Source organism: Gorilla gorilla, chromosome 8, assembly GCF_029281585.2.
Source record: "Gorilla gorilla gorilla isolate KB3781 chromosome 8, NHGRI_mGorGor1-v2.1_pri, whole genome shotgun sequence".
NCBI classification, from domain to species: domain Eukaryota; kingdom Metazoa; phylum Chordata; class Mammalia; order Primates; family Hominidae; genus Gorilla; species Gorilla gorilla.
Window position 1 is genome coordinate 53631641 of NC_073232.2, and position 288358 is coordinate 53919998.

The following is a 288358-nucleotide window of genomic DNA, read 5'->3' on the forward strand; positions in this document are numbered from 1 at the left end:
TATATATAACTTTTTTGCTTAAATTTTATTTCCACATAGTACTATCTAAGCAGACCTTCTAACAGCTTTCAAGAACAGACACAAAGAATGAGCCTGAGATAATTTCATGTGTCTCCCAAGTTCCTCTGAAAGCCAAGAGAAAATGTATCTTTTCGGGGGGGTTTTCTAAATGCAGAGCTGGGAGTGTTGGCTCAGAGGTAGGTAGGCATTAACCTCCCTGCCAGAACAGGGAGCCTTGGTTTGATGATGAAACCTGTGTTTACGGGGCAACTTCTCATCTGAATTACTGAAGAACTGGCATTTGGACAAAGATGCATAAGACGTGGTCTCTGCCTTCTAGGAGAGCAGCCAGTTGGATTAGATTAAAAGAGGTAGGTGGAAAGTGTAGTCCAGGTTACTGGAGACAAAGTAAATGCTGTGGGGTTTCTGAGGGCTCTTCTCAGGACTATGATCATCTGGGAAGGCTACCTGCAGGTAGTGGGACATATTTGGGACCTTGAGGACTGAGTAGGTCTGAGAGGAGTGTGGTGTAATGAGGAGTGGGGAATATTCCTGGGAGGAAAAAGAGCCCAAGGAAAAGGAGGAGGAAATAAATCTGAGCTATTCACATGTGGTCAGTCCTTATTCACACTTAAGGACTGACCTAACCAGTGTCCCAGACCCCAGCTAGGCTGCACTGCAGCCTCCACAAACAACTGAAGCCCAGGCCACTGAGGGATTTGCAGAACTGTTGATTTTGCTTATAGTTGAAGAAATCGTATGGATACTATGCTACTGTGCTCACCCAGAACCAAAGCCAAAGCACTCCACCCAATTGAAACTATAGGACGTATCTACAGGAAGAAGTTTTCCCCTATGAAAGCTACTCCACAGGCCAGGTGTGATGGCTCATGCCTGTAATCCCAGCACTTTGGGAGGCCGAGGCATGTGGAACACCTGAGGTCAAGAGTTTGAGGCCAACATGGCAAAACTCTGTGTGTACTAAAAATACAAATATTAGCCAGGCATGGTAACACATGCCTGTAATCCCAGCTGCTCGGGAGGCTGAGACAGGAGAATCGCTTGAACCCAGGAGGCAGACGTTGCAGTGAACTGAGAGATCGCGCCACTGCACTGCAGCCTGGGTGGCAGAGCGAGACTCTGTCTCAAAAAAACAAACAAGCAAACAAACAAACAAACAAAAGCTACTCCATAAAATTGGAAGAAGCAACTGTTCCACCAGATCTGCAGATATAGACATAAGGACACAAGAAACATGAAAAAGCAAAGAAATATTACCCTTCCAAAGAAACACAATAATTTTCCAGTAACAACATCTCTGCAAAGGAAACCCATGAAATGCCCGAAAAGAAATTCAAAACAATGGTCTTAAGCAAACTCTGCAAGAAAACAGATAAGCAATTCAAGAAATTAGGAAACAAATTTTAATCTGAATGAGAAATTGAACAAAGAGATAGATATAAAAAAGAACCAAACAGAAATCCTGGAAATAAATAATTCAATTACTGAAATAAAAATACAATTGAGAACTTCAACAATAAATATCTACTATTTCTAATTTTAGAAATGAGAAATTAGGAAGACTTTCTAAACTTGAAGACAGGTCTTTTGAAATAATCCAGTCATCAAAATACCAATGACATTCTTCAAAAAAATAGAAAAAAAAATCCTAAAATTTATATGGAACCACCAAAGACCTCAAATAGCCAAAAAAAAAAAAAAAAAAGAGAGAGAGAAATAAAAGAAAAAGCTGGAGGCATCACACTACCCGACTTCAAAATATACTACAAGTTATAGTAACCCAAACAGCATGGTATTGATATTAAAACAGACACAAAAACCAGTGGGAGAATATAGGAACCCAGAAACAGATTCACATATTTATAGTCAACTGATTTTCAACAAAAAGTACCAAAAACATACATTAGGAAAGAACCACCTCATCAATAAATGGTATTGGGAAAACTGGATATCCACATGCAGAACAATGCAGCTAGACCTATATCTCTCACCATATATACATTTTAAAAAACTACTAAAAATGGATTAAATACTAAGTGTAGGACCTGAAACTATAAAACTACTTTAAGAAAACATTGGGAAAATGCTACAAGGCAGTGGTCTGGGCCATCATTTTGTGGGTAAGACTTCAAAAGCACACGTAATCAAAGCAAAAATAGACAAATTGGGCTATTTCAAACTAAAATGTTTCTGCACAGCAAAAAAAAAAAAAAAGTCAACAGAGTGCAGCAAAAACCTGCAGAATTGGAGAAAATATTTGCAAACTGTTCATCTGACAATATACTGAGTATATAAGAAATGCAAACAATAGCAAAAACAAGCAAACAAACAAAAACAAAAGCCCCACAAATAATCAGACTGGCAAAGGATCTGAATAGATTTTTCTCAATAGAAGACATACAAATGGCCAACATGTACATGAAAAAAATGCTCACCATCACTAATTATCAGGGAAAAGCAAATTAAAATCACAATGAGATATCCTGTCACCCCAGTTAGAACAGCTATTATCAAAAACACAAAAAATAACAAATGCTGGTGAGGATGCAGAGAAAAGGGAACTATTATACTTTGTTGGTGGGAATGTAAATTAGCATAGCCATTATGGAAAAGAGTATGGACAGTCCTCAAAGACCTAAAATAGAACTACCATATGATCCAACGATCCCACTGTTGGATATTTATCTTAAGGAAGGGAAATCAGTATATTGAAGAGATATCTGCCCCACTATTTATTTATTTATTTATTTATTTATTGAGAGATGGAGTTTCGCTCTTGTTTCCCAAGCTGGAGGGCAGTGGTGCAACCTCAGCTCCCTGCAACCTCTGCTTCCCAGGTTCAATTGATTCTCCTGCCTCAGCCTCCTGAGTAGCTGGGATTACAGGCACGTGCTACCATGCCCAGCTAAATTTTTTTTGTATTTTCAGTAGAAACGGGGTTTCACCATGTTAGCCAGGCTGGTCTTGAACTCCTGAGCTCAGGTGATCCACCCGCCTCGGCCTCCCAAAGTGCTGGGATTACAGGCGTGAGCCACTGTACCTGGCCATGCACCCCTATTTTTATTGCAGCACTATTCACAATAGCGAACATATGGAATCTACTGAAGTGTATGTCAATACTGGATATAGACATGGAATGGATAAAGAAATTTATACACACACACACACAGAGAGAGAGAGAGAGAGAGAGAGAGAATGGATTATTCAGCCATTAAAAATGATGGGATCCTGTCATATGCATCACAGTCAGGCCCAAGGAAATAAATACCACATGTTCTCTCCCATATGTGGGAGTGACAAAACTTGAGCACACTGAAGTAGAGAGTAGAACTGTGGTTATTAGAGGCTGGGAAAGATAGTGGGGAGGAGAGGATAGGGAGGCGTTTGTTAACGGATACAAAATTATAGCTAGATAGGAGGAATGAATTCTAGTATTATATAGCACTGTAGGGTGACTATAGATAAGAATAATCTATTGTATATTTTTCAATAGCTAGAAGAGAGAATTTCTTTTTTTTTTTTTGCTTTTTGAGACAGAGTCTCACTCACTCTGTCACCCAGCTTGGAGTGCAGTGGCACAGTCTTGCCTCATGGCAGCCTCCACCTCCTGGGTTCAAGTGATTCTCCTGCCTCAGCCTTCTGAGTAGCCTGGGATTACAGGCATGCACCACCACACCTGGCTAATTATTTGTGTGTGTTTTTTTGTTTGTATTTTTAGTAGAGACAAGGTTTCACCATGTTGGCCAGGCTTTCTCAAACTCTTGACCTCAAGTGATCCACCTGCCTCAGCCTCCCAAAGTGCTGGGATAACAAGCGTGAGACACTGCCACCCAGACAGGTGTGAAACACCGCGCCCGCCTCTCGCCTGGCCTGGAAGAGAGAATTTTGAATGTTGCCAACACAAACAAATGATAAAAGGTGACACATATGCTAAGTACCCTGATTTAATCGTTACACATTGTATACATGTATTGAGATATCACTCTATCCCATAATGTCTACAATTATTACATGCCAACTAAAAATAATGTTTTTTTTTTAAATCTGAGCTATTTAGAGACTCTTTATAAGGTTGTTTAAAAATCAATCAATAAGAGGACCATTGACGTTACCTCTTTTCAAGAGGGAGGTTTTTGAGCAGAGGAGTAATACCAATCTATTGTTTAAAAGGAATGTTCTAGTAGCAGGCTATGGATCTGACAGAAAGTAGAAAGAAGAAATAAGAGAGCCTTGGTATTCTGAGGCCGGGCACGGTGGCTCACACCTGTAATCCCAGCACTTTGGGAGGGCAAGGCAGGCAGATCACTTGAGGTCAGGTGTTCGAGACCAGCCTGGCCAACAATGGTGAAACCCTGTCTCTACTAAAAATACAAAAATTAGCCGAGCATGGTGGCAGGCACCTGTAATCTCAGCTACTCAGGAGGCTGAGGCAGGAGATTCACTTGAACCCAGGAGGCAGAGGTTGCAGTGAGCTGAGATTGTGCCACTGCACTCCAGCCTGGGTGACAGAGTGAGACTCTACCTCAAAAAAAAAAAAAAAAGAGAGAGAGAGCGCCTTGGTATTCTATGATGAGAGGCTCTAAACTTCAGACTAGGCTGTCAGTAACACTAAGCATTTCTGATAAACATGCCTCGACCCCAATTTTCATATATTTATTAGGTTGGTACAAAAGTAATTGCGGTTTTTCTATTGAAAGTAATGGAAAAAACCGCGATTACTTTTGCACTAACCTAACACTTCGCGTTCCTGATACCTGGCATTTAGGCTGCTAGCCTCACATCCTAGGCCTGGCCTCTGATGAGCCAGGGCTGCCATGTGCAATTTGCTCTGCCTTCTGGCTCCTCACACTACTTTTCTCCTCATGTCTCCCCAACAAACCACCCACTGTGTCAGGGAACAGGCCCATGGCCAGTCTGGATGAGAAGTCAAACTAGTTCTTTTAGTCTAGACATCCCCTTAACAAGACTTTCAGAATGACCCATAAGTCCTGCCTTACTTTGGGCTTCGCCAGAGGGAAAAAATCAGAAATTACAATAACTAAAGTAAAAGAAGAAAATAAAAATCAGCCATAATCCCTATCATCAGAAGTACAGATTAGGTTTTGCTGAAATAACAGACAATTCCCAATATCAGTGGCTTAATCCCATTGATATTTTGTTCCTCAAGCTATGATAATCATGTCAGAAGGCTGGCTGGGACCTCTGCTCCAATGTCATCATCTTTCCTACTCTGGGACTCAGGTAGTCAGAGCTACTACCTAGCATTTGGAACACCACTGGTTGCTGTGGCAAAGGGAAAAGAAGAGAGCTATGAAAAGTCACACACCAACAATTAAATATTGACGCAGAAGTGACATATGTTACCAGCACTCTCACATGGTCCAGCCCAACTACAAAGGGGCTAGGAAGTGTAACTTCTACTCTATGCCTCAAAGGCATAGCCAGAAATACTTAGAAGCACAGATGCCTATCATACCTGGGGTAGTTATAGCTATACAGATGCTTTTTGACTTAGAATGGAGTTATGTCCTGATAAACCCACCAAAAATTAGAAATACTGTAAGTAAATTCCGGGCACGGTGGCTCACGGATGTAATTCCAGCGCTTTGGGAGGCTAAGGTGGGTGGATCACTTGAGTCCAGGAGTTCAAGACCAGCCTGACCAATATGGTGAAACCCCGTCTCTACTAAAAATACAAAAATTAGCCAGGCGTGGTGGTACACGCCTGTAGTCCCAGGTACTCGGGAGGCTGAGACACGAGAATCACTTGAACCAGGAGGCAGAGGTTGCAGTGAGCTGAGCTCCTACCACTGTACTCCAGCCTGGGCAACAGAGTGAGACTCTGTCTCAAAAAAAAAAAAAAAAAGAGAGAGAAATATTGTAAGTAAAGGCCGGGTGCGGTGGCTTACGCCTGTAATCCCATCACTTTGTAGGCTGAGGCGGGCGAATCATCTGAAGTCAGGAGTTCAAGACCAGCCTGACCAACATGGTGAAACTCTGTCTGTACCAAAAAGACAGGCGTGGTGGTGCACGCCTGTAATCCCAGCTACTCAGGAGGCTGAGACATGAGAATCGTATGAACCTGGGAAGTGGAAGTTGCAGTGAGCCAACACGCTATTGCACTCCAGCCTAGGCAACAAGAGCAAAACTCCGTTTAAAAAAAAAAAAAAGAAATATTGTAAGTATGAGTAAAAATACAGGTGGATCCTGGTGTTTGGTCATGGGGCAGGGTCGGGGACAGATCCCTCATGAATAGATGAATGCCCTCCTATGGGGGTGAGTGAGTTCTCCCTCTGGGGGAATGGATTAGTTCCCATAGAGCAAAAGCAGGTTGTTAAGAGTCTGGCTTCCTTGATTTTTGTCTTTTACTTCCTCGCTTGTTCTGTGATCTCTTTGCACATGCCTGCTCCACTTCTTCCCACCGTAAGTTGAAGCAGCCTGAGGCCCTCACCAGATGCAGCTGCCTAGTGTTGAACCTTCCAGCCACCAAAATTATGAACTAAATTGTGAACTAAAATTGTGAACTCTTTTTATTTTTTTATTTTATTTATTTTTCATTTGTGTTGAGATGGAGTTTCACTTTTGTGCCCAGGCTGGAGTGCAATGGCGCAATCTCAGCTCACTGCAACCTCTGCCTCTCAGGTTCAAGCGATTCTCATACCTCAGCCTCTCGAGTAGCTGGGATTATAGGTGCCTGCCACCATGCCCAGCTAATTTTTAAATTTTTAGTAGAGATTGGGTTTCACCATGTTGGCCAGGCTTGTCTTGAACTCCTGGCCTCACGTGATCCAGCCCGCCTTGGCCTCCCAAAGTGCTGGGATTAACAGGCATGAGCCATGGCACCCAGCCATAAACCTCTTTTTAAATAAAATTACCCAGCCTCAGTTATTTTGTTGCAGCAACACAAAATGAGCTGAAACACATGCCTAACCTGCCAAACATCATAGCTTAGCCTGGCCTACCTTAAGGGTGCTCAGAACACTTGCCTTAGCCTATAGTCAGGCAAAATCATCAAACACAAAGCCTATTGTATAATAAAGTGGTGAATATTCCATGTCATGTATTGAATACAGACTGAAAGTGAAAAACAGAATAGTTATATGGGTACTTGAAGTATGATTTCTACTGAATATATATCACTTTCGCAGCATCGTAAAGTAAAAACAATCCTGTATGAAATCATTGTAAGTGAGGGACTATCTGTGCTGGTAACATTTTGGTGTTTATCTTTATGTTCATATGCCTACACATAAAACACAGACATTTTGTATTAATTACATTTATTGTTTATTCTGTTTTTACAAAATGGGAACATATTACTTGTATTATTAGGCTGATGCAAAAGTAATTGTGGTAATTACTTTTAATGGCAAGAACCACAGTTGCTTTTACTTTTGCACTAACCTAATATTTTGTAACCTTCTTTTTGCACTTAATATATTTTTGTTGTACTGACTTATCATTGAATATATTTTATGAATACCATCATGTATTTAACCAATCTCCTACTGCTGGACATTTAGGTTATCTTCCAAGTTTTTTATATTAAATAATGATGCACTGGAAATCCTCAGACACATGTCTTTGTGCCCTTGTGCTATTATTTCCTCAGACACATTTCCGGAAAGAAATTGTTGAATCCAGAGACTCAATGCCATGTTTTACGTTTTGATAGATACCACAAAACTGCACGGCAGTAATGCTGTGTCAAGTTGTACTCTTACCAGTGGCATTTAAGAGTTTCAAGTGCTCGGTTTCATCAGGAATGACTTGATTCCCTGGCAAGAGCTTTCACGTTAACAGTGATATTGGTAACACTTACTAGATCAGACCATGTGCTAAGTACAGGTTGAGTATCCCATATCTGAAATGCTTGGGACCAGAAATGTTTCAGATTTTGGAATATTTACATTACATATACCTTCTGATTCTGCATCCCAAATCCAAAGAATTCGAAATCTGAAATACTTCAACGAGCATTTCCTTTGAGTATCATGTCAGTGTTCAAAAGGTTTCGGAGTTTGGAGTATTTTGGATTTTAGGTTTTTTGATTAGAGACATTCAACCTATAGTTATTGAGCATTATTTCATTTAATCCTTACAATGTGTAGGGGAGATAGTATAATATCTACTTTCAAGATGAGAAATCTGAAGCTCAGAGAGGTTAGATAACCCAATCAAGTTTACACAGCTAGGAGGCAACAATGTTGGGGATAACCAAGATTCTCTCCTTAACCAAACTTTAATCAGGCTCCTCTGAGTCATCTTTTTGATGAGGCCTCACCCTGAAGGCTTTGTCCTTGGCCTATTTAGTCCAGTTTTAGTAAGAATCCTGTTGGGTCAGTTTAGCAAATATCCCCCACCCTTGATATCTGATGAAATTCCTCATCCTCATCTCTGGATATTTTTTCACCCTGGCCTTCCTTCAGCAAGAAGCTTGTCAAGTAGGTTTAGCCAGAATCTGCCTTACCCCTTGTTTACCCTTATAAAATGTTTACTGTTAGTAATTTTCCATCCACTGACCCTACCCTGCCCCTTGGCTATAAATCTCTACTTTTCCTTGTTGTATTCAGAGTTGAGGCCAATCTCTCCCCCCTGGCAAAATTCCATTGTAGTAGTCTCCCTTGAATAGTCTGGCTTACTGTCTTTAACAAATGTCATGAATATATATATATATATATATATATATATATATATTTTTTTTTTTGAGACGGAGTCTCGCTCTGTCGCCCAGGCTGGAGTGCAGTGGCGCAATCTCGGCTCACTGCAACCTCCACCTCCCAGGTTCCCGCCATTCTCCTGCCTCAGCCTCCCGAGTAGCTGGGACTACAGGCGACCGCCACCATGCCGGGCTAATTTTTTGTATTTTTAGTAGAGATGGGGTTTCACCCTGTTAGCCAAGATGGTCTCGATCTCCTGACCTCATGATCTGCCCGCCTCGACCTCCCAAAGTGCTGGGATTACAGATGTGAGCCACTGCGCCCCGCCAATATTTTTTTTTTAATAGGGATTGAAACCTGGGTCTGTCTGACTTTGTGGACACTGTCACACTCACCAGTATTTTTGACAAAACAGTTCTAAAAATTTTGAACTTGAATCTCCAGTAAACTACAGATATCCTTTAAAACAAACACATTTCATACATGAAGGTGCACAGCATAATTGGTTAAAAGAAGTTACTGTGGTATCAGACTACCTAGCCCCAAGTCCCAGCTCTGCAACTCACAAGCTGGGCAAATCACTTACTTGGCTGTGCCTCTGTTCCTTCATCTGTAAAATGGGGAAAATATCAGTATGTACCTCTTAAAGTTGTCATGAAAATTAAATGAGTTCATATATGTGAGCACTTTGAACAATGTCTAAGTACCAGCAAGCACTGTTACGTATACACTATTATTGTTATGCACGCAATATATCATATTCATTGTAAAGAAAACCCAGTCCCCACTTAAAAAAACCAAAAAGATGAGATAAAAAATAGATTAAACAGAAATGCATTACATTCTGCCTGTCTTCCTGGACTGGCTTGCAGAGCTCCTGGCTTCCTTGTTCTCTCCTTTGGCTACTGTGGGGATTGACTGTACCCACTTTGAATATTCCAATGGGCCATGTAGACCCATAGTGTGAGCCCATTAAGATCGTAGACTGGGGATATTGTTCAGAAACCAAGAGGCTCAAGGAAACAAGTTTGCACTGAGAATGAGTCTGAGTACCCAGTCAAAGATCAAGCCAGAGTCCTGCCAGGAGAGGGGCAAGGCTGGCACCTCATTTCAGCTAAGCACAAAGTTTACATCGCATTGAGGACTTTCCCTGACCCATCTCTTTTCAAGTAGCTTCCTCATCCCCAGTCACTCTATTCCATCACTTAGTTGTATTTTCTTCTTCACTACTTCTCTGAAATTGTCCAATTTCTTTGTTTGTGTGTTTATTGTCTGTCTCCTTCATCAGGATATAGGGTGCCATCTATTTCTTTCATAGTAGTATTTCCGGTGGTTAAACCAGTTCCTGGTACAGGGTTGGCGCTCCATAGATATTTATAGGATTAATGAGAAATTTAACCTTCTCTTATCGCCCCAGGGACTGCAAGAAGCTAATAAATAGAAGTTAAGGAACTTGAGAGCTTACCTAGGTAGCTCCTCCCCTATTGCCCACCCCCTTCCTCATACTCCCAATTTATAAATGAGAAAATTGAAATTTGGAAGTTAGGAGACCATCCAAAAACATACACAGAGCAGGACTGAGGGCTCCTGACTCTTTATTTGACATCCAGGGGCTACACCGTGATGCCTTTTCTTTGTGGGAGGGAAAAGGAGAATGCAGAAATTTTCTTTGTGTCTAAAATAGATTAGAAGGTGTAAAATCCAGGCCCTATCATCTATCCACTGTGAGTCAGAACAAACTGTGTCTGCCTTCCATGGTTTTGAAATAATTTTGATCTAGGAAAGAAGGAAAAAGGAAAAAAGGAAGGGAGGGAAGAAAAGCAGAAAAAGGAACAAGGAAGACGAGAAGGGAAATGTTAATGAGGATATTTCTTTCCTTTTTGGTGTTGGAAATTCTCTGGAGGGTTTGCAGCCCTGGGCTAAAGGATACCTTCTTCTCTCATTCTTCTGGGCCACAATTGCATTCGGCCTGAGGTTTCTATGGGAGACTAGATTTCAGGTCTATTTCAAGAGACAAGATGATTTGCCTACTACACCTTTTCGTTGAAATTTCTCAATCTTTTCCCATACTCTACTTCTTCTGAATTACATTTTACCTCCTCTTGCTTTATTTGTATTCCAGCTAAGCCTCACTTCCTCAATGTCCTTCCACATTCTCAACAAAGTTGTATCAGATATTTATTGAGCTGGAACTTATTATATACAGTTACTTTCACTTCCCCTTTCTATGGAGACCGCAGACATCTGTTTGAGTAGCTTTATTAGCCCTATTTTTTTACTTATGGAGACAAGGACCCAGAAAAGTTAAGTGATAACTTACCCTGGTATATAAGTCACAGTACTAGAATTTGAAGTCAAATCATGCAATTCCAAAGCCCATGCACTTTCTGTTATATCAGAGCCACTTCCTCTTAACACCATGTTAACCATTTAATAGCAGATTTGGCTGCAAATAACAGAACATCCCATTAATAGCACCTTAAACAAATGGGAAGCTTATTTTTCTCACATAATGAAACATGAAGATGTGCATCATCAGGCCTAGTGTAGTGGCCCAGGGATGTCAGGGGAGACTCAGGTTTGCTCTGTTCCACTGTGCCCTCCTTAGCATGTTACTTTCACCCTCAGACATGTTGCCACTGGTTGTAAGATGGCGACTCCACCTGCAGCCTCATGGCCACATTCCCAAAAGAAGAAAAACGGGGAAGGGGCAAAAGGCCAAAGGAACATGCCAATTGGATTTGTCCTTTTTAAAGGTCTCTTTTAGGAGTCTCACAGATACTTCTGCTTTTATTTCTTTGCCCAAATGGTGTTGTGGGGGAGCCCCTTGCTGTATGGATAAAGAAGAGATGAGTTGGAGATTGGGTCAGCCAACCAACAACACCTGCTTCATCTTACTTGGCTGAAATTCTTTACCTCTTTACTTTGTTTTAATTGTTTTCTGAGACTCTTCAGAAGCATCCAGCAGTTCTGTAAGTGTAGAAACTGGGTTTTACCATCTCTTGCACCCTGCCTGAGGCTAAGCTGGCCTCAAGGAATGACCAGTAAAGACTGACTGGAAAGAACTTCCCAAGAAGGCCATGAGAGAGGAAGAGCTTAGGAGATGGGTGACAGAGGGGAGAAGACCCAGCCAGGATCATAGGACACATTCCTGGGGTCCTGCAGGTCCTGGAGTCATGCAGCTGAAGGCTGCTGCATGGTTAGGCCCCTGGGACATGCAGGGTTCATAAGAAGGTAGGAGGGATATAAGCCATCTCAGTCTGCCCAACTAAGCAGAGGGGAGGAAAAGCATGAGGTGAGCCTGTATCTGTTTTTGCCATCTCACTCCACTTTATCTATAGAGAGGAAATGCTTGCACAAATCGTAATGACATTCTCTTTTAAGCCTGATTTCCTTTCATTCATTTTAACTCTCTTGATGCTGAAGCCAAGCTCTCTGATGGCTACGTGTGGGGGAACCATTATTATGGGTGGCAAGTGGGGGGATCTGTGAGCTGATGGAAAGTCTCCTGCTCTAGAAATAGCTCTTCCTGGGACCCTAGCAGTGTTGGACAGGCCACCATTTGAACTTAAATCTTTTTGGTCAAAACATTATCTGGTATCTTTTTCTTTATTGCTGCCTCTTCCACACTTCTTTTTTCTCTAGAGGCAGGATCTTGCTATGTTGCCCAGGCTGGAGTGCAGTGGCTATTCACAGGCATATACTACAGTCTTAAACTCCTGGCCACAAGCCTTAGCCTCCTCTGTAGCTGGAACTACAGGTGTGCACAACCACGCCTGGCTCTCCCACTTTTTATTTTATTTTATTTTTTATTTTTATTTTTTATAAACTATAGACATTTAAAGAAGAAAAAGTCTGGGTGCAGTGGCTCACGCCTGTAATCCCAACACTTTGGGATGCTGAGGCAGGTGAATCACTTGAGCTCAGAAATTTGAGACCAGACTGGGCAACATGGTGAAACCCCCGCTCTAAAAAAAAATACAAAAAATTAGCCAGGCGTGGTGGTATGCACCTGTAGTTCTCAGCTGGAGGCTGAGGTGGGAAGATCCCTTGAGCCTGGGAAGTTGAGGCTGCAGTGAGCCATGATCGTGCCACTGCACTCCAGCCTGGGTGACAGAGTGAGACCCTGTCTCAAAATAAATTAATTAAATACAAATAAAAAATAATGGCTGGGTGTGGTGGCTCACGGCTGTAATCCCAACACTTTGGGAGGCCAAGGCAGGTGGATCACTTGAGGTCAGGAGTTTGAGACCAGACCAGCCTGGCCAACATGGTGAAACCCCCGTCTCTTCTAAAAATATAAAAATTAGCTGGGTGTGGTGGCACACACCTGTAATCCCAGCTACTCGGGAGGCTGAGGCAAGACAATCTCTTGAACCCAGGAGGTGGAGGTTGCAGTGAGCTGAGATTGTGCCACTGCACTCCAGTGGGACCCTGTCTCAAAATAATAATAGTAATACTATTAATAATAATAATAAGAAGAAAAAAAGTTCATCATCTCACTACTCAGGTAATCCATGTCCATATTTTAACGAATGAAAGTAATTCACCTATGTATTTTTAAAACTTCCAATAGTAGAGCAAAGTATGAAATGAAACATAAAAGTCTTCATGCATCAGCTCTTTGTCTCTGCCCAAAAGTAGCCCCTTGTAAAATCTTTTTTATTGCTTTTAGAAAATATGTTTATTTCTAGACCAGTGTGCATGTCTGTCTGTCCATCTATTCCTATAAAATTGACATAAAAAGAATGATTCAGTACACACAGTCCTCTACCTCTTTTTTCCCTGTCTCTGATATACAGAAAGCTACTTCATTCTTTTTCACAGCTGATAATAATCTATCAGATAGGAGGCGCCCCATAGGCTATGTAACTATCCCTTACTGATGGGTTACTTTTCCTTGTTGCTGTTACAAACAATGCCACAGGGAACACACCTGTACATATCTCTTGACCAACATGTGCAGGGATAATTATATAGGTAAATTCTTAGCAAGCAAATATTACTGAGTAAAATAATACGTACCTTTAAAAGTAGATGGACTTTGTCAAGCTTCCTTCCAGAAATGAACCAGTCCACCACCCCTGCCCCACATCAGTGTCTGACAGTGCTTGCCTGTCAATAGCCTTCTCAGAACAGGACTCATCACTGTAGGTTCTCATAACATGAGTTAAGAAACAATCTGTTGCTGCTGTTTAATTTTCATTATTTTACTTACAAATAATATTGAGCATATTTTCATACTGACTATGTCTTATTTTCACTTTTTGGTAATTAACTACTGATAAGCTTTGTCAATTTTTTTTCCTATTGGATTGTTCGTTTTCTATTTTATTTACAAAAGCTTTTTGAAAATGAAAGCAATTAGCTCTTTTCCTGTCACATCCATTATAAATATTTTCCCGCTTGTCACTCGTTTCTTCTCTTAGTTGAGGGTATATTTTTACCCACCCCTCCAAAAAAAAAAATCACAATTTTTACATAGTCAAATTTAACTTTATGGTCTCTGGGTTTTGAATCCTTCCTAGAAAGGCCTTTCCTATTCCAGGAGCTTAAACACAGTCGTTTATTTTCCTAGAACCATTATAGCTCATTTTCTATATTTAATTTTTTTTTTTTTTTTTTTGAGACGGAGTCTCGCTCTGTCACCCAGGCTGGAGGGCAGTGGTGCAATATCGGCTCACTGCAACCTCTGCCTCCCGAGTTCAAGCAATTCTCCTGCCTCAGCCTCCTGAGTAGCTGGGACTAACAGGCACCTGCCACCATGCCCGGCTAATTTTTTTGTATTTTTGGTAGAGACGGGGTTTCACCATGTTAGCCAGGATGATCTCGATCTCCTGACCTTGTGATCTGCCCGCCTTGGCCTCCCAAAGTGTTGGGATTACAGGCATGAGCCACTGCTCCCGGCCCTACATTTCAATTTTTGATCCATCTCGAACTGATGTTACTAAAATAACTGAAGTAAGGATCCAGCTTTATTTTTTTTCTCCAGTCAATTGATCTAGCACTGTTTACTGATTAATTGCCTTTTCCTCACTGTTTTAAAGTGTTGCCATTTCATATCTTAGTTCCCATATGATTTTGGTTTCATTTATGAACTCTTCATTCTTATTCATTGATCTATTTTTCCCTAATGCCAAACCATTTTAATTATTAGAGCTTTAAAATAGTTTTAGTATCAGTCATCTAGTTCTTACTGTTTTTCATTTTCAACACTTTCTCTGACTCATCTTCATAATTAGTTTTACAAACAAACATTAATATTATTTTGTGAAGTTAAAAATTGCTATTTCAGTTGGGATTTCATTAAATGTACAAATTAACTTAGGAGGAAATGATATTTTTCTATCGAAGACCATAGTGTGTCTTTCCATTTGTTAAGTCGTTTTTAGGTCTACCAATAGGTTATTAAAGAGTTTTTAATAAAAGTCCTGCAAATTACTTGTTATATTGATCTTTAGGATTCTTTTCAGTTGCTGTATTTTAAATGAGATCTTTTCTTTTACCATAACTTCTAACAAGTTATGGTTTAGGAAAGGCTACTGGTTTTAAATAGTTACTTAGCAACTCATCTCTTCTCTGAATTCTCTTCTTGTTTTTTATTGTTTTCCAGTTGGTTCTCCCGGGTTTTCTGGGCCTGGTATCCTCTTTCAGAATGTAAATTATCCCATAAGGTGTAATATTTGTCAGATCATTTATTGATTAATATTTGACTAGGCCTGTGTTATGCGAGGTTGTGCTCCAGTTGTAAATGAGCCCGTACATTCCTACCTGGGTACTTCCCCCACAAGTCCTGCTTCCCCACCTCAACCACTGCCTTTCCTCTCTCTCAGTTCCTACAACACCCGGTGCTCCTTCTTGTTTGTGAAATTTCATGTATCTTATTTCTCTATTCATCACTTCTCAGACCTTCACTTAAAAGTTACTTCCTTCAGCCAGGCGCGATGGCTCACGCCTGTAATCCCAGCACTTTGGGAGGCCGAGGCAGGCCACTCACGAGGTTAGGAGTTCAAGACCAGCCTGGCCAAGAGGGTGAAACCTGTCTCTACTAAAAATACAAAAATTAGCCTGGCCTGGTGGTGGGTGCCTGTAATCCCAGCTACTCAGGAGGCTGAGTCAGGGAGTTGCTTGAACTTGGGAGGCGGAGGTTGCAGTGAGGCGAGATCACATCACGGCACTCCAGCCTGGGCGACAGAGCGAGACTCCGTCTCAAAAAAAATAGTCACTTCCTTCAAGAGACCTTCCCTGAGCCTTGGTTGATGGTACCATTTCCTTTGCTCTCCTCCCTAAAGGTCTTTGACTGTCGTCTTTTGTAACACCCAACATACTTAGAAGTGCTGCTGTCATACCTGCCTTCCTTGCTAGACTTCCAGCTCCAGGAGAAAGAGAGGCATCAGCCTTCCTTGGTGCTGTAACTGGAGCTCCCAGACCGCCTGGCACGTATAGATGACCAAGGGGTATTTGTTGGATTATAGCCTAAAACAGCCTGCTGCAAACCTGACATTTTTTGATGTCTTTGGTTTTACCTTAAAACTCAGAAGAATTTTGCCTTCTATTACATACTATGTTTGTATTATTTTAAATCTAAAATGAATGTTTTTTTTTAATGGTGGAGTAGATTAACAAACACAGCAGGGTTTCCATGCGTTTGTGAATGGCTAGAGATTTAAACTCTTCATCTTTAACTTAAAAGATGAATTAGCTTCTTAATGACCTTATATTATTATTATGGGCTGAATGTCTGTATTCCCCCAAAATTCCTACGTTGAAATCTAATTCCCAATATAATGGTGTTTGGAAGAGGGGCCTTTGGGAGGTGATGGGGTCAGGGATAGAGCCCTCGTCAGTGGGATGAGTGCCTTACAAGGAGAGACTAAAGAGATGAGCTGTCTTATTTGTCATGTGAGGATACAAGGAAAAGATGGGCATCTGCAAACCAGTAAGCAGACACTCACCAAACACTGAATCTGCCGGCACCTGCATCTTGAGCTTTCCAACAAACTGACAAAGGCAATTAAGAACGAGGTTTTACAACCTCGTTACAACAAATATTTGTTGTGGGAATTAGCAGACCCTAGTTTGCGATGGGTGAAAGAATCTCGTCATTCACACTTTTCTGTGGGCTCCTCCATGCCACCTGCATGATGAGCCAAGGTCCTGATGAACAGTTAGGAATAGCTGGGTAGGCTACAGGCCGGCAGAAGGAACAGCCCAGCACAAACACGCCGCAGACTCTGTGTGGCAATGTGACAAGAATGTTTGATGAATAAGAAATGCGCTTCACAAAGATGAACTTCCCAAGCTTGGATGATAGACCTAGAGATGCTGAAAAAGAGCAGTCACCAAGAGGGATGGAGAGAGCCCAAGGGGACTGTGTGCAGACCTCACCTCAACTCACACCAGGAGCCTGGTGGGAAAGGTGCAATTCCAAAGAGGGAATTCTGTCTGCTTCAGTTCAGGGTAGAGGCTGGGCACCTTGATGCCGAAGCCAGATGCCCCGTGTTCATAATCACAGCACAGACACTTGCTAATGGAGTAATTATAGGCAAGTTAATTACTTTGCCTAAGCCCCAATTTCCTCATCTATGAAGGGGTTTTTTTTTTTTTTGTTTTTTTTTTTGAGACGGAGTCTCGCTCTGTCGCCCAGGCTGGAGTTCAGTGGCGCGATCTCGGCTCACTGCAAGCTCCGCCTCCCGGGTTCACGCCATTCTCCTGCCTCAGCCTCCCGAGTAGCTGGGACTACAGGCGCCCGCCACTACGCCCGGCTAATTTTTTGTATTTTTAGTAGAGACGGGGTTTCACCGTGTTAGCCAGGATGGTCTCGATCTCCTGACCTCATGATCCGCCCTCCTCAGCCTCCCAAAGTGCTGGGAATACAGGCGTGAGCCACTGCGCCCGGCTTATGAAGGGTTTTAATAGAAACATGAAATAAAGTGTTTGAAGAACTCAGTGCCTTGCTTGTATTGCAATAAAAGATGAACAGATATTACTATTACAGATCACTAAATCAGAGCATTCAAAAAAGCCCATTTTTCAATCCCAGATATTGATTCTCCAGATCTGAGCTAGTCACTGATTTAAGAAGATGCCCAATCTAGTGAAGACGATTGCCCACAAACATAATTTGCCTTTTGGTTTCCTTGCAGAATTTTCCAAATTAAAGCGAGCTTGACTTCATGAATATGACTTAGTTTACACACATGGGTAGAGCACTTTCCAGGAATTTGACATTATGTTAAAGTGGGAGAGCAGCAGAAGGATCCCATTGCCCAAGGATCAAGGAGTCAACAGGACATTTTTCTTCTACACAGCAAATCATCCTCCCTGTTTGGGGCCTCTATGAAATAGAAGAGATGATGTATTAAAACCTGTTCTTAGAGTCTAGGCTTGAATTCTGGCTTTGCCATGAATGTTCTAGGTGATATATTTTTCATTTATTTACGTATCTAGGCCATATATTTTTCATTTATTTACGTATCTATTCTTCACTGGCCAACTTTTATGTTGTTTTTTGTCTGTGTATTTCCCTGGGTGTGATGAGAATCAACGCTGCAATGAACATCCCCATACTTTGGCCTTCTAACGCAAGTGTGAGGGTTCTCAGGAAATATCTAAAAGTGTTCTTGCTAAGTTTATAGTACACAGTAAGTGCATTTGCCACTATACTGGATTTTGCCAAGTTGCTTTCCAAATGTTTTGCTAGATTTCTTCCTAGGTACCTTTTCTTTTCATTGGTATGGACATTTCAAAAATTGTCATTTCAATTGTCACTGGTAGATAAAAATGTTATGGACTTTGATTTTTAGAACTTTTGTATATAACAAGTTTGCTGAGCTGTCTCACTCACTGTAATAATTTACCTGCAAATTCTGAGATTTTCCAGATGAACAGTCTTATTGTTTATGAAAAATATCAACTGATTTTCTTCCACTCCAAACCTTATGTATTTCATTTCCTATTATGGTCATATAATACGGCAAAAAATCTACCGCACTATGTTAAATAAAAGCAAAACTGTGATAGTAAATACCTTTGTGTTTAAAAGCACGCTAAATGCTTTTAAATGCTTTGAATGTTTTAAAAGCATGCTAAAAAAAAAACCCAAACAAATCTTTGCTGATAGAAATCAGAATAGTGATTGCCTTCTAGGTCAGAGTGGGCCAACTGACCAGAAAGTGTCATGAGAAAATGTTCTGCCAAAATGGAATTGTACGATAGTTTCTTCTTGGTCATGGTTACATTTGTCAAAATTCACTGAACTGTACACTTAAGAGCTGTACATTTTACTGCTCATTTTCTTCTTGATTTCTAAGGGCTATTTATATATTAGAGATATGAGCCTTTTGGGATATAAGTTGCAGAAATTTATTCCCAAAGTAAAATTTGTATTTTAAATTTGCTTATTTTTTGCATATAGAAATTTTATGTTTATGCAGATAAATTTTCAATCTTTTATAGTTATAGCTCAATCTTTTATAGTTTTATAGTTTCTGAATTTTGAATCATAGGATGGCTTTTCCCATGCCAAGTTTATAAAACAATTATCCCATGTTCTCCTCAAGTCTTTCATTATAATTTTATTTTGTACATTTAAATCTTTAATTCATTTGTAATTCATCTGTGTATTGTTTGAGGTTGGGATCCAACTTTTCTTCCTACATGACTTCATATATTATTTCACGAATGAAATTTCTAATATTTCACCATATTTATCTTTTCAGAATAAATTTCTTTGTTATAATGTAATATTTCAATAACTGTCAAATTTTATTTTTATATTTTTGTATTTGTATGTGCACACACACATATACACACGCACTGTATGTGTGCAAATAGATGTAAATAGGTATAAGCGTAAACTTTTATAATTTGCTGAAATTTTTCTTAGGATTTCTGCGTCTGGTTTATAAGTGCAGTGGGTCTGTATTTTCTCTTTGTTTCACTATCCTTTTTGAATTTTGATAATAAGGTCAAAATAAACTCATAAAAAGAATTGTGTAGATTTTCCTCTTTTTCAATTCTCTGAAACAGTTCTTAAAGCCATCTGGACCTGGTGTTTTTTGTGGGGAAATACTTGACTACTGAACAAGCTCTTAGTTATGACTTTTATGTTCCTTCTTGAGAAAATTTTGTTAATTTCTATTTTTCTATGAAACAGTATTTCATCTAACTTTCCAGTTTTTAAACTTAACACCATCCTCTAATAATTTTAAAAGTCTCTACTGTATTCGTTTTACTTTCCTAGTACTGTTTATTGATGTCTTCTCTTTTTTTGCCCTCATTAATTTATTTAAAAACCTTAGGGTGATCTGACTCAGTGGTTGTGCTGATTTCTTGAATTTCAGGGTTGGAGTGGGGTATAAAGAAAGAGAGAAATTGCACAGTAAGAACAAACTTCAGGAAAGAGTCTTCTAATGCCATGGGCAGGTACTGCCTATTTTGATTGGTCAGCAAAAACTCAGTTATTCCTTATCTTCCTCAACTGTAAGGTGGGAATATATTATAGTATCTGCATGATGGAATGTTATGAGGATCAAATAAATTAATACCAAACAAACATTTAAAATATTCTTTGTCACATATAGAGCTGTCATTGATATCATTAGTTGTTGTTATTATGTGTAAAGGAGAAATAAATGAACAAACCCAGGTTTGAAGAACTAGGACCAAGACACTAAAAATATGTTGGTTAAGTGTTCTTCCACACTTGGTCCCTAGGTCCCCCTCTACCTACCTGGCCATCATGTTCCTCACACTGAATGCCCTCCCAGTCTCCATGGATAAAGGTTGAATTACCATGGAGTGATGAAGGAGGGCTTGAACATGACCATATCGAATATTTCACAGACTTTCTGGAAGTTGCATTCAAGCCTCACACAATCAGATTTAACATAAACGGCAGGGCTGGGTTAAAAGATACCATAAATGTATACTTATCTTAGTGCTTTCTAAATGATTAGTTTATTGAGCATTTAACTGGCTAAATATTTTCATAAGATATATAAATTTATATGATGTATAAATTTTGAATGAAAAATATTAAAGCCATCGTCACCCCAATAGATAAAGTTTTGCTAAAAAGAGGAACAATGTTGTTTGCTTTAGTGTTTAGGTTAAAGTTTATGTGCAGATATTGGCTTATCTGTCATTGGGTCTATCCATATACACATATTGACCAATTGGCCTTTCTAGAGCTGTGCTGTCCAATAGAGTAACAACTAGCCACATGTGGCTATTGAAATTTAAATGAATAAAAATTAAGTAGAATTATAGAGTCAGTGTTTTCATCACACTGGGCACATTGCAAGGGTTCAGTCGCCACATTGGCTATTAGCTACAATATTGGACAACTCTAAATTATAGCAGTTCCACCATCCCAGGAAATTCTAATGAACACCTCTGTTCTAGAAGGAGTTTCACCGATAATTAAAGTATTAGTAGTTCCATCACGAAAGTACTAGTAGTACTTGTACAGGTGCCTCAGGGAACAGAACACCTAGTTCTTACTAAAGCAGGCTGAATGCCTGTGGCTATGGCTAGCATGAATAAAAATAATATGGTTTTCTGAGCAGGTTAAACAAGTGCTTTGGAATGTTATTTTCCCTGAGAATTACCATGGAGAGTCCAAAATTCAGGAATTCTGAATTAGTGAAGCCCAAATTAATGTGATTTATTATATTCCCTAGGTCAATCTTGAAGGCTGCATTTTTTTTTTTTTTTTTTTTTTTTGAGATGAAGTTTCACTGGTAGCCCAGGCTGGAGTGCAATGGTGCAATCTCGGCTCACTGCAACCTCCGCCTCCCTGATTCAAGCGATTCTCCTGCCTCAGCCTCCCGAGTAGCTGGGATTACATCGTTCCTGGCCAGAGGTCACTTCTGACCCCATTCCCACCTTCTGCCACTTACATACTTGTTGATATAAATATCACCTATTTCCTGGTCACTATCAGCCCTAAAACATTTGTCAACTTTGGCCACTTTCCTGGAATAGACATTGGGCTTGTCATTGCTTTTGCCCTATGAGTGACATCTATAGCAAAAGCACCTCTTCTCCAACAGTATCCGCCAGCCAGCGCCTGGCAAGAATGGATAACTTACAATGTTTCTTATTGTGTAGGAATCAAGTATCAGATCTACAAATGCTGAATGTGTCACAGGTGGAAGAATGTTCTTCTGATGTACTCACAGCAAGCCACATGATATGGTGAAATACACATGACTCAGAATGAGGGCCAGGGGACCATGGGGCTGGGGGTTCCTCCTGTGTTTGTCGGGTGCGGGATTAGCTAAAGAATGACAGCCAGCAAGAAGAGGGTGAGGCTCCTAACATGTTGCTGCAACTCCTGCTGACCCCGATGTGAATGGGCAGGGTTCTTTGGAGAGTCAATAACGATGAGGAAAAGGATCCCGTGGCTTTTACCAAAATACATGTTTCTTTTCTCCTCTGAGTTGTGGTGACATACTTGCTAGCAGCTTACTCTTTCCTGTCTATCAAAGCCATCCTGACCATAAGTCCTGTTCCCCACACCTCTCCTCCGTCTCTAGGACTCATAAGAAGGGAACAAATAGGGTGTTGCTTTGTAAATGCCTCATTTCAACTCACGATAAGCTGAGCAAAGCCAAGGGAAGCCAGGGGCAGAGGTCAAGGGAACAAAAGATCAGAAATCTTTGTTCATCACCACCAGGTCTACGATTAAAAGATGCAGACCTCAGAATACGCAGTGTTTCCCCAGATTTTCAACCCTTCCTGAGTATCTTTCCATCAATTGCCCTATTTAATTAATCACCATGTTTGCTCATTCCTCCTTCTAAGTTCCTCTGAAATGTGTCCACTCTCACCTTCCATCACCCCATCGAAATGACCACCACCTCACTCATGTTAGATTGCTCTTAAGTTCCCCTCACACAACAGCCAGAGGATGGTATTGAAAAAGACAAATCTTTCTTGCTTAGGATAAAGAGAAAATTGATCAAATCAATCTGGTCTATTGGGACCTACCCGCCTGGCCCCTGCTACGCTCTCTAACCTCACTCCTTCAACAATGCAATCAAGCCCCACAGGCTTTTCTCAATTCCTCTAATAAGCCAAACTCGTTCCTGCTTCAGGGTCTTTGCACATGTGGTACCCTGTGCTTGACCTACCCTCCTCCCAATTCCTTCCCTCCCATACTCAGCCAGTCACTTTAGTCACCACCTCCTCTTTGTGTGTCATTTTACTCCTCAAACTCCTCTCCTGGAACTCAGTCACACTGAAGTTTTGAATTTATAGGAATGACTATTTGATGAACTCTCTTTCCCATAAGATTTATAAGCTCCCAGAGACAATATTTTATATTTTATTTACCATTGTATTCCCAGCTCCTAATACTATGCCTGGCAATTGGGGCATGAGTAAATCTTTGTTGACTGAATAAAAAACAATAACTTGGCCTGGCACAGTGGCTCATGCCTGTAATCCCAGCACTTTGGGAGGCTGAGGCGGGTGGATCCTGAGGTCAGTAGTTTGAGACTAGCATGACCAACATTGTGAAACCCCGTCTCTACTAAAAATTAAAAAATTAGCTGGGCGTGGTGGCACGCACCTGTAATCCCAGCTACTCAGGAGGCTGAGGCAGGAGAATCGCTTGAACCTGGGAGGCAGAGGTTGCAGTGAGTTGAGGTCGCACCACTGCACTCAGCCTGGGCGACAGAGCGAGACTCTGTCTCAAAATAAATAAATAAATAAATAAATAAATAAATAAATAAATAAATAACTTTTCTGATTATCCTACCAGCGGAGGAGGATGGTATACAAAGGAAGTAATAGGTGAGAGCCCTGGCTTCAAATCCTGACTCTGCCATCAGTTGGGTGATCTTGCACCAGTTGATTTACCTCTCTAAGCTTTAGTTTTCTCATAAGTAAAATAGGTATAACCATATTTACATAAGGTTGTGAAGATAAGAGATATTTGCCAAATGGGCACCCACTAGGTCCTTAGTGAACTAACTACAGACATTGCCATCATTACTGTTATCATTCAATTTGGACAGATGGGGTGGAAAGTCTTCTGGGGAGGCCACAGGCTCCTCAGGAAGAGTGACAGATTACTCACACTCAAAAGGAAACAGATAGTAACATTTTTTATTAAATATTACAGTGGATCAAAAAGTACAAAATATCTCTTGCCTGCTATGTGATTGGGAAACTATTGGCACGTAATACAGTATCAAAAGCAGTAATAAGTACAATTTGGAAAACATACAAAATTGAGTGTTTATAGTTGGCTCAGCATTCTTCTGGTAGTGTTTAAACTAATGCAAAGGTTACTCAATAACCTCTCCATTGGGAAACTATATAATATCACTGGGCCATGTTGCTATATACAAATAATCACCTTACAGAGCATAGAGGTTACATAGCTGGAATCACCAAAAGTATACAATATTTACAACACAGGAAAGTTTAAAAAAGTATAAACAGCCAAGAGATTATGCTGCTATTCTTCAGACATATTTCAACCATGAGGAGACAGGCAGAATATCAAATACACTAACAGCCAACACTGGACTTGAAGTGCTCAAGATAATCATTGCAATGGTGTGGGTCTCACCAGGGCAAACTCATTCCCATTTCTCTTTAAAATTGGGACAAGAGTAAAACTAGACCAGATGCGACTTGGCTGACCACCACCAAATGTGACTTTGTGGGACGATAAGTGAAGAGAAATAAATGGTTCTCTTTGAAGGCACACTACATAAAATATTTTTGTGGGACCACCTCGAAATTTCCATCAGACACACCAACACAGTGAAATACAGTACTTGAGAATTCATGCACCAGGTCAGAAAGTTGTAAAGTTAACATCGAGTTTTAACAAACCCTTCTGTATATGCCCTGATAAACAAGTGAACTTAAGAGCTTCTAGCTAGTAAATAAATAAGTCAGTCCTGTGGCAAATATTACAAGTTTGAATCACTTACTAGAAGAATACTTAATTCCGAAACTCGGTTGGGCTGTTTTTATTTTTTTATCATGTGGAGTTGCCAAACATTAAACCAGAAGTTGCATGGAAGTTTTTTAAAAATATTATTTAGAATCTCCAAATCTCCAATAAATCACAGACTTAGTGCATTTTGAATTGCAACATTTCTTGGAAGCCACACTCAGTAAATAGATTTATGACTCCACTGCCAATTCGATTCCACAGTTTCCTTTACAGAACTACCAATAACAATGGTTTGATTGCACAAAGAAAGGCTTGTGCAATTCCATTCAATAATAAGGCCCCTTGAACTCAAACAATGCAAACAAAGCCTTATTTAAGACATTTTAAAACGTCGTTCTCAGCCAATGAAGAATTCAATGGTCTTTTTGAAAGATTTCCAAGATCTCTGTTCAGAGTTTTAAAACAAATAACACACTGCTTCTGTTGGGAATGCATACCCCCATTTCTCTTTATTTGTCCTGATGTTTTGCCGAGGGTATGAGCTTCCTCAGACAGAAACAGTGAGTCTCCTCTCGGAAGAGATGAGAAAAACAAAAGCTGGACTATGTTAACATTGTTTGAAAATGGTGTGATCGAATTCCAACATGATGAAACCAGACTGAAATCATTGCAGTGGAAAAAACAAATGCCCCATATTCCAAATAGGTGAGCTCCACCGGGGACAGATGCCCCCCCTCCTTTTTTTTTTGAGACGCGAACTCATGGAAACCACATATGATCTAGCCCATGTCTGCCGCAGAACCACCGAAGTTACCTTTTTCTTCCATGTCCTCCGATTCTGTGACCATTCAATCTAGTGCAACTTTCTTATATGTGTCCTGGCTAGCATCTTGCCAGCTGGAATTGAGATTTTTCCCCCCTCTAGCTTGTGCAATAGCAGGATAATCTGCACTCACACATTTATAATCTAAATTCTACTAGTCTATCTATGGTTCTATTAAATATATATATATATATTATTCCACAGGAAGGTAAATAATTAATTGAAGCAAATGGAACTCTTAACACTGGATCTCTACATTCTTTTGTTTCCACCTTTGGATATTAAGTATGTTACATTGAATATTTGGCTTCATATCATGGAGACATTTCAATACAAATGCACGGCATGCATGGCTTTGTTTAAGAGCCGCAGTTTCATTGTTATCAGTTTTGATTATTTTGCAGTCGAGTTACCTATTTAGAAGTTGAAAATTGTCACCAATTTTCCCAGAATTAAGTATCTCAGAGGTAAAAGACTTAGTTAACTATGGTTCTAAAGTCTACTGGTAGTGTTGCGGGAGGGGCACAGTGGGTTGGGGAGTTCATCCAAGCGGTCTTCAGCAGGGATGGGACTTGGGGAGAAAATCCACTCTCTGTATCCATTGACTTTTAATTAATACAGTTAAAAAATGTGTCCACCTTAATGTTACATCTCGGTAGCAAATGGAATACAGTGGCAAGAATGACAACGGACATTCTCCACATCTTTTCACTGCCTGAGCAGCTTGACCATTTACTTCCCACAATAAAAGAAACCAGAAAGTGGACTGTATTGCCAGGTGGTTAAAAACATGACCCAAACCACCTTACGTGTTTCTGTGTGTGTACACACAAAACTCACACCCCATAAAACCAAATAGGATGACTTTTCTTTTGAAAAGGCTAATCCAGTATGTCAGTCATCCCCAAAGATGTGGCCTGGGAGATTCTTCTTGGGAATGACAAGAAACCAACTGGATGAAAACAACGTGACTACTTATTACTCAAAAGACCGAGGCTAGAGAAGCTATCAGGACTGCAGCTGCTCCTCTTCTGGCCAGTTGAGCTCCATCCTCTTCCCAACCCCCTTTCCCAGACCATTTAAAGGAATCAGTGCCAACGCCAATGTAAATCATTTTGGCTCTTGTTCTAATTTCTGAAATTCCTAAAATATCTGTGCAGCCCACAAATATGTCCTCTAGACTCTGTTGTTATTCGGCAGCTTGCTGCCAGTGAGGTTTTTGTTTTTATGATTCCTCTGGTATGTAGGACAGTTTCACAGCCTAGATAAGGTAAGTACAATGCTCAATATTTTCACAGAACCCAATACTTCAAAGCAAAGCATTTGGCTGGGTAAGCAGTGTATAAGCTCTTTCAACTATGCCATTTATGAGGAACAAAATCCTTAAGTTGCGGATCTACAAAGGAACGTTCTTTGCACTATTGTGTGCTTGACTGTTTTTCATTTGTTCCACTAGAATCAGTTGCTTCAATTTGTAAACAATAACTTTACCACCCAAAGCTGCTCAAAATAAGATGTGGAAAAATTACAAACACACAACAACTAGGACAGTCAGTCAGCCTCAAAAACGAAACAAAAACAAAAAGACCTGCAAACAAAAGCAATACCATTTAATAATAATTAAAAAAAAGAAAGACGAGAAGGAACTGGGAGAAAATGGAACTACCTGTATATAAATTAGGTGAGCAAACAGTGATACAGGTAGTTTTAAGAAGCAAATATATACAGTCAATTTAACAGTGTTTACTTCTCTGGATTGTTTAATAGTGTCAAAATGAAAGATCTATTGAAGTTTCACTATACATTGCATTGATTGAACCTTGGAGAGTTTTATGAAAAAGAGGAGCATCCCTTGCCATCTGTTTGCCAGTCTTCCTTGCCCCTTCCTTTGAAATGCCTGCCTCTTTTTTGCCCAGATTGTTTCCTGACCATCCGAACTCAGATGGGGTCCTCTAAGTTCTTCCTGGATATTCACAAATCCCTTCACAAGGCCCACGTGCGAAATGAATGATCTGGAGGTGCCTGGGCATCTGTGTTGGAAGGGAGTCAAGACTGACCAGCCAGTCAGTTTGTGGGCTAGAGTTGTCCCACAAAAATCAGGCATGTTCACCTCCCCTCTGGGCCCCTACAGCTGGGACTGATCGTAGCCTCAGATTAGAAGAAATACTGACTTCTAACTCTATAAGCCAGCACTCCTGGGTAAGGAGTGAAGCTCTGTTGGCCATGCCGCTTTGGACTGCTGGGCAGAGCTGAGCCTACAGTTTTGTACTGGGGTGCACGGATGACAGCTGGGAAGATGGAAAGGCAGCTTGAGGATTTATAGCAGCTAAAGGGTAAATGCTGTTATGCAAAAGGTCCCCATACGAACTTCCTACAGGTGTAGCCGCAGCCAAGTGTCTGTACAGCTGCTGAGAATTTGTCGGTGATGTAAAAATTCCTCTTTGCATCACAAGCGAGTGGAAAGCCAGGGGCTGCATGAGTGGAGAAAGCACAGTCTGGTTTTTCAAGTACTGCAGAGAATGAGAATACCCAGCCGGGAGCCTGGAGTTGAGGCCCGAGTTACACAGGCTCCCGGAATACAGACCTGGGAAGATAGGGGAGGAGAGGGGAAGCTTGTGGCCTTCTGATCCGCCCCCGGAATGCCCACCGTGCGCTGCTTTGCTGCCTTCGCTCTCCTGCTCAGAGGCCTTCTCCTTCCCAGAGACCTCCTTGGATGGGTCTAAGGGAGACACTGCCCGGGCCTTTTTCCCTGCAATCACAAGGTCCAAATCCTCCAGGCTGCGCTTGATCGGCCGCGCCGCCCCAATGTTCTGCGGGCTCATTTTCCGGTGCAGGATTGGGTGGACCATGCCTTCCATCTTCCTGAAATTCTCCAGTCTCACATGGTGAGGTTTTCCTGATCTTGAAAGCGATTCAGGGTATTTTTTAGGGCCTGACATGGTCATGGGTGATACCCGACAGGCTTTGGGGTGACAGTCTCGACTCTGGCTGCCTAACACCTGGAACTGGGAGATGCCTTTGCTCTCCTGGGGCCCTGTGGTGGAATGAGCCAGGCCCAGGACCTTGCCGGTAGGTTTGTGCGGGTTCTTGGGAAGGCTCAGATCTGTAGGCTGATCATCCGTAGGGGCTTCTGCTGCCGCCGACTTTTTGTCTTGCAGGTGCAGGGACGTGAGATAATTTACATGGAGCTTTTCTTGGTGTCTGTGGGAAGGAAAAGAACTGTTTTCCGATTCCCTGTACATGTCCCTGGAAGGGTATTTGGATGTCTGTTCATTATGAAGATGGTGCTCGGTGTGTCTGTAGAGGCTATGGAGATGAGGGGACGAGTAGAAGTCAGCCAGGAAGCTAGGCATGTGGGAATGGGGGAGGGCCCTTTTCTCTAAGAGTTTATCCTTGCCCTCCTGAATTTCTTGCTTCAGGACGTAGGAGTCAGCAAGGGGGTTAAGGTGATGCTTGGAGAAGCTGCAGCGGTGGGGATCTGATCGACTCAGTTTCTCATGCTTAAAGATGTCATTGATGGTCTTTCTCTCTTCCGAGGGCTTGCTTCTGAAACTCTGGACGTGCTGAATCACTGATGGCCGGCTGACCGCCATATGGTCAGTGCTTTGGCCATGGTGGGTCTGGGACAAACTGGAACACAAGTCATCCCTAGCAATCAGTTTCTTTTTGCTGATCAAAGGGGGTGGGGAGCCATAAGGGTAGCTGCTGGAGAGGCTGGCCCCACTCACTTGGGACAAAAGCTTTTTCTTGGCCAGTGGGGACATGATGCCTGGGTTGCCCCTAGAGTAGAGCAGGGGCGTGTAATTAAGTCCGTGGTTCTCGTTCATGGGCCCAGTCAGGTCTTTGTCTTTGAACATGTCAAACGACTGGACCACAAGGACCTTTGGGGTCTGCTTGAGCGCATTGTGGATGTCGTCACTGCCCAGCTGGTCCACCTTCACGGTGCAGTTGGCGATGTAATCTGCCATGGCGGGCAGTTTGTCATCCTCCGTCTCATTCTGGTTTGCCAGCGGTGGCTGTGTGGTGGGGAAGCTGGGGAAGGATGCTTCTTGGGGTTCACTTTCAGGGCTCTCTGTAAAACAGCACAGTTTGGATTCTTGTTTTGAGTCCACCAGGGCACTAGGAGAGGTGAGTGGCTGTTTGCTGGCCCCAGGGACCAAGGCTGAATCTTTTTCTGGGGCCAGAGGAGCACTTGGGAGTGGAGGTGTGGGCCCCTTCTCTCCCGCCTCCTCTGCCACCTTCTCACTGTTGGAACCTTGGTCTGTTTCGTTGTCCTTCTCTGGGTCTACTCTGGACACCAGGGGCTTCGCTGAAAATTCCTGATACCCTTCTATTTTTTTCTTCATGTCTGCTGCTGGGAGAGGCTCAGGGATGCTTTTCTGGCTTAAAGTCTCTTGTTCTTTTTCTTGCTCTGATGAAACCTGGTAACATATTTCAAAAGACAGTCAGAAAAAAACCAAATACACTGACACGTTTTGCTATGAAATAAAATATTCCACACAGCAGTTTTACTTGAAAACAGGCTTGTCAATCAGCTCGTGAAGTTTCTGTAAAGCTTTAATACTCCCCAATCATGGCTCTAAACAAAGAAATCTAAATTACAGAAACATTAGGGGAAATATGCATATTCGCTTCAGTCCCTTATGAGACACCTATCAAAATAGCAAAGTGTTATGTACTGATGGTATACAATCATATCACTCCTTGATTCTAATATATAGTTTAATTCTAAGGTTGTCTTCTTGTCAAATCACTCAATTATCCAAATGGGTTTTAAATTACATGTTGTGTTTTATGATACTCCTGAGAAAGATTTTTTTTTAAAGCATTTCTCTTTCAAAAATCCAACCAACCCCATGTTAACGACAAACAACAAACCTATTGCAACTCCTTGCTTTTCTTTAACAGGGCAAATCCCTTCCCAATGTATTCAATATGATGCACTGAAGATTAGCAATGCATAAGTGTTAATAATTTCTACTCAGGGCCAGATGACATGCAGATAATGCTAAAATATTGACAAAGTATGAAGATTTCTTGGCAGCCTGTCTACCGGAGGGACAGAGGAGACTAAGTCCTTCTAGGTTGCAGCAAACTACATTTCTATTAAAGCCCAAAATGAAGTTGTCAAAATTCAGACAGTCAGTGCCACCGCAAATATAGCTTTGCTGTTCAATGAAATAAATTATAGTCAATGAGACAGATACACTCCTTATGTGACCCTACTGACAGAAGTTGTGGGTACCAATTCGACCCATTTACTGCATTATGCAGCCATGTAAACTTTGACCTTAGGAGGTCATTTTAACTTTCCATCTATGACCCAGCTGACTGACAAGCCCTTTCAAAACTGCTGTCATTCTGCCCTGACATGTCTTAGCAGAGCAGTCACAAAACAGTTGTACTGAGCTGGTCTTCTTCCCCTCCTTTTTCCATCTCATCCCTTGAACTTTGTTCTTCTCTGTTAAGAAAAGATGTGCCTGTAATCTCAGCACTTAGGGAGGCCGAGGCAGGCGGATCACCTGAGGTCAGGAGTTCAAGACCAGCCTGGTCAACATGGCGAAACCTCATCTCTAGTAAAAAAACAAAAATTAGCCAGGTGTGGTGGTGGGTGCCTGTAATCCCAGCTACTCAGGAGGCTGAGGCAGGAGAATCGCTTGAACCCCAGAGGTGGAGGATGCGGTGAGCCGAGATCATGCCATTGCACTACAGCTTGGGCAACAAGAGTGTAACTTTCAAAAAAAAAAAAAAAAAGAAAGAAAAAGAAGGAAGGAGGGAGGGAAGGAAGGAAGGAAGAAAGGAAAGAAGGCAGGCAGGCAGGAGGAAGGAAGGGTGGGTCTGCCAATTAGCATCTTTGGGTAAGATTGAGGATGCTGGTTTAGGAATACGTGGGAACAAAAGTTTTAAGAAATCACACCTATTTCACAGGTATTTTTCCTTAAATCCCTTTAAAAAAAAAACCCTGAATTTTAGGGACATGTTATACCTAAGAGACTTTGCTTATCATCATTATTTCTTTTTCTTTTATTTTTTGTACTAGTAGCTGCCTTTTCCAGTACAAATATCATTACTTCTTCTAAATTAATAATCATTACATTGGTCTCTGGAGCTTATACATGACATAAAAATAAAGACAAATGAGTATGGCAAGGGAAAAAGGCAAATTGCCTCTAATTGTTAGTTTCTTATGGGGCTATAGTTTGACGCAGGGCAATGAGGGATACTCAGTCTCATTGAAGTTTCTATGATGTAGAACTGCAGTTATATCGGAGTCCCATGCTTCGGGTTGTAAAACAGGTTTAGGAAGTCTTTGAAAGATAGGCAGAAAAAAGTAAAGGACTTTTTTTCTAGTAAGACATTTTATGATCTGCTTAGTATGTTAAGTGTTAGCTTCCCACCATGCAACTTGCAATCCCATTACTTGAATATAGTGGATTCAACTAGAGGGAATTTCTCACCCTTTCTATCTCCATTGAGTTCACCACTTCATATTGAAAATACCAAAAAGTAAAAGCAATGAAAACAATAAAATCCAAACCAAAAACCCCAAATAGAGTTAATGAGAAAAAAAAACCTGGCTAATAACATGGTTCTATGTTGGAGGTGAGAAGTGATTCGTATTATAACGTCAACCTTGGAGAGGGTGGAAGATTCCATGAGGTTTAGATAACCTCATCATGACAACTTTCAAAACCTGAGACACTTACAGCTCCCTGAAGGGAACAGTTGCAGCCTACAGGAAACACAAAGCCTAACAGCTTTCAGGGTTTCTATGGACTCCAGGGAGTAAGGCTCCACTCTTGGGAATAGTCATCTCCCAAGCTGACAGGCTCAGTGCATAGGCTAAAGATTCCTCCTACCATTCACAAACCGACCATTTCAAACTTAATCCCCAAACTGGAGATATTCAAGGGTCAGCTGTCCCCTTGGTCCTCAGTTTGTCCCCTGGTGTTTTGTGTACATATGGCAGCTAATAGAACACACTCATTTGAAACCCTATAATAAATCACCAGGCCAAAAGTATCAAGGAAAAATGGAATGTAAGCATGCACTTGGAATTTCCTTGCTTTCGGCCATTTATGTTGCAAGCTTGCAGATGTTGAGAAATCTGCATCATCTAGCCAGGGACGGTGGCTCACACCTGTAACCCCAGCACGTTGGGAGGCCAAGGCAGGAGGATCATTTGAGGTCAGGAGTTCAAGACCAGCCTGACCAACATGGCGAAACCCTGTCTCTACTAAAGATACAAAAATATTAGCCGGGTGTGGTGGCGCATGCCTGTAGTCCTAGCTACTCAGGAGGCTGAGGCAGGAGAATTGCTTGAACCTGGGAGGCGGAGGTTGCAATGAACCGAGATCGCACCACTGCACTCTAGCCTGGGAGAAAGAGAGAGACTCTGTCTCAAAAAAAAAAAAAAAATCTGCATCATCTTCTTCCTCCTCCCCCTTTTTAGTTACTAGAGCTTAAAATAATTATGAAACTTAATAAAAACAAAAAACCCACAAATTTCTAATCTTGGTATCAATACTATTTTCTTATGTAAGAGTCAGCTGGGTAAGTTGATGTCTAGATGGGAGGTTGGTGCGTGTTGTACATGTGCAATTTAAACCAGTGTTTAATTATGGAGCCTCTTATGTGTTCATTATAAACCTGATTTTTTAGGGGGTATTTAATATCAGCATCAAAATTCCCTCTGGGGTTGAATCCTAGAACATGCTGTCTCCAAATGTGGCTGCTCAGTTTTTTTTTTTTAATGGGCAGCAGCATTTTTTATTATTCATGTTGAAATGGAGCCCAGATCAGCCTACATGACTGGCTACATGCTGGGGGTAATGGCTTCTACCAAAAGGCTGTTGGGGGCTTAAAAAGTGCAGAAACTACCTGTTAATATGAAAAATAATAATGGTTTCATAGGAACCATTTCAAAATTCCCCTATAAATAATATGCACTTAAGATCTTTTTTCCTTTTTTTTTGAGATGGAGTCTCTCTCTGTCACCCAGGCTGGAGTGCAGTGGCCTGATCTCGGCTCACTGCAAGCTCCGCCTCCTGGGTTCATGCCATTCTCCTGCCTCAGCCTCCCGAGTAGCTGGGACTACAGGTGCCCACCACCACGCCTGGCTAATTTTTTGTATTTTTAGTAGAGACGGGGTTTTACCGTATTAGCCAGGATGCTTTCGATCTCCTGACCTCGTGATCCACCGCCTCGGCCTCCCAGAATGCTGGGATTACAGGCGTGAGCCACCGTGCCCGGCCGCACTTAAGATTTTCCTAAATTGGTCTCAACCCATGGCTGTTGCACAGAAATCAATTATGGGAGACAAACACTTCTCTAAAGTTTTCAGGAGAGTCTTGCAGGATACAGCACCACAGTTCCAAGGTCCCTCTTTCCTGGACCCCCAAAGCATTTTTTTTGAGACACGGCTTCACTCTGTCACCTAGGCAGGAGTGCAGTGGTATAATCACAGCTCACTGCAGCCTTTACCTCCCAGGGCTCTGGTTATCCTCCCACCTCAGCCTCTTGAGTAGCTGGGACCACAGCGGGGCACCACCATGCCTAATATTTTTTTTTTTTTTTTTTTTTGAGACGGAGTCTTGCTCTGTCACCCAGGCTGTCGCGATCTCAGCTCACTGCAAGCTCTGCCTCCCAGGTTCATGCCATTCTCCTGCCTCAGCCTCCCGAGTAGCCGGGACTACAGGCACCCACCACCACACCTGGCTAATTTTTTGTATTTTTAGTAGAGACGGGGTTTCACCGTGTTAGCCAGGATGGTCTCCATCTCCTGACCTTGTGATCCGCCCGCCTCAGCCTCCCAAAGTGCTGGGATTACAGGTGTGAGCTTTGTTTGTAGAGACTGGGTTTCACCATGTTGCCCACGCTCTTCTTGAATTCCTGGGCTCAAGCAATCCACCTGCCTTGGCCTCCCAGAGTGCTAGCATTACAGACGTGAGCCACCATGTCCAGCCCCAAAATATGTTTTAAAGTCACACCAGCATCTCAGATAGACTGGCTGTGGAACGGCCAAGAAGCCATGTTTTCACAGTAAAGTTCTTTGATGTTAGTGTGGCTCTGGACCCTTTTCTCTTGAAGCCTGAGCATTTGCTATCAGTTTTCTACAGGATGTTTGTATCTTTCTAGATTCTATTCCTGGGCTATCTCATTCAATACTAGGCATTGGATTTCATCTCATGAGCAAGCTGAAAGGCTTTCAGGAACTGGGGAACTATGTGGGGAACTGTGAAGCTTAGATTTCTTGGTTTCTTCATCAAGCCATCCAACTGTGCAGGGACACAGCTGTGGATTCAGGGCTCCAGAAGGACCTCGAGGCAGCACATGTCTTCCAGAGGTATTTCTATGGAGCAAAGCAACTCACCTCTGCTGCATCCTGGGGCTTTGGGGCATTTTCTTTTTCTTTCTTGCTTTTAGGTATTTCATGTTTGATGCGTTTGGTTCCAGATACTTTTGTTTTATTCTCATTTTCCTGTGAACTGTTCTCCTGTTTCCGAGGTTTGATTGGAGGCAGGGGCTTATCTTCTTCTCCTTTAATAAATCTTTCATATGGTAGGATTAATCTAAAAGGTTAACAGAAGAGATGATCGGTCAGTTGAGTAATTCCAGTAGCATCAATGCTATGGAGGCTTACTTTCTTTTCTCAATATAAGCAAATTATTAAATGACTTCATCTCCAGTGACAGTGCTATACTTCTATAAACTTACTCTACACTTTAGTGTTCTGCTTCCTTGGTCAAAATCAGTACCTGGTAACTTAATACTTCTCAGCAAGACCTCTTTTTGGTTTTGTGGGTCTATAGACCAAGATACCAATGGAAGCATCCAACATTAACAATATCACCATCCCTCCCCATGGCACCTGGCTAAGTGCTAACAAAACTGCAACAATAATGCTAGCAGCTTTACCAGTCCATCAACAACTATTTATTGAGCACATACTATAGGCAGTGTTCTAGGCACTGAGACACAGCCGTGAACCAAACATTCAAAGCCTCTGAGCTCATGAAGCTTATATTCTAGTAGGTACTAGCATGTGCCAGGTACATTTAAAGATTATTTTATGTAAACTCCACAATATCCCTATGGAGTATTATTATTATTCTCTTTTTTAACATATGAGGCAATTGAGGCCTAAAAAGGTTAAACAATTTGCCTGAGTCATACCATTTGTTAGAGGTGAGATCTGAACCTAGTGCTGCCCATCTGAAAAGATTTTATTTTCATTCATGTCAAGATAGAGATGAAACATCTAAGATAAAAAGGTCAATGAGAGGCAAGCACAGCGTGGCCAAGAGACAGTTTAATCTTATCCCACAGCTCTGAGTGGGGTAGGGGACTCCACTAGGAGTTCTGTTTTAGTGTGCTAAGTAAAAGACCGCCCCAGCGAGAAGGAAGGCAGACAGACTGCAAGCCACAAAAACCAGAGGCCTGAAAATTTCAAGCATTTTAATTATATAACTTTTTAAACAAACTGCATAAAATTGCTCTAAAAAGAGAAACATCAAACAGCTCTAGTTTTAATCTGTTTTCCCTTTGCGACGTAGCTCTTTATCTGAAAGGGAAAAATAGCTGATGTAATTAAAAGGGATGGATTGCATTACAATCTCAGTTTCAACTTCAGTGATTAAAGTTTTTATAATGCATTTGGTATGATTAATGACTCACTGTGGGATTAATATAAGACTCAGCCTTAAAAATATGAACTTTAATACAGCAAACATAATTTGTTTTAAATAAGACAAGTTGACTCAATGAAGAAAATGTACTTGGCTTATAAACATCATAAGTCTGTTCAAATATTGGGGATCCTGATTATTTTTAAACTAAGATTCCCAGGCAAAAACTTCCTTGGTCTGGATATTGGTTTGCTATCCTAAAATTGGTTTCTATCTATGTTATTTGGATCTCAACTGCTTAACCATACACGATTGTTCAGGTTTGACAGTATGGATGTGGGGACATTTGTGATCCTAATATTTTGCTCTTTAATACCAATAAAACTATGGGAAAATCAGATCCCAATTTATAGCATATTAGAAACAAAATTCATTTACTGAGCATGCTTGGACAAGGTATGAGCAAGGAGGCGTGAATAATACTTTGGAGCCCTACATCTGGCAGTTGGCCAGCCATGAAGATCAACAGAGCCCATGGGGAATAGTTATCTTCAGATCCCATTACAAACTGAGTTTAAACATGTTACAGCTGCTAAAACTGGAAACTGCCCTCCCTATGTAGACTTACTAAAATAATATATGGCTGCCAAATACCTGCTTCCCACTGTAATATTACAGTTAATGTTTATATAATAAAAAGCATAACTAAGCACAAAAAGAGAGAAAAAAGCAATCCTGTTCATACTTGAATTTATTCTGTCTCATCTGTAAAGTCCCCAACATTCCCCCCAATTCCTTTTCTCTGCCTGGTTCTGCCAGGGACTTTATCCTCTTCAATATTGGCAGGTTGTGGATTTTTGTCTGGGAGCAAAATGCATTGAATATTTTAAACTGGAAAGATATTTTAAATTGACTTTAATGAAAACATATTTTATTGTTGGGACAGATAGGTTTGTTTTACTTTTGTTTTGTTGCCATGGGAACTCAAGGAACACTGTTGTCTGGGTATTCCAATGATAGCAATTTGCTGGTACCACCCTTCCCCCAGCTTCATTTTCTGATGGAGATGGTGACACCACGAGGGACCCTCTTTACTGAGAAGAATGACAGCATTACCTCTGAGTGTGGTAAGGAGGAGGAGGGAAAGCAGAGAATTGGGTGGGAGAGACACCCCATGGACCCCCAAGGACCCCTCACTCTGGGTTCTGAGAGCCCTGGGCCAACCTGGCTCTCTAGATGGGTGCTAAGGAGACTTTAATTTCCTTTTCTAATTTTGCAAGTTCACAAAGCAGGGCACCATTCTCATTTCGGTTCCTTTTTTTTTTTTTTTTCATTTTTTCTTTCATTTTTTTTTTTTCTCCCCTTCACTCAACTCAGCAGCTGGCTGGCTGACAGCAGTAAAAAATACATTTCACTTTGCTGGTCAAAGGCCTAAAGCCAGAAGCAGGAAATCTGGAATTAAATGTTTCTTGTATCTGGAAAGAGGCATGACTAAGGTAAAACTGAATCCAAACACAAGCCCTACTTGTTCAAGGCTTCCAGAGAGAGTATATGAGAGTGTGTGAGTGTGTGAGAGAGTGTGTGTGTGTGTGTAAAGGTCAATTGAGTGTTTTTCCCCCCCTTCTAAATCACTGAAAGATAATTATAGTGGCTTGGGGAAAAAAGCCTCCTAAAATAAAACAAGCAAGGCAGAAGCTAAAAGGAAGCAAGTAGAAATATGACCAGCTAAGCTTTGAAGAACAGGGCACGGTCTCGCACGGCACACAATTGCTGCTTCATATAGTGATTTCCGTTTGGTGCAATTTTCACTGAATGTTTTTTCAGTTATCCTGTCATGGTACAACACAATTACCCCACAGGATATGATCTTATCATATGATTATTAAAAGTTTTTACAGTACAAGAGGACAAAAGCTATTATAGGTTTCTGAACATTTAAACGTTCAACGTACATGTGGTACCATTAAAAACAGGTTAGCCTTAGATTAGGTCAACACTGCCCTATGTTGAAAGCTGAGTAGGTTTGTATTATATAAAGAATTTAGTAAAATGCACCATGCCTGTGCCTTGAGGATGATTATTTCTCAAATATTTGTAGCACAGCAAAGATTTTATCAGTTTCTAAACTGTACAGTTAAAGGCAAACATACACTCCAGCCCCCAAGAATTCATTACACAGGAGAAATATTTTCAATGGACTGCAACTCTAAGAATGGGGGCTGGCTTTTAGGTGGGTGGAAGTAATGGGGAAGAGAAGCAATATATTCATTAGAAAATCCAGAGATTTTCCCCTTCCTGATCTACATCTAGTCTGGGGATTGAAAGCTGGACAGATAAATGGGCCTTTATTATTATCCAGATTTCACATTTCAGATTAGCAAAATGCTTATTTACGATGCGATTAATGGATCTGAAATAGGTAAGCCATTATGTATTAAAAAATAACATCTTTCCATAGGCATAAGATTTGTAGCAGCATGAGATTTTATTTTTCCCTAGGAATAATACAAGAATAACATTTTCCACCCCAAAGCAGAAACAGTAGGGGGGCCTTTTGCTATCACGGAGATTCTTATTAAATTCAGTCACTGTGAAAAGCAAGATTTTCTTCCCCTCCTCATTCTTCTTTCTTAAAAAAAAAAAAAAAGACTTAAAATCAACCCAAGTTAAAATTAACAAATCAATAGCATTATAACCTTGATTTGTTAGCATCTGAGCCACTAAATTATCATCATACATGAAATTGCTGGTTTGAAAAGATTTCGGCTTTGCTAAATCTCAAGTTAAATAATGGTGCTTAGTACACTAGGTTTTTAGATCTGCCTCATCTGATATTATGAAAAATTCAATACATTTCTCTACAGCAGAAGTCAGGGGTCAGCAAATCTATTACTGTAATGTAAGTAATCTGGCAACCTGCCAACTCTTTCTCCCTTTTATTACTTTTTTAAACACTAAGGCAGATAATTTTATATTTACAAAGTCTAAAATCCTCCAGGGCCTTGCCTCTCTTTCTCAACAAAAAGCAGCAGCCTTGCATTAGAGAAGTGTGTATCACACATGTCCTCATCATTTGCATTTTGTACAAAAGAAGAAAAGACCCTTCGTCTTTATTACACAACATTCCCCTCCCTTCCTCAGAAGCAGAGGAAAAATAATGTCAAACCTCATCTGAACAAGTAACCATTAATGCCTCCTGTATTGATTAATGCTTGCATGGAATGACTGAACTTTTGGGCCAAAATATTTAGCAAACAGTGCTTAATAGGAAAAATGAGAATCCATCTATTTACAGAGCTTGAAAAATGGTATTACAATAATGTCTGGAACTGATTGAATCCAGAGAGTGGGGGCAAGAAGTGGTGAACTTTTAGGGTTGTATTTGAATCCCAAAGTCACCCCAGTTACTGCATAGGCACTTTATGGTATCAAATCAGTGAGAAATTCCAGACCTAAAGGTTTGCTGGTGTCCTTGGAGCAGAATATTTTCTAGGGGCAGAGGGAAATAACATTGGTGCATGTCAGGTCAAAGATGCCACTACTGGCTAAGTGTGGTAGCTCACGCCTGTAATCCCAGCACTTTGGCAGGCGGAGGCAGGCGGATCACTTGGGGTCAGGAGTTCGAGACCAGCCCATCTCTACTAAAAATACAATAATTAGCCAGGCATGGTGGTACGTGCCTGTAATCCCAGCCACTTGGGAGATGAGGCAGGAGAATTGCTTGAACCCCAGTGGCAGAAGCTGAAGTGAGCCGAGATCATGCCACTGCACTCCAGCCTGGGTGACAGAGTGAGACTCTGTCTCAAAAAAAGAAAAAAAAAAAAAAAAGGCACTACTATTCTAATACTATTAGGCTTTTTTTTGTAGTAACAACGGAGTGACATATTTGTTCAACTGGGACTTCAGACCTGATCTCACCCCAAATGGAGTCATTACACCTCTGAGTTGATTCCAGGCTTGATAAATTTCTACGGCTTGGCCAGACATTTCCCTTTGCAGCCAGAAATTAAAATATAACTTCACTGTGAAGTATGGGAAGGAATCTTTCACCAAATATGGAGCCAATAGAAGGTATATTTTTCCTTTCTGAAGATGAGGTACACATGGTTGTTACAGTTCCAATAAGCATAGAGAGTTTTTCTAATCTCACATACTGTTCACCTCTCAGGTGCTAGACCATGACAATAAAAGTGGAAGAAGAGCTTTTGGGGGTAGGGAACCAAACCAAGAGCCAAATACACAAATGTGCTATGTAAATGAGCAGAGAAATGAGAATGTTTCCTCAGCGGGCACAACCCTGGTTGAGCACAGTAAAAGCTAAGCTCCATCTGAGAGAGATGTGAGCCGCAGATGAAGATCTCCATTTTATGGTGTGAACTTAAGTGGAGCAGAAAAAATAGTGTGCCGAGTGTGACAAGCTCTCCCCATAACCAAGACAGGTGAGAAAGAGGCCTCCAGTGTCACCTCCCCACGTGCAAGGATGTGAACTGAAAGTCTGGGGCACCAAACCACGGAGTAAGAAGCCACGCTGACATGAAGAACGAGCCTGTAGCGGGGCCCATCTGAGCCAACAAAATGGCGGCAGAGTGCAACACAGAGTCTGTGTGAAAGACTCAGTTTGCCCAAGAGCTACCAAAGCCAAACTGCCTTACATACTTTAAAAATGAGGTAGGTATAACTAGCATCACCTGTATTCTATACTAAGACACCTAAAAGGTATGGAGTCCACTATTAACAATGATGAAATATAACCATTTGTCACCACAAAAGGTCTCTTTTCTGGGAAAATGATCTGCTCACAGGGGCTTCATTACCTACTCAACGGGCAGCAGATGGACAAGAAAACTTTTTGAAGGCTTTAATGCTCTCTCCATTTGCCCCTGGAAGTGGGTGGGAGAGTTGTTTCTTAGGCCCACTGATAATTCTGATACCTCCCTCCATGGTCCCGGAGTGTGTGTGACCCTAAATGAAGAGAAGAAAGAAAGGTACGTGGTACTGGACACAGCAAGGTGGTGGCTCGGCTCCCATAAAGATGTGTCAGTGTGAGAGAGTTAGCTCAAGGATGACAGCTTTCCTGAACTGGAGTTACATGGATTTCAGGGGACTGTGTTAGAAGCAAGGTGGGAAGGTAGAGAAACCTCATTCAAGTCATTCATATATAATATTGATTAGGCATTACAATATTAACAGCCACCACCACGCATTACATTCTTATTAATACCAGGCACTCTGCATGCTTTAATTTCAACCATTACAGAAATAAATATCTACAGATATATTATTTTATCTCATTTTATGGATGACAAAACTGAGGTTCAGAGCTAAACGATTAAGTGACTAGTCAATGGCACACAGCTATTTAGTGTCAAAATTTGAGTTCAACCACCAAACTGCCTGCCTCTGCTAGTCCAGCTATCTTCATCTCAAAAAGGTGGCTGTGCATCTTCATACACAGAGGTATCAACACGGAGATGTACCAACATGGAGGAGATACTGAAAGATCACTCCTGCCTGGGTTAAGTGAATTCCTAGCTCCTAAGGAGTTACCTGGGAAACTGGAGTGAGCATTCTCCTTTTCTCAGAGGCAACAGGCCTATAAAATACATATGTAGCCACTCCACAAAGGGTCAACCTCCTACATCAGAAGAAGCCCTATGGCTTGGGCACTGGGCAACTACTCTTACAATATGCTACAATACCCATGCCATAGCTCTTCAAAAGGCAGTGATACTAGTTGGATCATGCCCAACTTAATATTGGATGGTAAGAGAAACTTGAGAATCATATCCTCCATGAATTCCAGCCTCTAGGACTTAATCTTACCAAGCCCAAGCTTCCCATGGTCTCCCTAATAAAGCTCCTTTGGGGCTTTCTATGATGTCTCCATGCCACATGTAAGAGCATCTAGACTGATGTTGTTCCTATGCCTTTCAAATGACAACCACATTGAAGCAAGTTGGAATGGACTTAAGGAAGGCTGATGTTATGTCCCAGGGATTAAAATGCATGCTTATTACAGTGAACACAGACCATGCATGGTGCCTAGCCCTCTACAATGCCAGCCAGCAACAACTGCAGCAATGACTCTTCTCAATGAAAAAAGCCCAATGACTTCGGAATTGAGTTGTATGGATCCATTTCAAGGGCAGATGAACATTATTTCAAGAATAATAAACCCAATACTGTTTTGTTTTGAGACAGGGTCTCATGCAATCACGGCTTACTGCAGCCTTAACTTCCTGGACTCAGATGATCTTCCCACCTCAACCTCCTGAGTAGATGGGACTACAGGTATGCGTCACCACACGTGGCTATTTTTTTCTATTTTTAGTAGAGATAGGGTATCACCATGTTGCCCAGGGTGGTCTCAAACTCCTGGGTACAAGCAATCCACCCACCTTGGCCTCCCAAAGTGCTGGGATTACAGGGTAAGCCACTATGCCCAGCCAACATGGCAGTGTTTTCAATGTGATGTGTACCCCACAAATGATGGAAGCCAGTGTCAAAATATAAAAATAGGCAAACAACTATTGCATTTAAGCCCCATGCATGTTAGATCCTACTGGTTCCAGAACTTCTGAAATGTTCAACAGTTCTCCCACAACATTTATTATTTTGGTCAAACTTTGTAGTAACTTACACAAAAACAAAATGTTCCAAGAGGTTTTCAGTGGAAGAGTTAAGAATATACTTTAATGGTAAACAATTACATTCTTCTGTCATATGATACTTTTTTTCCCTTTTCTTTTTTGGAAGCATGCTTTCTGAATTTTCAATAGTTCCTTTGTGAAGGCATCTGTTACTCACATAATTGAAAAGATGTTTGTGCAGTGGCATGCTTGAGAGTACAGTTATTTAATCTTAATGATAAAACCCTGAGGACAGAAAATCATAAGTAGAAACCTTTTGTTATTTATCAAAAAGAAAAGGGCTAAGACACCTAATCTATTCTCAAATTTAAATTCATGCTTGATGAAAACTATCAATAAAACATGGGACCTGCAAGGTTTCTTAAATACTATAGTTAGGTTCAAAGGGTGGGGCAGAGGAAGTAGGATAAAAACAAAAATGAGACAATAAAGGAGCTCGACAAAGAAAAACTGCTGTTTGGCAAGCTTTTTTTTGGGAGGGGGGGTCAAACAAAGAACTCGCTGTACTTTACAGCATGACATACACACTTGATTAGTTTGTGCCTGAGGGTGTTTTTACACTCAACAGTGTAAACTCTAACTTCTATTAATTACAACTTGCATTTAGAGGCAAATTTAAGAATTTTTAAATAGAGATTTTTTTCAAAGGCTGTTGTTTATTTTTTTAAAATAGAAACCAGTTTTTCTACTCCAGGGTCTGGCTAGAGTTTTGTTTTCCTTTCTAAAAGTTTCTTGAAATATCCAGGCATTGGAAAGTTATCAGAGCATTTTAGGCATGCTGAGTGATACAGACTCTGCGGCTCTTGTGTATGAAATTACCTGACTGTCCTTTGGAGAGAAATTCTTTACAGATGACAAGAAGAAGCTACTCTGGGTGTAGGGTGTTTGCATTGAACTGACTCAGAGCCCTGTAAGAACAAGCTTGGTGGAGTGTAGATGGAAGAGAAGCTGTACAACCTCAGTCAGCCTAACTCTGGGCAACTTGTTTTCAGTTTCCTGGGCTTCTGGTTGTTGATAAGGGCTAGGATGCCCTCTGTGGGTTTAGGGAGATGAGAGTGGCAGGGTGGCCGTGTTGCAGAGGTAAGCCCAATAGGGGCCACAGGTCAGGACTGCCATGAGAAAGACAGTGTTGGGAAAGGAAATGCAAGTCCATTGACTGGGTAACCTTACCATGGGTGAGGATGGGCAGAGTCTACCCACCGCACCTTAGGATAATAGTTCATAGACATGAGAGGATAAACTACACTACCTGCCTTTGGGGTATGTGACTTGGAAATTCAGCCTTAGGACTTTCCTGACAGCCCCTACCTTTTTATACACATTTTCCAGAGGGGACTTTGCTCATTTCAGTTGAAATTTCTCTCTTCCTTCTTTGATCCCTGTTGAACTTATTTTTTTTTTATTACATAAAACTAGTTTTTATAGATGTAGTTTTTTTTTTTTTTTTGAGACAGAATCTCGCTCTGTAGCCCAGACCGGAGTGCAGTGGCGTGATCTCGGCTCACTGCAACCCTCCACTTCCCATATTCAGCCATCCCGTGATCATCCCGTGATTCTCGTGCCTCAGACATCTGAGTAGTCAGGATTACAGGTGTGTGCCACCAGCCCCAGCTAATTGTTGTATTTTTTAGTAGAGGCAGGGCTTTACCATGTTGGCCAGGCTGGTTTCGAACTCCTGGGTCTCAAGTCATCTGCCCGCCTCGGCCTCCCAAAGTGCTGGGATTATAGGCGTGAGCCACCATGCCCAGCCCACAGACATAGATATACTCTCTTCCATGTGTGTACGGCCTTTGACTCAGATCTTGTGATGGGTTAGATAAACCAAGGATCATGGCATCTTCCAGTTCTAATGAGTCGTGGTGGCTCCCTGGGGATGCCATACTGAGAAGAATTCTGAGGCTGAACCCGGGCTCACCGGAAGCAGCATCCTGTTCCTTTAGCAATCTCAGCTATGAATGTGGTGGCAAGGGTACCTCCTCATTGTTTGCCAGCCAATTCTCAACTCTTTGCTTTATATGTTCTCATTACCCCTGAGAGTGCTGTCTGCACATGGCAGATGTCCAAAAAACACCGATTGGGTTTTGAGGGCAGCAGTAAATGAAAAAGACAGTTAATCAAATGGCAAATCTATCCTATCCAAGAAAAAGCAACAGGCCAATAGGAGAGGGCTCCTTGCCCATTCCAAATGTAATCTTAGGCTGTGTTGATAGACTGACACTGCCCGCATCCTGAGAAATACTACATGCCACATCTGGAGTAGCTTTCGGTATTCTGAGTGACACAAACTGGAGGTGCCTGCATGAGAGCAAGCCGAGCTGGTGAAGGTCCATTACTGACGCTCTGAGGCTTGGTTGAATGGAACAGGAAGACCTGAAGTGAAAGAGGAGCTTTGACAAGCTCCTGGACGCAATCAGAGCAAAGGGAGCAGACATGTGGTGAGTCGTCCTCCGAAGGCAAGGCAGGGTCAATGGGAAGCCACAGAGGGTGTTTTGCTCAGCACACGGAAGAGTGTGTAGAGCAGAGTAAGAGCGCTTGGAACCCTGAAGCTTCCTCCAGGCCCTCCCACTGCAGGGCGCTGTATCAGAGGCTGGAGAGCCTAATGTCAAGCATAGTTCAGTCTTTGTGGAACTTGGCATCCTGTAGGCTATATTTTGCCCATGGGCATGTTTGATTTAGCTTATATAAAATATTTTTTTAAATATTGGAGCCAGTGTTTGTAAGTTAGGTTATTTCACATTAAAAAATATCTTGAAAACATAGAAGGTCAGGAAGCACACAGACGGCATCTACCTACAGCAACAGTGTGGGCTGGTCCCTTTGGGCTCTCTGGCCCGGGCTGTGCGTGCCAGTTTCACACTTTCCAGCCGTGGCCCCTGCACTCATCTTTGCTACCTGCCTCCATAAACATCTGAGTTTGTGGCCAAGATGTAGGAGCGGAGCTTCTCCACTGACCTGGGTGAAGGACTAGTTTTCTAAATTTCCCATCTGATGCTGACTGATGCTTTTGTAAACAACCATAAAAATGAATTGCTAGAAAAACGGAATTCAAAAGGAGGCATACAAAACACAAGCCCCAAGTTTTTATTAGCTTCAACAGACATAATGTTATTCTGGCAAATTTCAGCGTAAGTGTATCAATGCTTATTCGCAATTGCTGTGCTTATTAGCTTGTTATGGGCTAGTAGAAAACAGTTTATGGACAAGTCAGAAAATCTCATTTGAGTAGCACTGGTCTAGGGAGTTGCTAGGGGTCCTCTTAAATATACAATTCTGAGATGTTGCCTGTGACTTTCTGAATTGCATATCTATTAACTCCAAGGGTGTCCAAATGAGCAAGAATACATGGAGTCATGTCCTTGATGTGCACAGAACTGTAACTCACCTTTCCTTCCCCAGCCTTTATCCATGGTATGATTAGGTGGGTTCCTTAGAACCTGATATATTTTTGGTCCTTAACTTAAAGCACATGCGTATCTTATTCAAAACATGAAGCCTCCCACACTCTGCCTTATACCTTCAGAGAAAAAAGGCAGAAGCTCCAGCTATCACCCAGTATCTGCCCAAGTACATCTGGCTTGGGTACAGCTCACCTTAAGTCCCTGCAAAGAAAGCTGCCTCAGCCATGCAGGGTGACAATCTTGTCCAAGGAATGCTTATGGTAAAAGCAAAAGGTTGGATTTGAAATTAGGCATTATGTGTGCAAGAAGATGAAGAATAATTGCTAATTTCCCTCACAAACAAATACATTTGTTTATGATTTTGATTTTCTAAATACTCAAAAATGCACATCATAAAGTACTTTTGCTTTAATGCTCCTTTTAAAATCCCTAATAACAACTTCATGTGCTCCACAGAAACAGACCATGTAATTTATTCAGGAAAATTAAAACCAGTAATCTAGCATTCTGGGTAAAGATTTTTTTCCCCCTGCATGGACTTTAAAAACATTTTTTAAAAAGGGAAATCTGCATGTGAAAACAAAGCCTTTAAAGTGATTTACTATTCCAGAAAATCAAGCTAAGAAAATTCCATAAAAGTAGCCATTTTCCTTTTTGTTCCTTTACTGATAAAAATAAAGTGAACTGGTTACTTTTAAGTAAAGAGTTAGACAAGAAAGAAAATGTTCCACTTAGAAGGAATGAGGTGGGTATTTTTCTTTGCATCAAAAGCTACAGTAACTTTATCTATAAATCCTGAGCAAGAAATGTCCAGAATAACCACATTTCATAAGCTTTGCTGAGTTTGAGACATCTACATAGCAACAGCCTTGCGATGGGAAAACATTAATGCTTTTTATATTGGTAATCATCTGTAACACGAGCAATTAAGTACAGTACTAATGGACTATGGCCAGGAGCCTGGTACTAATATTAAAAACTGACAGAGATGAATAGATTTGGAAGCAAAACCAGGCTGACAAAGACATTTTTATGAAGTGCTTGGACCTATTTGATTTAAACCAATCAGAGGCAAGTTTGTACGAGTCAGGCCTTCAGCGACAATGATGTATTCACAAGCATTGTACCATTTCTGCTTTGCCTTAAATAAAAACACCCATTGATTCTTTTCAACAACCCACACTTTCATTATTGCACTCATTAATAAACCAAAAGTGCTCAACTAATATACAAGTAACATTTTACTGAGGAACTGGCTACATTTTTCTTGTAAAATGAAAACGTTTACTGGAAACATGAACCACAGTGCATGAAAAATAAATCAGTGGATAATGCATAGAGATCACTCACTTCTTCATCTTCTAGGAAAGCAAAGCTGGTGGCAGGGAAATAGGAACAAGAGCAGTTCTCTTTATCAGAGTGAAAAGAATGAGAACAGAAGAACCCGCAGCCTAGTAGGAAGAGCTCTCATCATCCTGATTTGGTTTGGAAGGCTTTACAAAATTCCAAGGGCATTTCCAGACTAGATATTTGCCCACAAAGTCCTGACCATTCTCAACTCATTGACCCTTCTTGAAAACAGTGTTCCTTCACCAATCCAGTCATCTCTGTTTTATCTGTTCATGCAACCTGTGACTAGCAAGAATGAATGAAATCCACCATAATCATGAAGTTTTAGCCCAGAGCTTCAGTCTCGTCTTGGATATATGTGCATGTCCTCTGCCCTTCTTTGGTAGAACCAATTAAAAGGAAGACATCTAGAACGGTAATCCTAGCTTTTTCTCCCCACCACAACACATAGGATTATGGGTGATTCCTCTTGGAGAATGATTGATTGAACATTGAGAGAGACACTGTTGTAAACAAAATCAATGATCTTCAAATTTTGGTAGTTAGCGGTTGCATCTGATCACAAGGATGTGAGAGGAGTCTAGATGGCAAAAAGGAAATACCAAGGAAAGGTAAAGGACCTTGCTAATCACCCTGGGACAGCTATGCTCCAACAACATGGTTGGAGGCTCCACACTGCCATTTTTGGTGTCACCACACATAAAATGGGCTCTGCATATGGGGTTCCCACTTGGCGGATGGCCTATTGTCTTTCAACTCCAAATCCACCCTTCTGTACTCTGCTTGCTGATGCTAGGACTGGAATTCTGTAAATTACACATCCCTTTTGTCAGCTATCTTCCTGTTACTGTTCTGCAAACAGCGTGTCCTGGGAGGCAGGGAAAGAAAAGGAATCTCCTTTCCATTTCACTTTTTCATATCAGTGTCAACTCCACAATGCATTAGCAGCAGCAGCGGGTTGCAGCCTCTAGTTTCAACAGTCCCCCAGCAGTTTCAGCGCCTGTCCTCTGAGGTCTGGCAGCAGCCAGGGAGCACCGCCTCCTCAGGTTTCAGCCCAGCTCTGCAGTGCTCCACCTCTGAGCTCCTGAAGCATCAGTGCTGGTTGGGTGACTCCTTCTTACCAGGGACCTGAACCCCAGCTCTGAGGCACATTCTCCAAACTTCTGGGTGGTGACAACCAACCTCTCTTCTCTGTTCTGTCACCCTAGGGAACTTACAGTTGTTGCCCCCGTGTTAACTTAGTGCCTCACACCAACCCCTGTTAAAGCAACTGCCTATGGTGAAGTCTCTTTGTTGAATACCCAGTGTGGTTTCCATTTTCCTTACTGCACCCTGACTCATACACTGACCAAACAAATTCTGGATTTGGAAAAGTGACATCACTCTTCAAAAAGTTTAATCGAGTGAGAAAGCAAACCTTTATGGAATATCCAATCTGGTCCCAAGAATAGGGAGAGAAGAGAAAAATTTTAAGACATCTTTAATCATGTTTCTTAATTGCTAAAGTTTCTGGTATCTCTACTAAAATTTTCTAATGTGATTGAAAGCTTTCAGGAATCTCCTGAAAGAAGTAAATAATCAAAAGTACACAATCTTCAGAAGAATCCTACTTTTATTCACAGACCTGATCTCACACACACACACACACACACACACACACACACACACACACACACACACACACTACTATGGGTTCAGTCCTTCTCTCCATGCCAAACCTTCTCTCTCTCTCTTTTTATTTTTTTTTACCATGCGATACTTTGTAATTAATTTGATTGATGTTTTCATTCTTTAACTAGATGAGCTAACAGCTGAGATACACTCCTTTTTCAAGCTTTAATTGCTGTCTGCTCCTTTATGTTTGATGGTTCAGGTGTTGAGGGCATTTGCATATAAAGGAAAGGGATGTCCACTCTCAAAACAGAATCTATTTGAAAACAGGGACAGAGTTTCTAATAAAAATGTTCTGGCTGGGTGTGGTGGCTCACGCCTGTAATCCCAGCACTTTGGGAGGCCGAAGTGGGTGGATCATGAGGTCAAGAGATTGAGACCATCCTGGCCAACCAACATGGCGAAACCCCGTCTCTACTAAAAATACAAAAATTAGCTGGGCGTGGTAGCACGTGCCTGTAGTCCCAGTTACTCGGGAGGCTGAGTCAGGAGAATCGCTTGAACCTGGGAGGCAGAGGTTGCAGTGGGCCGAGATCATGCCACTGCACTGTAGCCTGGTGACAGAGGAAGACTCCGTCTCAAAAAAAAAAAAAAGTTCTGAATGAAGCCTTGACTCGTAAGTCAAAAACAAGTAGCCTGTGGTTCCTTAGACATTATTTTCGGAACACTCACCTGAGATATCAGTGCTACTTTGTACTAGGACATCAGTGGTGTACCTTATACATACAGTGAGAATGGGTGAGTTTTTGTATTAAACACTGTCAGAAATAACATATTTTAAAAATTGATGTGTTGTATTGAAAAACAATGCTATAAAGAGTAATAATTTGAACATCTATTATCAATTTTTAAAAATCCTTCTGAATTACAACCCTGCCAAGTTAGGCAATCCTTTGGGAATACTTTGTAGCAATTTTTCATGGTGTACTAAACCCAATTCAATTTATTATTACAAAAACATTCTTGTTGAACGGCCATACTAAAGCTGAGTTAAATGCAATACAGATAAAAGTACAATTGAACTTGAAAAAAAAGACTAAGAATTGATGAGTTAAATGGTATTGCCTGAGGATGTACGTATAAGACCCAAAGGGAAGTGCCAGTTATAAGGAAGTTGGTAATGACCTAAACAAATTAAGTATGGGCTTGAAGCATAGAGGGATAATGCATTAATCTGCTAACTGGTCTTTAACGGTGTGAATAACGGAGTCCTAATGCAAACGGGAAATCCACTCCTGTGGATGCAACATAGTAGGCTAATTTTGCATTACTTCTTGTTTGCATCCTCATCATCTTTCTGAAATAGGCTGAAATTGTTAGAAAACCAAGCCACACAGAGCTTGGTAAGAAGATTCCGTAGAAGAAAAATACCAGGATGCAATAAAACAACAGATTTGATCTGGGGCCATTTCTCTTACTATGAGAAATCCTTACTCTTCAATGCTAATACTATGAGAAGTGCTTACTTTTCAATGTCAACCTCAGAGTAGCATTGCAGATTTTTCAGAAGCTAAAGGTTCTCATGTTAAGAGAGCCTAAAGAGAACATACTGAGTAATCTATGCTTGTGGGAAAAAAAAAAAAAGGCATTGTCAGGCAGGTGGTCACATGATAGAACCAAACTAAAAGAACATCTAATTTTAGCCCCTGTAACAAGAGAAAGCCATGTTCCCTAAAAATCACAAGGCGGTATGCAAAGTAAAATGCCAGAGGGAAATTTTCAGTTTCCCAAAAGGTCATTTAGACTTCCTCTGTCTTATCCTTGACCAGAAGCTCCTTTCAATTAACACACTTTTAACTAAGCAATTTCATGAAATGGTTTCTTACCTTTCATAATGTCTGCGGGTACAAGTGGCAGCGCTGGTGCTCCCAGGATTACCACCTAATTCATCATAAATATGTTTCCACTGACGGCGGGCTGTTATCTGAAAAAATGGCAATGGGAAATTCAATCTTACATCATAAGAGATTCATAGTGCCAGGCTTCAATACATATGCAACAGTCAGAAGAGAACAGTCTGTTCTGGAAACCCAGAAACAGAGAAGTCCAAAAGAGTATATGGGGTGATTTATGGTTTCATAGTGAGATCTCGCTTTCAGCACTTTTCTTTACAATAAAAATGGAATTCTACTTTTGGACGTGTATTTTGTCATCCTAAGTGCATTTCATTTAAGACACCTCCCTGGATATTCATGTAGGTTTGTCAAGGTCTCATACTCATACCCTGTTCCTTTAAGTCATTTGATAAAGCATCAAAATAAAATCAGGTTTTAGCTGAAATATATCTTAGTTCAACAGTTTAGATGAATCAACATTAACATTGCCTGAGGCATGTGGAAATGGGGAACCGGGTGGGTATAGAGGTAAAAAAGAGTCTTTTACCAAACATGCTTTTGTATCTTCTGATTTTCCATCCATGTGAGGTGTTGCCAATTTAAAAAATAAATAAAATTACTACACAGATTAAGTTAAATGATCAAATTGGTTGTGGAATTTATAGTCATCTCAGGCTATATTTTTATGCCAGCTTCTCTAACCACCAAAACAAAACCAAAATCTGAAACTGTATATGTTGCAAGCTGTTTATTTTTATTCACTTAGGTCAAGAAAATGGGATATTGATCAAATCATATGAAAACTAACATATTCCACAGTTAAAATGCTAGCTATGTACATTATTGAGTTGAGTGAATAAAAACAAACAGCTTGTAATATACTGAGCTGCACACTATGGTCTTGTTTAATTTTTTCCTTTAATTTTATTTTCGTACAAAAATTAAGATTTTACAAAATAACAGATGCAAGATCTGGCAAATGATTAATCTGGGGAAACCATGTCATTTACTACATCCAAGTAAGTCTAGTATTTCCTTGAAATTTGGAAGACAGAACAAGTTCTGAGGCCCTCGTGAACATTTCTCAACAGGGTTACGGGAAAACTCTGTTATTTGAATGTGTAGGGGACAGGGCGTGGCAAAGGTGCCAGTGGAATTTAATACAGTCAAGCAGGAGGCTTCTTTTGAAAAATACCCACGAGGCTGCCAGCGGAGTTCACCAAGGGGCTAAAGGCAGCAATCAAATGAAAAAAAAAAATTAAAAAACCTCAACTTGCAACTGGGGCTCTGTAATTGTAAATCTGAGGAGGAGGAGATGGCTGGTTAAATATTATGGGGTAAATGGTACCTTTTCTATTTCAAATAGAACCCCTTCATTTTCATAAACCCTTCTCAACAGGCCCAAATAGGACCTCGAGACAATGTTAGCTGTGCATTATTCAATTTCCCATGAAGCATTCTTGCACCAATCGGTTTCAATAGTTCTCACTAGACAGAACCACCTCTTAATCTACTAGCAGGTGTAACTGAAAATAAAATCCTCCTTATTTACAGTTTGTTTTAGATTACAAGAAATGGTTTCAGCCCCCTTTCAAAACACTCAAAATATGTATTTTGATAATTATTTTATATTTAGTTACAATCTGCCTCCAACCTTTAAATGATACAATCTTGGGCTAATCTGAGGCCCACATATCAAGGGAGATGAAACAGGATACCTCCAAGTGCCTACACGATTCCTCAAAGACCCTAGAATACCCTTTGAAACACACCTCCACATTCCCCTCACTCAGATGAGACCTGTGGGCCCTGGGGGTGACAACAGGGTTAGAAAACAGCCTGTGTGTGTCCCTGTAATCACTTAAGAAACCATCACTCTGATCATCCTTGTGTCTCTTGTGTACACTGTATATTTTATAAAGGATTTTCGCATCCATGACATCATATAATCCTCCCATAGCCTGTGAGGCAGGTTATAGGAAATCTCATTCACAGAAGAAGGGAGATTCAGAGAGGCTGCACACTTGCCCAATGACACACAGCAGCAGAGTGCCAAAACTAGGATCCATATGGTTGTCTTCTGGTCTCAAGAGTGGACTTCTTTTCACTGCATAAAGCAGCTTCCTGCATAAAGCAGCATCAGAATGACCTGAGAATAGCCCATGCTTGTAACAAGTTGGTAACACAAAACTCTGGGAGCCTTTTCCTTCAAATGAGGCAGGTAACTGTGGGAATCACTGTTTCTGCTGTGAGTTCTCAACCTTTAGCTTTGAGTGTTTCCCAATGGGGAAATCTAGCTAAGAGGACAGCATCAATTTAAGGTAGTGAGTTGAATTAACAGTGTTCTGAGGTTTTACTCTCAAAGCATAAAGTCCGCCCTAACCACTTGTATCTCTAGTTAGAACAGAAGTTCTGGCCGGGCATGGTGGCTCACGCCTATAATCCCAGCACTTTGGGAGGCCGAGGCGGGCGGATCACCTGAGGTTGGGAGTTCAAGACCAGCCTGACCAACATGGAGAAACCCCGTCTCTACTAAAAATACAAAATTAGCTGGGGTGGTGGCGCATGCCTGTAATCCCAGCTACTCGGGATGCTGAGGCAGGAGAATTGCTTGAACCCGGGAGGCAGAGGTTGCGGTGAGCTGAGATCGCGCCATTGCACTCCAGCCTGGGCAACAAGAGCAAAACTCCGTCTCAAAAAAAAAAAAAAGAAGTGCTATATTAAGTTCACCACCGAGTCACAAATAAGTCTCAATTATATCAGAATCCATCCACTCACTCATCCGTTAATTCACCAAAAATTTATTGGACATCGCCCATTTATTAGGCACTGTGCTAACAAATGTTACAGCTGGGATGCAACAATGAAAAGCAGACCCAGCATGCAAGACCACTGTATTCTAGTAGGGGATACCCACAATCAACGAGTGAACACATATATCAATAAAATAATATAAATTGTGAAAACTGATGAGCAAGAAAGCCGGGGATATTTAGGGTGTGAAACTGACCACGCCTCCCTCCCCATCCTACCATCTAAACGAGGGAATGCCCTATGACACACTTGTCTATCAGAGAAAAGAAAAGACCCTTTAGGAATAAATAATGCATTATCACAGGAGGGAAAAATAATCTATCTCATACTAGGTTTGAAACTGTAGCCACAGGAAGCCAACATCAAGCACCGCTGGGCATTAATAAGCTGTGTGCAGTAGGCCAGGGGTCTGTGTCAGCCCCCTAGCACTTAGTAAGCTCTGGTGTTTAAATACAGTTTTTACCAGTGAGGATCATCTGGAGTGAAGACAGGTCTGGCCCTTCGAGGAAGTGGTTCCTCTATTTACTGAGCTTCCACTGAATGGCCTGGATGAATTGGGCCATTTTGAGATATTTTCTTTCCATGGGAAAGTCATAAAATGTGCCCTTCACAACTGTTAAATGCTGTTAAGTACACAGGTCTCCTAGGCACACATCTCTGTTTTTTTGGTCTCTAGATGTAAATCAAACACTAGCCATGGACTCTAGAGGAAGAAATGTCTAAATTCTCCCATTGTCCAAACCCATGATGGGTCTCAGAGCCCAATAAGGAGAGAGAACAGGGCAGGGAAACATCTCCTGGCTTCATGTAAATCTGCCTTCTGTATTAACATGCTTTAATTGTGCCTAATTATGTACTTGCTTAAAGTTTTTATTCTGTTGTCCAATGTCCTCTCTGGATGTGGGTAAGCTTTAAAATTCCATCTGGAATAAAACCAACGTCTGCCTCCTAGTGTCTTGTACCCAGCCTCAATCAGCTGGAAAATTTGATCTAATCAAGGGGCTAGTTTGATCAACTCTCTCACTAAGCCTCAGGCCTCCTGGTTATAATTCGTGTTTCAACCTGACCTTCTATTATATTAGCTTTTTAGGGGAACAGAGAACTTCTGGCTCTTTGTTTCCTTTTTTTTTTTGAGACAGAGTCTCACTCTGTTGCCCAGGCTGGAGTGCAGTGGCGCGGTCTCGGCTCACTGCAAGCTCCGCCTCCCAGGTTCACACTATTCTCCTGCCTCAGCCTCCTGAGTAGCTGGGACCACAGGTGCCTGCCACCATGCCTGGCTAATTTTTCTGTATTTTTAGTAGAGACGGGGTTTCACCGTGTTAGCCAGGATGGTCTCGATCTCCTGACCTCGTGATCCGCCCATCTGGGCCTCCCAAAGTGCTGGGATTACAGGCGTGAGCCACCGCGCCTGGCCTGGCTCTTTGTTTCCTAAAGAAAATAGCCAAATTCATCCACACAGTTATTTCTTTTGAGCTGTGCCTCCTCTTCAAGGTCCGCAATTAGATGACAGATTCACATCACCATCCACCAATGCTTACCATTTTCGGGCACTATGCCTGTGCAGAGGTATGGAGGTGAAAGGAAGGGATGGAGGGTAGAGTGTGAGATGGTGTCACGAAAAGAAAGAGATGTTACTGCTTTCAAGGTTCATAATTTAGTGGGAAGCATAACTTCACACAATTAACCATAACGCAAGATGAAAAACCGAGCAGACTACACCCAAGTAAAACAAACCAATCTAGGTGCATGTGAGATTTAATCTCACTTTGAAGACATTGAAAGTTATTTCTCCCTAGTGTAGGTAAGACCCAAGAGACTCTGTGAAAAGCACTCCACACCTACTATGTTCATAAAATTTTCATTGCTTATAAATATAGTGGTTTTCAAACTGTCTTTAGAGGATGGGCATGGTGGCTCACGCCTGTAATCCCAGCACTTTGGGAGGCTGAGACGGGTGGATCATCTGAGGTCAGGAGTTCGAGACCAGCCTGGCCAACATGGTGAAACTTTGTCTCTACTAAAAACACAAAAATTAGCCAGGCGTGGCAGTGGGTGCCTGTAATCCCAGCTACTCAGGAGGCTGAGGCAGAAGAATCACTGGAATATGGGAGGCGGAGGATGCAGTGAGCCAAGATCATGCCACTGCACTCCAGCCTGGGCAACACAGAGAGGGACTCCGCCTCAAACAAAACAAAACAAAAACAAACAAAAAACCGACAACAAAAAAAAATTGTCTTTAGAACCCAGGTAGCATTTTAAGGTAGCCTGAAAGTAACTCTCCACACTGCCCACCTGGTCAAGACGACTGGTCTGGTGAGTGGAAAAATAATCTGTCCCTTCCACAGTTTTATTGGACGAAAATATCCTGTCACTTAAAAAAAGTGGAAAATCACTATTTTAACTCAAGACATGCTCTTGGAGCTTTGATTTCTCTATCTTTGAGGCTGCAGGAATGAAATAATTCTGGTATTTTTGCAGCCTGGTGAGGAAATAGGTATCAGAAATCTTTCAGACTTAAACTCTTTCAGTAGCTTAAGAATGTGTAGGAAATACGAAGTCAACAGAAGAGTTTGCCTGAAAGCAATGTTGCCTGGGCTGTTCTGAGAAACAGCTTCTTTCTCAGGACACCTTGAGGGTGGACTGAATTCAAGGAAGATGACTTTCTTTTCCTGGTAGTACTCCAGGAACTGGAGCCTTTCAAAACTACATGACATCATCTTTGGCCTGGAGAATTTTGAATTTAAGCGAGAGGCTTTGCCTGTTCAGAAAACTAGGGTTAGATTCAGAGGATGTCTTAAAAATGATGTCAAAGCCAGAATTTGATGTCAAAGCCTAATCCTTTCAGCAAGGAAAGAGGCTTCTTCCAGATTAAGAACAATGGCCCTGTCTCACTGGTGGCAGGAGAAAGGGTTGCTAACTGACATTCTTAGAAGGCACCACTGTGTATCACCCTGTGCCTTGAGGACAAGATGTACTCAAGACCCATTTCCCAACTCTACCTTCTCTCCAGATACTGCCTCTGGCTTGCCATCAAGTGGTTAGCCAAATGGAAATCACTTTAGCAAACCACCGCCATATGCTGCATCCTGGTAATACCCCAAGCTACTCTTCCAGCATTAATTGCTTCACCAGACACTGAAGTGAAAGCCTTTTTAGTTCATCAGCAAAGATTTATCCAGCTCTACCTCTTCAAATGTAGGTGATCCACATTCTAATGTTTGGAAGGAAAAGTTGGGTACATTGCAAAGGAAGGGTCCTCGTCAATTAATCAAAATGCCAGAATATTGTTTTGTAGGAAATCAAATCCATTCAATATATTTATGCTCTCTCAACCTAAGGATGAAGAAACACTCTATACATTTCCAGCAAAGGCAGAAGAGACTGAGAGAACTGCATATAGCCATTAGTCAAATGCTATAAAGGCTTACAATGAAACTTCTGCTCCTCTTTTTTTTTTTAAATTCAATTTGATGGTTGTAGAGGACTGAAATGAAATAATCCATAATCCGCAATTCAAACCAGAAGGTTTGGAATAGTTTATAACCACAAACAAAAACAAGCCAATTAAGATGGCCTCTTTTTATAACCAGAAGGGATTCCAGAGAGATGTCTTTATCCAATCACAAGTTAACCGCAGAAGCAATACATCTACAGCTTTTATACTTGCAGTTTTTTACTATTATTGAATATTTACATTATCCATACTTCTTGACTCATCTCCTGAATTCACACATTTTTTCTCAAGAATCAGATAAAAATCTCAGCTAGTAATTAGTACATCTGGTAAAGCTCATGTTAGATACAAAAAAACAGACTAAAAAATGCTACAAATGTTAAATACAAAGAACAGACTAAAAGATGCTACAAAAGGCAGATTATCAGATCCTTTCCCCAAAACATTGCCCCAAATATGTAGGAAGCATTTTAGATTAGCGATTGCTAGGAATGGAAAGCCACAAAGAATAATCATTTATAAATCTCTTTCAGTAGCGCTACAGAGGGTGAGACAATTGTGTACCAAATTCTCAGTGAGTCAGAATTTGAAGAAAGCCATGATGATCCCATGCAACTCATTTCATCTCCCAGTGCCTCAGTTTTCTCGCTTGTAAAATGAGGCTATGAACTAGGGCACAGCAGGCATACTTTTTTTTTTTTTTTTGCACAAAGGCCAATTTGAGAAAAAATAATTTGAGAGTACTACAGTTCTACACTTCCCCTCATTGAAAACAAAAACAGTTTACTGAGTTCCAACTTAGACTACCATTTTACCAAATGCAAAAATACTTGTCAGAAACTCTCTGCTGCTCTTGAGCCGAAGGAATATGAGTATTGTACCCTGTTTCTGTAGTAATGGCATGAAGAAAAATCTTTGATACTTGACTTAGATAGGGGTCACATTCTGAAGCTAAGAGCCATGGGAAACACTTGGCTAAGTGTTACTTATCACTGTTAACACTGGATTTGAATTAACATCACCTGGGCAGCTTAAAAGAAAAGGATTCTCTGCTTCTCAGGCCCATGCCCCACCACAGTTTATATCTTGGGGTGGGAGTCTAAACAACCACTTAAAGTTCCCCATTAAAAACATGAGCCCTATTCTTGAGTAGCTTTTAGGAGCCACTGATCTAGAAGACTCTAAGATCTCTTTTGAGTTCTAAATGACTACAAGTCTACACTCATTTCTGATATCAGATCATGTCAAAGATAAGTGTCCTCTAGTAACTCTGTGATGACAGCTTAAGCCTTCAGACTTTGGATATTATTTGTACATCTCCTGGACTGACTTCAAAATTCAATGCCCATTGAACATCTCACAGTTTTATTAGTCAAAATATGCCAAGAGAAAAATGTATTCTGTACTTATAGGAGGTTCAGAAGCTTAAATGTAGAATAGTGGTGGCAAACTGAAGTATCTGCAGGGCCAATCTATAGCATGAAACATTTAAAAAGAAAGAAAGAAAAAGGAAGAAGGAAGGAAGGAAATGAGGAAGGGATGAAGCAGAAATGCCTTTTAAAATTCTGTTCATGACCAGATGGAGAGCAGATGCCAATTTGATCTTCCATATTCCCCAGCCCCAGTGAAGGGGATCAGAATATGTCACCCCTAAATTATGCCACGTTGGCATAAAGATTATTTTGAGATGAGGGCAACAGAGAACCAACAGATGCAGGAAGAGTTCTCTGCCCTCCCCTTATCTGCCTATCTGCCTAAAAGGAGGGCATAAATTTCCCATTGAGAAGGCGCCCACACAGTACCAGAAAGAGGAGCGACTCTTATCAGCAGAGATGGGGAACTGGCAACTTTCCATAGTTCCCACAGCCTAATGAATAACTTTGGGGCATGGCATGGGAGGGCATAGCATCTGGGGGCTCAGCATGAAAGGGCCTAGCATCTGAAGGCCTAACATCAGGGAGCTAGCATCAGAGGACTTTCCTCACTTGGTTCCATCTTCTCTCCATCCTTCTCTCTAGAAACTTCCCTTCAGGGCCACTTGTCCCAGGCACCTCATCACTCTATTTTATGTTTTTCAAACTCTCCATGCCCAACTTTATTCTACCTCCATATATTTTCCCTTATTTGATTCATTCTCTCTTTCTGGAAGGCACAATCCATCATTCATGTCTAAATTTTATCCATTCCCCAGAATTCTTCCCAAATGGCCTCAGAGCCATCAAGCCTTCCTTCTCTCATCTCTACGTGAGTAAGTACTTTACCTGTGTAGGGCACTGACCTTTTTCCACCTTGTTTGATCATTATTGGCTCTCTTGGATGGTAAGCAACTTAAGGACTGAAATTACTGGCCTGACTGAAACCTTGCATCTAACAGTGTCTAAAACAATGCCTCATACACATAAGGTACTCAGTAAATATGTGGTCAGGTGTTTTGCTGATTGTGTGGTCATTCATTCATCCAACAAAAGGATAAATACTATTTGTTCAAAGAGTACTGCAAATGCCCTGAAATTTATTAAACTTTCTTCTGTACATTCTACATCAATTTGCTGTTGCATGGAAAAAAAATCTTTGTGAAGATACAGAAGACAGAAAAGCAGGAAAAACTGATTCTGTGAAATTGTTGGCACTCTCCCTATCAGTGAATAACAAAAAGTTCCAGAGTGTGAAAAGACGTTTCATAATATTGTTCAATATCATATAACTATCTGCAGTCATAGTTCATATAAAAATGTATATTCCTATTCTAAACATTAAAAGCTAGACTTGAAAGTCTAGCCTATTGGGTTGACTTCTACGTTTATGAGACTAACCCTGAATAAGTTACCATTTTTTTTTTACATGAATGAGGGCTATAATTAGCTCAAGATTTTGCCATAAACTATGAGCTACAGTGGCAAGGAGTTCATATCCTGATCCTATCAAAAGACTCCACTAAGTGAAAAATTACAATTTTTACATAGGTCACTTGATAAAATAAATATTTCAAGTAAATTTATGTATATGAAATGCACATTTTATATGTAGTCCATGTGACTATATTTCTTTATAAACGTGTACATATGCCATATATGAAACATATTACAAGCACATATTATTCATATGAAAGAATTTTTAGTCAGAATTCATAGCAGATAGCTCAACAGAAAATACCAGATTATCTGAACCACATAATGCTTGTCCTCTTTCCCCATCCCAAGACCCGTACATCAAACCATTATATTAGTTTGTGGAACAATGTGCTTTATCTGGCAAGAAGCACTGGTTATTACGTTTGGGCTAAAATGAATTTCATTTTCTTGACTTTCTGTGTCTTACTGTCATTTTACTATGGTACAGAGATATCCCAGATTACTTCTTAGGGAATGAAAAAATAATTTCTTGTTCAATTGCAAGAAGAAACTACACAACTTAATCTGATCATTGTGTGGAGGAGAAAGTATTCCCAATGACAACATCTTCCTATGTCAATTGATTTTATTACAGATGTCATCTCTGTGGGTTATATTTATGCAGCTCTTTCTTATTTAAAGATTTTAATCTCAGTTTGTTGCTGTAACGTTTCATTGGTTCAAAACACATGCTGTAAAAATCCGTGGCCATCAAATTTTCCTGTGGGCTAAAAATAACCCATTGCTGTCAGTTAGAATTAGCTGATAAAGAGTGTCAGAGCCTGTTCTGAATAAGTTTGATAACTTCCTGTTTATGCAGCACTGACCCTTGTCTAATAAAGCTTCTTTGCCCTAGAATGAGAGGAGATTCTGCTGCATTCTATTCCTTAATGGCCAATACTGATTACTTTTGAAAGCCTTTAATACATTTCCCATATTAGACATGAACAGATGTCAGGTATGTTGCCAAGGGAAATTTCTTTTATGCAATCTTGGCTTGTTGTACAATAATAGCCCTTTCTCAACATGGGAAAAAGTTACAGACCCAACTAATTTCCCTGACAGGGGAGAGTTACATATGTTTTCCACTTGTAGTTTTTACGACAAGTTTACAATTTTGCCAAACCTGAAACTAATTGGGACTGTTTCCAAAGCGGCCCAATAAACCCCCAAAAGTGTAGAGCCATTTGAAAAGGCAGTCAGTGATGTTTTGCCCTTGCATGTTCTCCATTTTGGTCAAAGAGAGGGGAAAAGTTAGATTGCAAAATTATTTCATTTAAGTTGCTTAAACACTTACTGTTTCATATCCTCCCAGTTTTTGAGCAGCTTGAAACATAGTCCAAAGGTTAACTGTTAGAGGGACAATAAGTATTTAGATAAGCATTGCATTAACATACTTCCAAGAAATGTCAATTAAAACATTTTTTTTTCAATGAGAAAGAGAAAAAAAGAAATACTAAAGTACCCCAGAGAGCTAAGTTCTTAGGAAACAATTTGCCCAAAGGGCATTTGACAACAGAATCTATTATTACCACTTAAAACATTTCTTAAGAAACAGTCATAAAGCTACAAAAATGGTTCTACTTTTAGGATAAAGGCAAGAGTTTTAGTCCTACTGTCATCAGCAGAGCAAGAGAAGCTAAATTAGATGTCTTTAGGAAAAAGCGTGGGCTCTCAAAACTGGGGTTGGTCTTGTTCAACCCTTAGATGCCATTGATTAAACAGTAATATATAGAGAGCTTCTCTCATATAAGAACCCTCCATAATCAATAAATAGCAGCCACTTTAATATACGATTACCTTCTTAATAGAATGTCTGATGGCAGCACTATATTAAAGGTTCAAACAGTATTTCACCAACATGTGGTGGCTGGCAGTGAGTAGGAAAACAAATATTTCACGTGGAGGCCACAGTGATACAACAGATAAAAGGGAAGGAAGACATTCATTCAGAGAGGAATTGAATCATGAACCCACTTAGTCCCCTAACTGGCCTGTGTGATGTTGCAAATATATTTTTTTCAAACAGATTTCTCTTTGCAGAGTTTGTATATGTTTATGCTGTTAAACAACTGTACCAAATTGCTAGCAACCCTGTTCATTTATACCAAACACCATGGAATGGGACTGCTATGGATTTGATTTTTTTACATGAGGGGAAAATTGAACTTCAAGTGATTCCTTGGTAAGGGAAATGAAGAATAAAATGATTTTTATTTTTAAAGGCTCTTTGACACAACATGTTCGCAAAGCCTCATTGAACCTTGCACTACTTCAGAGCTATCAAGAGCCCTGCCTCGGCCTTGATTTAATCTGAACCAATGCATAATGCAACAAAGCTGTTCATAGTACATTAATTTTACTTCTATTTCAAGCAACCAGTTTTCAGACAAACATTGTAATCATTCGTAGTTATATAAGTTTATAATGGCTGCGAGTGTTCTTCTGCAATCAGTGCCAATTGCTATTAGGTATGTAAATTGTTATGTAAAACACACAGGTTTGACATTCTTCATCAAAATGACACATGGTTTTAATCTACGAAGACACATTTGGAGAAAATACTATTTCAAGCCAGAGGCTCATCACTTTGTGCACCACTAAATCCCGACAGAGGCAAAATATATATTCGGTTGCAAAATCAAGGCAGGATCTGGATTTCTTCTCTTTTGATTTGGAATTCTGTTTGGCTATGAGTTTCCTGTTCTCCTTGCAAATATACAATGACACATATTTAAATGTACATGTCAAAGTAATTCAAAATTAGGCCCTCTGTTCCAATTTGTGTATTTCTTGTTTTCTCTGAAGTTGGATTTTTGTTATATTGTAACACATTTGGGGCTTAGGAAATGTGTTTTCCCTTTGTGGTTGTTTTGTCCATCTTTAAATGTCCTCCTTTTAAAAGCTGTTTTTTTCACAGGCAACATCTGTGCCTGATAAAGCTACGTCATATTATTATCTCACAAGAAAGGCGTCACAGACACTCAAGATTGACAAAACAGCAAATGAGAAATTTTCAACATGTCTATTTCCAGTCATAATCAGTGGATTCAAGCCTATAAATATCTCACTGCAACTGTCCCAGAAGGGAACAATGTAGCGGAAAAAGGCAGGGAAAAAATTCTTGGCCTGGAACATTTATGGATTCAGTATAAACAGAGAGCACTATCCCCAGATTAGGATTTCAACATAATCCTGAGTCAAAATTATTTTTTCCAATTCAAAGAATCTGAGCAGCTCTGATAATTCAGAAACGAAAACAAGTATACTCACTCTGTTTAAAACCTAAATAGGGTATTCGTTCTATCGGCGTTTTCCTTTCTTTCATGTATTTATAAAGTGCCACCAAGAAGGCTTGTTCATCTGCCCTGCACTCTTCACCAATGGCAACCTTTGGTTTTTCTTCATTTGAGACTTTTTTACAGTTATGATTATTCTTCGGCTTGGTCAAGGCTGACCTGGCCTCACATTTCACCTGGAAAAGGGAAAACATACCACATCAGACGAGGCACAGCCCTAGGATGCTTACCAAGACATAGCTAGTGACAGAGCCAGCAACACTTTTCAGTGAGTGCTAAGGGTGAACCAGTAAATTATCCCTGCTTTTAATAGCTTTTCGGAGGCATCACTGAAGATGAATTGTCTGAGGCCAGGGGATGTCAAATTTCTGTAAAGGGCCACATCGTAAATATTGTAGGCTTCTGGGTCATACAGTCTCTGTTGCAACTATTCAACACTAGTAGGACAGCAGGCATCAGCAATATGTTAACAAATGGGTGTGGCTGTGTTCCAATAAAACTTTATTGACAGAAATTGCCAGCCAGTGGGTCATAGTTTGCCAAACTATGCCAGCTTCTTTTAGACTCCTGACAAGTATGTTGATGTGAAATGAGAGATAGCCTTTGCATCTGGTAGAAACATTCTTTTGTCTCTCTATATTAATACATTTTATTTTCTTAAGGAGAGGCATCAGTTAATGTCCTTGAACAAACCTTGCTTCCTTAACAAATAGAACCATATTTTATACTTTGTATCAAAATGAAAGGCAAGTCTATTTCTTTGTAGTAAACCATTCTTGTTGCTATTCTCTCCAGCAACCTTGAAAAACAAGTCAATACCAGCAGTGCTGGCATCAGCAATACCAGCAAGGCCTCTGCTGTTTGCCACCCAAGGGTGATGCGGGGGTACACCCTCAGTAGGAAACAAAAGATCTCACTGTTTAATGAGGGCTTCTTGCTTTATCAGTCAGCTCTAAGAATAAGATGTTAACTTGCCACAAAAGAAAGAGTAGAGAGGTCAGCTAAAAACCCAAGAAGAGTGAGTATAAAGCTCCACAATTAAAAAATAAAAGGCGGTAAAGTCTCCAGATGTTCTTCCTTCCACACTGTAGGCAGATAGGGAACTTGGCAGATCGGGCGGCTAACCTAACGTTCCCTCCTCACTGCCATGTTCTACAAGAGGCCTTTGATGGTCGTTAAATATAACGCTAAGTTGCTGAGCTATTTTAATTGTAAAAGGGGGAAGTACAAAGGGTCAGACTCTGAGTTCAAGTGTGCCCATGGGGAATATGTACATTCCAATATTCTTTACATCTCCGTAACTGACATCGGGAGAGAAGAGGGCAAGTGCTGGGGAAATGTTATGAATAAAAATGTCCCACATATTCTACAATGCTGTCCATTACAGGATTTCGAACCCTTTTTCTTTCCCTGCAGCTCCTCCTTCCTAAGCATTAAGAACATAAAAGACTATGCTTATTTAGTAAAGGAAAGTACATTCTCTGCAAGAGTTCTTCATTGCTTATTCTCTCAAGTGAACACGTACAGTTTAATATCTTTCGACTGGCCCTGCAAAGATAAAACTTCCTATGAAACTGATTCAATGGGGCTTCTAGGTAGGATTTTAACTTTTAAGGGGCTATGGAAATGGGACTAAAACAATTTTCCCATGTAGATTTTGTACTCTCTAACATTATATTAAGGCGAACATCCCGTGAAACTTTATGTTGTCATCATTTTTCACTGCCAAATTTTAGGCTGTTGGATCTAAAGTTCTGATGAAATCTATAATTTAATGGCTTCTTGAAATCATAACATCACTCCAGTTTTAATTTGTATTGCCTCCCACCCCTTCCTGAGTGTTTCCTGGGCAGCCAGGCTCCATTCTCAACACTGTTTATGTGTTATTTCAAACTTACAACCCGAATGAGGTAGTTATTATTTTCGTATTAGAAATGAGGAAACGGAGGTAGACAGGATGAGCAGCATGTACAACATCACAAGATCATGCCCTAGTTAGTAAGTGGGGAATCTGGAATTTAAGCCCAGGCAGCCTTACTTTAGGGCTTATGGTTTTAAATGTTATACTTTTCTGACACTTTTAATACAAATATTAAATTGGTAATGAAAACAAACTTCTAATTAAAAAGCCTATCTTATTACCAGGCATTACGAAACCTACCATTTAGAAATGTGATTTATCAAATGAAAAGCAAAAGACAAATCTAGGGGGTTTCCAATGTGTCAAGGAGCTCCATTCCTTCTATTGTATATTGAGCAAAGGGGAAGGAAATCAGTTTTCAATTGAGCACCTACAATGAGCTAGATACAGTGCTGTGGGCTTCACATACTCTACCTTAATGTTCCTGAGAATTGTAAAAGGGAGATATTTAGCGACATTTTACAGTTGAGGAAACTAGAGCTTAGTGAGGTCATGTATGGTTTGGAAGGTGCAGACCTCTGGGTTTAGAACTCAGGTCTGCCCCACTCCAAACCCCAATTTTATAACATAAAGGAGTAGATCTCTCAGGTTTGTGTATAAAACTGACTGAGTCTTAAATTTGCAGTGATAATGGGCCAACTACCTATATTATTAGGTCAGAAGAACCACTGTTAAAAGGAGAATAAGGTTTGAGCTCCTTGGTGTGTAGAGAGCTGCTTAACCCTCTTCCTCATCTGTGCAGAAACACAAAGAAGACACAGAGGGGTGCATGAACCAGGTCCAAAGTAACCCAGACTCCCTGCTACATAGCAAAGGCTCCAAATGAAGCCAGGCTGCTGCCTACTGAACTCTGTCCTGAACCTCAGTGGGCTTGCCAGCATGCTGCTCCTGGGGAGGCCAGGTACTTAGTAAGAAGTGAACAAGCGAACAGAAGCTTCTTTTCTTGTTCTAGCTTGATAAATTTTTTTTTTTCAGTTAACATAAATGACCTCTTTAGGGTATTATTCTGATTCTGGGTAGGACTAAATCAAGTTCCTTTCTATATGTTTTTACATTTACCCAAAGCATTCTCAGCATTTCAATCTATTAAATTATTACAGTGCAGGTGGTAGTGGAAATGGGAGCTAGTCTTCATGTTGACCTAAGAAAGCCCAACCTTTTGATGGTGACAGTTAATTACTAGATCTGTTTTTCCTGACCTGAACACCATACACCTGTTGAGTTCACTAAGTACTTTGGGGTTTCCAAAATGATTGAGGAGGTGCTAATTAAAGAATCAACATTTAACGTTTTCAATGATCCACCACCTATTTGATATTAACCACATCCTTCCACGGGATTGAGTTATAACTAATCCAGCCTTCAACTGGGGCAGTAAGATGTGCTGAACCAGCAATACAAAAAGCTAGAGTTCTAATCTTGGTTTGGTTGCTAACTTGCTAGGTGACCCTCAGTTTCTACCTTAGTAAAGCAAAAATGATAATCCCTGGGAATAGTTCTGAGGACCAAATGAGAGGAAAAATATTGAAAATAATGAAAGTATCACATTTGTGAAATATAGAAAGTATGTTTATGGTTTAAATGAACACACTTCCCACCACAGTCTCCTTTTTTGTGTTCCTTTTAGAATATAAACCACCTGTAATACTCTTCTGCCCTTCAGAAAATGCATACGGGATATTAAAAATAATTTGCCTTCTATCAGTGTAGGCCTTTTATTAGGGTCCTATGCCATGAAGATTTCTGTTATAGATCACTCTATGAAAGGCCTGGGCCTCAGGTTCACTGCTTTAAGATTATTCCAGAAAAAAATGGCAGGATTTGGGCTGAACACAGTCAAGAGATCTTCAAAGAATTGGTAGTTTCCTCCCCACGTGACACTTGCTGTCTTTGGGGAGCCATGTAATTCTCTCTCCCTTGGAAAACATGGTCTTGCAAAGCTGGTTTTCATGTTCTCATTGAGGGAGTGCAACGTTTTGATGGCGACTGGCAAATCACTTGACTTATTTTTCCAGTCATGAACACAACAAACCCAGTGGGTCCCGCTCTAAGAGCTTTGCTGTGTGGAGCTGCATGAAGTTGGTGCTTAGTTAGAAATGGTCTGTTTGAGGCACTTTCAAAAAGAAACAGTCACATGGGTCTTGGTCACAAAGTCAAACAGCTCACTGTCCTCTAAGATGCTGCTTTCAATTCAACAGATGATTAGATGGTCACAGACTCATAATCTCTACTGCAGTGTTTCATGAGAAAAGACCATGTTAAGACACACATGCTTTTTAATGACTGTCCTCATCCCAGATGTGGCTTGTTCATTCTGTAGGGATTTTACATCTGCCTGTTGGTGTCAACAGACAAGCTCGTCATACTTCATACCTACTGATCTTTTTGCTTAAGTGGTCTTGCCAGACCCACTGGAAGCAGCCAAGGCATGACTGTAATCCAAGACTCTGAAAAGAGCCAAGCCATTAGACCAGTCCCTAGGAGCTGACTGCAGCATGACATTCATCTGTTCACCACTGAACACCAACGGTGGAAGAATGATCCATCTCTTTGTAAAGATTCTGACGGGCAGCACTGTTGTGGGGATGGAGTAAAGGCGTCACTTAGAAAACCCAGGACTGACTTCTATCCTTCTTGTTAAGAAGTCAGTGAACATCAAATACGGCCCATCTGTATAGCAGGCTCTTGTTCTTCTCGGCTTTGTGAACCCAACAGTGAGTTCTGAGCTGCCTTCCATGGAAAGAAACATCGGAGGTCTGCTCTTTCAGATCAATTGTATGAGTTCTGTAAAATTCTCAGAAGCATACCTTGGTGGTGATTCCAAGTGGCATGGGAAGGAGCTTTATCCTGCCGGGCTCAGGTACAGAATATGCTGGAGTAAACAAATGCTGTCAACCAAGAAGGATGGGCTGGGCACCAACAGAAGGCATGGTCAGTGCAAGCTCTGCTGAATGTTATGGTCTTGAAACCTTCTTGCGCCATTCAGCAGGATCTTGCAAACTACGTAGTAGGGAATGAACTGTTCCTGCTGACATCCTTCAAGACGATGGAAACCAAAGTCCTAGGTAGACAGTTCTAGGGCTGAGGTGTCCAACTTACAAGAAAATGTCATTCATGGCATCCATGTGGAGTTAATTCGCAGAAAGTTAAATGTGCAAAACAACAATAACTTTAGGGAAAGAGGTTTGTTTTCAGCCAGAAACTGGAAAATACACATTTCTACTGGTTGATCTCTTCTTAACCCTTTGGAATCTTAGAAGTATGAAGAAATTGTAAGCAAAAAGTCCTTAGAATTTCCTAATGAAACAATGATGCTTAAAGATAAGATTTTTTAGAATGTGAAAGTCTAAGATTTACTTCATTACACTGGGAAGGAGGTAGAGTACATGGCAGAGAAACAGTGGACTGTCAACACAGAACTTAACTCATGTTTTTTTTTTCTACATCAGACTCTTCCAAATTCACCACTAATCAAAATGGTCCCATTTTCAGAAGTTTAGTTCTTTGATCTGGAAACTGGTGTCAGTTGAAATCTGTTCGTCAACTAAAATCCTAAAGGGACTATTGCTGTCTTTAGCACAAAAATAACACCTAAATGCAGTAAACAGAACCATGGAAATCTGACCCAAGCCCACAAAAGTCAGAAAGGTAAGTCTAAAAATATAAAGTGATACTTTACCCTTTGTCGTGCAAAATACTTCAGGCATGCATGCACTTTCAAGATTCCAAAGAATGCTTAGGCAAAAAATTGACCTGGGTCTTGAACAACAGCGTAGAATTTACTTTCATTCTATGTTAACAGAGATCTTTAAAAGTATATAAATGCTTGTGGGCATATGTATACATCTAAATATTTTGCTATGTATCTTTAATTTTAGTCTAATGTAAATTAGAAGTGACTTTGAAAAATACATAACTAAAAAGATTAATTCTAGCTATTTCTAATTTCATCCTCTGTTAATCTCCAAAACACATTTAGATGAACACATTCAGAAAGAGGACGGTTCAGCTGGTCTATTTTTGACACAAGCAGAGTAAACTATGTCATTGTGTCACCCACTATGAAATCTCAGCCTCAATGACGTGGGTGCTTAATCATCTGTCCTTTACTCATAACAGGCCAAACTGGGAGGTAGGAAGTCTTTCTGTTGACTAATCAAAATGCCTACCTCCCCCACCCCACGGCAACCAGGGGAAGGGAGGTGGCAGGAACAGGCACAGCATAGAGCTTCAAAAGCTCTGAATACCAAAGTCAGATGCTGAATTGAAAACTGCCTCCAAGACACAGGCACAGAGAGATAAAGAGAAAAAGCAAAAATAAAAAGATGCAACGAAATGAATACCGTGGAGTGAATGACCGACCGTACCTTGGCAACGGCTTTGCCATCGGAATTATTGTTGGAATCCTTAACACCACTGAATGAATCTCTTCTTTGTGGGCATGGTTTCTTTTTGCGTGGTCTGCCTTTAAGATTTGGCGCTGAAAACAAATGGAAAACAATTGATATACATTTTCATTTGCATGGGTTTCTTTATTAAAGACCCAGAATCTCACTACAGTGATCCCTTCTAATTGTTCAGAGAAATGTACAGATCTGTGGCAGGCAGCCCTCATTATTACATGCTTCTCTCTCTGAAGGCTTGCATATTGGTAGAGTATACATTTCTGTACACGTTTCCCAAAGCTAATCTATTTAGCTTTAACATGTCTAATTAATAGAAGTAACACGAAGCTCTTAGCTCTAAAGGATCATGATAAGAAAAATGTCCTTCCACGTTGTTAGACAAGAAGCATTTGGTGCTGAAAAACTGAGCCAGGCTTTGAGCTCAATCTTTGGTTTTTGTTTTGTATCTTGCTTTCCGAAACCTAAGTGACATGCCTGCCCTTATGGTATCATAGTAATGAAATGTTTGAAAACATCTCTTTTACAAAATATTCAGAGACAAGGGCATTCTCTCAAATTACCATACAGATAAGTAGAGAGATAGCTATAGAGAGAGGGGCATTCACAACAGCAAGCTGGAAAATATTATTACATATATTTACTAATAATACTGCAACCAGCAAGTTTCAAATCTCAACAAATCTGACAGATACATTTAAATCAGCATGCTGTCTTTTCCTTTTCAATATATTTTTATGAAGATCTTAAGGCTTATTTAATATAACATCCAAAGATTACACTGGGGTTAGCCTGATTCCATGGGGGTTACACTTTTGAAAAGACAAGATACAAATCAAAGTTCTATTTCATCCTTGATGCTGAGCTTGTTCCTTTTAAGATCTACACAGAAAGTAGGGGGAAAAGGCTGCTGTTTATTGAGAGCTATGACTATCCGGCATCAGCTTTCACATTTAACTTCATCAGTCACCCAAGTCAAGCAAAATTAAAAACAACCAACTAACCAACCACCCCTAGAATGACTCCAAGCTAATGAATTATACCCTAAACAATTTCCTTCAGACTTTTCAAGGCACCCACACTTTTTATTACTTAAGGAGTGATTATGACAATGTCAAATCTAAACAACATGAACCTTCTTGATTGTTGTTAATCTTACTTAGGCAGTTAACCAGTGGTTTTAGGACATTTTTACATTGTACTCATTTTACAAACACAATTAATCCTACTAATTTGATTTTCTCCTCCGGATAACAGTTTTACTGTTGGTGGAAGCTCAGTAAAGCAGAACTGCCTTTAAAATCAGAGAGGCAAAAGTTTAAAAAGAGGCTTTAGGGCTTAGGATCCCCTTCTCACACCCGCTCTCTCCTCTCATTCCCCTAAACGCTGGTCTGAAAGTCCATCCCAGAAAGCCAGCCTGGAATTACTAAAGGTAAACAAGCTCACAAACAAAAATCAAGCAAAGAGAAAGTAGCGATTACCCATTCCAGTCGACAAACATCTGCCTGACTGATGTCTGTGCTCATGAAAGCTACAGCATGTGACTGCTCCCCGGCCACATCCCTGGAAGTCTCGACTTGGTGTGGATGTCAGCTTCCCTCCGAATGCGAGCTGCGAGGCTCAGCGCTCTGCTTACAACTCCCCTCCCCCGGCAGCTCCATTACTCATGTAAACACACAGCAGTGACTAGCACCGAGTGTGTGGGATGAGCCTGAGGACTTTGCTGGAGTTGCCAGACTGGCAGGGAGGGCTCTGCTCTCTCCACCTCCCCGCACGGAGATGGTGATTTCATCCGGCCTGTTTTGTGGATCCTGACCTCTTGCTCTCCTTGTCAGAGCACGATGCCACGTTCCATGAATTTGACACGGTCCGCAGCCTGGAGCCAGGGCATGGACTATTTGTTTTGTTTAGAAGACTTTGTGTAGCACAGAAGTGTTTCCACAACTGACCCAAGTGCTAAGACTTTAATGACCGCGAGGGAAGGATGTACTTTCAAGTCCCTTATCAAAATAATAGCTGAGCAGAAAGCTGACAAACAAAACTTGGGGTAGCAGGTCTCAGGCATTTCATTAAAACAAACAAAACAATATCCCCTCTGTTCTAAGACTTGTTACTATGATCTTCCCTTCCTAGCATTTTGGTGAAAAGCACTTAGACCTAAAAGGCATTTATTTCTAGAAAAGCTTTCAAATCCCAAAGGCCTTTTCGACAGAACTTGCATCGAACATGCTGTTTTTAAATAAAGGCAAAGGTTCCGGGAACTGACAAGAAGTCATCCCCAAACTGGGTTTATTTTCTCCATTCTTTGAGCTGTTTTCAGAACCCAGAGAAGCACATGTACTCCCCCAGCAGATTCTGAGAATTACAAATTTAGAACAGACTAGCACCTAATATTCTGGTCACACAAACGTAAACTCTAAATGGGATTTGATCAAGAGAAAAAGCCCTTTGTTCTTAATAAGGCAAGTACTTGCGTATTTCAGGTATGGTTAGGCAAATCCTACCAGTCATTCAGGACTCAAAATCAAATTCCTCTCTTACTCTCCCCTCTGAACTTTTTTTCTCTCCTTCTCTGATGGAACATATCACTGTACTCCTTGTACTTTAGCTGTGGTTTTTGGCATATTATTATACCAGACTGGAGAATCCTTAAAGGCAAGACCCTGTGGGATGTGTCTTTTATCTGCCCAGCACAACACCCAAAAGGCTGCATTGCATAACATGTATTTGTTGAATGAAAAAGTGACTAATGGAAATAGAGATGCCCACATACTGTTCTTTCCTGTCCTCATAGACTGATCCTGCCAACCTCACACGTGGTATACTTGTCACACTGGGCACTTGTAAAACTGCATTCACCTTTACTACTTATGCTTATGCTCTGGAAACATAAACTGGTGACTTGAGTTTGCACTGGGAATGGAGACAGGAAACCAAAGGCCTTTGGTATCTCAGTAAGGCTATAATCTAGTCCCCACATGCAATGCACAAACACCCTGAAGAGCACAAATATTCGAAGTACAGGGGGGAATGGAGCACAAAGGACTGGGTAGGTGCCTCTGCAATCGAATCAGAGACCTTTTGGATTCAGAAGACTCCAGGTAAAGTTTTGGTATTGAAGGGCTGGCTTTGGGGGACAGCAAAAATTCTGGTCCCCAGGCCACATCTTTGTCCCTCTAGAGTCATAATCTGTCATTTGCTAGGTCAGTGAGTGAAAACAGGTGCATTATGGTGTGCTGGTGGGCAGGAGTGGGATGGGTCTGCGGACTTTAATTCACTCATGTAAGAGACAGCCCCACCTCCTTCCAGCCACCCTGCGAGGACCTACACCTGCCCTCTCCTTGAAAGCTCAGTGCTATGTACTTACTGACAGAACCTAAATCCTAAGACTCCAGAATTAGACCAGCTCTTGTTCTTTAGGTGAGACTGATCTCTACCAAGAAAAAGCTCTGCTAGGGAGAGAGCAGTACCCTTACTGATAGCATATCTGGCTTCAGTCAGTTTTATTAGAAAAAAAAAACAGTGCAAAGCAATACACATACTGTTACTTTTACGTGTGTATATGATTCACTGGCCTGGCTTATCACAGAGTTCAGTAAATGCTCTTTGCATGAATGTTTTCAGTATTATACATGAATAATAAGAGTAGCTAAGTGAATAATAATAGTAGCTAACCATTTCTGAGCACTTTCTCTGTACAAGTCACTCTGCTGAGTGCTTTGCATACAATAATTCCACTAAAACTCACAGCAAGCCAAAGAGGAAGGCATGATCCTTATCCCCATCTTACAGACCAGGAAACTGAGACAGAGATGAAATTACTTGTCTCAGACCATACAAATGGTTACTGGCATCAGAAGGATTTCAACACAGGCAACTGGACTTTATCCAGAGCCCCTGCTTTAAGCAACTTATCTCTAACAGACACACACACACACACACACACACAGACACACAGATTGCCTCAAAATGAAGTATTCATACTAACTTGGGCTGGCAGTCACCAGGGAGCTCTCCGCAAATGAAAACACTCAAGTACTACATAGCACGAGGGTGCTGCAGCCCACCCCAGATAGGAAACACTGTCTGACAGAATTGACAGCGAGTGGGGTCCCCTTTAGTCTTGACCCAGCAGTAGGTGGCAAGACTCCACTAAGGCCAATAAAACTTAGTCAGAGAGCCCTACATATTACCCCCCTTAACCAGTGGGCCACTGACTCTTCTGCCTAATCAGTCAAAGATCTCTGTGGTTTAAAAAAAAAAATCTTTTCCCTCTGACTGCCCATCTGTTCCTCTTACTCAGTGCCAAGAAATTAACAACTACTCACCTTTGTGAAGTCACTGCTATTTCTATAGGTGTTAATCCTCAGAGAATCAAGCTACCTCCAGAGCTCCAGGCTACTCTGACAGCTAACCCATGTTTGTTTTTTCTTTTTAAACTCCTTCACATATTAATGAATTATAGTCTATTTTCTCAACAATATAGCAAAACAAGTTTGTTTTTCTTAAAGGGTCTAGAAGCTGAGTTGCAGACAATTTGTTTATATATTTATTTCACTACGGGTTCACACAAGTTACATGGCAGGGCAGTGCAGGTGTGGGAAACTTTTATGTCAACCCCAACTCTTGCAATAATAATAATAAAACAAAGGGAAATGTAACCAGTTACTGGCAAAGTAAATTGCTTTTGGCTTAAATGTTCCTGTTTTTTTCTACTGTGTTCTTCCTGTCATGACCGTCTCTTTTTTTTAATAGCATTTATGCTCTTGGAAATACCACGAAGATAGATAAACTGCTATAAAAGCTGGATTGACTCATCAGTTAACAACTCTTCCTTCCCATTTTGCAGAGAGACTTTTGTTGCCAACACAGCTACATATTCTCTCGAGAAATTCTTTGTGAGCTTCCACTCAGAGATAGGATTTACTTGTTGGTAGGGACTGGAATCAGGGGAATGGAAAACCAGCACAATTTTCCTAAGAGTTTGACCCCCAAGGTCAATGTCTAGAGAAGTCGGCGGAGCGTTAACTCATTCGATTTGCAAGTTGCGTGTGTCTTTTAAACACGAGCCAGAAAACAAAACTCCACTGATCGCAGTATTAGGGAAGACAAACATTGTTCTATGTATAGTATGCGTTACTGATAATATCCTGCATTTCTGTAATGCTTTTCCTCTGAGGATATCAATTCTCTGGCACATTTTCTTTTCAGACAATAATCTTAAAATACTGGCTGGGCACTTTGGGAGGCTGAGGCGGGTGGATCACGTGGTCAGGAGTTCGAGACCAGCCTGGTTAACATAGTGAAACCCTGTCTCTATTAAAAATACAAAAATTAGCCAGGCATGGTGGTGTGCACCTGTAGTCCCAGCTACTTGGCAGGCTGAGGCAGGAGAATCTCTTGAACCCGGGAGGCGGTGGTTGTGGTGAGCCAAGATCGCACCACTGCACTCCAGCCTGGGCAGGCAACAGAGCAAGACTTCGTCTAAAAAAAAAAAAAAAAAAAAAAAAAAAAAATACCCTGGCAAGTTTCAGCATGGAGCATTGCTCTTTCGGGGGGGAGGAGGAGTAACCTATCCTAATTTAGTTATCATTTACTGTGTTCTATTTTCAATGTTTCCCTTTTAACTATTTAGAAACTTCCTCTTTCATTACAACAAAAATAGAACAAATGTTTTTAAAGTTATTAACGTATGAGTAAAAGACTTAGAAACCAAGAATGGCAGAAGGCTTGATCAAAGCCACTCCTAAAATTTATGGGTGTAATAAAAGAAAGGCATTTCACAGATAATCTCTTACAGAATTTCAGTTTTCAAATATGTGGGGGAACAAAAGAAAACTAGAAGCTCTCAGACCTCATTTTGGCTTTAACTTAAAGCCAATATTCAAAAATTCATAAATAAGTCCCTGAAATTTTTATTTCAAATCCACAGTTGTATTTCATATAGTGACCATTGGTATTAAATTTCTATTCAATTGTTTGAATCTTTCTACAAATTCACAAAACACTGATCACATACGAATTTAGGAAATATTCAAGTTTATTTTTATTCTGTTTTCCCAAAATCAGTCTTCCACACCCAACAGAAACACCTGAGAAGCAATTGCATTGTCTGAGATATAAACACACTGGGCCATTGACAAGCACAACTTGATCCTGTGGGACATTCTAACTCTGATGATGAATTTTAAACAATAGACATGGAAACACAATACTGCAAAAGTTTCATTATTTGGTAATTGTTCTGACAGTTTCCTCTTCAGAGTAATTATTTTTTCTCAAATAAAGGCATTAAAAAGATGAAGCCCTGGTGGTGGCTCATGACTGTAATCCCAGCACTTTGGGAGGTGGGAATATTGCTTGACCTGGAATTTGAGACCAGCTTGGGCAATGTAATGAGACCCCTGTTTCTACAAAAATTAGTTGGGTGTGATGGCATGTGCCTGTAGTCCTAGCTACTTGGGAGGCTGAGGTGAGATGATCATTTGAGTTCAGCAGTTTGAGGCTGCAGTGAGCCTAGACTGTGCCACTGCTCTCCAGCCTGGGTGACAGAGTGAGACCCTATCTCTTAAAAAAAAGAGCAAATGAACCCAGAGTCTGGAACCCAAATTCTAGAGCCAGATTGAAACACTTTTCATGTTCAAATGTCATCAAGAGCAGACAACCCCAATCACTAATGGATGGATGTGCCCTAGAGAAATTTTACACTCATCACACTGGATATCATGCGATACAAAGACCTGGACTTTGAGTTTCCAAGTGTGCTTTTGCCCAGTCATACCCCTACACTGCTTGAACCACAAACTACAATTTAGCATTTCCAATGAACTCTGCTCTCACAGAATCCAAGTGCTTGTCCTTCCTCTTGGAAGGGTGAGCAGTTGTGGTGTTAGAAAGAACATTAAAAAAAAAAAAAAGAAGCTGGCTTTATATGAGGTCGTCACTTTGCCTCTTTGTCAAAATCACTGAGAGCCCCAAGAGTCACTAATGAGAGTAATGTATTAGTGCCTTTGCTATACCTGGATTGCTTGGGCAGTTTAAGTCCAAAACAGCCATGGACTTCATTGACTGCTCAACAAACCATGTAAGTAAACACTTTTGTAATCCATTCCAATACATGCCCAGTCTTACTCACTCTGTTTCATACTTGTGAATGCTGGAGTAATTATTAATGCTCCTGATCAAGGTTTTAGTAATTTCTTAGGCATGTGATTTGCATAGCTATTTCCTGATCCGCCGTCTCTCTCTGCCCTGGAGGTCTTCATTTCTCAGAAACACTTAAAAACACAGATTATTTTACTTCTACCCTTCCCCCAACCCATAAATGGAACAGGACTTCCTAGCTCATCTGTATTGCTAATTGGTTTGAAAGCATGTGACTCCATGCATTCTTGCCATTAAAACACAAGCAAGCCTTTTTTGAAGTCAGCTTTACCAGCAGTGATAGGCAGATTTCTATCTTTGTTCCCCCACTGTGTCTTGAGGCAAGGGAGAAATGTAAATGTTCACGTTATTTAAATATTGTTCTGAAATCATGTAGTGAATTCCAACATAATATAAAAATGTTCTAGAAGTCTGTATAATAGGGGTGTCCACAAACACACTGGCAAAGAAGAAAGGGATTATAGATGCTTTTCACTACCGCTTGAGAAACAAGGGGAAAATCTGGGAGCTGAATCTAGGAGTGAGGAGACAGTCTGGTTTTTCAGAGGATTGACTCTCTAAGGGGAGAATTCTGGAAATAGGAAAAGAGATTGAAATCTATGCCAGACCTTTCCAACTCTCACCTTCTCTCTGGTCTGTTTGGCTGTCTGCAATATCCTCCAGGGGAAACCATTCTTGGTGGAGGGTCCCCTTGTAAGAAGTGGACGTGGTAGCTCATGGCTGCTGTGCAAGAGCCTATGCATCTTTGGGATAATGGGGTCTATATACCATAGCACGGACAAGACCACAGCCTAGGTTTTCCTGAGGATCAGGAGCCTATGGAAAGAATCCTTTGTCTTGGAATTCCATATATTCTTTTTTTTTTTTTTTTTTTGGGACAGACTCTCGCTCTTTCACCCAGGTTGGAATGCAGTGACGCGATCTTGGCTCACTGCATGCTCCACCTCCCAGGTTCACACCATCCTCCTGCCTCGGCCTCCCGAGTAGCTGGGACTACAGGCACCCGCCACCAAGCCCAGCTAATTTTTTTTTTGTATTTTTAGTAGAGACGGGGTTTCACCGTGTTAGCCAGGATAGTTTCGATCTCCTGACCTCGTGATCCAACCGCCTCGTCCTCCCAAAGTGTTGGGACCACAGGCGTGAGCCACGACGCACAGCCAGAATTCCACATATTCTATAAAGAGACATCAGGGCAGAGCGGACATCTTAGGACTTAGCTCACACCTAAGGGTGTGGCGGTAGTGCTATCTAGGAGCTGATACTGCACGCAAAGGGTCTGTTTTCTCAGCCCATGCCACCCACCAGCTAGCTGCAAGGTCCTGTCAAGTCACAAATTCAGTAAAACCAAAAGTGGACTCTCAAAATGCCACCAAGGCTCAAACTCCCACTTTCACATTTACCTTTCTCCTTTCTCCTATTCATCTCTCCAGATGCCAGGTGTCCACGAGCCATTTCCAAGCCCCAGGCTCCTCTCTCAATGGAGATCATGCACAGAAGCTATTACAATGACAATAAGCATGTTGTTTCAATGCTACACTATGTGTTTTTTTCTTATGACTCTGAAATAGCTCCTGTTTTCATTTTTTGAAAACTCTTCTATAAATACAGATTTAGTCTTTCTTGGTATGGTTCTATATAATACAAATATAATATTAACAAGATAATTGTCTTTTTTTCTTAAGGCTGTTTAAGGATCTGTTCTGGAAATGTGTTTTAAGGACATTTTGATTTCCACAATTTCTAAAGGTTGTACAGATAGAACCTCTTAAACAAAGAGAGTTAATTTTTTGTCTCTCTCTTTTTTCTTTTTGTTACAATCAATAAATCTGCTCGTTCTAGTCTATGATTGATATGTTCTTTGGTGTTACTATTGAACATGACAGCACAGAAGTGAAAGCAACATTTTTGTACTGAATAGCCTTGTAAGAGCAGTAAATATCAGAACAGTTTTTAAACTCATTTATAAACAGGACATTCTTGTTCAGCCATTTCTCCAGGTTTGGAAATGAGATATTCCATTTCATCATTGAGGATAATTGATTTGCTACCTCTCTACAGAAAACATTCCCCACTTGGAAATAAGTAGAAGAGATGGATTGTTTTTGTTTTTGTTTTGTTGTATATGTGGATTAACATGGAGATATTTAACTTATTACATACTTGGATAAGTATGTCATGGGATACATTTTAATATTTAAAAGACATACACATAAGAAACAGTTATCAAGTGATAGGCTCCCAATTCTTTTAAAAAGATCCAAAAAGGAATTTGTACAGAAAGGGGGCTTTTCACTCACTTTGTGCTTTTATACCTTTCAGAAAGAATAATGTGAATAGTAGGATAGTCTTTTACTTAAAAGTAAAAAGATGACTATTTTTGGTTGTCTGAGATTCGGAGACATTTTTCTTTGTTCAGGCAAATCCCTCTCACCCTTCCTCCCTATGAGGGCACCAGCACCATCCCCAACTAAGTACCTCAGTGGTCTCTGAGCTTCATTTGTTTGTGCAGGTACCGGAGCCAAGATACTGGAAAATGACTTTAAAAACTCTTCTGTGGTACCAAGAACCTCATGCAAACTCACAGATTGTATAGAAGAGCGTGTGTCTTGGAGCAGGGTGGGGTGAGGGTACAGAATGAGAAGAGAAAGGGGCCTGGAGTGGGCGTGGAGAGGCAGCAACAAGGTTGATAATACCTGGTGACATGTTAACTAAGGGCAGATTATAAGCCGTGGGGCAAGCTAGAGTGATCAGTCAATTGGAGGGAGGGTTTGTTACACTATAGAGAAACAGCACACAGATACCATCAGAAACCCTAACGTAAAGCTAACAATGAACCCAGAAGAGGTTACAGCTTCTTCACATTTTTTCGCTGTAAGATAAAACATTTCTATGACTATTTAGAATTGCTGTGTCTGATACAGTCACCGCTAGCCACATGTGTCCCTTGAGTATCTGAAATACTATATGTCAAGTCCAAATTGAGATGTGCCACAGTGTAAAATACACACTGGATTTCCAAGACTTAATACAAAATAAAAGTAAAATATCTCATTAATAACATTTTATATTGATTGCATATTGAAATGATAATATTTTGAATATACTGGGTTAAATAAAATATATTATTAAAATTAACTCCACATGTTTCTTTTTACCTTTTAAAATGTGGTTACTAGAATATTTTAAATTACATGTGGCTCACATTATCTTTCTCTTGGGCGATGCTGGTTTAGTCAATAATTCAATGTTATGATTATAGATATGTTCTTGGAAATGTGTGTTAAGGAGCAGACAGAACAAGATTAACATCTGAAGCTAGAATAATCAGCAAAAGTCACGATTCAATGTTTCAATACATTTAAGATTTTATTCACTGTTATGGAGGGTAGTCATGTAAAAATGTTATATATAGTTATATATATATATACATTACACACATATATATAATGTTATAATAGCATCTAAAAATTTTGCTTAAGCTGAGGTCTCTCTTCTGTAAAATTCAAATCTGGTAATCATTGACTCAAGGCTTCTAAATGGCCCTGATGAAGATGTTATTTCATTAACTTCCTTAACTAAGATGTCAAAGTAAATGTTAAGCTTCGACAACAGACTGGAGAAGAGACAGAAAGAGAGAGAGAGTGAGAAGGGAGAGAGAGAGGGGAAGGAACTAGCTAATTATTTATTTCATGACTTGTTCTCTCCTGCTGTCAATATGGGTCGGGCATAATGCAAGCCATTTTCATCATCCAGTACAAACTGAATAGGAGAAAATGGAGCTGGAGTGATTTTAGTTGCTTGGAAGTAGACATTTCTTAATCTCCAACTATTGAGTAAGTTAATGGTCTGACTTTTTGGACATTTCATTTGAGAATAAATAGAGAGGTCAGTTACAGTCAGGCCTAAATGCAGGGGCATAGCCTCATCGGCTTTGCCAACCTGCTTCAGGTCCCATTTATGACAAAATATGAGATTATTCATTGAAGACTGGCATTCCAATAAGCCCAGAAAAGTTGAACAGAACAAAAAGGTTCGAACTCTGGGGGCAGGGAGGAGAAACATTCTTTCCTCAATCATTCTTAGCACCAAAAAACCATCAGGCATCACTTGAGAAGGCGGCTGCCCAGTGCTCAGCTGGCCCTGTGTCCCATCCTCCCAAACAACTTGTTACAGTAGCCAAAATCAAAGCCGATTCCCTCCACCTCCTCACTTTTTGATTCCTGTGGCAGCAGCAACACAGAAACCTAACTAGACATTAACAGCCCTCCAAACACTACATGCCAATCAAAAGGCTGCACACACATGGTAAAATGGGTTCCTATGGTAAAAATAAAAGAGCAACAATGGTGGCTATAGAAAGAAGCTTAGGAAATATTTTCTTTTCTTAGAAGGCAGTAGTTGCTATAGCATTTAAGGCAGTAACATGCAGAAAGGCTTAGACCAAAATCTCTGCAACATCAATGAAACATGCAATCAATATCATACATTCTACTGTATCATACTTATATTGTACTAATTTTGATGAAATGATTGGGCGGGTTCAACCTACGTACCGTGAAGCAATCTGCACACCTCTGGTATGTTTCTGATATCTAACTATAGAAGTATTTGTCTTTGTCCTCCAAACTCTTTTATAGCACATGGTATGCATATTTCAGCATCCAACATTATTAACTCATGAGCAACTGTCAGTTGATGGTTATCTAACACATGGGGTCTGCACAAAAGGGATCCTTATTTGGGCAAAAGCTCTTGTCTGCACCAGTCTGTCTATATTTTCCCTCAGAATAACTTTATTTGGATCATTATTCGCTGTTAGTGGAAACTCGGAGGCTGCATGTGTGGCAATCAGAAGGCGGAGAAATAAATCCTTAACAAGTTCAAACACTTAGCTGATATTAAAACCATTTCTAGCTTTGTTAGTTGAAAGCAAACGCTCCATTGCCCTCTCGTGGTGAGTCGATGGGATGCGGTGGGACGACCAAAAAACCCCGCAGAAACTAACAAAAGAGTTTACTCCAATACAGGTGACAACATTCATCTTGGATAGAAACAGCCACAAATGACAACCTTATGTTGTTTTATATGTTTTAGAATTTACATTTTCAGCCCTCTTACGTGGAGATTGGACAAGGTGGGGTAGGTGGGGTTTGTAATATGGAAATTAGAACTTTGTCTTTCTGCAATACAATGACTTCACTATATTTACAACCATAGCTGCTATATATGTGGCAAATTGATTTTTATGAGATTTAGAAACTTAAAAAAATCATGCTCACATTTTAAAAGCTCCTTTAAACCAAAAATAGACTGATGTTCCAACTGGTTTGGAATTATAGGAACCAAGGAAAGAAGTCTGAATAATTCCCTAATATGGAAGAAAAACTGGCTTTTTTTCTTTTCTTTTTTTTTTTTTAAATAAGGAACAGTTTGTTTCTGACAATAGGCAACATGTGGGACTTATAGAACCAAGTATAGGTACAGAATTTATCTTTCTATATTGTCTAAAAATAAAATTTTAAAAAATTCTGAACTCCAAATTTAATAGTCAGTTACCCAATTGGGTATTTATCTTTTAAAAACACCATTTAAAATTTCTGCTGTATGCCTTTCAACAATTTCCTGCCTAACAGGCCCATCCCCAGAAAGCAAACAAACCTGGTATTAAAACAGACTGAAGAGCTTAAGAGAAAGCTGGGGGAGAAGTCAGGGCAAAGTACATGAGAACATAAACTACTTTTTTAATCTTATTACCAGTAAATGTACCATTTTTCTCTTTTATGTGTCTTCTCTTCAGATAAAAGCCACTCCTCCAACCAGCATTACAGAAATGCTCTGTATTTTTATAATATGATTTTAGGGGCAGATTAATCTCAAATTGGCTTTTCCACTCAAATGTGGAAGTTCAGTTTTGCAACAACAGTTGTTTGATTTTGTCTTTGAATTAGCAAAGTTCTTAAAGTAATTTTACTATAAAATTAAACAGCTGGGAGTTCTTTAGCAAAACATGACAACTCTTGTTCTTCTTTGTACTATTGTGCAAGCTGAAATACCCTTTCTTTCATGTCTTTATATTCCAAAATGAATTCCCTAGTTACCCTTGTTTAGCTTTAAGAAAAATAATAAAGAAGGGGGGCGGTTTTTGCTGACCTCTGAAATTCACAGGCTTTTAAGCACTGGGCGTTTACACAAGGTGCGCTCTCAAAGGGCTTTTGTTTAATTCCTATTATGGAATGAAAAATGATATTTTGCCCCAATATAATGCCAATCTTTGTGTACAGCAAAGCTGTTGACAAGTATTTCTGTGGAGCGAGGCATCTTGTGCCGATTTTGCAGATGGGAAAACTGAAACATCTCTAAATGGTGAGGAAATATGGAACTAAGATGTTCGTAGAGGCTGGAATTAAATTTAGAATTTGACTCTTAGCCCAGGACTCTAACCATGTGAGGGCCCTAACTCTCTGGAATCAACAGAAGGGCAATTTTAAAACATTCTTTTGACATCATTAACCACAGCCTCGGGGCTCAGGGAAGTGAGTGGGGGAGGGCCTGGAAACATAATACAGAGCTGCTAGGTGACAGCCTCTTGCAACGTTGCTAATACTTTGGATTACTTGATCCATATTGCCGTATACTCTAGTAATATTCTGGGGCTTAATGATTTCCTTTGTATCTTAAAAAATTAGAGTCTAGATTCAAGGGCTAGTGTAGACTGCTTCTTAAAATATGGAGCTGGAGAGTCATGACAAGACAAATTGTGGAAAGCGGTTCTTGGCTTTTCACATGAATCTGGAACCAAAGATCACTGCTAAGAGTTGGTGAAACCATAGATGTTATGCCAGTAGGATTCGTCATTGGAGTCATTTATAAAATGATGGAATTCCATAGCTTTAGGAAAACCTCGGGCACCAGCTAGTCATTCTCCACATCAGAAAAGACAGGACCAGATAGCCTGCCACTCGCCCAGAGTCACCCAGTGAGTAGCAGAGCTGCGACAGACTCTGGTTTCTGTTGCATGAGATCAGCAGCAGAGCCTTGGCAGCAGATGGCTTTTCAATGGGCCCTGAATACCTCCACTTGGGTCTCTGCAGGGCGAGCCCTGTCATCCCAAGACCACGTTACTGAAACACACTTTCCAAGGAACTGTAATTAATAAAGTCAAATGGGAGCTGACAAGGACATTCCCACTGTGTTCGTATGCCAAAACATACAAGCAAGAAAGCTCACTTGGAGTGCATGAAGCGCAGGTCCTTCTGGCAGGACTTCTGTGCACCATACTCCCAGCTGTTTGCTCAGACCCAAATGTGAGGGACTAGCAGCAAAACACTTGCAAAGCCATCAGGAAAGTGCTCTGGCATTGGGCGTCAACAACCGCCACCTGCTTGCTTTTGTTAGGCTGGGCTGAAAAAACAAAGGAGCCCTCCTGGGGGTGAGGAAGGGCTTTGGGAACTCAGGACCTCTGGGATCAAGAAGAAATGGACCACAGGCCACTGTGCTAGGGAGCATCGTCCTCACCTTCTAGTAGTAACTCATGCCTCAGAGGTCCCAAGCACATTACACAGCTTTATACCTGTGTGCCTTTGTTCCTGGGCTTCCTCTGACATCAATACCTTTTCTTTTTTAGCCTTTCTCCCTCCTGTCCTAACTCCCCGCTTAAAAGCTTCCTTGGCCAGGTGCAGTGGCTCACGCCCGTAATCCCAGCACTTTGGGAGGCTGAGGTGGGTGGAGCACCTCAGGTCAGGAGTTCAAGACCAGCCTGGCCAACACAGTGAAACCGCGTCTCTACTAAAAAACACAAAAATTACATGGGCATGGTGGCGGGCGCCTGTAATCCCACCTACTTGGGAGGCTGAGGCAGGAGAATTGCTTGACCCTGGGAGGCAGAACATGAAGTGAGCCGAGATTGTGCCACTGCACTCCAGCCTGGGTGACAAGATCGAGACTCTGTCTCCACCCCCAGCCAAAACAAAACAAAACAAAACAAAAAGCTTCCTTATTCTCCCTCATCTCCAGCTGGGTGAGAAAACCCTTGTCAATACCTGTACAAAGTATGCTTTGGGTCGGTCGCGGTGGCTCACACTGAGACCAGCCTGGCCAACATGGTGAAACCCCGTCCCTACTAAAAAATACAAAAATTAGCTGGGCATGGTGGCAGACGCCTGTGATCGCAGCTACTCGGGAGGCTGAGACAGGAGAATCACTTAAACCCATGAGGTGGAGGTTGCAGTGAGCTAAGACTGTGCCACTGCACTCCAGCCTGGGCAATGAGTGAGACTCCGTCTTAAAATAGTTAATAAAAAATTTGAAAAAATGCAAAAAACAAGCATGCTTTGATCCTGGCACCTTTCACCCTGTACTGAAATCATCTGGTTAGTGTACCTCTCTCCCTTACCACAGTCTGAAGAGATTATGTTGGTCTTGATCACTGTAGCATCATTATAGTAGGTGTTCAATAAACGTTTACTAAACAAATGCCTCCCTCTGTGTCATGTTTTGAAATCAGTGTCTGGTACTACTTACTAGAGTCTGGTAAATGTTTGTTAAACTGCACTGACTGCTCATCCCACTGGAGAACATAAATGCCGCTAAAGAGGGCCAGGTGGCTAGGCTATCCTTGATGGTTCACCTTCCTATCTCCAGCACCTTCCCTAGGTCACCATCACCATTAATAAGGGGAAGACATATACACCCACATTGTAATGCCCACTATGTAACTCTGAGATCCAGCTATTGTCAAACACCTAAATACCTAACAGAAACCCACCTTGTCTGTGGACACACAGATCTCACCTGTTTTGCCAAGACTCTCAAGCCCACAGGGCTACTGGCTCTCCTAGAGAGCCCCTACAACAAGAAAAAGTCAGCAACACCTAGGAGAAAAAATTTCCCTGGGGAAGATGGCAGACTGCCTGGTGAGGATTCCTTTTTTAAGGAACCCCATCTCTGCAGAGCTGCCTAAAAAAATGTGCCTACCGATGAAAGTCTGAGCAAATCTGTAATGTAGAGATTACATTTAAATTCCAATAAAGATTTTTACAAAGATCAATAAAATAGGAGATTGATCTGCAGTTAAAAGTTCCCAGTAATGGGATAGCCTAGAAATTTCATAAATAATGCTTTTATCTTGATTGCAAAATAATCCCCTGCCACAAAAACAAGGCAAATCAAGGTAGGAAATTGTTCAGCGGGAATTAAAATGTCACACTTTACACAGAATAAGGCATTGCAATCACCAGGGAAACACACACTGCAAATGTGTTAACAAAAAATTACATATATCACTTAATTATATAAGCGCATAGCTCCTGAGTAACCCATTAGCTAAACATGTCAGCTGCGGTTAAATATATACATGCAATATTTTTAGCACAGAGGGGATGTAACTATGTCAGGCCTGGCACCATAAAGCCTGAGATGGCAAGTGCTATTAAACTGAGATGCAATCATGTTGAAAAGGAAACATTAACAAACAGCAGACAATTGAGAAGAAAATACAGTGAGCTTGTGTTCTACTACATGTGCTTCCAAAACCTTATATAACTATTCATTGTCTATTTCATCTGGCTTGCATCCCAGGTTTGTTCTATGCTATACTAATTTTATAATAATAAACTGCTATACCAGTTTTATGAAGTCATGCACACAGAGAGGTTGCAGATGACATTACGTCTGATTATCTTCACCAGAAAAGGACGACATCCCGAAATTAAACATAGCCTCATGCAAAACCATCCGCTCCATTTAAAATGGCCCCTTGAGTTTCCTTCTGAAAAAAGATATGTCATCTTTCCTTCCATCATCACAGCACTGGTGAAGTTGGCAAAATTGCTGTTGGAGACCCAAGTTTCATAAGAAAGTAGAGAGGGCACGGGCTTTGAGAGCAGGCAACTCTGTATTCACTTTATACATAAGGCAACTATATGACCTTGGGCAAGTCATCATCTCTCTCCGGGCTGAATTTAACTGTTCATCAAGAGAATTATATGCCTATCTTGAAAGATTATGATGGGTAAGGAGTATCAATGAGGTAACATTAGACAACATGGCTTGCACATTATTTGGCACACTGAAGACACTAATAAATGGTGAATACCATTATTATCACTATTATATGCACGGACACGTGGAAGTAATATTAATACATCATTTCAAGCATTTCAAGAGACCAGCAGTTTGCTGGTTGGAGAGTTATTGACACTTTGGAAACACCTGAGCCCTTAGCACAGAGGTAAGCACCTTGTAGAGCCCAGGAAGAAAGACAAGTGCAGGAAAGCTACTTATTTGACAAAAGGCATCTGGTATACTTCCTTAGAGCCTGAACTGTTGTCTATGCTGACAAGTCTTCCAATATAGAGGCAATAACTGGGTTGTCAAAAGGAAGAACTTATCTTGGTGATAATTGATTCTGTGTTTCAGGCAACTTTAAATCTCAAGGCAAAAACTGAAGAAAGGAAATTACCACAAAGTAAAGTGTGCCTCAACAGGATGAGAGACAGTGCACGCGAGAGAGTGACAGACAGAGAGAGAGACTATGCCAAGTGTCCTTATTCTCTAAATTAATCATTAAATGTTTCTGAAATGTGCTTGGAGAATCCCCATTCAATGCTTAAGTCCCAAGGCTCATTGGAATCATTGGAATCCCCTGTATCTAGAAATCACCATACACAAGCCTCAGCACATTGCAGGAACTCAATAAATAGAAAACAAATTGAACAGAATTTAATCTGGTAGGCCAAGAAGAATGGCAACCTGTTGGTCGTAGGGTTCCCAGTATAGACAAACTTATCTTTCAGGAAGGTTGGGCCCCATAGAGGGTTGAAGGCTTTTGCTCTCGCGTTTTCAGTAGAACATTCCTATTAATCAAATCTCACTTTAAGCAAGCCCCTAGGTGGCAAAATAGGAGACCAAATTCTACCTATGTAGAAGTTAGGGTAGGTCACTTAGGAGAAAAGGAAAGAAAGGAGTCATTTAAGATGAAATATTGAAGGTTCTGATTTGTCCTGGCCAAACCAAGTCCTGGTTTTTTTTCTAACACCCAATATTCACTGATCCAATATTTATTTATTATTTATTTATTTTCCGAGATGGAGTCTTGCTCTGTCACCCAGGCTGGAGTGCAGTGGCACGATCTTGGCTCACTGCAACCTCCACCTCCTGGGTTCAAGCGATTCTCCTGCCTCAGCCTCCCGAGCAGCTGGGATTAGAGGCGCCCACCACCACGCCCGGCTAATTTTTGTATTCTTAGTAGAGATGGGGTTTCACCATGTTGGCCAGGCTGGTCTCAAACTCTTGACCTCGTAATCCGCCCGCCTCAGCCTCCCAAAATGCTGGATTACAGGCGTGACTCACCACACCTGGCCTAAGTATTTATTAAACTGCCATCAGATGTCTGACACTGTGCTAGTCCAGTTGGGGTAGCACAGAGAAGACAATGTAGTTCCTGACATTAAATAGTTCATGTTTTCATTTATTTATTTACAGAGTCAGGGTCTCACTTTGTTGCTGAGGCTGGAGTGTGCAGTGGTGTGATCAAAACTTACTGTAACCTTGAACTCCTGGGCTCAAGCAATCCTCCGACCTCAGCCTTCCAGGTAACTGGGACTATAGGTGTGTGCCACCACACGTGACTACTTTTTTATTTTTATATTTTTAGAGACAGAGTCTTACACTTTGTTGCCCTGGCTGGCCACTAGCGATCTTACCACCTCAGCCTCCAGACTAGCTGGGACTACAGGCACACACCACTGCACCCGGCTACATTTTCACTGATTTTGAATAAGTATCCTTATTACCAGGCCTCAGTTCCCTCATCTGTAAAATGAGGGGCTCATTAGACAAGAGAGGAGGTCATGAACTGGCAGTCCCTGGACCAAATCTGTCTAGTGGTATAGCTTGTTTAGCTCGCATGATTTTTTCTTATCATCATCAATTGAAAATCATGAGGTTTTTCACACAAAAATAGGTATATCTAGCTTTTCTTAAGGAGTTGAGAGATCTGGCAACTCTGGGCTCATATTCCTACAACACAGTGGAAGACTGGAGCTGAAAAGCAGCTGCTCCTTTAGACCGTGCATGGGTGTTTCCTGCTTCCTGATTTCTTACAGGCTTCAACTGCCCTTCTTCTGCTAGGGTCTTTGCTGACAACTCTGGGCACCTGAGCTTGTGACGTCTCATCTGAAAGATCTCTCAGGTCTTTTCATTTCAAATAAGCTGACTGTGAGAGCCAACCAATGGTATAAGTCAGTTACCTGCAGTGAAGAGGTTAGTTCCTTGATTAACCCATGGTCTTTAGCAAGTGGTCTCAGTCCAAAAGCTGCAAAATCCCAAAGAGAGTTACCAAAGAAGGTGTTATAATCCTCCTTCTTAAGAGTTTTTCAAAACTCCATTAGTTACACAACCATTTGGGATTAGCTGGAAAGCAGTCCTGCTGGAAGGCAGAAAAGTGGACCAATCTACACTTAAGAGGTCCTTCTTGTAGTTTAGACTTTTCCTCTTTGTCTGTGTCCAAGACAAATAGGACATTTCAGTGGGTCTCTAAAGATGCCAGATCAGATTTACTCTTTTTTTTTGAGACGGAGTCTCGCTCTGTCACCCAGGCTGGAGTGCAATGGCATGGTCGTGGCTTACTGCAACCTCCGCCTCCCGGGTTCAAGTGACTCTCCTGCCACAGCCTCCCGAGTAACTCGGATTACAGGCATCCACCACCGTGACAGGCTAATTTTTGTATTTTTAGTAGAGATGGGGTTTCACCATGTTGGCCAGGATGGTCTCGATCTCCTGACCTCGTGATCCATCTGCCTCGGCCTCACAAAGTGCTGGGATTACAGGTGTGAGCCACCGCACCCAGCTCAAACCTCTTTACTCTTAAAGATGCATAGCCCTTGCCTGATTCCTGGGGGATGTACTTTGAAACTGATATCAAAAAATCGGTCATTTTCAGCTGCAAGTTGTACTGTATTTGTTCTTCATTCATTTTTAGACTCTTTGCGCTCCAAAAACACTTCTTCGTGGTTGCTAGGCAACTATTGTTGAATACATGCAAGAGGCATTAATTGTGTGATCATTTTCAAAAATGGGGAAAATTTGTTTAAAACTGAGGACATTGCCACACTTAAAATATTTCCCTCCTTAAGCAGCTATCCAGAAGAAGGCCACTACAGGTTGCTGGCTTCTGTTAAGGAGTAAGATGATTCACCAAAAATTGTTTATTTACAGTTATTTGTCTTAGATCTTCCATCTTCAGCCCCCCACTCATCCATGTAAGCAGCCCTGTCTTATGACAAATCCTCACTCTTAGGCTAACTGGGATTTGTCTTATTAAATATATTCTGCTTTTCCTGTTGTGCGGTTCCTTACTTAAAATACCTGCATTGGCCGGGCATGGTGGCTCACGCCTGTAATCCCAGCACTTTGAGAGGCCGAGGCAGGTGGATCACGTGAGGGCAGGAGTTCCAGACCAGCCTGGCCAACATGGTGAAACCCCCATCTCTACTAAAAATACAAAAATTAGCTGGGCGTGATAGCAGGCGCCTATAATCCCAGCTACTCGGGAGGCTGAGACAGGAGAATCGCTTGAACCCAGGAGGCGGAAGTTGCCGTGAGCCGAGATCACGTGACTGTACTCCAGCCTGGGCAACAAAGAGTGAAATTCTGTCTCAAAAAAAAAAAAGAAAAAGAAAAAGAAAAAAAAACCCTGCATTTTTCCTGACATGTGTATTTCATACTTGCATATCCTCAGGGCAGGACAGCTTGTGGCTCGTCAATTATTACATCTAGCTTTAGAACCCAATAAACTTATCATAGGGCGATCATCTCTTTCTCTGACCCAAATGGAAACAACAAGAACTTTTCTATTTTCCACATCAAAGACTAAGATTTCTGCTAATGCCAAATGCTCTGTGTACGTCTTACCCCCACATCGTTAAAGGAGACATAGATTTCACTTTACAGTGTGTTTTCTTCACACTTTGTTTTTGATATTTCAATGTCATGATTAATTGAGTCAATTAATATTGACTTCGATACATTGAGTCAAAAATCTGAACTAAATAAGGGCAGAATTTGTTACAAGGTGATCTCCCTCTTTTACTGGATATTAAGTGAAGCAACACAAATGTCCATGAGGATGGAGTCCTACAGGCAAAACTAGGCTGATTATATACTCTTTCCACTCTGTGGTTCCTACAGGCAACCAGTTTCCTCATCTGTAAATTAGGGGAAATGATTCAGAGCTCAGATCAGTGCCTGGCACATAATAAATAGTATATAAGCACTAGCTACTACTATTATTAATTCTTGGCCTTAGATCCAATATTGTCTTCCTACTGTTTCTTAGCTATATATTCTCATTTTGGTTAATTCCAATCAAAGACAATGTCTTCTCTATGCAATTAACTTGGAAAAATACTGAGCATAATTGCCCTGCCACAGGAAAAAAATAAGTTGTTATCAGAGAACAAAATATACTACATAGATAGATATAATTCTCAACTTCCAAGCTGACTTTTGGAGAGCAGTTGAGATAAAGAGAAGGCATGGCATACCCGGAACTGGAGCAGTCCCTATGACGTGGACGTGGATAAGGGTTAGGGCTGCAGGACAGGAGGCGGAACATAAAAAAAATGGAGGTGAGAATAGTGTGGCTCTGCAATATTCTGGATATTCTAAAGCCTAGGCCTCTCTGTGCACTCACTGCCACCTCAAAGTGTCCCACGAACAGTTCTGGAGAGCAGATGGAGGTGAGCAGTTCTCCCTTGATTTAGGTTAGCTGTGGTGCGTATTGTAAATCTCTTGCAAATATTTTATGCCAGGTACTGTACTTCTATGAGCTTTTTTTTTTTTTTTTGAGACAGAGTCTTGCTCTGTTGCCCAGGCTGGAGCGCAGCGGCGTGATCTCAGCTCACTGCAACATCTCCTGGGTTCAAGTGATTCTCCTGCCTCAGCCTCCCAAGTAGCTGGGATTACAGGCATGCGCCACCATGCACGGCTAATTTTTGTATTTTTCGTAGAGACAGGATTTCGCCATGTTGTCCAGGCTGGTCTCAAACTCCTGACCTTAAGTGATCCATCCGCCTCGGCCTCCCAAAGTGCTAGGATTACAGGCATGAGTCACCATGCCCAGCCCCTTCTAAGAGCTTTATGTGCAGCACTTCATTTAATCCTCATATATATAATATATCCCCTTGAAGTGAGTAGTATCATGATTGTCAATTTAGAAATGAGGAAACTGAGGCTGAGAGAGGGTGAGTCATTGCCCAAGAGCACACAGGTGGTGAGTGACAATGAGCGCAGACTGAGATCCAGAGTTCATCTTCTTGTTGCTGCGTCCCCTGCCTCTACAAAGCAGTGGGCCTCAATACCCTACAGGGGAACAGACTTTGTTCCCTGAGACAAAGTGGCCTGGAAGGAGAGAGGCTGAAAAGCAGAATGCAGTGACAACAGGCCCACACTTAACACAGGATTGCTCACTCAATACTACAAACTAGTATTTTTGTACTTGCGTAACTCCTTCAAACTAAGAAAGCAAACAAGCCCAAGCTCGTTCATTCTTCTCCCTATCCCCCACATCATTAAAGGAAACTCTTCTCATTCCTAGCTAAGATAAATATCACAACAGATCTAAGAATTATTTTCAATAAATATTTCTTGGGCACCAAATAGCATTGTGACCAAAACCAAAGAAATATGAGATAGGATTCTTGTTTTCCAGGGACGTAGAATCAAGTGTGTTTTCTGTGACTTAGAGTTAACTCATCCATCCCTTCAACATTCACTGGCTACCTAGGATAAGCAGATGCACACCAGGGACAAGGCGTTTCCAGGATGCCCTTTCTCCTTCCTCCCATAAAGCTGAGGTTTTGGCATGGAAAAGAGAGATGCAGCAAGGTGAGCTGGATCAGTGTTATGAAAGGGTGAGAGTAAGAAACATCACAAGGGTGCTGAACTCACTGGAACGTCAGGGAAGACCTCTTTGAGGAAGTGATGTTTAAGGTGAGATCTCCAGAATAGAAGGAGAAATTGGCCAGACTGAGGGGTGAGGCAATGATAAGGGGGTTTCTTTTCTGGGAAGGACATACACAGGGTTTCATATTTAAGGGAGAAAGAAACGAGTGCAAGAAGTTAAAAAAGGTGCACACTGCCCGGCTGCACAAAGCACAAGGGAAGGACCATTTTCTTCTTAAGAGATACTGTGAGGTGGCGATGGCTCACGCCTGTAATCCCAGCACTTTGGGAGGCCGAGGTGGGCAGATCACCAGGTCAGGAGATTGAGATGATCCTGGCTAACATGGTGAAACCCCGTCTCTACTAAAAAACAGTACAAAAAAATTAGCCGGGCGTGGTGGTGGGCGCCTGTAGTCCCAGCTACTTGGGAGGCTGAGGCAGGAGAATCGCTTGAACCCCAGAGGTGGAGCTTGCAGTGAGCCGAGATTGTGCCACTGCACTCCAGCCTGAGCGACAGAGCAAGACTCAGTCTCAAAAAAAAAAAAAAAAAAAAAAAAAGGAGATACCGTGAGGCTAATGCATCACTACAGTGAAGACTTTTCACGTTGCAGGCCTCCAGGAGGTGGACAGATTCAAGGAGGCTGGTGTGGAGCTGTGGCCAGATGGGGCTTGACAGATAGGAAGGACTAGGAGAGAAGGAGGAAGAAAGAGAGGAAAACAAGACTGTTTCCTTTTGTATCATGGAGGTGGTGAAACTAACCCTGGCTGCCCGCCCTGTCAAGAGCCTTCTTACCCCAGGACCTTGTCACTGTGATACAACTTGTCATGCATATGTTTCATCTTTGGTGGAAAAGGCTCAAAATATTCCTTTCATTCCCCACTAGCCTTTGTTTGGCTCCTTCTGCAGGCTGAAGTTGCCTATTTTAATATATGACTCTTCATTTATTCATTTTCAGCCAGCAAACAATTTTTAATTAGCCTGCTCTTTATTAAGGACATAGAGCATGTTATTAACTAGGTGCATCTTTGGGTCTTTAAAAGGAGTGAAAGAGACATAATCAATTTGCATGTGATGTTTAGGGGTTTAAGTGGTATTAGTCAACATATTTAGAGCAAATCTCATCAAGCTCCATTTTTAAGCCCTGACTCAACTTGACGATCCCACAAGGCAGAAGGGAAGAGTGGGATTAATATATTAGTCACTCGTACAACTTGCCAGCCTGTCAGTTACATTAGTTCCAGTAAAATATTCAAGGAAATAAATATAATTTTTTTTAAAAAGTATTCCTTTATCTACGGAATCTGACAAGAAGGATTCACTTAGCTCTATTGGAGTACTTAAATACTGTTATAATTGCTTAATTCAAGGGTCCCCCACCACTAGAATGTGAGTGCCTCAAAGGTTAGCACTGGATTGTGTTCTTTATTGTACTAGTCCTATATCCTCACATGGGGCTACACACAATTACACAGTTGGTAATCAATAAATGTCAGTTGGACACATAAATAAATGAGCACACTCATTGCCCACACCACACATATCTGCTAATAGGTAATACAGGAAACTGGGGGATCAAAATAACCACATGAGCTCTCAGGATGATGGAAGAGAAGGTTTTCAGCTCACTCCATTTGGCAGTTCTGCCCTGGTCAGTTGTTTCATATGGTTGTGTTTCTTGCAACAAGGCTTGGGTATAAGTACTCAGCATGCATCTAACTCCACTCATGGAAAAGGCACTTGGAATCTGAACCCGACTGAAAGAGTGAAAGAGGGTGGTAAATGAGTGGTATCACCACCTTATTAGAAAGCCAGCTAACAGCTGTAGCAGTTACTCAGCTATTTCTTTATTATCCATCCCAAGGCATGTGCCAGAATTTGCAAGGTCTTTGGTGTGTATTCACCAGATACGAACACCTTTTGAACTTCCACTCAGTGAAAGCCATTTTGGAATATATATATCAACATATTTTGGAAATCTTTCCAATTTGCCGGAGTTAAAAATGCAAATAAGCTTTTTTTTTTTTTTTTTTCGCTTCCACTCCACCTCTGGCCTTGGTCAGCAGGCATGCTTGATTGTACACATAAAATGTGAAGAAACTACATAAATAAAGGAGCTATGATATGGTCACAAGTTATACCTATACTTCTCAACATGCAGTGACTTGATCTAGAGTGATTTGTATTTAGCATGTTTTTCTAATTACACCTCTTTTGTAACACCTAGCAGCTATTGCAGGAAGCACACAAACATAGGTCATCTAGCTAATTTCCAGGCAACAGATGCCAACTGTGGATATAGTAGCATGACCACAAGTTAAGTACAAATAGCCAAGCTTGTGATAGGGAAATTTATAATAAGTAAAGGCAGACAGACACATCCAGATCACCTTTCCAGAAAGCCAATTAGAAATGACCCCACATCTCCCCGTCTCCAAACTCTCTTTAAAGATACCCATTATAAATCTGCCCAAAGTAATGTCACTGAATTCTATGGCCAAGATAAAGAGGTTTCTTTACTGTGAGATTTGTTGCAATAAAAATAAAGCACAAATGAATCACAAAGATGTAAGATAAGAACTGTGTGGAAAACACTGTGATAGATGACACATCTCATTAAATATAATTTTATGTGATCAGTTACTGTATTGCCCAGTTTAGTTGATTTATATACACTTTTGGAAGCTTTTTACTGTTCAGAATGCAATTATATACTTTATAATTGAGTACATAGTTGATTAATTACAATGTTTATGGCCATTCCAATTAAAAGCTGGCTATCAGGTCCATGGTGAGAAACCTACCCTCCCCACCTTTTAAAACATTGCTTCTACAAATAATGTTCTACGAAAATGAATTATACTTAACCTGCAAGACTTTTACTTATAGCACTGCTTCCAGTAGGGCACTTATATGTAGTAATCAAGTAGCTATCTTTTCTTAGATACTTGTCTATTCCTAAGTGTCTTTGGTACAGAGCCATTCTCGATATTTTAAAAGTTCTTTCCAAGCCATTTCAGAACCCGAAAAGAATAACAATACAGATGATCATTTGTCTCTAGTGGAAACTCAATCAATATCTACCCGTGAAAACTTTTCTAGATTTTCTTCAGTTCAATGGTTTGGTAGCTTTGTACTCCTTAGTAAGAACAATGGGAAGTTAATCTGCCTCCTGAAAGAAAAAAAAAATCAGAAAATATAATTTTGTCAAATCTCCTTCAAAGGAATTTCTTTGCTAGCTTCTTATCTGTTCAAAGCTGCTTAAGATATGGTAGTCAATATCAATCAGGAAACATTTGACCCAAAGAGATAAAGTCCCGAGGTATGATCCTTTGATGAATGGTTTGCCCTTATCAGCTTGTAATTGCTATTATAAACTCAACAGAAAGGTTCCCTTCCACTCTCGTTTCTGAAATAAGCCTCAAAGAAAAAGGAGTGGTTGTGTTACCATTAAACTCAAGAATTGAGCATGTGCAGTAGTCACTGGCTGCTACAAAGACAACAGGTGTTGTATTAGTCAAAATTAGGAGTCTCTTAAGTTCTATATTTCTCTTTGTGTGTATGTGTACAAATATAAATGTATCTATTTACTTGCTTACTATTCACATTCCCAGGCTCTAGAATTAGGGCAGATGAGTTATGTCGATTTAATTCCATAAGGTTTAATCAGGGCCTCATGGATTATCTGGTACATAATAAGTTATCCCTAAATATTTGTTGAATTGATGAACGATGGCCTTGACAGAAAGAAGTACAGATGGATGGATGAATAAGGCACTCTGTGCTGAGGGGATTATCATCCCCATTTTAAAACTAGGGAAATCAAGGCTTGAAAGTGAAGCTGCAGAGGGGGCAGGCACCTAAATCAGAGTTTTCCATATCTTTGTGTGGATACAGAAGCCTATCGGTATCCAAGACTCAAAGGGAACACCACTTTATCTACACGTATGTGACCCTGATCATAACGACTACTTTACTTAGTCTCCCAAACAGTCTGTGTCCTTCAATGTGCCTAGGGCACAGTTCAGGGCAGAACAGTCACTATTCAATAAATATTTGTGGCTTGATTTGGAGATCAGAAATAGCTCTCTTAAAAAGTGCCATTCTTACTCATTTTATAAGTAAGGCTTCCTTTCACTTGATTAATATCATATCGCTACTTGTCTTTTAAATCAAGGTTGCAGCTATGTATTCCCCCGCTTCCTTTTTTCTTTCCTAATCTCACCAAGAGTCTGTTGTTTCTGACTTGACAGTCTGCTTTAAATTCCTTATCCTCTTCCACTTTCCAAATCAACCTTTCACTGACCAAATCCTTCAGCTCTGCAGTACTTTATTCTTCTGGTACAAGAATATGACTCAAAATGTGGCAGTGACCTGCTCACATGTGCGTAAATATAGGATTTGGTTCAGTTGGTGTGAGGAGACTCAAAAGGATTCTGTGTCATACATGCAAATACATGGAGCTCTCAAGATAACAATACTTCTTTCAGGCCCACTCAGTTATATACTATGAATGATGATGGCCAAAGGAGGCAATACGGGGAAGAGTGCCTTGCCCTAAATCTAAGGAGCAAACACACAAAAAGTCTGAGTTGATGAATATTCTAGTAAGCATTTTGTTACTTTCAGACATTCAGCTATTTGCTAACCAAGCACGTCCACAGAGAAGTGTTACTTTAACGAACAGATAAGAATTGTTCATAGTAAGGGGTGTGAAACAGTCTTCTCTGAATGACTGATCATCTGCCACATCCACTAGGTATTGGGAAAGGGGCTGGAGACTTGCTCCAGTGTGTGGAAAGTCCAAGCAGGGCAAAGAGACAAACACAGAGATATGTTTCTTCGACTTGTTTCCGGCATTGACTAAAGACCTTATCAAAACTCGTAAGAAAACAGATGGGAAGTTCGTTAACATGGACACCATGGGTTCTGCTGCCCTGATCAATGAGCAGATTTAACCTTGTACTCCAGTTAAAAGAGAGCTCTGTGAATCGTTCACAATGAGGAGATTTTTTTGGTTTGTTTTCAATTTACACTTTGCTTCCAGTTCTTTTCTGTCATTTCAGTTTTTTACAAGACAAGACCCAGGGAATATCTCAAGGAAAGCACATTAATTTTAATATTCCTTTGATGATCTCCCTCTAATGATAGGAAATCCACAGCCAGTGTCACAAATGAGGGATTGTTGTAGAAAAAACTGGGTTCCTGTCACATGACCAGGAAGGACTAGGCTTGTGGACACATAGAAGGGTGAGTGGAATTTATTGTGCAAAAAGGAAAAAGGAAAAGCAACTCAGCAAAGTGAGATGGATTTTGTTAACAAGCTCTCTACCTCACCGACGGAATCCCAGGTTACCACCTAGGAACAGGAGAGGGCCAGCTCCTCTTTCCTGCGAAAGGTGTGAAATTCCCAAGTCTCCACCCCATCCTCCCAGTGCACAGGTCAGTGGGAGATTCTCCAGGGACCTTCCCCCTTATCTTCCTCCTGCTTCTATCAGGATCAAAAAGGAGGGCAGCTGTGAGACACAAGTAAATGGGTAAGGTTTTCCAAAGGACGCCATGGCCACAGTGGTTAAAGTAAGAGTGCCCCTTAACTGGAAATCCATACACCATCTAGAGAACCTCATTGCTCACATGGGTTTTGCAATCTCCACAAAATGGTGTTTGGAGGACGTTAGAGTTTATCCAGTCTAGCCCACTGGACTATACGGGCAAACTTCATTGTATGAGCTCCACTTACATGAATTGTAGTTAAGTAGAGAAGAGAACATGGGACAGGGGGACAGTGCCAGGGCTTAAAGCTACTAAAATGGTTACAAAATGTGAAATTTAGAAGAAGTAAAAACAGTTATGTGATATTCGGTATTACATTTACTTTTCCCAAAAGGAGAAAATTTATAAATCATTAACAAATTCTCCTCTCTGACTCCTTTCCATGTTGTGTCATCTCCCAGTTGCTATGATTGTGGTGATGGCATTGGTTTCTTAAAGACCCGGCTATAAAATATATGGACTAACTGTTGAACCAAACCAGGGAGCTATTAACACCACAGTGGTTGTACTCTAAGCAATTGGGTTTGCACAGCTCCAACTCATGCCTTGAAATGCTGAAATAAATTAACTCCTTTATTTAGACATAAACATTGTTGTAGAAAAAAACAAGTTCTTGTCACACGACCACATTACACCCCAGAAAGGGCCAGAGTGGATGTTTCTGGTTCACACATTCTGTCCAGGGCAAAAGGAGATACTTCTTGGTAAATATCGCTGACCATAATCTGGATTCTCTAATTTCAGAAACCCATTCCTCTGACAGAGTAATATTTATAGAAGATGAATTTAGGTTTTCAATTATGCCAACTTCCTCTTTCATATTCAAATGCTACATATATTCCAGAACATGTTTACAGAATTTTCCCATATTTTAAATAAATACTCCAAAGAAGTTCTGAAATATACACATTTTAAAGATGCCTTTGCACACACCAAGTTATTCCCAGATGTTTTACATTCCAAATTTCTCAATAAATGAATAACATGCTAGGAAAGCAAACAAGAGCTGACAGTATTTAGTCTAAGTTTTTTAAATGGTATAGCATGTGCAGCTAAAAACAATTTTCAATAACTATGTATCAGCAGTTATTAAAGAATCCAGAGTGAGTGTTTGTGGGACTTGGCACTGAGCTCTATGTAAATGTAGTCTTCAGGATGATTGTTTTGTGTTTCTCACAATCACACTGCAGCAACAACTTTTGTCTTCTATCTTCTGAGTTTATATATATATATATATATATATATATATATATATATTCATGTGACAAACCCATGATCCCAGTTCACTGCCACAAATGCTCATTAACAAGCATCACAGTCCCACAGTCAGTTCTGTGAGCTTTGAACCAGTTCCAGAACGAGGGCTACAGCAAATGGCAGCTTGGCCTTTTCATTTTTTCCATTTTTTACACTTAACAAAATGTAGAAAACTCCCAATAACCGCTCCTTTCACACCTTTTATCTCCTTTATAAGTTCGTAATATTCACCCATTAAATCTCAAACTTTGCTATGTTCTTATGTAATGCTTAATTCTCTTCTCTGGCGTTGGCTTGTGAAATGTCTTTAATTAAAAAAGCTAAAAGCACTCTAAATCTGGATGGCAGACTCATTTCCAGGGCATTCAGGCATGTTGTCTAATTTTAAAACTCTGACAGGATACATGTAAATTTATGCAAGTTTCATAAAAGTCACAATTTCCTCCTTGAATTCAAGCTAAAGAAAATGCCCCTGAGCTCTTTTCAAAGCTGTTTGTTTTACTGGAGAGCTCATTTTGCCCATTGTGTTGGAGGTGATTATTCTGAAGAATATCCGATGTCAAAGTCCCATCAATCCACTAAGAATTAAGGAGTTAAATTTCCCAACTATTGATCAAACAGACTCTTTGATCATTATTTTATGCCTTTTAAACACAGATGGGGGAGGGGAGGAAAAATATTATCATGCAAATTATTTTGGTTGACAGTAATTAAGAAATTATATGTTAAGAAAATCAGTAATTGTTCACATGAGTCATTAATGTGTTTTCATTCTTTGTAAAACTTTCTGGCACGCCCTTCCTTTCTTGCTTTAAATAAGCAAGGACTGGAAAATATGCATAGTATTTGGAACCCAGGGGAGTGACATATTAATTCAAAGTTTGCTTGGAAGTGTAGCTTTGTGGAAACTCAAACATGTTCCCATCCTTTTTTGTTTCTACCTCCCTTCTACTCAAGACTCCTCGCCAGAAAGTTAGGGTAGCCTCTTTGAATGTAAGGCAGGGTCTTCTATGGGCTGAGACTCGCTTCTCTTCAGAGGGTCACAGTTAGGAGGGTCACAATTAGAAGACTCACTGCCTAGGAAATCTGTAAGAAAACCCACAAAATGTGGGAATCAGAACGAGCTCAGCCCTGGGCGATTAACCAGTCCTTGCTAATTCTGTGGCTCCCTAGGAGCAAATCTTCACTCTGAATTAAACCTTTGCCAAAGTTTGTTTTGGAAAGGTCTTAAATCCACAGGAAAGAGACTAAAAGTGTATGATGGAAGGCTGAGACAAGCTCCTAAATGGTTGGGACACCTTCGAATGAACTCAGGTTGGCTTATAAATGGCCAATCCCTAAAAGAGCACAAACTAAAATTACATTTGTTTTTATTGAAAGACAGCCTCAAGTGCTGACATGTAGTGTATGACATGGGATACATAATAATACTCTTAAACCAGTTCTGACATAATATCTCCGGCGGCCTAATAACCACAAATGATTGCTTTAGTTAAGAACTAGCCAGAAGCAAAATAGATCCATGTAAAAGTAGCTTGAATCATAAATGCCTCAACAATATTTTATGTCACTTTGTAAAAGTTAAAGGAGTCCTATAATAATTAACAACAAAAACACCATGTTCTTTACTATTGTACGGTGGTTGTGAAAGGTTATTTCATAGTCCCGAGGCTGCCAGTGCCGTAAATTATGCAGGCACCAAGAAGCATTAAGGAGAAATAATAGCAATTTAAACGAAGGCTGACGTAATTCATGATAAACAGTCATTGGAAAATATTACAATGTTGTCTTTTTTGAGTGGGTTTAATCAGAAGAATGTGACCATATTCTAACATAAACCACTTCTCTTTTCCATTGTGCTAGCACTTGGAATGTTGGCACTCACCCTAGCTGCAAGGTTCTTATTCACAATAATTGCTGAATCCAGAGCTCCAACACCTCCAGGGAACCTAACAATGTAAATTTGGTATTCCGATTGATGGAAGGAGCTTCCAAGACAAAGCTCCAAACCTCTGGGCTGCATGGTGGTCTAAAAAAGGGACTGAAATTTGAGATTCATACAGCCAGGATACTTTCAAGAATACACATTAGAAAGATGACTCAAGTAAAGCAAGCAGTAAAGAATTACTTTATTGTGATGTCTAATAGAACCTGGAGATGTGGTATGAATCTGGCAGCTGTCCTGATAAAAGCAGATCTTTGTCACAGATTGTTCTTGGTGAACTGTAAATATAGCAACACATTAAGAAGTAAATATAATGGGGAAGACCAAACCAGCCAACTTTCATTAATGCAAAATATCAGCAGGTCAGGATCATAAGACATAATCACAAGACAGGGTGGTCAAGCAGATGTTTGTATCTAAACACCCACAAAAAATTACCTTCTGTGCATAAAAGACGACAGTGGTGGGGGCGGGGGAGGGCAGGTTTTGAAAAAAAAAAAAAAGGTCAGGAACGCGTCTCATGCCAACATGGAGACTGGGCAATATTTACCTCTCTGGCACCCACCCAGTCTTTGGAAACGTAAAGATAATAATGATATTGGTATTACAACTGCAAAGCCTTCCAATGTAGAGTTCATTTAAAAGTCTTTAAGCCAACTATTGATTATCTGTGGTGACGAAGGAAGGCAAGGATAAAAGAAAACACAGAAAATCCAATGGCTTATTTTTCCCACTGGTTTCTGATTCATTCATGATCCATTCTTTCCAAGGGCCATTAAGAGCAGCAGAAGTGATTTCATTTTTTCTTCCTGTCCTTTTCTCTGCCAACCTTCGGATGGAGGTGCTAATGAGCTGGAATAAACTCAAATGAAGGGAGAGGAGGTCTGCCCAGGAAGTCAGGGACTTAGATAATCTACATAGTGGGGCCTCTGTCCCTGATAATAAAAAATTAATTGCCACCTTCCAGAGATCATTTAAAATATCTATTATATAGAAAACCCGATTATTTTTGACACTGGATCTTTTCTTCCAACTGAATCTATTTAAATCATCTCAGAGGTCAAATATCTGGCCACTTCTTTAAAAATATTCTTTCAAAGTAAGATAAATGGCTTTCTCTGGCATTTATACTATTGAATAATAAAAATGTATTTTATCTCCTCTACACACAAACCTTACTTTCTCTAAATAGCTCACTGTGAACATTATCAGTGAATTTTGCTCAGTGTACAAATATTTTATGTATTACAATGAGTAGCAGAACACAAAACTTGCAAATATTTATTTTTAGACATATGGGAAAAAAAGCAATTAGAGCTAAAAATGTGAAGAATGAAGAGCTCACTTAGAAGCAATTACATTGGACATGCAAACTGTTCTGCCATCAAACTTTTATTCAGATGCTGTAGAGCATATTAAGAAATATCACTTGCACACACAAAAAAGAAAATATTATTTCACAACCAAACATTTCCAATCACTATAAACAACATCTGGGGGTCATTAATAACTTACTCTGCAGCTGAATTAGCCAAATAATATGTGATCTGACTCAGAATTCCTAAATTTCTATTTTTGAAGAAAAAAAAAAAGCAGAACAAAACAAAATACCATGACTTATTTTTTTTTTCGAGACAGGGTCTCGCTCTGTTGCCCAGGCTGGAGTGCAATGACGTGATCTTGGCTCACTGCAGCCTCTGATGCCCAGATTCAAGCAATTCTCTCACCTCAGCCTCCTCAGTAGCTAGGATTACGGGTCATGTCACCACACCTGGCTAATTTTTGCATTTTTAGTAGAGACAGGGTTTCACCATGTTGGCCAGGCTGGTCTTCAACTCCTGACCTCAGGTGATCCACCCACCTTGGCTTCCCAAAGTCATGGCTTATTTTTTTAAATACGTTTGCTGTCTGGGCAGTTTATATGAATATACAAACGTATGTAGACATAATGGACAATTTGTGTACACATACGAGGCACATACTGTTTATGCATTAATCACTACTTCCCCTTACGTGGTGTCCTGTTTTTGTTTTGAGGAAGTTTAAAATTGTAATATTGAGTTCACTCTCTCTGCTCAGAGGCTTGTATATAATTAGCATATTTTTCAGACTAGTAAGAATCTGACCATAAGCAACATCTGAGAAGCCTCCCATTCCAAACTACTACAAAGCCTTTTGTACATAGCCTCATAACACATTTTAAGAACAGGCATACTGTTCAAATATGCCAGCCCTAAGATAAAAGAACTAACAATTTTACTGCCACACAACCCACTGTACTGAAACACCCCAAATATTTATACTAACAGGAGTTGAAAATAGTATCAGAGGACAATGCCAAAATATTTCTTCCACTCATTATTAGCAACAGTCTTTGGGAAGACAGATGCCAAGAAGCCAGTGCTTTTCTAATTCACTGGGTCCTATCACATGGTCTGTTATTATAGGTTTCGTGGGGAGCAACAGACTCGTTGACTTATGGGCAGGGTAAAATTGTCTTTAAGACAATCCATATTTACAGGGTTTTATTTTAATGCCTCTCAAACATCACTTTGAAAAGTATCAAATTTCAATAGTAAGATACACCGTTTGGTTCACATTTCAATATCTCCAGAATTGGTGGCATCTCAATTGATGGCATTTTACAGTTGTTAATCAGCAGTGCTTTTAATTGTATATGCAATGTGGCACATATAAAAATGGTGTATCTTAGAAATGATGTCTTAAATTTAATGAACCTCATTGGTCTATATCAGAGGTCAATACATTTTTCTGTACAGGGTCAGAGTGTTGGTATTTTCAGCTTTGTGAGCCATACTCAAGTCAGCTGTCATAGCACAAAAACAGCCATCGATAAGATGTAAGCGTATGAGTGTGGCAGTGTGCCAATAAAACTCTGTAACAGGCTGAGCGCTGCACATGGCCCGTGGGTTGTAGTTTGCCCTATGGACAGTAGGCTGCAAACAGCACACTGACCTATGAGAATAGAGCCAGCTACGTACAGTGATGGAACCTTAGCCGCAATGCTGAATCTCCTAAAGGCACAAACTCCATCATCCTCTGAGTCTTCTCAGTCGAACAATTCACCTACGGCAAGTGCTCCACATATGCCAGATAAGGCTGAAGTGAATAACAGTGTTTAAATTCACACTGTTAGGCCAGGTACGGTGGCTCATGCCTGTAATCCCAGCACTTTGGGAGGCCAAGGTGGGCGGATCACCTGAGGTCGGAGTTCAAGACCAGCCTGGCCACTGTAGCAAAACCCCGTCTCTATTGAAAATACAAAAATTAGCTGGGTATGGTGGTGGGCACCTGTAGTCCCAGCTACTCAGGAGGCTGAGGTGGGAGAATCTCTTGAACCCGGGAGGCAGAGGTTGCAGTGAGCCAAGATCACGCCACTGCACTCCAGCCTGGGTGACAGAGCAAGACTGTCTCAAAAAAGAAAACAACAACAACAAAAAACCTCACACCGTTCAGAGGTGGAAAAGCAAAGACTACGCAGGTGAATTTGACTAGCAGGTTCCCCCCATAGGAGCACTGCTGTATATATTTGACAAAAGTCCCATTGAGCTCAAGTCAGATTCTCATAATCATTATTTAAATGAATTAGAACAGTTGATAGGCTACTGAAAAGAAGCACAACACAACCCGTAAGAGCACTGCTTTGCAGCTTAAGAGCAGGGTTTGAATCCCAGCTCCACTAAAGCAGCTGTGTTGAAGGACTTCCTTAAATAGGTCTGAGCTTCAGCTTTCTCATCTGTAAAACCAGAGAAGGTAACAATCCCTACCTATTATTGTGAAAATCGAGGAGATAATGCACATAGTAGGTGTTCAATAAATCCTAGAAAAATTTGGCTTCAATAAGCCTTTCGCTGAAGTATTTATCCTACTAACACTTCATTAAGTGGTTATCTCTTCGGAACACAAATTATAGGCACATAACAGTGCCTGATACATGGTATGCTCTCAATAAAAGGTATGATCTAATGTCATTATTTTCATATTTTCATGAACTAAAATTCTAAGGAAATGAGTTGTTCTAATTAATGAAGTGTAACGTTTACAGAGAATCATTGGAAACACGTTTTTTGTTTCATTGATGGAATGCAAGTATGTAAGAACAGAAAAGGTTCTTAAAGATCACCCAGTCCAGGAGTTCTTAATCTGAGGTTTCATATACCCTACAAATCCTGGAAAATAGATGCAGAATGTTCTGTATTTGCCTGACATGTCAATTTTTGCTAATGACATTGTTCAAAGCTATTATTATTTTTATTATGTTTGCATGCACTTTTTACGAGAAGATTCATAGCTTTCATCCGATTCTCAAAGGGACCTGAGATCCAAAAAAGTGCAAAAACCGGTCCGACATTCCATTTCATATATAAGACATGGAGTCCCAGAGAGGTTAACTGAGTCGTGGAAGCTCCCTATTTCGTATGAGGGTCATATTCAGAACATAGTTCTCCTGACTCCCAAATGCCCTTTCTAGTACACTGTGCTTTTTCTTAATTTCTTGGTAGTTAATAGCATACAGAGTATATACCTCCAAAATCAGGGCTTTGCACTTTTACCTAGCAAAGCCTTCTACCCATCTGCAACTACCCAAGGAACATACCCCCTACCTTCGGCCACTGCTTCTTACCACACGCTGCCTCCTGTCAGCACCAGCTCAACAGTTCCTCCATCACACCCGAACAGAAGCAATTATGGGAGGAGCTGGTGGTAACAATTACTTTGTCAACTTCCATTCTCCATTACCACTGTAACCAACTTCAACTTTAAGCATTCCTACAGTATTGAGTCTCAATCTTAAGTGTGCATAAAGTGTGATTAAAATATTGGTAACAAGGAAATGTAAATTAGTACAGCCATTATGGGAAACAGTATGGAAGTTCCTCAAAAAATTAAAAATAGAATTACCATATGATCCAGCAATCCCACTATTGGGTATATAGCCAAAAGAAAGGAAATCAATATGTCGAAGAGATATCTGCACTCCCATGTTCACTGCAGCACTATTCACAATAGCCAAGACTATGAGTCAACCTAAGTTTTCATCAAAGGATGAATAGATTTTAAAATAAAATTTATCAAGGAAATGATAAATGCTTGATGTAATAGATACCTCAATTACCCTATTTCATCATTACATATTGTATCGAAGTATTACGTTTGTATCAAAGTATCATATGAACCCCATAAATATGTATTATTATATATCCATAAAAATTAAAAGAGAAAATGTGGTATATATATATATATATATATATATATATATATATGCAATGGAATACTATTTAGCCTTAAAAAAGAAGCAAATTCTGCCATCATTTGCAACAACATGAAAGAAACTGGAGGGCATTGTGTGGAGTGAAGTAAGGTAGTCACAGAAAGACAAATACTGCAAGATCTCACTTACATGTCGCATCTAAAAATGTTGAATTCCTAGGAGTAGAGAGTAGAATGGTGGTCACCAGGGGCTGGAGTTGGGGGAGTTGGGGAGATGTTGCTCAAGGGATACATAATTTCAGTTACATAAGAGAAATAAGAGATCTCTTATTCAACATGGTGACTATAGTTAATAATGTATTCTTAAAAATTGCTAAGAGAATAGATTTTAAGTATTCTTATTACAAAAAAAGTTAAGTATGTGAGGTAATGCATGTGTTAATTACATCAATGTAGCCATTCCACAATGTATACATATTTCAAAACAACACATTGTACATGATAGACATGTACAATTTTTGTCTATTAAAAAAAGTGGGTTACATGATATTACCCATTCAAATTCTGAAGGTCTGAGGCAGACCCCAAGAATCAAATTTTTAGTAAGTGCTTCAGGAAATTGATGCACATGTGAAAATCACCGCCTGAGCTTACTTTCTTGCTTGTGCTCAGCATTCACTCAAGAAAATTTTTTCCTGTTGTGCTTTGGAGCCCAGGCGAAACTCTGGATCTTCATTCTGAGCACTGGTTCTCAGAAGATACCTAGGTCTACAGCAGGCTCTGATTATCTGATTTCTCTGCTATTGCTTGGAAGGAAAATAATCTTGGCAATAAGAGATTCCTAGAATCCATCAAGTGCTGACGCTTTTATGTATAAAGATGTTTGTTATAGTATTAATTATATATTATACATAACAGCAACAAAACAAAACTGTGGAGGAAACAATCTAAACTTCTAATAAAAAGGGATTATGTAAACTGTGATAAATTCATTTTATGTAATATTAGGCAATCATTAAAACGGAGTTTATAAAATGTTTATAAGAATATGGGGAAATGTTTGCTTTATAATAACTAGAAATTTAACATATAAAATTGCATAAATAAAATGTTCTCAAGTAAATGAAAGTGCTTTTGAAAAAGACTGGAGGGAAATCGATAACACTGATGAGATGGCGGATGATGTTTAGGGAGGCAACAGAGTAGATAAGCATACCAGCTTTGAAGCCAGACAGACCTGAACTGGAATCCAGCTTGACCACTTACTAGTTTTGTGACTTTGGCTTATTTAACTTTTCTTTGTTTTTTAACAGAGACAGGGTCTCGCTCTCCCGCCCAGCTGCTTGGGAGGCTTGAGTGCAGTGGTGTGATCTTGGCTCACTGCAACCTTGGCATACCGGGCTCAAATGATCCTCCCGCGTCAGCCTCCTGAGTAGCTGGGACTACAGGCGCGTGCCATCAGTCTTGGCTAATTTTTGTTTTGTTTTGTTTTGTTTTGTTTTGTAGAGAAGGGATGTTGCCCAGGCTGGTCTCAAGCTCCTGGGATCAAGGGATCTGCCCACTTCGGCCTCTCAAAGTGCTGAGATTACTTAACTTTTCTTAGCCGCTCTTTCCTCCCCTGCGAAGTGATGGTTAACACGAGCTTCCTTATAGGGATGCTGTAATGATTAAGCAAGATAATGTATATAAAGGGCTTAACATAAGGCCTGACATATGGTACATGCTCACAGAAGAGTGGCAATTATTATTATTACTCTACTTGTACTTTTCGTAATAGAAATAACTTCATAATGAGAAAAATATTTTGAAAAACATATAAGCTGTTTTTACTATTTACTTTTTTTCCCCCTCCTTGAAATATGGTACTAAGGGGATGAAGGAGGGGGAGCATCTGGTTTATGGAAGATTCTGGTTAATTAGGGTTTGCTCTATATAATCACAGCTGTGATGCCGTGCCCTTCAGCACTGGGCCACATTTGGGGGGATGGCATTAAGAGCAAAGGCCGAGTAGCTGGTGCCCGAGTCTCACTGTGGTTTCCCCTTAGCTTCATTCACTTCTCTGCTAACGTGTAGCCACTGACTCACCTGACCAGTTTTCCAACTTCCTGGTGGGGTCAAGGACACTTGTTCTCCCAGTTCTACAGAGTTGTGCAGAGGCCAGAAGAGGTGGAGGTGCTCTGAAAAGTATGAGGCATCTTCTTGCATGTGCAAGACGTTCCTCTTATGGCAAGACTGAGGGTGGGATGAGCAGTTACCAGGGTCGGGAGTGGCGGGGCCAAACTCTCCATGTCTCTGAGGCCACCTCTTCAGCTCTTGTAGGTGACACTGGCACCAAGGGTCTGCAAGGCAACTTCCTGGGGCCTCCATAACAGTCCCTGGGTTTGTTCTAGTCCTGACACATTTCAGTTTCCTCTCTTTCAACAGCTATGGGATAAAATGCATTCTCTAGAGCATGGTACTTGCAACTGTGCTACAGAAAAGACAAATCTCAAAAGAACTAATTAGTACCAACATCCATTGTCTTTCTGAAGGGGTATGTCCTGGAAATGAAGCGGGACTCAGCTCCTTGATAAAGTCATGTTTCTGGTGTTGTGTTTGATACCCTTGTTAAAAGATTTGATCTCCTACTTCAAAGATATAATATTCATGCCTGGGACCGGACGAGGAAAGTGCCCTGCTGAATCCTGTGTGTTATGAACTTGCCTTTCTAGGATCTTCCATGCAACTCTCCCAAGAGAAGTCCTCAACTATCAATCATATGCAGTAAGCTAGTGATCCATAAAGGATCCTTGGGGTATCAGTACCATCTACCAAGGAGTTTTCCATATGAGAACGTTATACTGGCTAAGCCTTTTTTACTTAACACTTTCCGATATGATTCCAGCCCAAACTGTGATCTATATTATATTCCTGACCCATAGAGCCACATTTAATTAGAAACCTGACAATGCCCTGTATGCTGTCAAGCAACTAGCCACTGTTTCTTGATTGGCCACGGCGAATTCTGGTATCTGTGTTACAAGTTGGAAAGGTTGTTAGTGACCTCTGGATACAGGCTACCATTTGTCCTGACTTAAGTACGCTCCTTGATTTTCTAAGGAAGACATCCTTCTAGGTTGTGCAGAACTACAAAGGTCTTTTAAGCATCCTAACAAATGAACAATCTTTAGCTAAAGACACTGACCAGATTACGAACAATGTCTCTTTGGTTTGAAAAGATAAATAAATATTGAGAAAAAACCCAGTTCTTTTGAGTTTGGCACTCTGCCTTGAGAATGAAATCAACTGGCAATAAGCTAAAGCTGAAAGACTGAGGTCACGAAATACTTATCTAGGAAAAGAGATAAGATGATGGAGATTTGAAGCCCTCTCGGATCTAGCAGAGTTTTTGTATCATTTCAACAAACATGTTGATTCTTACCCCCTCAAGGAGCTTAGAGTCTGGTGAAGAGAGAAATGCAACTGAAGCCATTAACTTTAATAACAGGCAGAGGGGGAAAAACATCTTTGGAAAAGTACTGAGTAACACATAAGGGACAAGAAGCAAAATGTTAAAGATGATTATTCTGAAGTGACTCTTTTAGCCTAGAAGCAGCCCATTAAGCAGCCAGGAAACCAAGCAGGCACCTCACTCCTTTACCACTGCTGCAAAATTGGTGCCTCTCTCCTTTTCTTTCTCATAGGCCCAAGGGAAGGATCCAATTTAATAAGAAACAAGTTGATTTTTCTTCCAAGAAACTTCCCCAGGGTTCTAACCATGATGGGGGTCTATGAGAGGACTCACAAGTACTCACTCCCTCGGGGGAATATAACATCTTCTAGGAAAAGAAAAAGAGTTTTTGCTTGTGGAGGCTGTTTTTTGTCTGTGCAGAAAGCTAAAAATGGCAGAGGAAACAATCTCTTTGAGCTTCAAAGTCCAGAGTATTTTCCACCTCCTCACCTGAAATAACTTCCTCCTTTTTGTGTCCTTCAAGGTCCAGTTGAAGATCCATTTCCTCTAAGAGGCTTCCTCTGACATTAGGGCCCTCTTTTATGCATCTTTTAACTCCGGTGGCACCTACGGTTTGACCTCCTCACTTTGCCCTTAGCCAACTGCCTTGCAGTGTCTGTTATATGGCAAACTTCCCCACGGACAAAGCTTTGGCAGATATCCTCTCCTTTAAACTTCAAAATAACTCCTGACTCTTAGCTCTGGGCTTCTTGCATTTGTAGCAGAAAAGCGTGCCCCTTGGGGTCAGTAGACCTGGGGGTGTGTGGGGGTTTGCTTTGCTAACCCCTACTTCAGCAACATGCCTGGTCTGTGACCCTTCAGAAGCTGTTTAACCTCTCTGAGGTTGCTCATGGGTAAAATGCAAGATTGTTAAGAGGATTACAAAGAACATTTGTAATGGCCTCTTGCTCCATGTCCTATCTCAGACAACTTGATTTTTCAGTTGTCTAGAGAGCAGACACTAGCATCCTAACAATGCCTGGAGTTCTGCCTTAAACATAGTTGGTGCCCAAGGAATGAATGTATAAGCACTCAAGGAGCATTAGAATGCACCAATCTTCTTCTGCTGAACCCAGTGTGTTCCTTAGTCCTCTAAGATGGCACCTGGAGAGCCAAAACAGCCACTCTAAGAAGAGCTTTTAAGATACAGAATTTCTAGGCAACTTCCTAAGGGAACATAAAGCCCAGATGATGGAATCAAGGCCCACGCCAGCCAGCAATGAGAAGATTTCCTGAGCAGGCAGTACAGCTGGCTCTTGTGCCAAGAGCTTGGCTACTCTGCCTCCTTTGAAAACCCATTACCAAATCATGGCAAGCGAAATTTAATTTTAAAAAGGGAAATGATTTATGTGCTACAGAAATAAAAAAAGTGACAGAAGCAGGAAAGCTTGCATACATTTCATTTTTTGAAATTAGACCTATAATTTTTTCATTAAAGAATAATGCCAAGTTGGGAAAGCCAATGCATTCTAAGCAGAAAATCACGGAGAGGTGTATAATGAAAGTCCTGTCAGCATGGAAACCCCATGTCTTACAGAGTCCATGAGAACACAGAGCAGTTCACTATCTGCCCCCTTCAACTTCTAAATAGTTTGCGCTCTTAAAGAGCCCTATCCTCATTTCTGTTTCTCTGATGAGATGGGAAGCCACTGGAGGTCTGAGCAGAGAAATGGCCGCTCTGGCTGGGGTGCTAAAAACAGACCAAAGGACAGCAAGGGCTGAGGCAAGGAGGCTGGCATAACAGAGATGAAGGGTATTGGTGGCTGGCACCAGGGTTTCTTGATTCCAGTCCAGTGGGTTTCAGATTTTGAATCCTTGTGATTATTCCTTTCCTAACCACTTTCCCAACACGCCAATCTCTGTATTTAAATCCTACAAAATCTACTGTATATTCATCATCTAGAAAGCTAGCGATCAGTTATCTGTTTTCCATCAGCCTGATCTCAGGAAGTCTGAGAGCTCTTTCTGAGCAGGGTCTGGGCTGAGAGGCAGCCTAATGTAAAGGTGCAAAGAGCACGGACACTGAGCACGTATGCTGATTTTGCCAATTGCTGGCCATGAAATGTTGCTGTGCTTCAGTGTCCTTATCTGTGAAACAGGGGATAGCAATGATACTGACATACGCTATAAACGTATCCATCCATTCATGTAACCAATATTTACTACATCTACTATGTGCTGGGTACTGCTCTGTTGCCTGCACACATGGCTGTGAATAAGACAGAAAATCCCTATATACATTTACAAAGAGCTTATGTGGCAGTATGTGTGTGTGTGTGTGTGTGTGTGTGTGTGTGTGTGTGTGTGTGTGTTGTGGGGCAGGGGAGGTGGGTGGAGGAGGCGGGACAGACTAAACATGTAAAGAAACAAATACAGGAGTTAATTTCAGATAATGATGAGTTACAGAAAGATAATGACACACTGGGTGATGGGATAGAGCTGGGCTTGTGGAAGAGGGATGGTCAGAGAAGACTTCCCTGGGGAGGAGATATTTGAGCCAAGGCCCAAATGATCTGGGAAAGAGCCAGATCTGTGATATCTGGGGATATACATTCCATGCAGAGGGACAAACAAACAAGTATTTCTGGAATAAGCGATATGGAATGATTTTTAATAGCAAATGACATACTTCATTTTCCCCAGCAGTCTGTATCAATATGAAATAATTTTGTGGGTGTTTTCTGAGGAACCACTACAGACCCAGTATGTGATTGAGGTTGTGTTGGGTGCTGCAAGAGGCACAAGAAGAGTAGGTTAACAATGAGTACTTAAACAGTACTTACATGGACCATCTAAGTGCTTTTACTCATTAGCTCATTTAATCTTCACAACTGTCCTGTGAGGTCAATACCTGTGAGGTCAGGTCCACAGTTATCTCACATTTTGTCACTCCCCTTTCCATATACTATAAAAGTGGGAAATTTTCTGTCTTGTTCACAACTGTTGTCCTCATAGACCAGAACAGCACCTCACACATAATAGCTGTGGAATAAACCCTGGTTAAATGAATGAATGAATGAATGAGAGCCTATCATGTGTCAGGCACTGTAATAGGCTCTAAGCATCTCCACACAGCCTCACCTACAGTTCAAGGAACTTATATCCATCTAGTTCCCTGGCAGGACATAATAAAGGGGATTACAGAGAATCTTCATTTATCAAGGAGGCTGCTTAAGTCAAGCGAACATAGACTTATTCTGAATCTCTCTCCACCACCACTACCCCAGACCAGCACTTTTGCTTGTGATTTTTCAATGACCTGGTTCTTTCCTGCAGCATGTATGTTTTTTAATTGATAAAAATGTCAGTTTCACCCTAGAGAGAAATATGTTGATGTTGCTAATGTAATGGGATATAACTTTCTTGCTTTTCTAAATGAAATGCTAGGTGAAATATTAGTCAATATAGACACAAATCATTTCTTACGGCGTGAACAAAAGTTTATTGTACCCATGAGCCCAAATAGTTTTTAATAACCCATTGAGCCCACTCAGCTACAAAAGCTGTCCAGAGTTATTTTTAAATCTCCTTTCAAGTTCCAAAAACAGAAAAGAAATCCTCGAATCTTAGCCATTCCATATATTATGACTGTAAATTAATTTACAGTAGCAACACACAAAATTCTTTTCCCAAGAGAAATGATATTCTAGCTTCTGAGGCCTCTGCCCAAGGAGGTCTTCTCTCTCGCTCTACTTTTGTTTTACTCTCTTAGAAGCTGAGTCCATCTTTTAATCATTACATGTATCACAGAGCACATCCATTACACCTCTACCGGCACTGAGTTGGGTTTGGTTTACTATGCCATATGATGACCTTAAGGTTCTCCTTGTTTTCACTTTGGTAGCCCATGCAACAAGGAGAAAGTGCCAAGAGTGACTTGGTTAGACCATTATTTTGTTGTTGTTGTTGTTTGTTTGTTTGTTTGAAACGGAGTTTTTGCTTTGTTTCCCAGGCTGGAGTACAATGGCGCGATCTCGGCTCACTGCAACCTCTGCCTCATGGGTTCAAGAGATTCTCCTGCCTCAGCCTCCCGAGTAGATGGGATTACAGGTGCTCACCACCATGCCTGGCTAATTTTCATATTTTTAGTAGAGAAGAGGTTTCACCACGTTGGCCAGGCTGGTCTCAAACTCTTGAACTCTGGTGATCCACCTGCCTCAGCCTCCCAAAGTGCTAGGATTACAGGTGTGAGCCACCATGCCCAGCCTGGTTAGACCATTCTTTAATGATAAACAAAACCTCTAGAAAATTTCCAAAACAAAGCAGTCCTCCAAGTAAGATCTCTGAAGGTTAAGGTCTTCTGCATAAACAGCAATATACAAGAAGCGCAACTCCTTTTCTACTTAGCTTCAGTGAAAGAAAAATGTCTGCCTTCTTATCATTTGGGAGATCAGTGGGCACCACAGGCAGGCAGAGAAAGTATGAATGTGGACAGGGGCCAGGAACAAAGCCATTTGATCAGCGAAATCCACTGTGACCATGAAACCTACTTTGGCAAGGAAAAAAATGTTTACTCACTTATAAATTCCCATGATCCTTAACAAAACAACTGCCTTTCCTTTCATTTCCAGCAAAACATGTGATGTTCAGAAAGGAAGAGGCAGAGCCCAGCTCATCCTTTATGCTTCAAATTAATTTTATACATCCTGAATTTCCTTTCATAAAAATTCAAGGTTTTGTCCCTTCATCTCTTCTGTTCTCCCCCTTTTCTTTTTCTTCTTTTGTCCATAATGTCATTATTTCACTCCACAGGAAAAACAGGACTGGAAAGTTCAGTATAGAGATAGAAAAGCCTCTTTAAAAACATACTGTAAAAAGTAGAAAACTCGTCTTTTCCATTAAAGTTCTATTATAGTAAGACCCCAGGAGCCTTAGGGAATTGGGTTCCTTCATGATTGAAAAACAAGATCATTTTGGATGAGTATGAGTTGTGCAAGACATATGACTAATAGAAACAGTAGAGAATCTTCATTTATCAAGAGGGTTTTTTAAAATCAAGTGAACACAGTCTTATTCTGTGTCCAGCAAGTTGGCTGTTATTACCCGATTTTACAGATGGGGCAAGTGAGGGACCTTATGTCACTTGCCCAGAGGCATAGAGAATCAGATGGTTGATCCCTGATTTTAAACCTGGGCTATTTGCCTGTAAGCTTAGCACTCTTTCACTATACCCTGCTTTCCCTCCTTTCTGGTCCCCAGCAGAATGTGTATTTTCATATTGACACAGCCAACCCCTTCTCCCTGAAGATCAGAGCTCATGGTGTCTACACATGGACCAAACAGCTGATGACAGGCCAACACACATCCCAATTGCCAAAAGACTCAGAAGCACAACTTCAACTTCTTATTCTTCTTCGCAATTCAAACCTCAGACCAAAATAAACTGTATCTCTTTTTTAAGTCAACCATTTCTTAAGCCATTTAGTACCACACACCTTGAATAACTGATTTCATCTCATTTATGTATATTGAGCTGCCTTACATATCTTTGATGGAAGCCAGTACCTTAAAGTTATCCATTTATCTACTGTACTGAGTGTGCCTCTGTTTGGATTTAGCTGTCAACACTTCACACATGTGAAATCAATCTGTGTGATATTAATGTAAACACTGTGCATTACAAAGTGGTGGACATTTTATTGTTCTAACAACAAAAATAGACAAAAATGTTTGTATGTGTTTGTTTTTTCTATGGCATACGAAATAACACAATATAAGCGACAGCATGCATTTTACAAAGAGGAATCATTTAAAAAGGTAAAAGCAAGGTAGGGGTTGTTGGAGAATGCTTGATTCTCCAGGCTATTCTAACAGGACGGTGGAGGCAGGAATTATGCACAGAATAAAGATTCTTATGAAGAAAAAATTGCCATTCACATCACTTTCCCCACATTGGTATTACAAGCTCATTTCCTAATTGCATGTGCAATACAATGAGTTTTCATAATGCTTTAATGGGGAGTCTGTTGCTTTCGTTTTAAAAATAGTCAATTCTCTTGTGCTAAGAAAAGAGCATATTGCCTTTAAGAGCAGTGTAACTGACAAGATGGAAGAATGCAAGCAGAATGTCGAGACTGAAGCTTTTCAATCACCTACCATTAATACGATTCAATTTATGCTTATGTCATAGGTTTAGACATTGCACAGTTCTGTAAGCAAGGAAGGGACCTGAATAAAATACAGTGAAGAAAGCAGATGGTATGCTATCAAAACCCTTCAAGCCTAAAATAACCTTTTGCAAGTAAGGAGGATAGTTAATTAAAACCAGGATATATTTACTCAATTCTGAATATCTCAATGTAAATAAAAATCAAAATGACACTACTGTAATATTGGACTAAATGATGAAATTTCATCTATTCTATTTTTCTTTAATAGTTTCTAATCAAACTTTTCATTAAATAGCTTCATAAAATTCCACAGAGAATTTATTTACAGGGACTCATTGCAGATTTAAAAGCCTTACTTTTATTGTTCAATTAAACTTGTTATTCAGTGGACAACATTAAAACAGCAGCGGGGATTGGTGGGTGGGGAGCAGGGGTGTATGGGCAGTTGGGCAAGGTCATCCCATAATGCAAAGTCTATTTTCAGAGATGAATCCAGGGAATGCAGGTAAGTTCCACGGCACACAGAGAAAACTCAGACTCATTCCTATCCAAGATGGAAAGCCAGCCCCAGCTCCAAAGTCACAGCCTGGGTTCTTGCCAGGCTTGGTCACTGAGTCACATGTGTGTCCCACAGGTAGAGAGGACATCAGGCCATTTATGAAACCCACCCAAAGGATAGTGACTAGAGGCAGAACAAACCTAAGACAGATCAACAGTTGGTCCAGGGTGAAGGCAGCCATTACCCAAAATGGAAGGTCAGAACATGAGTTTTAAACAATCTAGACATTTCCAATAGTTTTTAAAATTAGAAATGAGTAGTTATTAACCTGCTCCCTATCTTTTAAAACCAGATCAAACCCTGCCTTTTTCACGAGGCTTTCCCTGACCCCTCACCAAGATTTCCATCTCTATCCACCTCCCAGCCCACTGCTAAATTCCTACCACACTTGCTTTCTGCAACACTCATCAAATACTTAATCATTGACTTTCTTGTAACATTAGTTAACCTTTCACGTGTGTTAATCCTGTCTTCCCCAATTAGATTTTAAATTCTCAAAACTAGCAAGAACCAAGTTTTATTTACCTTTTGAACACCTTCTCCCACCCCCTACTCCATAATCGCATTTAATAGAAGAAAGCAAAAAGTATATTAGTTAATAAAATAAACATTATTCAATCATAGGAAAGCAAACAGTGTCCTTTTGAGAAGGGCCTTGGAGGTATTTTACAGCAATTTATGAATTTCATGTGTCAAAGGTGTAGCTGCTAAATGCTATAAACTCTTTGCCATCAGCTCTACCATTCATCCACCTGGTGATATGGCCAATAAAATTTGATTTTTACAGCCTAGGCATACTGTTACCTAAATTACATTTGACCAATTACTGAAGTCACCAAACGTGTGGTACAGAATATATACTGTGTAGAAAATTCATCTGTGGGCCCCCTGGCACTCTCGGTAATCTGACAGAAGTGTTTCAGTCATCTGGCAGTGTTTAATATTAGCAACATTTGTTTAATGCTAGTCACTAATTAAATTTATGTTCTTCCACCAACTGTTAGTTGGTTGGAGGAACTCAATGCCACATTTTAACAAACACTTTAACCCATGTCAATTTCAAATGCAACCAGTTGGAGATTTAAAAGGGTGCTCTTTGGAAATTAAGGTTGTGACCGAAAGTGGGACGGTGGGGAGGGATGTTAGTGAAGTTGCTCAAATCTGCTCAAAATAAGCTTTTTGGTCCACTTACTAACATGAAAGTCTGTAAGAAGTACAAACTATTTGAAGTACAAACAACTAAAAAAAGTCTAATACTCTAATTATTAAACTAGCCATCTAGAAGGTCTCTAAAGGTACCTTTATTCCAAAAGAAAGCTTCCACTTTAAGAGGCTGGAGAAGAAAAACAGCATTAAAATTAGCTATACCAGAAGAAAGTTCAGGAAAACATTCAAAAGTCAGATGCTTGTGTTTGTGAGAACATTTAAAACTAATTTAGTAACTCTTAACAACCATTGTGATCACTGTTAAATTGGAACTTCTTTCTATTACCAATTCTAGATCCAACAGCTTTGAAACTCAATGACTAATAATTCTTAAATTAACCAAAAAGGTTAAAACATTTTTTTCCTCATATTACGTTGTGAAACTCTAATTTTGAACACTCTTAAATGAGGGAACACATGCTTTCAGTTTTATTCTGTGTCGGGAATTTACAGACCTCTTGAGCGGCAAGTAGGAAGCAACGTTTGGGAGCCGAGAATGTGGAAGAAAAACTCAAACACAGGTATTGAAAAGGGAAGATTTGTAAAAGCTGATCTGAAAAGAGAGGGCATTGTAAAAAAATGTATTGCATACATTTATCTACTTGAAGTCAAAGGATATTTGAATACTAAAAATATGACAATAAATAAATTTCTTTGAAGAAGAAAAAAATAAATACAAACAGTGTTGCCCTCTTGCAGAATGACAGTCATTTGATAAGCCAGAGTGGTGAGAGATATCCAAAAACACAATTTAGAGGGAAAAAATGTCATGGCTCTTAGAATCTAATGGACTTAGATCATTTGGTTCCCCTTCCTCTCTCTCTCTTCCCTTCCTTCTCGATCATCATATGCCATCTCCTCATCCTCACTCCAACTCTGTTCACATAGCTACTTGCAAAATTTCTCCAGCAGCAGCACCAGGGCTGTTGGAATCATGAAGAATCAAATTTAAGAGGCCATAGTGGACTCCTGAAACCATACCAAGGTCTGCAAAGGATAAGCAGAGTAACCTGAATCTGGATAATCTGCCAACTAGTGATTCTCAGGAAAACGTCAGCCAGCAAAATCAAGGAATGTTTCAGTTCAAAGGGACCCTATGCTCTCTCCAGGCTAAGGGTCTCAACCTCTTCTTCACCCAGGTAGCCATGAGGGATTCAGCAGGGCTCAGCCATCCCAGCAGTCACTCTGTGGTAGTGATTCCAGAGAAGGGGTAGGGTGAGAGTGGTAGGGGTTCACGCCTCTAAGTATAGAAATTCCCAGGAACACAAGCAGTTTGATAAGGCTACCCCAGGGTATTCTGACATCCCTGCCCAGCCTGCTGAAAACCACTGATATGATCCAGTCTCTTCAACAAACAGATGAGAAAGTGATAATGTAAGAGAACGACTATCTTGGCTTGCATCTCGCCATCTACTGCACCGTGTAAGGCTTCCCAAACTGGTGATGTGATATCTTCTTCTCCTCCCCTTCTGTTTACATGTAGAGACACGTGACCAGTTAGCTAGGCAGAGATGCAGATTAAGATATGTATCCATCTTTGGTGGGCACAATGTGTGTGTACGTGTGCATGTGTGTGTATGAGTGTATGAAAAAATACAGGACATGGATATCTATCACCTATCATCTATCTATCTATCTATCTATCTATCTATCTATCTATCTATCTATCATCTATCTATCTATCATCTCTCTATGTGTCTATCTACTGTACAGTACTAAAGTGGTTATCTATTTATCCACCATACAGTACTGAAGTTGTTTTCTTTCTATCTGTTTATCTATTCACTGTTTACTACTGAAGTGGTTACCATTGGTGCATTTTTACAATACCTTATAACAATGAAAAGAGAGTGACTAGTTAAATAAAAAAGCGTTTGAATAGACAAAGCCTTTTGAGAGAGAACTAACATGAAAGCTTCCTGTCCTAAAGTCCAATTTCAAGGTCGACCAAGCAACTTCAGACTCTACATTGAACAACAAATTCTAAATAATCATCTCTTACTCATAGTAAACAGAGGCTACGAAGGAGGCAATGACGCCTTATGCCGCAATAATTTGGGGGATGGGAGGGGTGGGGCAGCACATGGGGCTTGTGAAAGTGAGCCCCGTTCCCCATCACCGCTCTTCAGAAGAACTGAAAACAACTAGGCACACACGCACAAGTATCAGGTAGGAAAAAAAAAAAAAAAAGACTCACCAAACTCATCGCATATACTCTCGTTTTCTATGAGAGTCGGGTGGTCAAAGGTGTCCCGACAGTACAGGATCTGAGGGTTCCTGCTGACCACTGCAATGCCCCCCAGGGCCAATGCAAACTGGTCCGTTAGAATGGAAGATGGCTTATCCTGGATGCGTTTCAGCATCGAGCGGTACCGGCAGTACTGGGGGTAGCTGAGAACTATCACGTTCGTTTCTTCCTCGTCCTCCCCTAGACAAACGAGAAAACACTTCCATTACCCTCTTCCCTCTGACAAAGAACGTTCATGGCCATGGTATAATTTCAATAATCACTTCTGGTTTGGGACTAAAAAGACTCTCATCCTTGTTACAGTCTGGGGGATGCCAGCATCCTCCCAGCCCCACTTCACCCATCCAGCCCCACAGAATACGCTTCAGGCTACCCGCACAGTGGACCTTCTTGCAGAGAAAAGAAAAGAGTAGGCTGGCCCTCTAGACACAGTAAGTAATGTTTGTGTCATCAGCAAGCAGTAGGACCCAAAAACTGTTTTGAAAGAATCTTCATTTTTTGAAGCATTAAAGTCATCATCATCATAGGGAAAGGCAGAACTTTGCTGGGCTTCTTTACATTTATTTCTAGTTTGGAATTGCTCTTATATTGGATTATACAGATGATCCTCAACTGAACGATGGTTCCATGTAAGATTCCTTGACTTTATTATCGTACAAAAGCAACATGCATTCAGTAGAAAGCATACTTTGAATTTTGAATTGTCATCTTTTCCTGGGCTGGTGATATGCAGTAGGACACTCTCCTGTAAGGCTTGGCAGGGGCAGTGGGTGGCAGCTCCCAGTCAGCCACGAGACCAAGAGGGTGAACACCGGTACTCTACAGTGTACTGTGTTGCCAGATGATTTTGCCCAACTGTAGGCTACGGCAAATGTTACAAGCACGTTTAAGGTAGGCTAGGAAAGCTATGTGTTCAGTAGGTTAGGTGTATTCAACGCCTTTTCAACTTGATATTTTCAGCTTACAATTGGTTTGTTGGGCTGTAACCCCATAGAAAGTCGACAAGCATCTGTATAATCTTTTCAGTGCTTGAAGCCTCTGAAAAGGTCATCTGGCCCCAAAGATGTCCATGGGTCTAAAATGCATCGCCATCTGCTCTGGGGTCATGAGTGCTGTTCAGCAACTATTTCCTGTTCTCCTTTTGGGCCTGTGGAAAGCCTGTGTGCCTCACTTTCTTGGAGGCCAGTGGCCTTGTGACTTTCCTTGGCCAATGAAATATGACAGAAGTGGGTGGTTGCTTTAAGACCTAGTGTACCACTGACCACAATCTCTCTTTGTCTTTGCTGTGACCATCTATAATGTCCCAGATAGTGGCAACTCTGCCAGTCTGGGTCTTGGAGTAAAATTAACATGAAGCAGAACCCTTGGTTGATCCAAAAGAGACATATAACATAAGCAGAAAATAAACCTTCGTTGTTCTAAAGCAGTTGTGATTTGGGGGTCATTTGTTATTGCAGCATGATCTAGCCCAACTTGATTGATACACCCACCTTCTCCACCCTCCCCATACCCATACCCCTCTCTTTTAATGTTCCTCAAATCCATCTGGTAACTTGGCACACCTCAGAGAACCATGCTGGGAGGACTCCCTAAGCATCCTTGTGAGAGAGTTCTATCAAAACCACCTTAACTCAGGGGAACATTTCAGCAAATTTAGCGAAGCTTCCTCTTATAATGATCTTAATGCTTATTTACACCTCACTTTATTTTGTGCTCATTTGTAAACACCAGATTCTGCACGGATGAAGCCTTCCTTCATCTTAAGCTTGAGAAATGGCAAACACCGTGCTTTGGTGGCCTCCACCTGTACAACATCAAGCTGAATTTAGGCTCCATGACCCAGTTTGCCGTCACTCCACAACCACCCCATCAGAGCAGTTGTAAGCAATTCCCAGACATGTCACTTGCTTCTCCAAAGGGAAAACACTCAATATTTCAAGCCCTTACCATGCTGCAGGGAATTGCACTAGACAGTTGTTAAGGATACCGACATTATCATGGCCATCTGGTAACCAGTGGGAGACGAATGAGCAAGGACGGAACATAATGATGGAACATAACCAGTACCAATGGAAGGTGTGCATGTGACCTTTTCAGATAGGAGGCCAATACCCAGATGTATTTCTAATTATGTTCACTTAGTTCCTCAGGCTGGCGGCTTTTCCACGGATGGAGATGTTTAGCTGCTTACAAGATGACATCTTTTAACAGTGTACACATCTTCAACTCCTGCCTGGTCTGTGTATAGCTGCTTTGTCAGCTGGCACACTTAATTAAAAGGAAATATGTTTACCTTGAAGGCAAGTCCCCCAATGCAAACTAGTTTTGAGATGCTGATATATGTCCCAAGGCATGCCCATCTGAGATTTTTACAGCAGACCAAGACGCTAAGTTCAAACTTTGGGTTCAAAACCGTGCTTTTTATACAGCTAAAGCACAAAAAGTTTTAGTGAAAATATTCAAATGCGGTCGGTTCTCCAGAGTTTTTAAGTGCTATTTCAAGAAGCAGCCCCCAACGTGTCAATTGTATTATTACACTCGATTTGTATTATACTCGATTTGTCTAAGACATTGTTAATGAGATAGAGGCATATAACCATTAAGTGCCAGGACTGCCCCTCATAGCAAGTTCATAGCACTTAACACCATCTCCCATACAGTAAATACTGTGCCTGTAAATACCTGTTGATTCCAAAATTCTATCTCGGTTGTGCAATTAGCTTTCTATGATAGGGGTAAAGGTGCATCAATTTCTCCAAGTATTCTTGAAATAAAATGGAGAAAAATGTGTGCGCTCTCAGGTTGAAGGAGTATAGATGAACAGTTGCTTCAGAGTAAGTTTCATGGAAGATGTCACCTGGACTCTTGGGACCACTTCACTTCCTTTATATCCCTTCATTCTCCTTTTTTTTTTCTCTAACCATTTTTCATGATGATGCCATCTCTAACTGCTTCCCAATTCTCTGTTCTGGATGGAGTCGGCTCCCTGGCAATCTTCTGTGCCTAGAAATGACCTCTTTTTTTTTCTCTCCACCTAATCCTAGTTCAAAACATTTAGATCACGCAGTACCCAAAACACTAGCCAAGTCATGAATCCTTCTCTTTCTGTTGGAAGAAAAACAGCAAGTTCCCCCTACTCTCAACTCCTACAACTGTCCGTGCATTCTGGAGACAGTGTTGCTAATAGTGGTCCTGGGACTGTCTGCATCAGAATCAGGTACTGTGCCATCGAGAACCAGTGACTCAGCATCTCTAAGGCTGGGGTCTAGGAATTTACCTTTTCAACAAGCATCCCAAATAGCTCATGCACACTAAACTTTGAAACCAGTAACTCTGAGTTTACTTTTTTGCGAAGACTTAAAGTAAGGTTGTTAGTTTGGGTTTTGAAATATATATATATATATATATATTTTTTTTCAGTTGTCAGACTTTTAAAAAATTCTTATTTCTCTCCTAATCCCCCAGTACATAGAACAAAGAAGCAAATTCTCTTCTCTCTGCCACTTTTTCAGGATTGTTACAGATATCACAGAAGACAGCAAATTTTAAAAGCCCTCTTAACTAAAAATATGAGAAACAGAGAGACTGTTTCCCCATTTAGAAAGCAAGTATTAATGCTATTTCCAGTACTATAATAAAACACTAAAATTCACAAAGGTTTTTTATATAGTGTTTTCACATCTCTTTTGTTCCTCACAACAACCTTATTAGTGGCATTACTACTTGTTAATATTCCCCAATTTGAGACTATAACCACCCAATCCTTTTTTTTCTTTAAGAGATGGGCCTCTCTCTGTTCTTCAGGCTGGACCTAAAACTCCTGGGCCCAAGCAATCCTCCTACCTCTGCCTCCTGAGTAGCTGGGACTTATAACCCAGTCTTCGAACTCCCAGTTTGGTGGACTTTTCATTAGGATAAAATGTCTCAAATAATAACAGTAATAATAATAACAGAGATTTAACTGGTTTACACTATTAGGGACGAGGATGGTGGCCTTTGATCAAGTCAAATATAAGACTTCTGTTTGATGGAAGACTGTAGAATTCAGCCAGTTGGAAGCCAGAATTCTACTCTCCTTAGGTTAGCTTGTTACTTATTATTTTGGAACACTGCAATTCCCACTGTAATGATTTAACATTATTGATACATCATTCATGTACATTAACTTTCTACTTTCTATGCATGTGATAGGAAATAGTCCCAATTCTATGTGTTGCCAGCCTAGAACCCCTACCTTTCATTAACCTCCTTCCACACACTAAGAGGCTACAGGCACAGCTGGGGCTTGGTCTATTGTGGCAATGCTTGGTGGGGCCAAAACACAAATGATAACTTTGTTGCTTATGAACAGAACCGCCCGTTTGGACCAGAATTTTGGCATCGTTTGGACAGAGGCAGATTTCCAACCTTGCAATTAGACATCCCCAGAGGAGTTGCCTTTAATATTTACCAAACTGGAGAAAGCCCACGAGACCTTGAGGACTCCTAGGAAAGTTTACAAAGCATTCTAAGTGAAAAGTAAAAGGGAAAGATACAGAGTCAAAGTGGGACCCGGAAAAGCCAAGGTTGAATCTAGGGTGAAGTTTCACTGAGTAAAAACATTCTGGGTCCAGGTCTCTTCTTTGCAGTTTATTTTATTGGTGAAAACATTTTTTTTTTTCCTCAAGACAAAATACGGTCAACTTTATATGAAAGGTGTGTATAACAGAGTATCAAATTTTGAGTTTGGGGAGAGCTTTCCAGATCTAAAATTCTATGATCCTAAAACTGCCTCCTAAGCCTTTGCATTAAATTAACTTCCTTCTGATACAGCTATAAAAATATTAAAGCGTTCAATGGTCGGCATATTTTATTTTGCCCTAGTACACCAGGAAACAAATAAAGCCAAATAGTCCTTTCAAGAATTATTTAAATTCCTCGGCTACTTCTTTCTTGCTCACGCATTTCATATACACATAAGTAAACACTACTGTGCAAAGTTACCCATGAAACAAGGGCTGCCAATAAATGCTGTGTAAGATATTTTCCCCCTTCCAATTCATAATAGGGAAAGCAGATAAATCTAAGAATGAATAAATTGCACATTTGTTTTGTAAAAGACAAACAAAGTGTTCCTGGAACACAGATTTTCTTTCAACCACACCCATAGAGAAAAAGAAATCAAAGTACCCCTAGGAGTATTCTTCTAACACACTCTAGTTGGTTGTAGCTGGTTGGGTTACATATACATTACTTGATTTCAGTCAACAGAAAATGATCTGTAATAAATTGCTAGTAACCAAGACTGAAATTTTAAACCATAATTATGATATTCTATTAAAATGTCATCCCATTCCTGAATTTCTCCTATACCAAAAAAAAGTGAATGCCTATTTTAAAATGAAACATTCAAAGGGAATAAGAGACCCAACATTACTAAACCTCATTTCAACTTCAATAAAAAGAACTTTGCCTATTAAAAGTTAATACCTAAAGTACACTGCTTGTAATGCTCAACCAAAATGACTCTAATTCTGTGCTTATATCATAATTACACGTTTTGTTAACCTCTCTCAATGTCAATTTTTTACTTATTTATATATCTCAAAGTCTGAAACAGAATTCCATAGCGAAACTGTAATTATAACATGAGACTCCACCCAAGCTTTTCAAACAGTAACTGTATACCATTGCTTTAATCCTCAGAGTTGGGCTGGGGGTGGGGAAGGGGTCGGGGAGAAAGGGTAAGAGCAGGCCTTCATTCTGAATAGCACGTTGCTCAAGTTGTCTTTGTACAAAGAGAGATGCATGAAATAGCAAACACAATGAATTAATGGAGCATTGACTTTCAAATATCCATAATGCTATTTTTTGAAAATAGATAATGGCGGCCAAATGCACGGAGGCTGAAAACATAAATTCCAGAGGAGAAATTTGCTTTTATCTCTTACACAACAATTTAGAAATGTAACTTTCTTTTTCATTCTTGGGGTGAGGGGAGGCTTGTTTCGGAAACATCACACTATTATGCTTACTGAAAACCACTATAATCTACTTCTAACATCAGTAAGTTTTTTTAAAAAAATCTTTTTAAAAAAAACCTTCGCCCCAGGATTTTATAGAGCCTAGTGGAAAAAATATGCATGTTCCTTCCTGCACCTAATTACCTCAACTGAAAAATCTGCCAAGTATTTTGCCCTTTAGTTCTCTTAATCGTATTAGGGCAAATGCATTTGGATGCCAATAGAAACAAACATTTAAAGATTTTCACTTAAAAGATTCCAAATATGTATGAAGGCTAAGTTTGAGACACAATGTCCCTTGTGCTTCAAAGACAACATACAGTTTTCTTTCTCCTTTTTTTTTTTTTAAACAAATATGAATGTGCTCACGTTATAAAGCTTGATGTCTAGTTTTGAAACAATTTAAGCAAAATAATGTCAATATGTGAGGTTCTCACAATGATTTATGCTTCCTCCTGTTACTTTATTACATTAGACATTCTTTTCTCAAAGCTTTATACTTTTCACTGTGCTCCTAGCAACCAACCAACGGCAAAGCATCAACTTTATATACCTGGCGCTATTCCAATTCTTACTGCTATTGACAATTATATTGAAGTTTCCGTTTAATTGCTGCTCTGTTGTGACACCGAATATTTGTCATAATTAGGCATTTCCTATTTTCTGTCCATGCATTTTTTATTATTACTGAAAATGAAATTTTTATTCCAGAAAACCTAAGCATGAAAATTCTACAGATAAGAGTAGCTACAGCTGTTACTATCATTACCAACATTGTAACATGAAGAAAAAAAAAGAGAATATAATTTCTCGGAAGGTAATTTTCCTTTCAGTCTAAGTGCTCTTATTCATCTTGCAGTTACTCAATGATTTCCTGTTCTAATTACAGGACATTATACAGAAAGACATTTGTAAAAGGAAAATGCAGCAGAGCATATGACTAAATAGCTTGAATTGGTTGAAAGTGTTTAAAATTCCAAAGTTGTACATCAACTTTATCAATTCGTGGTTACAGCTCTATGTAAATGTGTACTGTGTCCTGCCGTATTTTTCAATCTCTCTTAAGGTAGTAAACTTAGTACCCAAAGTTAGTACACATCAAAGGGGAAAACACATTTGCAGTTAAACTGATGTTGAAGAGTTGGAGTCAGGGAAGATCAGTTGTGTGTGTGTGTGTGTGTGTGTGTGTGTCTCCCTTCCTCATCAAAGCTGTTAAATTGGAGGCATGCCAAAACAAGGAGTGGAAAATATTAATAATAAAAATAAATTAAATGCCTGATTAAAAGGGAAAGAGAACAAGATTCCATCCGGAATAGAAATGAAAATGCCACAAACTATTTCATAAAAACAAACTGTGACGTAAATTACACATCAGTATTGCACTGTTGTGGTTATTTTGAGAAATGGTTTGTACTGTAAGTCAGCTGGTGCTGCCCCACCCTTAATGATTTTGTAATTCTCGACACAGTAAGCAAGTGGGGCAGCCCTGAGATTGCTGAGACAGAAAACAGACCTAGCCATACAGAACTGGCAATAAAAAGATAATGTACTTTTAACATAACAGAACAAGGAGATTGGCTTGGCTTTATTAACTAAAAAAAACTACTTTAAATGGTCCCCAGCTTGCCATTTGTTTTGCTAAATGGAAACACAGATCTTCCCAGGATAGGCAACGAAAACATCACTGGAGAACTTAAAAAAAAGTAAATGTGGGAAAAATATATCAGTACATGGATGCAAACAAAACAAAGAATATTTCAAACCCAAAACCAAGGGTTCGAACCAGCTGTTTTCAAAATAGAGGCATAGACAAATACAAAAATATGTATCAAAATGTTACTATCAGATTTTGCCCTCACTATTGCTTCATCACTCAAGAAAAAAAACATCACAAAACTAAACTATAACCAAACACTGCTACCACTCTGAGTAACAAATGAACTCAGTGGGAAGAAAGCCAACTCCACCTCCAAGGTTGTCCCAAAGGGTCACTGAATTCTAAGCCACGACCAGGAGCCACTTTTTATCTTGAGAATTTTGCAGCTTATTGCCATAGGGTTCATCTTAGCCACATTTAAATTTAAATGTCACACTAGACAGGGATTATGCAACAGGTGAGACTTCATGGCCAGATTGACATGTAGGTAAAGTTGTTACCACATATGAGGTGTTATTCTATGGGGCCTGACTTACCTTAACTTGCTTCCCCGTCACATGGGTTAACCTTTGGCTATAGTCAGCCATTCACTTTTTTTTTTTTTTTTGAGACAGAGTTTCGCTCTTGTTGCCCAGGCTGGAGTGCCATAGCGTGATCTCAGCTCACCGCAACCTCCACCTCCTGGGTTCAAGTGATTCTCCTACCTCAGCCTCCCCAGTAGCTGGGATTACAGGTATGTGCCACCACACCCAGCTAATTTTTTTGCATTTTTAGTAGAGACAGGGTTTCTCCATGGTATTTAAGCTGGTCTCGAACTCCCGACTTCAGGTGATCCGCCCACCTCAGCCTCCCAAAGTGCTGGGATTACAGGCGTGAACCACCGTGCCTGGCCTCCACAATGATTTTTTAACCATAATACCAAAAGCACATAAGAAAACAACAAACAATAGACAATTGGACTTCATCAAAATTAAAAGCTTTTGTGCATCAATGGACACTATCAATAAAGTGAAAAGACAGTCTTGGAGACGGGGAAAATATTTGCAAAGCATATACCTGATAAGGGATTAATAACTAGAATACATAAAGAACTCCTGCAACTCAGTAACAAAAAGACAAACCAATTTAAAAATGGCAAAGGACTTTGATGATTCTCCAAAGAATATATATAAATGGCATCTTAAAAAATGTTCTTCATTAGGGAAATGTAAAGCAAAACCACAGTGAGATACTACTTCACACCCAGTAGGATGACTATTATAAAAATGAAAAGAAAAAAAATCCCAAGTGTTGGCCAGGATGTGGAGAAATAGGAACCCCTGTGCATTGTTAGTGGGAATGTAAAATGGTGCAGCCATGATGAAAAAGTATGGGACTTCCTTAAAAAGTTATATACAGAATTGCCATGTGATAATTCCACTCCTAGGTATATACTCCAAAGAATTAAAAACAAGGACTCAAAAACAGTTATTTACATACCAATGTTGATTGTAGCATTATCACAAAATAGCCAAAAGGTAGAAACAACCCAACAGTTCCTCAATAGACGAACAGATAACAAAATTTGGTGTGTGTGTGTGTGTGTGTATATATAGGATAAATATTGTGATTCCACTTATACGAGATATTTAAAAGTGGAATCACAAAACAGGGTGGCTCATAGAGACAGAAAATAGAATAGAGGTTGCTAGGTGCAGGGGTCTAGGAGGGTTGGAAGGAATGGAGAGCTATTGCTTAATGCATACAAAGTTTTTGTTAGGAATGGTGAAAAGGTTCTAGAAATAGATAGTGGTGACAGTTACACAATATTGTGAATGTACTTAATGCCACTGAATTGTGCACTTAAAAATGGTTCAAATAATAAATTTTATGTTATGTCTATTTTACACAACAATGACAAAGAGGGGAACATCTGGGAAGGGTTATATTTTCTGTGTAGATGCATGCTTGGTTGCTCTGGGGAGAAAAAGTGGTGTCTCTCCAATCCACAACTAGAATATATCCTGGAGGGCACAGAATCGGTGTCCTAATTCTTTGGTATCCCTCCTAGACCTTTGAGAGTGCTGACAAATGTAATTGCCTACAGACAGTGTTGCAGTAAACATCTGAGCCTTCTTCCAAAGGATAAGAGCAGTCATGTCATTAGCTCACCACAGGCTCTGAACCAATGACACTTCCTAAAAGGCTGAAGGAATCTGGAGAAGGTTATCTGCCCAACATGACTGTAGCCACTGCCTGGCAGGCCTTTTTTAGACAAAGGGTCATGTGGTTAGGCAGTCATCTCATTTTAGTGACTTTAAAAAATAAAATAATCTCGCCACTTGAGGAGTTTGTCCACCATGCTCTAAGTGCTGAGCCACCTCTGCAACTGCACTGACTTCTGGGAGCTAACATCTGTGTCAAGAGCACTTTTATAGGTTGCATTGTTTTCCTTCATCTTACCACAGGGCTTCTGGGGCAGGTCAACAAGGAAAGAAGGGAAAAGGCCTCTTGCCTCTGTCAGTGACTCATCTTAAATCAGTGGTCTTCAAAATGGTGAATCTCTCTTTTGAGGGTACGAGAAGACTTTTTAAAGGGAACCTACATAGGGATGGGACAGATCTTCAGCTTAGATACTACTCCACTCCCTAATTCATCTGCCCAAGAATGAGCCAGCAATCAGAACAGCCCATCTCCTTCTTCACCCATCCTCCATCCCTAGTCCTATTATGAGCACTAAAGAGTCAAATCAAAGTATTGGTTTTGGAGATGCTTCCTTATTGATCTATCAAGGAACCTCAAGCCATAGCCTTTTGATCTTTCCCTTTTTGCACATAGTTCTGTTCAGGAGGAAGCTTAGCATTAGAAATAGAGTACTTTGGCCTGTGTTATGATGCTCTAAATTCAGAAAAGCCAAACTAATAAAGGTTAATGATGCTGGTCCATTAAAGTGTAGCTGGAATGCGCGGCAAGGCTACCAGATTTTTTGACATAAATTGCATAAACCTATGCATAAAAATTTTAGATAATTTATTTTAGAACTGTTGTGCTTTATTAAACACAGATTTAAACTTCAGATTTTTATCAAATCATATGTAATATGCCTTCTAATTATAGTTAATCACCATCTTATTTCATTTCCTATCATGTTTAACATTTTTTACTTATTAACACAAAATTTATTCAAAACATGATTAAAAATGTAGATGTCCACTTAAAACTGGGCAAAGGAATACATGGATTATTTTTTTCAAAAATCTTTTAGAGCAGCATTATTCAATAGAAACACAATGTGAGCCAACTTGTAATTAACACATTGAAAATGTAAACAGAAAACAGGTGAAATTAACTTTAGTAAGCTATTTTATCTAACCCAGTATATCCAAAATATTATTTTCACATGTGATCAATAGAAGTGATTACTGGCTGGACACGGTGGCTCATGCCTGTAATCCCAGCACTTTGGGAGGCTGAGGTGGGCGGATCATGAGATCAGGAGATCGAGATCATCCTGGCTAATACAGCGAAACCCCATCTCTACTAAAAATACAAAAAATTAGCCAGGCATGGTGGCACATGCCTGTAGTCCCAGCTACTTGGGAGGCTGAGGCAGGAGAATCACTTAAACCCAGGAGGCAGAGGTTGCGGTGAGCTGAGATTGCACCATTGCACTCCAGCCTGGGCGACAGTGCAAGACTCAAAAAAAAAAAAAAAAAAAAAAAAAGAAAAAAAGAAAAGTAAAAGAAAAAAAAAGATTACTAGTGATATATTTACATTATTTTTTCATAGTAAGCTCTCAAAATATAGTGTGTATTTTACATTTATAGTGTCTCTTGAAGTGGACAAGCCACATTGCAAGGGCTTAGTTGTCACAGGTGGCTAGTGGCTACCTTATTGAACAGCATAGCTCTCTTTAGAGCGTCTGCCTGAAAAGAAATTTTAAAATCATTGTGTCCTGGGTCCGAAGAGGCACTTGGGAAAAATGATGTTGTTCTGTGTACAGGTTCCTTTTGGCCAACTATCTTGAGATAAGATGTTCTGAAATATAGCTAGGAGAGGAGAACAGAACAGGAGGAAAAGCCTCACAGTGCCTGTTATTTCATTGTTCTGATACCCCAAAGCCCCAACAAAGACCCAAAGTTAGCAAGTATAGTTATTTTAGTAGAGATCCTCGCTTGCCACCTTTGGTTTCTGGTGAATAATAAAAATCAATTCAGAGTAAAATAATAATCTCTTAAAAGCTTCAACTATTAAGACCTGGTGAGAGCCCTCTCCTCTGGGTTAAACATATCCTCCTGCTGTAACCAGCTACAGGTTCACTTGGTGCCATGTCCACAAAACCATCTGCTCTGTTTTCTGTCATGACACTCAGTTGTGAAGAATGGATATTTCTTTCTTTCTTTTTCTAGTGTGCACATTACTAAAAGTAATTTAACAGCTGAAAGAGATACTTATGAAACCTACTGGAAACTGAAACCACTATTTAATCTCACGGCAAAGCAGTCATATAAAAACTCCAGCACCTTCTAATGTGCTGTCACAGTGCACCATGGAAGAACATCATTGAAAGCTGATGATACAGATCTGCTCTGTTTTACTTCCTTTTTGTACAGGGTTAGTACTGAGTAAGCTGATGTAAGACAGGAGGAGGATGGCTCTAGTTTAGTCACCTTTCCCAAAGTACCTACCATCTGCTGAAAATCATTTCCACAGCAAATATCCCCCTTTCCCCAATCTCTAACATCCAAACCTACTTCTCTTTTCTCATAAAAGACAATAAACAAATTGCTCGTGACTAATATATTAATTCCAGTGATAGTTCTGTGGTTTCATACCACGAGTTACCAGTGCTACAGATCCCTGTTCTGGGTATCTCTCAGATATTTCTTTAAGATTATTTCTGTTTGCAAGGGTTGGCAAACTATGGGCCAAATTCAGCCCAACACCTGTTTTTGTAAATAAAGTTTTATTACAACATAGTCATGCACATTCATTTACATATTGTCTTTGGCTGCTTTTACACTACGACGGCACAGTTGTGTGATTATAGAGTGGTGCATTTGCCTCAGAGACCTAATGGTGCACAAATCTAAAATATTTACTATCTGGCTCTGCTGACCCTTGATCTAGAGAATATAGTCTTGCTGCCAGAAATCTGCTATTTTGGATCACGAATATCAGCTTAATTTCTAAGATACAGTTACTCTGTAACACTTGGCTGCATTTACTTGTTCAAGCTGGACTCTCCTTTCCAGAATATGGGTTCTTTGAAGGGCAGGAGCTAGGTCTGTAGCATGTCTGAATTCCTAACACCCTGGAAACAAGCGAAGCACATGATAGACTTTTAATTAATGTTGGTTCTTTTTCTGGTTATTCACTGTCCCTCTGTTCTCATCCTACTCCCGGATCTATTACCCATTCTTTCTTCTTTGCTCTGTGACCCCTGAATGTTGTATCATTGGGCTCCCTCATGGGCTGGCTGGCTTCTGCTTGTTCAGCCAATGGGAGACACCTAACAGATCGCATGTGGGAGAGAGTGAGAAGTTGTCATATTTCTTCTCTGCCCCATCTCTGCTTTGGCCTGGCAGCTCTGGCCAAGGCCACAGCTCCTCCCTGACGGCAGCTTTCACCAGGTAGTACTATGTCTTCCTCTTGCTTCTTACTAGTGCCCAGATGTCTTCATGGTTCTTTTCACCCTAACCCCATCTCTATAGTCTTCCTTTGGTTCCTTTTGTTGAGCCTTGGGTTCCTGATCTGTAAAATGGACTTAAGAACGGTGACTTCCTGCGGGGTCTTTTAACAGTAGTTAAAAGATGCAAAGTAGTCAGGCTAATGTAGCGCACAGTAAACGCCCCGTAGGTAATTGTCTGATTATTGCTTTGCAAGCGGTTTTCCAAAGTATGCCAAGGAACACTAGTTCCTTGAGAAAGAAGGGAGTATGTTACCAAGTGTTATGTGGAAAAGGGGCACCACAGCACGGGAAACACTGAGTTTAACAAAAAGTTACAAAAACAGCTTGGAGCCTTTAACATGCTAATGGACATTTTAATGCACAGGGGGGAAGATGCTGCTTTTCCTGAATTTATTTTACCATGAAATCCTCTCCCATCCGCTTCCTCACCCTCCCCCACTTTTTTGTCATTCATGGCTCACCTCAACAAGTTAGTGTTTCCCTGATCACATTTTGGGGACATAACACACCCAAATGTTGATTACAGCAATTGCCCTGCTCCCTTCAGCTCTCCTTCTCAGCACACACAGCCAGCTTAACACTGTATAATTACAAATAGTTTATTATGCATGGTATAATCACTCATCTGTATAACACTCCCAAATTTATAAAGCCCTTTCATGTGCTTAGATTCATTCAATCCTCCTAGAATCTCTCTTAGGGTCTGTCAAGAATAGTCCCATTTTATACATGAGGACACAGGCAACTCAAGGAGGTGAATGACTTGCCCAAGGTCATCCAGCTAATGGCAGGGGCAAGTTGCTTGGCACTATTTTAAATCTCACGCTGTTCTCAACACACCCCAGCTGCCTTCTGCTTGACTCTGAACCTCTGAGAAGAGCCCTGCCAGAGTCATGGTATTCCCAGGCACCTCTCAGAGACCCTCCAGTGGGCTGGTGGCTTTGAGAATTCTCATGATTTTTATGAGACTCAAATTTCTGGTTTCAGATTGTAGTATTAAAGAATCTCTTCCAGTCTTGTGTTCAAAACAATCCCTAAGTGAAGCTTGGTGTTGCCTTATTTGGAAGATAATCTCAAAAACAGATGACCATTGCACAGAACACACCTTGCCAGCACAATTCTTTACTTTTAACCCCTTAGAAAGCAAATTTCAGCCTAAGTGAAGACAATGGTATTATTATTTCTCTCTATTACTTCTCCTCTTTGGATCCCAGGACAAAGATCCACAACCACCTGATTCTCATCATACACACGTAGCTCACACAATTGCACCCATTGTATCATCAAAAAGATAAGATTAAAAACGATACGATTACATATATGTAATTTAATGTTTTTTAGGACACTCACAATGCAACCATCACTCCAATCAATTTAGAACATTTTCATCACCCCAAAAGGAAACCTCATACCCATTAACACCCTGGAAACTACTCATGTACTTTCTGTCTGTATAGACTTGCCTATTCTGGACATTTCATATAAATGGATTAACATAATATGTGGTTAAAAAAAAAGGATTTAATATCAAAATGGTCTTCCATCTATTGGCTGGTCAGACACCAAGGGAATACCTTCTGTGGATTAGGAGGTAGCAGGTGACAAGAGGATAAAGACCAAAAGCCACCATCCCTCTTTAAAGAGGGGTGTATAGCCTAGAAAAGGTGGTGGGCATGTGAACAGATGTATTAAGTTGGTGCAAAAAGTAATTGCGGTTTTTGTCATTAAACAGGATGGCAAAAACCGCAATTACTTTTGCACCAACCTAATACAAATATGTGTTCTGACAAGAGTCACAGCAGAGGCAGAATCTTGGTAGCAAAGAGAGTGAAGAAAGTCTTCGCAGGGAAGAGAAACCCCTCAAGCTAACTTTTGAAGGATACATAGAAACTCCCCAGGCAGATTAAAATACCATGACTCATTAATCTTTCCAGCATGTCAGTCATGAACATTCTCTCTCCTCCTTTGGGCAGCCCTAAGGAAGTTATTATGAGCCCCATTTTTCAGATGGGCAAACTGATGCCAAAAAGAGATTAAGTAATTTAACAACAGTCACACAGCTAAGTAGGCCTGGAGAATAGATCTGGGCCCGATGTCTGGGTCTGCCTGCCCCTGCTGCCTCAAAAGGTCAGAAGGAGAGAGGAGAATCTCCTGTCCCCAGGGCTGTAACTGGTATGAACCAGTGAGGACTCTGGAATTTAGGTGCTGTGTCTGAAATATGGGTTTGGAACTCTGAGAGAACCTTGGTGGCAATGCTATGGGTTTTCGATTAAATCCTGAAGGCAGCGAGGCTGCGTTCATGCGTGGTAGTGATGGGCCTAATCTCCATTCCAGCAAGAGTGGAGGATATATTGGAGGATTGTTGTACCTAAACCTTAGCCTTCATCTTCCTCCTTTCACTCAGCTGACTGAGGCCCCCCCCCCCCACCTGCTGCCTCCACATGAGCAAGCTCCACTGGCCCCCGTTCAAGGAAGACCACGTTCAATGTCCAGATGAAGTCTCTTCAAGGGAGAGAGAGACCATGCAAGCAGCATTTGAGGGCAAGATCCCAGGAAGAGTAACCTAAGTCTCATTAACTAGATATGCAAGGATAATGTCTATGCTTTCCTCATGCAGTCAGCGAACCTTTATTTGGTTCCTACTCAGTGCCAAACACTGTGTTCAGCAGTGGGTTTACATGGGTAAACATGACAGCACCCGCTCTCAGGGAGCTCCCAGTCCTATCCTCCATTGATGGAGAAAACAGATGAGACTCCAGACCAAGGAGGAGTTGGTGGCTCCCAAAGAAACAGTGGAGCCCAGGGGATGAATAATTAAAACGTAAAGCACATCCCAGAGCTCAGCACTTTGAAGGTGTTTATGTCCCAGCTCTGAAAAAGATGTTCTGTATTTCATCTCTGAGTCTGAGATTTTAAAAGCTATGGTTGGTACAACAGTAAGAACAAAAGGGGGTTTAAAAAATATAATTTGGATTATGACTGGGTTCATGCAGAAGAAAAATGGATACATCAAGTACATAGCCTGCCATTTAAATATTTCCTTTTTCATTTTTTTTTTTTTCTGGCACTTGGCTTGCCACAACTTCCATGGGGCAAGTGCTTCATACGCAGGTCAGCAGCCGAGATCTCTCTCAATAATGAAAGATATTACTAACACAAAATTTGCCTCAACTGAACTTCAAACCTGATGTGATTTTTTTTTTCCTCAGGTGGGATGTGGACAGAGAACATCTATATAATAGGTGTTATCATTCAGGAGGCCTAGACTGAACCAATACTTTGCAGCTAAATGTAATTTGCGAAGCACAATTTAACAGCTCCATTTAGCGACTTTTCACAATCAAGATGATTTCAACAGTCTCTGAACGCCAGCCAAGATACCGCCAAAGTATACTTAAATACCAGCAAATATTACATTTTATAAAAATTCCATGTTTGTCTCCTCCGATTTCAGAAAATCACTACTCTTTCTTATCCTTTTAAGTCAAAGCCATTGCAATTCTTCAATTCTAAATGGGAGGAGGAGGAAAGGAAGGGCTTGGATGAGAAAACTGAGGTTTGTATTTCCTAAAATTAATATTCATCTTCCCCTAATTCTCTTTTTATTGGCTGCTAAGCTTTCAGGTCCTTACTTCAAGCCGAGTGAGACACCCAACACACCCTTTCCTTGCTCCAGTAACAAATTTTGAAACTTACAGGACTTCCAACAGCAGTTATTTTAAGGATTTAGTCAGAGGCTCACACAAGCAGCCTCTGAAGGAGCCTCAATATGAGGTTCTAGGCAGCCAAGAAAGAGTCTCTGAGATCCACCAGATCCCTCTACTTTGCCCCATCCTGCAAATCAATCTGGTTATTTAAAGTCATCCTTACTCTTTCTGATTGGAGGGCCAGTTTCTAAATTAAAAAGCAACATAATTCATCACCTTGGCGGGGGTTTATTTCTTATTGCAAGTTGGTCCGTGTTTTGAAATCTGGAAATAAAATCTCATCTTCTTATGTACAATAAGGAGAACAAAAGCAAGGGGCTTCCAGTGTTAGGTTACCATTTCCCAAGGCCAGCCAAATACCCTCCCACCTTTCTCTAACAGCTTCTAAGGCTTTGGAGCTGGAACAAATATTCTCATGCACAAGTTAGTGGAAGAGATTCTTCCAATCAAATTTCCCACCACATGATATCTTGGGCTAGGACGCTCTTTTATAAGTGTCAATGATTTATTCCCTCATGGATAACGATGAAGCGACTACTTTTCTTTAGCTGTAAGAAATAATTTTTATCTTTGCTCACACCTTCTTTAAAAGCATTTTTTTGACTCAGAATATATAAATACATCCTTGTTGTAAAAGACAAAGTAATGACTCCCTTGACCTCGCAAACCCTTATACTTTAATGGAGGCTTATGTTTCCACTTCAACAGAGCCTTCTTGAAAACTGGAGAACAGTTGTTCTTGACAAGAAGGCGGCCAAGAAGAAAAGGGAAGAAAACTAGTCCAACAATTCTAGCTTGGTTCTGGGGTGTCTGACTTTTTTAAAAAATCACCATGAAATAACAGCCCTCTTAATTTTTCTAGAATGTAATTTACTTGGCACAGAGGCAAAAACATCCCACCTATCCGATACACTGTGATAACTCAGAGCACACGGCAAGGATGCAAATCTGTGAAGACAGCCAGCTCTAATCTAACCCCAAGTCTCCAACTCTATACTGCTTCTTCCAACACGTGGAGAAGTGAGAATGATTACATTTTGTTCAAAGTGTCTCATTACATTGATTTAAATAAGATTTCCAAACCTGCAAAAAGAAAAACAGCTTAAAATGCCATTTGTCTTATACAAGACTCTATAAAAAGGCAGGTAGTGAAACCCTGCAGAAACCCAGGTTGGTGGGGACCAAAGTCTCTCCCACCATGGACGTCTGACAGGAGGATAATGGAGTTTAGTAACACCCAGGTGAGGTGTTTCTTTTCTGCTTAATGCATCCTTGGATGACCAACATAATGTAACAGACAGGTGTTAAGAGACCTGCATTGAGGAACAGACATTGTGGGTTTTGAGATCATAAACTTGAGGAACTTGTTCCATCTCTGAGAAGATCTCACACACCTGAATAGGTAAGATAAGGTCCAGTTTGCAAACTGCCAAGCACACTTCCTGATGTTTATTAACAACACAGTCATTATGACATTTAATGCCAAACTACAGGGAAAAAAAAGATAAAAACCTCAGGCCAGGCATGGTGACTCATGCCTATAATCCCAGCACTTTGGGAGGCTGAGTCGGGTGGATCACTTGAGGTCAGGAGTTTGAGACCAGCCTGGCCAACATAGCAAAACCCCGTCTCTATTAAAAATATAAAAATTAATCGGGTGTGGTGGCATGCTCCTGTAATCCCAGCTACTTGGGAGGGTGAGGCAGGAGAATCGCTTGAACCCGGGACGCAGAGATTGCGGTGAGTGGAAATTGCGCCACTGCACTCCAGCCTGGGTGACAGAGCAAGACTCTGTCTCCAAACAAACAAACAAAACAAAACTCAGGCTACCCACCAAGAGTGTTCAGTTATTGCACTGTCCTGCTAGAATACAGCTGCCTTTGATTGAACATGCACTACAGACAGGCAAGCGCTAAGCCCTTGATGTGTATTTAATCACTGTAGCAATCCTGTGAGGGATAAGTTTACTGCTTCCATTTTATAGATGAGGAAATTGAGGCTTAGAGAGATTAAGCAACCTGTTCAAGGTGACTCTGGAACCCAGGTCTGTCTGATTCCAAAGCCCACAGTCATAGCCACTGCTTATAAGTTCTGAGAGAGGCCTGTGCCCAGATGAACAGATGACACAAAGGCAGATGCCACGGAAGCAGCACTGAGAACAGATGCAAGGCAGTGGAGGTGCCCAGAGGAGCAACCTACTGGGTGAGTGATGATATTTGGGATACTGGCATCCTAGGAGACAGGACAGTAGTCACTGTCCTGGGAAGCCATGTTCCTCTCCATTCCTGTTCAGGGTCAGCACAAAACCTGTGATTTTGGAGGAGGCAGAAGGGGGCCCATCTTGGGTTTGCCATTCTAGTTCCTTCACTACCGGCCAAGTGGAGGCAGATATTTACTGAGCACAGCAACACTTACTATTATTGTAAGAGAGGGCTTTGGAACCAGGAAGCTCCATGAATTTATGAGATCAGCAGCTATTTTTCCAAGATGGTTATAATACAATTCATTTCATTTGCAACTGGTTTAACGTGAAACATTGTTTAAGAGAGACAAATAAACAACAATTCACATTTGCTGGCCTTCTCTCCTCCCCACCCCTCCCAGTTGTTCCACAGGAAATTTTTTATTGATTAAAGTACAATTACATTAAGGTTGGGAAAAATCAGCCCCAGAATAAATCGTTTTAAGAAGAAATCAAGGCGATGCCTTATGAAGAGGCAGCATAAGGAGGAGAAATATGAAACAGGCACTGGATTTGTAACCATGGGCAAAGAAGGGCTTCATTCTCTGGCTCTGTAAAATGACAGAGTCACTGTCTTCTAGGGAGACTGTGACCAGGTAAAGACAGCACTGCCTGTGGCTTCCATTAGCCTCTAGGCACTTTGCCCTCCTGAGCCCCTTCCTCCATAGGAAAAGATTAAAAGTCACATTTTAGGACTACATTGGTACACAGATAAATATATAAATAATGTATTAAAACATATTTTTCTGTGTTTTTTTTTTTTTTTTTGAGACAGAGTCTCGCTCTTGTTGCCCAAGCTGGAGTGCAATGGCACGATCCTGGCTCACGGCAACCCCCGCCTCCCGGGTTCAAGTGATTCTCCTGCCTCAGCCTCCTGAGTAACTGGGATTACAGGCATGTGCCACCACACTTGGCTAATTTTTTGTATTTTCAGTAGAAACGGGGTTTCACCATGTTAGCCAGGCTGGTCTCGAACTCCTGACCTCAGGTGATACGCCTACCTTGGCCTCCCAAAGTGCTGGGATTACAGGCGTGAGCCACCACGCTCGGCCTAAAACATAAAATATGTCGACTGAAAAGGTCATCGTGTTTTCTTCTCATTTTAAAAGGACTAAAGGCATTTTTGTGGGTCCTTAAAAGTACTATGGGCCCTAATCACTGTGGTTGCTGTGGCTACTGTTTGTGCCAGACCTGGATAGAGGGTAGACCCCTGGTTTGCTAAGGACTTGGAGCTGGGGAAGGACATTTGGAAGGGCAGTGGTCCTGGCAGTGGTGTTCTGCAAAAGGGGCCTCCATGTGGGAGAAGCCTGGAGAAAAGACCTCCAATTGGGAACCAGTTGAAGAGTCATGGGGAGAAGTGTTGGCTGGGAGTGATGACGTTAGTGTTTGCATGGAGTGTGGATGTAAACCAAGCCCTCCTCCAGTTCTCCCATCAACTCTGTGAAATCCTTCCTACGACCTACATGGCTCACCAGGAACACGGAATTTAAAAAATAAAAACAAGATTGGATTCCATGATGTCTGAAGTCTCTGTTCCTGCTCTAATATTAGACTTTTCTTCTTTGCCACAAGTATTTAAATAACTGTTCCACAATGCCAAAAGTTGCTTCCTCTCCCAGAGGAAACTCACTAATGTAGGACCTAAGAAAGGACTTTGAGGCACTCAGATGGCTTGCAAAAATGCATCACTGTCCAGTGCTGCAGAGGTTTGGGTGCAGCACCTCCCACTGGCAGGCCACGGGTACTCGGGTCTCCCGTGGAATTCTCCCGATGAGCTCTGTGTCGTGGCTGGCTGCATTTCACACTCAGTACCTTTGGAAGTTTCTGTCCCACAGGTATCTCAAAATAATAAGAGATATTTATGACAAACCCACAGCCAATATCATACTGAACGGACAAAAACTGGAAGCATTCCTTTTGAAAACTGGCACAAGACAGGGATGCCCTCTCTCACCACTCCTATTCAACATAGTGTTAGAAGTTCTGGCCAGAGCAATCAGGCAGGAGAAAGAAATAAAGGGTTTTCAGTTAGGAAAAGAGGAAGTCAAATTGTCCCTGTTTGCAGACGACATGATTGTATATTTAGAAAACCCCATCATCTCAGCCCAAAATCCCCTTAAGCTGATAAGCAACTTCAGCGAAGTCTCAGGATACAAAATCAATGTGCAAAAATCACAAGCATTCTTATATACCAATAACAGACAAACAGAGAGCCAAATCATGAGTGAATTCCCATTCACAATTGCTTCAAAGAGAATAAAATACCTGGGAATCTAACTTACAAGGGATGTGAAGGACCTCTTCAAGGAGAACTACAAGCCACTGCTCAACGAAATAAAAGAGGACACAAACAAATGGAAGAACATTCCATGCTCATGGGTAGGAAGAATCAATATCGTGAAAATGGCCATACTGCCCAAGGTAATTTATAGATTCAATGCCATTCTCATCAAGCTACCAATGACCTTCTTCACAGAATTGGAAAAAACTACTTTAAAGTTCATATGGAACCAAAAAAGAGCCCGCATTGCCAAGTCAATTCAAAGCCAAAAGAACAAAGCTGGAGGCATCACGCTACCTGACTTCAAACGATACTACAAGGCTACAGTAACCAAAACAGCATGGTACTGGTACCAAAACAGAGATATAGACCAATGGAACCAAACAGAGCCCTCAGAAATAATACCACACATCTACAACCATCTGATCTTTGACAAACCTGACAAAAACAAGAAATGGGGAAAGGATTCCCTATTTAATAAATGGTGCTGGGAAAACTGGCTAGCCATATGTAGAAAGCTGAAACTGGATCCCTTCCTTACACCTTATACAAAAATTAATTCAAGATGGATTAAACACTTAAATGTTAGACCTAAAACCATAAAAACCCTAGAATAAAACCTAGGCAATACCATTCAGGACACAGGCATGGGCAAGGACTTCATGTCTAAAACACCAAAAGCAACGGCAACAAAAGCCTAAATTGACAAATGCGATCTAATTAAACTAAAGAGTTTCTGCACCGCAAAAGAAACTACCATCATAGTGAAGAGGCAACCTACAGAATGGGAGAGAATTTTTGCAACCTACTCATCTGACAAAGGGCTAATATCCAGAATCTACAAAGAACTCAAACAAATTTACAAGGAAAAAAACAAACAACCCCATCAAAAAGTGGGCAAAGGATATGAACAGACACTTCTCAAAAGAAGACATTTATGCAGCCAACAGACACATGAAAAAATGCTCAGCATCACTGGCCATCAGAGAAATGCAAATCAAAACCACAGTGAGATACCATCTCACACCAGTTAGAATGGCGACATTAAAAAGTCAGGAAACAACAGGTGCTGGAGAGGATGTGGAGAAATAGAAACACTTTTACACTGTTGGTGGGACTGTAAACTAGCTCAACCATTGTGGAAGACAGTGTGGTGATTCCTCAAGAATCTAGAACTAGAAATACCATTTGACACAGCCATCCCATTACTGGGTACATACCCAAAGGATTATAAATCAAGCTGCTATAAAGACACATGCACACGTATGTTTATTGCAGCACTATTCACAATAGCAAAGACCTGGAACCAACCCAAATGTCCATCAATGATAGACTGGATAAAGAAAATGTGGCACATATATACCATGGAATACTATGCAGCCATAAAAAAGGATGAGTTCATGTCCTTTGTAGGGACATAGATGAAGTTGGAAACCACCATTCTCAGCAAACTATTGCAAGGACAAAAACCAAACACCGCATGTTCTCACTCATAGGTGGGAATTGAACAATGAGAACACTTGGACACAGGAAGGGGAACATGACACACCGGGGCCTGTTGTGGGGTGAGGGGAGGGGAGAGGGATAGCATTAGGAGATACACCTAATGTAAATGATGAGTTAATGGGTGCAGCACACCAACATGGCACATGTATACATATGTAACAAACCTGCACATTGTGCACATGTACCCTAGAACTTAAAGTATAATAAAAAAAAAAAAAAGAAAGATAGTTTCTCTCCCACAAACACAAATGAATTTGGACAACTCAAAATGGAACTGTGAAGTGCTACATAATTTGAGATCCTGTGTGGCAGAGAGTCACTTATTCTGTAGTTCAACATTTATAAATCTTGCAAATATGTCTATTGGGTGTTGATGCTCCAAACCACCTTCCACTGACTCAATGAACATTCTCCCGCTGGCAGAGTTTCAGCGGCACCACCATCTTTGCCCGCTCACCAAGGTTAGGCACTGTTTGAGAATTTTATTCATTTTCCCCATCAGTATGTACCACTTCGATGTTTCAACAGCATACACTCTAAAAAGCAATCCATCTGCTTTTTTCCATTGGTACTATCCAAACACCAATTTCCTGAGCCTTGGCATTGTGCTTCATTAGGGAGCAAATATACACAGTCATTTAGGCTTCCACGTGTCTATGAAATACCCCACTTTACCTTCCAAACTGGCAATTAAAGCCATTTACTCTGGAGCTGGATTATCCAATAGAATAGCTTCTGTTATGTAGTTGCAAAAGTAACCGCAGTTTTTGCCATTATAGCTGCATGAGGCAATATAAAGTTAAATTAATTAAAACAAAATAAATTTTATACACTAAAAATTCAGTTTCTCAGTCATATTAGCCACATTTCAAGTGGTCAACAGCCATGTGTAGCCAGTGGTACCTTACTGGACACAGAACAGAGATACAAAATATTTCCATCATTGAAGAGCATTCTATTGGCAAAGTATGCCTGAAGGCATGGACATTTATAAAGGCAAAGACTACATTCCTTTCACCACTGTATTCCTAGTGCTTAACCCAGGCCCTGTCTGACATGTATTAAAAGCTGTAATAAATGCTTAAGGAACTGAGATTCTTCCTCTCTAAACATGGAAACAAAATGTGATTCCCTCCAAAATGCTGAGTTAGACAAGGAAGAAGTAATAAATACAAAGAAATAGCTATAATTGGAAAATTGTTTCCATACTCAAAAACTGGAATTCTATTATTAATATACAAAAATTATTTCTAGATTGCTCCCTATGAAAGCAAAGAGTGAATAAGACTATTGCTCAGAATTTACATCCATCAGCTATTCTCAATATTAATAGACAGGCAAAGTCACCAAAGACAGTGTAAGAGTAATGCAATGACAATAGTTCTAATAATAATGATGGTACTCATGCAATATAGACCATTTAATACTTATAAAACCCTTTTCAAATCTTTTAAATAATTTCAATCTCACAACAATTTTGCGGGGTTGGAATTCTTATACCCACTTTACTGGTAGCCAAAAAAAAAAGAGGATCGGAGACTCAGTGACTTGTCTAGGATGACTCAGCTGGTAAATGAGAGAAAAAGACATCTGGCCTCAGGCTTTCTAACTCCAAGTCTTTCTCCTCTGTCACAACTGCTACACTTTGTGCAGACATTACCCACTGAGCTATTCCCACTTTCTATTTATGCTGTTAAGTGAACTGGGATCCTTTTAACAAAAGCAGACCTCTACTTCCAGTGTGTTGGAAGGCCAACTAATCGATTGTCCTCCTTAATAATAATTTTTGGCTTCTGCAATATTGAGGGGCTAATCTTTGGTAACCAGAGGCTCCAGAAACATTATTAATGTATCACCCAAGAAACCATTTGTTCTGTGGATTATCCATCTCAAACAGTGGTTCTGAAGCATGATATACTATGCTCTGGGTTGCACAGCTGCTTTGCATTTTGAATTCTTTATTTATAGAACAAGTCAAATTAATAACTCAAAAATGTTGTTTCAGGCAAAGTAATGGACACACAATAAAACTATTCATTTCCTAAAAGGTCACTCCAGGAGATGCATACATTGTTTAAAAGCCTACCAACAATGCTATTATTCCTTCGAAAACTGAAAATGTGTAATAAGCAGTTAGAGCACATATCTGCCCCCAAGACCCCAGGCTAATTTAAAGTACAATCACAAGGCAATCAATCATACTCCAGAATTACTTCATTTTCCAAACTGTTTACACTTTTTAAGTTACAAATCCACTTTCTGCTATTTCAACTCACGATTTACAACTACAGATTTAGACCGCTTGGCAAGCAGCCAAGCACTAGTCATGAGGGAACTAATGATATGAACAGATCAGTGTTTTATAAAGGAGAAAAGCGCATGTAAATTTCCAGTGTGTCTGCAAGTAATCAAGGCACTGCTGACTATAAATGAGACCGTCTCAAATTTATTTTAGGAGAAATATCTTAAAGCTGTACTTTTTATCCAGGCCAAAAAAAGCCTTTAGGAGGAACTCTGAGATTACTCAAATTATTATAAATAAACGGTTATGTGAACAATATGGAAAAATAGTGAAATAAGTGACTTATTTCAACATTCCTGTCCTACATACCCTTATCATGATTTCTGGAATGCTAGAGTTAATGGGAAGAGAGGGAAAGATTTGTTCTCTCTCTCTTTCTCTCTGTCCCCCACTTAAAATGTGACTGTTAACCATAGCAGCAAATCAAGTTTGTTTTAGTAGTCCAGAATACTCATAATAAAAAAGACCCTAGAAGATACTGTTTTAAAATTAAATATGATCTTCATTGTCTCATTACAATGGCACAGCCAAATAATCACTTTGCGTTATTTGTACAAATAATGTAGAATGCTCATTGTCTTGCGGAAATAATTACTCTGGTGTATCATATCCTGCTTGTTGTCAAAACCTCTCCCTTTGCTGTCACCAAGCATGTGCATTGGACTCCAGAGGCTAAATTTAGCCAAAGTTTCATGTGTTCTTATATGTTAAAGAGTAAAGCCAAGTAAGCATATTCAGATGTGCGGGTGCCTTAAAGAGAGAAGCTCAAAATAGCCTCACAGTATATACGTCGCAAAAGTCCATTCACTGTGATTGATATTTTAGTTAGAGAATCATTACATGACTAAACTCGATTTTATAATTGGATAAGGCCAGATACAATAAACCCGCGCTGCACTGTAAAAGCATCTTACATCTTAGAACTATTTGTAATCATAAATCAACCTAATTATTTGAAATACTGTCTTGATGTGGAAAAGAAAAGAAATAAAATAAACTAGCTGCCTGAATATCTCATTTTATTTTCTAAGGATCAAGCAAAGCTTTTTATTGGCATTAAAGCCTAGCCCCACAATGGCTGGTAAACCATACTCTTTAGATAAAATTGTACACACAGAAAATCAATAACAAAGATTAAAAGCTTCCCCCTCCCATTTTTTACACTGGCATCTGGTGTGTGTGTGTGTGTGTGTGTGTATGTGTGTGTGAATTTAAGTATGACTAAAAATAATGATCTTCAGGAACCTGCAGCAACAAATGTAGCCCCAGTCTATTAAAACTTCAATTTATCCTTGTTTATCAAAAAAGCCACAAATAGTGGAATGAATGTTTCCAGTTCTGAGTGATTTCATAATGAACTCCCCAGAGCCCTGGAGCCCCTGATATCAGCATTGTGACATCATCAGGATAAATGCTCATTGGCTACAAGAACCTTTTGGGTTAACCCTTTCACAGAGGGTCTCAGCCTATCACTTTGCTAGTTTTCTAATGAGGTTCCTCTATTCCCCTGTGAGAGCAGAGACTGGAGAAGAATGTCACCACCCTTTTTCCCCTCCCCCGCCACATACAAACAGCATAGACCCAGAACATTCTAAAGGGCACTGGGTATGTCTCTTCAACTGGAAGCCTTGATACAAATATAGGCCCTCAGAGGCTTATTGTGGATGGTTCTCATAGGTAGAGGAGGGAATGATCAGGAGCTCTCTTAGTGTTGGGTTGTCTTTCCTCATCATAGTCTGAGAGCTGGAGATAGAATTCTGGATATAGAAACATGTTCTGCACAGAAAGTACAAGTCTGTCCAAGATTGGCTATATCTAAGTTTGCCCAACTTCTCATGAAACTTGATAATAAATGTGTTCATTTCACACTGGCTGTAGCAAATGCAATCATTGAGGGATTTTCAATATACACAAGATCCTAATTCTACCGAAAATGTTTTTTACAGTTTGACCAGCACCTAGGAAAAGTCTGAGAATTCTGCTTTGAACTTTGATCTGACAAGCTCCACTTCTAGGAGTTTATCCTAAAGAAATAATAATATGACTTCAGGGATGTCTCTGAGAGCACTGTTTATTATATACAAAAGCTGGAGGAAAAAACCCAAAGTCCAGCAATAGGGGGATAGTCAGATAAGCTATGGCACTTCCATAATAGAATACAGTGGAGTTCATCACTAAAAATGATGCTACAGATGAATATTTACTGTGTGAAAGAGCATATTAAGTTTTTTTGAAAGCATGATACAGGCCGGGAGTGGTGGCTCATGGCTGTAATCCCAGCACTTTGGGAGGCCGAGGCAGGTGGATCACCTGAGGTCAGGAGTTTGAGACCAGCCTGGCCAACATGGTGAAACCCCATCTCTACTAAAAATACAAAAAATTAGCTGGATGTGGTGGCGGGCACCTGCAATCCCAGCTACTCAGGAAGCTGAGGCAGGAGAATCCCTCGAACCTGGGAGGCGGAGGTTGCAGTGAGCTGAGATGGCACCACTGCACTCCAGCCTGGATTACAAGAGCGAAACTCTGTCTCAAAAAAAAAAAAAAAAGCATGATATAAGACTAGAGATACAGTATAATGTTAAAAATTAATATCCAACATATAAGCAGATAAAAAATATAGAATAAAAGGCAAATATCAACACTAGTTATCTCAGTATGGTGGTATTCTGGATAATTTTTTTCTTTCTGTTTCTTTGTATTGTCTTATGATAAACATGGTTTGTTTTTATTATAACAAAATAAGCACAATTAAAAGAGATTATGAAAAACATGTGGACATAGAGAAAGAAAATAACCTCATATAAGTTCTTCAGCGTTGGATGGCTCAAACATTTGCTCATGCCTTTTTGAAATAAATATACCAAACTTTCATGTTTTTGTAACTCTGATAAATCCCCCTCAACACAACGAGCAAGAAGATGACAATCCAATATATATTCAATTAAAAATAATGATAAAATAGCTGCACCAAGTTAGGAAAGAATTCAATTTAGGTTTACATGCCACTGACATCTTTTTTTCCTGCTAGTATCTTCACACAAAACATTTAAAAAATTAATGTATTAGTGTGGTACCTTTGTTAAAACTGGCGAAACAATATTGATGCATTATTATAATAATGACTACAGTTTACATGAAGGTTCATTTTCTGTATTGTGCAGTTCTACAGGCTTCGCCAAATGCAAAATGTCATGTATCCACCATGACAATATCTAATAGAGTACTTTCACTGCCAATCTGTTTCCTTAACTGAGATTGAAAATTTCCATCGGATAACACATACTGACTTTGCATTATCAGAATAGACACAAACATATCAACAACCCTCAGCATAGTCAAGGAACAAAGACAGCTACAGAGTTTCAGCAAAATTAAACAATCATTTTTTTTGGTGCCAGTTCAAAGGGTGGCTGTGAAAAAAGTTAAAACTTTGGGATCAGCTAGTCCTTTTCTCTGAAACATAAGGAGGGGAGGAGGACTGACTTAAATTTCTTTCTTCTCCACTCTAAATCCAGAATTACTATTCAATTACAAGACAGAATGTCAAGATATAATAAACTGAACTGAAAAAGGGAAAAGAAAACATGCACTTTTTTTTCCTACAAATGAGGTTCAGAGCTTTTGCCCATTAAAGTAAACCAAATATGTTTCTCTCAAAAATTCCAGCCAAAAGGCAGGATGCCAAATACACTTAACAGATAAATCACTGTTCCAGGGTCTCTATTTTACTCTTTTTCCCTTTTCTTTCTTTTTTATTCTCTTTCTTTTGTTTTATACACACACACACACACACACACTGTAAAAGCAAACTAATACCCCTCCTCCTTTTCTCAATCTACTTACAGAAAAATAAACCAAAGGAAACAATTACTTTTGTTGAGGAATCCATTGTTTAGGGGGAAAGTCACATAAAAATAAGTTCTACCTTCTTCATCAGAGATTAGTATTTCACATCTTGGGATCAAGCTATTGTCCTGCTCACTATGTATAACTTATTTTAGTTAATTTATCACTAAGGTCATTGTAAACTAGGAAGGAGTTTGTAAACAAAAATGAATCACAGGTTTCATTTTTGTATCCTTTTCAAACTGGAAGACCTAACAGTTTCCTGTTCCAACATACAAAATAGCATTGCTTCTATCAACCTCCTCGGCGCTCTTGCCAGCAGTTTCCATTTAATTAAACTGACAGCAAAACGGGGCCTTCGCTAATGGGATCCAGACCATTTTTCCTTCAATGTAAATTCTCAGGCATGAAATTACATCTGAAACAGACACAATAATCCTTCTATATCTTCTACATACATTTAATCTACAATAACAATTCTTTTGTCTATGTTACAGTGTATTTTAGATTTTAGTCAACCTTTTTTTAACTGGAATTCTCCAGTGTTACCCAGCTGGAATTCACCTTCGTGTTCCTCCAGTGCCCTGGCTATATCCACCCATAGATTATTGTCAAAGACCATATGCCAAAGGCTAATGTCCACAGCAGGGAAAAACAATTATACAATGAATGAATTATGTTTCTGTTCGCATTCTTGTTCTCAAAGTCAATTTATTTAAGTAAGAGCTTTTTCATCACTTGTTGACTCTAAATAAAAGCTATTGGCATTTATAAGTATGTCTGATTTTCATATTGTAGGTTATGTTTTCAAGTATTTCAATATGGCTAATCAAGGCAGAATATATTGATTAAACGCATCTTGGAGACCTGATCATATCAACATAATGAATGGACTGGCTAATTATTTTTCTTTATTTGGATGTTAAGTCACTTTTCTGGTACTGGCAAGCCATAATATATGCTAAAAACTTGACTCTTTCTAGTGTTTTAAGTGTAATTATATTTTTAAAATCCCTTTAATGGATGTTGGAGAGAGTGAGTTTTGTCAGGTAATTTAGTACGGAAATCAAGACTCTTAGGGCAAAAAACAAATCCAAAAGAATCAAAAGGCTATTTCTAAACACAATTAAAGCACCTAGTAAACTGAGTGAGGAAAATGCCAATTTATTCTGATTGTGAGACAATAGAATATGAAGATTCTTGAGTGAAAATTGGTTGGGTAAAGTGTCATTAAAAAACTAAGCCTCTTTCACACTCATGGCAGGTCTAGGGATCAGCAGCACAGGTATAAGAGAATGTCAATGACTTGAAAATGCTAAGCCGAAGGGTCAAGAAGGCTGATTTGGTAAACTCAACTCAGTCCTCCTCAACACCTTCACAAAATGCCAGGTCCCTTGGTATGGCCGGTATGGTCTGTCCAGCTGTCGAGCAAAGACCTGTCTATTTCAACGAAGGAAGGGAATTTTGTTGTAGACACTTATTACCATGACTCTGAAAAAAAAAAGGATAACAGTGTGCATATTGCATATTATAGGTTCAATTCCTTTTCCATATGCAGAAGGCTACTATCCTGTTTGACCACCTCACAAAACTGGGAATTTTTGGTTGTAAGTGAATTAAATAAGATATTCCTATGAGGAACCTGATGAAACAAACTGCTAGCAAATAAGCATTTTAGGACTTGCTGAAAATCGTATCTTCCAATATGAGAAGTAATGCCATTGTTCTCTTGGAAAATACAAAACAAAGCACTTTATTTGGGGGGGAGGGTATTGCAGAGCAGCTAAGGAACTCTTTTCAGAATATCCTGACAGTCTCTTTGAAAATGAAACATTTCATTTATACAGCAGAAGACAGTTGTGGCAAGATTAGAAATCATTTTGAATCTCCCAGGCAATCAAAATACAGTCTTTTCATGTGGATGGAAGGCCTCTTGTTTTACAGAAAATGCTAAATAAACAATTCTATGGGCAGAAATGTGAAAGCAATTTATTATTGTTCTATTCACTTTGGTTAAAACTTTAGAAACCACATGAAGCCTATAAATAGAAGCTTTTCTTTGTCTTTGGGATTGTTGAAGGCAGTTTCTCTTAGGTCCTGGGCAAAAAGCAGGAATTATCACTCTCTCTCTATCAAGGAGTAATACGCTGATTCAGACAATGCCTAAAAGATGGATTCCTAAAACACACTGTATATGAGAAGAACAGCAAACCTATCCACATATTTTGAAAAATCAAGGGCACTGTATCATAAATGGACTTGTGCTGTGGGGTTCTTCTGTTTCAGACATGGGTAGCTTAGTAACATATGACAATATATTGGATTACCAAAAAGGAGCACGGAACTGTACCAGCAATGGTGCCTTAGAAATAGGATACCTTGAAAGGGTTCATTTTTAGACTTTGGAAAAGAAATGCAAATTCTGCAGGGATTGTTACAGGGTTGGAAGAACCTAAGTATCAATTAGCCGAATTTGGATCCATAAACACTTAGTTAAGTTTGGAAATAGTGTGCTTAACCAGAAAGAGACATCAGGCAAAAACGATTATGTGTATGTTAGTATTTTTTCTAAACTGAGGTTTGTAGCCCATTAATAGGATTATAAAACCAATCGGGTGGGTTGCAACTAGCATTTTAAAAAAATGAAATAGGATATAATAGAAAAGAAAATGTCAGAGGGCATTGTCGGTAAGGGGTAAGTACTGCCTGGTGAAACTGTGTTTGTGTGTGTGTGTGTGTGTGTGTATAAATATGTGTGTGTGTGCTGGCTTGCCATGTTCAATGTATTATTACTGTGGCACACTAGATTAGGTGTGTTTATAGACCTATAAATTCTTACTTAGGTAATTTTCATGAAATGAGCCACCCCTGCCCACTTGCCGTACAATAAGAAAATGCGCATTTTCAATAATCTTTCTAAAAATCCAAGGCTTAATGGAGCCTGGGCATAATAGGCCCTTACGTGTTTACTGAATAAACCAAGAAAAATAAGAATGTACAAATAGATGGTTATCTACAAGAATGCGACAAGCATTTCCAAACCAAAAGGTTATATGAACTGTTCCATGGGCCTGGACAACTTACCTTTACAACATTGATCTGTACTTCCAACATTCTGTTGAAATAAAATGCCAGCATTATATTTTCTGTTGTAAATGGCACACACATAAGAGAGACATTAACATTCACAGGCCAGAAAGGTATTTTTGGAGGCTGTGTCTACGTTCTAGCAAAACATCTGCTTGGAAAGGGAAAAATTGAATGTTTGGGCAGTTTGTCTACACAGTACAAATCATCTAGCTGAAAGATGCACATTTATCCATCAACCAGCTCCACTTGTCATTCTACAACAAAGCATATGGATGCAAGAAAAGAACTTTTTTGCTGTAGGGTGCATGACACTGTGTGAACAAACCATCGCCAGCCAGGTTCGATGTGTTGTCTCATACCACATATTTCCTCTGTGTTCACACACAAAGAATTGTGGTGGTGGCTGAAGATAAGCAAGGTAGACATATGATTCACTAACGGCCAATGGATCAATTAAAAATTTACTTTGAACTAAGAGCTCTGGATAATACAAATATTGACCGGTAAGATAAGCTTCTTCCTGTAAGACACTAGGTTGGAGTCAAGTTAGGAAGATATATCTTAAAGTAGAAATATGGTAACATCCAAATAAGAGTGGTTCATATTTGTTTGGTGTTTGCTTGTTTTAATCAGCTGCTTGAGTAAAGTTACAGAAGCCTTCTCAAACTTGCAGATGACACCATTGGAAGATATAATCCAAATGTATGTGAGTGAAGAGCAAAATGCTCTTAAAGGGCTAAAAAATGGCCTAAAGATAGTATTAATGCTAAATCTAGTAAGGGAAAATGCAATCTTACATACGTTTTGGGGGAAAAAAAGGCCCGGTTTTCTGAGCTAACCATTATTTCTATATGAGCCAATATACAGAGTACTGCTAGTGAGAAATAATAAAATGTGGGCAGAATTCATGGAAATATAGGTCCAGGATAAAAAATGTTATAGATCTTGTAATATGCCACATTGGTTACACAACATATATGGTCTGCAGGCAGTATTTTTAAATGCGCATTGATTAACCGAAGCACATGACAGAGGTGCACTTTAAGGAATACTCCAGGTTGAAAGCACCAGGGATGTTTCACCTAGAAATTAGGAGATGTCAGAAGAACGAGGAAGATTTCAGGAGCTCTTGAAAGCAATAGATTACTGCTTTTAAAGTATCTGAAGGACTTTCATGTGGGATAACAGTTTATACCCTCATCTTATGGGGTGCCTTAAGGGAACTAGTCTCAACGGGAAAATGTGGCAAAGCCAGGGTATTTGGTCCATGTAAAAACAAAGAATTTTCTAAAATTCAGAGCATGTGAAAAAAAAAATCTACAGTTGTGTAAGGCAAGTAATCTCAATATCACTGAGAGAACAATGGGAAAATTACTGTGATGGATGCAAATAAAATTAGATTGAATTTTTGCAATTCCTTACAATTCTAGGAGTCTTAGACTAGGGAGAGCATTCACTGTGAGCTGGAAACACAGGGAGGAAGATGACTTCTTGAGGGAGGAAGGCCAGAGCTGGCTTTTAAAAACTAATTTTAAAACGTGCTCCCTGCCTCTCCTCACCACTTTTTAACTTTCTGAAATCAGTATATATCTTAAAATCATGCATATATTTAGAATGAAATGGTTTCCTGTTCCCCAAAAGCTGTTGTGAAATCAATGATGCATTGTATACAACCAGTGACATCTTAGTAAAAAGAAAATATAGTAAATTGGAATTAAACCATTAACAGTGGTAAGCCTCTGCACAGTGGGACTATGGCTGATTTTTATCTCCTCTTTTTGCATATCTTTACTTTCTGCAACACAAATACATTACATTTGTAATGGGGAAAAACATTTTACAAGGATGATTTAGAACAAGATTAGATTTTCATCTAGAAAAGTCCCACTGGTGAAAAATGAAAGTGATGTCTAAATTAAGACATTTCATTGTTTCCCAGATAATGCACATAACTTTAGTTCAACCAAAGCATTTATTTTCGTAGACCATGAAAAACAACCCCTGGCCTACCTCTTTGAGATTATGGCCTCAAATCTAATTTTAACATCAATGACTGAAAAGTTGCCTTTATGTTACTACTCCTCAAATATACCCATATATTAACATTTTAGTGGCCAGTGTTCTACTGACATTCTTTTATTTACTAAAGTAGTTCTTGCAAGTTGTAAAAATAGAACCCTTGGGGACTCAAAAAAGCCATTTTTATTTTAAATAGAAAAAAATTTTTTTTTCTGAATTGACGTATATGCACAAAAACCATTCACTTCAGAGAGGGACATATCATAACTATACTGTGGTAGTAATGTACCGAATACTAACTCATCTACATGACAAAGTAATCATACTGCCCTACATTCACTCATTTTCAGGATGGCTGGGGTGGGTGGAGGGTAAAGGTATATTATTATATCTTACTCTGTGGGTTCATGAATGGGATGTTTAAAAATAACTGTTCCTCCTCTTTAATACAGAGTTAAAACTAGTATACATTTAAAATCCTCCTCTCTCTACAAATAAAAATGAACATGGAAAAAATTTCCTATTATCTTTAAAGAGGGATATTCAAAGGAGATGTACGTTTGAAATATATAACTCTGAACATACAATGTTCTTTCAATAAAGGCTGGGCAAGGGTCATAAAACTATAAAAAAAATACCCTGCCCCTTTGGACTGTAACAGCTAATCATTAGCCATCCATTCGTAATGTTTACCTTTTCGTGTGTTATTTTCACATTTTTCTTCATGGGGACTAACCATTAGTATCCCCCTAAGACTAACAAAAGTACATTCATTGCATGCTGGCAAATGATTTCCGGCCCCAAAGCATTTGCTGGTAGAAAAAGTTAAAGTATATCGAGGCTTATATTTCTATTATTGTTGGGCATTAGCGGCAGCATAAATTTTTCTTCCCAAGAAGTTCATTCTAACTGGCTTAACATGTGATGGTAAAGAAAGAATTCCGAATTCACACGTACAATTAATGTGTTCGTGAATCAAATTTAGGAAAATGAAAAATTTAAAACATAATAGGCATCTCAGAAATCTTTTACTAAGTAGACATTTAAAAAATTCATTCTCTACTTAACCCCTTTACTTTCACTCACCAAAAAACTACCCCAAAGCACCATTGCCTCACAAATTAATATTCTTCTGCATTTTAAAAAGGGAGCTTGTTTGCATTTAAGCATGCCTATGTAAACAAGGTGTTTGACTGGGGGAGATTTTCTTCTCAGAGTATTCCAGAGCTGGAGTGAAGCTATTTAAAGAATGGAGTATTCAATTCCTTAGGCCAGATGCTAGTATAAATATGAAACTATGTTCACACTGCAGATGAAACTATTTTTAGTTGGTGCATTTTGAAGAGCACTATTCAGTTAAGCATTATAGGGTGGGATTTCAGTAAGCTACAAACAGAAACTAGACAGATTCCTGCCCCTGGGTTAACGCACTGACACCAGGACTGCAGCAAGGGCTAGAACGCGCTAGAATGGCCTCATCAGTTTAAAATACTGAGAGACGTCCCTGCAGGTTAATAAATAGCTGCTGCCCCATCTCCTCTCCCTAGTGCTCCCTGACTCTTCCTCCCTATCTCTGGTCTTCCCTTGGGAGTTCCTGGACACCCTATAGTCCAGACACTGAAGGGTTAACTCCTGACACACACAAGAGGTCCCTGGCTGCTATCGTGGCCCTGAAGTTTGTGTCCATTTAGACTGATGCCTGCCTATTCCCTACAGTTGCTAATGTGTTGATTCTCTCCCCACTACATCTGATTATCCAGTAAGTTGATCTCTGTATTTGACCCCAGACTTCAAAATCAAGAAAGGTGCAAATCTAAAAGGGATTTGAGGACCACAGAAACCTGCAAAAATAAAATTACTCTGGGGCAGATCCTGGCAATGTTTTTCACACCAGGCACATCTGTCTCTGTGTGTAAGCTCCTTTAACTGAGAGTTGCTAATGATGCCAAGGCTGCAGGTACACTGGGGGCACAGGTCATTTCTTCCCCGGTGCCTTGAACACACTAGATACAACTATAGTAACTGCACACAGAAGGGGCTAGAGTAATGACAGTAATCAAAGATGACCGAAGTCTCCTGAAATCAGGACACAGGCACAGAAATCAAGAATGCACCAAGCAGTTCTCAACCTCCCACTAACACCCGCATGTATCTTTTTCCATGGAGCTTTCTGTGGGGCCAATGGCTTTACAAAGAATTGTGTTGCTCTTTACTCGAATCTAGGATGCTCTGCCGAGCTGGTCCAGTCGGGGAGAGACATACAGGTCAGCTGTCCATCTGGATCTTCAACTGAGATGTGGGGTGGTGTCATGAGACAGTGGTTCTGGGTGCAGTCTCGCTCTCACTGCCCCAGGGACATGCCGCTCTTCCTGTGGCTATGAGCTAGGTCAGTTGGCTGGTGTGGGTCTGTGCCCCTTTCGGTATCTCTGCCATTAGACCAGGAGGTAACAGGTAGGGAAACAAAGTCCAGGGCTAAGCATGATTAATGTTTTCCTTTTTAGAATCTAAAACAGGAGATAAACCAGCCAAACTGGGGTTAAGAAGCTGAGAGGAACAGGGCCTTTCACTGTTGTCTTTTTTAACTTACAGAAAACTCATTCAGAAGAAAGGAATCAGAAATTAGGGAATTAAAAAAGAGAGACATGTGGGAATATCTTATTTTTCTTTAAGAATATTTTCTATTTGTTGAAACACATGTCATACAAATTGAGGACTAATCTCAGTCGGACACTCTCATTGGCCCTAATTTACATTAGTTGAGTTGAGTCCATTGGTAGAGTTGCACATTTTGACAAAACACCAATCACACACTCCCAGAAAAAAGAAAAAAAACTGTAGGGCTGCGAACACGGCTCTAAGTATTTCTTAAGGTTCTACTAACATTAAAAACCACTGCAGTTTCTTTCGTGGTTTATTATGATATCACCAAATCCCCTCCATGTATTTATAGCCTTGTAAGTCATAATTACCAATCATTTACTCTAAGACCATAAATGCTTTTTGGTGACTTAACGGATAACTAACACTGTTAGTCGATGGATGAAGGTACTGCTCATATATGGGAAAATTTATTCTAGTCCAAACTTTAGGAGTTCATCTGTCAGATATTTTATGCCTCTATTCTTTTAATGATTCATTTACCTGCATAATATTTGTATTCAGAACTGCGGTGTTTCTAGCCAACGGCAGAATGCTCAGCTGAATTATCTTTTTCTTTCACAGCATAACAGAGTGGAGCACAGTCAAATTGAAGATGGCCTTCACTACACTGTCAGAATTAGATTGTCTGGCAAATGATCCAGGCCTATTTCTCAAACCCACATGTAATGTTCTGACTACCAACGTGCCCGTAGAGTCATTAACAAGCATCCTAAAACATGCTGTACATATTTAAATGATTAGGAGAGGAGTATGGATGATGAGGCTGTTTCTAATGGTGCTTCAGCTTTTATCAATTATGCAATGCAACACAGATGTGAGCCTTCACCTTTGTTTTTTGTGTGCTGCTAAAGTGCACTCCCTTTTAAAGCAGTGTTTATTTCCTTTTATCTAGCTTAAGCTCAGTGCTTGGGCAAGGGGGTTGTTCCAATGCAGACAATCCGAAGGATTCAACCTCGGCAAATCACCTTTGGCGAGGCAATTTCTGAAGAAGCTCATTTTACCCAGGACTCAGTTGTGCAACGTTATGCAATAACTCTTTGGGGCCAGTTGGTAGTAATAACAATCACCGTTTCCTTCACCCTACTAAGATCTGTATTCAGAAATTGCCGAGAAGGCCGGGTGCGATGGCTCACGCCTGTAATCCCAGCACTTTGGGAGGCCTAGGCTGGCGGATCACCTGAGGTCAGGAGTTCGACACCAGCCTGGCTAACACGGTGAAACCCTGTTTCTACTAAAAACACAAAAAATTATTCAGGTGTGGTGGTGAGTGCCTGTAATCCCAGCTACTCGGGAGGCTGAGGCAGGAGAATCACTTGAACCGGGGAGGCAGAGGTTGCAGTGAGCCGAGATTGCACCATTGCACTCCAGCTTGGGCAACAAGAGTGAAACTCCATCTCGGGAAAAAAAGAAAGAAAGAAAGAAAGAAAGAAAGAAAGAAAGAAAGAAAGAAATTGCCCAGAATTGAGACACGGAGGTCCCCAAGCCCAGTCAAGGGGCTAGGTATCAAACCACTGAGAAGAGTCTGAAGGTAAGATTCATGCCTTTACTGTTCCTACAGCATTTCATCCTCTGGTGCTCAGTTAACACTGTAACTGACACACGAAAAAGGCAGGTGCACGGTGGGTTATTTTCAGACTTCACATCTGTGTGGCAGTTACACTTCTGAGCCTATAGATTAATTCAGCGCAACCGGTTCCAACCCTTTCTAGCTTGTTGTTGACACGAGGCTTGCATGGTCTCAGAAGGTCTCAAAGCTATCAATAACCTAGGTTAGGCTGTTGCCCAAGAGAAAAGCCTCAAACGAAATGACTTAACTGTGGTATACACTAGCGGTACCCAAGTCAATGTTAGGTGGTGCATGGATAAACATATTTTTTATTTTAAGGATTATATATTTACCTTCACCATTAATTATAGCAAGTGATACAGGTTTTCCATTTACAGTGATGATATAAAATTTCCTACTTAAAGTTCTTTAAATTAAAAAGCAATTAATTTAAAGAAAAATTAAGTAAATAATAAAACAGTGTTATTGGTATGGCAAGAACTATAAAGTTGCTTTATAAATGACTAAAGTCTAGGATATCCTAATTTAAGGCTTAAGAGTTTAATAATGCTACCATGTATCAAGTGCTTTATGGCACCAGAAAAATGTCCATAAGCACCTGGGATTCTATATGTTATTAAATCCTACAATATCCCTATCAGATAGATTTATTATACCCATTTTACAGATGAGAAAACTGATACTCTACAACTTGCCGAAGGGCATAAAGCTAGAGATTGGGGATCCAGAGTGCTAGTCTATGTCTGCCAGACTTTTAGTCCCTTACCACTACATTATGTTGCTGCCAAGTACAAGATTTAAGGTCTAATCATCCATCCATTCATCCAACATACATACGGAGCACCTATGATATACCTAACAACGTCCTGGATTAAAAGAAGGGGGCCCTCATTTCCTTCCTTTCAAGTAGCCTAATCTAGTAAATGGCAGATGAGATCTTGGTCAGAGGGGAAAAAAAAGGGCTTCTCATCTTGGGCTTCAACTCATGCTCAAGGAGGCAGGCTACATTTTGGCCAAAAACAACATGCAGAACTCCCTTCTTAAAAGACAAAACTCATAATCTTATAAATATTTAGAATATTTATAAGTGAATATTTAGAATATTTTATAAGTGAGCAGGAGACTGATTCCTATAATAAACATATTGCTGTTAAAAGAGGCAAAAGGCTTCCAAAAGAATCCTTAGGCAAGTCTCATTTTATGAAAACCCTATATATAAAAATTAAGCCATAGAAAATGTGTTTCCATTACAAAACGTGCTCCACTTTACCAAAAGGAGTTTCAGTAGGGCTTCCTACTGTTGTGAGCTTTCTTGGAGCTTTCTAAAGAGAAAGTAACTACTGAAGACATTACTGTACATAGTATTTCCATGCTGTTCAGACAGTAGAGAATGAATATTACCTATTGTCTCCTGTTGTCAAAATTTATAATTTGAAAATATAAAAGAAAAATATATGAAATAAGACAGGCATGCCCTTCCTTCCTACACATGCATGAAAAAATAAACCCTCCAATCTGAAAGAGGAAACCCACCAACCAAGCAGGTAGACACACATCATCCTTGTTTTCCTTCTTCACAGCATAATGGTTCTGTATTCTTAAAGGAAATCATCCAGCAGTCCTTAACAAAGAGTTCATGGACCAACTTCAGGAGGGGGCTGTTCATGAGTGTCCTCAAATGTCATTCAAATTTTGTGGATGTAAACGTTTTCTGGGTAGACAGTCCATAGGGTTCTTTGGATTCTCAAAGTCATCCATGCTGCCCTCCCAAGTTATAGCCCCACTAGACTAGGTGACTAACTACCTGTCCTCCCTATCACACGTGCATGAACTATTAGGAAAATACAGTAAATAAAACTTAGCTGAGATGCCTGAGTGGCTTTTGGGGAGAACAGTAACTGGTAATTGGGCATTTAAAAGGGTATATCATAACCTTTAAAATCATCATCAATACCTTTCAGAATCAGATGAATGCTAGGAATGGTCTCCCAAGAAAATGTGTGTTTACATATAAAATTCTGCATGCAGATTTTGGCAGGGGGTAGCATCTCCACAAAAATTATCCATCAGTTCTTAATTAAGATCCTATTACTCAGGTTATTTCCCAGCAGAACATTTAGGCACTTGACATGTAGCCCAATTTATAGGTTTTTTTGAAGGTGGGGTGGGGGAATAATGATTATCAGTATATCTCCTGCCAAACACTGAACCTATTAGGTGTAGTACAGATTCTAGATAAAATTGCCCTACCTTCACTCCCCAAACAGAGATGTGACAGCAGTTTTATTCAGCCACAAAGTTCTGCCCAAGGTGAATTCTGTGATTTTGTGAAATCCACCACTAACATTGCCTTCAGGAGAAATTGTTTTATATGAAACAATTTGATTAACCACACTAGCCCCATTTGCAACCATGAATATAACTAGGCAAAAAGTTGACATTTTCATGGAAAAGTTCTATCATTTGCAATCTAAAATTGCTAATGTTTTCCCCTAGCTTGTAGGTTGTACCCTAAGAATATAATATGAAAATATTGCAGTGATGAATCATGGATAGTGAATGAGAGGATAAATTATTAACATTCTGAGCTTCAACTGACAGCCTTTCATTGCCAAAGCAGACATTTGTAGGCCTGGACAGTCTTCATAATTATGAAGCAAATGAAACTGAATAAATCAAAATAAGAAAGAGCCTTCAACTCCTCAGAACACTTTCTGGATGGAAGTGCTAGAGCTTTGGTGGAATATTAGGAATTTTGACAAGGAATATACAATATACATATTTCTTCTGTTAACCAGACAACCTCCAAATGAACCACTATGCACTTATCGGAGACAACAAAAAGGTCAGTATTTAACATCAAGCACAGGGTTTCTATTTGGAAAGCTGAGTTTGAACTAAGTATAAGTTCCTAGTGGGATGAATAGGCCTTTCAAAAAGAAGATCTAAGTCAGAGCTGACCACAAGATTCTTTATTTCTAGTAATATCCTGGTAGAATAGGAAGAGTAGTACATGGGATGGGAGTCTCCTCATTCATTCAACAATCATGTGTATGAGACTACTACCAATGAAAAAGAGGTCACGGCCAGGCGCGGGGGCTCACACCTGTAATCCCAGCACTTTGGGAGGCTGAGGCAGGTGGATCACAAGGTCAGGAGATCTAGACCAGCCTGGCCAAGATGGTGAAACCCGTCTCTACTAAAAATACAAAAATTAGCCGGGCGCGGTGGCGGGCACCTGTAATCACAGCTATTTGTGAGGCTGAGGATAAAAATTGCTTGAACCTGGGAGGCGGAGGTTGCAGTGGGCTGAGATCACACCAATCCACGAGAATCCGTCTCAAAAAGAAAGAAAGAAAGAAAAAGAGGTCACAATGCCTACTCTTTTAAGTTTTTACAATGTTGTTCACAGGCAAGACGTACTCATGCAACCTTCATCCAAGCTCCTGGAACACTGCTTACACCTTCATCCATGCGCTGGCTAGACTCTACCTTATAACATAGTTGTAGCTGTTTGCCCTGCTACCTGTGAGTTCCTTCCTTTCTACACATGCATGAAAACCAGAAACCCTCCCATCTAAAAGAGGAAACCCACCAACCAACCAGGTGGACAACCTCAAAATGAAGGCCGTGGTTGAGGGCAGTGACTGGGTCCCTTTCGTCTTCATATTCTTTCTACAGCACATATAGTGCCCTGGCCTTATGAAGCATGAAACGGTGATTCCACTTCAAAATAACAGATTGGGCTAAACACTGCATTTGTCCAAATCTCTCTAGATCAGCACTGTCCAATATAAATATAAAGTGAGACACATACATTATTTTAAATTTTCATTAAAATTTCTTAAAAGGTCAAATTACAATAATATATTTTATTTAATCCAACATATCAAAAATATTATTTCAACATGCCATCTATATAAAAATCATTAGAGAGATATACATTCTTTTTCATACTAAGTTTTTTAAATCCAGTGTATTTTGCACTTCCAGTACATCCAGTCTGCATGCTAAATATACAACAGTTAAAATGCCGAGACAGGCCGGGCGCAGTGGCTTGCGCCTGTAATCCCAGCAATGTGGGAGGCTAAGGCAGGTGGATCACCTGAGGCCAGGGGTTCGAGACCAGCCTGGCCAAAATGGTGAAACCCTGTCTCTACTAAATATACAAAAATTAGCCAGGCATGGTGGTTTGCACCTGTAGTCTCAGCTACTCAATAGGCTGAGGCAGGAGAATTGTTTGAACCTGGGAGGCGGAGGCTGCAGTGAGCCGAGATCGCACCACTGCACTCCAGCCTGGGCGACAGAGTGAAACTCTGTCTCAACAACAACAACAAAAAAACAAGACAATAAAATTATGTTTAACAAAAAAAATTTTATACTGCTTCAGTTTTTTATTTTAAACTGAAATTAGTTAAAATTAAATATAAAACCCAAATTGTCAACTGTAGTAGCCACATTTCAGATGCCCAATAGCTATTTGTGGCTAGTAGCTACCATACTGGACAGCAGAGCTCTGCACTACTGTTAAACACTAAAATGCACATAGTAAGTTCCTGTCTTTTCAGAAAAACAATTTAAAAGGCTGAGGTGGGAGGATCACTTGAGCCTGGAAGCGGTTGAGGCTGCAATGAGCCATGATCCCAGCAGAGTGAGATCCTATTTCAAAAAAACAAAAACCAATTTACACACAAACACACACAGATAACTGGAGGAATACCCGCAAATTGTTAGCAATTTATTATTTCTGGGAGGAGGAGTAGGACTGGAAAGGAGGTGAAGAAGGATTTTTTACTTACATTTTTATGTGTATTATATAAACAGTAAAATTAAGGAGAGAAAGATTGAGATATCACCTTTTCTTTAAATACAGACAAATGTAGTTACAGTTTGAGAGTGATAGGGACAACTTAGATTTCTTTAGATAAGGGCCACCAGACAGGTGAAGGAACTAGAAATCACACTATATAAGGAATGTGAGATTGAGGTTATTAGTGTTTGACCTGGAGAAGGGAAAATTGGAAGTGGGGACAGAGAGTGCTGAGGAGGCCTGGAAACTGAAATGAAAATATTTGAAATGCTATCAAGAAAAAGAAAAATGTGATTTGTGCCATGTTGTTATAAGAATAGAACTGGAAACAACAGTATACAGTTAATACAATTGTTTATGCTATAAACCAGTGGTCCCCAAACTTTTTGGCACTAGGGACCGGTTTTGGAGAAGGCAGTTTTTCCATGGACTGTGTGGGATGGTTTCAGGATGAAACTGTTCCACCTCAGATCATCAGGCATTAGTTACATTCTCACAAGGAGTACACAACCTAGATCACGTGCATGCACAGTTCACAATAGGGTTTGCGCTCCTACGATAATCTAATGCCACGACTGATTTGACGGGAGGTGAAGCTCAGGCAGTAATGTTCAGGCAGGCTACTCACTTTCTGCTGTGCGGCCCAGTTTCTAACAGGCCAGGGGCTAGTACCAGTCCACAGCCCGGGGATTGGGGACCCCTGTTATAAACCATATAGTCAAATTTATTTTTCAGAAGTAAGAATGTCTAACAAAGAGATGGATAAAAGATGTAATGGGACTATCTCACAAAGTAATAAAAATTCCCAGTCATTGAAAATATTAAAAAGTCAACTAATCAAGATTTCTGGGCCTGGTGCAGTGGCTCAGGCCTATAATCCCAGCACTTTGGGAGGCTGAGGCGGGTGGATCACTTGAGCTCAGGAGTTCGAGACCAGCCTGGCCAGCATGACGAAACCCCGTCTCTACTAAAAATACAAAAATTAGCTGGGCGTGGTGGCAGGTGCTTGTAATCCCAGCTACTCAAGAGGCTGAGGCAGGAGAATCACTTGAACCCAGGAGCCGGAGGTTGCAGTGAGCTGAGACTGGGCCACTGCACTCCAGCCTGGGTGACAGAGTGACAGCTTGTCTCAAAAAACAACAACAAAACAAAAAAAGATTTCTGCAAAGGGCATTGAAGAGAAAGTATAGTAAAGATGACATTACTAAAATCTTGTAACTAGATTATCTGTAGTTCCTTTCATCCCTGAGATTTTATTATCCTATGATATACATCATTATCCTAAATGCATGTGTGAAATATCACTAATGTTCATATTCAATTCCCCTCTCCTTCTAAGAATGCTATAAGATCATATATCCATCCCCACCTCCTTTAAGTCAAGACATGGTCATGAAATTAATCACTTCATTGATTAATGAAATGTGAGAAGTGATGCATGTTACTGCATGTTATTAATGTATGTATTAATAAACACTTAATTGTCAGTACTCCACTTGTGCCTGTTTTTTCCCTTTCTGCGTGAGCATAGAAGCATGTGTTGGTATGGAGGTCCAAAGCAGGGCCACTGTAGAGGGGAAAACTACTCTTAGAGTCCTATGTACCCCACACTGAACAGTTTATAAACAAGAAGTCAGTCTTTGTTGTGTTCAGCTATTGAGGTTTTAGAAATGTTGCTACTACAGCATCCTTTAGGCTATTCTAAACTTGAAAATTCTTACTCATAACCTCCAAGAGAAAATAACACACACAAAACCATGGCAATCATAGACTGCTTTTTTTTTTTTTTTTTTTTTTTTTTGAGATGGAGTTTCGCTCTCGTTGCCCAGGCTGGAGTGCAATGGCGCGATCTTGGCTCACCATGACCTCCGCCTCCCAGGTTCAAGCGATTCTCCTGCCTCAGCCTCCCAAGTAGCTGGGATTACAGGCATGCACCACCACGCCCAGCTAATTTTATGTATTTAGTAGAGATGGGTTTTCTCCATGTTGGTCAGGCTGGTCTCCAACTCCTGACCTCAGGTGATCCACCTGCCTCGAAGTGCTGGGATTACAGGCCACTGCTCATGGCCCATAGTTTGCTTTCTTATGGAATAAATAGATACCACAAGGACAAAAGAGATTTCCAGTTGGGATGATTTCACAAACACACAAGCGTATTCACACACCTACTCATGCACATCCAATAAACCACAAGAACACCAGTTCACAGCCAGAGAAACATCAGAGGAGCTCAGCAATACACATGTTTTACATGTGATCATCCAGAGTACATTCTGAATTCCTGGCACGAAATTTTCTAGCCAACTAGCATCAGCTGTTAATCATGATCTAAGAGTGATCAGAGGCAGTAAAAAGCAGGTCTGTAGGACAATACACACAGGTAAATTTTAGCATCGAAATTTATATATATAATTTTATTTTATTTTTATTTATTTATTTATTTATTTTTTGAGATGCAGTTTCGCTCTTGTTGCCCAGGCTAGAGTGCAATGGCGCAATCTTGGCTCACTGCAACCCCCACCTCCCAGGTTCAAGTGATTCTCCTGCCTCAGCCTCCCGAGTAGCTGGGATTACAGGCATGCGCCACCATGCCTGGCTAATTTTGTATTTTTAGTGGATATGGGGTTTCTCCATGTTGGTCAGGCTGGTCTAGAACTCCCAACCTCAGGTGATCCACCACCTCAGCCTTCCAAATTGCTGGGATTACAGGCGTGAGCCACCGTGCCCGGCTGAAATTTACATTTTTAAAAAATCACATTAAAAACTTCAAAATTCCTACAGAACTGGGATCATGGCTCACTTAACCCTCAATCAATTTCAATGTCTTATAATAGATAACTCAAGTGTTTGTGAATTAAATAAAATGAAACAACATACTACTGTAATCTCTATCTTGGTATTCTTTTTATGTTGCATCTACTCACTTTGCTTTCTTGAGTAAGGGTTTACCTTTCTAAAGGAAAGGGGAAAGGAAACTAATATTGTTGACCAAGTGCTCCCACTGTGTGTTGGGTATCCCTATAGATGATCTAACGTAATCTTCCCAAGTCCTGTGAGACAAAACTGTGAGATGGGTATTGTTAACCCTGATTTATAGATAAGCAATCAAAGCAGAGTGAAAGCTTTTAAGGCCATACAGTTTATGGAGCAAGGACTTCAATCCAGGTCCATCTTACTTTGTAAAGTTCATGCTCTTTCCGCTACAACATAACTGACTACTGAGGTTTAGTACAGTGGTCAAAAAGAAGCTACCCTAAAATGGCAGCTTCTGTGTTTGCTCATTCTTCTAAATCTTTGATGGAAAACATTAATACAAATCAATGGGAACTAAATGAGCATTCTCAATTAAAAAAAGAAAAGAAAAGAAACCCAGATACAGGCTGCACATGTGAAAAGCCTGTATCTTTATACGCACAGCCATCACGTGATAGTTAATTAGCCAGGTAACTATAGGTTTTTCTCTGCTAGAAAAGTATATGTTTCATCATGCTTTGAACTCTGCCTTATTATCAGCTCTGCTATGAAAACAATGTTTTATTTCCTATTGAGAGAATAGGCCAGGCATGAAGCATTGTTTTTGTAAGGCCTAACAGAATACTTTCTTTGTGAACCAAAGTTGTAGAATGAGTAGTTGGAAGATGGAGAATATCTTCCGCCATAATTAGCAAGCAACCATTTTAAGGGAGGCGAAGATTAAAACGGTGTGATTGCCTAGAATAAGCAGCACTAGATGTCGTGCTACAATCATCTTCTTAATAACCTGTCATCTTAAAAAAAGATTACAAACAAGCTGATAATAATAAAAAAAAAGGTAAGGTGGAACAAGTCCAATCTGGATTTATTCCTTGCATATTTTTGTCACTACTATGACCCTGAAACACGAAGAAGATTCCCTTGAGAAAGGCATTAATATGTACCACTATTAAGATGTAAAATGTCCACACACACACACACACACACACACACACACACACACACACCTATAACACCACCTACAATCCTCAGGCTAGCAGGATAGCTTCAAGCATGTTCACGTGATCTCTCAATGTGTTTTCTAGAATGAATGATGAATAGATGACTACTAATTAGACCAAGAATAGTTAGCAAACTAATACCCCAAGTAGCTGCTGCTTCTACAGGGTACCAATGAAACAGCCTCTCCACTAGAGAGTGTCTTAGGAAGTGCTCTAAAAGAACTCAAATCAACCTTCAAATGCGCATAGGTGTCTCAAGTAGACTAAGAACAGAGAACTCCAGAGATTTCAGGAAAGTCTGATCATAAAAGCCGCATGTTTACTTAACCTACTAGGTATAGCTTTGATGTCTGAGTGCTAACACTATAGAGTTAAGACTGTTATTGGGAAGATAAGATAAACACATGAAAAAAGATACTGCATTATATTGGTAGGTATAGAGTAAGGTGATCAATAAGGTGGTAGAGACACTAAATGTGATAAGATAAGAGCTCAATAAAGCAGGGCAATTCCTCTGAGCTGGAAGGCTGAGAAGGGCTTCAGAGGCTTAAACAAGTCTTAAACGAAAGGCAGAATTCCCACAGGTAAGACTCCTAGAAAGGCTATTCCAAGAGTAGAAAGGCATGAGCCACTTAAAACACACTGGAGACTTTGGAAGGCAGGGGACTGAGTACATGTGGTTAAAGAGAAAGAAGACCAGGCAGTTAGACTAGTTAGGCTAGGGCAAAGAAGGTTTACGAGAGGAGATAAGGTAGGGGATAGGTGTCTTAACGTTCTGTGTGCACTTTGAACCAGCAATCCCCCCCTACAAATGTATAAAGAAATAGTCATGGCTATGTGCATAACTACAAGAGTTTTATAAAGTTTGTGGGAATCAGAAAGAGCTGAAATGCCCAACGATAATTAAAGTATGAAACACCTCTGTAATGAAATATTCAGCAGCTGAAAAAAAAACCCAGTATAGGATATTTTACAATATGGGGGCATATTTATAATACCTCTGTACAAAATTAAGTATGGGAAGGTAGATTCCCAAACAGTAGATTTTATTTTTAAGAGGAAAAACAATATCCATATAAATTCTCACTGATACATGCATTCATATACATTGGTACATATACAAATACTAACAGCACTTCTGAGTGGGAGGAAAATAGGCAACATTAACTTTTCTGCTTTTTGTTTGTCAGTAGTGCCTATATTTTCTAAAACAAACATGGATAACATTGGTAGTAACAAAAAATAACAATAATGAAAGTTACTTAATGAAAAAGAGAAGAAAATGGAGCCCGGAAGTTCACTGGATACTCCTGTAACATTTGTATTTTATCCCGTAGGCATGACGTTTGCAAAGAAACAGGGATCCTAAGCGGAATGCCAATATTTAAGGTCAGAAGTAAAAGATAATAGAAATAGTTAAAAATTCAAAAAGCAAGTGGGGCTGCCCAACGGAAGAGAGTTCTGGGCAAGGCACAGGCTCTGGGGTTTTAGGGAAGAAAGAAGCAATACCACTTCATCCAAGCACACCAAATGAAAACACACAGTAAGGCAACTAGGAAAAGCCTGAAATCATCAGCACTATTTGCTCAGCCCCTACTGTGCATGAAGCACTTCACGAAGTCTTTGAAAACCCACTATTATTCCAGTCTGTCCTAAATAAATACATTTATTAAAATAAGCTAAAAGTCCAAACCTCAGCTTTCCTCTGCAGTGACCTGCATAAACTACAGACTTAAACACATAATGTTACAGGAGAGGAGTGAATCTGACATTTAGGAAAGTTAATGTGTTGCAACAGAACTTCAGACTTAAAAGTACTCTAACAGATTAAACAAACTGTTCAAAAGAATCAGTGTCAATACCACCGAGTATTAAGAGTAAATGCACAAATCAGATACCTGCTCACAGAACCCACTGGAAAAACCACATCAATTCACATGTAGGATATATCTGCTTTGTGTTCCAAGGTGATGCTATCATGATAGCAGCTGTAATAATGGCTCACTGTCAGTAATCATACAGTGGCTAATGAGGTGAGAGGTAGAAGGCAAACAAAAACATTTAAGAGTTATGACAAAATAAAAGCATCATGCACCTCCAACTGAAAGGGGAACTGCTGAATCAAGCCTCATTTTTATTGTATTTATTTATTTTTGGAGACAGGGTCTCACTGTGTTGCCCAGGCTGGAGTGCAGTGTGGGTTGCCCAGGCTGGAGTGTACTGGTATCATCTTAGCTGACTGCAACCTTGAATTCCTGGGCATAAGTGATTGTCCTGCCTCAGCCTCCTGAGTAGCTGGGGCTACAGTTGGGCATCACCAAACTCAGCTAATTTTTAAAAATTTTTTGCAGAGACAGGTCTCGCTATGTTGCCCAGGTTCCTCTTGAACTCCTGGCCTCAAGCAATCCTCCCACCTTGGCCTTCCAGAGTGTTGGGGTTATAGGTGTGAGCCACTGTGCCCAGACAGATCTCACTTTAAAAGCACATCTGAGGTACAGAGTCAGTGTTGCATTCTCAAAAGATATTTAAAAGACCATGATGGTCAGGGCCAGGCATGGTGGCTCACGCCTATAATCCAAGCACTTTGGGAAGCTGAGGCGGGCAGATCACGAGGTCAGGAGTTCAAGATCAGCCTGGCCAACATGGTGAAACCCCGTCTCTACTAAAAATACAAAAATTAGCTAGGCGTGGTGGCACATGTCTGTAATCCCAGCTACTTGGGAGGCTTAGGCAGGAGAATCACTTGAACCTGGGAGGCAGAGGTTGCAGTCTGCAGAGATCACACCACTGCACTCCTGCCTGGGTGACAGAGCAAACCTCCATCTCAAAAAAAAAAAACAAAACATGGTGGATCAGTTGGGTTTGTCCTTCACAATAGACCCACTTTTATCACCAAATGCAAACAGAATTACTGGTCCAAGTTTGGCAATCTATCAGTGATAATGAAAATTTATGAGCTTGTATGAAGCCAAGGCTGCATAAGACTTGCTTCCAGTCAATCCAAGGTACACAGCAAGAAACTAAAGGCATAGCAAGGAATAGGACCATAAATGAATGTATTCTTTCATCTTTTGATTATTTTCTCATCAGATGGCAATCTCTACAGACAGTTCTTTGGGAAATTAACATTTCAAATTAATGAAGCTAAAACAAAATTATGAATTCGCTGTCTTATCCATCACGGTCTTTTTTTGGGGGGCGTGGGGGTGGGGTGGTGCGGACAAAGTTTCGCTCTTGTTGCCCAGGCTGGAGTGCAATGGTACAATCTTGACTCACTGCAACCTCCGCCTCCCGGGTTCAAGTGATTCTCCTGCCTCAGCCTCCCAAGTAGCTGGGATTATGGATGTGTGCTACCATACCCATCTAATTTTGTATTTTTAGTAGGAAACGGGGTTTTACCATGTTGATCAGGCTGGTCTCAAACTCCTGACCTCAAGTGATCCACCTGCCTTGGCCTCCCAAAGTGTTGGGATTACAGGCGTGAGCCACCGTGCCCAGCCTCCATCATGGTCTTTTATCATAGATATGGCTGTAAAAAAACAAAATGCTAGAAAAAATAGACAAAACAAAACAAAAACAAGAACAGCTTAAGTCCAAGAGAACAACATGATTAAACTATCACATATGAAAATTTAGGGAAGACTTGCAGTTTTTATATTATTTGGTTGGAATAGCTTAAACAAACTCTCAGACACCAAGCTGGTCTTCAACTGTAGACCGTTACTGAGGCAAAAATCATTTGGGCAAGCCCTATCCTAAATGCTAGAGTAAAAAACTACAGGAACTACAGAAGCTCAAAAGGCACAACATTGATATTGAGCCACAGTAGCTGCCATATTAATTAACAACGATGTTCATTAGATACTAGTCTACACTTAATATTACTGTGTATAAAAACAAACAAAAAAATAGGTACCTAAACTTCAGGGAGTGTAGTAGCAGAATATGTGCCCCCTTTTTGCTCTTACTTATAAAAAGGCCAAGGCCATACAGCTCTAGAGAAGAGTCCAGTAGTTTTGCTAATGTCATGTCGTATCTGGAGGATGCCAAGCCAGCTCCTTAGAGTTCTGGCCATGCATAATGGATCACTGGGGCCTTTCTCTAGAATCTACTCCTATTCTGGCTCTAGGATTCTTAATAAAAATGAGCTCCTGCAATATAAATGAGTTAAACGGTATAAAAAAATCACCTCAGCTGGGCATGGTGGCTCACACCTGTAATCCCAGCACTTTGGTAGGCCAAGGTGGGCAGATCACGAGGTCAGGAGATCGAGGCCATCCTGCCCAACACGATGAAGCCCCGTCTCTACTAAAATACAAAAAAATTAGCTGGACGTGGTGGCGTGCACCTGTAGTCCCAGCTACTCGGGAGGCTGAGGCAGGGAAATTGCTTGAACCCGGGAGGCAGAGGTTGCAGGGAGCCAAATCCAGCCTGGTGACAGAGCAAAACTCTCAAAAAAAAAAAAAAAAATCACCTAAAGTGTATCCTAAGATAAGTAACCGTGATGGTGAGGGATTCTGAAAGCACACCTTAGGGAAGAACTGAAAAGAGAGGCCTGACGACTGTTAGAAGGGAAAAGAGGAGAAAACAATGTTCATGAAGGCCCCTTCCAGCCTGACAATTCTATAAAGAGTTTCAGAAAAGCATGATGCAGATTCTTGTACTCCATTACTCCTTTTGCATACATTGTATCCTAGAGGTAAATACTGGTAGCCTGGATACTAAAAATAGCACAGAAAGTTCCAATTTCACTTTTTTTCTACTTCTGCCCTGACAGCTCCAAATGGAAAAGTAGGAATAAATTCCAAAATTCTACAAACTTCTTTTCAGCTGATGGTCCATCTTCAGTCCATCATCAGAAGAAGAAATGAACCTGGAATTCTAAGAAGCTTTCGTGGCTGCAGGAAACACTAGAAAATCCTCAGGTCAACAGTAATTCCAAATGAAAGGGTCTTAACTTGGACTGTGCCTTCATGAGTGATGGCAGTACAAGTACCTGGGCAGCATTATCAATGACCAGCTGTTGATTGGCTCAGACTTGGTTAGATTTCACAAAGACCTCTTTTCTAGCAGGAAAAGCCAAGATGGCTGAGTGTAGACAGCATAAATGAATATTGCTTATTTGAGCCACTTTTACTCACTCATTCTACCACTATTGCAAGGCAATATTCAACTATTTGATTAGATGGTCAAGCCAAAATTTAAATTTCAAATGAAATGAATAATCTTATTCCTATGTGTTATAACCATATGTATTCCTAGTTTCTTAGAAAACATACTGGGTTGGACACAGTGGCTCACACCTGTAATCCCAGCACTTTGGGAGGACGAGGCAGGTGATCACTTGAGTTTAGGAGTCTGTGACCAGCCTGGCCAACATCGTGAAACCCCGTCTCTACTGAAAAAATAGAAAAATTAGCTGGGCATGGTGGCGGGCACCTGTAATCCCAGCTACTTGGGAGGCTGAGGCAGGAGAATTGCTTGAACCCAGGAAGCAGACGTTACAGTGAGCCAAGATCGCACCACTGCACTCCAGCCTGGGCAACGCAGTGAGACCCTGTCTCAAAAAAAAAAAAAAAAAAAAAAAAAGAAAGAAAGAAAGAAAGTAAGTGAGAAGATATACTGGTAATAAGCTGTTCTAAAACTCTGAATATCTTGGATACAGATTCTTGTACTCCATCAAAAGTCCTTTGGGTTGTCACGTTATAATGGCATGAGGCAATCTCTTGAAGAGTCATGTGGGTACTTGGAGAGTATCTCCGCCAATGTTAATTGGGCTATGATAAAATTCTTTAACGAATGCATGGTTAACACAACAATATTGTCAGAGAGAAAATCCTTTGGAAACTATCTTTACAAGTCTTTGATAAGTCTCATATGTAATTAGTTTCCATGTTGAACTTAAGGATACTATAAAGGCCAAATTATTATTATTTTTTTTTGAAACAGAGTCTCACTCTGTTGCCCAGGCTGGAGTGCAGTGATGTGATCTCTGCTCACTACAACCTCCGCCTCCTGGGTTCAAGCGGTTCTCCTGCCTCAGCCTCCTGAGTAGCTGGGACTACAGGCGCATGCCACCATGCCCGGATAATTTTTATATTTTTAGTAGAGATGGGGTTTCACTATGTTGTCCAGGCTGATCTTGAACTCCTGACCTTGTGATCCACTCGCCTTGGCCTCCCAAAGTGTTGGGATTACAGGCGTGAGCCACTGCGCCTGGCCCAAATTCGTTTTAGTTAGAAGGTTGTTCTGTAAGGATTCTTCATGATATTCATGAATAGTATAGTGCAACAATACATTATTTAAGAAAATTCTCAAGTTGCAGTGTTAAGAAAAATAGTAGACTTAGGCCAGCAATCCAAGCAACAAATACCTTCAAAAGACTCTTTAATATACATACAAAATTTAAATCTAGAAAGGAAGGAAGGATTGTCCCAGTAAGAAGGATGTCTTCCAATCCTAGTAAATTCATTAGCAGTGAAAAGTCTCTATGACAAGATGTCAGCATTTAGCATGCTTCTTACAGACATTTATATTGTTTTCTTCAACAAAAAGTGAGAATCCTTTCCATGTCCACATCTCAGGAAGCTGCCTGACATATCAAACTCAAAAGTGATCTGAAACAACCATTTGTAATACGAGGCCTCCAGAATCTCCAAGCAAAAACTACAGCTAATTTTTAACCAAGAGTATTTGAGAGATCCTATACAACTGGCCACTTACGGCTCAGTTTATTTTGACAGAATTTTCAGGAGGATAAAAGTTTATAAAATATAAATATATATTAATATATAAATATATAAAATGTTTATGTTATATGGTATATATTACATACATTTATTATTTGAAATAAATATGTATTAAAATAATAGTCATATATAATATGTATTTATATTTATACATATAAACAAGCAAAAACCTGAAGGACTTTTATAATAGTTTTCTATTGAGGGAGACAGTAATGAGAGTAAACCCTGTTCTAAATTACTAGAATGTGTGTGTGATTAGGGAAATTCAACAGGGACAAATAAGCTAACCTTATACCACATGGCTCTCTATCATACAGAACCTGCTTCTGATAATAATAATGTACTAATAATACCACTTTAGACTTCAGTATCACAAATGTTTCCATAGATATTAACTAATTTGTTCTCAGTTGGTCTTCTCAAAAATCCAATGAGAAACAGCCAGGTACATATTATTGCCCATTTTAGACAAAACAAAGCTGAATGTATAAACAATATATCATTTAAGAAACTTCTCAAGTTGCAGTGTTATGGAAAATGGCAGAGTGAAACCAGCAATCCAAAGTAAAATATAAACAACAAATACCTTCCAAAGACTCTTTAATATCCACATAAAATTTAAATCTACTTTGAGCCATTTGGTTGAACAGTTGTGTTCTTTTCATGTCACCTTAGAGTTATATAATAATATTTCACTTTATCTCTGCAGCAATGATGTGAGTACAGATATTTTATTTTACATTTGAAAATCTCATTGTATTTTATCTTTTTTGTGGCTGAGAATTAAGAATTCATTGCTCTCATTAATAAAAGTTATTTCTCTTCACTGAAAACAAAACAAAACAAAAAATATATACACATAAAATTTAAGTCTAGAAAGGAAGGAAGGATTGTTCCAATAAGAGGCATGTCTTCAAATCCTAATAAATTCATGAGAGCACTCAGGTAAAAAATCATACAGTGTCTTCCAGTGACTTTTCCAGTGGTGACAGATCTACATGTAGAGCCAAGATTCTCCTGACAGTCCACCCTCTGCTCTTTTAACCCCACCATGCTGTTGACTCCCAAAAAGTACAGTGAAAGTCCCAGCAACAGAAGAAAGGGGGAAGCTACTCTTTTTCAATTTGATGGGACAGATTTAGAAACAGAAATTGAACTGAGGGAACCCCCATCATTAAATTCAGCCAGACCCCCACACATAATCTTTGGGTCTTTTTTCTCAGTTTCAGCTCAGACTCCTCTATCTTTTCTTTCTTTTTCTAAAGACACATTTGGAGATGAAACCATTCATAACTGCCCATCCACAGACAGTTTGTGGCAGCATAATTGACAATGAGTCTGCTGCAAAAAAATGAAAATGCTGTTTTAATAACCTTGGCCTAAAATACATTCTGTTGTATGCCTCAAAGGGCTTCAATAAAAAGTCAACCTGTAGAGACATATTTTCTTGGCTTAAACAACAATCCAAAGCATATAAATGTAGTCCAACTATAATGACATATTTATAGGCCAATAAAGCTTACACTGCAGCTTTCATACTTCGCTTAAAGGAACTCTGTAAGAATCAGTGTTACATAAAATAATTTGATTTTTTTTTCAAACTATAGCCCAAGGAATAAAAAATGCAAGTTTGCTATGTTTAACTGATAGTGTTTATATTCGTTACTTGCTAAAAATTTTGTAAAATGAAATAATTCTTCATTTGACTACTTTCAACTGCCATACCAAATATGGGTATCAAGTCCACTTTATTATAAAAGCTAAGTACTGTAATTCTAAAGACAAAAATAAATAACTAGAGGCTTGTGTGGTGAATGATTTAATCAACCCAATTCTTCTGGAAAAACAGGTTCTTGTGTTCATTATGCTTATGAATAATACATTCCTTAACCCTCCTATTTTAACATAGTTATTTTTCTTTATTTTTTTATAAACCTCAGTATGAAACAGTCTGAAAGAAGGTAAAATATCTCACTGAGTAAAGTCATAATTTGCATTGGTTTCATATTGAACTTTCTTTCTTTGAAAAGGACAAAGAGGAGGGAAGAGAATGAATGCACTTTACCACATTTCAGAAGTGTTTTTTAAGATTATTAGTTTTTCCACTATCCAGATCTGTAGTTTTAGTCATCAACCATTAAGAGTCTTAAATGAAAACTCTAGAGAGTTTTAAAAAGCAGAAAGATGACCTCCTCAAATATTGTCTAAATGTGCTCCCTCAAGGGGGAAGGGGATAAAAAAAAATGAAAGAGTTGTGATCTGAATCAGAGCATTTATTGGAAGCTGCCATGTGGGGCAGAGTTTCTCTTTGTGGAGTATTAATTTGTTGGCAGACACACATTTGTGAGAACATTCTTGTTTTTTTTTTTTTTTACTATTCAGAGAGAGACAGGAAGTGACACAAACTGGAATTAAAGCGAACTTATTCTACCTAAACACTAAGCAAGAAAAGTTATTTAATGAGCTTTTATAGTTTAAAATCCCTTCTCTAAGAACCAATCTAATTATTTTGTTATTATTTATGTTTCAACATTATGAAATAACTCAGTTAAAAAACGATAACATGTTGGAGTTTTACTTTATCCACAGAAAGGTGAGATCTTTCCGTTCTTTGCTTACTTCCACCAGAAAAAAAGGGGGGGGTCTCAAATAATCTCACAGTTCATCTTTCTTTGGTAAGAACAATGAGGAGTTGGAAGTGTTCTACAGAAGGAAACACCTAATAAGTGTGTGAATTTCCATTAACAATGTGGTATTGGAGGTGGTTTCAGTGTGACCAACAGAAAAGGAGATAAGAAAACCACTGTGGAGAAAGAAAAGTACAGACAACAAATATTTTGATGTTATAGAAGAGGCTGAAGAGAAAGTTGTGGGGACAGGAATGTGTACAGAAAATGACACCCCCTATCTGCTCAATATAAATCCTGACAACGTAGACTTACAAACCTTAGATCAGGCAGATAATGGAAACTCATTACATTAAGGAAAGTTTTTGTTTCTCTTTCCACATTATTACAACACAGTGTGCATTCCAATTACAAAAGCTATTTGTCTCAAATTCCCCACAGTTCATAGCAACTGAGTAGAATTTCAAGGCCCTAAATTCTATCCTTAAAGGGGTATTTTACATTAAAATTTTTTTAAGTACGTGGTGTTTCTTGTGCCCCAGGAGAGAGCCTCCCAATCAACTCTCCTGTTGATCATTTTCCCTTCCTCAGCACTAATCATAAAGCTGTCTCCAAAATGAGACCAGAACAAACACACAAACAAAATCAGAGTCAACCTAATAACCTTTTTTGTTTTGTTTTGTTTTGTTTTTGAGACAGAGTCTCGCTGTTGTTGCCCAGGCTGGAGTGCAAAGGCGCAATGATTTCGGCTCACTGCAACCTCTGCCTCCCAGGTTCCAGCAATTCTCCTGCCTCAGCCTCCCAAGTAGCTGAGATTACAGGTCCCTGCCACCAAACGTGACTAATTTTTGTATTTTTAGTAGAGATGGGGTTTCACCATGTTGGCCAGGCTGGTCTTGAACTCCTGACCTCAGGTGATCCACCTGCCTCGGCCTCCCAAAGTGCTGGGATTACAGGCGTGAGCCACCGCGCCCGGCCAGGAACCTTTTTATCAATACACATTCCTTGGCCTTTCCTTAGTCCTACTGAATGAAGAATCTAGAAAAGCTGGTCTCAGTAATCAGTATTGTTTTTTAAATTTCTTTCTTGAGTCTAATAAGCAACTAAATTTAAAAACCACTCATCTAGATTTTCCAGGCCAAACCACCTGCAAGTACTGTGAATATTCACTATAAACCAATTTCTTCTGGAATCAACTGCAAAAAGGTAGAATATGGACCTGCTTTTTTTTTAGAATCCAGGAGGATCAACCTTTTATTTCTTTGGGTGGAATTAAGAAATTAGACTTATTTTCCTGTTCATTAATAAATTATCCATTTTAAACACAATTTTAAACATAAACCTTGCTATAAATACTCTTGTTTATATGTGTGACATCAAGCTTAACCATCTACACATCCTTTTGTCCCCTGTGGGTTTCCTGTTTAATATTTTATTAGTAACAGTATATTCCATAACACACACACAAAATTAAACAAACAAAAGAAAAGTTTTAATGTTAAGGAAAACATAGGACAATGGTAATACAACTTAGATCATACATTAGGAAAGTAACACAACAGATGTATTATTCAGCATTACTGCAAGTCATAAGACTAGTTATTGTGTGTTCACAAAACTGGGGGGTGTAACAGTATATATAGGAAGACTATCAAAAAACTCTTTGGCTTTAGAAGGAAAACCACTAGTCTAATAATTTTCTCTAAATGTGCAGGTGACAATCAGACTGCCATATCTAAAATGTTACTGTCTGACATCAACCAAAAGATGCCAGGAAACTGTTGATAGTTAAACTCAAACTGCAAGAAAATATTAATGCTATTCCCAAAACACAGCACAGCTCATCACAAACCAGGGTCACATGAAAGCCACAGTCAGTTACTGGTGTTATTCAGTCTCTTTATGCCAATTGAAATAAATTGCCTAGGTTTGTTGTAATAGTTAAGTTCTGGGTTAAAAAAAAAAAACCAGGAAGTTGTCACATTAAGGCATAAAATAGGACTGCAAAAATCAGCATTGTGCGCAAATGAAAGAAAAAGATGCCTTAATATGTTAAAGTGCAGTTCCTCTTTGCCTAAAGAGGAAATAACTAGTCTAAATCAGAGGTCAACAATTTTCGTCTTGAGCAATGCTAGGAGAATAAATCAGTGAATGACACGGGAATACAAACAGAAGAAAAAAAAAAAGCAATGAAAGGACACAAAACGTCACTGGAGAAGAAAGTGTTAAGAAAAAGCAATAGAATTAATTATGAAGCCCCTCCTTTATGCCAGTCAATGTGCTCTACCCCTTCCATCTCACATCTCACAATAACCCTGTAAAGTTCCCCTATTTTTTAGATGGGGAAACTGAGGCTTAGAAGTTAAATTATTTGCCTAAGGCCATACAGCTAAGTAAGCAGCAGAGTTAGTATGTAAACACCAATCAGCACAACTACTCCAAAGCCCAAGTTCTCCTTTAAACTTACAGTGGAAGAGGGAAGGACGCAAAAAAAACAAAAACAAAAACAAAAACAAAAAAATATATATATATAGTTGATGGTACCACTGAACACTAAAAGATCAAGCAAACCTATGCCATTGGTTGCCAACCAGTGGATCCCCTGGCTTGACATTGTTCTCTTGCTCCACATTGAGGAACTCATCCCTTTTCCTCAGTTTGTTTTCCACTCAATGTAAAACATGAAATTGGGACATGGTGTTAATAGATGTCATACTACATACTTATAGCAAGTATTTAAACTCTTTATTAATTCAATTTTAGGTGCTCTAATTAAATTGTATGCCTTGACATCACACTGAAAATTGTTTAGAACCACTGTATCACCCCAGCACAAGGGTCCATACATAAAAGGTCCTTTGATCCAACAGGTAACACTCATCCCTTACCCATCCAGTCATCTCTCCATCCATATTCTTAGGACCCTTTGAGGTTAAAGAAATTTGAAATACATTTATATATAAATGATAGCGTTTCCAGAAAAATCTACAACCGAAAAGTTACTATATATGCCCACACATTAGATTTAAAATTACAAGTCATATTTACCCAGGTCTGCCTTCTCCTTGAGAACGTCTTTGAAGTTGAGTCCACTGTTTAGGGTTGACTGCCTGTACTTCAGCAGAGCTTCCTTCTGTCCATTCCTTCCCAAGGCCTCAGTTTTCACTGGTCCAGCATGGAGGCCACATCTCCACTTGGAGAAATCAGAATGTACCCACTTGACCAGGTCTTCAAGCTTCACAATCACCTTTTCGGAAACAGCAATGACTTCATCCTACAAGAGGTGGTTGGGGAAGAACAAAAAACGTTATTTATAGGTTTGAGGGAAATGATCCACTCTCCACAAGGCCCATCTGAAATGCCATGTGAGTGATTTAACCTAATGCAAGGAGACTGTATGCATCCTGGTGACACAGAATCTTTGGTAACTCACTTCATTTCAATGGTTTTTCACTGCTAGTTGTTTAGTTAAGGAATAATTTTTATGTTTGTTATACAATTAGAAAGTATCCAAAAATAGGACAGTAATTCTAATAGCCATTTTTAATGTTGGTTGCCCAAGTTCACACTCTACCTAGCTGACCACTTGGGTGAAAGCTAGTTTTTAGGTGTAATTAATTGCAAATGTAAAAAGTGAAAGCTAGATGACTAATGGTGAGCCTGTCTCTACATAAATGGTCTAAGTAAATCTAGGATTCTTGGAACTCTGACTCACCCCCAAATTCCTATGTTTATGGTACATTTTCCCTTGGCTTATACACAAATATTGAATTTAACTTTTGTCCTAAAAATTAAATAAAACTGTGATGTAATCCCAAAAGAAATACTTCATAAATGTTATGTGCTTCCCACTGAAAGAAACTTACACATTCTCATGTTTCTCAAAAACTTTGTAAGCTGAGAAATGAACTGATTTTTTCTTTTAATACAGATGGGGTAGAGGGTGAGAGGGTGAGTGAGGAAAAAGTCTTTGAATTTAAGAAAAGTAGTTGAAATGCAAGTTTCTCCTCTGGATCATAAATTTGAATGTTAAGCATCTCTAATTGCTTCTAGGAAACAACCAACTTTTCTGACTCAGAATTAATTCAGCAAGATCTTTAATAGACATCCATACATGGAACAAAGGGAGGCCCCTTCACCCAAAGATTCTTTGGAAAAGGCTCAAGAAGATCATCTCACTGGGTTTTAAGTTAAGTTATTTAAGCATCTGACATTTCAACTTGAACTGACTTCTTTCATTTCTTTTATTTCACATTTCTGAAGAAAGCTTGGCTGTGAAAACCCCTAAGATTACAAAATCTTAGAAATATTTTTGACAAACAACAACAGGAAGATGTCTCAAAGCTATTAAACAAAAGGAATTCACAACTGATTTTGGCTAATTTTGCTGTTAAACATGACTTTTTCCTCCTCCCCAAACATGACTTTTTCCTCCTCTCCCTGCCCCACCGACACACACACACACACACACACACACACACACACACACACACACACACACTTCTCCAGTTCGAACAAAAAAAGGTTATTAGGGTAAGCTTCACATAAGAAGAAGCCCTGGGTTGAGGGTTTTTTGTTGTTTTTTTTTTCTGATGTTTTAAGGTAGGATCTAAAATTTCAATTTTCCTCATTGAGTTCCAAGCTGCTTCTGAGAAGAAAGTCTATTAGGCAGCAGCAGAGTAACAAATACTCTATCAAAAATGAAAAGTAAAACTTTAGTAATGGAATCCTTTCCCTTATCATGATTAAATATGAACTACCACTAAATGGGAGACAAAGTGGAAACTGTGTTTTTATCGTGCGCTCAAGAAAAAATTTAAGTACTTTAAAAACAACGGGGCCCATTACAAAGTACCATTTCAACGGATGATTTCCCTCAGATTCACCACACCATCCTCTTGAAATAAAAGATCTGTAGTTGTCATGCATTTTATAGCTATTTCATGGTGATTATTAAATGTCAGAATAAAGTCAGGCTAGATATTATTTCAAAGCATATAGGAACAGCTTCTGGACAGGTGACACCAGAAATCAAGTTTAGAATGTACTGGAAAATAATTAGGTGTATCAGTCTCAACATTAGTAAAGAGAGAATTTGGCAACATTTTGACTAAATACGGTTTCCCAGAAGAGACAAGTTTGTAGATGAGTGTTATTTTCAAATAGCTCTCTGATCAAATGATTATCATTTCAATTACTAGTTGCTTCAGATCTTTTCCAAGAAATGGCATGACTATCTCTGGATGGCTTACAACACCCTCCAAACAAATAGTTTATTAACCAAGAGAAAATACTATCCTTATGATGTCATTGATGAATAAACCCATCTTTTATGATTCAGTCTATAGGTTTTGTCCTCCCTTTTTCTCCCTCTCTCAAACAGATCTTTCATGAATACACACACACACATAAAAACAAATGCAGGAATTCACATAAACATGCATAAGCCATAAACCCAAGTTTGGCTTAATTGTGAAACCACCAGTATGTTTTACTGTGGATTCACAGAGAAACTGGCCCTGCAACATTGTCAAACGCCATAGAAGGAAATCTGATAAGGAGAGGAGGGGGAAACAGCAAGCCAACACCCCCCTCCCACCACAAGAAAACAAAAACTAGCCAACATATATATAGAAAATGTCTCAGGAAACATTACTTTGTGCACACAATGGCATAAATCACATGTTCGCATTTACTATTCTGAGCAAGTGCTGACTAAAGTTCCTAATACTCACCATTCTTGGGCAAGTCTCTATGTCTAAGAAAAGAATTTCAATAAGCTCATCTCATGATTACATTAGCTCTCTGCAAACTGAGAATTAGCACTGGATAAATATTGCTGATTTACTCTAATACAACACAAAAGGAACACAAAGAAATACACTTTATTATTCTATTAATGTACCTTGGCTTTTCAATTAACCCAGCTCTTAATCAATATTTATGTAAGCTGTGTTGAGCCACGTTCTAAGTCCTTATCCCCTTTCGTCATTGTTTGAAACTGCCTATTTCTGTAATTTGGATTTGGTTTCTACCATTGTCTAAAAACAGCTCATTTAATCATAAATCCTCTAAGTCAAGAGGAGCTCATCCAGTCAAGAAGTCACAAACCAGTCAGCCCATGTGCATGGCAGGCCCTTCCAAGTGTTCTAAAACTTGGGAAACTTTAGGCAAAAATACCCAGACCTCAATCTTCTCTCATAAAATAAAATAAAGGCCAAAAAAATAAAAATAAAAAACAGTTGAAACTGATAGAAGCTGCCTTCTTCAGACAAGATGTAAAATCCCCACCACTCCCTATTGCATTGTATTCAGTCTAGTTTTCCCTTAACTATCTGGCCCCCGTGGGCACCAGACATTTAAACTTGTAACACTGATTTAGTTCACCTTTCTCATTTTACTGATGAGGACAGTGAGGTTCAGTGACATGTCCAAGAACCAACTGACGGCAGGACTTGAACAAAGATCCAGGTTTCCTACCTGCCAAGACAGCATCTTGGACCCTGCAGCCAGATTGCTTGGGTTCAAATTCCAGCCCCGGAATTTACTTGCTGTGGAACACTGAGCAACTTCTTCAACCTCCTTGTACTTCAAAGTTTTTTTTTCTTTTTTTGTAGAAAGTATAATAATTCTGTCTGCCTTGTCCAGCAGTAATTGCCAGGACTCAATGGGTTGATACAAATGAAGTAGCATGTCAGAATTAGCTATCATGATCATTGTTATTTCTTCTCTACATTGGTGTTTTCCAAACCGTGGCATGCAGAGATGATTTTAGATGGTTCACAGGTAAACTTTTAATTTAATTAAATTAATTTATTTATTTGAGACGGAGTCTCACTCTGTCGCCCAGGCTGAAGTGCAGTGGCACGATCTCAGCTCCTGCAACCTCTGCCTCTCAGGTTCAAGCGGTTCTCCTGCCTCAGCCTCCTTAGTAACTGGGATTACAGGTGCCCGCCATCACGCCTGGCTAATCTTTGTACTTTTAGTAGAGACAGGGTTTCACCATGTTGGCCAGGTTGGTCTCGAACTCCTGACCTCTGGTGATCTGCCTGCCTTGGCCTCCCAGGGCGCTGGGATTACAGGCGTGAGCCACCGCACCCGGCCCAGAAGTAAACTTTTAAAATGTATATTAAGTTTTTCATTGTTTATTTGTTTTGTATTTACTATTTATGGGAAGGTGATACTGGTTTTCTATTTATAGGAGATATAGCAAGTTTCCTCTTTAAATAAATTTAAGTTTAAAAAAAGGGCCAATTTGAACATAGGCATTAAGTAAACACAGGGAACATGTGGATATAGCCAGAAAAATAAAAGTCAAGATGCTATGAAAATAAAATCTGGAACAATGTGTTATATCATTGGTTTTCAAAGTGGGTTCAGAAACCCTCGGGAATCTCTGAGACCATTTCAGATGGTCCACAGGGTCAAAACAATGATCCTAAAACTACTAAGACATTACTGGCTTTTTTCACTCTCATCCTCTTTCAAGTGTATGTATAGTAGGGTTTTCCAGAAATGATGTGACATGTGATTTTACAACAGAGTGAATGCAGAAGGAGGTATGAGAACTCCGCTCTCTATATAAAGCTAGACAGTAAAGAGATTTACAAAAAATGTAAAACAATGCCACTGTTCTTACTAATTTTTTGTTGTTTTTGAAAATGTGGTTAACTTTCATCAAAAGTGCGTTACATTTACATAATGAGTTTATATTGCTATTTAATTTTATTTTTAAATTAACTTACAGTAAAATTTCCTTTTTTGGTGTACAGTTCTGCGAATGTTAACACATGGATAGATTCATATAACTACCACGACTATATTGTCAGGATACAGACTAGTCCCTCACCCTCAAAACCCCTCATATTAATTCTTAGTAGTCACCCTCTCCCTCCACTCCCCACCAGCTCCTGGCAACTACTGATTTGTTCTTGGTATAGTTTTTTCTTTCCTAAAATGTCATATAAATTGAATCATACAGTACAAAATCTTTGAGGCTGCTTCTTAAAGCAGCCTCAAAGAATAATGCCTTTGAGATCCATCTATCCATGTCACTGCTTGTATCAATAGCTTATTCCTTTCTGCAGAGTTCTTATGTATCCATGGTATGTTTGTGTCCCAAAGTTTGTTTATCCATGCACTGACTGAGGGACATCTGGGTTGTTTCAATTTTGGTGATTACAAACAGAGCTGCTATAAATTTCCATGTACGGGCATACCTCTTTTTATTGTGCTTCACTTTACTGCACTTCACAGATATTGCATTTTTTACAAATTGAAAGTTTGTGGGAAGCAAGTTTTGCCAAGCAAGTCTATCGGCCCCATTTTTCCAACAGGAGGTGCTCGCTTTGTGTCTCCAGGTCACATTTTGGTTATTCTTGTAGTATTTCAAAACTTGTCATTATTGTTATATCTAGTATGTTGATCTGTAATCTTTTTTTTTTTTTTTTTTTAATCAGAGTCTTGCTCTGTTGCCCAGGCTGGAGTGCAATGGTGCAATCTCGGCTCACTGCAACCTCCGCCTCCGGGATTCAGACGATTCTCTTGCCTCAGCCTCCCGAGTAGCTGGGATTACAGGCATGTGCCACCACGCCCAGCTAATTTTTGTATTTTTAGTAGAGACGGGGTTTCACCATGTTGGTCAGGCTGGCCTCAAACTCCTGACCTCGTGATCCACCTGCCTCAGACTCCCAAAGTGCTGGGATTACAGGTGTGAGCCACTGCACCCAGCCGATCAGTGATCTTTAATATTACTATTGTAATTGTTTGGAGATGCCACAAACCATGCAGATATAAGGTGGCAAACTTCACTGACAACTGTTTTGTGTTCTGACTGCTCCACTGACCTGCCTTTTTCCCCAGTCTATCTCCCTCTCCTCCGGCCTACCTATTCCATAAGACTCAACAATAACGGGCTACTTAATAACCCTACAATGGCCTCTAAGTGTTCAAGTAGGAGTCCCATGCCTCTCCCTTTAAATCAAAAGCTAGAAATAATTAAGCTTAGTGAGGAAGGCATGTCAAAACCCAAGAGAGGCTGAAAGCTAGGCCTCTTGCGCCAGTTAACCATGTTGTGAATGCAAAGGAAAAGCTCTTAAAGGAAATTCAAAGCACTACTCCAGTGAACATACAAATGATAAGAAGGCAAAACAGACTTACTGCTGATATGGAGAAAGTTTTAGTGGTCTGGGTAGAAAGATCAAACAGGCCACAATATTCCCTTAAACCAAAGCCTAATCCAGAGCAGGGCCCTAACTCTCTTCAATTCTACGAAAGCTAAAAGTGGTGAGGAAGCTGCAAAATAAAGGTTGGAAGCTAACAGAGGTTGATTCATGAGGTTTAAGGAAAGAAGCTGCCTCTGTAACTTTCAAGTACACGGTAAAGCAGGAAATGCTGATGTAGAAATTGCAGCAAGTTTTCCAGAAGATCTAGCTAAGATAATTGAAGGTAGCTACACTAAACAACAGATTTTCAATAGAAGATGAAACAGCCTTATATTGGGGAAAAAAGACCATCTAGGACTTTCATAGATAGTGAGATGTCAATGCCAGCTTCAAAGCTTCAGAGGACAGGCTGATTCTTCTGTGAGGGGCTAATGCAGCTGGTGATTTTAAGTTGAAGCCAATGCTCATTTACCATTCTGAAAATCCTAGGGCCTTCCAGGATTATGCTAAATCTATGCTCTCTGTGCTCTATAAATGAAAAAACGAAGCTGGATTGAGAGCACATCTGTTTACAGCAGGGTTTACCGAAAATTTTAAGCCTGCTGTTGAGACCTATTGCTCAGAATAAGAGATTTCTTTACAAATATGACTGTTTATTGACAATGCACCTGGTCATCCAAGGCTCTGATGGAGATGTACAAAGAGATGAATGTTGTTTTTATGCCTGCTAACACAACGTCTATTCTGCAGTCCATGGATCAAGGAGTAACTTTGACTTTCGAGTCTCATTATATAAGAAATATACTTTATGAAGCTATAGCTGCCACAGTGATTCCTCTGATAGATCTAGGCAAAGTAAACGGAAAACCTTCTAGAAAGCATTCACTATTCTAGATGCCATTAAGTACATTCAGATTCATGAAAGTGGGTCAAAACATCAATATTAACAGAAGTTTGGAAGAAATTGATTCTAACCCTCATAGGTGACGACTTTCAGGAATTTAAGACTTCAGTGGAAGAAGTAACTGCAGAGGTGGTTGAAACACTAAGATAACTAGAATTAGAAGTGGAGCCCAAAGACGTGAATGAATTGCTGCAATCTCATGACAAAACTTGAATAGATGAAGAGGAGCTACTTCTTATGAATGAGTAAAGAAAGGGGTTTCTTGACATAAAATCTACTGTTGGTGAAGATGCTGTCAACAATTTTTTTTGTTTTGTTTTGTTTTTGTTCTTTTGAGTCGGGTCTGGCTCTGTTGGCCAGGTTGGAGTGCATTGGCACCATATGGCCTGAACTCCTGGCCTCAAGCTATCTTCTCACTTCAGCCTCCCGAATAGGTGGGACTACAGGCCTGGCTAAATTTTTAAATTTTTTTTTAGAGAGGAGTTTCACTGTGTTGCTTAGGTTGCTCTCAAACTCCTAGCCTCAAGCAATCCTCTTTCCTCATCCTCCCTTAGTGCTGGGATTTGTGAACATTGCTGAAATGACCACAAAAAATTCAGAATATTACGTCAAGTTACTTGATAAAGCAGTGGCAGGGTTTGAGAGGGTTGACTCCAATTTTGAAACAAATTCTACCTGTGGGTAAAATCCAATCAAGCAGCACTGCATACTACAGAGTAATCTTTCGTGAAATGAAGTGTCAACCAATGCATGGCATTTTAAGAACTTGTGATTTTGAGACCAGCCTGAGCAACATGGCGAAACTGCATCTCAACAGCAACAAAAATTAGCCAGGTGTGGTGGTACACACCCATAGTTCCAGCTACTCAGGGGCTGAGGTGGAAGGATCACTTGAGCCTGGGAGGTTGAGGCTGCAGTGAACCATTATTGCACCACTGCACTCCAGCCTGGGTGACAGAGTGAGATTCTGTCTCAAAAAAAAAAAGAAAAGAAAAGAAAAGAAAAGAAAAAGAAAAAAGGAATTGCCACAGTCACCCTAACCGTCAGCAACCACCACCCTGATCAGTCAGCCGCCATCAACATCAAGCCCAGATCTTCCACAAACAAAAAAAATTACAACTTGCTGAAGACTCAGATGATCTTTAGCATTTATTGGCAATAAGCTATTTTTAAATTATGGTACGTACTTTTTTTTTAGACAGATTGCTAACGCACATTTAACAGACTACAGTATGGTGTAAATGTAACTTTTATATGCACTAGGAAACCAAAACAGTCATGTGACTAGCTTTATTGTGATATTCATTTTCTTGCAGTGGTCTGAAACCAAACCTGCATTATCTCTAAGGTATGCCCGCACAGGTTTTTGTGTGAACCCATATTTTCAATTCTCTAGAGTAAACACCTTGGAGACAGATTGCTGAGTCATATGGTAAGTATAGATGTAATTTTTCTACAGACTGCCCAACTGTTTCCCAGAGTGGCTGTACCATTTTACATTCCCAACAGCAATGCATGAGAGTTCCAGTTGCTCCCCATCCTTGCCAGTACTTGACACTATCACTGTTAATTAATTGATTATTAATAATTAATAATTATTATCCTAATATGTATGTGGTAGTTTCTCATTGTGTTTTAAATGGTCACCTCTCTAATGACTAATGATGTCAAACATCTTCTTCAGGTGCTAACTCACCAACTGCATGTCCTTTTTGGTGAAATGTGTGTTTAAGTCTTTTGCCCATTTGGTTATTTGTTTTCTTACACTTGAGTTTTGAGAGTTCTTTTAACTTTTTGTCAAATATGTGGTTTGAAACCACTTTCTCCTATTTTGTAGCTTGTTTTAAAATTCTCGTAATAGTGTCTTTCACAAAGCAAAGGTTTTATATTTTGATTAAGTCCAGTTAGATTTTTTTTCTTTTATGGATTGTGGCTTGCCATTATATCTATGAACTCTTTGCCTATCCCAGGTCATAATGAGTTTCTCCTATGTTCTGTTCTAAAAGTTTTATAGGTTTACATTTTACTTTTAGAAATATGATCCATTTTCACTTAATTGTGTATAAGTTATGAGGTTCAGCTTGATGTATTTTTGTGCATGTGGATGTCATAATTTTTAAATGAATTAATAGATATTTTAAAATTATTTCTCAGTTTTAATTCCTACTGTAGTAAATATCAGTAGGTATAACCTACATAAACAAAAGCTCCTTGGGGCCCTCAATAAGTTGAGTGTAAAGGGTCCTGAGTCCAAAACTTTGAGAGCCATGGTACCACGTCACTAACCCAAGGCGTTTTCTTATTCTTCAATTTCTTTAACTTCTTTGTAGCATTTGGTAATGAACAACCCTAATTTTGACTTGAAACTCTCCTTCCTGTTAAGAACTGTGAAGGGTCTGAGATTTTTACCCTTTTTGCAGACTTCCAAGTTTGCCTGCCAGTTTCATGGATGTTGGCAGAAGCCATGAGACTCCTGGCCAGAGACAAAAAATGGTTTATTGCTCACAGTAATAGCAATAGTCAATGTACCAGTGTTTGTGGTGGTTCTTTAATACTCAATTCCCAAAAGGAGATGTGAAGAGGGATAGATGATACCTTTTCACACAATGGGGTGCACTACCAGAGAAGAGTCCTGAGCATAGAGAACCTGTATCTTATTTACTTATTTATTTATTTATTTATTTATTTATTTATTTATTTATTTTTTGAGGCGGAGTCTCGCTCTGTCGCCCAGGCTGCAGTGCAGTGGTGCCATCTCAGCTCACTGCCAGCTCCGCCTCCTGGGTTCACGCCATTCTCCTCCCTCAGCCTCCCGAGTAGCTGGGACTACAGGCGCCCGCCACCACGCCTGGCTAATTTTTTGTATTTTTAGTAGAGACGGAGTTTCACCGTGTTAGCCAGGATGGTCTCAATCTCCTGACCTCGTGATCCGCCCGCCTCGCCCTCCCAAAGTGCTAGGATTACAGGCGTGAGCCACCGCGCCCGGCCGAGAACCTGTATCTTTAATACTGGACAGTAAGCATGCCTGCTCTTGTTCTAAAGAAAAACACTATCTTTGTCTTCCAATGCTATTCACTATATAAAGATCTTTGAAAAGACAGTCCAGAACACAGACAGTCAGTGGCTTTGCTCACAAGATGTGTACATATGCAAGAGACCCTTGGAGAACACCTACCCAACATCTATCACCTCTATATTTCTTTGCTTTATTCAATTTCTCTTCTTCCTCATTCCATCTCCCAACTGGGAAAATGTATGAAACATATACTTAGATGCAATCTGGGATGTGGTCTTCTTTCTCTGCGTATCACTCCTTAAAGAAATCATTCTCTATGGAGATTCCAGCGCTCACCTCTAAAGCCCATGACTACATTGTACTGTTTGGTTCCAAAAATTCATCCACACTCTAGTCCCTTGTTATCAATTTGGATGCCTCAGAGTCAACTCAAGCTCAGCGGAACTGCACAGCCTTCCCTTTGACTTACTTGTAAGAAAATATCTTGCCTGGTACAAGGAGACTTTAACATTTCCCAACTGTGGCTAACCTCTCCATAATATCTATTCTTCCTTTCTAATAATAAACTGCTAAATTGCTGGGTGGAGAATAAAGGCGTCGTTTTTCTGCTTCCTTTTACAGCCAGGTGCAGTCACGTGACCAAATTATGACTACAGGATGTGAGTATTAGTGATGTCCTTCCCGGATGTAATTCCCTCAAACGGAATAAGTGTAGCTTTGTACCATAAGAATGAGGGCAAATTGCTCAGGAGAAAAAGGAGCCCAGTCCCTAGACAACCTCACAGAACAAAGCCACCACACTAGCCCTGTGAGCCATCTACGTCTGTACCATGATAAGAGATTTTGAACTCCCAATATATGTAAGCAACTATAATATGAGTCTCTGTTACACACAGCTGAACCTATATGCTTACTAATATGCCATCCCTCCAGAGAAAGAACATGAACTTTTCTTATCATACTATGTTGTACCCAGTAACAGATCATTGGTAAGGAGAGCTATAATCACCTAGCGTCCCAAGGACAATAAATGCACAAGTGTAATATCAGAGGGGTTGGCAGGGAGGGGATGGAACAAGAACAGGAAAGCGTGGCATACTCACCTCAATCTTCCCTGAACATCCCAGGCTTTCAAAATGTACTTTGTAGCATTTGAAACATGATAAATGTTGGGACCACAAAAACAACAACATGAGGTATTAGCTAAATAAATTGTGACACCGAAATACTAGTCCAACTAGTTGCATGAGGGTGGCAAACTTTCATCAAGATAGAAATTAAAAATGAAGAAAATCTGTTAAGAGTCAACTTTTAGACAGACTAACTACAACCACTTCAGCTTGTGTCCTGATGGAACCATTCCTGGCAGGTGCATGTGCCTCTGGTGTGCACCAATGGAGACAGGTAGGGGGAAGAATGTACCACCTCGAAGCCTGGGTGGTTTGGCCACTCCCTTGCTTTCAAGCCTCCCTCAGACACACTGCAATTTGAGGTACCTACCAGTTTGCCCAACTGTTCTCCCCATTACACATTAGTGTATTCTGCTAATGGGATATCTACAGAGGGAGTAAAAAGGTTTCACGCTACAGATAAGTAGTTGCCACTTGGAATCCAAGAAAGTCAGAAAAGAGAGGATGGTAATATGGATCAAACAAGATGAAGCTTTCACTGGTCAGTGGTGAAATGAGAAAAATGGGGACAATGCAGTCAAGCTTCATTAAGCTAAACTTGCTAGATTTCAAGGACTCTCCTTGTATCAGTCAGAATCCCAACAGGAAACCAATGGAATACTTGAGTAATAATAATTCAAGTTGGGGGGCGGGTACGGTGGCTCATGCCTGTAATCCCAGCACTTTGGGAGGCCAAGGTGGGTGGATTGCTTGAGCCCAGGAGTTCAAGATCAGCCTGTACAACATGGCAAAACCCAATCTCTACAAAAAATACAAAAATGAGCCAGGCATGGTGGCAGGTGCCTGTAGTCTCAGCTACTCAGGAGGCTGAGATGGGAGAATCACCTGAGCCCAGGAAGTTGAGGCTGCGGTGAGCCATGATTGTGCTACTGCCCTCCAGCCTAGGTGACAGAGTTGAGACCCTGTCTCAATAATAATAATGATAGTAATAATAATTCAAGGGGAGGTTTTACACTGGAACAAGTGACAGAGGTGTTGGGATGTAAAGGAAGCATAAGAGATACACAGTACAGGAACCTGGGCTAGAGCAGCTCAGCCGTCACCACTCCTGGGCTAAAGGGCCACAGAGGGGTGGGAGTGATTACCAGAATAGAGAAGACCCTTCTACCAAACACAGTGACTCTTCCTTAAAGGGATGCCACCAGCCTGAAGGGACCAGCCTGAAGGGAAGCAACAGGGAATAAATACCTGCCTCCACACTTCTCCCTTCCTCCCGCTCCCAGCACCTCTATGAGTAAACCCCACTGGAAACCACAGCGCCCAGGGCCTCTGTTAATGGAGCCCGCATAGGTCAGCCTCCCAGGGCAGAAAGCAGAGAAAAGAAAGGAGTGGCCCTGATATGGAGGGACTCCACACCCTCTCCGCTGGAGACTTTTATCCCTTCTCGTTTCTTTCATGTGGTATTATAATATCCTTTATTTTCTCTGAAATGATGATATCAAAAGATGCTGGTAGTTGTTTTTGAATGTCCTTATTAGGCAAAATAAAAAGCTATCTCATCTAAGTTGGTCCCTGAACTGGGACTTACTGTTCTTATTACCTGTGACATAATGTTAAATCTTTATTAGGCACTAGTATTTGATGCTGAATTGCATAATTCTGTCTTCTACAGTAAATACCTCAATTGCAAATATTTTTTAGAGGCAGGTTTCCTTGCCTAACTTCCACTTCTCTTGTACTTCCCAAAGAGCCAAGGTCTGTGTTGGGCCCAAAGCACCAAGTGCTTATTTTAATGGTACATCATCTCTGAATGTTCCATGTTGGAAGAAACTAAGGGAGAGCTGAGAAAGCCCTGGCTTTTGAGTCTGATGGACTGAGGTTCAAGTGCAGCTCTACTGTGTTATTTTAGCCTATTTTCCTCATTTTTTAGATGAGACCCTGGCAAGTCTATGTTATTCTTGGACTTGTCAAGGTCTCATATAAAAAAAATGGGGAAAATAGGATAAAGTAACCAACTACATAGGGTAGTTAGGATGCTGCAGTTGTTACAATACAATGGTCAACACAGAGTAGGCATCCATGAAATAATGGTGATTACTATTATATATTATCTCTTGAGCAGAAAATGAAGGGAGGGCAAGCGGGATTCAAATGTCCCTTGTGGGTAACTGTGCATGTTCCTAACTCTTCTTAATTCTTTGTCTAGGAACAATAATGGTCCTGTAACTCCTGCTGGGTATCTCCAAGGGAAGGTTGGACCAGAAGACAATTATTACATTGCTGTAAAAGTAATTGTGGTTTTTGCCATTACTTTCAATGGCAAAAACCGCAATTACTTTTGCACCAACCTAATAATAAGCTTGAGGCCAGGCACGGTGGCTCACGCCTGTAATCCCAGCACTCTGGGAGGCCGAGGCGGGCAGATCACGAGGTCAGGAGATCAAGACCATCCTGGCCAACACGATGAAACCCCATCTCTATTAAAAATACAAAATACAAAAAAACCCAAAAACTAGCTGGGTGTGGTGGTGCACGCCTGTAGTCCCAGCTACTTGGGAGGCTGAGGCAGGAGAATCACTTGAACCAGGGAGGAGAAGGTTGCAGCGAGCAGAGATCGTGCCACTGCACTCCAGCCTGGTGACAGAGTGAGACTCTGTCTCAAATAAATAAATAAATAAAAGATAACAATAATAATAATAAAATTAAATACCTGGGTTTCTCATCCTCCCCAGCTCTCAAGGACACAGCTGCAGAAAACTCAGAGATGCTTTACTTGACACAGACACTAGTCTACAAATTTAATAGACATTATCCCATCTAATCCCTATAAGGACTTTCTGAGGTAGGTGGTCTTAACTCATTTTAGAGATGAAAAAACTGAAGTGGAACCAGAAACCAGCATGGTAGCATCATCTTCTTTCTGGAAAATTGGTCATTTAAACCTTGACAGTAGTCACATCCCAACCTACTCCCTCCCTGGGACAAATGCACCTTTCCCCACCTCCTGCCAATTCCCTGGGGTGAATGGGATTTCAAGTCACTTCACAAAAAGGATTTTAATTTTTAATTTTTATCGTGTTTTTGTTCCCAAAGAAAGACGGCAGAAATCACCACTCATGTGCTAGTTAAAAATGTAAAGAATTTTCTGTTGTCAGAGCAATGAAGATAGACTCTGAAGTATGTGCTAAGATTTAATTTGACTCCCTTAACATGATGAAATGATTTGCCATGGAGGCTCTTTAGTGTATTGGGTTCTAATTTCCCAAGCTAGCCCCTCCTCTTCCAACCTTTTCCATCCTGCTCACCAGATCTTTGACGCCTGTGGCTCGATGAATTTTGGAAATCCATCCGGGCACAAGAGGAGGGAGTAAACAAACAGAAGATTGCTCTGAGGCACGCTTTGTCAAATGTAACGCGACCATCCTTCATGGTTATAGCCAACGGCATTTGCGTATCAAACAAGTAATTCAAAAATCCTAAATATTTTATGTTCCTAAATACATTTTTAATACACACTAATCTAAAACCTGGTCGGCTGCAGCCTGCTCCCCTGACCATCTCCAGGAAAGTCCTAGAAACACCCTCTCATAATTCCCTGTTCCATTTCTTTCCTCTTGGGCTTACCATGCATGTACCTTTTTCCTCCCTAAAATTAAAGACAACTTACACAGAGAGCAGAAAATTGCATCCCAGTGTCCTACACACTTTCTCTCTAAACAGTCAAGCATTTGATATGCAAAGAAGAGGCTTTACTTATATCAGTGTTAGTTAAGCCTGCCTACTTTTTCTCTGGCCAAATTAATAGGGTGTAAACTCCATGGTCTATTTTTTTTTTAACTCCTTTCAGGTTGCCATAATAAAAGCTAGCTTGGCACCCAGTTAGCTCTGGCCATTAAAACATTAACAAAGAAGATAAATGAGCCCAATTCCAGTGTTATGCTCAGTTAAGCCATATGTAAGAACACCCAATAAAAGCAAAAACAGTAACAATAAAGCCCAAACCCAACCACCACCCAATCCGGAATGACTCGACCATTACTTTAACATCTGATTTTTTTGACCATTTAATTTTTTTTTTCTTGGAGACAGAGTCTCTGTCACCCAGGCTAGAGTGCAGTGGTGCGATCTCTGCTCACTACAACCTCTGCCTCCCGGGTTCAAGTGATTATCCTGCCTCAGCCTCCCGAGTAGCTGGGATTACAGGTTTGTGCCACCATGACCAGCCATTTTTTGTATTTTCAGTAGGAACAGGGTTTCACAATGTTGGCCAGGCTGGTCTCAAACTCCTGACCTTTAAGTGATCCACCCGCCTCAGCTTCCTAGAGTGCTGGGATACAAGCATGAGCCACTATGCCCAGCCTTTTTCATCCACTTTTGCAGGCACATGACCTTCTGCCCAGGTACATCGTCCAGCAGAGTCTATCCCATAAAGACCCTCAAAGGAAGAAGAAAACCCTTGGCCCCTGTTGTGTATGAAAATCTGAATTATTAAAGCTTACTGGTCATCTGGCACAGAGTCTCAATATACCATTGCCATTAATTAGAAGAGCAGTCTTCCGAGAATCACTGACAGCCTTATGCCTATTTAGGACACTTTAATGTACAAACCGAGTAAATCTTCCTGTTTTCTGTAGCCTCTGTTTAAACATAAACATATGATTTAGACACACTCCATTCTTGTTAAATTTTTTTTACTCTGTTCACTTAGCACAGTTCACATTATTATCCTCACATGTACAAAGGCAGTGGGATAATTTGAGACCCATAGCTTTATTTAATAATGTAATTATCCTATATTGGATTACTTAAACGGACTTTGTATTTATAAGTTCTAGTTTTTCCTAGACTAGTGATATGCTCTGCTGCAGTAAATGATTCAGGCTTCAGTGAAAAGCCCTAAATTCAGTTTGGAAAAATATTGAGTGTTTTTCAATAAGCCAGGATTAATGCAAAAGCCAATTTGCAACCACAGTTGGTGCTCTTTCTACTCCTGTTCAACGACTGTGGTGTGGAGGCCAACACAAAGGACAGACTCAAGCAACTACAACCGCCTGAGTCCAACTCTTTTGCCTCCTCGGGGAGGTTGTATAAGCCAGAGAATACAGCCTAACTTTTCCTCAAGACATGCTTTCTAAAGGTGGGGCTGAAAACTTGTGCAGCTTTCCATGCCCTGTGCTCTGCATCCTTGCAGGTGGAGCTTAAAGAAAGAATGAATAAATGAATGAATAGATGCATACTACTAGGCATCCTGACAAAACAATCACAGGAGGGAATCCAGGAGGAGCCATCTCTGCCACCTTTAAGAGAGCATTCACAAGCTGAGCTTCATCCAGTGTTGTTGTCAGGAGAGATTTTGTTCAAGCTTTTCCCAAACTCAATTCAATCTTATCCAATTACCTTGTATTGACTCTCTGCTCTGTGCCAAGCTCTGGGCTGAGTATCAGCTAGAGATAAGGATGGATAAGACATGGTGCTGCCCTTCAGAAACACACAGGGTCCAGGCAGAGTCTCCTGCTCCTTTCCTGGGAAGTGCAGCTCACACTCCTTCTAGTCCTTTGTCAGAGAGTTCACTCACTCTTTCATCTTCAGTGTTGCAAGCATCTATTCTGAGCTGTGCTAGGCACTAGGAACAGCTGGGGAACAAGCCTCTCTGAGTCATACAGCAGCCAAGGTGGGGGAGATGGACAGTAAACGTAAGCCCTTAGCTAAATGTGGTTTATATAATGAAAAATGGTCATAAGTGATTTTATCAGTTCAACAAATATTTATTGAACACCGACTCTATGCCAGGCACTGGGGTTACAGCCAGGAATAAAACAGACAAAACCCCTACTCTTCTAGAGTGGATAGTCATGTATGTGTGGACTGGGTAGAAGAGCCAGATAGTAAACAAAATCTGACGCAAAAGGACGAGAAGAGGCATTGATGGGGCAAGGGGTGGAAGCGGAGATGACTGAAATTGAGTGGTCAGGAAAGGTCTCTCTGCTCAGACCCTGAGAAAGAAAACGAAGCAGCCAAGTTAAGAGGTGAGGGAAGATGGGGAGGAACACAGGACACTGTGGGCAGAGGGAACAGCACACATGAAGCCACTGGGAGAAACGTGGTACATGGTTACATTCAAGGCTAAAAAAAGAAAAACACACAACATGCCCCATGTGTATGTCTTACTGCTGATGCATGCTCCTCAATTTGAATCCAGACCCCTTTTCTTTAAGTTCCCACTAGGTTTAACAGGGAAGCCACCCCATAAATCAATTTCCATTATTAAAAATTAACCAGTATCACTGAACATCATTATGCATTAAAAAAACATTGGCCAGTATCTGTTTAATACTACCTTTTTCTCAAAGCTCTAATGCCTACACATGTATGTTGTGAGCACTTTGCTGAAGACCAAGCTGCACCCTTCCAGAAAGAAAGATCAATGAGTCTTCTCACAAAACAGTTAACTTGCACAGAATTTAAAAGATGGCAGACCAGCTGCTCTCCTGACGTATACACAACGTGGAAGGAGGGCCAGGAGATGCTCACCTCTTGTAGATACACTCATGAGAAACACACCTGGGACAAGAATCCCTCTCATGTGGATTTTTAGGTCTTCTTTCCATGGGCGTATGCCAACATGATTTAAAGCCTCTCCTCAACCACTGTGCATGAAACATACCTATTTTCATTTTTTTTTTCATTTTTTTTTTTTTGAGACAGAGTCTCACTATATCACCCAGGCTGGAGTGCAGTGGCATGATCTCGGCTCACTGCAACCTCCGCCTCCCGGGTTCAAGCGATTCTCCTGCCTCAGCCTCCCAAGTAGCTGGGACTACAAGCATGTGCCACCATGCCCAGCTAATTTTTGTATTTTTAGTAGAGACAGGGTTTCATCATGTTGGCCAGGCTGGTCTTGAACTTCTGACCTCAGGTGATCCACCCGCCTTGGCCTCCCAAAGTGCTGGGATTACAGGCTTGAGCCACCACGCCCAGCCCAAACATGCCTATTTTCTTATGCATTAAGGAGCCTGTTTATATCACCTGCAGGATCCTCCTTCCTCATTTCTCTCTGCCAATTTCTCATCTAACCAGACACAATGCCCTTTCCAGCAAAACTCTCCAAATGCAATGATCAAGACATTAGATGTAAAAAAGACCCGATATGGCTTGTTGACATGCTGTAAGACTAACAAATCTTCAAAAGATTAGGCAATCTGCCGTCTACTGTGTATGTCATCTATAGTTATATGCCCTGAAGAGTGGGGAGACATTTGGGAGGAACCATCCAAGAAGACTGTATCAAAAAATTAGCCAGGCACGGTGGTGCACGCCTGTGGTCCCAGCTATTCGGAAGGCTGAGGTGGGAGGATCGCTTGAGCCAGGGAGGTCGAGGTTGCAGTGAGCCATGATCACACTACTGCACTCCAGCCCAGGTGACAGAGTGAGACTCTGTCTCAAAAATAAATAAATAGATAAACAACTAATAAAAGGGAAAAAAGGAAAAAAGCAAAACAGAGTAAGAAGAATACCTTTCAACCCTCATCAGATGAGCTGTACACTGAAGTGATTGGCTCTGTTGCCAGCTGTAATAGGTGGCCTTGAAGATGGTCCCCTGAGATTATATGCAACCTCATAATAATCTCCTGCTCTTGAGTGTGGGCTAGACAATAATGCCTCACTTCTAACAAACAGAATTAGGCAAAAGTGATGGGATGTCACTTCCAGCATCAGGTTATAAAAGGACTATGGCTTGTGTCTCATTCCTACACCTTACACTCTGAGGGGAGTCCGTTGCCATGTTTGAGTTGCCCTATGGAGAGGCCCATGTGGCCCAGCAAGGAAGCCAGGGAGACCCAGACCCACTGCCTGAGAGGAACTGAGGGCCTCAGTCCAACAGCCTGAGAGATCTGAGACCTGTCACTAGGCAAGCGAGTGGGCCTGAAGTATTAATAGATCCTCCCTCTACAGAGCTTTCAGATGGCCACAGCTGGGGAGGACACCTTGACTGCAGCTTTGAGAGTCCCTTAGCAAGAGGCACCCAGCTAAGCCTTACTCAGACTTGCCACGCACAGAAACCGTGGATAGTAAGTGTTGTTTTAACAAGACACCAAATCTGGGGTAATCTGTTACACAACAATAGATAACCGATACAACCATCTTTAACACAGGACACATTTACACACTATTGTGTGACAATAAAATAAAATTTGTAAAATGAGGTACTAAATATGTTTCAAGTATGCCTAGAAATTAGATAATTTTCTGCAGAGATGACAACAAACCAATAGTAAAATACTTAATGCAACTGCCTAAATCCTAAATCAACTGCCTGTATGAGAGATCTTTCGTTTTGGAGGGGTATCGATAGAAATTTCTAAGAATACTATCTAACAATGTGAGTGTATTTTTCAGTATGAAAGAGGCCATATAATCTTGCCAAGTATGGCTAACTTGAACATGTTTGATCTCCTCTAACTAGAGAGAAAGAAGCTGATTTTATTCATCCCTTTATCATCCCCCATAGTACCCTGGTACATACTAATAAATATTGATTGAATTTCATTGAATAAAAGGTTATAGTCAAAGGCCCATATTTAAAAATATAAATGTTATATTTTTTCAAGAGCAATATTATGTTATGCCCTTAACTACCATATGAGAATTCCAAGCCCCATCTTCCTTTTTTTTCCTTCTACTCATTTAAGAGTCATCTTTTATTTGGGAGGCCAAGACAGGCGGATCACCTGAGGTTAGGAGTTTGAGACCAACCTGGCCAACATGGCGAAACCTGTCTCTACTAAAAATACAAAAAAAATTAGCCAGGCGTGGTGGCACATGCCTGTAATCCCAGCTACTCAGGAGGCTGAGGCCTGAGGAGCATCGCTTGAACCCAGGAGGCGGAGGTTGTAGCGAGCCGAGATTGTGCCATTGCACTCCTGCCTGGGCAACAAAAGCGGAACTCTGTCTCAGGAAAAAAAACGACAACAAAGATTCATCTTTTAAAGACCAATTAGAAAAGTCAGCTGGCACAGCTGAGCAGTTAGAACTGTATTAACTGTAAGTACAATCTGCAGACCCTGTCCTCCTGTCCCCCAATCTTCATGGCCAAGACTGAAGCAAGATTCCTCTTGGCTTAAGCAGAGAAAAAAAAGGACACACAAAAAGCCTGTAAAGATTAAGGCAAAAAAAAAAAAAAAAAAAAATTAAGACAACTGAGATATCTCAATATTCTGACATGCTGAGAATGTTTTTACTCCACTGCCTCAAGGGGTCATTTAAGGAATTCTGGGGGTCAGGAGTGATTTGAACACCTGCTTGGCTGTCTCTTGAATTACTTATCTAGTAATATCAAAGATGTGGAGTGAGAAAGAGGACCTATAATGTAAAGAAATAAAAACAAACCCAGAGCTTGTTGATAATTTTTAAAGACACCATCATTTATGTGATTCATATGATCTGCATTTAAAAAAAAAAAAAACTTCAGTCTTTTTACTAGAGCCCTCTTTCTTGTCTGTCCAGATAGTTAGGGATGCATATTTTACAACCAATGCATTGTTGCTAAAAACACACTCAGCCCCCAGGAGCACAAAATACTATTAGACTATTACGGAGAATATTCACAAGGAACAGAATGGAACAGATTATCTCACTTAAGAAATATCAAATTCAGTTATTTTTTCTGTATTTATAACCCGTATATTTTGGAATCATTTGGCGAGGAGACTGAGTACTACAGCAGTGTTTTCATCTGAATTCTAGTGATCTGATATACACTGTGGGATTAACCCAAAGCAAAAGGATTTAATGGCCCAGCGGGCTACCTCTATTTGGAAGATCCTTCTGAGATTCCCCCCAGCCATTTTGGCTGGGACCTTTCCCTTTACACGGTCTGGCTGATGCTTTTTGCATCTTTCAGAGTTGGATTGGAATACACCCTCTACCATGAGCATCCCCAAATGAGGAAGACGGTGGGGTGGAAGGGGACAAAGGGATGAAGCAAATTTTCAAGTTAGGGGTGTTTTTAAGAAAAGAAAATACAGGAAACTTTTTTGAAATGGAGGAATAGTGGGTATATTTAAAATGAATTCAATGTTTTGCACATTTTGCAGATCAACACCAGGTTTCCTGATGGTTGCATCATGAAAGGGCAGGGTGGAGGGTGGGGCACTTAGATCAAACATCTGGAAAGCCAGTTTTGTCTCTTGACTCCATCTCCTCCTATCTCAGTTAATTTTGTCATGGCCAATGGAAGAGATGTCCCCTAACGCACCTTTTATTTTTTGGGGGGGGACGGAGTCAGGCTCTGTCACGCAGACTGGAGTTGCAGTGCAGTGGCACAATCTCGTCTCACTGCAATCTCCGCCTCCCAGGTTCAAGAGATTCTCCTGCCTCAGCCTCCTGAGTAGCTGGGATTACAGGTGCATGCCACCACACCCAGTTAATCTTTGTGTTTTTGGTACAGACAGGGTTTCACCATGTTGGCCAGGCTGGTCACAAACTCCTAACCTCAAGTGATCTGCCCACCTCAGCCTCCCAAAAGTGCTGGGATTACAGGCATGAGTCACCGTGCCTGGCCCCTAATGTACCTTTAACATCTACATGGAACAGAATAGAATGGATTTGAACATGTCTCCTTCAAAGTGACTGGAAATCACAGATATAGATCAAAAATGTTGAACCTAAACACAAGAGAAATCTTTTGGGGTAAATGACAAAGCAGGAAGTTCAACTCTATTTAATATGATAGTTTCCTTAGTTCCTGTTTTTCAAATAATAGTCCAATATCTCAACCCATAAATTAGTTATTAAGGAGTTATTAATAGCCTAGCACTAAGACTTCAAAAATTAGGATGTGGTCCCTGACCAGGGAGGGCAGGGTCAATAACCAACATCTGCTGCAGACCTAGGATAAGCCAGGTCATGGTTTTGTGCTCTATGCCCATAAGCGTCTCACTTGACATTCTTAGCCCAGCAAGATCAAGCCATTTCACAGATAAGAAACTGAGATGCCAGAGAGATTAAGCAAGTTGGTCAAGATAACACACAGCTACTAACTGGCAGAGTAAATATTCACACTCCATTTTACTACTCTTCAAGGCTAACGGTTTATATTTTAACTAGAAAGAGAAAACAGACGTGTGAATTTATTCAGCAGCACTGCCTTCAGATTCAAGTCCACATGACATGCTAGGCTCCCTGAGGTCTGGCCTCAGTCTACCTCATTTCCCACTAGACCTGTGCTCTCTTACCAAATCCAGACTATATCCGGTATTGGTATGTCCTTCCTTCCTACTTGCCTGTGGCTTTGCTTCTGCTTAGGATTTTCTCATCTCTCACCCTCATCCATCCCTAGGTGTTTTCAAGGGCCCCTTCTCCAGGACACCTTCCAGGATGGCTACAGGTCACCTTCACACTCATGCACTTGTTTCCACAGCCGGTTCCTGCCTCCCTCCTCAAGCCTAAATGTAGGCTCCAGGGCAGAGCCAAGCTCTTCTTCTTGCACATCTCTTCCTGCCATCCCTCCAGATTCCAGAGCCCTGGCTTTATCCACCTGGCTCTCCCCACCCCATTTTTAACAGCCCCTTTGGGACCAACGGTTCTTTTTGCTTTAGTTACAGAAAATGGGCCAAATATGAGAAAGTTTTAAAAACCGTAATAGTCCAAAGCTTTGCCCTAGAGGTGGCAAGGTGGCAGCCTGTGGGCCACATCTGGACAGAAGACACATTTTGTTTGGCCCACAGAGAGTGTTTTAAAAATTGGATTGGGCCAGGTGCAGTGAGACCAGCCTGACCAACATGGCAAAACCTCATCTCTACTAACAATACAAAAATTAGCCAGGCGTGGTGGTGCGTTCCTGTAATCCCAGCTACTCAGCGGGGCTGACGTAGAGAGAATCACTTGAACCCAGGAGGTGGAGGTTGCAGTGAGCCGAGATGGCATCACTGCACTCCAGCCTGGGCGACAGAGCAAGACTCTGTCTTAAATAAATAATAAATAAATAAATAGAATGGTCAACTAAAATCACATGAAAATCTAAGTTTCTGGCTTCTCTTGAAAAATGGAAAGATTTGGCAATATCTCAGACTGATATTCCTGCCCAGCAATGCTAGGTAGAAACTGAAGAGCATTTTACTTTTTTAATAAATTTTTTTGTTTTTTTTTTTTTACTAGAAACAGGATCTTACTCTGTTGCCCATGCTGGAGTGCAGTGGTGCAATCATGGTTCACCCTGAACTCCTGGGTTCAAGTGATCCTCCCCGCTTAGCCTCCCAAGTAGCTGGGATTACAGGCATGTGCCATGGCACCTGGCTCAAGAGGAACATTTTGGAGGCATGCCTCAAACCAGTCGTGCACTCCCCAGTTCCCCTGAATATCATATTGTCTCCCAGACCTGGCCCAGTCACTCACTGATCTTATCTGCCTGACCCAAAGGGCACTTACACCTGTGCCTCTGTGGCTTCTTTGTTCCTAGACAGTCAATGGAAGACCTCAAGGAGGAGGTGGCTTTTAAATGGGACCTTGAAAGACGGATACAGCTGTTGCGCAGTTTTATTTCACAGAGTAAAACCTCAGCTAACTTTACCACCCTTTTCTTATACTTCCCGTTTCCTCTACTTGTAAACAGGACAGCACAATGTTTCTGTCACCTGCATTTTGGAATTAAGACAGCTTGAGTTCCCATTCAGTCTCTGTGATTCACCAGGTGAGTGAATTTGGAAACCCGGACAAGTTACCTAACCTTTCAAATTACCCTCCCGCAAAATGGAGATGACACTAGAATCTACCTCACAGTATTACTGTTATGAAGAGTAAATAAAATGTCACATATTAATCTGTCAGGACCTAGTTTTACTATTACTTTTATTAATATTATTTTAAACGAGGGGTTGGCATTTTATATAAGGGCCAGATAGTAAATGTTTTAAGCTCTGTGTGGTATATAGTCTCTGCTGCAACCACCCAACTCTGCCACTATAGTGCGAAAGCTGCCAGAGACCATTTGTAAACGTGGGCATGGCTCTGTGCTAATAAAACTTTATTTACAGAAACAGGTAGTCCAGCCTGGCCAATATGGCAAAACCCCATCTCTACTAAAAAAAATATAAAAATTAGCTGGGTGAGGTGGCACCTGCCTGCAATCCCAGCTACTCGGCAGGCTGAGGCACAAGAATCACTTGAACCTGGGCAACAGAGGTTGCGATGAGGCAAGACCACGCCTTTGCACTCCAGCCTGGGTGACACAGCGAGACCCTATCTAAAAAACAAACAAACAAGGCTGGGCACGGTGGCTCACGCCTGTAATCCTAGCACTTTGGGAGGCCGAGGCAGGTGGATTGCTTGAGGTCAGGAGTTCAAGACCCGCCTGACCAACATGGTGAAACCCCATCTCTACTAGAAATACAAAAATTAGCCAGGCATGGTGGTGGGCAGCTGTAATCCCAGCTATTCCAGAGGCTGAGGCAAGAGAATCACTTGAATCTGGGAGGTGAAGGTTGCAGTGAGCTGAGATCATGCCATTGCACTCTAGCCTGGGTGACAGAGCGAGACTCTGTCTCAAACAAACAAACAAAAAACAAACAAACAAACAAAGACAGGTAGTAGACCAGAGTTGGCCTATGGGCCTTAGTTTGCCTTAGCTTGCCGTGTTTTCAACCATCTCCATAGACAAATGATGTACATTAGCTCTAAATATGCACCCCAGGTGTCTAGATGATACCTAGACCAACAGGTGCCTCCAGTGGGCAAATGGACATCTCTAACCTGGCTACGAATTCACCAAGGCCAAGCCCAGCCCAGAAACCATTCTGCAGGGAGGTTGTGCTCACCCTACAGCTTGCCAAGAAACTTCCCAATCTTCACCCCCAGATCCCTTTAGACCTCAACTCAAATGATATTTCTTCTAAAATGCCTCCTGAGACCTTTCCGACAAAATCATGTACCCCGACATAGGCACTTGTATTTGCCCTTCATCCCCTTGACCACATCACAGAATCACCCTTTGTTTGTGATAAGTTTATATACTATGCGTGTGGTCCCCACCTGATGGTAAGCTCCATGGGGGCAGGATCTGCCTGGTTTTCCACCTCTCTCTCTCCAGTGCGCAGTGCTGGGCTGCACACAAAGGCACGCTGGAGGTACTGAGTCTGAGACTTCTCTCCTGTGAAATATGAGAAAGGCGCTATGTGGAGTTTAAAGTGCCCTTTGAAAGTGTATTACCTGTGTGTATGGTATTACTATTATCTGGGTATCAGTCAACTGTGCAAGTCCCTAAAAAGCAGGAAAGAAGCTTTCATAAAGACTCAATTAAAGAATACATCAGTATATAGTGAAAGCCCCAGTGCTGATGTTGAGAGTTCTCAATATATTCTAAAGTTATAATGAGAAACCAAGCTCGCCCACTGGTCTTGGCAGCATCGGGAGACCAAGGGTTTCAATCCTGACTCTTGAGTCTAACCTATGTGTGACCTTCGGCAAGTTCCTTTAACCTCTGTTGGCCTCAGCTGCATCATCTACAAAGTATGGAAATGTCAAAATACTACGGACATAATAGACTATCCATGAGAATTAAATGAGATATTTTATTTCTATTTAATTTACATGTTAATGTATTTGCAATGCCTGACATATAAGTGGTCACTGAATTAATGGAAAACGTTGTGACTTTGACTTCATTGAAAACACTGTGGGTGACAATTTTGCAGGTGGTTTCGGGAAAGAGAAATGTGGGGCATTTTCTCTGGGCTGCGAATACACAGAGAAAGCACTCTAGAAGGAAGCGTGAATTCGGTTTTAAGACTACAATGTATGGAGATGGTTTTCCCTCCATTTGGGACAAATTAATCAAGTTGCTTCTTCCTTCTTACTATAGGAGAGAAAATGTGCTCTCTGAGAACAGAAATGTTTGTGTACTAGTCACTCATTGTTCACTATTATATCCCCAGCACAGAGAACTGATACATAGTAGGCACTCACTTTAACTGCTCCTTTAACAGCACAGAGAACTGACACATAGTAGGCATATAGTAGATACACACTTCTGAATGATGAAACCATCCATGAGTATCAGATGTTGGCAGAAGTACCAATTCCATTTATTACCAACATTGCCACCTTTTGGCGAAGCTTTTCTTCAGCCAATATAAATAGCATCCCATTAGAGGGCCCTCCTGGCTTCAGGAAAAATTATAGAAATGAAGGTGATGTCCAGTCTGGGATCCTGGATATCAATCCTGGCTTCTGTGTAATCACTAACTCTCTGCTAAGTATCCTGTCATTCCACGGCCGGGCGCCGTAGCTCACGCCTGTAATCCCAGCACTTTGGGAGGCTGAGGCGGGTGGATCACCTGAGGTCGGGAGTTCAAGACCAGCCTCGCCAACATGGAGAAACCCCGTCTCTATTAAAAACACAAAATTAGCTGGACATGGTGGTGCATGCCCGTAATCCCAGCTACTCAGGAGGCTGAGGCAGGAGAATCGCTTGAACCTGGGAGGCGGAGGTTGCGGTGAGCTGAGATTGCGCCATTGTGCTTCCAGCCTGGGCAAAAAGAGTGAAACTCCATCTCAAAAACAAACAAACAAACAAAACAAAGTATCTTGCCATTCCAGTAAAGTCCATACTCTCCATGAGTTGTTTTATAAAAGTGATGTCCCATGGCACCATGCACTGGTATAAGACAGGGCACTGGAATGACCTACCAAGAACACAGCCACGGGAAGCACTTGCCTACTTTCCTCAGCACATGACCTCAAGAGAGCAGCCCCTTCCCCACAAAACAGCCGACCAGACTGTGGTGCCTGAGAACACTGAATCCTAGTTCCACTTCTGTCACTCTCTAGTTCTGAGGACATGCCCAAGATTTTTCTGGGCCTTAGGTTCTGCATCTATTAAATAAAGAGGGCTGGATTTGTTCTTCTCAGTCTCTTTTATCTGTTATCTTGTGAGTCTACAAAATTGTCCATGGCAAATTAGACATGAGCCTTTCTCTTAAATAACCATGGCAATTCTTCTTGACCATCGTTATCAACAATACCAAGGGACTTTAACCTAGCCATGCCTAAAACCAAACATGTTGGCAGACAGCACAGCCAGAGAGACCAGCTTTACCAATGGATACACCAAAGTTCCAGCCAGGAAAAGGTCTCTGAGAACATTATCAATGACCTTTTCTGCATCTGACCTTCACTGGTCTGCCTTTTGCCTTGTATCACCAGCGTCTTTTCCACAGTGCAAATTTCCAACCAGAACACTGCCAAAACAGAAGAAAAACAACTAAACCTGAGCCTATCACATTCAGGAAAGTCTGAGGATAAAGGAATGGGTGAGAACATTTTTATTCTCTGATACTGTATCTGGCTAATTTGCCTTATTTCTAGTGATACTCTGAGCTGAGCTCAAACTAGATAATGGTAAGCAAAAACCAAAGGGAAAATAGCATTCTGTCAAAACTGTTTCCATCTCGTCTTCCGTTGGAGAGCTTAGGGCAAGCCTAGTGACAAGCAACTAGGGGGTAACTTGGCTTGTTATCTCTGTAGCATGCGAGACTTCTCTTGGAAGGGTTAAAAAAAAAGTATGTATATATGTGTAATGTATACAGAGATAACAGGACAAGTTATCTGTGTGTGTGTGTGTGTGTATATATATATATATAAACATGCATATATATACACACATAATTATATATATGCCTATATACATACTTTTATTTTCTCCAGCTTTATTGAAGTATAATTGACTAACAAAAATAGTATACATTAAAGTATACAATATGGTTGTATATATTTAAGGTATACAATGTGATGATTTGATGTACATATATATCATGAAGATTACCACAATCAAGTTATTAACATTCATCACCTCAGTTATCCTTTTTTGATGTGGTAACAACACTTAAGATCTACTCTGTTAGCAATTTTCACGTATACAATACAGTACTATTAACTATAGTCACTATACTATACATTAGATCTCCAGACAGAAGATGAACACATATATATGATGAATATCTTATAACTAAAAGTTTGTACCTTTTGACCAACACCCTATATATACACATTTTAAAAACATATTCCTCCCTTAAGAAGAATACACAGTATTAGTGAATTTAAATTATTTGCACTTAGTTATTTGTCTCCAGTTATACTGCGTTCCTTTGTGCTTGTGAAACAACATATGCTTTAATTAGCAAATATCTGTAAATAATTTACTTGCTTTTCAAATACAATAGAACAATGGAGTCGATTTTCACATACATTTACCAAGCAAGTATCCTGGGTCATAATCCAGACTCTCTCATTGTTCAATAACTATATCAAGCTGTCTAACTCCTGCTGCCCTCCTTGGTGGAGGGTTGGGGTAGGGGGTTAGAAACCCAACTTCCAGTAGCAACATTTCATTTTGCAAGACCCCAGCAGGCAAGCACAGATAGTTGTCCAGCTCATGCTAAAACAAACTCTTACACTCTCTAACCCTAGAACCTTCCGTAAGGAGCATGGAAGTGAGCCAAGGGCGAAGGGCATTGGAATAATGACGGCAAGACAAAGGCACCCTTCTGCCCGCTGCCCCCCAAGCCCCAAGAGCATGAGCCAAAAAACATAAGGCACAATGTATGGCCTATGAATCACAGAACTTCATCTAGGCTCTGCAGGGTTAAAACTGGGTGCCGCGCGTGCAGTGCAAAGAAAGATGTTAAATCAAATGAGAATGACTACTCCAGGACTGGAGGCACTATTATTTTGAATAAGATTGAAAAGGCCAGAAAAAGCAATTCAAAAACATTTCAATTATGTATTTCCCAGAACTACATCTTTGAGCAACTAATGCAAATGTTACCACCACAATAAAACTTCTTCCCACATATAAAACAGGTTGAACAGCATATACTTTATATATCATATGCATATTTTTGACTATTAATAAAAAATTCAAAATCTATGTATGCTTTACTCTCCTAAGCAATACAGTAATTATGATTAAGGGACAAGCAGCACAAAAAGAGCCAATTTATCTTACTCGTGCTCAGGAATACTATTGTGTAACTAAGCAACTAAAGACAAAATATGGTCTAATTAATTCACTCCTATGCTTATTTAAAAGACACAATTAGAACATTTTTATTTTCCAGCTTGCACAGTAGCTCAACATGCTTGAGGGTGTAGAAAGCAAAGCCCATTATTCTCAAAGACAAGAGTTTAATGTTTAGTGCCACTGATCAGGCTTGGAACTCAACTATGGGGCGGAAGGGGTGTTTCATAGCCCGGGTGTGCTTGGAGTCATGAGAAAAGAAAGGTGGGGGAAAAGATGTTTATGGGGTCACTAGATTGACTAGCAACATTTGGCCTCTGCCGCCTGGGGTTCTTACTGGGGCACAGGAATGGAGATGTGACTGTGAACCTGATGGTCGTATTGCCAAGGACACACACCACTGTGCATCTATTTATACAGCCACAAAGATCCTACAGAAAATTCGCGTAATTAAACCACCCATCCTAGTCTGCGTGATAAATGTCAAATATCCATCTTTAACGCTGCTAACAGTGCATCTGATTTTAAAAGCAGAATTAATTTACCCAAGTGTGTGCGAGAGATTGATGCCATTAGCATGATTCTAAAGCACCCTTTCAATAATCATCATCATCTGCATGTTTGAAATGTGTTGTCGATACTGATGCTCATAGTCCAGGGCATGAGGGATGTATGCTGGAGGGCTAAGACCAAGGTTCTCATCTCCAGCAAGTCAGTGAGGAACACAGCGTGGCCAGAAAAATGCATCCTTGGATTTGTGCGGTGTAGATTCTTCAAGAAATGAGGGAATCCATGACCACATCTCTGAGAGGTGAATGAATCCTTAAGCCAACAATCGATAAATTTGTTTTAAATTTCCTTAAAAGCCAAGGCAACGGGTAGTCACTAGCTACAATATTATTCTGAGTAGAAGATGGCAAATATCCAACTACACTGGCTATAAAAAATGACAAGTGAATGCATTTGGTTCAAGCAATTATATTCTGGATATTGGTTAAAACTAGACTTTGATAAATGAGCTTGAGTCATATATCACTAAATGCCACTATGAACAATGGCATGCTTTATTAATAATTAATAATGAAGTATTTACTTGTATGGACTCTTGTATTTCATAAAAATAACATTTCCTTAGTATGTGTCTGACAGTCTAATTGTCGAGAGGTTTTAATTGCTTACAATTTTGAGGCACTATCAAACATGTGGCTTAGTTAAGACCATCAGCCTGAAAAACATGCTTGCTCGTATGAACTGCCAACCAACACCAGGCGAAGAGTGAATCTTCTTTCCTGAAGTCTAGTCTTTTCATAGGTTGCCACCCCAAAGCCCTGACTTTTTATGGGTTGACTGCTGAGACTGGAAAATTAACAACGAAACAGAGATGCTGCCTCCAGTCTAATCATTCAAATATTTGCTTATTTCTTTGGTGAGTGCCCCTGTGAAAAAACCACTTCCCATGTTTTCACATTCTACAGTGCAAAATGACTACAGACTTTGGAAGAGAAAGAAGAAGTGTGAGATGGGGTCGTGGATCTGGCCCACATGTGAATGACTGGTCACTGGTCATCTGCCAGAAAGAAACTGGGTAAAGCTTTAAAAAGGTAGACTGTGTGCAAGAAGGCATTTTAATTATGTGGTTCAGTCACTCAAAAAATACTCACTGAAGGCCGGGCGCGGTGGCTGACGCCTGTAATCCCAGCACTTTGGGAGGCCAAGGCGGGAGGATCACGAGGTCAGGAGATCGGGACCATCCTGGCCAACAGATCGGGACCATCCTGGCCAACATGGTGAAACCCCGTCTTTACTAAAAATACAAAAAATTAGCTGGCTGCGGTGGCGGGCGCCTGTAGTCCCAGCTACTCTGGAGGCTGAGGCAGGAGAATGGCGTGAACCCGGGAGGTGGAGCTGGCAGTGAGCCGAGATCGCGCCACTGCACTCCAGCCTGGGTGACAGAGCGAGACTCCGTCTCAAAAAAAAAAAAACAAAAAAAAACAAAACTCACTGAATAGCACTAAATATTGCAGAGGACCCAGAGGTGAATAAGGCACAACTGCCTGCTCCTGAGAACAGCACTATGGTGGGGGGAGCATAGGGTCAGGTGACAAGGTAAAGGAAAAGAACACAGATAACTATAAGGCACAAGGTATAAAGTGCACGAGAGGTTACAACCAACCACTGGACTATAAGCTCCCTGGGAGCAGTGATTTTTGTCTGTCTTGTTCATGCTGCATCCCCAGGGCCTAGAATAGGATCTGGCACATAATAGGTGCTCTACAAATATGTGTCCAGGAAGTGATAATTCAAAGATGAAGACAGTACTTTCTAATTTCCGGAAAGATTAAGAAATGCTAGAAATAAATAGTGATCTCAGTTCGTCTCAACTTAAACTAAGGAACCCAGATGGAAAGAGTCTGATGGCCTTTTCTGTGATCACTGCCTGTCTACAAAGGCAGTCTGGGAACTCCTTGAGGACAGAGGCCATTCTTCTTTTTTTTTTTTTTGAGATGGAGTCTTGCTCTGTTGCCCAGGCTGGAGTGCAGTGGTGCAATCTTGGCTCACTGCAAGCTCTGCCTCCCAGGTTCACGCCATTCTCCTGCCTCAGCCTCCCAAGTAGCTGGGACTACAGGTGCCCACCACCACGCCCAGCTAATTTTTTTGTATTTTTAGTAGAGACGGGGTTTCACCATGTTAGCCAGGATGTTCTCAATCTCGTGATCTGCCCGCTTCGGGCTCCCAAAGTGCTGGGATTACAGGCGTGAGCCACTATGCCTGGCCGAGGCCATTCTCCTTAATCTCTTGTATCCAAGTGCCAGCACACAGTAGGTTTTCAATCAACATCTGAGAAATTTAGTGAATTCTTTTTCCAAAAAACATGATGGTTGGGAGCCTTCCTTTGGACGCCTATGACATGTATTATCAGCACAATTTACTGATGTGTTGTGTCTCATATTGCTTTTACATTTTTAGACATGTTGATCTCATCTCCTTATCAAGACTGATAAATTTATTCAGAAAAAGGGTCACATCGCAAACTATTTTGCATCCATCTCTTCACCTAGCAGAGTACTGAGCACATAGAACTTCACGAGTAGTTTTTTATTAACTCAAAATAGACAATACTAATATTGGCTAAAGTTTCGATCTTAACCATACAAAATATAATTTAATATTATTTCACTCATTCTCAAATTTTAATGTCCTGGAATCAATGGTGAAATTGGATTGGATATGTAAACGTTAATGATATAATATTGAAGTACAATTTCTTATATTACTTAAGTTTCTTATATTTCTGCTATTACTGGTTCATGGCCAAAACTCAAGAAAGAAAAATAGGTACACAATCATCTACCTTATTGCAGATCAACCGCATAGGCCAGGGGTCAGCAAAGTTTTTCTTAAGAAAGCCAGATAATAAATATTTCTACTTTGTCAGCCATCTGGTAACTGTCAAAACAACTCAACTCTGCTGTTGGAGGCTGAGAGCAGCCATAAACAAATTAGCATGGCCACATTCCAATAAAACTTTATTCACAAAAACAGACAATGGGCCAGATTTGGCCTTCAGGCCTTACTTGGCTGACTCTTGTCACAGTCCAGTAATTTCTCTCCACGTAAATCTTTACATTCTTATCTTTGTTCTAAAAGGCCTGCTTGGTAGAGAGTAAAGATAAATCCTTTTCTTAGCTTAAGATGATTACTAAAAATAAATAATAACTATTATAAGTGCAACCATTATTCATTGAACTCTCATGTGTAGGTACTATACTATGCTAGATTCCAGAACCTTTTCATTATTATCTCTGATTCCCAACACAGTTGAGGCCATTAAATCCATTTTACAGAGGAAGAAACAGAGGCTTAAAAAAGTTAAAGCAATTGTCTAAGGCCATGTGGTCATTTAAAAGGTCTCAGAAATCTCTAAAAAATTACCTTATGGATATAGACCAAGACTGAGGAGCTATCCAAAGAGAAGAGCAAGACTAATCCAGCACCTTCTAGATTCCAGAATGTGTCTGTCTAACTCCAGATATGACCAAATCAGGCAATCTTTTGAAAAATAAATCCTGCTGATCCAGTTGACAGTTTACTTCTGCACTAAAATGTAAATCCTTAAGACACTTTTTATTTTGGTGACACAGCTAAAGCCAACATGGAGATGAAAGATAGCCTGATTCGGTAGGACTTGGAAGCCCACATGTCCTAGCAAACTCACCTAGGTGCCATTCCCTCACACGGAAAAACTTTTCAGTAAGCTCCATGGTAGTGGTTTCAAAACTCAGTGAGATTAATGCTAATATTAATGATAATAACAACAGTCAACCATTATTGAAGTATCTACTATGTGTCAACTTTGGGCATATGCATTTTACATATATTAACTTATTTAATCCTTAAAATAATCCTAGGAAATAAGGACTGTATTTCCACTTTACAGATGAGAAAACGGAGGCACAGAGAGTTTAGAACTTGCCCAAGATAACACAGCTAGACTGAGACTGTTTAAATATTTAAAATTCAGACTCCTGGACCCAACTCTAGAGATTCTATTTGAGGAGATTTCAATAGGGGCCCCAGAACATGGATTTTTAGCATTTTTTAATTCAGTAGTGAGGCTGGTGATAACCGAATCACTTTTAGAAATCTGGAATGCATGCTAGAATCTGTAACATCCAGGTATGCCTGATCTTGACTCCTGGACATCATTAGCTTAGCCATCCCACAAGCACAGTTGGAGGTGACCAGCAAACCTTCTTGTAAAATCCCAGCGATGGCTGGTCAGGCTGAAATCCAAGCTTGCATATCCACCCATTTTAAGAGAGTATACTGCCAATAGATTAAGCACTTGGCAATTGGAAAATGAATGTAATCAGAAGTTATCCAGTAACAGAACCAATTACCCGCCTACTTTGCCATTTTCCTCCTCTGAAGAGCTAGTGGCTGAATGTGGCAATTCTAAGTAATTACTAAAGACACTTAACTCCTTGCACATGGCCCTGCTATTCATTTTCATGGTAATTTAAGATGGTATCATTTTTAGGTCCAAGAACCTCCACACAGATACAAAAGTTTTTTTTTATTGTTTATAAAGTTAAGAATATCTAGAACAAAGGTCACTGTAATCATAATTCTTTTCTATTTATTTAAGTACTTTATAGTATATAAAGCTCTTTTGCCTATAAATCCTCTTGATCTTCACCAACAATCTATAGTCATCCCTACTTTGTTCCCATTTTGCAGCTGAAGAAACTGAGGCTCCAAGTACTTATGGTTGTTCAAGATTAAGCAAATAGCAAGTGCAGAATCAAAATGTGACTTTCTTGAATGCTTTTCCTCAACACCAGTTGCCAACACTGGAAGTATTATATATGAAGGCATTGGTGTATATAAGCATATAAATCATCGCCATCATCATTCAAATGAATAGTAAGTTGTTAATGCTCATTAATAACTATTAAAATATAACTGTTATCATATACCACTGATTAGAATTAGCTTAACTTTACAGGATAAGGATAGTTTTGCTACCTAGACATCTGGTGACCTTTGGCAAAGCTGATTAACTAGTTACAGTTCTAAAATGTCTGAGGGACAGTTCACATTAGTACACACTTCTAGAATATAATATGATGCATTCAAGCTCTGCTTTCAAGGGTAGGTTTCACTGGGGAGAAAAGATAACCTTGAATTTCAAGGAGGCCTGGGTTCTAGCCTGGTGACCTTTGACAAACCACATAACCCTTCCGAGTCTATGTCCCCATCTGTAAAATGGGTGTACAAAGTCCTGCCTTATCCAGCCTCCCACAATTATTACAAAAATCATGAGAAAATATTCCAAAAAAAAAAAAACCCTCTGCAAATCACAGCAAACCACACAGGGACGCTATTTCTAATCTTGCACAATGATCATTTTTCTGCTTTTAGAACTGACGTCTTTACATTTCAAGAAATCATAAAAAGGCAGAATGATTCTCTTAAACCAAAAAAAGCATACTGAGTCCTGGCTGTCCTTTCGAAATGGATGCTGATGTCAGCTCAATCAAGAAATTATTAATCTCCATTTGGTTACTTAAAATAAACTGTACTGGCTGATTAAATGTGCTGAACATTTTCTCCAAGTAACAGTGCATATCACCAAGAAACCTTTCTCTTTCAGTTACACATTGCAAATGGCAAATGCATCATTCAAAACTATTTAAAATCAATAATAAAAATCATTTAAATGTATATAAACAAGTTAATGGAGTAAGTGAAAACAAAGCAAATTTCTTAATGAGAGGGCCCTGTTGCCCCCTCTAGGTGCCAGCAGTAAATGCTGGTTTCTGTAAGGCTCTCCTCCAGAGAAGACTGCTGCTGCTATTCTGCTAATGAATGACTAACTTAGGCCAGGGGGGAAATGACATCACCAGGGTGGAAAACCGATCTGCATTGGGAAACTTTCTACCTGCTTTACATTTGTCATAATTATTTTGCACAATGCAGTCTGCATTTGCATAATTTTGAGGCGTGTCATTATCTCAATTGAAAATTGTTTTAATATGGCTGAATAATTCACAATGACATCAGCCAAAGTCCTAATGAAATATACAAGTATAATCATACAGCTAATTACCAGCCGTGTTAGCATTAAAAAACAAATCATGCATAATATTAGACGATGTATATGCAGCTGAGGATTATAAATAGAGCCATCTCCCTCCGCAAACCCCCTAGAGTTTACTTTTAAATGGCAAGATTAATTTTCTCAGGTATGGCTCATATAGCAGTGACGAAATGCACAGATCATTACAATGGTTCCCTTTCAATTCCCCATAATGAACGATTAAAAAGAAATCGTGTATTTAAAAATATATCTATTCACTGTCAACACTTCTAGCAGATGTAACGTTTGGCAAATATAGCCTTTATTCTTAAATCAGAATTCACCATTTAATTACACCAACAAAAATTAAAACTGTACCAAGTGGGGTCAACTCAGGGTCTTTAAAAAAATCCCAATTTCAATCCCCCCCCCAAAAAAGAGTAACCACAAAATATCCCATAAAACACTGAATAATTTCCTCCTGGACTAGTCAGAAGTCTATTAGGCACCAGTTCTTTTCTGGATATTTAATCCTTCCCTTTTCCAGATCACAGGCCATGTTGAAGTAATAAATTTGAAAAGCAAATAATAAGAAATCAGGAGGGGGAGGGGGAGGGGGAGGAAGACAGCTGCGCAGGAAAGTTGGGTCGGGGGAGGGGGCCGAGCCAGACCTTGGGAGGGGGAAAGAGCTCAACCTGTTGGTAGGTTGCAGGATTTTTCACAGTATTTCCAAACAACACCTTTTTAAAATTGCAGGCAGACGTCGGGAAATATGAACATTTAAAAACCAAAGCTGGCCGGGGAGGGTGGAGGGGGGAGGTGAGCGGGGAGGTGGGAGGGGCTTATTTCCGAAAAGGCAGATTCGAGGGCGAACGTTTCGACGAACTCCAGTAATTAACCGGCATAGACCACTGACAAGTAATTCGATCCTGGGGAGAGGGAGTGAACTGGCAATGCCAAAAGTACTATCAACTCGATCAAACCGAGGAATTCTGGAAGGACTGGCAGCTCCGAGCCCCGGGATGAGTTAAACGGGAAACCATTCATTTAACAAAAAGATCCTTAGATCCTTACACCTACCTCGAAAGCTCGAGAGCCTGGCACAGCACTAGCTGCCCTCAAAAGTCTGTTTGATTACCCTGCTCTCGCTTTGGCAACACAAAGCCTCGCCAGGCGGCAGTGCGCCCTCCCTCCCCGCTGCGCCGTGGGCACAGACTCCCCAAAATAGTTCCCCTCGGTAGGTACCACGGCGCTGAGGTCGGTCAGCTGAGGAGGGGAGCCCGCAGAACTGCGGTCACACATGAAATGACAGAGCCGAAGGGAGGCGGCCGCCCCGGCGCCCAGTGACAGCGGGCTCACCTCCGGCGTCCTCCCTGGAGCGCGGCGAGCGCCCCCGCGGCCGCCCAGAAACGTGCCGGGGAGGCTCTGTCCCCTCCCCGCCCTCCCCGGGAGCGCCGTCTGGGCACGGAGAACGCTGGACCCGCAGGGCCAGTGGGCGAGCACACACCCCTCTGCCCTCCCCTCCCCCGCCCCCGTCCCACACACCCCCAAAGATCGCGCAGGAGGACGTCCACTTTGCGTGGAGTAATTGCAAACTAGAACATCAAATGGCTTGTCCGGGGGGAGGGGGAGTGGGCGAGAGATAGTTGTTAATGCTTAACGTGTTTGTGCCTGTTACACCACCGCTTTGAAATCCGCCCGGGCAGATCTGCAAGTTATTTGAATGTATTATTCCAGTACCTGTCATTTATCACTTTATTCAACACGTCTTTGCCAACTCAATAGCTTTTGATCTCATTCTGCCTCCATTTCGTAATTTCCGCCCTCTTAAACATATCAAATACTTACTTTGAAAAAAGAACAATATCGAAACCCACTGAAAGAAATCCACCCAGACACGACCGAGCCAGACACGAAGGTAAATTTTCAAAAGGCAAAAAATATAAAAAGCATGTGATGTTCAAGAGGCAATAGCAGGAGAGCAAATGAACACACACACACATACACACACACACACACATCCTTGAACAAAACCCTTCTCGAACAAGTTATTTGATCTTGACTAAAATCAGCAGTTGGATCCTCTTTGTAAAGCTGACAGCCAAACTCTGACAATGGCAAAATACTCGAGCCCCAGCTAGTGGCGCTACCCCTTTAAAAAAGGAGTCGATCCTGCTTGCCTGCAGAAGTGAATACAGTATTTTCAAGCTTGCCCTGTAATAAGCATTACTAGGGGGAAAAATAATAAAGAAAGAAGAGGGGGACAGACAGGTTTACCACCTCGCCATGGTCGCTATTTCTGCCCTGGGGAGTGTCTTCTGGGAGGAAATAAAGTTTAGAGCTGGATAAAAGTTGCCGGCTGGTCCTCTCTTCCCACAACAGCTGGAGCTCCGCTATGCAAATCGGATCCTTTGGCGTACATCTTACAAAGAAAAAGTCGCCAAGGGACAAAATTCTTGGTTTGCCTTCAAGGTGGAATTGAAAAGCCTTGTAGAAAATGTAAGGTCCGTGCAAGCCACACGGTGAGCCGACCCACTGCAGGGGGGGAAAAAAACACCAAATAAATAATGTAGCCATCAGAGCACAAACATCTATTCCCAGACACATTTACACACAGACATCCACTCTCTTAATACAGACGACCCAACAGATATAACGCTGGGTGGAAAAATAATAGCACCCACAAATTTTCTGCTTCCCTAAAAAAAAAAAAAAAAACTCAGGGCCCCCCACCGCCACTTCTCCCCACCTCCCCATTTGAGGCGGTAAAATTACATTATGTATGTATGATCAGTGCAGGGATTTTTTTAAACAATAAAAATGATTTTGGGGGATGCAGAGGGTAAAAGTTTGGTGAAAAGTTTGTGTGGGGTGTGGGTGGGTGCAGAGGTGTGGGTGAGCTGGGGGGTTGGGGGGTGCCGGGGGGTGCCGGGATCGGAGGAGCGGAGGAGAGCGAAATACCTGGAGTGAGTTGGGCTCCATCTCGACGTTCTGAATTGATTGAACTCAACATTCTCTCCAAACTTGTTGGCTTGAATGGATTGCATCAGGTCCTGGCAGGGAAACGCATTCTCTGCCTTCAGCCGGCGTAATGTCTCAATATAAAACTGAGCTCTTGCCTCCCTTTGGGCACCGAAATGATTGAAAATATGTCCTAATATTTCTATAACGACTCAATTTTCAGCTCCTGAAAAAACTATGTGGGTTTTCTTCCAAATATGGATTGATCAAATTCATAATCGAGAGAAAGGCGCCATACGATCTCGGCGGGAAGAGGATGGATCAAGGCAAAAAACACACAGGAAGATTTGTAAAAATAAAAAGCACCCTAAAACTGTGTGGAGATGTGATTCCTCTCTCTCTAACCGCCCCTGTCTGGGATATCGTCTGATGAGATTTTTGGAGGAGAGGAGGGCTAGCGAGCTCCACTGTGCATCTGACAGGACCTGCTTGTATATGTCTAATATAAAGAACATTTCCTGCAGAGATTCCGGGGCGCTGCTCCTCTTTCTAATGCTCCTTAGCAGATTTGCTGTTATTAGACATGTAGATTTGTTTGATAGTTAAATTACGCTTCCTCACTGCCATGTTTTCGAGAACTAATCTGTTAAATTATCTTTTGATGCCTATTTACATGGAAGGGAAAAGTGGGTTATCGATTATATAAACATATAAATATTAATGCATTTGTTCGCTTCGCAAAAAAATACTCAGCAAAAAAAGAGACAAGTGAGCAGTGCACACACATCTTAGGATTTTGCAAACAATATTGAACGGACAGCGACTGCATTTAGGGACTGGAACAATAAACGATGCATGATAAATCAATAAATGCGAGAAGCGAGTCTGCTCAGAATATGAATTCAGGCTCCCGGTTCTGCGTGTGCATTCTTTAATTTTGAAGTATATACACTAGTACGTGTTTACAATGCTGATGGACGCCAAGGGCGCTCTCAAATGATAATGTGTTTATATAACCCAGCGCTACAGGAATAATATACCGACTCCTACCCCACCCCCATCCCCTCCCCCGCCAAAAAAGGGAGGGGAGCTTCCTCAATAATAGTTTGAAACTGAAAAAATCCATTTGCAAACTAGTTAAATACAACCAGAAATTAAGCTGTTGAAAACCGGGGGCATGAACCGTAAGACAATAAAGGCTTTAAATGTGTATATTTATTGTTCTGGAGCCCTGGAGCATTGCGAGGTTTGCATGCACGGCTATTATGCAAACACAGAGAAACTTAAGAGCGACAGAACAAGGAACAGGCAGAGACTGCAAAGCCCTCGCAAGCTCCGACCCAGCTGCCGGTCCTCCGCCAGGCTAGATTGCATTTTCGCAGTGTTGATTTAAAATGGTGTACTCGCTTCCCCCGCGTTCCCCCACCCCCTTCCCCGCTCTCCTCCCACTCCTTCCAGCACACCCCCCCTCCAGCTTTTATTATATTGGCACCAATCTTTCCAAAGTGGGTCTGGCATGCTAAAAAAGTAAACACGTACTATATGGGGAATAAGGTCTGTATAGTATGACAGTTGAAACTTGATCTGTGATAAAATTACAGGATGTTGAAATTACTAGTAAGCTATTTTTAACGCTTTCGCAACGTTTCACCTCTAGTCACAGCATCTAGTTGAAACAGGATTACTTTAATGAAAATTATATTCACATGGCTGAAGTTAATACACCCGGCAGAGCACAAATGCCTCATATTCAGTGACTTGAGGTGGAAAGACCCTCTGTGTGTATTTTTATGCCTTTTCATAACGTCTGCGTCCGCTGCAGTAAGAATTAGGGCACTTAACATTATCTAAACCACAGTTTTGATTCAGAATATGGGGAAGTAATAAAAGGCAAAATCTATCTCGTTTCTATACACACAGAGATAAACGAAAGAAAATGGCAGATCCTCTAATTACAATAAATAATAAAAGCCCATGCCAAAGAGCCGGTATTCTGAAAGCTGTCGAAAACTATTTTAATAATTTAAAGTAATATCACAACTCTGCACCATGGAAGACTACAATTCGCAGTCTCCCATCTTTAACATTAGCCAAATTATGACTTGCACATCACTCTTTAATTATCTCTTGAAATTTCATCTGATCTTTCTATTTTATAAACATGGGTTACAAAGAGAAATTATAGCTCTCCTGCGCTTTCTCTCTCTCTTTTTAACTTTATAATGCATACTGCAGACGTTTGATTAGAATCGCCCATTTTGTTCATTTTTAACATATGAATGGACTTGACTGAGGGGCATTTTACATGTCTTTTTTAAAAATAGATATGCCTAAAGCTTCTGTTAGTCTCTGTCGTGTTAGCGTAAATATATACATCCAGTTCAAGAAATCCTATATTAAAAAAACTTGAGTTGCAGTATTTTGACAAGATCGTATTTGAGATCGACTCTGAGTCAGTTTCCTGTATGACCAATGCAGCAGCATTTATGCAGGAAACCTCAACAGAATGCCTGAGGGTATCCCTCAATTGTATATTAAATCTCTTTCTTAAAAAATTATACAGCTCTTTACAGCATCTAAGCTACTTCTACTATCTTTGGTGCTGTAAGTCTTTAAGTGTGTAACGAACTTCATCTAATTAGAAACCCTGTTTCTTTAGCTCTTCGAGGTAGGCACTGAACTAGGATGCATGCTGCCTTATCTCTCCGATAAGGTTTCTGAGATGTTAACAATTGCAGGGATCTGGGTCTGAATATTTTTGAATATCCGCAGCCTTGTAATCAGATGAATGCTAAATTTCAAAACCGAATCACAGGGGTATCTTTCCCCCTCTTTTTACAGCACTGCCCCCACCCCCCGTGAACATAATAAATCTAATAAATCAAACCAATACTGTGAATGCCTTTTAAAATTACAGATCACAATAGTGTTTACCCCTCCCCCCCAAAAATCCCTCAATTTTACCTCTTCTTTAATGTGATGTTTGATAGGCACCTGTAAATTATCTGTGTAGCAAATATCCATACAAAGAAAGTTTCAATTAAGATAAGGAGATTGTATTGAAACAGTTCTTTGAAGTAATGTAGTTAATAGCCTGTTTGATTTCTGCTTGTGAGAGAGTAATAACGTGGATTCAAGGCTCCATCAATCACAGAGCAGATGTAAGACTTGAGACACCGACACCCAGGGGAATAGAGGCAAACTCCTGCAGTGCAGGGTCCCTGGGCTAATGTAAAGTAAATACTCATAAACAGATTGAATGTTGTAAGAAGACAATCCATTCAGGACAGTTATAATCATGAAAGCAACTGCTTTATTTATCTATAAAAAAGCTTGTAGCTGGAACTTGCTGTGTATAAAAGGTGGGAGGGAGAGTAGTATATGTTTATATGACCCACTATTTCTGGGCTCTTTCTTGTACTGAAACACAGAATCCGGTACCCACACACCTCTCTATTCTTGCTGCTTTACTAGCCAAAAATCCAACTCTCTAAGTTAATCTCGTGTATTTACACGGTAAAAAATTGAAAATCATTCTTGCCCCTCAAGGGGATGGGAGAGCAGTAGACATTATCCAGTGACTGTGAATCGCTTCATAAAGGATCAGGAGGATTAAGTTAGTTGCAAAAACCAGCAGTGACATAATTAGGCAGCTTGGACTATAATAAACAGGATCATAAAAAAAGAAAAGAAAAAAGGAAAAGTACAGTTTGAAGAAAGAAGGCGACCATTTCGAAAATGCAAACCTCTCTGCGTACCCCTGGGCCTCCCCTCCCCCAAATTGCAAAAGACAACTGAAGCATTTTTGACCTTGGCTACAATAATACTTCATGTTTTAGCACTTTAGTCAGCATTTTATCTACTAATTGCTACACACTACCGCATGTGGCTCGAATCTGCCACTGCAGCTTTCTCTCATTGGTGAGCGAATTGCTTGATAAAGACTGGGAATTCAACCTGGCTGTTTCCTTTCTTGCTCCCCCTCAGCCATCCACCCCCACCCCCACCCCTTTTCTTTCCTCTTCCAGCTAGAAGCCACTAATTTTCCCAGAAAATACCACATGGATGAGAATAGGGACAGTGAATTGTTCCCTGATCTCTCTCCACTGGTTAAAGCTCGGGTCACTTTTGCGATCCGGAGGCAAAACGGAGGCGGTTGAAGGGGGGTAATGGGGACGAGGAATTAGGGGGACGAAGCGAGGGGCGAGTGGATTCTGGCCTGTTGGCGGACCTGATGCTAGGTGATTCTGAACGTGGGTCCCTTGCCCAGTCCATCGCTGGTTGGAAGTCTGTGGGGCTCCACGCTGCCCACCTGGGGACCTCGAGTTAGGCACGCTCTCCTGCTCTTGCTTGGTCAGTAAGTGGGGTTCGAAGGGGTAGCCCTGGAGTCTGCAGAATGATTCGTAAAGAACCAGCACTGTCTGAGGGTCAGCCACCGCCTGGTCCCATCCCCCTCTATGCCTGGCGCCATCGTGAGCGGCGGGGGCGGGTGGCGTTATTAATAAGGAGGCCTTGAGCAGAGCAGGCTCGCCAAGCCTTAGTGCAACAAGTCTATTGGTTTGAAGGAGGATCAACCGGGTTATACGGGTCATTGCTTTCCAGGAGACCTCTAGTGGTCAAAGATTGAGCTACATCTCAAATTTGGGTCTATTCGTCGCCTGTCTCAAGAGCTGTGGTGGGGGTGGGACTCCAGCCCAGGTCCAGGTGGTAAAGGCTGGAAGCTTCAGAAGGATGGGTATGGGGACAGATTTCTCATGAACTTGGAGCAGGAGCCAAGACAGACGCAGGGAACTCGGAGCAAGTGATCCCCTGGGAAGGGTCATGTGATGCCCTTTGTGGGCACTGGAAGCCCCAAGTTCCCCTGCCCTCGGTACAGATGGAGACTTCCTATCTCATCTTGATTTTCCTCCCGAGTCTGAGATTAATCAAATATTATGCAGGAAGTTGGATTAAATTTGCTCAAGCCTTTCCAGTTACAATAGCAATGCTGAGTCTGTTTATTTTTTCTAATTTGTTTGTAAATTAAAGCCAAGTCCCATTCCCTCACCCCAATCACAAATACACCCTAACACCCCTTAATTTTAACAATTTCATTGCCTTCAAGTGCCCTTGACATTTATGGGTTACTTAGTATAGAAATAACTAAGCTTTTATTTTTTTAATTGCCTGCACTGCAGGGTACATATATGACGTTTGGCTAAATTGTAATCTTGCCCCTCTATTCAGAATGCCACGGCATTCCATCTCAAATGGCAGGGTGCTGGAGGAAAGGGTAGTGGTGACTCAGGCTTTCAGACTCATTTGTGATCCACATATTAATAAATAATTTGATCAAATTGCCCCCCAGCATGGTATTAAAGAAATTCCTGGGAACACCTATCATAGGTCATACTCAAAACAGAGGTCCCAACCGTCTGAGGTTATTAAGACATCTTGCCATACCTGATTTTTTTTTAAAGGAGACAAGAAAAAATGTACAGACATGGAGTCTTGGCTCCAGTGGGGGACTCATATATTGCCTACTAAAATTTCTCTGTGCAGTTTCAAACGGACATTAATGATGCCTTGTATTTGGTGATTTACAACTTATAATTACTTGACAAGCATTAAGTAACTCATTACTTAGAAGCAGAGTGGGTACGGTAGGTAAATCACTAGACTGAAAGTCAAGGGGATCATTCTTCTCTGATTTGCTGTGTCTCCATGTCCGTGACTATAATTATCTGCAGGACTCAAACCCTAATTCTGGCTTTGTCAGAGTTTCTCTGATATTGTGGCAGAATTATCCAGACTGGTCATCTGTATAGAGGCAGCTGCCCTTGCTGGGGAGTCATTCAGACCCATGGAAGTGCCTGCAAGTCCCTTGACCGCCTCCACCTACATTTTGCCATGTCACAGACTGATAATTTTATGACTTGTTATTGCAGGTTGAAATATGTAAACGTGGTAATTCACTAAGGGTATAAGGAGATCTGTGTACTTCAGAAGAAAAATAATACCAAGAAAAACAGCGAGGTTGGTTCTGTTTTCATTTCCAATAAGCTTTGGCCAAAATAAAATTGGGTGGGCTTTCCACAAAGACAGTAGGGGACCAGATGAATTTCCCTCAGGGCTTAAACAACGCCCTTCTAGGGATGTGCTGGCACTAGTTCCCGCAGACTCCCTAGAGCTGATGATTACATTTTCAGAAATTTTGCAAGTCAGATGTCAAACACATCCACTATTGAACATTAAATTATATAAGCTCTAAAATAAATTATATTAGAAAACAATGGTAATATACCCTTAACACTCTAATTGTTTTACTATATTTAACTGTTATCTATACTCTGGAGGTTATTTATGTCTTTTGTATTTTTGTGGCCGCAATACAGTATCCTCAGAGGACTGGTTCCAGGACTCCTGGCAGATACCAAAATCTGTGGATGCTCAAGTCCCTTATATAAGATGGCATAGTATTTGAATATCACCTACTCACATCCCCCTTATACTTTAAATCATCATATTGTAATAACTAATATGATGTAAATGCTATGTAAACAGTTGTTATATTGTTTTATTTTTCACTTATTTCACTTATTCACTTATTTTTATTTTTCACTTATTTTTATATTTATTTATTTATTTGTATTTTTTTGAGACAGTCTCATTGTGTTGCTCAGGCTGGAGGGTAGTGGTGAAATCTCTGGTCATTGCAACCTCCGCCTCCTGGGTTGCAGCAGTTCTCCCACCTCAGCATCCCGAGTAGTTAGGACTACAGGCGTGCGCCACCACACCTGGCTAATTTTTGTATTTTTTGGTAGAGGAAGGGTTCCAACATGTCAGTCAGGCTGGTCTCAAACTCCCGACCTCAAGTGATCCACCTGCCTCGGCCTCCCAAATTTCTGGGGTTATAGGCATGAGGCACCATGCCTGGCCTTTCTGAATATTTTAAATCTGCAGTTGGTTGAATCCTCAGATGCAGAACTTGTGGATATGGAGGGCCAACTCTACTATATAAGGGTGTGCTACTCCCCATCTCTTCCCAATTCACATCCATTGACATCCCATTGGTAGCTTGAAATAGGCCATGGTGGGGTATTTATACCATGGAATTCAGCAAACATTACAAATCAGAGCTTGATTCATTGTTTTGTTGATTGGACTTGAGAAAGTGATGAAGACAACGTTAATACTGCAGATTGTGATGATTAATTTTATGTGTGAACTTGAGTGGGCCATGGGGTGCCCACATATTTGGTCAAACATTTTTCTAGGTGTATCTGGGGGAGTGTTTTTGGATGAGATTAACGTTTGAATCACTAGACTGAGTAATGCAGACAAAGATATGCAAAGTAAACCCCCTCGTGGGTGGGCATCATCCAATCAGTCGAAGGCCTGACTAGAACAAAAAGGCTGAGTAAGAGGGAACTCCTCTCGACTGTCTGCTTGACCTGGGATATTGGTCTTTTCCGGCCTTCAGATTTGAACTGAAACATCTGTTTTCCTGGTTTTCAGACCTTTGGACTCAGATTGGAAGTACACATCAGCTCTCCTGGGTCTCCAGCTTGGTGATTACAGATCTTGGGACTTCTTAGCCTCCATAATCAATCATGTGAGCCAATTCTTCATAATAAATTAATCTGTCCCTGTCTTTCTCTCTCTTTCTCTACACATACTCCACACAACACACACACACACACACACACACACACACACACACACACACACACACCTTATTCTGTTTTTCTGGAGAACTCTGACTTAGGTTTAACTTAAAAGTGTGTCAAGCCTGTAGCCAATCATATTGTGAATAGCACAGTTGAGGAAATATTTTGAAAACTATTATTTGATACCAGCAAAGAAGGTGTTCATGTCATTGATGAAAGAGGGAAGTTCTGGGATACATCTCTGTTTTTTCTCTTTTATTGTACTCCTTAATATAAGTGAAAATATCAATCAACATTAAAGTTAGAGCTGCACTTATTTATTAATTGCAACCATAGATTAGGTATGGATAGCAGAGTTCAGCAAACAGGAACAGAAGCATTCTATGAGAATAAATTAGCTATCTGGAATTCACAATGAAGAGTGTGTATAGTTATTATTTGCACATTTCTGCTATACTTCCTGTATATCTGCAAAATATATAATAAAATTGCACACATATATGTGCATAACTTGACCTAAATATATACATATATAGATCTATATATCTAGATCTAGATCTTTGTATATATTTATATAAAACATACATACCTTTTTGGGGATGAGGAACTAATTGTTAAAGATTTGAAAGCACACCACATTGTATAGGTATCTTTGAACATGATATACAATTCAGACTTCTAGAGCAGGGGCCAGCAAACTACAGCCTACCACCTGCTTTTCTATAGCACCCAGGCCAAGAACATGTTTTACATTTTTAAATGGCTCAGAAAAATCGGTAGAAGAATAATATTTTGTGACATATAAAAATTACATGCAATTCAAATTTCAGTGTCCGTAAATAAATGTTATTGGAACACAGCCATGCTTTTTCATTTATGTATTGTCTATGGCTGCTTTCGCGCTAAAGCAGCAGAATTGAGTAGTTGTGACAGAGACCGTATGGCCCTCAAAGCCTAAAATATTTACTGTCTTGCCCTTTGTAGTAGAAATTTGCTGACTCCTGTTCTAGAATATGGAGATACATCCCTTGGTTGGGAGTAGTCAACTCAACCAAATGACCTTTTGAAGTCTTTTCTTGCCTTTGGTCCTAGAAATACTTCCTTGGTAAACAGATAGAAAAAAAAAAAGGAATACTCAGAGTTTTTGCGAGGCAGTCAAATCATTGACTCAAGGTCATGGGGAGAGCCCATGCCATCATAGAAGTAAGAGTGGAGCATGAGAATTCTCACTCATTGGTTTGTATTCTGACCACTGCATGACAGTGCCTTTCTTCCTTACTGCTTGTCCTAAAGCACTGTATAATTTTGTTGGGCGCTGTTAAATATTTATTGAGTTTTCTTGTCCAGAGTGGTTCAGTTACTGTGTGTCTGTGTGTGTGACGGGACTCTTCAGGATTAAAGGTGCTATATAAATAGAGGATTATTTTATGACTTGTTATTGCAGGTTGAAATACGTAAATGTGGTAATTCACTAATGCTATATCAGTGCATGTATCTGGGAAGCTAGAATGCATTATCCTGCTATTTGAATCTAACATCATTTACATCCTTTTTTAAAAAAGATGCCCAATCAATTTTTTTTTTAAATGAGGAAACGCAGTAGAGGAAAAAAAAACCTCCTTTAATGCAATACTTCAGCTGAAAGTTTAATGACACAAAAGGCAGGCAATTCAAAGTTACAGTTCCCACAGCAACTGTAACTCTGCTATATAGCACATTTAGGCATAGATTTCACAGCATGTACTGCAATACAAAATACTCCACACTGGGCATGCAAGGGGGCAGAGTTATGGTTGCTATGGGTACCATGACTTTGAATTTCCAGATTTTTTGAGAGTTTAAATTTTCAACCAGAACATCACATTAATAGTTCATTTTTTTTGCATTGAAAATAATAAAGGTTGTATCACTGTTTCCACTGTCAAACCCATCTCCAGCTCAGTCCACTGCTTAGTATAAATACCTACCCAAACATATTCACCCTACTTGCTAAAATTAAACACATGACCTCAGCCCAGGGAGTATTTTAGTTTGCAAATTTGTATGCGATGACTTTCACTGGATTAACTAAATCTGCTCCCTCGTCCTTTCTCAAAATCACCCATACATTCAGATTAACCCTCTCAGCATTCTGGTATATTTTATCTGTTATTCATAGGCTGAGAGGATATGATAATCACATTCATTGTGTATGAATGTGTGATGTATATATTTATAATTTATACTCTGTCTACTTCCAAAAAGAACTGGAGGTAGCTAACTGCACTTATTCATTTATTCCTTGAGCATGTCATGCAATTTTATGTCTTTACACCAGTGGTCACAGGACCCCTTTTCACTTAAAAATTATTGAGGACTGCAAAGAGCTTTTGTTTGTGGTGGATATATATACATTTAATATTAGAAAGTCAGATTTTGTATATGTAAAATATTATACATTATAGTAGAAATATTTAAAAATATTTATAACTGATTTTAAAATAATAAATCCATTCTGATAAAACACTTTTTAATAAAAAAATAACTATATTTTCCAAAACAATGAAACATAGTGAGAAGACAGGCATTGTTTTACATTTTTAGAAGTCTCTTTAATGGAAGATAGCTAGATTCTCATAGCTGCTTCTGCATTCAGTGTGTTTCATATCGCAAGTCATATAGTTTCTGGAAAACTCCACTGTACCTTTCTCAAAAAATGAAAGCGAGAAAAGCAAATAATGTCTTAATATTATTATAATCATTGTTTTGACCCTGTGGGCCACCTGAAATTGTCTCAAACATTCCCACGGATCCCCAGACCATACTTTGAGAACTAGTGCTCTATGCATTTGTTTATGATGTTCTTCCAAGCATATGCTCTTCCTTATCTACAGGAAAACTCCTATTCATCCTTCAAGGCACTGGGAAGAATTAATTGCCTCCTTTAGCTGTATTTTCATAGCATTTTACATATATGCCAATCAGACCATTTATTATATTATGTGGTATTATGACTATATGTTCAAATATCTGTTTGCTGTTGTTAGACTGAATTCCTTACAGAGGAGTCATGTCTTATACATGTTTTCCTTATTTCTTAGGATCATACCTGACATTCTGTATGTATGGAATGTAAGAATTCAATTCAACCAGTGATAAAATAGCTTTCATTCTTGGAGTCCATAATATATTTTAGGAACTGTGTTTAAACTGTCTCAAATTTAATCTTCATAATAATGCTATGAAGTTGGTACTATTATTAATATTTTTTGATTGAGATTAAGGCTTGCCCATAGTTCAACAGCTAGAAAGTGGGCAGACCCTGATGGGTTTAACATGTTGCCAAGAAATATGAGAGAGAGTATAAAGCAGGAAACAGAGTCTTTGCCTTAAAGGCATTTACAATCTACTTTGGGAGACAAGACATGTTGCACAAATGAAAGGCAAATATCAATACAGAAGTTAGCTAACAGCAGACCACAAATGCCATAATTAAAGGAATGCCTATTTAGTAGAAATGGCTACTTACCCAGTGAATCATTCAGATTCAAACTTTTGGAGAATATACTTCTATCAGAAAACCTTTGTTTTAGAATGCACACCAGATAAATATGTATTTATTTATAAATTATATATTTACTCTTGCACCAATCTGTTACAAATGTATCAATATATATTAATATGCTCAAAGATGTAAATCATAAAAAATTTAAAAGAATGAGATAAAAATATAGAAAGACATTCTACAATATTTTTTAGCATGCTGATGAATTATGCGCTCTGCTTTGGAAGCAATTTATCTGGACTAGTGGTACTCAACTTTGGCTGAAAATTAGCTTTTCTGGAGAGTTTAAAAATTGACACTGCGGTCCCAACCCCAGGTCAAATCAATCAGGATCTCTGGGGGGTGGTACACAGATCATGGGAATATTTCACCTTCCCCCTCCACCCCATCCACCAGGGAATTCTGTGCAACCAAGGGTGAGAATCACTGGCCTAGCCACTAAGGACAGTGGCACCCTATAGAGAGATCAGTGGACTGCAGACAAAGAAGGAAGATACTACAGGTCACTTTAATATTTTTACATGGAAGTATTGACAAGTTGCATTTGTAAAGTTAGTCAAGCTGAATTTTAAAATCTCCCCTTGCCTAAGTTAGTGTCCATGTTTTGGTTTTTTGAAACAGTACCCCTTTAGGGTGTGCTTAACTTTTCAATGTCTGGGAATGAGGAGATCTGAGTTGTATCCTGGGCCTGCCGCAGAACTTGGGCTGAGACCTTTGGCTAGTTTTCAACAATGGTAACTATGGGGGTGGCGATTTTCTGTAGTCATAAAGTACTTTGTCTCAGAAAAGTATATTCTTGGAATCAATATGTAAGCCTGCAAATGGAACCCCGAAATATTTGTTCTGGAAGGCATCTTTTAGAACAGCACCCTCAGCCGGGCGCGGTGGCTCACGCCTGTAATCCCAGCACTTTGGGAGGCCGAGGCGGGAGGATCACGAGGTCAGGAGATCGAGACCATCCTGGCTAACATGATGAAACCCCGTCTCTACTAAAAAATACAAAAAATTAGTCGGGCGCGGTGGCGGGCGCCTGTAGTCCCAGCTACTCGGGAGGCTGAGGCAGGAGAATGGCATGAACCAGGGAGGCGGAACTTGCAGTGAGCCGAGATCGTGCCACTGCACCCCAGCCTGTGGGACAGAGCGAGACTCTGTCTCAAAAAAAAAAATAAAAAATAAAAAATAAAAAAAAGAATAGCACCCTCATTACACATGAGGAAACTGAGACCCAGAGATGCTAAGTAGAGGCAGTTGGCTTACCTAAGACAAAGCCGTAAGAAGGAAGGGTTAGGACACTAGTTGGAGGAGGAGGAGGAGGCTGATCCTCATCAGACAAATGGTTCTCAAATGTGGAATTCCACTTTTATAAAGGACTCAGGATATATGGACAGAATAGAGTACAGTAATTGTGGCTCCTCCATCTTTAGCTGATCCCACCAACACAAGGGTTAGGTTTAAAAATTCTACAATAAGTTGTATAGAAGGCTCCCATGTTCCCAAAGTTAGAAAGCCCCTGTGGTCAGTGTTTCCTCATTCTTGGATCTGTTTTGAATGTAGTCATCCAGAATTTTCTCTGTGAATGAGGAGGCTAAACTAGATGAGCTCTGAGGTTCCTTCTGACTCACCATGAAACTTCTAGGGCTGTGTGCATTGCTAGGACACAAGGACATGATTGGAGCACAAAGTTGGGTTCGAATAATTCCCTGTTGTACTGCATAATGGGGAGGAGAGATATTCTTGTATAATTTGCATTTGGAAATACAGAAGCTTGCATAGAATTCTGTGAGCAAATATAATTATGCTTTCCCTTGCCTGCTCAACATGGGTCATTATAGGTGAAAGACAGCACAACTGGGAACTGCTGGACCTGGAGGGACAGTGTCATGCATAGACCAAGAAAAGTTCATGTTGACAACATGTCAAGGCTTGTTTCATATGGTTTAAATTGGGTTTCATGAAGTGGAAAACAATGCATGAAACCATTCTTGTTCTTTGTTCTTCAAAACACATGAAAATATTGGGAAGATTTAAATGTAGGAGTTAACATGACACTTAATGTCTCTTTGTGCCTTTGTTTATGTCATTACTTCTTCTGGATGTCCCTCAATTTGCCTTCTCACCATATCCACCCAGAGAAGTCCAACATGCCAACTGAAAAATGGACAAACAATAAGAGTAGTCCATTGCCTTAAGTGCTTACATGCATGCATCTAACTCTATACGGCAATCACTAATACTGTTCTCATTCTAGATGAAGACACTGAGGCACAGAGAGGATATGTAACTGGCTTGAAATCATTAAATTCAGAGGCAGAGACTGAATTCAGACTCAAATAGTCAGTCTCCAGGGTCTGTGCTCTCAAGAACACACTTTACCAAGTTTTTGATGGCATTGTAAAGGATTTTAGAGAAGAAAAAATTAAAATGTTTGCTGAACGTATTAAAATTAAAAAATAAAATTATGTTTATGACCCACCAACTTGGCAAATATTTTAAATAGTAGCTGGTGGTGGGGAGGAAGTGAGAAAATGGAATTTGCCCTGCTGGTGGGAGTGCCAGTTTGTACAGTCCTTCTGAAAGACAAATTGGCAGTACAGTATGTAATAAGTCCCTTGGAACATACTGCTAGACCCAGAAATTTTACTCCCATGAATTTATCCTAAGGACAATTTTGGAGAAGTTCACAAAAAATTAATGCATAAAATTTATATAAGAACATTGTTTAAAATATCAAAAAGTTGGAAACAACATAAATAATTTACAATGGAGAATTGGTTAAATAAATCATGGTACAACTCTAATAAAAAATATGCAGATATTAAGAATGTAATAGAACCATGTTTACTGACATAGAAAGATGTTCAAAATAATGTTAAGTTTAAAAAGAAAATAGTTTTAAACTTAAAACATAAGTTTATATCAATAGTAGAATTAAGACAGTTACAGATTTCTTTGTGGTGTTTGGTAGTTTCCAATGTATTACTTATATAAAAAATAAAAATAGACCAGGTGAGGTGGCTCACACCTGTAATCCCAACATTTTGGGAGGCTGAGGCGGTTGGATCGCTTGAGCCTAGGAGTTCAAGACGAGCCTAGGCAACATGGTGAAAGCCCCTCTCCACAAAAAATGAAAAAATTAACTAGGCAGGGTGGTGTGTGCTTGTGGTCCCAGCTATTCAGGAGGCAGAGCTGGGAGAATCACCTGAAGCTGGAAGGTCAAGGTTGCAGTGAGCCGGGAATGCACCCCTGCACTCCAGCCTGGGTGACAGAAAGAGACTCTGTCACAAAAAGAAACAAACAAACAAACAAAACAACACACACAAAAACCCCTAGATCTTCCTTGCCTTAGCCATTGGAAAACTTTTTGCACATGTGCAAAACAGGCACTGACTCTAACCAGAGTAAGTTTAAAGTAAAATTAATTGTTAACGTTCATTGAGCACTTATTATGGGCTAGGAGCTCTGTTAAATACTTTAAATGATTTCTTTTCATCCTTACAACTCTTCTGATGTGAGCACTCTGTCTTTTTACAGTTCAGAAAACTGAAGCACAAAAAGATTTAAATAACTTGCTCCAAGTTCACTGAGAAGGCAGCTTCTAAGGGGATGTAAATAATTTGTAGGATTCAGAAATGAAAGAATAAAGTTGGCCTTTGGGCATTAAAGCACCATCTCCTATGGATAGGAACGTTAGCTAGTTAGCCCAACACAGAAGATCAGTTTAGATCTTCTGGTTAAAAATAAAACCATTCATTGAGATCGAGCCCTGAGGGAACTCGGGATGGGTAAACAGCTATATTGTGTGACTTTTTACCTTGCAGTTAACTTCTCTGCCAGATAGAAAGTGCTTTACTAGCAGATTTCTTTTTCCTTTGTATCTCACACAAAGCCTATCCCACCCGAGGAGGAGCCTGAGAGAAAGTCACTTCAATTCAATTTTGGTAATTTAGAGATTTTGCTTGGCACCCAGTCTCCTTCCAATACTTGTCTCTATAAACATTGATCTTCTCTACCTCTCTGAGGGTCTCTACCCTTGGTATGTCGCTGTTCCTCATCATTTAGTGGCTGGGAAATATAAAGGCAGAAGTCCTAAATCTGTGGCAACTTTAGAACTTCTAAATAGTAGAGCCCTGGAGGTAGTAGCACAGTTGGAGGGAGGTGGCTGGACACTCTAAGTTGTGTCTACATAGTACTTAACACAAGAGTGAGAAGGTGTCAGGTGTGTGAATCAAAGAATGGGCTACTGATAAGTGACTTAGCCCTGAGGAAGGGTAATGAATAGTGACCAGGCTCCAAAGAAAATGTGCCCAGTGCCCTAATCCTTGGGTCTCTGCTTAACCTCAGCATGCCTTCAGACACAGAGGAATTGCTTTCAGTGATTGAGTTATCATCAATATTCTATCTCAGATAGAGGGAACCAGGATCTTGAAAAGACAGAAAACTTTTATGACTATCATTCTTTTGTTCATGACATTAATGTTTCTGAAATGCCTCTACTTATTCTCTCTCTCATGATCCATTGCAACCCAACTCAAGTGCCCCCACCTCCTTCTATAAAGAATTCTCTGTTGCTACCAGACATATTGAGAATGATCTCAATATACCTGGAATTGCATAGAAAGCTTGGACTGCTTTCCTTGGCTGTGTCTTTTTAAATAAGTCGTATAGCTATATTCTTCTGGCCTTGAGGGACAGGAACTCTATTACATAACAACAATGACAAAACAATGCCAACAACTAGCATGGCACATGCCTATTTATTTCAATAGAGAGAAGCCTAGTGGTTTAAGGTAGACATCATCTAGCAAACTAAGCTTTCAGTACTGAAGCTTTGAGGCTTCAAGTGGTTTGAAAAGTCCAGTGTACCTAGAAACTATTGTGCTTGGGATTAATTGGCTTCTAGCTCAAGACCAAAAGGTAGGAGACACTGGTTGTAGGACTGGTTCACTCATCAAGACATATTCTCAGTTACTTCTTGCAGTCTTGGTTCTCTCATCTGTCAGTTGACACAGAGCCAATCATACCTAAAAGAATTATTGTGAAAACAAAATAAAATAATGGATATGAAAAGCCTTTAAAAGTTGAAAGCACTAGGCAAACCCAAGGCATTATTTGGCATTATTGTAAATATGACAAACCAAATCTTACGTGGCAGAGGAGATTGCAATTATAAGGATGGGTGGTCAATACTTAAGATTCATGTATGATCAATGAAACCAACTATCTGTGGAAATGACATCCACCAAGGAAAAGCCTGAGTAGTTGAGGAGGTCACAGGGAGATGAGGACAGCTCATATTCAATCAAGGGAGAATATTCATATTGCTGAAAAATAGAACTCTGGGAGTTTTTTTCATAAAGTGTTGGCTAAAGTTTGATCTGTGAAACAGGTTTTTCAGGGACAAAAATGGGTCAAATAGATTTGAGTTAGACAAAGTCAAATAGAATTTTCACTCACTGTCTTTAGAATGCCAAGTTGACTCTTCAAAAGGGAGAGAGGCAGGGATCTTTAATCTTTTCAAGGGCAGTCACCTGGCAAAAGCTGAAGCTCAACCCATTGTATTAGATCTAACTGCAGGGAGTATGTGTTTATGATCTGCTTGGAGTTTCTGAGATGAGAACCAAAAGACGAAGACTTGAATGATGTTTCTCCAGCACTATGAAAATGAAAGAGTCAGGTACAGTGGCATGCACCTGCATTCCCTACTACTTGAGAGACTGAGGTGGGAGGATTTTGAGCCCGAGAGTTTGACACCAGCATGGGCAACATAGTGAGATGCAGTCTCAAAAGAAGAAGAAGAAAAGAAAAGAAAAGAAACTTCGGTTTTGGCAGTCATGGGAATTTTGGTCCTAGGAAAGCTGGAGAAAGCTGGACTCTATTATGACAGAGGGGATTGATTAGGCACACTTTGGTATGGGAGAATTCTCCTTCCAGACAACTGTTGCCCTTGTCCCAATCCTTGGCTCTCCCACCAACCTTCTGTTACCTGCTCAGCTTCCAGGCACTGTCATCATGGAGAGCAGTCTAAATGATGGGCAGCACCATTCAAGAAAAAAAAAATTAAAAATTATTAAATTCATGTTCATTTCTCTTAATTACTAATCATAAAATTAGAACATTTACTCAAAATTTCAAACGGAAGAAATATAGAGTAAGAAGTGGATACTCTTTCCCCATCTATCACCATGCCATGACACATAGTTTAAAATTGCTACATTAAAAAACAAAATGGGCCAGGCATGGTGGCTCACACCTGTAATCCCAGTCAGTGCTCAGGAAGACTGAGGAGGCAGGATCACTTGAATGCAGGAGTTCAAGACAAGATAGAGAGATTCTGTCTCTACAAAAAAAATTAAAAAATAGCCAGGCTTGGTGGCGTGCACCTGTAGTCCCAGCTACTTGGGAGGCTGGGGTGGGAGAATCACCTCAGCCCAAGGAGGATACAGTGAGCTATGATCGCCACTGCACTCCAGCCTGGACAACAGAGCAGGACCCCGTCTCTAAAACACCAACCAACTAACCAAACAAACCAAAAAACCCATGAAATGACTAGAAGCCAATTCACAATATTTCATAACTATTTATTTAACCAGTTCTCTATGGCTGGGCATTTAGGTTGTTTCCAAATTATCATCGTGACAATAGGTGTTGCAATAAACTTGGACATTTATTTTTGTGCATTTTGTATGAGAATAGATACACAGAAGTGAAACTGCCATCACAATGCATAACTAAATGGACAATTTGGCTATGTACTGCTAAATTGGCCCCCTCAAAATGGCACCAATTTCCACTTCCACCGGGAGTATATGAGGGTTGACCATCAATTTGGTCAGTTGGGTGAGTTGCTTGGGACAGACCATGTCTGAAGCAATGACAGAACTGATGATCTGGACTGCAAAGTCTCGGGAACTTGATGACACAAGAGCTACTCCTGTGTCGGGCCTTGTATAGGTCGTTGGCATGCCACCCCAAACAACACTGACCTCACACATCTCTCGTTAACTGTAAATCAGAGCACATTATGGCTCCTGAAGTGTACTAGACTGTACATTAATTTCCTGTGAGCGCCCTAATCAATTGCTTCTGTGAGGGGTTTTAAGGGACCCTGAAACATCACCCTTCTTTTTGGCCCAAGGCTTGAATCAATTAGAGCTAGGCAAAAGAGTAAGACAGAAAAAGTCAAAACATCACCTTTGTTGTTGTTAAAGTTGCTACTGAGGAATGTGGTTATATCTGCTGTGCCAGTGAGTGTCCGCATTCTTAACTGTGATATTGCAGGGACCACACCCAGCCTCCAGCAGCATTGGACCACTGCTGATCTTCCTACAGGTTGAGGAGTAAGTTCACTGATAAATTTATTAGCTGGTAGAGAAATATCAGGAGTACATGCTCTGTGTGAGTGTGCATACTGCCAGAGGAAGGGGCTTGGCAACCCATGACTAGTGTTTCTTTTAAAGCTTACCAATCAGATTATGTCTCTTTTTCTTCTCTGGAGGAAAGTAGGAGTGTTACATTAGTGGTGCTCTTTTTACAAGAAGGAAATATCAGGAATAGGGGAGATTCTTGCTCTTTCTGCCCCAATCTTCCCCCTGCCACACCATCCCAACCGCAGTGTCCACCTAGAATGTTTAGTGGGAAAGAGTTTCATAGTTGATTAGCAATGTCTGCCATGAGAGTGGGCGGGGGGAGTTATGGCACATTTGTCATACATTTTCAATCCTGCAATAATTATGCAATGAGTAATATGTGGTTAGTATAAAGGTTCAGTAAAATTGTGTCTTCTAAATTATAAAAGAGTTTCACTACAGATCAGCCACCCCCACAGACTTTCTGTCTCTATTTTTCTGAGTGTTCTCTGTCCTATAGTGGGGTGGAGAGATACTCTGGTCCCAAATAATTCATAACAGTCTAGGTCTTTATACCACTTGGTGCTATTCCCAATACAGAGCTTATATTTTCATTGTAATGGTTCATAATTAAGAACTCACATATCCAGATCTCCAGCTTTTACTACTGGGGTAACAGAGGCAGGAAAGAAAAAAAAGCCAGTATCAGTATTTGCCAAGTGGCCAAGGATAAAATTGGTAGTGGAAAAATTAGATTTTCAAGCTATTAAAAATTTATTACAAACAATGGAGCATTTAAATAAAATGAAGCTGATGTTGTCTTTCTAAACACTTGGCATGTTCTACTTTGTAGTCTTGTTGATATTCTTTCTTACAGAAGGAATTTTTATTTATATTATATTTTTTTGCATGCAGATAATTTCCATTTGCAGTACTGAGGAGAAAATAAATTTTTTACTTGATTGGGTGGCTTTGGTGCTAAAGAGAGGAGCCAAATATGTCAATGTCCAATTAAGCTGGATTTAAAAATGCATGAGCAGCCTAATAGGAGAGTAATAGATGCTGGGTGGGATCGAGTTAGGAGACAGGAAGGGGTGTATTGAAGAGGAAACCACTGGGAAGACAAAAAGAGAAAAGATCTTTTCTTCTATTAACATCTTTCCTTGTAGATACTTTATTATTTCTGGCCCTTTCCCATATTCAGCCAATAAGATGGCTGTTCCCTGGGATGGGACTCTAATTAACCCCAGATGAAGTTAGCCCCTCCCAAGATCCCTGACCAAATACCTTCCCCTTCAGACTAATTTTTCCTGAACTTTAAACATTGGTGCATTTTCTTTCTGATTTTTTCTTTATCAATTTGCCACTTGTGCTGTTTCCTCTCCTCATTTTATGTAAATAAATATATATATTTAGAGACAGGGTCTTGCCCTGCCACCCAGGTTGAAGCGTAGTGACACGATCATAACTCACTGCAGCCTTAAACTCCAGAGCTCACGGTATCATCCTGCCTTAGCCTCTGCATAGCTGGCATTACAGGCCTGAGCCACCATGCCTGGCTATTTAATTAATTAACTTAACATATTCATTATTTTGAGACAGAGTCTCACTCTGTCGCCGAGGCTGCAGTGCAAAGACATGATCTCGGCCCACTGCAGCCTCTGCCTCCCACGTTCAAGCAATCCTCCCACCTCAGCCTCCCAAGTAGCTGGGATTACAGGCACGCACCACCACACCCAGCTATTTTTTGTATTTTTAGTAGAGACAGGATTTCATTATGTTGGCCAGGCTGGTCTTGAACTTCTGACCTCAGGTGATCCACCCACCTTACCCTCCTGAAGTGCTGGGATTACAGGTGTGAGCCACTGCATCTGGCCTGGCTATTTATTTTATTGACTCACTTTTAAAACTGTTTATAAATGAAAGAAAAGTCAGTATCCACCTGCAGTAAATACAAGGAAATCATACAAGTAAGTACAATGGAAGCAAAAATGCTATTTAAAAGTTTTTTAAGAATAAAATTCACCAATGAAAAACAATTAATGATAAACCAGATAAATTTAAAAATTTCCACACCTAAAATAAATTTCTCAATGACAAAAATAGATCTATTTATTTGTAGTCACTAATGGAGGGATATTTAACTAATCAGTGCTTAGTTCCACCTAAAAATCAAGTAATTGTCTGCAGTTTGGGAAACAGACTTTTCAAGGGGGCAGTGAAGTAAAGTAGGAAAAGCTGGGATTTCAAATCAGATCACTCTGAGTTTGACTTCTAGTTCCAGGTGTTACTGGTCCCTCACAGTAAAAGTAGGATGACAATATCTACTTCACAGGACTGCTGTAAGGCTAAAATGTAATTGTACTGAAAAGCATTTAGGACATACTTAGGCAATTTCAGTTTTATTCTTTTCTACCAAAATAATATTAGTAGAACATCCCCAGTTTTGGAGTATTTTTGTCTTGGTGGAGAAAGGCATTAACAAAACATGGAATCATAGAATTTGAGAAATAGAAGACATTTCTCAGAAAAAATAAATAACGTTTACAGGCTGTATTTATTTTCCATTCAAAATAAAAATAGTTTTACTGAGTCCCATGGGAAAAATGTACCGTCTTACCACTTGCATGATCTACTTCATTGACTAGAAGAATGTCAGTGAAAAAATTCTCATGGTTTGTCATCATTTAGTGTAAATATCTGGGTTATTTGAGAAGCAGCAACAGAGGTAGCATCCTAATCATTTAGCCTTATATTCAAAGCGAGGCCAGTGGGCTGCATGGCATCCATGGGCCTCAGTAGCTCTTCACTGAGTAGCCCATTTTTTCCAGCACTGATGAACAAATGGAGATGCAGAGCATTGAGTGTCCCTGTGACATTAACAAATAAATAAATCACATTGAGTGGCAACACAGAGATTTACCCAATATATACCCTATCAAATGCTTATTAGTGACCCAATACCAATTGACAGTATTTCAAACAGTTTTGGAATAACAGAATGCTCGATATAGAAGGAAATTCAGGGCTTACTTAGCTCAGGGGTCAGGTAGCTAACATTAAGGAGTGACGTGGGGCTGGAGGCACTGGGGAATCAGAGAGATCAAGCTATCCTAAAAGGGGGCACCTCCTAAACTGTTTCCCTGAAAGCCTTTGAACCCAGTATTGCCAGATATGACTTCTAAAGACAAGCTAGGGGCCGAGTGCGGTAGCTCACTCCTGTTATCCCAGCACTTTGGGAGGCCGAGGCAAGTGGATCACCTGAGGTCAGGAGTTCAAGACCAGCCTGGCCAACACAGTGAAACCCCCACCTTTACTAAAAATACAAAAAATTAGCCGGGCGTGGTGGTGCGTGCCTGTAATCCCAGCTACTTGGGAGGCTGAGGTGGGAGGATTGCTTGAACCTGGGAGGCAGAGGTTGCAGTGAGCCGAGATCATGCCATTGCACTCCAGCCTGGGCAACAGAGTGAGACTCCATCTCAAATAAATAAATAAATAAAATAAAAGAAGAAAATAAAGAAAACCTAGGAATTTGGATATTGCCATTTTTATGTGAAAATTTCTTTACATATTGGCAACTAAACACCTCCCACCACCGCCCCTCAATCCCACACCTAGTGCTCCCCACCCCACTCAGAAATCTCCATGCAGGTCAAATAAGATATGTCTGTGGTTTCCATGTACTCTGAGTGTTGAATGTCGGTGCCTCTGGTCTGGTCCAACTGCCTTCTATGTTGGATGGGAAATTGAAGTCCAGAAAGGAGAAATGACTTAACTACGGTCATATCAGAAGCCTCTCTTCTAAAACCTCCTAGGAAAAGCTGACAGTTCGTTCATTTAAGAAAAAGTGTGATGGAATAAAACTGGAATCTGATAATCTAGAGAGCAATAATTCTGAATACAGCTCTTTGTTTAATTGTCTGTAACCTATATTATCCAAGCTGATGAACATAAGAAGTTAAGAAAGTAGATCGCTGCAATAATAAGTTGGTAAGGGAGGGTTTGAAAATTAAGCAGAAGTATTTGTTGGTGCAAGATTTTCCCAGAGATTAACTCTTGTCCCAAAATCATTCACCTGCACTTAAAGTAATATGGAAGTATGTCAGTGATTTACCCATGGCCCCATAGATAAAATTGAATGAGATAATGAGTATAATTTGCAATTCCATGGGAGGAAAACCTATGAATATTTGGCAGTGATCTTTGAGGATGAATGAACGGATGGATGGTTCATTCATTCATGAGTGCCACAAATAATGATTGACTTCTTACTGCAAGTGAGTCACAGTTCAGGCACTGGGGACAGAGCATGAGCAAGAAAAAAAAAATCCCTGCCCTAATGTGACTTATATCTCAGTGGGTAGAATGAGTGGCTTAGGCAACTCTCAACTGGCTAAATAATGGATCAGCTCCTCCAGCTCTTTTAGTCATGCCAACACGAAGAAGAAAGTTGATGGTGGCGTTGGGAAGAGAAAGTTGGCTCTTTTGCTCCTAGGCCAATATTCTATTGACATGGCAATGATATGCTCATTGGTCTGGATCATGACATAGACTTTCCTATTTTGAATCAAAGCTCTAAAAATACCAGAAGGCAAAAGATTCTATTAACAGGACAAGGTAGGGGGACTGATATCAATTTACTTCTTTGTTGTCCTTGCCTCTCTTAAAACAATATCTGAAATCCAGCACAAACAGGGCGTGCACCTAAATTAAACCTGTGGTAAGCTTTGCTGGGGAGAGATGCATTTCTGTGAGTGATTTGTCTTCAGCCCTGTTGGCTCTGGCAGATTTATAGGAATTTATATTTCCACACACAAATTGTCCTTGAACAATTTCTCCAATACCTGAAACACTGCTCCCTCCTCCCAGCCCCTTGTCAGATGTACCCATCTGCTGTCTCCCGCCCAGATTTTTTCTTTAATAACAAAGTAATTGTTGACGTTGTAAGAAAAATCCAATTCTTGGTTGAAGTTTACGTTCCAAAGGGTCTCTCTTCGGGAAGAAAATCAGCAGTGGATAGAGTTGCACATTCCTGACGTTGGAGCCAGCTCCCTTGAAAGCCTGCATTACTGTGAAACAACTGCACTGCCCTTCCCAGCTGGTCCTCTTTTCTTTCTTGGGAGGGATCAAGAAAGACTAATGCTTTTTGTCCTTTATCCTCCCTATAAAAGCCAGGGCTGGTGCCCGGAGCAATGTCAGTAGAGGGTCAAAGGGAAGATGGAAGATGAGCCTAATAGCCCCCTGAGTTAACCTTCCCGTGACCACTTCCCACTTGCTGGTGATTTTGTTACCTCAACACAGATTGTTTCTCAAGCTTATCAGTTGTCTGACAATGAGGGGAACTTGGAAGTCATTGTGAGTATCAAACTTCCCTGTGACATCCACACATGATGACACCTAGTCAGGCTGAATGGACTTAATAAAGATTTGGTCAAAGGTGGCTATTGCTTTCTAGAGCATGCCAGCTGATGGTGTGGAGACTAACCTTTTTATTATATTTCATTGTACCAAAGTTCCTACTAAGTTGGGCTAACTAGATAAAAGGTAAATCTTAAGAGGCGAAGTAGAAAAATGGCAGGAGAAAGGGCTTTGGAATCAGATAATACTTGGTTTGTATAATATCTCTGCTGTATCACTTTCTAGCTTCAGGGCACTGGACAAGTCACTTAAAATCTCTGAGCCTGGCTTTCCTGTGGGTAAAAAGGAAATAATCATGCCCACAGTACATCACAGGGCCATAATAAGGGTTAAGTGAAATGATGTGTGTGAACATGCTTAAAACAATGGCCTGACATCAGTGAGCACTCAATGAAAGGTGATTTTTATTCATAGTACAAAGTTAAATTATAGAGTATTTTAAGCAAATGCATTTTTAATTAAGAAAACTCAGTTAACAAAATCTTCATGAATAGGCCCTTATGGGACTTGCCATAACAAAGAGGTAAGAACATTTCAGAATAGCTTTATCACTTATTTATAGGAAGAGGTTGCTTTGAAAATATTTTTGAAAGCTCTGAGCAAAAGGCTTTGAAGACTTACTTGCAAGTAGGGTCAATACTCCCCTTGAAGCTTTGTTTATACATTAAGTTCTTATTTTATAATTGGTGCAAAGGTTCATTTCAGTTTAGCTCTCTCTATAGAGTGATAAATTTTGAATTTGCAGAGTCTGGATTCCTGAGACTTTATTACTATTCAAGGCTTTAATTTTGAAGAGATCCTGCATATTTAAAATCTAAAATAAAGTAGTCTTATATTCAGTATGATTGACCTAGAATATGCCCTGTCAATGACATGATTTTGAGCTCTAGGTCTTGGTGCTGGCCTTCAGTAAGATAGCAATTAAGATATAATGATAAAACCTCCCAGATTTGTCCATGGTAGAAATAATTTCACTTATGCTTCGCAACAATCCTCACGTGGCAGAAAAAACCAACATATTATTACTCACATTTTACAGTTGAGAAAATTGAAGTTTGAAGCAAGTCACTTGCCTCATGGCACTTGTTTCAGAGGTTTACAAACCTTTATGTAAGTGTTTAGCTGCAGAGCTCTTTCTGAAACTGAAATGTACTCTGGAAGAGAAAAAAAAATGAACCAGATAATAGCCTGACAGCTTTGCCTTCCTGTCCTGTCCTGTCCTATCCTGTCCTGATAGCCACTGATCCCAGGTCTGAGGTAAGAGGGCGGCCTTCTTGGACAATGACTGCGGTAGCAATGACGGGTGGTCATGAGAGAGTGGGGCTCTTTGGTTTCTGGTTTTTACATGGCCTCCAAATCTAGTGAGAGTTGGAAGGTTGAGATCTCCCCACCAAATGCTGGTGGAGCTTCCTTGGTGAGTGAAATGCTGACTTTGAAGGCAATTCTACACAGCAATGCAGAATGATGTCCTCTGCTCTCTGCCCACTGTTAGCTGGTGTTCTGAATTTTGCCTATTTGGCACACCTGGAGAGTGATAGACTTTGTAAAAGAGAAAGGTATGTAGTGTTGGTGATGCTGGTACACATGGTGGGGGTGGAGAATCAAACCTGGAGTTTCTAAATTGGGGAAAAGGCAAAGTGGCCAATGGGACATACAGCCAATTTTATAAAACCCCTTTTTGCAGTCTCCAAGATAGAAAATTGGAATCCTTTGGATAAAATAGTATTGCATATTTATACCTCTTTTACTAGTTTCAAGCACTGGCCCGCATTATCAGGAACCTAGCTAGCTAAAGAGATATGTAAACGTAATCATCAACCACTGTTGGCTTACAAAGAACCTCCAGATATACATTCTTTGGCAACGCAACCTAATTGGTACATCATTAATGGCCATTGAGTGAATAACCAACACCTTCTGCAAAGTAGGTATTTTTATCCTTATTTCACAAGTGAGGAAACTGGAAGATTAGGTGATGTGCCTGAGGTTGTCTGACTCTGAATCTGGTAACTTTTCCAGTATACCAATGCATGCTGTCATTGACAACTTTGTCACTGCATCGTAGAAGCAGACTTTTCGTGATAGGAAGAGGCTTTGCCCATGTCTATTCCACGCTTTTCTTTATCTGTAAAGAAAATGGCATCCAGAGGAGTTTCAAACACCTATGTGGAAACATGGTCTCTTCCTTCGAAGAGACTTGGATTATATCTTATTAACAGCTATTCTCTTGAGATTACATAATTAATAATGTACAAAAGCTTAGCGATGTACAAAAACACACCCGAGAAAAATGCAAATATATGCAAGAAAGGGAAAGATGAGCTGGCTGTAATAGAGAAAGATATCTGTATTAGTTAGGGTGGCAACAGCTGCTGTAACAAATCCTAAAATACCAGGAGGTTTAGTGTCATGAAATTTTATTTCTCCCTCATGTAACAGTCCAATGCAGATATTGCTGACTAGTAATGGTCATGGTGGGGGCGTTGCTCCATGCAGTCTTTCGGGGATCCAGGTTAATGGAGGCTTTGCCATCCTCCGTGTGTCACTTCACAGCTCATGCCATGCTGGGCATCAATATATAGCAAGAAAAAGAGAGGAGAATGAGGGATTGCATGGAGGAATTTGTTTTATCGGCTAGGACTGGAACGCATCATTTCTTTCCATGTATCATTTTAGAAGTCAGTCACATGGCCATATCTGATGCTGGGAAGCTGGGAAGTGTAATTGTGTTCACAAGACGAGGAAAGACTTTTGGTTACCGGCCAGCAATATCTGCCACAGGATCCAAAGGATGGACAATTATGGGAAAGTGACCATCTCCTCAGGTTGATAAAATTCCCGTGTGCCTGTCCATTCGATGAGTTTGTAGAAGACCATGATTCTAACCTGTATCTTTGATAAGGAAGGGCAAGTCAGTGGAGGAAACAATGTCCAAATTCTGTTGATCTTTTAGTACCAACATCATGAAGTTTTTCCTGGTCAGCTTAGACAGAAATAATCATTTTCTCCTTTGGATTTCCACATTACTCCACTTTATCATCTCTCATGGACTCTTCGGCTTTGGACAATCATGTACCAACCTTTTTTTCTTCCCTCTATAATCTTTGACCAAGTTATACTAGTGAAATACTTGTAAAACCTAATTTATATGTTGGAGTTCTACATATGATTTCATTAACAAAATATTTAAAGTTTGAAAGCTGTTGGATAGGATAATCTCTAAAATTCCTTTAAGCTCCATCAAATCTACAATTCTGTTGACCTAACAACATAACCTGGATTTATAGGATAATTGCCAGCTTCCCACTTCACTTTGTATTGGGACCAAGCTTTTAAGCACGAAGAAGATGGAAAAAATGGTTGAGTGTGGAGGAGGGAAAATTCAACTGAACTTACTGAAACTGATACAGCCCTTCCAGAAAATACACTGAAGAACCAAGTGGCTAGCTTTAAATTACTGTTTCCCATGGTGAATTAGGAAATGGATTCCCCTTAGTGGGCCGTATCTGTCTCTTGTATATGACTGTAATTCAGTTGGTCACATGAGTATAAAACGGCACCCAGGGGCTGTTTTGAACTATGTACCAAACTGAATTCTGCAGTTGTCCAACCCAACTTCTAATTTTCAATCTATCAGTGTGTAAGTCTATGCTTTTTGCTTTCTCAGAATTCGCATAAACTCCAGCAATCTTTATTTTTCCTTCTTCTTTATTTTTGGTTGATAATAGTGTTTGTGTTAAAAATCACACCTTCTTTTGATTTCTCGCATGCCTATAGACTTTTCTCGTGTTTGTGTATGTAAGTGCTTTTATCTCACTCTGCAATCAGTCACAACTCAGGGTGGAGGCAGGGAATGTTTGGTACAATATTTCCTATATAAACAGTTTCACTGTAAAAGAAACAATATGGCTCTAATTTTGATGTATGATCAGTTTAGAAATATGCAAACACATTTGAATATACATCCTGTACATGACAACAGCAATATGAAATTGGATACACAAAAGGGCTTTTTTTTCCCTCTGGTGATTTCCCCAGCCCTCCCCCAACCAGATGATATCAGCTTTATTTCCAAGCTTTTAAGTGAAAATGCCTGCTTTGATAGCTTTCCCAAATTGCTAAAAATATATGTAGTCAAATAGAATTTTTTTAATGGTCAAGTTGTCCCCTGTTACACACTCTGTCTTCGTCTGAATACAAATAAAAGCTGCCTAAATTGAAGAGAGTTTAACATTTTCCAATGCAGCTGTGAAGTAAAATTGGAAGTGGCAGTAGTAGACACACAGCCCAGGGATACTGAAGATATATTTGTTCTGTGTGAGAAGAAAGCACTTGGATCATTAGGTCTGATTTGACTCTGCCAGGTGGGAGGTGAGTCTTTGTCCCTCTGGTTTGGTCACAGACTGCCCAGGTGTAAGGTTGGGCATTGATGGGGCAGTCTAGTGGTGGAGGTAGCTTTGTTTTTCTATCTCTTTCTCACAGCACAACTTTGCAGTTGAGCAGTAGATATTCAGTAACATGTAGTTGTAATTTGGCTACTTGCAGTTTTTAAAGAACAAAGAAAGATCACTTCTTAAAGTTAAAAGTATCATCCTTAATCCTACCACCTTAATTCCTGTACTATGTATTGGGAATTTACCAAAAACCAGAGACAGCTAAGCCAACCTATGAGGTTAATACTATTATTAATATTCCCATTTTTGTGGAAAGGAATTGAGGCTTAGAGAGAGATAATGCAATTAGCTAAGAGAATACAATTAGGAAGTGGCGCAGCTTGCATTAAATCCCAGCCCAGTGGGCTCCAGAGCAAATACTCCTAATTTCTACTCCAAACTGCCTCTTAGCCCTAACACACTAAATTTTATTTTTCCATGTTTCTAACCTGCTTCCTATAAACATGAGTAACTTTTCTTACTTGAAATCAGAGTGAATACACATACACAGAGGAATGTATTAAAATTGAAATATTGGATATTTAGAATATTTTAAAATTATTTTAAGGATTGTTCGATATTACTTTCACAGTATTCATTAATATAATTTTGTCATTTCTAATGCTGCATAGCTCATATTAAAAATATACTTACTGTGTGATTTCAAATTATGTGCTAACATTATACTTTTACGTACACTAAGCATTTTGTCCTCTCTTCCAAAAGAAAATTGATAGAAGCATGCATCTTCATTTTATCTCCATTATCTCCATTTTATAAATGTGGAAGTTGAGAGTTACAGGACTTAAGTAACTTACCCAAAATCTGACATCTGGCCTGTGGCTGGGCAGAAATGCCAAAAGAGACTTTTTGACTCTACATCCTGGGCTCTTTTCCACTAACAGCTGCCTTTTGGAAAATTAGCAAACCAAAATGTCCAGTGCTTAGGGCATAAGTAGGTACTGCATCCTTCCTGGGAGCCATGATCTCAATGTTTGTGTCCTCTCAAAAACTCATTAGTTGAAATCCTAATCCCAAAAGTGATGGTATTAGGAGGTGGGGGCTTTTGGGAGGCGATTAGATCATGGGATTAGTGCTTATATAAAATGGGCCCTAGGGAGCTTCTTGTCCCTTTCCCCATGTGAGGATGCAGTGAGAGGGCACTATCTATGAACCAGAACATGGGTCTTTACTGATGCCTCAATCTTGGACTTCCCAGCCTCCAGAACTGTGAGAAATAAATGTCTGCTGTTTATAAGCTACTCATCCTATGGTGTTTCGTTATAGCAGCCCGAACAGCCTAAGGGAGTGGGCAATAAATTTACTATGTGGATGGCAGCTGAAGGTAACAATAAGCACTGATTTTCTTTCTGTTGAAAGCATATGACATGGCTCCAGTGTTAAGATGTGTGCTTAGATGGATGTTCTCGTGAGCATGATGGATCTGGGCAGACCTATCCAGACCCAGCAACCTGTTGACAAACAGTGCCCGTTGCCAAGTCTGGACCTTAGGTCTTCTGGGGATCTGCTCTGGGGACGGAAAGACATCAAATGAGAATCGAAGCATCTTCAGCATCCGACTTCAGTGCTTCATTTGGTGTGCGTGTGTGTATGGAGACTGTTTTTCGACAAATGCTAAATCCTAACTGTCTTTTCTTTTTCCCTTCCTCTTTTTTGGTTTCTTCTACTTTATCTTAAGGCAGGTTTTCCCTAAGTGTGTTGTGGGGTGACTGGTGGTATACCTGAGATAATTTTTAGCAGTACCTACATGAACATTTCCTTATTTTAATCATTGTGTACTTATTTTAATAAGTATTAGAGAAAAATATATATTAATATGTGTTTTAATATTAGAGGAAAAATACATACTAAAATAAGTACACAACAGTTAAAATCAAGAAACAGTGACTTGCACCCATATTATTGCTTAGGATGAATCAAAATTGAGGTAAAAAAAAGTAAATCATTTGAAGAAAAATATTAAGTAAATACAATTACAAGTGGTTTTAGGACGTGTAAAAAGCCTGAAGGTGGCTTGTGAGTGAGGGAAGTTTGGGCAACATTGCTTAAAAGATGTATTATGGCTGGGCGTGGTGGCTCAAACCTGTAATCCCAGCACTTTGGGAGGCAGAGGCAAGCAGATGACCTGAGGTCAGGAGTTCAAGACCGGCCTGGCCAACATGGTGAAACCCCGTCTCTACAAAAATTACAAAAAATTAGCTGGGCGTGGTGGCACATGACTGTAATCTCAGTTACTTGGGAGTCTGAGGCAGGAGAATCACTTGAACCTGGGAGCTGGAGGTTGCAGTGAGCTGAGATCACTCCACTGCACTCCAGCCTGGACAACAGAGCAAGACCCTGTCTTAAAAAAAAAAAAGTATTGCTTTGCCTTTCCTCTCATTCTGCACCAACAGCCCGATCTCTTACTGCAGCTCAATGCCATTCTGATCTTTCTGGCAGGAATGCTGCCTTGCTTGACCTTTTAATTCACTGCTTCTTTACCCCAGCGCTTGACACAGTGCTCAGCACGTAGTAGGAAGTTAATCTGGGCTCTTGAGTTTCACTGCTTTTAAAGTAGCAAAGCAAGCCAGCTTGCTGCCTGCCTCCAGGCCCTGCCTCTCAGCAGCATGCCTAGAGATCCAGGGCTCCCAAAGTCTGATCCTCAGCTAAGAGAAGGAAACAAGGGACAGAAATAGAACAAAAAATCTTGAACACAGATAAAAGGCTTTTTGATATTTGCATGAAATATGCTTCTTAAAGAGGAACTATTTTTATAGTATTATCTATAAGAGATTATAGGCAAAAATTAATTTTCTAAGTCTTTATAGTTAAAACAGTCTGTGCACAGAAGGAATTTAAATTCTTCTTTTAATAAAAAACCGTGCATTGTCCTGCAGGCAAAGGGTTAGGTTTCTTTGTGTGATTATTTTGTGATTTCTGAGGCCAAGAGAAATTTGTAAAATGCTATAAAGACTGCTATGCTTACTTCACTGCATTCCAAACTTCGTCTATGCTTCCTCATAAAAGATTATTTGGGGGTAGGGGAAGGGCAGAAATATTATAATATAGCAATGCAATAAAGTACTGTAAAACTGTAAAATACAGAAAGGATAGGAACTAAAGCTTTCTAGGTGAGGAGAGATGAGGCAGGACTAACTATCTAAAGTTAATGAATAGGAAGCCAAGAATTGAACTTAGAACAAACTGAGAGTTGAACCAAAGGCATTTGAAGTGTTAATTTATTAAATAACCCTTCACTTTCAAGGCTTACAATAAAAAATATTTGTGGTCAGGAAAGTTAGGACACAGGAAACTGAAGTCTTCTAAAGCCATTTTTATGCTTGGAATGAAACCAAACCTTTATCCAATCATAAACCTCGTGTGTTTATCTGCAAGGGAGTGGAGAGGGAGAAAGAAAGGGTAGCAGTATTTGATTTCTATTTAAAGTTCCTCTCTTCGCCCTGGATTTCGGTACTAACGGGGTGTCTCCATGTGGCGTAGAGAAGACTGCTGTCTCCCCTGCCTCTCCCTGCCTTTATCCACAGCACCCACCCTCTGAGTTGATGTGCATGCATTGGCTCAGTTTCCCCGCTTTAGTAAAAATTCACAGGGAAGTGTGAAACGGTTTAATGATTAAAGCTGAACTTGATCTGTATCAAAGAGTTCCTTTCCATCCTGGAAATCTGAGCCTCTTGAAAATTGTTTAGATCCAAGAGAGAGACTACCCAAGTGTCCACACAGGCCAGCTTGAAAGGAGAATGGGGCAGATCTCCAAACATGACCTATCTTTAATGTGATAGCCCGGAACAGTGCATCTGAGAGCAAGCCGCTGTCTTTATGCTCCTTTCCAATGGTGCTGCATCCTGGTCTAGTGAAATTCTTCTCAGTGAAGAATTTAATGGGGAAGACCCCCAAGGACTAGGAGAAAAATATGAATGTCTTAAATGGCTGACTATTTCAGATAGATATCTGTCTCTCTCTGATGGATGAAGAAACTAAGACCACAGAAGGTAAAGTGACTTGTAGTGGAGTGTACTCACTGAGGAATGAGACTATTGAGTTCTGGAAGAAGAGTAATCTTGAATAAGTGACTTAACAGCTCTGAACCTCAGTTGCCCCAACATCCGTGGGTTGTTTGGAAATGTCTACATTCTTGATTCCAAGGGTGTTTTCTGTTACGCCACATCCAGTAGTATTGTGTCTGGAATTGGTGGGTTCTTGGTCTCACTGACTTCAAGAATGAAGCCGGGGACCCTTGCAGTGAGTGTTACAGTTCTTGAAGGCGGCGTGTCCCGAGTTTGTTCCTTCTGATGTTCAGATGTGTTCGGCGTTTCTTCCTTCTGGTGGGTTTGTGGTCTCGCTAGCTCAGGAGTGAAGCTGCAGACCTTCGCAGTGAGTGTTACAGCTCTTAAGGCGGCGTGTCTGGAGTTGTTTGTTCCTCCGGGTAGGTTCCTGGTCTCGCTAGCTCAGGAGTGAAGCTGCAGACCTTCGCGGTGAGTGTTACAGCTCATAAAAGCAGTGTGGACCCAAAGAGTGAGCAGTAGCAAGATTTATTGCAAAGAGCAAAAGAAAAAAGCATCCACAGTGTGGAAGGGGACCCCAGCGGGTTGCCACTGCTAGCTCGGGCAGCCTGCTTTTATTCTCTTATCTGGCCCCACCCACATCCTGCTGATTGGTAGGGCCCAGTGGCCTGTTTTGTCAGGGCACTGATTGGTACGTTTACAATCCCTGAGCTAGATACAAAGGTTCTCCACGTCCCCATCAGGTTAGATACAGAGTTTGGACACACAAGTTCTCCAAGGCCCCACCAGAGCAGCTGGTGTATGTAGCTACATACAGAGTGTGGATTGGTGCATTCACAAACCTTGAGCTAAACACAAGGTGCTGATTGGTGTGTTTAAAAACCTTGAGCTAGATACAGAGTGCCGATTGGTGTATTTACAATCCCTAAGCTAGACATAAAGGTTCTCCAAGGCCCCACCAGAGCAGCTAGATAGAGAGTGTCTATTAGTGCACTCACAAACTTTGAGCTAGACACAGGGTGCTGATTGGTGTGTTTACAAACCTTGAGCTAGACATAAAGGTTCTCCAAGGACACACCAGAGCAGCTAGATACAGTGTCGATTGGTGCACTCACAAACCCGGAGCTAGACACAGGGTGCTGATTGGTGTGTTTACAATCCCTGAGCCAGACATAAAGACTCTCCACCTCCCCACCAGACTCAGGAGCCCAGCTGGCTTCACCCAGTGGGTCCTGCACCGGGGCTGCAGGTGGAGCTGCCTGCCAGTCCTGCGCCATGCGCTCGCACTCCTCAGCCCTTGGGCGGTCGATGGGACTGGGCGCCGTGGAGCAGGGGGCGGTGCTCGTCGGGGAGGCTCGGGCTGCACAGGAACCCACGGAGGCGGAAGGCTCAGGCATGGCGGGCTGCAGTCGTGAGGCCTGCCCCGCGGGAAGGCAGCTAAGGCCCGGTGAGAAATCGAGCGCAGCGCCGGTGGGCTGGCACTGCTGGGGGACCTAGTACACCCTCCGCAGCCGCTGGCCCAGGTGCTAAGTCCCTCATTGCCCGGGGCCAGCAGGGCCGGCCAGCTGCTCCGAGTTTGGGGCCCGCCAAGCCCACGCCCACCCGGAACTCCAGCTGGCCCGCAAGCGCCGCACGCAGCCCCAGTTCCCGCTCGCGCCTCTCCCTCCACACCTCCCTGCAAGCTGAGGGAGTGGGCTCTGGCCGAGAAAGGGGCTCCCACAGTGCAGCGGTGGGCTGAAGGGCTCCTCAAGTGCCGCCAAAGTAGGAGCCCAGGCAGAGGAGGCGCCGAAAGAAAGCGAGGGCTGTGAGGACTGCCAGCACGCTGTCACGACTGCCAGCACGCTGTCACCTCTCAGTATCGTTCTGCCTTTTTTAAAGCTTGGAGAAGGAATGTTCGTAGATTTGGTATACTCAGCTCACTTTTACCCAGTAGCATTCTGGGACAAAGTTGGCAGAGTTGTTGGAATAAAAATGGGGCTTAAGGAACTTAAATTTATAAAGTGCCTACTATGTGTCAGGCACTTTACATACATCTCGCTTAATTCCTGCAAAACCCAAAAGAAAATGTAGGAGATAGGGGTTATTATTCTCATTCTCAATTGGAGAAATTGAACCTCTGATAGGTTAAGCAATATAACTGAGGTGGCTCAGCCAGATGCCAACCAAGTCCCAAACCAGGTGGTTCTTGTCTCCAAAGTCTAGGTGTTTATGAAACTGGAAATGGTTATTTTGTGACCTTTGGCATTGCCCAAGTCCCATTAGATTTCTCCTTGATTAGCTACCAAGAAGGATACATTGTGGATCAGATCTCCTTTGGTGTTCAGAGCCAAGATTCAAACTGGGCTGACTTGAGCCCAAAGTTGGTGCTTTCAGTCATCTCATTTCATTACCCTCAAACAGTATCAGGGCAGAACCTGTTTCAGGAATAAGACAGCACAGTGCTCAGGAGGTGCCTGTCATAAGTTTGAGCTTCTGGACCAGTTGGATTTGACTAGAGGGAAACTTGTTTCAATGGCTATTGGCACTTCCTCCCTTTTGTTGGATGTAGGGTAGCCACCGACAGGGGACATTTGAAAGACTTGGGAGATTTGGGCCAGACTTGGTGATAGTCGCCAGTGCTGTGTAGTGGGTGGACTTTGGAATCAGTCATTCCTGGCTTAAGTTCTAGTTCCATCTCTACCTAGCTCTATATACAGAGAGTGATTTATGAGATGGTTCTAAGCCAATTTCCTTTATGGTAAAAAGATGATCACAATAACACCTAACTCACGGGTTGTTTTGGAGATTAAATGAAAACATTTGTAAAGAAGAAGCAAACTGGAGGCATAACCCAGTCCATAGGTTGCCTACAAGGTGTTTTTTTTTTCTTTTTTGAGACAGAGTCTCGCCCTCTCGCCCAAGCTGGAGTGCAGCGCTGTGATCTCGGCTCACTGCAACCTCTGCCTCTCGGGCTCAAGTGATTGTCATGCCTCAGCCTCCTGAGTAGCTGGAACTGCAGGTGTGCACTACCACGCCTGGCTAATTTTTGTATTTTTAGTAGTGACGGGTTTCACCATGTTGGCTAGGCTAGTCTCGAATTCCTGGCCTCAAGTGATCCATCCACCTTGGCCTCCCAAACTACTGGGAATACAGGCCTGAGGCACCGTGCCTGGCCCACCTACAAGTTGTTTTAAAATATTTTCAGTAGTTTCCAACTTTTAAAAATTATGAGATAACAGGCCAGGCGTGGTGGCCCATGCCTGTAATCCCAGCACTTTGGGAGGCTGAGGTGGGCGGATCATCTGAGATCAGGAGTTTGAGACCAGCCTGGCCAACATGGCGAAACCCTGTCTCTACAAATACAAAATTAGCTGGGCGTTGTGGTGGGCGCCTGTAATCCCGGCTACTCGGGAGGCTGAGGCAGGAGAATCGCTTGAATCAGGGAGGTGGAGGTTGCAGTGAGCCAAGATCATGCCACTGCACTCCAACACTCCAACCTGGGCCACAGAGTGAGACTCCATCTCAAAAAAAAAAAAAAAAAAAAAAAGATAACTCAAAATTGTCTGTTTATCTCTCTATCTTTATCTCTTCCTTCCCCAAACATAAAATCCATGATGTAAAGATTTTCTTTTGAATATTCAGAAAATCTGGCAGGATCCTCATGGGATCTTCTCATGAGGTAATAATAAAATAAAAACAAACAGCAGCTACTGCCTTAGATAGGGCATGTATGCTCCTGTCTGTCCCAGCTCCCTGCACACCTTACTGCCTGCTTTCTTTCTCTGGTCCCTATAGACTCCATAGTGTTGTGCTTGGCATGTGGTAATATGCAGAAAGCAGCTGAGTCAGGATTTGAATGCTATCATTCTGACTCCAGAGCCAGAGGGATCAATCATTCTGTTCTCTGTCCTGGCTACTCAAAGTGTGGTCCATGGACCAGCATCCCTGGAATTCCCTCAAGCTTGTTAGACGTGCAGATTCCCAGACCCCAACCCAGACCTACTAAATCACAATCTGCATTTTAACAAGCCCCATAGGAGATTCACGTGCATATTAGAATTTGAGAAGCACTGCTCTACAGTTCTTATTATTAACAAATGTTTGGACCCTGAGCTTACAGATAAGGGCAGTGTGGTGGATGGAAGACTAGCCTGGGAATTGAGAACAGGATTCGAGTATATTTGCTTTGGGGTCAAGTCTTCTCTGGGCCTCATCATTTTTCTCTGCAAAAGGAGAGGACTGAGCAATATTTATACTTAGTATTCCACAAAAATATTTAATAGTAGTGCGAATTCTGGGTGAGAACTTCTAACTCTATGCTTGGTGCTGGGGCTACACATTCCGAGCATAGGCAATCCATGCCAGTCCTCTGGGACCTCTCAGGTTATTACGCCAGAGAGTCAAACGAATGAACAATTACAGCACTTATAACAAACACATGCCCAGACTGCACCCGGTGCTAATACTCTGATCCCCAAATCACACCTAAGATGTACTAAATCATCTTCAGCATCCTGATCCAGGTAAAAGAGCCTCCACATGTGCCTGAGCAACTCCCCAGTACAAAACCCACCCCAATGAAGAAATGGATATGCCTTGTATATAGTCTGGCAGCCCCAGGGGAAACCGTATGTTGGACTGAGACACGGTAAAGAATGTAGATCTCACAGACCTTTATTTATTCACATTTATCCTAGGGGAGAATATCTTTTCATTTCATTTTCTTAAAAAATAAAATAATGCCTTTAAGCTAGCACTGAATTATAGATAGTGCTAATTTGGTTCAATTATTTTGCTCATTATGGGCAGAAACACAAGTGACATAACAGACCCAGGACTGAGAAATCAAGTCCCAGATTACTTGTGTGAAAATACAAGTGGGATTTAAAAAAATGTATCAAATAACTGGCTGTCACACCTGATTAATACCACCTCATCTAAGAGAAGCGGCTATTCTACCTTCTAAAGTGTCATTAAAATATCAAAAATAAAGAGTTCACGTAATTAAAGAAACATTATTTTGTTCATACAGCCTGAAAAAATGTGATTAGGCAGCAGTTCTAAAATGGTGATAGTCAATCAGGTAGGCGTTTGTATACCAGCGCAGAGCAGATACTGCGGGTTATGTAAAATGTTGCCTCATTACTGTACCGTGTTAGGGCAGATGCCAAGGAAAGAGAGAGTTGGAGGTGAGGGCACATGGTTCATTCGCTCCGAAGTCACAAGAGTGGAGTTTTTTGTTTGTTTGTTTCAAAGCCAAAATAGCCGTTTTAGCAAATAAGCTATATGGGTTACATTTCCTGTCAGCAAAACAACAGGATCCACGTTGATGCTTGGATTCCAAATAAGACTGATTTAGTTATTCTGTCACTAAACACAACCTAAATTCCCATTCAACAAAAACGAGAATAATTGGTTTCGTTTTAGAAAGACAAGCAATCATTTTTCATTAGCGCATGCGGGAATGAAGCATGCTGTTGGATGCTAATGTACGCTCACAATGATGCCTGGGGATGGGGCAAGTAAACGCCACTTAGCAATCATTTTTTGTGAAATAATTTTCTTAAAGTAGGAGGTCTGTATGTAACTGAGTCTCTTAACCCATATGTGTGTGTATGAATCCATATAAATATATATGTTAGTTCAGGTCATTGGGCAAAAATAAATTCCTATTGGTTGTGTCTTGTTCATAGTAGGCACTGATAAACGTTGGTTGAATTAATTTGCAGGAATATGAGTAGAAATTTGGTTTAAGGAAACACCACTTTTTTTTTGTAGTTCATGGGCTGCACAATTTAGCCTTGGAAATAGAGGATGACAAGAATACTGATGCTTCATAATTGAAGGCCTGGTTGGTGTATGCGGCCAGCCTTATCCAGGTAATGTGTTTCTGAGTAGAATGCACGGGAGATTTTTCTTCATCCCTGGGTTTTCCAGCATTGGTCAATGAACCAGCCATTCTTGGTGCATAAGTAAGATATTTTGTGACAAATATTCACTCAAGCAGTGTGTCTACCCAATGCCAAAGCAAATGCTTGAAAAGTGAAAACTCAATCAGTCAAACAGCTGGTTTGATCGTGGTTGCCCTGAATTCAAGAGTGGTTTAGTGATGGCGGCCAGGCATTGATAGGTGGCTTCCGGACAGGAATAAGATATTCTCAGGCCCTTGCCCTAGTGTGTAGGTTAATCCTTGACTCTGTCTGAAAGGATTAATTTAGGCCAATGCTTGGACATTGGAAACTTAGCTCAGTAGACCAGTGGTCTCTAAAGAGGGGTGTATAGGAAAATATTTGAACTCTTTTTGTTAAATTTTGGTTTCTTTTTACTGTCTAGTTGTGTGTGTGTTTGTGTGCTGTGTATACTTTATACTATACATATCTGAAAGTAGCACAAGTATAAAATTTATGAACAAGAAAATATATATTTATTAGGGATTGTGCTCAAAAGTTTTTCTAATAATGGAGTGCAACAATACAAAATTTAGAGATATTATACTTGGTCATGCTCTGTGAGGGCAGGGATGATATCAGCTTTATTTACCTCTGTCTACCCAGTTTCTAGCACAGTACACAGAAGTCGTTTTTTGATACTATAAACTCCAAGACAGCAGGCTTTCTTGTTTTTGCTTAATATCATATCTCAACTCCCTAGCACAGTTCCAGAATTTAGTAGGTGCCACACATAATTTTTTTTTCAAATGAATGCCTGCTAGACAAATCAATTGTTCTAACAGAAGGTTTTACCAAGTTTTCCAGACACAGCTGAGGATCTCTACCTTATGAGATCTTTGGAAGCATTTTGGACGTTTTGGATAACCTATTCATGTAAACATTTGAAACAAAAAGTAGCCTTTTACACATGACCTGCACCCTGCTAGGATTCCCTCTCCTTTAAATTGTAAGCCAGACTTATTTTGAAGCAATCCTGATCAACAAATGTCCAGATTTAAATGAGGGCACTACGTTGCTTTTCAAATTTAAGATTCTTCACTTTGCCAAAGGATCACCATAGAGTCTCTTTAAAGAAAAAATAATCTTATGCAATAAAATTTGACTAGTAAAAAGTAATGTGTACTCACATTTTTAGGAATACTTTTCTGCATTGTGTGAGGCAGACTTTTAACACTGTCTAGTGTAATAGTATGTCTTGACTGAAGAGAGGGGGAGATTGACCCACAGAGGTCATTAAAATCACATGGTAATTTATAGTGTGTGTGTGTGTGTGTGTGTGCGTGCATGTGTGTTTTCCCTTATCCACATTTTGCAAGGTTTTCAATCTCATGATGGAAAACAGCAAAGTATAAAGTTAGGAAATCTCAAAATCAAATCTTAGCTGTGCTGTTTATTAGCTATAATTTGCCTAAAGTGATGTTTTGAAGCTTTAATTTACAATAATTATTTCCAATAATACCTCCTTTATAGGCATATGGATAGGACTCTTTTGGTTTCCAGTTTACAGAAAACCTAATTCCAACTGACTTCAGCTAAAGAAAAAAAAGAAAGAAAGTTGATTTGCTCATGTAAATGACAAGTCCAGGTTATAGAAGGGGCTTTAAGCCCAGTTTGTTATCCAACATCATCACACAACTTGCTGTCTCTTCCCCTCTTACCCCTACCTACTTCTCTCCTGGCCTCAATCTGAGGCTCAGGTGGGGTAAGATGGCTGTAGCAGTACCAGCAGTACATTTTCTTTGGGGAAGAGAATGTACATCTGTCTTAGCAGCCCAAGCACAAGTCTCTTTGCATCTCATTGGCTTATTTGGTCATGTGCCCGTCTTGAAGCAATTATTGTCGCCGGGAGAATGTGATGTGCTCTTTGGCTTTAGTTTTGGTCATATGCCCAGCCCACTGCTGGGTGTGTCAGCATCTTTCCCCCAACCAAAATCACTTGGTCCTAGAGTAGGGGATAGATGATTCTGCAGAGAAAAATTGGAGCAAAGTTATGAGACAAGGAAGAGTGACTGCTAGAAGGAAGCAAAAATATCAGCTGTCTTCTGCAGCCAGTTTGTGGGAAGATTAAATGAGTTCATATATATAAAAAAAGCACAGAACATAAACAATCAGTAAATGATTGAAAGCAGGTGATCAGGTTAAGTAAATCTCAAGAAATGAAACTCAGAAGCAATTTAGGGCAAGTTTGAGATTACACATACAAGGAACCTTATCTACTTGGAATTAGTTGAGTTCACTAAACAATTTCTTCAGCATCTGTGATGTGCCAAGTGTTGTATAAAGGGCTGAGGGTATTGAGATAAAAAAAGGAGTTGATCTCGGCCAGGCGTGGTGGCTCACGCCTGTAAACCCAACACTTTGGGAGGCTGAGGCAGGTGGATCACAAGATCAGGCGTTCGAGACCAGCCTGGCCAACATAGTGAAACCCCATCTCTACTAAAAGTATAAAAAATTAGCCAGGTATGGTGGTGGATGCCTGTAATCTCAGCTACTCCAGAGGCTGAGGCAGGAGAATCGCTTGCACCCGTGAGGTGGAGGTTGCAGTGAGCCGAGATTGCACCACTGACTCCAGCCTGGGCGACAGTGCAAGACTCGGTCTCAAAGAAAAATAAATAAATAAATAAATAAAAAAGAAGTCGGTCACTGCCTTGGGCGTTCTTATAGTCCAGCACAGGATGCAGGTGTTTATGTCATTTCAACACAATGTGAAAGGCGTTGATGGAGGTATGCTCAGGGGCCTGTGGGAACACCAAAGATGAGCTTCAAATATAGCCTTGGGGGTAGGCAAAGAGTTGAGGGGAGATGTCCTCCACGGAGAAGCTCCTGATGAGTTTTAACAATGAATAAGAGCTATTGTGATGAAGAAATGAGGTGGATGAAGGCATTCTTCTGGGCAGCAGAACAGCATGGAAAGAGGTAGGACAGCTAGAAAATGCACAGTGCTACTAGAGCGGGGAGGCCACCATTTACTACCTATGCTGTGTAAAGTTGGAGGACAAGAGTGGCAGGGGATGAGGTTAAAAACATGTTTGTGGGGCTCCAACATCAAGGGCCTCATATTCCATGTCATGAAGACTGGACATTATCCTTAGGTTATAGGAGACCACCGAATGGCTTAAAAGCAAGGGAGTGACATGGTCCAGTTGAAGTTTTTGAAAGATGACTCTGGCTGGTGTTGGCAAATGGATGGGGGTTGGCCCAGATAGACTTTAGGTGAACTGGGGAAGATGCTGTTGCACTGGTCTGAGAGAGAGGTGGGAGGGCCTGGACTTGGGCACTGATGGTAGGTGTGGGGGGAAAGAGATTGGTGCTGGAAGGGAATAGCTCAGGCAGCAGGACTCAGTGATGGGTCAGATGAATGAGTCAAGTCAGGCCCATGACACATAAGAGGCACTTACACATCCATTCTTTTCTGATAAAAGGTAAAAAGAAAAGCAAACAACTGAAATTGGACAGGTCTGTCAGTAAGGAAATGGTTGAATATATGATGGTGCTTTCACATAGTAAAGAAACCTTACTCTGAAGAAGTAAAAAATGCTTTAATCAGATGTTTAGTGTTTTGAAATATGCTTATGATATATAAAGTAAAAAAGCAGGCTATAAAATGAAATAGCAGTATGATCCCAATGTATGTAGTTAGTTGTAGAAACATCTGCACCATATCATTTTAGATGACTTATACCACAATGTTAATGAATTTTATTGCTGAAATAAGAGAGCATTTTTATATTCGCCATTTGTAAAAACAATGACCTTGTCATACTTCTAAAAATTGGAAGAAAACAAATGGTATATTTTATAAGAAAATAAAAGGGACTATTTATTTTTTAAAAATTTGAATAGGTTTTGGGGTACAGGTAGGTTTTAGTTACCTGGATAAATTCTTTAGTGGTGATTTATGAGATTTTAGTGCACCCATTATCTGAGCAGTGCACACTTTACCCAATATGTCGTCTTTTATCCCTCACCCCCTTCTCAAGTTTCCCCAAGTCCCCAAACTCCATTGTATCACTCTTATGCCTTTGCATTCTCATAACTCAGCACGGACTTATAAGTGAGAACATATGATATTTGGTTTTTCATTACTGAATTACTTCACTTAAAACAATGGTCTTCAGCTCCATCCAAGTTGCTGCAAAAGACATTATTTTGTTTCTTTCTATGGCTGAGTAGTATTCCATGATGTATATTTACCACATTTTCAAAGGGCCATTTCTGATTGATGTCAGCCTTCCAGAAAAGATGTTCCCAGGGAATACAAGGCAATAGCTTTGGGCTTACATTGGCATATTTCACTGGTAGTAATGGTTGCTCACACCACCACTTTTGAAGAGGGATATTGAGAAAGACTAATGTCTGAAGTATCTACCCTACTGAAGCTGCAGTCCACCACTCACTATTGGTTAAGCAAGAAGCTCACTCCCACCTGTAGGCCCTGGGGTCAGAAGACATGGATATGCCACTTCACTCTGTGACTTATAAGCAGTGGGATTGTGAGGAAATCACTTTTCCTCTTCAAACTTTCTCATTTCTGAAATGAGGTTCACACTCCCTGCCCTGCCTAACTCATAAAGTAGCTGCAGGATTCAAGAGATGAAGGGAAAAGGCTTCATTGACAGTAAAATGTCATCTGCCTCTGAACTGCTATTATCTTTCCCTTGTGATATTTTATAGCTCAGTACCACTTCTTCTCCCAAAGACTGCCTCTCATTCCATGGTGGGGCGCTTGCAGGCTCATCAGTATAAATCAGCTTACAAATAAATCTATGAATGCACTCACCCACATCACTCCTTCACTCTCCGTAGTAACAAACAGTGTATCATATTTTCTGGCTGAGAAGCATGGAGCAGTGTGTTTGCTTTTTCTCCTTCTCCCAGTGATATCTGCTGGCCCACCCCTACCAGAGATGGTAAAATTCAAAAAGTCACATGACATCAAACAAAAGTGGGAAGGGAAGATCACCTTTAGATGAGCTCTAGATGAAGACATTTTTTCAGTTTATGAATATAGGAGTAATGGCATTTTGTGTTTAAAAAGGATGCCCACAACAGAATAATTAAAGTAAGATGTTTCAGGAGAGTCATTTTTCAGGAAGAGGAGTTGCTCAGGGCTTCTCTGGCTGTGTAGACAGGAGCCACCACCTGCACCTAGATGAGTTGCCTTTCACTTTCTCCTTCAGGATTTTCCTGGAGAGGTGAGACTTCCATGGGAAGGACTATCACAGACCACAATGGGAATGGTGTTTCCTAGAGTCATAACTGCACAACCTTCTAAGGTGGACCCAGAAAGGAAATCACATCAACAGGGAGAAGAGTGGCTGCTCTTGGCTGTCATCAAATGTTAGTTTAGTCTCTAGATGACATTGATTTGTGGTAACAGCTTTGAGTGCTTTACACAGAGTGTGAATGTGGTGTTTGTAAAAATTTGGACTTGATGTCTCACCCTCATGGTGCATTCATGAGTTCCGGAAGCCACAGCTCTGACAAATGGCCTTGGTGATAGGCTGGAAAAAGAGTATCCTCCAAGTATTTAGAAGAGTTAACTTGTCTGATACTGGGAACACAAATTTAAAAATAAAAAAAAGACCCATATTTTCAGTGGTCTGGGCATCTCTTGAGTTTTAGATCAAGATCCTCTAGAATAGTTGCAAATCTTTTCTTACAACTCAGGCAATTTTGTTTCACTTTATTATTTTCTATCTCTTCTAAGCCCAAACCTGTTTCTTCTCACATTCTCCCCATCCCAGCAAATGTCACCCTCACCTACTCAGTTACTCAGAACCTTGGGGTCATCCTTATCTCTTCTCTTTCCTTAGCACCCCATACCTAACCTCTCAGCATTGACTCTCCATCCCATATCTGACCATGTTTTCTCAACTCCACTGTTCCCACCCTAGTTCAAGACATTCTTGTCTCTCTTCTAGAACACAGCCTCTCTACCATTCTCTTGATCCTATTTGTAACTCCCTAATAGCTGCTGTTCTCACAAGAGTCAGAGTGATGTTTAGAAAAACATCTAGAGACATTGTTTGCCATTCACCTCTCAGAAACTTCTAAGGACTATGTCTCAGGGTAACCAAGAGAGAAAAAGTTTCTCTTTATAAAAGTATTTCTGTTAATAAAAAAAGAAGCAGGTGTAGAATTAGAAAACTACTACTTAAACTCCAGTTAAAACATGTCTAGGTAACAATCCCAATGGCTGCCAAGATCACACATGAAAAGAGACAACTTGAAATAGTGTGTGTATGTACACATACTGTGACCCAAGAAGGTTGCTTTTTGTGTGTGAGAATATTAAACCTGAATGTGATCTAGCTTCTAGACCTAATAACCAATTTTGAGGAAATACAAGGGATAGAGGTACATAACAAATGACACAATGGGAATGTACTTAGCAAAATCCAGACTGTGGGAAGTGCTGCAGGACAAATAATTTGGCAAGGGGTGGGGAAAAGAGTAGAGCCAGCTCGTACCTGTTTTTCCAAGACTTTCCTGGTTGTAGCACTGTAATTATGGAATCTTGAAACCCACCCAGTCCCAGGCAAATTGAAATGGTTCGTCCCAGTCAGGGAGGTGGGAAGGAGAACTCTATAGATTAACAGAGGCTTCAGAGATGCAGAGTTGGATCCTACTTAAATAAAAATTGTGTGCATATAGGGGGCACTGACTAATGGTGATATTAAATAATTAGTTTTACTTATTTATTTTTAAGGTATGATTATAGTATTATGGTCATGCTTTCTTAAAAAAAGCCTTCTTATATTTTAGAGATACAAGCTGAAGTATTTAAATATAAAACATGATGTCTAGAATTTGTTTCTAAATAACCCAGGGTTTGGGGACTTGGGTTTAGATACTGTTAGGTCATTTGAATTGACAGTTGTTGGGTAATAAGAATATGGGGATTTGTTTTACTAGTCTCTCTAGTTTTGTAGATGTTTAAGGTTTTTTTTTTTTTTTTTTTTTTTTTTGAGAGGAGCCTCTCTCTGTCGCCCAGGCTGGAGTGCAGTGGCACAATCTCGGCTCGCTGCAAGCTCCACCTCCTGGGTTCATGCCATTCTCCTGCCTCAGCCTCCCGAGTAGCTGGGACTACAGGTGCCCACCACCATGCCCGGTTAATTTTTTGTGTTTTTAGTAGAGACGGGGTTTCACCGTGTTAGCCGGGATGGTCTCGATCTTCTGACCTCGTGATCCGCCCGCCTCGGCCTCCTGAAGTGCTGGGATTACAGGCGTTAAGTTTTTTAAAATAAGAAGTAAATGTGCAAACAAACAAAAATTTCCTTCAGTGGCTTCAGAATACAGCTCTAGCTCTCTAGCGTGGCCTACAAAGCCCTGTACAGTGTGGCTCCAGCTCCCTCTCTCCTGTTGTTTCTGCTCTTCCCACATTGGCCTTCTTGCTGCTCTTCATGCAGCATGCTTGCTCCTGGGGGCGGGGCGGGGTTCTGTGGTTTGCTGTTCTCTTTGTCTAAGTCTCCTCCCCAGGCCTCACCTCTGCAGACCTTTGCTTAGTTTCCATTTCTTCCCTGACCAGTCTACAGAGTCCTGTGCCTTCCTTAGTCTCCTACTGTATTCATTCTGCTTTTTATTTTCTATATTTTAAGATGCTTCACTATCTTGGGGCCTTGCAAACCCAAGGAGTGACTATCTTTCCCAAGATAGCAAACTAGCTTGGTTTTAACTATGCCTTTGATATGGAAACCAACCACTCCAGAGTCCATACCCCTACCCACCTCCTTTCCTCAGGCTCCAGCAGTCTGGGAGGACTATCCACCTGCCCTAAATCACCCTGGGGCCAGGTATCAGACAGCTGGACACCTCCCCTATAGCCCAGAGCCTGCCAAAATTATTCAAATTGTCGGATCCTAAAGCTGCTCAGCTACTGATCCTGTCTCACTTATTTCAAGTAAAAACCACACTAAAAGCCTTTGCCCATGCTTTCCTCACTCCTTCACCTCCTGATCACCAGCTATTGCCCCATATGGCAGTGTGGTGTGTTGCGCCCCTCCTCTAAGGAACTGCAAGTACCAAACTGTCTTTTCAATGGCAGTCCTCTCCTGGTCTTTTGGCTTCACCATACCCAAATAAAGAGGAAATCTCCAGGTACATTCTAAAACATCAATTCTTATTCTCTCTCTCCTTACTCTGCTTTCTTTTTCTCTAGAGCAGTGGTCCCCAACTTGTTCGGCACCAGGGACTGGTTTCATGGAAGATAATTTTTCCACAGACGTAGGTGGGGAGGAGGAAGTTTTTGGGGTGAAACTGTTGCATCTCAGATCACTAGGCATTAGATTCCCATATGGAGTGCGCAATCTAGATCCCCCGCATGGGCACTTCACAATAGGGTTCACAATCCTATGAGAATCTAATGCCAATGCTGATCTGACAGGAGGCAGAGCTCAGGTGGTTATGCTCACTCTCCCACTGTTCACCTGCTGCTGTGTGACCTGGTTCCTAACAGGCCACAGACCAGTACCAGTGCACGGCCTGGGGTTTGGGCACCCCTGCTCTAGAGCACATATCACTAACCCAAAGCATCAGTATATATGTGTTTGTTTACTTATTTATTATCTACCTTGTGTAGGTCCTTAGAGAAGAAATCTAGTCTGTCCTGTTCATCACTAGACACGCCCTTCCATTCCTAGAATGATACCTGCTCCATAATACCCACTCAGTATTTGTGAAACAAACAAGTTAGAGAATAGGCCCCATTTGTGCCTGGGTAAGTGGAGGTTTGGGAAGGTGAAGGGTGTGTGGCAGCAAGTCCAAGGCACTGCTCCCTTTAACAGTTATCATGGAAGTTTTCCTTTTTCCAAATGTTGGCACAAAGAAGATGTGGTCTGTGATTGATGGCATGTGTGCAAGGATAAAGATCTTGACCTCGGGAGATAGCAGTTTAATATTCTGAATCCCAGTTTCAGTGCTAACTAGCAATGTAACTTTGAGCAAGTAATGACCTCTCAGAACCTCAGAACCTCAGTTTCTTTATGTTTAAAGTGGAAAAAATAATTGAGAATAAGTGAGTTAATGCAAGGAAAATTCTTAACAGTTCCTTGCAAATGGTACGTACTTAATAGATAGTAGCTCTTATTATGAAGATAGTGCCTGCTATCTTGCCTGTTCTTTTCCTGGGTCAATAAAAACCTAGGAAATTGAGTGAGGGAGAGGCAGGAGTAGGGTGTGCTTTATTGGTTAAAATACAATGGGGATAAGGTGGTCCTAAATTCGTTTGTTAACAAGAACCAGGAAGAGTGTCCAAGACAGGGCGTCCTGGATAGCAAGCCGGGCAGATCTTGCCACGAGAGATGATTGACACACGGGGTGCTTAGACGCCAAAAATAAGGCCTGAAGGAGATATGATAGATGACTTCAAGTAGATGACATGGTAGATATATTCTGGGGCTCTTCAGAGGGAAGGGTTATAACTTTCCTGGAAGAGAACTTCCCCACCCTTGGAGCTGTCCTGGTATGGAATAAGCTGCTTCCAGAAGACTAAAGCTTTCTAGGGCAGGGTAAGGCCTTTCTGGACCTCTATTGTATCCTCAAGGCCCAACATGAAACCCAGCCATAATAGCCCTTGAAGAAGGATTTGTCTCATAAAGGAGAGAAATAGAAGCTGGACACCCACTTAATAACTCGAAGGTCCTTCCCAACCCACCTGTAAATTTCTACCACAACCTTGCCAACCTTGAGAGACTATCTTGCTCTCAGTTCGTTACCTCTTTTAACTCAAATTTCTCTGGTAAAAGAATTCAGTAAATAATGGCTTCTGTTAGAGAGATGTCTTTAATGTCTTCCTGCATACTTTCCTGAAACCATAAACACACAGAAACCTCCGAAATGGTTGACTGACATTTGAGATTCATGAGACTTTGCATATAAGTAAATCTATTTTCAAGGAATGAATGGAAAGATAAGGCTGTCAGAATTGCAAAGATTTAAATGGTCCTTGGTTTACCTTCATATGATAATTAAATCCCTTCTATATCCCTGCTAAGAGGTGTTCAGTCTGTTTGAGCTCCAGTGACTGGAGACTCACCTCCCTGGAAAACAGGTATAGCACAAGATTTGAGACCATGGACTTTAAAGTAGGCCAGATCCAAGGTTTGAATCCGAGTGTCACTACTTCCCAGCTCAGTGCCCTTTGGAAGTCACATGTCTTCTCTGAGCCTTAGTTTCTTCATCTGTAAACTGGGGGACATAGTGTTGCTTATGTCACAGGATGATTATGAACTTAAATGAGACATAAAAGGGTTGTGACATTGCCTGGCACATGGCAAACATCTAATAAATGGTAGTTCTTTTGCTTTGAAGGCAGAACTTCTTACTAGATTGACTATGAAACATTTTTCCCTCCTGTGTTGAAGGTCATCTTCCTAAAGTGTAGTCCTTGTTCTGGAAGATCATATAGTTGACTCTTTAATGCCATCGTTAGCTGATTGATAGTGGCTTTCTGGAGACTGATACCCAACAGGATTGTAAGGAAACTGGGAAAGAAAGATAAGATGACTTACTGATATGTGCCGTGGTATGAGAAATGGGGAATGAAGAAGAGGTAGGAACGTAGTAAGTGAAAACATTTGTGCATTTCATTTGCTAGTTCTGCCTGATTTTTCCCCTTGGAATCCTATAGAATGTGCTTGTTTTCTTATACTCCTCCCTAATTGTTTTTATCTTATGAGCCCTGCAGCCAATACTTATATGATATTTCCCCTGTTTTTTTGCCGACTGGCTGTTCTTACATCAATAATGTCCCTTTTAGTTGGAGAGCAGGAACAGGCTCTGAGTAGCTGTCAAAAAGCCCCTGCTTTTTAACCAATTCATCAAATTCAACAATGACTTATTGAAAGCACAATATGAATAAGGAGAGGCAAGGCTCACTTTATGACGCTAACAGAGTGACAATTAAATTTTCAATGAGGAAGCATAAAGCTCCGAAACAAGACCCAAGCATTAAAAACACACAAAAAATCTTAGAGTCTTTTGGTGTTGAGGCCAACAACTCTACTTGCCTTAATAGCCCCCATGGGCTTCATTATATGATATCAGAGTACAATAATTGGTGTGCATAAAACTGCCTAACTCATCAGGAAGACAATATGTTATAATGCTGTGCTCTGTTAAAGAAAGCAGGAAAGTCTGTAATGCTCTTTATAAAGATGATCAACAATTAATTACAATAAGGAAATATTGCTGAAAACTGAAAATTTCATTATGGAGAATAGCCCGCTCTTTGATGATATTTCATAATTATAAATGCTTTTAATTTTAACCAGGTTTAGGTGGCATGTGAAATTTAAGGCAGAAAATATTCAGTGCTTAGAGAAAAATATAAATAAAATAGATAAGAAAATAAATATCCAGGCTGGGCATGGCAGCTCACACCTGTAATCCCAGCACTTTGGGAGGCCAAAGTGGGCGGATGGCTTGAGGTCAGGAGTTCGAGACCATCCTGGCCAACATGGTGAGACCCCGTCTCTTCTAAAAATACAAAAATTAGCCAGGTGTGGTGGTGGGCCCCTGTAGTCCCAGCTACTCAGGAGGTTGAGGCAGGAGAATCACTTGAGGTAAGGCAGAGGTTGCAGTGAGCCTAGATCATGCCTTGCACTCCAGCATGAGTGACAGAGTGAGACTCTGTGTCAAAAAAAAAAAAAAGAGAAAGAAAGAAGAAAATAAATATAGGGAAAAATAAAGAGTTCATTAGGAGAGACGGTTGATATTGATTTTATTTTATTTCTATAAGCATTTATCAAGCATTTATTCTATGCCAGACACCATACTGGGCTACAGGGGTGCTAAAAAAGAGTGAGATGAGATCTCTTGCTTGATGAGTTCATACTCTAGCAGAAGAGGCCAACATGGTGAAAATATAGCACAAATGAAAGAAAAAGGTCTGAAGAGCAAAGGGCATGGCAGGGAAAACTAAGAGGAGATTAATAATTGAGTAGGGAATTGAAGCATATGTAGGAATTTGCTATTTTCCAGATATGCAAAAGGAAAAGCATTCCAAGAAGTCATAACTTTTTTCTGTTCTTCAGGTATCACCCTCAGCTATATCATCATAAAAGGAAAGGGGAGCTCACAAAGGGTTTTGCCGGTAGGGAGGGGAATGAATTTTGACAATGCTTATTGGTAGAAAGGACATATTGAAAGTGAGCCAGGCTGGGTGCCGTGGCTCATGCCTGTAATCCCAGAAGGCCAGCCTGGCCAACATGGTGAAACCCTGTCTCTACTAAACATAAAAACTTTAGCTGGGTATGGTGGTGCATGCCTGTAATCCCAGCTACTTGGGAGGCTGGGGATAAACATTGCTTGAACCCAGGGGGCGGAGGTTGCAGTGAGCCGAGGTCACACCAGTCCACTCCAGCCTGGGCAACAGAGTGATACTCTGTCTTAAAAAAAAAAAAAAAAAAAAAAGTGGGTCTAGAAATTTGCTTTAGTTGTAAGAGGCAATGTGGAGGTGTACTGAGGGTCAAAAGAACTGAAAATGAACCAAATGGGTGAAAGAAATCTAAAAACATCTAAACAAAAGGAAAGACTGGAGATGGAGTTGAATTTACATGGTGGAGTGAAATACGTGCTTAGACCACATCTAGAAAACCACATTTTAGTGGGTTAATAACCCTCGCTACAATATGATATTTTGCAAGTCATGGACACCTAATTACTTCTTCAGGTGTTTAATAAGAGGCTGAACCAGCTTGTAATCTACAGTTTCCTTCTAGATCCAAAATGCCCCAATGTTCTATGAGATGAAAAGTTAGGAGCTTGGACAGAGACAGCACCTGGAACTGTCTATAGCAGGTGCTCCAACCATTCAAAGGAATGGCTTCATCACCTCTTCCACAAGGGCTGGAGGCCAGTTGAGAAAAAGGTGATGAAAAGGGCTGGGGTCTTGTGAAAGGAATTGGAACAGCATTGGGCAAGTTGCTGATCTTATCTGGTCTTTTGTAAATAGATGGGGGATTGGGACTCAAAGAGAAGTGCACAGCAAGGAGATAATGCTACTGATCCTAAGTCAAAGGGGAAATATCTGAGAAGTTATTGCCCTTGGAATGGCAAGAAGGAAGAGATCAAATATTGTTAGGAGTGTCAACATTCAGGAATGCTGCTCTGGCTTACCCTGCAATATAGCATTTAGGTCCCTATCCTGAGGGTAAGACCCTGATCCCTGGTGTGTGGGACCAGGCTAAGCTCATGTGTGATGATCAAGGCTCTGTAAATGCTCAAGGAGAATGATAGGCCACACATGCACATTGTCCAGCAATAAATGTATGAGACTTGGAGGGGAAGCCAGGACAGGCCATTACGTACCTAATGGAGAGCACTTAATGCCAGTCACTAGCTTTTCTCGTGCTTCAGATTACATTTTATATTCTTTTTAACAATTTTCTCAAAGCCTTGGTAAAGATTTCATTTGACTTGCCCGTGGAGATCAGTGACTGTGTGCCTTGGGGAGAAGCCCAGGAAGCCAGGAATGGGGTGCAGATTTACAGGTTAGCAGCAGCACTCAGCATCCAATCCTCTGAAACTTCCTCAGTTGTCAAAGACAACATTTTTGGGGGGAACAGTTTCCCAGAGACCTAAACAGAAAGGCACCTCAGCCCAAGCGAAAAAGGGGCTTGTGGAAAATCTTACTGTGATCGTAGAGGCTTTGAGGGCCAAGAAGCTAAGAAATAATGGAGCAAATACCAAGGTGGAAGTGAGTAGCAATTACTCTTGAGCACAAATGCTCTCCCATATGTACCTGTGATGGGTTTAGGAAGAAGGGATTTGATTGATCCATATCAAGCTCTTTGACAAATGTCTCAACCAGTGCTGATATTGTGGCTTTCATTTTCTTCTGTTTTTGGGGGTGGATATTATATTGAAAACAGAAAAAGAGTTAAAACTTCTCATATTGGGCTGAGCGCGGTGGCTCATGCCTGTAATCCCAGCACTTTGGGAGGCTGAGGCGGGCGGATCACGAGATCAGGAGATCGAGACCATCCTGGCTAACACGGTGAAACCCCGTCTCTACTAAAAATACAAAAAATTAGCCGGGCGTGGTGGCGAGCGCCTGTAGTCCCAGCTACTCAGGAGGCTGAGGCAGGAGAGTGGCGTGAACCTGGGAGGCGGAACTTGCAGTGAGCTGAGATCACGCCACTGCACTCCAGCCTGGGGGACAGAGTGAGACTCCGTCTTAAAAAACAAACAAACAAACAAACAAACAAAAAACCAAAAAACTCCTCATATGGCCATCACTTTTTATTAATTATATGGAATTAAACATTAAATTTGAAAATGATGTTCCCATCTCAGCTACCAAAGCTACCCACTTTGAACATTTTGCCATGCATCTTTTCTGAGTTATTTTTAAGCCTGTTTGTCTGCCTTGCTGTCTACCTATCATGTGTATACATGAATATATACATATAGATGTTATATATACATATAGATGTTATCTTTCTATATGTAATATTCTGAAGCTATGGCTATATGGTGGGTATTTTTACATACTGATAGATATAAATTTGTAGCATTTAAAAAATAGCTGCATAAAATTTTATAATGTGGGCTGGGCACAGTGGCTCATGCCTGTAATCCCAGCACTTTGTGAGGCCAAGGCGGGTGGATCACGCGAGATCAGGAGTTTAAGACCAGCCTGACCAACATGGAGAAACCCTGTCTATACTAAAAATACAAAATTAACCGGGCATGGTGGCACATGCCTGTAATCCCAGCTACTTGGGAGGCTGAGGCAGGAGAATCGCTTGAACCCAGGAGGCAGAGGTTGTGGTGAGCCAAGATTGTGCCATTGCACTCCAGCCTGGGCAACAAGAGCGAAACTCTGTCTCAAAAAAAAAAAAAGTTGTATTGTGTATTATAATTTATTCAACCAGTGCCTTAATAATGGTTTTTAAAATTTTGTTGTAAACAATGCTGCAACAAAATCCATATATATATATATGTAAAATATTTTTGTTTTCATTTCTGTAAGCTGGATTCCTAGAATTGGGATTACAAGGTCAAAGGGTATATATTAAAAATTTTATTTTCAAAAAAGATGGGTTAATTAACGTTCTCAATATCAGTGTTTGATCCCCATTTTTGTTAGCTCTGGCACCTCTTAAAATGTAACTCTCAAATTTAAATATTTATGCCAGACCGAAGGCTGAAAATTCGTATCTCATTAGTGATTTAATTTGTAATTACATGACAGCTAGAAAGTTGAACATTTTTCTATGTTTATTGTACACTTGTATTTACTTTTCTCTCAATTGCCTATTCAAATATCTTGCCTATATTTTTATCATTATTTGTGTTTTTTAATTAATTTGTAGGAACTCCTAATATATTCAAATTAACCCTTTATTAATTTTTTCTTCCAAAGACAAATGACTTTCAAAGAAATGTTTAAGTAGCAAAACCTTTTATTCAATGGGACTCTCATGTCAAACCTCAATAACTACAATAGATAAAAGTGGGACTGCAGAATGTGGTCTTTAAATACCATTGCTCACTAAAAATAAGCCAGGGCCCTTTGGAAAAGTGGCTAATTCCAGATCTGGGGCAGGAAAGGTACAAGAAGCACCGAGAACATCTTGACATACTAGCAAGAAAGATATCAAAGACTAGAAGGGTCATATTTCAAGGATCCAGGAGCCAGTCTGAGTCAGTTCCCACTGGACAAAGACAGGCTATATATGTAAGAGACTCAAAGAAGGATGTCAGTTGTGAGCTGCTTAAAAAGTTGCGAGCTGCTTAAATTCATGGGTTCATAATGACACTTAACAAAAATCTTTGGATGATGCTAAGGAACCAACTTATTTTGAAAACTGACAAATAAAGAAATAAATCATTTATTTTGCTTTTCCTATACCTCAGGGTAACCAGAGAGCTGATGAGAAGTTTTCATCATAGCAGTATTTTAGCTGATAAAGCTATTAAAATTAGAATATCACCAATTGAAATAGGGATCTCACCTAATGATCCTAATGAATCTTCCTAGTGGTTTACAAACTGTTTCATGAGCTCCTAATGAAGTAAAGGATCTAGATAATGATCATACATGGCTGCCAACATCACAAAGAGATCAACATCCAGTAGACATGAAAAGCCTGACAGACCTTTGAAATACTTTTGCCAAAAAAATCAAAACCAACTCTGAGCAAACCTCTGGCTATAACTACCATATGACAGGAAATACACTGAACAAAAGAGAAATATGTTAAGTGATACCACGGGGATGCAGTCAGCAAAATCCAGACTCTACAGAACAAAGGACATGAATGAAGCAGGGGTGGGGGCAGCTTTAGATTAAGAGAGACTTAAGAGATGTATCAACTAATTTCAACATATGGACCTTATTTGATCTTGATTTGAAAATACACACTTTAAACGGTGAGACAGTTGGGAAAATGTTAACACTGATTAAATTGAAGATTACGAAATTAGTGTTAACATTTTAAGTGGGATAAGGGTATGTGGTGATTATTTTTTTTTAAAGATTATCCATGTCTTAGAGATACATACTGACAGTATTCGCAGATAAAACAATATGATGTCTGGGTTTTGCTTCAAAATAATCTGGGTAATAAGGGTGAAAATGGGTATGAAAGGAGATTGGCCATGAATTGGTAACTGTGGGCACTAGGTGAGAGGTACATGGTGGGGATTCATTATACCACTCTGTACTTTCACATGTGCTTAAAATTTCTATAACAAAAACATGCTGTATTGTTGCAGTGCAGTTCGAGTGTGCAAACCTCTGTTGGCTCAGTCCCAATCCTCTTGTGCCCTGAGACACCCAGAAAACTCTGGGGTCCCATTGGAATGAAGCTCCTTCTGAGGAGAGAGTTTTGTTTTCATTCCTGATGAATCTCCTGTGTTTAAAAGAGTGCCTGGCACATAGTAGGCCCTCAGTATTTTGAGGATGGAATGAATGCGTCTCAACATGACTGGTATTGGACTAGTTTTCTCTGACTCCCTTGGGGAACGTGTTAGCGCACTGAAACCTGGGCACAAGCCTTGATCAGGTGCACCATGGGCGCCTCTTCTGAGTCTGGTGACTACTGGTACAAACAAACTCATGGTGCATTTACAAATCTGGACTGCCCAAGATCTGTTTCAGGTGGCAAGCTGAGGATCTTGACAGCAGCCTCGTGGCCACACATGGCGAGGCTGGCCCAGCTGGCTAGGTCTATAGAGGTCCTCCATTATTGTCACCAAACCAGAGGTTCTCCACATTGGCTGTGCAGTGGAACCACCTGGGGAGCTCGTTAGAAATACAGGTTCCTGGGCCTTGCCTCCAGAGATTTGGGTTTGTGAGATCCAGGCAAGCTATTGTTAAGAATAAAAAGCTCCACAGGTGATTCTGAGGGCTCTAAGCATAGTCACCCAGCCCTGTGCTGGTGTTGGCCTACAGAGCCGTGGTCTAATAACAACATTCCTATACTTCTTGGTGGGAGGCTGAATAAGCACTCCTCCCAGACAGCATCGCATCTGCAGAAGTTTCCCTCAGACTCATGGATGGAATTCCAGGTCCATCCTGATTCTCCTTTGCTCTTCAGCTCAGCTGCAAGTATTTGTTCTCTGAAGTCAGAACATTTTGCTTTTATAGGCCCTTTACTCCATATTCTCAGTAGGCAGCCCTCCTGCCTCAGCCAGATCATCCTGCTTCTTTGTTTTTAACTAGTTTCTGGAGGTGGGACTTCCTGCTGCTTCAGTTACTCTCTGGGTTAATGCTTCCAATTGATAGCCTCCCTGCAAGTTACCTCAGAGATAAGACTTCTTCATGGCTTGGAAGTCTGGTTGATTCTTGCCCAAGCCTTGACTGACTTTTGCTTTGCTATTATATAACCCTATTGATTAATCAAAAGTATTGCTCACAGCTCTGGTTAATGGATGATGGCTCTGGAGTTTGCCTGAATACAATTATTTATTGCTTTATTGATGTGCTACTTATTACTCTGTTAAGTACCATAGGGTGTTTAATTATGTGAAAGGGAAGTGCAAAGGCAGCTGCTGAAAGCTGGAGTTAAAGAGGTCCAGTACCTGAGTTCCCGACAATGTGTCATAAAACAGCTTTAAAACACATGCACACCCAAAGGACAAAACCCATTCCAAAGTTTAACAAGCTTGGAAGCAGAACGGGCTTGGGGAACTGCCCTGCCACTTTGTGACTTGATGTTAGCCACAGCACAAGCAATGAAATCTGAATGTTTTAAATGAAAAGGGGACCTTTATTTTGGGGCTTTTGGGTATTTTCTATTTATTGCTAATGATTGAAGTGGAGCCCATGATAAAAGTCATAGCTAGAAGAGAAGGAGCTGATGGGACTGAAAAGTGGCTCCTGTTGCAACAGATGTGGCCCACAGGCTTGGTGGAATCAGGGCTTCTTTCTGGTTGGTGGTCAACTCTTGCCATTCTAAAGGGCAGCTGTACTGCGCCAGGAAAAGCTTCTGAAAGAAACCCTACCAGGTCACTGTTGGAGTACTTGCTACATTTTGCATCCCATTCTGTCCCTGCCAATGGGGATCAATTCTCTAGCATGGGACCAAAGAGTTCAATGCCTCAAGGCAGAAGTTGTACCTGTGTCTGAGCAAACTCCTTATTGCCAAGTCTGAGTCCTGACCTGATAAAAGGTCATTATTTTAATTCTTTCGACTGGAGATTTTTCAAGTTATGCTCTGAATAATCTTAGGGTACCTTATTTCAGAGGTGGGCCGCCTCACCATGTGCTAAGCTGAGGCAGCAGGATCTTTGGGCTAGATGCCTGGGGTGGCGGCTTCCCTGGGATCCCAGTATCCACACCCACTTCCTGCAAGCTCAGGTCTTCCCCACTTGTAAAGGATCACCTCCACCCTACGAATCTCTCCTGTCTCAGGCAGGTACCCCTCCACAGTTTTGATTTAGGGAGGGGAAAATACCTTTCTTCTAGTCTCATTTGGAATCAGGAAAAAATTAGAAATCAATATCTCAGTAAATAATCTTGTCACAGAGGCATATATGGATGCCAACATAAATAATTTGTATGACAGGTTGTGTTGTAGTGCAAAGACCTCTCAGCTGAGAGTAAAACAGAACTGAAATCCTACTTTTGCTGCTGTTTAGTTGTATGACCCTGGGACAGTCCCTTAATTTCTCTAAAACTTGCTTCCTTATTTATAAATAGGACAAGATAATAGCTACATCTAAAGCTTGTTGTGGGCGTTAGTTGGGAAAATAGATGTAAAAAGCCAGCCTGACTCATGATGAATGGACAAATATTAATGTTAATTTTTTTCCTGATAACCATGTAACACTTGCACTTTTTAGATAAGAAAAGGTAGCAATCACATTTTGACTTTTAATGCATTCCTTTCTGGAATTTTCTTCATGCTGAATATTATAGAGATTGTATATTTGTAAAGTAATGGTAAGTTTTTAAAAAGCGTCAGGGTTGTAAACTTGCATATATAATATGTTTTTTGAAAATGTATTTTTACAAGCATAGGCTTACTAAAAGTTTAAAAGGTATTTACAAAATTCGAATCAAATACTGTAGGCAATTACATGCCCTCCTTTTTAATTCTTTATATTAAACAGGCTTGTTCTGGGGAGATTTGTTTTGGAACTTCAACTCTGTTCTGAAGAATTCCTAGGAACTAAGCTTTCTCAAGTACATTTAAAAGAAAAAAGTTGTTTATAGTATTTAAGAGCCCATATTTATCTCATCTAATAGGGAATGTCTAAAGGAAAATAAAGACTTCTCCAACACTAGGATTCAAGACTTGGGCAGTGTAGAGCCGAGGATGAATGCATTGTTCCTGGAATTAGGCAGTCGAGATTTGAATTTCAGTTCTCCCACTTATTAGCTTTAACTTGACCTTGGAAAAGTTCTTCAACCTCTCTGAACCTAAGTTTCATATCTATAAAAGAGGAAGCTAATAGCACCTAACCTGGAAGGCTGTTGTGAGGAATAAATGCAGTAACTCAGGTAAAGCATTTAGCCCAGTGCCCAACACAGAGTAAGTGCACAGTAAGTGAATAGTAAGTTAGCAATTATTTTTTGGTTCCTAGAGTCCCCTAAATTAAAGTGAGTTCATTGAGATGCAATGAAGGGAAGCCATCACAAATTAGACTAATTACTTACATTTATTCTTGTTGACTTGGCTGAATTCTTATGGAAGGCTTAGGAATACCTTAGGATGAGAGCATTTGGAAAGCAGTGACCACAACTTTGCATTGTCTTGTAAAGTATAATTGATGACTCACATGGTTATTCTAGTGACTATCAATGCTTTGTTATAAAATATTTTTCCCTTGCAATGCTTAAAGTTAAAAAATTATCAAAAATACTTATTTTATTTTTATCTATTGTAGTTATATTTTGAGTGGCATCAAATGTTATGATATTGTAGAAAGTCAGTATTACACTGTGGTTTAAAAGCCTCTCTTTGGCAACAAGCAGGCCTGGGCTTTGGTTTTGTGAAGTCTGGGCAAATGACACATCTTTTCTAAGCCTCAGCTTTATCAGCAGTGAAATAGAGATAATAAAAGGGCATTCACTTTGTATCCTCCACTCTTCCTGGCATGTAATTAGTGCTCAGACATTCTGGCGGGATCACCTTCTGGCTAAGTTTTAGGCTTCTATCTCCCGGGTTGATGTATAAGAGGCCCTGCTTGCCGGCCACTCCAGTCAGCCCCACTCGGATGACTTCATTGGTTCAAGGGCTCCTGCTCTAAGTTATACTCTTGGTTCATTTTGAATCTATAACACTGTGTTCTGAAAATGAGCCTGCAGTGCCCACTTGGGCAGGTCTCTGCCAGACCCTGACTCTCACACCCACCCTCATTTCCTGACCAACTATCAATGATTCGAACCCCATTCCCTTTGGGCACCTATGTGCAGCCCTTATAGGTCATCTCACAGTCTATAACCTAATACAAACACAAATCAGACTCGGGGGCACTTGGAGAACTGGAGAAATGCTTCCCTACATTGACAGAATGATTTGCGAGTTCACAACCCTATCTTGCTCAGAAATGAGATGACATATATAAAAGGACTGTGTAAACTGTAAAGTGCTCCATAAGTGTGACTTGCCCTCTCATGATATCTGTTTAGGACTTCATTCTCAGGGGAAGGAGTAACAGGCAATTTTGTGTCCATTTTAGAGATGAGGAGACCTTGCACCACAGAGGCTAAATGACTTGTTCAAAGATATGTAGATAGTTGGTGATATGAGTGGGATTTCAAGTCAGGGAACTGATTCTTGAGCCATTATGATAGCACTGAACACTTACCAAGCTCAGTTACTGTACCAAGCTCAATATCATTTGCTTTTTCAGTCTTATATTATTAAATACTATGGAACAGGTATTGTAATAGGCCACTGTACTGTGGAATAGGCATTGTAAAATAGGCATTCTCTGAGGCTCAGAGAAGTAAAGTAACTTACTCAAGGTCTCACAACTAGAAGTGATAGAAATGGGGCTGAAAGTTTGATCTGTCTGACACCAAGCCTGAGCTGATATTGTATAGTTTGCTGAGAAAAGTTTGAACTGTTTCAACATTAAACAGAGAGTAAACCATATCTGTGAAGCATCAACAAAATTTTATTAATTGATGTCTTATTCTGTCTTTCCTTCCTTCATTCAACAACTATTGAATAGGATCTGACAATGTGTTAGCCACTGTGCTAGACAAAAAAAGAACTGCATTTAAACCTCCCTCCACCCAAGGGACCTGTATGGGTGCTGCGCATAGCCCCTCACCCTAATGGCTTTAGAGCGTACCAGCCTGCTTTTCTACTGCCAGCTCCTGCATTTGTCTGCTTGAGAGTTTCCTTCAGCCACCAAAACCTGATTTTCCTGCCTATGTGGACAGCTGCTAGTACCAGGGAGTTAATGCCTCAAAGGAACAACCTCATCCAAAGGCTGATGGCAGCTGGTGTATAAATATCCCAGCTCCCACCCCTCTGGTGGGGTAATTCTGAGGTGTATGTTCTACAAGGCCTCCCTGAGTTTCCTCATTAGGGTTAAACAGTTGCCCACAGTGGTAGCTAGCTAGACAACACACTTTGCATTGACTGGCTTCCCTATCCTGTCTCGCTTTCCTACTCCCCACCTGGGGTTTCCTTTGCTTCTCAGATCAACTTCTTGCACTCAAATCCTACTCAAGGGCTGGACATGGTGGCTCATACCTGTAATCCTAGCACTTTGGGAGGCCGAGGCAGGAGCATCACAGGAGACCAGCCCAGGAAACATAGCGAGACCCGGCCTCTATAAAAAAAATGGAAAAACGTATCCAGGCAAATGTCTGCAGTCCCAGCTACTTGGCAGGCTGAGATCGGAGTATTGGGTGAGCCTAGGAGGTTGAGGCCAAGATCCTAACACTGCACGCTAACCTGGGCAAAGAACAAAAAAGAAAAAAAAATCACTGTTTAAAGGTCTATTTCTGGGGGAACTCACCTTATGTCAGGGCCCCTAGGGGTTCCTCTATTCTATCATTAGTGGATATTTTGTATCTTAAGAAGACAAGTAGCCACACTTAAATTGTCTTAGGAGTTAACTCCTGGTCCAGTAGCGGTTTAACTTATGTTAAACTCCACCTCTCCATGAGTTATGTAGAGTTGTTGAGTGCTGTCACCTACTACATCCTGGAACGTTACTAGATATTAAAAAAATAATGTACCAAACATTCTCCTGAGAGAAAACTGCTATTACTTTCAAGAGATTTACTTTGTGAGGCCTACTAGGGCAAAAGATAGTTAGAGAATAAGGACTAGAATATGATATTATTTTCCTTTCCCTGAATCTAACTATTTTGAAGGAAGCACTTATTGCTGTTGCTGAGAAGGGAAGTACACACCAGTTTTTGTCAGGTAAAGAGGAAGTCCGAATGAGTGAGCCTGGGAGCCATCCTTATCTCCTCAGAGGACATTTTCATTCTGCTGTTCAACAAAAGTTGATTGAACTTTAACAGGGTTTGAGCCCCAGGCTAAGCAGTGTGGAATACACATAAACACGAAAAATGGAAAAAAGGCCAGACTCCATCTAAGTGTTCGTGGATGTGGGAATGGCAACCGAAATCCCCCTTTTCAGGGTTCATTTGGGTGGTAATACATTTCATTCTGGAGAACAACAGAAAATCAAATCGACTTTAGTATGTTTGCTTGATTTTAAAAATATAATCCTAGGGGGAAAGTGGCCTGTCTGTGGAGACAAATGGTTACCAATCTCAAAATAGTTCTCACTTTATTTTTATTCAGCCAACAAACATTCGCTTTTGGAGTCTTAACCTAATTTCCCAGAGTTGCCTGGCCTATCTTTCTCCTCTAATTTTAATGTTCTGCCCAAGTCTTTAAGGTCTCTGTTGGTTAATGTTTAATGCTCTCCACGACCAGTGTTTGATGTTTACACTTTATTGGGCTAACCAAATTTGTAGAGCAAATTAAATGTGTGCAGGTCTCTGGCAAGCCACGTTTAGATATGTGTTGCTCAGAAACCATCTCCTTGTTCAATACTGCATGCCCCAAATAGTTTCAATTAACTGTTCTTCTTTTTTGGCAATATCTGAGCTATCTACATTGCTTTTGGGGAGCTATTACTTCCTAAATTTATGAATGTTACAGCCTCATACCCTTATGTTTCCAGAAAACATGTCACAGCAGAGAACTCCACTACTCTGTGAAATGAGAGCGTCAGCAACAGGTAACCTATTAAACCAGATTGACCAAAGACCAGAAAAATACACTAGGGTTGGAGCAGGGGAGGCTGGAGAAAGGAGGGAGTAATAATTTGAGTTGGTATTTTTGTTTAGAAAAATACACATACTCTAAGAAAACATACAGGTGGAATAACACACACAGTTTAGGTAAAGAGCCATTAATATAATTACCTGAAGACACATGTTGTTTTTCTTATACCCATGAATTTAATTTCAGTCTTCTTTTTTGAACAAACTGAAAAGGCAGATGGTACCATATCATAGTCATGGCTGGGGAAACCAAGGCCTGAGTTCCGTGTTCAGTTAGATGGGGCCTCCCCCTGGTCTGACCTTGGCCAAGCCCTCTCTTTAACCTCATGGAAAGTCATCCAGGAAAGAAGAGAGTTGGCTATGATCTCGAAGTGCCTTCCAGTTTGGGCATTTTTTTTTCTTTTTTCTTTTTTTAAGACAGAGTCTCACTTTGTCGCCTAGCCTGGAGTGCAGTGGCCCGATCTCGGCTCACTGCAAACTTCTGGGTTCAAGTGATTCTCCTGCCTCAGCCTCCTGAGTAGCTGAGATTGCAGGTGCCTGCCGCCATGCCTAGCTAATTTTTGTATTTTTAGTAGAGATGGGGTTTCACCATGTTGGCCAGGCTGGTCTTGAACTCATGACCTCAAGTGATCTGCCCGCTTTGGCCTCCCAAAATGCTGGGATTACAGGCTTGAGCCACGGTACCGGTTTGGGCATTTTGGAATTCAATTATGTCTTTAACTCCATTTATAACGTTTCTAGGGAGAGGGAGACATGGCTTACAATAATCTTCTTAAACGATACAAGTTTTACAAATAATTGCCCAATAAACTACAACTTAATTTCTTCAAAGATTGCCTTGATTGTGGCTATCAGCAATTCTTCATTTTTTCCCGTAAATTTTATATTTTTTTAATTATTGAGACAGGGTCTCACTCTGTCATCCAGGTTGGAGTGCAGAGGCACAATAATGCCTCACTGCAGCCTCAACTTCCCTGAATCGAACGGTCCTCCCACCTCAGCCTCTTGAGTAGCTGGAACTAGTAGCGCTAGCACGTGCCACCATGCCTGGCTAATTTTATTTTTTTCAATTTTTTGTAGAGACAGGGTCTCCTTATGTTGCTCAGGCTGGTTTTGAACTCCTGGACTCAAATGATCCTCCTACCTCAGCCTTCCAAAGTGCTGGGATTACAGGTGTGAGCCACCGTGCCCAGCCATAATTCTTTCTCCATCTTTTCAAACCGGTATTGTCTTTTAGCCTTGCTGAGAGACACCCAGTTTTGACTGGGTATGAGAAAATATTAAGAAGGTTCTGGGGTTTAATCAGTAGATGAAAATAAGGAATCCCCAAGTTTCAGGGTCACTGATGGACTTTGGGGTTCAGGTTTCTTGGGGGTCAGATTTCCTGTCTCAAGGCTACCAGAAAGAATCAGGCCAGGTCTGGAGTGATAGCTGCTTTTCTGGCACATCAGCAGGGGCTGAACCCTAATGTGTTTAACAGTTGGACTTATTTTTAATCTACTGTATTAGGAGCACAAATTTAATCAAGAACAAATTGTTACCAGTGTTGTTTTTTGTTCTTGCATATGCATATATCCTTAACACTGTTCTGTATTCCCTTGTGCTAGAAAGCTTTGCATCTGACATCTGACTTATTTCATAACATTAGTTTTTTTTTTAAGTACAAATATATGTGGAGAAAAAAAGAAACGAGGAGCTGAATTTCCACTCAATGCAGCCCCCTTACTTAAAGAACTAGCTGCAGTACAGATTTTAACAATTAACATTCCTGCCGTGAATGTCGTTATGGATGGAGCTAATAAATGTTTTCAAACACTCTTCGGCTCAAATACACGTTCAGCTTATTTTCTGTCATTTGATGGCATTGGTGGGTTGAGACATTCCTCTAAGCCTTTTTTTTTCTCCTTTCTAGTAAAAGAAAGAGATCTTATCTCCCTACCCACCCTAACCCACCCCTTTCTCTGCCCTACCCCCTCTGTGCCTACTAAACCTTACTTGCAGGTCAGCAGGCTGGTAACAGATTAATTTTACTCTGTGAGGAACACCAAGTGTTTTGGCCAGGACACATGAGAATCCTGTTATAATATTACCGTTTTTCTAAATTAAATATTAGGAAAAATTAAACTAAATTGTGGCACACAGTGCAATGGAAAATATTTCTCTTCCAAACACTTCTCTGTGATAAATGTGTGTGTAGCTGAAAGCACAATAAATATGCACTACTTAAAAAACCCAGATTATTCAGGTTTTAAGACTTATAGCTAAAAGTGGTTTAATGTTTCATGCCTAATAATAGATTACTCCTATCACATTTCTAACCTTTATTTCTCCTCGCTTTGAAGTCCAGCCATATAAAGGTTGTTTGTAGAACCACACGAAAGTTAAAGCAAATATTACTTAGAGTGATTCATACCACCAAGAATTTGCAATGAAGGCAGAGGTTTTTTTTTTTTTTTTTTGGTGTGTATGTGTGTCTGAATCAAAGGAAATGAAATGTTTGTAATATTTTTTGGTTGATAAATTTATTAAAACATTTTAGAGGCTTGTAGTAGAAGCACAGCTGAAATAAACAGACTGACTGGAAACAGATTATATTCTGCTCTGTGGGGGAGGCAGAATTTAAAGGGGGAAAAATTCCCTGGATTTCAAAAATTGCCACCAGGTCACAGCAATACTTAATTAACTGAATACATTATGGGAGGGTTATAACATAGATGCTAAAAAAAGAGGGCGGGGTGGGGGGAGTAGTCAAATTCATTTAATCCTGTGTTCTTTGCTTACAGATTAGCCTTTCAGAATGAGCAACCTGATTTTTTTTTTTTTTAAAGGATCCATTTACCTTCCAGAGCTTTTCATAGCAAAACATTTTGCATGGTTGCAAAAGAAATTAATTTGTTGCCAGTTGCTCCACACTGGCAGGAATTCTGAATAAAGAATGTAAGCAATCTATCTTTGTTTGCAAGATATAATTAATCTGGCAGTTAAAATTCTTTGGAAACATTCTGATGACTTATGTGGAAAAGTAGCGCAGCATTTTCAAAGAAAACTCAGAACTGTATGCAGGGGAAGATAAAAGATATATGAAGTGTTTGTTCTAAGCGATACTATTCATTTAAAGATCATAATGTAACCCCACCCTAGCAATTATTGTGAAAAACAAGACAAATCTCCATCTATAGCTTTCTGACAGTCTTGATTTGAGAAACAAAATAAGCACATTACTGTTATAGTCTAATAGACTGCAAGCTGTTTTATTAGAGTCAGCTGAATCCTGTTTTGCATAAAAAAGAACTCTGTTTGCTATCAAGAACACATTTACATTAATATGACTTTGACAAAGTAAAATAAAATCGCATTAAGATGATGTAAGTAGATAAGACAATGAAATCTCTGTGAGAGAGTTTTGGCACACACTAATTACAGTCAAGTCCCTGCAGAAAAAGAACATATTTTTACACCAACTATCCATGTGTTTGAAAATGTAGAGAGCCCAAAATGCAATCCTTGGTTTAGGTATTTCCTGAATACATTGTATTTCTGTGCTTCTGAGATAGGGTTTTTTTTTTTTTTTTCTTTAAAGGAGGCTGCCCGATAAATAATACTTTCATTTACAATAATACAAGCAAGTTTCTTTCTGAATACTAGCCTGTAATCATCCTGATTATTTTAAGGGACTTTCCAATACAGGGCAGCTGAAAACAACGTTTTAGATTACATGGTAATTTAGGAATGCATGAAAAGCTAAGCAGTTACCATAATAGGGTTCTGGATAAACTTCATGCTTTTTAGAGCAAAACATAACAACATATGTTTTGTGATTTGTTTCAATGATTTTTCTATATTTTTTTTGTTCAGGTTCTATCAAAATATTTGGAGGCCTCATCTGCGTACAGCATTTTTATAACCTTATTTTGAAAACTTTGATGTCTCTCTTTTTAGTTCAGTCATTAAAAGAAAGGCAATGATGGATGATGATAATGCCTCGGATTTTATGACTAATCAGTTCTTGGCAGTGGCCATATTTCTTCCGTAGTGAAACTTTAATACTCCTTTGGCCTTGCATAGGCTTAACAACAAAAAAAAATTTTTTTGGAACTGTGTTACACCGGCTACTTATTAAGTATTAGCAAACAGTTATACAAAAGTTAGCACTCTGATTTAACACCTGACAAAATGGAGCAACCAGGAAAGATGATTTCTTCTCTTTTCTGGATTCTCACAAATTTTAGGTGCCTTGCTATTGTGTTTTTTTTCCCCCATGTTTTACATACAGGAATACGGAGAAAAGCTATTCAGATGGTAGAAATATTGAGAGGGGGAAAAAGTCTTGTAGGGGTGAGTTGGGCTTCCATTTGCATTTTCTCTTCCTGAACTGTCTTTGTGATGACACAATTTTTATGAGAAGCCTGATTTTCTGCCCCGAGTCTTAATGTATTGTTCTTGAAGTTGCAACAACAAACACCAGGTGTCTCCACTTAGCTGAGCTAAAGGTTCTGAAAAGGAAGGCCACTTTGCCAGGAAAAGTTGAAGCTACCTTCCTTTTCCCTCCCTAGTGCTCCTGGCCCTGGCCTAGACAAGGCCAGAGGGCTGGCTGTGAGTAGCGGAGTGGAGTTTATTCTTTCATGGGTGCTCAGTTTAAAGCCTATTGACTCATATTAGATTTGTAAGGGAACCTGATTTTTGTGTGGAAGTCATGAAGACTAGCATCCGTGGAAATACTGATACCAGTGAATTAGGCAGCTGTGGCCTGTATTGCCTGCCTATTCTACTCTGGTGGGGACCTGCCATCTTGGTTGGCAAGAAGCCCTTCCTGGGTGGATGGGGGCCTTCTTCTTTTCAGATAGCCAACTCCATGGGGACCTTCTGCCTGAGAACAACCAGACCAGAGACCCACAACCTAATGTGCTGGCTTCTTCTCTACCAGGGGCTGATGTCCCAAATCCCAAGTTGCTATTTCCATGAGCATATATGCTTCAACAAATAATCAGTTAATCTCTACTGTGTGCCAGGTACTGTCCTAAGAAGTGAAAAAACTAGAAAAACCTGCTCTCATAGAGCTTGCGTTAACATATGTCCCTTCCATTTGATGCCTGGGGTAAAAATCAATTCTGGTGTTTCTTAAAATGTGTTTTGTGGCATTCCAAGGATGGTAATAAGTATTGTGCTGAGAAATGTTTTCGTATTTCATTATGCTCTGGAACTGCTGGGTTAAAAAGTGTCTAGATGCAAAACTCCTTAGTAACCTCTATATGCTAATTTGCATAGTCCCTTTCTAAGAGATGTCTTATTTCTCAAATATATTTGGCTAAGGAATAATTTTTAAAAAAATAAAAACATTTTCCAAGCCAATTTTTTTTTTAAAAAATAAGTCATTATTATCCTAGAGAAATATTCCAAACATTTTATTCTGTTACTCAAACACTACCTTCGTAATTCTTATCATGTCAGTTGGTCATCCTCATTATTTTTAAACCTAGAAATTACCCTGGATGTTTAAGTGAATATTCTGAGGAATATACTTTGGGAAAAATTGCTTTGAGTAGTAGACATTCAAAGATTGGAAGATTTGGAAGCTAGAAGGAGGTAAAGAGGTTGGGGCTTAGAGGCCACCTGTAAGAGGAAAGAGATGTTTGCCCCTAAAAACGTGACTGTTGAAGCTGTGCTGGTATCCTTGCAGAAGAAAACTCTGTTCTCCATCAATTTCTGAGCAGCCATCAAACAACTATTTTGGAAGACGGGAAAGCTAAGACATATGGGTTCCAGTCCCAGCTCTGTTTTTAACTAGCTGGGCAATCTTGGGGGTAATTTACTTACCTTTTGGTCTAATGCCCAATAAGTGTCGAATATACATTAAGCCACTTAATCATCAAACAGTTCTCTGACGTAGATCATGCGTCTACAATATTCCTTATAGGGAAGGAATCAGAGTAACAGATTAAGGAACTTGCCCAAGTTACACAGCTAGGAAATGATGGGCCCAAGAATATTGGATGATGATCTTGAATCGGATCACTTCAAAATCTAACATTGTATGATTATATAAGGGTGACTTTTGCTATGTTTCATATCTATTGTGATTGGCAGTCAATCCTCTAAGCAGAAATCATTCATTAGTCAACAGAAGTACTGAGCATGTATTCTGTGTCAGACACTAGCCAAGGCCCTGACACTAGCCAAGGCCCTGGGGAATTTACAGGGAAGAAGGCAAAGTCCCTGCCCTCAGGACTTTACAGTCTAGTAGAGGGTGGAGCACAAGTAAACATGCATTCTACCTTTATAGCTAAAACATTATTATTACTAATGTTTCTATAGTGAATCATTGAAATATTATGGTAGACTATTCACAAAAGCCAAAATGTGGCAACAACCCAAATGCCCATCAACTGAGGAATGGACAAACAAAATGTGGTATAGCCATATACAATGGAATATTATTCAGCCATAAAAAGTAATGAAGTACTGATGTATGGTACAACATGGATTAACCTGAAAAACGTTATGCTGAGTGAAAGAAGCCAGATACAAAGGGCCACATATTGCATAATTCCATCTATATGAAATATTCAGAGTAGGCATATTTATAGAGACAGAGGACAGATTAGTGGTAGCCAAGATCTGGGGGACGGGGAGAATGGGGAGGGACAGCTTAATGGGTACAGTGTTTCCTTTTGGAATGATGAAATGTTCTGCAATGCTTGCACAACATTGTGAATGTACTAAATGTTACTAATAGCAACTTTTATATTATGTGTATTTTACCACAGTAAAAAATGCAAAAAATGAAAGCCACGATGGTAGATAAGGCCAGGCTTATTGTTGTCATTTCAAGTGAAATCACTATTCAGCACCTGCATTATGAAAAAGAGGGCTCAGCAGTGTTTGGATATAAAGGTGAATAAGATGTAATCCCTGTCCTTACAGATCTTAAAATATACTTATAGGAGTAATAGAAGATCAGCAATGAATTACAATTAAGCATGATTAGATTAGCACTATAATGGAAGAATAGGCAAAATGCTGAGGAATATTTAGAAGAAAGAAACAATTCACTTCTAACTGAAGTTATTGGAAAATCCTCATGGAGGAGGTGGTGGTTTGCCACATTCAGCCTGTTTCAACCTTTCTCTTGAAGGCTGAATAGAAATTCAGCAGACAAAGAAGGGAAAACCAACACACAGGGAGGATAAACAACTTGCTGGATGTCACACAGCAGTGACAGAAATGGAATCCTAGGCTCCTCATCCTAGTTGAATTTCATTTGATTCTCATTATTTGTGGATTCTGTATTTGTGAATTCACCTACTTGCTAAAATATATTTCTAACTCCAAACCAATACCTGGGGCACTTTCATGGCCATTGATGGATGC

At 40.4% G+C, this 288358-nt stretch overlaps 1 protein-coding gene and 1 long non-coding RNA gene across 3 annotated transcripts; one reads left to right on the forward strand and one right to left on the reverse strand.

Annotated features, from left to right (window-relative positions):
- Window positions 1-23785: 23785 nt before the first annotated feature.
- On the reverse strand, window positions 23786-219349 carry ARID5B (AT-rich interaction domain 5B). 2 transcript variants are annotated; one of them, XM_004049457.5, is made up of 10 exons: window positions 218927-219349; window positions 218246-218500; window positions 180207-180432; window positions 120397-120627; window positions 69708-69820; window positions 63394-63595; window positions 61418-61470; window positions 50953-51050; window positions 34803-35001; window positions 23786-29850 (listed from the first exon to the last, which is right to left on the reverse strand). In XM_004049457.5, the coding sequence occupies exons 1-10, from the start codon at window positions 218945-218947 to the stop codon at window positions 27685-27687; spliced, it is 3564 nt and encodes a 1187-aa protein (XP_004049505.4). In that variant the 5' UTR covers window positions 218948-219349; the 3' UTR covers window positions 23786-27684. The 2 variants fall into 2 exon arrangements, with proteins under 2 accessions (XP_004049505.4, XP_004049506.4); XM_004049458.5 differs by lacking the exons at window positions 120397-120627; window positions 180207-180432; window positions 218246-218500; window positions 218927-219349 and adding an exon at window positions 71225-72365.
- Window positions 37041-116231, forward strand: LOC129525056 (uncharacterized). Its single transcript, XR_008669084.2, has 3 exons — window positions 37041-37184; window positions 114277-114374; window positions 115527-116231. It is a non-coding gene; the product is annotated as an uncharacterized lncRNA (long non-coding RNA).
- Window positions 219350-288358: the final 69009 nt, after the last annotated feature.

Coding starts and splice junctions, on each gene's coding strand:
- ARID5B (XM_004049457.5), bottom strand. CDS start 218,947: ATGGAGCCCAACTCACTCCAG. Junction 61,471..63,393: donor CTATTTAGGTTTTAAACAGA/GTGAGTATACTT, acceptor TCCCTCTAACAG/TTAACCTTTGGACTATGTTT. Junction 51,051..61,417: donor AACTGGGAGGATATGAAACA/GTAAGTGTTTAA, acceptor CCATTTTTTCAG/ATAACAGCCCGCCGTCAGTG.